This window comes from Phocoena sinus, chromosome 19 (genome assembly GCF_008692025.1).
Source record: "Phocoena sinus isolate mPhoSin1 chromosome 19, mPhoSin1.pri, whole genome shotgun sequence".
Lineage (NCBI taxonomy): Eukaryota > Metazoa > Chordata > Mammalia > Artiodactyla > Phocoenidae > Phocoena > Phocoena sinus.
This window is the reverse complement of record NC_045781.1, coordinates 46,737,303-47,022,710: the sequence shown is the minus strand read 5'-3', so window position 1 is coordinate 47,022,710 and position 285,408 is coordinate 46,737,303. Positions and strand designations below refer to the sequence as shown.

At 47.1% G+C, this 285,408-nt stretch overlaps 8 protein-coding genes, 1 long non-coding RNA gene, 3 other non-coding genes and 1 pseudogene across 26 annotated transcripts; 5 read left to right on the top strand and 8 right to left on the bottom strand.

Moving 5' to 3' along the window:
- The first annotated feature begins 2,588 nt into the window (after positions 1-2,588).
- Positions 2,589-38,280, top strand: BCAR1 (BCAR1 scaffold protein, Cas family member). Of its 4 annotated transcripts, none has more exons than XM_032613382.1 (7): positions 2,589-2,771; positions 25,179-25,790; positions 30,975-31,136; positions 31,314-31,430; positions 32,308-33,405; positions 34,239-34,328; positions 37,303-38,280. In XM_032613382.1, exons 1-7 carry the CDS (start codon positions 2,760-2,762, stop codon positions 37,813-37,815), a joined length of 2,604 nt encoding a protein of 867 aa, XP_032469273.1. In that variant the 5' UTR covers positions 2,589-2,759; the 3' UTR covers positions 37,816-38,280. The 4 variants fall into 4 exon arrangements, with proteins under 4 accessions (XP_032469273.1, XP_032469272.1, XP_032469274.1 ...); XM_032613381.1 differs by lacking the exon at positions 2,589-2,771 and adding an exon at positions 15,424-15,622; XM_032613380.1 differs by lacking the exon at positions 2,589-2,771 and adding an exon at positions 24,716-25,008.
- A 907-nt stretch (positions 38,281-39,187) lies between these two features.
- Positions 39,188-42,961, bottom strand: LOC116744761 (chymotrypsinogen B-like). The gene is made up of 7 exons (XM_032614829.1): positions 42,910-42,961; positions 42,057-42,160; positions 41,888-41,967; positions 41,429-41,507; positions 40,840-41,020; positions 39,848-39,981; positions 39,188-39,391 (listed from the first exon to the last, which is right to left on the bottom strand). Exons 1-7 carry the CDS (start codon positions 42,959-42,961, stop codon positions 39,230-39,232), a joined length of 792 nt encoding a protein of 263 aa, XP_032470720.1. The 3' UTR covers positions 39,188-39,229.
- A 515-nt stretch (positions 42,962-43,476) lies between these two features.
- Positions 43,477-46,565, bottom strand: LOC116744283 (chymotrypsinogen 2). Its single transcript, XM_032613811.1, has 7 exons — positions 46,514-46,565; positions 45,645-45,748; positions 45,444-45,523; positions 45,023-45,101; positions 44,502-44,682; positions 44,290-44,423; positions 43,477-43,638 (listed from the first exon to the last, which is right to left on the bottom strand). Exons 1-7 carry the CDS (start codon positions 46,563-46,565, stop codon positions 43,477-43,479), a joined length of 792 nt encoding a protein of 263 aa, XP_032469702.1.
- A 9,866-nt stretch (positions 46,566-56,431) lies between these two features.
- On the top strand, positions 56,432-60,949 carry CTRB2 (chymotrypsinogen B2). 2 transcript variants are annotated; one of them, XM_032611809.1, is made up of 7 exons: positions 56,432-56,487; positions 58,276-58,379; positions 58,501-58,580; positions 58,682-58,760; positions 59,002-59,182; positions 60,084-60,217; positions 60,674-60,895. In XM_032611809.1, exons 1-7 carry the CDS (start codon positions 56,436-56,438, stop codon positions 60,833-60,835), a joined length of 792 nt encoding a protein of 263 aa, XP_032467700.1. In that variant the 5' UTR covers positions 56,432-56,435; the 3' UTR covers positions 60,836-60,895. The 2 variants fall into 2 exon arrangements, with proteins under 2 accessions (XP_032467700.1, XP_032467701.1); XM_032611810.1 differs by lacking the exon at positions 60,084-60,217 and having other exon boundaries at positions 56,436-56,487; positions 60,674-60,949.
- A 12,448-nt stretch (positions 60,950-73,397) lies between these two features.
- On the bottom strand, positions 73,398-76,017 carry LOC116744760 (4-hydroxybenzoate polyprenyltransferase, mitochondrial-like). The gene is given in 4 exon segments (XM_032614828.1): positions 73,398-73,484; positions 73,486-73,777; positions 73,779-74,537; positions 75,968-76,017. Coding segments are annotated over 4 exon segments (1,188 nt in total).
- Positions 76,018-79,030: 3,013 nt separating this feature from the next.
- LOC116744855 lies at positions 79,031-79,137 on the bottom strand. The gene has a single exon (XR_004347183.1). It is a non-coding gene; the product is annotated as a U6 spliceosomal RNA (small nuclear RNA).
- An 8,746-nt stretch (positions 79,138-87,883) lies between these two features.
- Positions 87,884-87,956, bottom strand: TRNAG-CCC. Its single transcript has one exon. It is a non-coding gene; the product is annotated as a tRNA-Gly (tRNA).
- An 18,786-nt stretch (positions 87,957-106,742) lies between these two features.
- LOC116743468 lies at positions 106,743-109,316 on the top strand. Its single transcript, XR_004346782.1, has 3 exons — positions 106,743-106,864; positions 107,371-107,486; positions 109,202-109,316. It is a non-coding gene; the product is annotated as an uncharacterized LOC116743468 (long non-coding RNA).
- ZFP1 (ZFP1 zinc finger protein) lies at positions 107,700-174,255 on the bottom strand. Of its 11 annotated transcripts, XM_032611878.1 has the most exons (6): positions 174,174-174,255; positions 170,466-170,596; positions 139,672-139,773; positions 139,520-139,578; positions 112,577-112,703; positions 107,702-110,951 (listed from the first exon to the last, which is right to left on the bottom strand). In XM_032611878.1, the coding sequence occupies exons 4-6, from the start codon at positions 139,532-139,534 to the stop codon at positions 109,870-109,872; spliced, it is 1,224 nt and encodes a 407-aa protein (XP_032467769.1). In that variant the 5' UTR covers positions 139,535-139,578; positions 139,672-139,773; positions 170,466-170,596; positions 174,174-174,255; the 3' UTR covers positions 107,702-109,869. The 11 variants fall into 11 exon arrangements, 10 of the variants coding, with proteins under 10 accessions (XP_032467769.1, XP_032467770.1, XP_032467768.1 ...); XR_004346781.1 differs by lacking the exons at positions 139,672-139,773; positions 170,466-170,596; positions 174,174-174,255 and adding exons at positions 112,191-112,399; positions 145,733-145,882 and having other exon boundaries at positions 107,700-110,951; XM_032611879.1 differs by lacking the exon at positions 174,174-174,255 and having other exon boundaries at positions 170,466-171,301.
- TRNAG-ACC lies at positions 153,506-153,578 on the top strand. Its single transcript has one exon. It is a non-coding gene; the product is annotated as a tRNA-Gly (tRNA).
- LDHD (lactate dehydrogenase D) lies at positions 172,914-177,089 on the top strand. Its single transcript, XM_032611874.1, has 11 exons — positions 172,914-173,044; positions 173,555-173,667; positions 173,915-174,056; positions 174,275-174,416; positions 174,551-174,710; positions 174,957-175,156; positions 175,251-175,379; positions 175,465-175,592; positions 176,056-176,146; positions 176,226-176,337; positions 176,426-177,089. Exons 1-11 carry the CDS (start codon positions 172,973-172,975, stop codon positions 176,589-176,591), a joined length of 1,455 nt encoding a protein of 484 aa, XP_032467765.1. The 5' UTR covers positions 172,914-172,972; the 3' UTR covers positions 176,592-177,089.
- Positions 177,090-180,230: 3,141 nt separating this feature from the next.
- ZNRF1 (zinc and ring finger 1) lies at positions 180,231-282,024 on the bottom strand. Its single transcript, XM_032611886.1, is given in 7 exon segments — positions 180,231-180,886; positions 182,479-182,570; positions 184,076-184,181; positions 193,846-193,941; positions 280,951-281,148; positions 281,151-281,220; positions 281,222-282,024. Coding segments are annotated over 6 exon segments (681 nt in total). The 5' UTR covers positions 281,375-282,024; the 3' UTR covers positions 180,231-180,886; positions 182,479-182,512.
- LOC116743467 lies at positions 247,006-248,301 on the bottom strand (annotated as a pseudogene).
- Positions 282,025-285,408: the final 3,384 nt, after the last annotated feature.

Sequence of the window (285,408 nt, the reverse complement as noted above, 5' to 3'; positions counted from 1 at the left end):
TACATTGTAGAAAGCTGGAGGAAAAAAGAGTCACTTTATAGCAGAGTAACCTGACAAACACTATTTCAGCCAGGTCATCAAGGTCAGCATCACATCGGCAAACGGTCACAGTCCAGAGGAGCCCAGGAAGACATGACGACTACATGTAATGTGGAATTCGGGATGGGATCCTGGAACAGGAAAAGGACAGTAGGGAAAACTAAGGATATCTGAATAGAGTGTGGACAGTAGTTAATAAGGATGTATCAATGTTGGCTCATCAACAGTGACCGAAGCAACATGCTAATGTAGGACTATTACACATTGCCTGTAGGCGCCTCCGAAGGCTCACTGCATTCTCCTCAGCCAGGGGCTCCTCTGGCAAAGCCCAGGGGATAGAGGCTGGGTTTGGGTGTCTGGAGAACTGGGTATGAAGCTTGTCTCCGCCCAGATTTACTCTGTGGCCATGTCCAAATTCCCTTCCCTCCCAGTGCCAGGTGTGACAATAAACCCTGTCTCCCTGGGGCCCTGGTAGCCCTCGAGGACCCTCTCAGGGTGCTGGTGCCTGCTCAGGCAGCCCAGCTGTTACCTGTGGTGTAATTGCTAGTCCTGAGGTGCCCAGAGCCTGTTTTTTGCAGCACTGAGTGAGTCATCCTGGGATCATTTGCCTGCTGGGCAGTGGGGGATGTTTGGTGATGGTAAGGGAGGAGCATCTGCTGTTTTTCACAGACACCTGGTCGTGCTGGGGAGGATGCTCAGTGCCCTGACGGGGCTCCTCTGGCTGCCCCCAACCCCACACCCAAGGCCCTGGGTCCCTGCCTCAGAGTGAGTGAGGGTCTGGCTGAGCCATCCCTCCTCCTGGGCTAAGGGATGAGTTAGTGATGGCCTTCCCGAGTAAGCAGTCGTTGGGGGTCAGTTGGAGGCAAGGACTGATGGTTTGGAGGTTGTGGCCCCGACCACACCCCTCTGTTGGGTTCCCATTTCCCTATATCCAGGAGTGTGGAAGGAGTCCTTCCCCACTGCTCACCCAGCTCTGGCCTGGGCACTGAGAGATGGGGCCGATGGGAGAGAAGACAGGAGCAGTGGGCGATAAGAATCCAGACGGGGCTTCCCTGGTGGTGCAGTGGTTGAGAATCTGCCTGCTAATGCAGGGGACACGGGTTTGAGCCCTGGTCTGGGAGGATCCCACGTGCCGCAGAGCAACTAGGCCCGTGCGCCACAACTACTGAGCCTGTGCGTCTGGAGCTTGTGCTCCACAACAAGAGAGGCCACGATAGTGAGAGGCCCGCGCACCGCGATGAAGAGTGGCCCCCGCTTGCCACAACTAGAGAAAGCCCCCGCACAGAAATGAAGACCCAACACAGCAAAAATAAATAAATTAATTAATAAACTCCTACCCCCAACATCTTAAAAAAAAAAAAAAAAAGAAAAGAATCCAGACGAAGTAGGAGAGAAAGGAGGGTTGGAGCCTGGGCTCCAGGAGGAAGGCTCAGTGTGGTAGGGGGAGAGGGTGGCAGAGGAGGGATGTCTGAGACAGCGGGCATGTGTGGCCTGGAGCCCGGGCACTAGGCTGAACTGCTGCTCCCAGCTAAGGAGACCCTGTGCCAGCTGGATGCAGGCAAGTGGGCACGGGCAGGGCTGCCTGCCAGACAAACACAGAGAGCCCTTTGAGTGGGTGGCAGCTGTCACCCCAGACTCCCCTCTGTTTGCTGTGGCCCTGCCTGCCCCCTGTAGCCCAGGAAAGGCCCCCAGGAAGCAGGGACAGTTTGTATGTGATGGGCAGCATAACAAAGTGGTCAGACCCTTGGTACTGCCTTCTGGTAGCCGAGGGGTCTCAGAGCCTCAATCTGTTCGATGTAACATGGGAACAGCAAGGCCTACCTGGCAGGGGGCGGGGCAATTAGGATGCACAGGTATGTGCACAGTGCTTGGACACCATGTCAGATGTGGAAGAGCTGAAGAAATCGGGGGTTTAACCCGGAGAAAAGAAGGCTCAGGCCCTGGAATGCCTGTCTTCCAGTGTCTGAAGGCTGGTCTCTGGTGCAGGGACGGCCTGGTTATGGGTGGCCCTTGAGTGGGGGTTACCAGGAGACAGGATCCTCCCTAAAAGCCCGTCCAGCTCTGTCAGGGTGACCTGACGATCAGCCAGGCTGTTCCCGGGGAGGGGCAGTCAGGGGAGCGCAGAGCAGGCGGAGGAGCTCTGGGCAGAGCTGTGTGTGGGGTTTTGGTGAGGGCGGGGGGGAGGCGGGGGTGTCGCTGGGCTTTCAGCTGGGTGAGTGGGAAGGGTTTCTAGGAGCCCTGCTCCGCTGACTTGCAGTAGCCCTCAGACAGAGATTGGGAGCCCAGCCAGACCACCGGGCAGGCGCCCAGCACCCTGGGCTGGGCAACGTGAGGGTGGGGGTGGGGGGGTTCTGGCCTCCAGACCTAGCGGGCGCGCAGGAGATGCTGCGACTCGAGGTGGCCCCTGAAGGACGGGTAAAGGGTGGAGGCCGAGCCTCGTCGCCGCGTTGGGCCGACAGAAAAATGCCGGGGTCCGGGGTCCTCGCCTTTAACGCGGCCCCGGGCGGAGGAGACGGGAGGGGGAGGGGCGGCACGGGGCGGCGCATGCGCGGCGTGGGCTGGAGCGGCTGGACAGTCCGGCTGCCGGGAGATCGCAGGAGCCAGTCGGGAGCCCCGAGAGCGCCGGGACCCCGCGCGGGGGGCTCTGAGCGGCGCGGCAGACCGGCGTCCGCAGCTTGCCGGCGCTGCTGCCCGCCCGGGCCCCGAGAGCGGCGGCCAAGATGTCCGTGCCGGTGAGTACTGACCGCCGGCCGGGACCGCGACCTCGCGCCGCCCGCTGCAGGCCTAATGCCGCCGGGGCTCCGGGCTAGGGGTCACCCCACCTGGGTCTTCTCGCGTCGGGGGATGGGGGCAGCCTGGGGTTTCTCCGCGAAGCCGGCCTCTCCGCCCCCGCCTTTCTTTCCATCCTCTCCCTGGAGAGCCGGGTCGGGCTGGGGTCCGTGCTGTCCCCCAGGAATCCCTCCACCACCAGGACGGCTAGGCCTAGTGGGGAGAGGTCTCTGCCGCTCCCCGGGAACCCTCCTACAGGATGGTTGGGCTGGGTGAGGGGGCGGGGTCTGCGTAGTACCCCTGGGAATCACCTAGGACAGCTGCCCTGTTGTGCTCAGGGACCTCACGGGGATGGCCAGGCCTGGAGCCCGGTCTGTACCTCTCCCAAGACCGAGACACCCTTCACCCGGGGCAGCCTGGCGGGGTGGAGATCTGCGCCTACCCCCCAGAACCGGCGGATGCACTCACTTTCCCGGGAAGTTTACCTCTGCGGCTGAACCCCCAAGGGTTCAGGGCCCAGCCTTTTCTTCCCTCCTAGCCATGGGGGCTTCTCTTCTCACCCGACACCCACTCCTCCTAGCCCAGCAGGCAGGCTTGGGCAGCCCCCCAGGGCTCCACACTTTGGCCGGCAACTGGAGGCATCTGAGTCCCACCTCCTGAGGGTGGCAAGTGCTCCTGGCCACCGCTGGTCACCAAGCCTCAAGCGCAGGCCCTAGCCCGCTTTACAGATGCACAGACTGAGGTGGGGGCTGACACCCTGCTTCCTTCCTTCCCGGAAGGGGCACCTTCTGCTGGAAAGCTGTGGCCTCCAGCCATTGTTTTTCTGCTGCGTTAGGGGCTTTCCCTCTGACAGGAAGGGGCAGTGGCCCAGTGCGCCTGTCCCCTGACCTGTTTCTGGAACTGCTTGTAACTTGGGGGACCCCGTCCTTACGGTGAAGCAGACAGCTGGGGCTTCCTGGCAGGGCAAGTGGACTTTTAATTACCCACCGTAGAGTGTATGGAGATTACTGGAGGAGAGATGCTGTGTAAGTGCAAAGCATTGTTATTATGGAATTAAAGATCCCAGCTCCTGCCCGCCTCCAGAAGCAGTAATGCAGAGTTACTGAAGAAAAAATTAGGGCTTCCAGACCGTACTGATGTGAAGTCCCCACCCCCATCTGTTCTGGTTCAGAGCATAATTGCCTCATCTTTAGAAAGAAAGAAGACAGAAAATGCCTGCCAAGCCCTTCTCCTGCCCTGCTTTCCTGCAAAGCTCTGGGTCTCTTCTGGCTCGGGGCATTGGGGGACCTGCCCTGATCCTATGGGCACTGACCAGAGAGATGAGGTGGGCCACCTGAGCCTGCCTGAGGACCTGAGTCTCCAGGGCAGTAGTGAACGGGGCATGTGACTCCGGCCACATAAGAGGCTGGACAGCCTAAGTTTGGGACGTCTGCGCTTGATTTGGTGTGGCCTCCACAATCACAGCAGAGGTGCGGATCTGGAGTCTGGGATGGCACCCAGACCCCTTGCCTTATAGAACTTTGGGCAGCCTTCCTGGGCTCTGTGCCTCAGTGGCCCCATCTGTAACAAGAGAGGGATGGTGGGAGGGCCAGGCTCTGGGTGTGATTTGGACAGACAGGCACTGCTGTGGACACCTGCTGTGGAGACCTGCAGTCCAGCTCTGCTCTGTCTCTACACACCATTGCCGGCTCCACGTCGCTTCCCACCCTCCCATCTGCAGCCAGCCCTTGGAGATTCTGCAGAGGGGAGTGGGGGGGGGGGTCTCACCCTCTGCCCCCTACATGCTGGGCTGTCAGATCACCCTGGCTGTCTCCTGGGACTTTGAGCAATGTGTGAACTGGTGGCACTGGGAGAGGAAGTTCATTTTGGGAGCAGCCATGAAATGTTCAGAAAATTGCTTTCATGTGCTGATGAGTGGTGAGGCCAGCCAGCCTCCTGCTCAAGCCCTGCTTTGCGAGCCCAGAATGGTGACCGCCCATGTGGTGCTCACTGACACATTTGGGTTTTAAGCATACCCCTTCATTTGGGCAGTCTTTTCCTGGATGGGGCTGACGCAGGCACTTTGGCCCACAGCAATTATAAAATGCTTCAGAATGGGATGGGAGGTGATGGCGGTGAGAGAAGAGGCTGGGGCGAACCAGGTTGGGACAGGAGTGACCTCCTGAGTGTTAGAGCTGGGGGGCCCTGCAGGGATCAGCTTGTCTCCCTCTGTCATTTGACTCGCGTGGGGTCTGGGGCCCAGAGAGGGGAAGGCACATGGGGTCCTCCTGACTCCCTGCTTCGTGCTTCTTCCTCTGCCCAGAGCTGAGGCACAGTTCACACAGCACCTGGAGGTGCACTTCCTGGGTGCTCTCTGACATCCGCCTTCTTCTTGGGTATGGCTGGTCAGCACCCAGGACTGTCTCTTCTCTCTGGGCAGGCAGGAAGCATTTGGAAGGAAGATGGCTGTGCCACCCCCTTCAGACCCCTGGTGGACATTGGAGTGACACTGACCCCCGGCACTGTCAGGCAGGAAGCCAGCTTCCAGCTTGTAGAGAAGCTGCCTGCTCTCTGTTCCTGCCTCTTGTTTCCTGTCTGGGAAATGGGCACAGCCATTCCAGCCCCTCCTTTGCTCCTTTGTTAAGTGAGGAATGGGTCCTTTCAAGGAGCTAAGTGCTGACGTGTGTTGAGTGCATTCTGTGTGCCAGGCGGTGGGCTCGGGGAGGACCTGTAGTCTTGCCAGGGTCGCCTGGCCACTGAGAGATGGAGCCAGGGTGGGAACCAAGTCTGGCAGGATCCAAAGCCAGAAAGTGAGTGTGGCCTCTCTAATTGTAGGGGCTGTGGCCTGTTGAGCCATCTACAGAGGCCAAGGCTGCTGAGAGAGCGACCCTCTGCTCGTGGCTTTCTGAGCATGAGTTTGGGTAACCCCTTCAGCACCCCTGGACATGAGGCAGCTGGGCCTCTGGGCAGCCAGGCAGCTCGCCCGGGGCTGTAGCCCTGTGGGCCCCAGCAGCAGTCAGTGGAGATCAGCGGGGCAGGAGTGGCACCTGGTTGAACCTCTGCCAGTGGTCCCAGGGTGCCCTTTGTGCCTGGCTCTGTGCCAGCCACCACTGTGACTGGAGAGCTGGCCAGGGAGCTGGGAGGCTCTGCCCTGGGCTCACCACTGGCCTGGGCAGCCAGGCCATGGACAGCTGGGGCCTGGTAGAACAGGCTCAAAAGAGGACAGTGGGAAGAGGCAGTGTCCAAGTCCAAGGTCCTCAGTTCAGTCTCCAAAGGCCCTGGCACGCCCCTGCTGCCACACTCCTCCCGCTGGCCTTGGACTCTGCCCGGCCCTCCCTCGGCAGGAAGGTCTTCAGCTGCTGCCGTGCTCACCTCGTCACTCCTGCTCGCTCAGGCAGAGGGCAGCGTGCCAGGAAGCCATCCAGGATTCCCATCTGTGATAGTGCATTCATCCTTGGGGTTATCTGGTGCCTGCTAGGTTCCTCAGGGCAGGACCAGGCCTGCTTGGTTCCTCTCTCTCCAGCCTATCCTGGCCACCTGCCAAGGAAGTGGCCCTGGGAGCACCGAGGAGCCCACCGCCATATAGGAGTCTATGTCCCTGTGCAGAGAGCCTGCATCCCAGCCACTGTCCTGGAAGCCTTGTTGGGGGCTGAGTGGGTTCCCAGAGAGGCTAAGTCTGGGTGGGGAGGATTTGTGGTGGGTTGAGGGCAAGGGCTCCGGAGTGAATGGTGCTGGCTCGTCTGAGCCAGTTACTGAACCTCTCTGAGCCTGTGTCCTCTGTGTTGTGGGGATGTTAACAGCACTGAGCTCTTGGGATTTTATGAGAACTTGGTGAGGTCTGCAGAAAGCTTTTACTAAGAGGCTAATAAGTCATAGCAGCTACTGCTGTTGAGGTTATTATCTTTATCCTGCCACTGTTGACTGGTGCAGTGGCCGAGACCCACTCCTGGTACCGGCACGACCAGCTTGGGAAGAGATCAGCTCCCTGCCCCCATAATGTTCCACGCCGCCCAGCCTGCCTCCAGTAGCTTTCTCTTTATGGTCGGTTCCGGCCAGGGCCTTAGCAGTGGAATGACCCCAGCCCCTCCCCTGCCTCTTGAGCCTTGGATGGACAGGTACGTGTCCTCACCTCACAGATAGAGTGGCCTCCAGTGGGGCCACCGTCTGGTCCACTGTGCCTCAGACCAGCTGCATGCCCTGCCCTGAGGGCCCCCAGGAGCGGGTGCAGGGCTGCCGGCTTTGGGAGCTGTTGGATTGGTGGGTACAAGCCTGACTTCAGATGTGGTCAGCAGTGGCCTGGCCAGCATGGAACAGGCAGGGTCGTGGGTGGGAAGAAGAGCACGCCAGAGGTGGGTCCTGGCACTTTAAGGGAGGGGGCTCAAGCTTGTGGGTGAGGCTGGTGGGCCGCAAGGCTGTGAGGGTGGCACCTTGTGATCCCCCACCTCCCATGGCCTGGCATGAGGCCTGAGCTGCACCTGCCCTCACGTCTCCTGCCCTTTCTGTGCTCTTCTTTGCCTCCCCAGCCTCTGACTTGGCTTCATCACAACCGCTTGCTTTGATTGCATCGTAGTCTAACCCTGTTGTTTCTTTGGCTTTCTTTAGTTTGCTGGGCCTTTGTCTCCCTCTCTTCAAGAAAAAGACCTGGAGGGGGGACTTCCCTGGCAGTCCAGTGGTTAGGACTCTGCGCTCCCACTGCAGGGGGCTCAGGGTTTGGTCCCTGGTCGGGGTAAGATCCTGCATGCTGCTCAGCCCGGCCAAAAAAGAAAAAAAGAAAAAGACCTGGGGACAGGTTGGGGACCTTGGAGGTGGTGATGCATGCCTGCTCTGCCAGGAGAGGTGGTCACAAGTTGTGGCTCTAAAGTTAATCCCTTCTCTAAGGGGAATTAGAGGCTGAGGGAACTTTTTAGTAATTTTAATTTATTATTTAAACCCTGCTGAGTTCCAGTAAGGAGTTGAAGCAGATTATAGTGAAAGACACAAACAGTCTGGGATCATCAAAAGATGATGGGGAAGGTAGGCATGCAGGTTTAACTTGAAGCTCCCTGACAGCCAGGGCAAAAAGGGTAACACGGTGGGTTTAGGATTGCAGTACCTATTTTTTGGTATTCCTAATGCTATGTATTGTTTCCTCTGTGCTTTGTTTTATTTTTACCAGTTGAGACTCTCTTGTTGAGGTAGATTTTCTTTTTTTTTTTATTTTATTTATTTTTGGCTGTGTTCGGTCTTCATTGCTGCATGCGGGCGGCTGTCTCTAGTTGCGGCTAGCGGGGACTACTCTTTGTTGCGGTGCGCAGACTTCTCATTGCGGTGGCTTCTCTTGTTGCGAAGCACGGGTTCTAGGGTGCACAGCCTCAGTAGTTGTGGCACGCGGGCTCAGTAGTTGTGGCGCATGGGCTTGGTTGCCCCGTGGCATGTGGGATCTTTCCAGACCAGGGATTGAACCCATAACCCCAGCAGTGACAGGTGGATTCTTAACCACTGCGCCACCAGGGAAGTCCCTGAGGTAGATTTTCTATGTAGTGAAATTGAAAGATGTTAGGAATACAGTTGAATAAGTTTTGACTAATGTAGACCCCATGTAATCATCAATCAAATCAAGGTAATGAACCTCTCCATCATCTCAGAAAATTCACAAGTACCCCCTTCACAGTCAAGTGTGCCCTACCCCCTGTAAGGTGGTCAACATTCTTTTTTTTTTTAAAGGAAAAGCTATGATTATCCTGTGATCTTTTTTTTAAATTGATTTTTATTGGCGTATAGTTGATTTACAATGTTGTGTTAGTTTCTAAGGTGGCCAGCATTCTGATTTCTCTCATCATGGCATGGTTTCGCCTGTTCTTGAACTTGAACTTGAACTTGATGTAAGTGGAAGCATATAGTATATACTCTGGGGTCTGGCTTTTTTCATTCAGCAAAATGATTTTGAGATTTTCATGCACGTGGTGTGTATCAGTCGTTCTCTTTTCGTTGCTTCGCTGAGTGTTCCACTTTTGACTATGAATTTATGTACTTATCCATTCTCTTGCTGATGGATACCTGTCTCTAGTCTTTCTGTGCTGTGTATTTTTAATACTGGAACATACTAATGTTAGTGGTGGTGTAATACCCTATTTCAGTATTTTATAAAACCTGATATCCAATCACGTGTGCGTTGAGGCATGCCCAGAGAGTCGTCTGTGCCCCCAAATCCTGGATTCCCCAAAGTTACACGATTGTCAGAGTGGTGTGACCACATGCCTTCTTGTTCACAGCCCTCCACAGGTATCCAGGGTTTGAATTCCCTCTTCCCATGTTGGCCATGAGGTGAAGCGTCTTAGGTTTTTGAGTCACCTGTGTTTTTCCCAGGCCTCTGTGCCCACCAGAGGTCCTAGTGGGGAGAGGCTTCTAGGAGAGGATGGAGCCTGTCTTGGGAGCTGACCCTATACCTCCACCCTCCCTGGTCGGGACAGATTCCTGGTCTCCCCGCTTTGTCCCTGGCTGCCCGCCAAGACACCCCACCAGGCAGACACTCCTGGCTGCTCCCAGTTAACTCTGGATGCCCCCAGCCTGCAGGACACCCGCACCACTCAAGAAGCTAAGAGCAGGGAGGGGTTGCTTGAGAGCCACTCCCTGCTCCCCTAACACCTCTGTGCTCTGCTCTTCACACTGAGGGAATTGGCTGCCTGTGCTGTTCTTACAAACCTTTACTATTATTTTTTTCTGCATAATGAACCTTAGCAAAAGATTCACACATCTGCTCAAATGCTACCTCATCAGAGAGGAGCCCCCAGGCACCTTGTATAAAGTAGCTCCTGCCTCCAGTCTGCTCTCTGCTGTCGGCTTGGTTCTCCCACAGGTGCTCCCATGTTTATCTGTTTGTCCCCCTCACACGCCCTGGAGTGTAAGTTCCTTGAGGACACGACTTGTTTTCCTGGCAGCCTATCCCAGCAAGGAGTGGGTGCTATAGTATGTGTAGTGATAGGCCCAGCCACTGCCCACTCCCCCCGGCTGAGGGGAGACCCTGCCCAGCACCCAGTGTTGGCTGGTGGAGCTGGGGGCAACAGGGCTTCGCAGAACGATTTTTGCTGCAGGATCTCAGACGAGGTTGAGGTTTTGTTCCTCGTGTGGTTCAGGGGCTAGGGAAGCTCAGGGCCCTTGAGCAGCAGCTGGGAGGACAGGGAGGGCTTACTGGAGCGCACTTGTGCATGAGCTGTGGGCCCAAGGGAGTGTGCTTGGCAGGGCAGGGGAGGTGCGTGGGTGTGCTGCTGACACCAGGGTGCCGCCATGCACTGCGCCTGCACGTGCCTGCAGTCTCGTGGCCTGGTGGTGGGCAGGGCTCCTGGCGGCGGTTACATTTAGCAGACGCACTAACCAAGGCTCTGAAAGATGCAGTGACCACTGAGGGCCCATGCCAGGTGGAATCTTTAATGGGCTCTACTCCTGTCCTTGTAGGCTACACCTGGGTGAGGATTGGGCCTGGGTCTCCTGGGGCACATGGAGCCTTTCTCTGTCGGTTGGAGCAGGCTCAGGTGGGAGGCCCCCAGTGCGGTTCGAGGAGGGAGAAAAAGCCACACTTCCTCGGTGGCTGCTGTAGCTGTGCTCTCTTTGTTTTCACGCCTTCCTGTACTCCCACCCCACTGACCCCAGAGCTCCCAGGGTCCCTCCTGTGACTCCACTGACCTCCTGACCCCAGCTGAGGTCTGGCCAACACTGCTGCCCCTCTGGGGGTCTCTGTGGGTGTGGGCACCTGTGCTGCTATGGAAGCAGGCTCGGGGGGGCAGCAGATGGCATGTGAAGTCGCCCCCTCTCCCTGCCCTGATATGCTGGAGCTGGCTGCCATGGGGAGAGGCAGGTGCAGATGGCTGGGACTGCTTCTTGACCACACCCCGGGCCCTGCCCACCCAGGCTGTCAGCGTGAGCTGGGCCTCCAGCGGCTAAGCTTTCTCTCTGAGGACAGGGTCTTGTCCCCAGCCCTTCCTTCCCCCACCCCCGTGTCCTCCCTCAGGCAGTGCTGAGGTGGCTGCCGCTGGGTGAGGACCCAGGGAGTGGTGTCCCAGTGCCATCAGGGAGGGCAGCCTTCTCATTATGCACATGTGGGGCCTGGTTTTTGCTTCTCTGAGGCACATGGGGAGGGGGGTTCGAAGAGAAGGGAGGACTCAGGCCATGGGGGCAGCACCCTGGGCTGGGGCAAAGAGTTCCTGGGAAGTGCCCCAGCCTTGTGAACCGAGCTGCTCGCTCACTGAAGCAGGCACCTCCCCGCAGGTGCCTCTGCTGCTCTTTCATTTCCAGGTTAGAAAAGCAATTAAAAGAATCGGGAGGGCTTCCCTGGTGGCGCAGTGGTTGCGAGTCCGCCTGCCGATGCAGGGGACGCGGGTTCGTGCCCCGGTCGGGGAGGATCCCACATGCCGCGGAGCGGCTGGGCCCGTGAGCCATGGCCGCTGAGCCTGCGCGTCCGGAGCCTGTGCTCCGCAACGGGAGAAGCCACAACAGTGAGAGGCCCGCGTACAGCATAAAAAAAAAAAAAAAAAAAAAAAAAGAATCGGGAGACTGTTGCTCCTTCCAGTTCCCCGTTCTTGAAGGAGCCAGAGCGGGAGGGGAGGGAGCTGCGGGAATGTGGGGGGCAGTGGATTTTCTGGGATCCAGGCCCATCTACCCGCCTCCGCCACCCCTAGGCTCTGTCCCCACACCTTCGGTCCTGGTTGTGCCCTTGTACCCTGGTCTCTGGGGACTGGCCTGGGACGATGCTAAACGGACTCGAAGGCTGGGGACTAGAGCCCACCCCCCCACAGTCCGAGTCACCACTGCAGTGACAAACAGACTGCCCCATGGTTACTCCGCCCTTGGAGAGCAGGGGAGGACGGGAGAGCTCTTCATGGCTCTGACGGGAGAGCTCTTTATGGCTCTGACGCCCGCCCTAAGCGTGCAGACTCTGCTCTGTCTGAGATCACCTGGGGTGCTGTTCTGTGGGCACACCCCTGGGTAGCCAGGTATGGTTACATTTTTAGTTTGTAGCTTTGTCACTTCCTGGAGGTGTGACCTGGGCAAGGCACTGCCCCTCTCTGAGCCTCTGGGTGGTGGTAGTTCTGTCCTGGTCCCCAGGAGGGCAGTGAGGGCTGGCTGACACTGGGTGTGTGGGGTGTCCGGCCTGTGTGACAGTGGTTCTCGATGCAGCGGGCTGGCCTCTTCTCCAGGCCATCCACAGGGGTTCCTCCACCCTTGCCCAGGCAGGGCTGGCTCCGGCTTGCAGGCTGGCTTGGAGCTTGCCAGTGTGCGTGGCCAGCCCAGGGGCAAGGCGTCAACACCCATAGCCCTACGGATACATCATTTCTTCCTGTCCCTGGGCTGGCAGCACTCACCTCCGGCCTCAGGAAATCCTTTCCTGCTGCTGCTCCCAGAGCCGGCCATCGGCTGACCCATCCAGCCACCCTCTGTGCTGCTGGGAAAACCAAGGCTTTAGGAGGGGAAGGGGGCTGTCTGAGTCACACTGTGCAAGCCATTTTAGCCCACTCGTTTCACTGCTCGTCAGCATTTTCTTGCATGATTTTAGTCTCTGAAAGTGGCCATCTTAATATCTGCACAGTCTTGCATTGAGAGGCTCTGGTTGCCCAGCCAGTCCCCTGTAGCTGGGCATGTAGGTTATGCCCCACCTTTGTTTGCTGTTATAAATGCTGCCACAGACATTGTTGGGGCGAAAGCAAGAATAGTTCTTTGTGTTGTGTGTCTGACCTAGAGAATAAGACCCCAAAAGCCCAGAGAGCAGGAGCCGGGTCTCCCCACTTAGGGTCTAGGACCAGCAGCAGCCCTCACCCCAGTGGACACGTTAATGGACAGATGAGAGCCAGCGTCCCTGTGTGAGTCTTAACCACTGGACCAGCAGGGAAGTCCCTGGGCCCCAGTTCTGAACTGGGTTGTGTTTGAGGGTGGTGCTTGGGTCTCAGATGCCTGTCCTTTGGAGTCTCTGAGTGCGGCAGGGTCCTTGGCTTTCCTGAGTGTCCCTGCCTCTTGATTCCCTTTCTGCCCTGTCCTGAAGTTGCCTGCCACAGGGGAGTCAGGGTGGACTGCACTCTAGCATCCCCACTGTCCCTTCTTTGGCCACCAGTTCTTTCCCTTCTGTGGCTGAAGTCTGTGGGATGGGGCAAGGGACAGTAAACTGGGTCTCAACCTCTTCATCTGGAAGACGGGGCTAATCGTGAAGGCTGTTTTGCAGGATCACTGCGGGCATGGAATGAGCACGTGGTCATAGAGACCTTGGCCCAGGGCCAGCCTGTATGCTGTCCTGGGGGCTGTGTCACTTGGCAGTGGCCCGGGAGGGTCTGTTCCCCCATACACCCCAGCCAGAGCCTGCCCAGTGGGTGCCCCTCCCCCACTCCCCCATGGCAGGCCTGGGAGGGGGCATTCCTGTCCCCCTCCAGCTACTCCCCTTGCAGCACAGTGGGGCACAGATCCTGGGGCCTTGATTCCAAAGCGGAAATGCCATTCTGGGAGGCACAGTCTTGGGTGGGGGGGGGGCGGGGAGTTTAAGTGGAAAAGCAGCAAATTTTTGAAATGCCTGGGCCAGAGCTGGGTTCTCCTCCCCCGCCTGCCCGCCCACAGGAGCGACCCCGCCCCCAGCGCTGCTTTAATCCAGCCCCAGAGAGGGAGGGTCTCCGGTCCTCCTCCTCCCAGGCAGCCTCCTCCTGTCTCCCAAGGCCAGCTAGGACGGAGTAAGGCCAGCCCTTTGGCGTCCCTGCCCATTCCTGCAGAGACCTCCTGCCGTCTGGCTGTGAAGCCTGGTCCCCACCCCACTCCCCACCGGAGTGGAGACCCGGGGAAAACCTAGGGACTTCCTCCAGCTCCCAGCATGGACAGATGTTCACACACAGCCCAGCTGGTTCTGATCTGATTCCTTGGAACCTGGAATGCCAGCCAGGCTGAGGACATGGGCAGGGGCAGGGTTTCGGAGGGGCTGAGCCCGCAGTTTCCTTTCTGACTTTGGGGCACAGCTTTGGGAACAAGCAGGAGAGGATACACTAGGTAGTGTTCCCCTGAGAGCTGGCTCTTCTGTGGGAGAACTGGGCTGTTTTGAAGGTTACAGGAGGTCCCGTCTTGAGGAGGGCAGAGGGTAGCAGCTAGTTGTCCCATTCCTTCTTGAGGACTGTGGGTCACACTGAGTCCAAATCCCATTGCTCCTTACCCACACCCTATGCTGGGAGTTCTGTCCAGTGGTTCCCTGAGAAACTTTGGGGGAAATGCAGATGTCCAGATTCCCCCCACACCCGGGATTTCTGGAGGAGGGGACCTGTGGGAGGGGTTTTTTAGGAGGGGATTCCTAAAAAACAGGAATCTGTTTTTTGACAAGCTCTCCAGGGGACCTGTAACCAGCCAGACTTGGGGTTCCCTAGCCCAGCTCCTTCCTTTTACAGATGGGAGAGGGCCTGGCCAAGGTAGCACACCTGGTGAGAGGCTGAGTCGGCCATCCCTGGGTGTCAGGTGGAGGGGCACCTGTGAGTGCACCGTGGGCTTGTATGTATTTTATAGGCCGTGCCCGAGGGTTCTCTGCAGGGTGTGCCCCCATGCTTCCCTGGAATTTTGAGCTGCCTGATGGTGTCCACACACCCAGCAAATGGGACAGTCTAGTTCTGGAGAGGTCCCATCCTAGATCTCTCTGCAGACCACTGTGCAAACCTGAACTGTGCTCAGGGACTCTGGCTGGCTACGTGGGGTGACAGTCACCAACTTGCCCCCCTAGGGAGGGGGAGCTCAGGAGAACCAAGGCACCCTCCACTCAGTTTCCCTGTCATGCTTCTTCCCTCCCCCTCATTCTCATCAGCATCCCTCCTACCCCCTGTTGCTGAAACAGGAGTCTCTTGGGGCACAGGCGTTAGCCCTGGACAGGGCTGATTGAGGGAGGGATTGGGGTAGGGGCACATCTCCTAGAGCAGCACCGAGACAGTGGGGGACACTTCGAGGAGACTGAATTCAATTCCGAGGAGAAGGTGGGAGATGGCAAGCTTCTTGTCCCTGGGTGCACTGGAACCTCCCGCGCACGGCTAGTAGAACATGATGCGCTCCGGTTCTACTCTCCCTAGATTACAGGGACAGCCGCAGTCCCCAGCTTCCTTGCTGTGTCTTCATAACCTGGGGCTGTTACACCGAAGGCCTGACCAGAGTCGGTGCGGTGGTCGTATTATTAGTTTTCTGCCAGCTGGGACATGCCCCTCTAGATGCAGATCTGAGTCGGACTGCCAGATGGACACGCGTGAAATGCCCCAGGTTGGTGGGCGGGGAAGGCAGACTTGAGGCTGGTGCCTCCGGGGCTGCAACGGCCACGGGGGAGGAGGGCAATCCCGGCAGTCTTCCCAGAAGAAGAAGGCTTAGGCCTTTGAGGAGGGGCGCGTTCTCGCCCACGGTGGAGGGCAGGGACGGGCGTGCGGAGAAAAGGCGATATCCCGCGTGTCCGGCAGGCGCCTGGAGCCTAGCGCGGGTGCAAGGGTGGGGGTGGGGGTGGACGGTCCCCCTGGGCGGCGCGTGCCCGCGCGCTCCCGCAGCCAGCCGCGCCCCCGAGCCGGCGGCTCATTTGCATGGGGAGCCAGAGCGGCCAATGGGCGCGCGCGACCGGGCATGCCGGGAGCCGGGCTGGGCCCGCCGGCCTTGGCGGCGGTGGCGGGCGGGGCGAGATGGGACCGGCTCTGTACGGCGACGGCGGCGGCGGCGGTGGCGGCAGCGGCAGTGGCCTGCGAGGTGACTGAGGCGGCCGGACCAGGACCCGGGCGGCTTCGGGGCTCTCGGGAATCCGAGAGCGCGCGGCGCGGGCAGTTCGCTGTGAGCCCTGCGGGGAGCCGGGGCCCCAGGCCGACCCGACACGATGAACTACCTGGTGAGTGCGGTCAGCGCAGCCAGTGCGGCCCGGAGTCCACTCGCGGTGGCCGGGGCGGCGTCCGCGCGCCAGGGAGTGTCGGCCGAGGTCCGCGTACCGGCTTGGAGGCGACCCAGCTCTACCCGCGCCCGGGGCGGTCCCAGGCGGGAAAGAGTTAAGTGAGTGGCATTTCCTGCCGGACCTGCGGGTCCTGGGAACTACGGGCCGCTGGAGCCTCCGCGGGGGCGTGACCGGGCCGGGGTCCGAGGTCCTGGAAAACCCCCCTTCTGCCCTGGCCGGGGCTCCCGGAGGCCAGGACTGCGGAGGATCCCAGAGCCTGCGCACCCCGGGGGCGGCTGGAAGGACCGGACTCGGGGGCCGCCGGCCGGTAGGAGAGTTCCTGGATCCGGGAAAGTTGCTGGCCGGAGGCCCGCTCTCCCTCTGCCGGCTGCTGCCTGCTGGGTGACCTTGGGCCTGTGAGCCCTGTCTCCGAGCCTCACTTTCCATCGCTACGAGGAGCGGTCCGAGGTCCTTTGGACCGTGAATTTCCAGGAAGCAGGGTGGCGATCCGTGTGTTTTGGAGTGAGGGCTGCCCATGCCCCCAGGTTAGGGATTGAGGGGTGGGTGAGCAAGCGCGGGTGTCCACGGAGAAGTTAATAATTAACCCCCGGCCCGCCCGCGCTGGATTCCGGGACCCAGGGCGGGAGATTCTCGGTTATTACCTACCGTGGTTGCAAAAACGGTTGTAGGAGCCGGGTCTTGGCAGGGGAGTCCAGGGCTGCGCCGCGATCCCGTGGTCCTAGCCTCCGCGGGTAGAGCGTGGGAGCTGGGGAGGGGCGGGGCCGCTGCCCGGGTGGCCGCAGCCCTGGCGCCCAGCCCCTCATTGCTGCTGCAGAGCCCAGAGCGGTGTTGAAAGATTCGGAGAAGCTGAGATTTGCTGAGGGCCGGGCGTGGTCAGGGGGTGTGAGGGGGTTAGAGTCTGGGGAGATGTTGGGGTCTCCCATCCCTCGGTAAGAGCAGTGGCTCCCTAACTGGTCTTGAGAACAGGGAGTTTATTTCCTTGGCACTCTTAGCATGAGGAAGAGTTATTTCCTTGGCACTCTTAGCGTGAGGAAGAGTCTAAGCTGGGAGGTACTCTCTGGGTTTGCTGTGCAGATTTCAGCCAGGCAGGGAGATGTTCCTCATCCCCCTGGGCTGGGGGACACGCCTCCTGCCCATGACTCTTTCCTTTCCAGGGTGGAGAGCGGATGGTGGGAGTGGAGGGATGGCAGGGCTAACAGGCTTAGAAAAGCAGGAGAAGGGCCCAGGTGCAGGTGGAGACTGGCAGGAAGGGAGGTCTGGGAGGACCTGCCGGCAAGCTCTCCTGGCACTAGCACCCATTACCCGCTTGCTGTGGGCAAGGAAGGAGTCCTGTAGGTGCCGGGTGGAGGTAGGGCAGGGCAGCCCCAGCTTCTGCCAAGGCAGTCACCCTCAGCTCCCGGTGATTTTAAAAGAGGGTGACTTTTACGCTTGTGCTGAACAGAGACGTTAGCGTTGTGGGCTGGCATCATCTCCCCAGGCTTGGGCAAGGGATTGAAGTAAGGGCAGTGCCACTAGGGAATCCTTCCTAATCAGGAAGGGCCCCTAAGACACCTGCTCTCCCCACGAGTCATATAGATGGTACCAGTGGGGAGACTGAGGCACAGAGAGGGGCAGTTACTTGTCCTCACAGAACCGTGTCCAGAACATAGTCTCCTGGTATGGCCCCACGCTCTAGCCATGTGCTCCCCCTGCTCTGGGGTTGAGGGCGCTCTGGCCCTTGGGGTGCTGCCATGCTCCACTGGGGCTGCCAACTTGGTGGGGTCTCTCTGGCTCCAGAACTGTTCCTTAGTAGCCCCCTCCTGGCCTCCATTATTCTTTTAGGAGATCCCACCACCCTTTGTCTCTCAGGCCTGGAGAACTCCCTCCACCATGCCCCAGGAGCCCACAGCCAGTTGGGGCAGCCAGAACCAGCCAGCAGGTGGAAGGGGGAGGAGCAGTGTTAGAGTCATGCTTGGAGGGCAGGCTGTAGGGTAGGGCAGGGACAGGGTCGTTCTCCAGCAGAGACACTGGCCAAATTCCTCCTCCTCTGGATCCTTAAGGCCCCCAAATAAGGGGCTACAGAGTGGCCTCCCTCCAGGGGGCAGGCTGGGCCCTCTAGCACTGGGGAGAGGCCCTGGCTCTATCTCTGTCTCCTTGTGCTAACTTCCTCCCACCTCTGAGTGAGGAGTGGGGCAGAGTACCAGCCTGCCGTGGAAGGAGCTCAGAGGGTGGAGGGGCAGGGCCCTGTCTCAGTCCCCTGTTTCCATTGCGTATCCTGAAGTCAGGGGCTTGGTACTTTTTTTGAGCTGGAGAACCCTGCTTTTTGTGCCAGTGTGTCCTCCTCCATCCCTGCGGAAGCAGACGGTGCTGCTCTAAGGGCTGCTGAAAGCTATCATTTAGGGCTGGAGAGGGGCAGAGCTGAGGAGGCTTTAGATGTCCAGGTGGGGAAACTAAGGCTTCGTAAGGAGTGAAGTCCCTGCTGTCCCACCCGGGCTTCTGCCTCTGCCCCTCCAGTGGCATATCTGGGGCTGGCCACGGTGGGTTACTAGGGCCTGGTACTGTCCCTGAAGTGAAGGTCAACCTCATGCTGGGCCCTCTGCTGAGAGACCAAATCCCAAGACTGAACAAGCCGGTCTACTCAAACATGTCTGGGGTCTGTCAGCCTGGGTCGGTTCCCTGGGCTGGGTGGCAGTGGTGAGGGTTCTAAGGGGTTGAGGACCACTCCCAAGCTGTCAGAAGTTGGGGTGGGCTGGAGGGTGGAGGGCTCTGCTCTCGTGTCACCTGCATGGGCTCCTTGGTGCCGTGGCCCCAGGCCCACCTGTTCCCACCGTCCGAGGTGTGTTGGGGGCTGCAGATGCCATGTCCTGCAGTAGGAGGGCCCTCCCCATGCCACCTCTCTTCCTCTGCCCAGCCTCGCAGGGACAGTGCCTGGGATGCCCTGGCAAGAGTGGGGCCAGGGGCCTGCTTCGGCCCAAGAGCTGGGCACAAAGACATCTGCTCTTTCCACTGTAGCAAGGCCAGCTCGGGGCTCCTGATTGTCTGAGGGAGCTGCTGGCGGTGGCCACCCACAGGTGGGTTTTTAGTCCTTTGTTCTGTAGACCTGTCCTCTGGGTGCTGTCAGGCATGGGGCTGAGGACCCCCACACGGCCCCTGCTCTGTCCTCTGAGCCTCAGGCACTGCCAAAGCAGGCAGGGAAGGAGCCATGCTCCCCTTGTCCCCTTGGAGTGGCTCCGGAATGGGAGGCTCATCCACGCTTGTCACGCTGAGCACTGAGGACTTGAGCCCAGACCCTGGTCACTCAGTTGTCCTGGAAGAATTAAGGGGAGGGTGATGCCAAGGCCTGCTGTTGCGGAGTTCCACCCAGGATGAGGGTGTGGGGCCTCCTGGGAAGGGAAGAGGCACTGCCCTCCCAGCCCCATCGCAGCCGGGAGGCGGAGCAGAGGATTGTCAGGACCCTGGCCAGTGGGCCTGTAGCCGCTGCCCCTCCGGCGGGACTCCCAGGGCACAAGTGAGCAGCGGCTGTGGGTGTAGACTGCCACTTGGGCACACGTACGTCAGGCTGTATCCAGTGGCCACGGGGGCTCCTTGGGACAAGCAACCAGAATACCCCAGAAATAAACTTGGCCCAGGTTTGAGATGGTTCTTTGTATGAAGAGAACTAGAGTTTCCCTAGTGACTGCTGTGTGTGGGGCTCTGTGCCTGGGCTGGGGTGTATGTCAGGGTAGGGGACAGGGAGGGACGGAAAAGCCCTGTGAAATTTCCACTCCTGGCTTCCGTGGACCTAAGCAGTACCCGGGAGCCACCCAGCTGCACTTTGTCACACAGCAGATCTGCCGCTGCCACTTCCTGACCACGACCCTGGCGAGTCGTGTCTGTTGTGCACCTCAGTCTCTCCATCCGTAGGTGGGGGCAATCACAGTGTCTCACAGGGTTGAAAGAGATAATTGAGGTACACAGAAGAGCCCTGTCTCTCACTGCCGGCGTTATCGTCATCATTGTGAACTGTCAGTCTCCCCACCACCAGGTAGCACCGTCCCGCAGAGTCGGGGTTTGGGGATACCCAGAGCACATCCGGGGCTCTCTGGGGCAGCAGACCGAGGGAGAACCCGTCAGATGGCCGCTGACACGTGCCCGTTGGCGGCCAAGGCCCAGCTGCTCCGTGTCTGAGGGCCCGGGTGAGTCTGGCGCACACAATGAGGGCCATTCTCAGACCCGGCAGGGCCGTGGGGCAGCCCTCTCAGCTCCCGTGTGCAACAACCAGGGTGTTGTTCTTGGCGGGCCTGGCTGGCAGGCCGCTGCCTGGGGGGTGTTGGCGTTGGGCAGGGGGCTCTCCTCTGTCCCCTCCCTCTGGGGTGAGTGAGCCCAAAGGGCCTTTCCTGGCTTTCTCAGGCGTGGCCGCGCGGCTCCCAGGGAGGGCAGGGCACCACCTTCCGCAAGGGGGGCTTTTGCCTGAACCCCGCCCATCCAGCAGCCCCACGCTCAGCCCTGCTCTGGGCCAGGCCTGGCGTGCATGTGTGGCGGAGGGACGTTCCCTGCCCAAGCAGACAGGTCCCTCCCATTCTGGGCGCCCGGGTTGGGGGCACGAAGTGGGCAGTAAAAAGAGCTGTTGATCAGCACTTCGAGGTGGGGACAGTGAGGTGTGGGTGTCCGGGGAGGGATGTGGGAGCTTTCTTGGCGGGGTGGGGGGTTGACACCCAAGTCACATCCTGAAGGAGGAGTAGGACACAGAGACAGGTTTCCTAGGGTCGCGGGTGAGGCGGCCAGAGACTCGGGCGAGTCAGCAGCAGTCTCCGTGGTGCCTTGGACCCAGGTGGCTGGCAGAGTTGGCCTGGACTGCGATGGTGCCCTGGTGGTGTGCCCCTCCCAGAGGTCACAGCTGTGTCCTCTTGTGAGCTTGGGGGAAGCACTTGATGGGCCCAACAGTGAGGAAGGCTGGAAAGCCAGGTTTCTGGCTTTCTGACCCCGCTCTTCCAAGCTGGGACAAGACACTGGGTCCTGGGGAGCATGTCCAGAGCAGGAATGCTCAGGTGGTGTGGGTTTTGCCGTATTCTGCCATGGGATGCCACCATTTGGACGACATGGACTGAGCTCTCCTTGCAGCATCCCAAGGCACCCTGCAGTGTGACCGGCCCAGCCTGCCTGCTGGTCCAGGGCCACAGTCCTGTCTCCCCTCCAGCCTTTCCCTATTTCAGTGTCTTGGCTCAGCCTGCGCTCTGCCCACATGCCCTTCCCTGGCTGGTTTCATGGTCACCTAGTTTTCGGTCTTCATGAGTCATCTGAAATGTCCTCCTTGGGGGAGGCCACCTCTGACCGTCCTATGTGTAGTGGCCCTGTTGCACATGCCACATTTCCCCCTGCCCTGGCAAATCGTTTTGTGTCTGCCTGCCCTGCTGGGATGCAAGCCCCGTGCAGACAAGGGCCTGGTCGACCTAGACTTGCACCGTCTTGCAGGGCCTGGCCCAGCACCTGGCAGAGGGCAGATGCCAGGTGAATCTTTTATTAAACAAAAGAACTTCCCTATGAAACCAGGATTGTCACCTTAACACAAGGGATCTGGGTGCTCAGAGAGGCTAAGGGACTTGCCCAAGGTCCCCAGCAGTGGGAGGGAGAGCCAGGCCCAGGTCTGGTCTTAGCTGCTGCTCAGCACTGGAGGGAGAAGTGTGTCCGGAGCAGCTGGAGAGGCTTAGGGGCCCAAAGGGGCGGGTGCTTGGCCAGCTGGAGCGCTGTGGCGCCAGCAGTGCCCAGGACTGCGGAGAGCCTGCCTTGGGGGCTCGGTGGGGGGAGGGGGCACCAGCTGACGCAGGCAGAGGAGCTCCTGGTGCCAGGCGCCTGGTGCCACGTGCCCACCCTGAGAGGTGCTTCCCAGCCTGGCTCCGGCCTCCCCGACTATACAGTTGCAGTTGGAATTGGCCTTGACTGCTCATCGAGCTCATACCCAGGAGGTGAGAGCTGGCCACCCTGGGCACGAGAGGCCCCGGTAGCTCCCTGGGCAGCTCTCCTGGGTCCAGGGGACCCTCCCTCCACCCCCTTCCCCCTCCCGCTGGACCTTGCCCTTGGCAGAGCTCTCCAGCCTCCCTGAGAGCCCAGCCCTGCCCAGCAGGGCCTGGCCGAAGCCCCTCTGCCAGCCTTCCCTGGGCTGCCCTCCTCTAAGAGGTGAGGGGCCTCTGAGGGGCATTCCCCTCTGTCTGCACCCTGCCCCCTTTGACTGGGCTGGAGGGGAATTTTCCTGTGACTCACTCTGCTGGCACTTCCTGTGGTCACCAGGGCAGGGGCTGAGGGGACCCAGAGGGGTGGCTCTGTGTTCTGGGGTCATTGGGGGAGGGTGGGTTGGGTGTCCCGCCCCCCTGATGGGGTGTGATTCCCTGAGCAGGCTGCAGACCATATTTGGGAAACTTGCTTTTCCTGCAGGCAGCCTGGGGATGGGACCCGTGAGTCCAGTGGGCAGCAGGGCAGCCCCCGCCCCATCTGTTCCTCCTGGGGCTTTGGCCTCTGACCTGCTTCGGCCTTGTCCGTCCCATCCTGCCTTGGAGCCTAGGAGGTAGTCCACTGTTTTCTTTTTCAGGGTGTATATTTTTTCAACCCCCAAACCAAGAAATGCTCATTAAATACAAATTGAAAATTTCTGAGAAGCAGGAAGAAAAAGCATCCCCCATTGTCTCAAACATTACCCTCTCCCCAGTTGTTAAGTTCAAGTGACATTTTATTGAGGATTCATTTATGCCTCAGTGCAGTGATAACCGTCCTGACTGTGGTGTGGACAGTGCTGGCGCCGCCAGTAGTTCCGAGGGCCCTTGTCCTGGCGCTCACCTTGGTGCAGGGTAAATTCGCTTGCTCTGCTCTCTGTGCACTGCCTGCCTGGGCTGGCTTCTCCCCTGGGCCTTGTCCCTCCTGGCTCCCAGCTTTCTGGCCTCTGGGTCCTTCTGAGCTGCCCTGGAGGAGCGGGCTTCCCGCCATTGCGCCCCCGAGTCTGAGCGTGCAGTCCTGGGCCTGGAGCACGCACTGCCTGCCCCGGCTTCCCCCGTGGGCTGCCGTCCCCCTTGATGGTGTTCCGTCCTCTTCCCTAATCCTCACTGTGACGGGCAGGGGAGACGGAGCTCAGAGGGGCTCCTTCCGGCTCCTGATGCTGGTGTGGAGGTGGGCCCTCCTAGACTTGGGTGAGGCCTCACCCCGACTTCTCTCTGCCCCAAGTTGGAATCCAGGGGATGAGACCCAGGCCCACGTGGGGAAGGGTGGTCCGAACCCAGGTCCCATTTCCGAGTCAGATCTAGACCAGGCTCTTTATCTTCAGTCCCCAGGAGACTCAGAGGAGGGCGACCAGAGCTGAGGCTGGGCTGGTGGGGCCGGTGCCCAGCTGGCCTGGCACTGTCCTCTCCACAGGCCTGGCCTTCCCACCCAGGCACCTGCTTTGCTCCTGGCCTCTGCTGGACTGACCTTGGCCCTCTGGCTGGGGCCCCCCTGTGCTATCTCTGGGCCCAGCCTGAGCCCTCACCCGCGCAAGCAGCAGAGGCCAAGGACTGAAAATGTGGGGCCTGTCCACCCAGTTCTCTGTCCCCGGTGAGGTTCTGGGCCTGCCGGCACAGTGCCTGCCAATGCTGGGGTCCTCCTGTCTGTCCCCACAGCCTCGCCAAGGCCCGCACAGGCTGCTGGGCTACTGGGCCTCCGCACAGAGCGTGTGTCCCGGCTCCAGGAGGGTTTGCCGACTCACGGAACCCATAGCAGCGGTTCTGCGGTGCCTGTGAGAATTAACAGGAGAATTACAGGAGTAAAGAGCGGGGCTGGGCGTGGGGTGCTGTCCTTCTGTGGCCGTCCTCAGTCTGTATGGGTCTGCTTCCTTGTTTTGCTTTATTCTCCCCATTTATTCCTGATGCCTGTCTCATTCCCGTCCCTCTTCCAGAAGCACCCATGCAAATGTAATGTGTCTGGAATCTGCCCTTGGACAAGTGTCTGTGAAAAATACATAGAGTTCTTTTGTAGGTATTTGTAGCATTTACGTAAAGCGTTCTGGGCTGTAGATCTCCTGTTTGTTCCTCTGACTCGGGAGGGTGTGGCTGGTGTTCCTCACCAGACACCTGGGCACCTGCTTGAGCACAGAGCAGAGTCGCAGGTCTGTCCCGCTTTGCTGGCTGGATCCCTGAACGTCCTTTGTGGCCATCTTGGCCATTCTGGTCTCCCCTTCAGAAAACTCTTCATATTTTATTGGTTTTCTGTTGGTGTTCTTGTTTTTTCCTCGCTTGTTTGTAGGAGAACCTCCAGATTCTAGATCAGTGACTCTTGTCATTTGGTGGCCTGTCACCCTGTCAGCTTTCTGTTGTTCCCCCACCCAACTGAAACCGTTCACTTTGATGAGGTTGAATCCATCTCTTTGTTTCTGTTGTTGTTACCTTATGTTTTATGCTTTTTGTGGTCTTTTTTTCTAGGGTTTCGTTTATAATTTTTTTCCACCTCAAGGTCACAGAGATATTCTCCCACAATTCTTTTCTTTTATCAGCTCTAAGGTTATAACTTTCACTTGTAGGTGTTTGATTGCCCTTTGTTTATAACATGAGGCAAAGTGTCCAAATTGACTTTTCTTCCTATGGTGAGTGAGTTTTCCTGGTAGCATCTCGGTTACAGTCCTGCCCCCTTCATCGCTGCGTGGTTCCCAGCCGCTGCTGCCTGTCCTGCTTAGGGATTGGAGTTGTGGCCTGTCCTCACGGCAGGAAGGAAGTGCCTCTTGGCATTTCATTTTCAGAATTGACCTGCTTATTTGTGGACCTCTATTCCTCTGCTTAATTCTAGAAGGATTTTTTTCCTTTGGTTGAATTCCTCCAAAAAAAAAAAAAAGTTCGGCTGGCATTTTTATTGCAGTTGTAACTTATTAAGTAAGCTTGGCCCAGTTGTTACATTTTCTCCTCTGGAGTCTTGCTTCATTAACTCCTGGATAACTTGTAGTTTCTGTTATCTGGTGACGTCTTTTCTGCTCAGCACTGTTGATTCTTCTCGTCTGTTGGAATCTGTCTGTAGATGACATATGGTCTGCAGATGATGACTGTTCTGTCCCTGTGTGTCCCCTCCCCACTCTCTGGTCTTTTCCTCCTGGCTGATTGCACTGGCGGGGCAGCCGGGAGTTGAGTTGAAGCTGGGAGGGTGTGCATCCTGTTTTCTCCCCAGGACGTGGTGGCCATTATTGTCATTATCGCTGCCTTCCCCAGCGTTAGGTCCAGCTTATAGCGTGACTCCGGGAGTATTTTTTAGAGTATCTTGAGTACCATCCTGGAGTGCAAGTGATGGCTGTGGTCAAGAGGATTTTGAGACGCTATCCAGGCTCATTTGAAAAACTGCCGGGATCAGCTGGGCCTTTTTGCCAGGTGCAGCGGGGGCAGAGGCGCGGGGATCTCGCCAAACCCTACTTAGTTCCTTTCTCGGTGCCAAGGCCAGGTGCCTCCCCAGTCCTGGAGGGGGTGGGAGCTGGGCGGGACGCCGAGCCCCCAGCGCACGTCCTCCTGCCCTCACGCCCACCTGTGTCCTCTTCCCCCAGAACGTGCTGGCCAAAGCCCTCTACGACAATGTGGCCGAGTCCCCAGATGAGCTCTCCTTCCGCAAGGGCGACATCATGACGGTGCTGGAGCGGGACACGCAGGGCCTAGATGGCTGGTGGCTCTGCTCGCTGCACGGGCGCCAAGGCATCGTGCCCGGGAACCGCCTCAAGATCCTGGTGGGCATGCATGACAAGAAGCCCGTGGGGCCCGGCCCCGGCCCGCCCGCCAGCTCGGCCCTGCCTCAGCCCAGCCTCCACCCCCCGGCAGCCCAGTACACACCCATGCTGCCTGCCACGTACCAGCCCCAGCCGGACAGTGTCTACCTGGTGCCCACCCCCAGCAAGACTCAGCAAGGCCTCTACCAAGCCCCTGGGCCCAGCCCCCAGTTCCAGTCTCCCCCGGCCCAGCAGACAGCCACATTCTCCAAGCAGATGCCCCGTCACCCGTTTCCCAGCCCAGCGCCAGACCTTTACCAGGTGCCCCCGGGGCCTGGCAGCCCTGCCCAGGACATCTACCAGGTGCCGCCTTCCGCTGGGATAGGACACGACATCTACCAGGTCCCCCCATCCATGGATGCACGGAGCTGGGAGGGGACGAAGCCACCAGCCAAGGTAAGGCCTCCCTGGGTGGCCAGGCAGCCCTCCTGGTGGGTTTTGGCTGGGCCCAATTTTTGGATGCAGCAGGGCCCAGCCAGGCACCCTTGCTTGGGACCTCCGGGACTCCAGCAGCGGCTCCGCGTTTGGTCTGGGGTCGAGGTGGGAGGTGAGTGTCTGGGGAATGTGTTTATATGTCTGCTGACGTGGGTGTGAGCAGCCCGAGAGGAGACACCGAGCTGGCCATGGACCGTGAAGTGGCCTTTAGCTGACAAGCCCCAGTGGAAGGGTGTCGGCAGCAGAGGACACAGCCTGTCAAAGACTGTTGTGGCAGGTGGGGCCTGACCATGGAGGCCTGAGCAGCAGCTGGGAACGGACCCCCAGGGGCCTGGAACCTTCGTGAGGGCGGAGGGTGTTGGGTAGGAGTGACCTGCCCAACCACATCCTGGTGAAGCCATTCTGCCCAGAGGGGAGGGTGCAGGGAGCCCAGGAAAGGGGAGCTGGGAGGCACTTGAAGTGCAGAAATGGAGTATGGAGCACAGGGCCGCAGTTGGGCCAGAGTGGCTGGAAACCCAGAAGATTGGACTGGATGACAGAGTCATTTCTCTCTCACGTAGCACGGCTGGGGGTGAGCGGTGTGGCGCTGGTGGCACCTCCGAGACTGTCGGAGCCTGTGGTTCCTCCTGGAGCGCCGGTGGTGGAGGGCAGGTCCTCCGTCTTCTTGCTCTGCTGCCTCGTCACGGGGCTCGCGGGCCAGAACAGTGGCCGTGTGAGTTCCAGCCAGCAGAGAAGGGAGGAAGGGACAAGGGGCGAGGCCAGCCAACGCGTGCCCAGGGACTCCCACGGTCCCCCTGTGGGTGCAGCTCATCTAGATCCACACGCACCCAACCCTCTCCTCTCCTGGGCCGTGTTTGTGGGTTGTGGGCGCCTGCAGGGTGCCCTGCTCGTGACTCCTAAACCGCGGGGAGGACGCTGCCTGCGGGATTGTAGGGTCACCGTGAAAGGGGCTCTTGTTCAAGTCCCTTGTGGGCTGTTACCAGTGGGAGGCTGGGCGGGGGGCAAGGCTCTGAGCCCAGCACCTCAGCTCCACACAGACCTGCATATGTGTCCTCACACCCAGGGCTGTCTGCCTAGGAAGGAGGCAGGACTGGAGAGTGCCATGTCTAGTGTAGAGCAGCCGGTGTCTGAGGACACTCACCGCGTGGCGCTGAGCCTCTCCTCAGAGCCGGCCCAAGGCTCAGATGCCAGCTGGGCAGCGGTTCAGCATGCAGTGTTGCCCTGCCCCGCCACAGGCAGAGCTTGGAGCGGGAGACCTGGACACAGGTCATTGGCTGGCTCAGGTGGGGCTCCATGGACACTGGCCACCAGGGGACTCTGGGTCACTGGCTCCACTTCCCTACCTGCTCCTTCAACCGCCTGGCCAGAGACAGGCCAGTGGCAGAAGTGAGCCATGCTGGACTGGGATAGCCCAGACTGGGCAGCTCTCAAGATGGCTTTGGGGGAGGAGGAGTGACTGGTGGTTAGCCTTGGGACAGGCCATAGGCCATCCTTCTGCACCCATACCCACACACAGCTCACATTGTGCACACTCCCCAGGGAGGCATGCCCTTCCCCTTTCTATCCTCTCCTTTCCTGAGTCCACGCAAGCTTGCTTTGGTGCAGCTCCAAGGCCAGGACAGGCCCTGGAAGCCCTGTGGCCCAGGAAGCAGCAGTGAGGCCTTTACTCCGGGCTGTGGATTTGAGCCCACGTTTTGGTCATTGGTACTGTTTCCCTCCCATACGAGGGGCTTTGCTCTCAGACTGCTTCTGAGCTCACCTGGCTGGTGCGTGCTCTGCACATGCCCACTGGTGGGGTTGCCCAGGCCCTGTGTCCCTGAGGACCCAGACCGGGCTGATGGCCCCAGGAGGAAAGCTCTGTGTGCTGGGACCTGGTTGCCCTCCCCTGAGAAGCCTCATGGCTCCTGGCCTGGGCAGCCTCCATCGCGGCTGCTTTCATGTTATGATCCATGGAAGTGTGCTTGCTTGTCACGGGAATGTGTAATGTATGAGGAGGCCTGGAGGTGAGCTTCCCCAGTCAAGACGGGATCGCTGGGGGATTTCAGCATGTTTTGTCTAGCGTGTTCCCTATTCATCTTTCACAGATCTGTACACATACTTTTGCATTTTGAGGTTGTAAATCCAACGTCAGATATCAGAAGCATTTTGGGTCCCTGAGCGTGATCATGACGATCACCACTGGTTTTGCTGGGTCGCCCCTTCTGCTGCGGGCAGGCTCCAGGCGGTTTCTAACGGCAGTAAGGCCGTAAATGTCTTGGAGCGTGCATGTGTGCCCACCTTTCAGGCTGTGCTTTCAGAAGCCTGGGCAACTGAGGCCCCTGGTTCCAGGGCTGGAGGTCGGCTCTGCTGAGGGGAAACCCTGCCAAGACCGTGGGGTGGGTGGGTGCGGCCTTGGGTCCAGCAAAGCAGAGGGCGAGTGACAAGGCTGGTGGCCAGGAGGGGTCAGCCTCCTGGAGCCTGGAGCAGGGTGGCCCGCGTGGCTGCCGGGGGGAGGTCAGGGCCACACCGGGTGTCAGCACCCTTTGGGGCTGGGCCACGCTTTTAGGGAGCTGAGGGCAGAAGCACGTGGGGCCCCCGGAGGAGGAGGTGTTTTGTGAGGTCACTCTTGGGGGAACTCTGGGTCAGGGCTGCAGCTGTGCCTGAGGGAACAGCTGTGGCACTGGGTCAGGCTGGGGGGAGACACAGCTCAGATCAGCCTTGTTCCTTCTGGAGGACAGCAGCTTGGGAGGGAGGGGACCCACATCAGGCGTGTGCCTCCATCCCCCAGGTCCCCCAGCGGTGCTCCGTTTTCCAGAGCAGGAACCCCAGGCTCTCAGAGGGGGGGTGGGGGGGGCAGTGACAGAGCAAGCCGGCCTGGGTCACGAGGGGAGATGCCCATTTCTCAGAAGGGCGACAGGCAGCCAGGCGGCCCGGAGGTGGTCAGGGGCCCAGGCAGAAGGCAGCAGGCGGCCTGCCCCGTCCCTGGGGTCTTGGGAGCCTTCAGCCTCCCTTCTCACTCCTGCAGGCGCCCTGATGAGCCTGTCCTGCCTGGGTCTGTGTGTCCGGGTGTGCGTCTGGCAGTGGGCATTGTGCGCGTTTTCTCTGCCTCTGCGTGTCTGCCTTCTGCGCCCTTGAGACGTGTGTGTGAGAGAGCTTGTGGGTCTTGGGTTGGGCTCTGTGTCTCCTCCCAGACTCTGGCTTTGTCCCCCAGCCCCAGGGGGCTCCAGGTTCTGCTAATGGGGCCCCAGGTGTGGAGCAGGGTGGCCTGTGATTAGTGGGCTCAGCGGCTCTCTGGAGAGTTGGTTTCCCTAACAAGCTTTTCCCCCCGCTGGTGGCTGCCTGCCTTTTTTTCTAACAGAAAACATTTGTTGGCCAGTATGGCTGCTTACTGTCACTGACTCAGCCACGTGAGTGGCCAGCTGCCCGCGGCCCAGGCCTGGGGTCCGGCCCCAGCGCCCCTCCGCCTGCGCCCCGCCCTCTCTCACCAGCGTCGGGGCGTGGAGAGGGCGGCACACACCCCTCGTCCTGGGCTGGGTCCCCACCTGCCTTCCGAGGCCAGCAGGGCCTGGAGACACCTCAGGCCTCGCCTCAAGGCCCCGCCAACCTGCCACGTCCCGCCAGCCCCCGCCAGCCCCCGCCCCCCACCCCTGCTGTTGGCAGGTTCCAGGGTCTAAAAATAGCTCTGGAGGAGACTCAAGTCTGGGGCTTGAGGAGAGAAATGAGTCTGGGAAGGGCTGCCAGCACCACTCCCAGACACGCCGGGGGTGGGGTGCAGTGGACCTGGAACACCCCCTGGCGGCGCTCACCCCAGCAGCTGACAGGGAGCCAACTCTGCCGGCCTGCCTGGGAGGCCACCAGGGGCTGCATCAGCAGGAGGCTCTGCCGAGCCCTGGGCTGATCAGAAAGTGATGGTGCCTGCACTTCAGCGGGGTCGTTGCTGCTCCTGGGGTGCCCGGTGCGTGCACACAGCCTGTGCCCTCCAGGGCCCATGGGCCTGCAGAGCTGGCTGTTGGTGTCCTGGGGGCTGCGCAAGGCACGGGATGCAGGGTTCTGGGGGCATGAGCCGCAGGGCAGTCCCTGCCTCCGTCTTGCTGTCCCCAGGGATGTGTGTGGGGGAGCGCCTGAGTCACCACTGTCCCAGACCTCCCATTTGATTAGGGAACAAAAGGCCTTTTTGTCAGAGAAGAGCTGAACCAGGAGCCTTGTGGAGGAGGTGTACCCTGAGCTGGGTTAGAAGATCCTGCCAGCCCCTCCTACAGGGCTGACCCCTCCCACAGGGCCGGGTGCCCACAGGGAAGGAAGCTGCCCACCCAACACTGCCTGCAAGCGAGCGGTCTCGCCCTGCACCTCGGGACAGGGGAGGGGCACCGGGGAGGGAAGGGGCTGGCCTCCTCTCCGGGCCAACATCCCCCCACGAAGGCCTTATCCTGTTAGGTGAGGGGTGGTCCCCGTGGCCCCGAGGGTGTGGTGCGGTGGGGAATACAGGTCTTGGTTCTGGTCTTGGTCAGTCCCTCACACCCACACACAACCTGCCAAAACAGCTTCCCTCCTTCCATTTGCGGGAGGGCTGGCCCTGAGGGGCTGGGGGCTCTTGGTGGCCCCGTTCTCAGGAATCTCCCCAAGAGTGCTGGGGGGACGAGGAGGGCAGGGCTTGGAGCCCCCAGGCCCTGACTGTCAGGATCTCCTGCAGGCCACCTCCTCTGGGTCCAGCCCGAGGAGGGCACAGCCCACCACTGCCACCTCCATCTGTCCTGGAGCCTGAAGGTGGCTGCTGGGTCATATGGTAGGGACAGCCCCTTGCTGGGCAGGCCTCTCGCAGGGGGGTGCAACTGGAGGTGCCATCCAGCAGGGGCACCTCAGTCAAGGGTGGCCCCTTCTCCATCAGCCCACATGTCCTCTCCTCTGGAACCTTCTGGGTCATTCAGCTGTAGAGACCACTTCTGTTTCCTGCCAGAACCAGACGGCTCTAAACAAATAGTGGGGGTCCTTGTATTCCCCACGTGCTGCATTTCATTGAAGAGAGAGAGGGCAGGGAATACGAAGGGATGCGGACACCCTTGCCTCTGAGCCCACCCTTGGGGAGCCCCCTTATGTATGTCCTGCTCACCTCACGGGGCGGTGGAATCTCTCCAGGGCCGGTGGTGACGGTTGGCTGTCTGCCCCCAGGTGGCGGTGTCCACCCGCGTGGGGCAAGGCTATGTGTTCGAGGCCCCCCAGCCCGAGCAGGACGAGTACGACATCCCACGCCACCTGCTGGCCCCGGAGCCCCAGGACATCTACGACGTGCCCCCTGTTCGGGGGCTGCTTCCCAGCCAGTATGGCCAGGAGGTAGGTGTCGGGGCCGGTGGGCACGGGGAGGGGGGAGCCTCAGCCTGGCCCTGCATGGAGAGCTGGGCTTTCTTGGCCCCAGCATGGATGGTCCTGGGGTAGAGCTGCGGGTTTCTGCTCTTTCTGTCCCCTCAGATGGCCCTGGCACTTGTATTACTGCACCTTTTCTGTCCTCAGGTATATGACACGCCCCCCATGGCTGTCAAGGGTCCTAATGGCCGGGACCCATCGCTGGACGTGTATGATGTGCCCCCCAGTGTGGAGAAGGGCCTGCCGCTGTCCAGCCATCATGCGGTAAGCATTTAGGGGATGCTGGGCCCTCACAGGTTGAGGCCTGATCTGTGCACGGGGTTCTGGGTGTGAGTGTGTGTGCGTGCCCTGGGGTGGGGACTCAGGTCTGCAGAGCCAGGGGCATCGAGAGACCTGCCTCCAAACCCCGGCTCTGCCCCTCACTCGCTCTGTGATGGAGGTGGAAACTGAGCCCCTCTGAGTCTCAGCTTCCTCGTCTGTAAAAGGGTCCCTTGTAAGGCCTTCTTCAGAAGGTTCTTGAGAGGATCACACAGGATATCAGCAAGGTGACCACAGGACTTATCATCCAAACCAGGATACTTCTGAGAGTGAAAGGAGAATGACAAGATAGTTATGAGGGGGCATCAGGCACAAACCAGGACTGTCCTGGGTGAACCAGGGTGTCGTCACCCTGAATACAGCCTGCACATAGCTCAGCCAGGTACCTGCCACAGAGTAGAGAATACGCACGTGGTGGTGATGGTGATGCTGGTGGTCACGTGGGTGGTGACGGTGGTGCTGATGGTGGCGGCAGTAGTGGTATGATAGCTGACCTCTCACTGAGCGTTTGCAGGTACGCAGTGAATTAGCTCACGTAATCCTCACAACAAACCTGTGAGGGAGTTTTCCCATCTTACAGGTGAGCAGACAGGCACAGAGAGGTGGAGTCACTTGCCTTAGGTCTCACAGGTGGTAAGCAGTGGAGCCAGGATTTCGTACCCTGGTCTGGCCCCAGAGTCGGGCTCTCAACCGTAGCCTGCACGAATAAGAATCATGACAAATGTGCATGCGGGGCTGTGTCTGTGTGTGTCTGGGTCCTGCCCGTAGGCTCCCGGGTGGGCAGATGGGCTGGCAGCCTTGACCACTTCTTCTTGGCCCCCAGGTGTACGATGTTCCTCCATCGGTGAGCAAAGACGTGCCCGATGGCCCACTGCTGCGTGAGGAGACCTATGACGTGCCCCCCGCCTTCGCCAAGGCCAAGCCCTTTGACCCGACCCGCCACCCGCTGGTGCTCGCCGCACCCCCTCCGGACTCGCCACCAGCTGAGGACGTGTACGACGTGCCACCCCCAGCTCCTGACCTCTACGACGTGCCCCCCGGTTTGCGGCGGCCTGGCCCGGGCACCCTCTACGACATGCCCCGAGAGCGGGTCCTTCCTCCCGAGGCGGCCAATGGCAGCGTGGCCGACGACGGTGTGTACGCGGTGCCCCCCCCCGCCGAGCGAGAGGCCCCGGCCGACGCCAAGCGCCTGTCAGCCTCCAGCACGGGCAGCACACGCAGCAGCCAGTCGGCCTCCTCCCTGGAGGCAGCGGTGCCGGGCCGTGAGCCCCTGGAGCTGGAGGTGGCCGTGGAGGCCCTGGCACGGCTACAGCAGGGCGTGAGCGCCACCGTGGCCCACCTCTTGGACCTGGCAGGCAGTGCGGGCGGGTGTGGGGGCTGGCGCAGCACCTCTGAGCCTCAGGAGCCTCCAGCACAGGACCTGCGGGCTGCCGTGGCCGCTGTCCACGGGGCCGTCCACGAGCTGCTGGAGTTTGCCCGCAGCGCCGTGGGCAATGCTGCCCACACTTCCGACCGCACGCTGCATGCCAAGCTTAGCCGGCAACTGCAGAAGATGGAGGACGTGTACCAGACGCTGGTGGCCCACGGTCAGGCCCTTGACAGTAGCCGGGGAGCCCTGGGGGCCACTCCCGAGGACCTGGACCGCCTGGTGGCCTGCTCGCGGGCTGTGCCCGAGGATGTCAAGCAGCTGGCCTCCTTCTTGCATGGCAACGCCTCGCTGCTCTTCAGACGGACCAAGGCCTCTGTCCCAGGGCCTGAGGGGGGTGGCCCCCTGCACCTCAACCCCACCGACAAGGCCAGCAGCATCCAGTCCCGGCCCCTGCCCTCACCCCCCAAGTTCACCTCCCAGGACTCGCCTGATGGGCAGTACGAGAACAGTGAGGGAGGCTGGATGGAGGATTACGACTACGTCCACCTGCAGGTGGGTGCCCGCTCTGCCCAGGTTCCCTGGGCCCCTGGGGAAGTCCCCTGGTCCTCTCGGGGCTCTGACTTTGCCACCCTGTCGTGGGCACCCTGATTCCCCCCCACAGAGGGCTCTTGTGGCCAAAGGAAGGTGTGGTCCCCAGCAAGACCTTGCTGAGTCCCTGTGCCCTCCTCACTTGGACCTTCCAGGCCATACGGGTCCCTGGAAGCCCATCCTCAGCCTGTCTCAGGCCTTTGGACCCATGTGGCCCTGACATCAGGGATCCTGCAGTGCCAGCCAGGGAGGGCCCCTGAACACCTGCAAGGGCTGGGCCTCTTGTGGCCAGGGCAGAGGTTAGGGATTTGGAGAGGTGAATTCTGAAGTACAAGCAAAGACAGAGATAGTAGCAGGTGTGGGGAAAACAAGCAAGGTGATTGATAGGTGGGGTGGGGTGGGCCTCTGGACAGAGGCCAGGGTGCCAGCCGATTGGGCATCCTGGTGAGTGGCATTCCGGGCCGAGAGCCAGCAGGTGCCAAGGCCCAGTGGTCAGGGATGGGTGGGCAGACCCTGTATGCCGAGGGGAGGGGCCTGGATGTGATTCCTGCCATGGGAGCTGGGGCTGGGAAGATTGACATGGCCGTGTGGAGTGTGCCTAGCCCCTTCCTGGGGTCAGGAGGTGAAGGAGGCCCGGGAGAGCCGCTTCCTCCGGAAGCTGCCCCCACCCTGGGCCTGAGGCCGCAGCGGGAGCCTGGGTGCAGCTGAAGCGCCACCTGGTGGCCGCTGGTCTCACTGCACCCCGCTGGGCCTCGGGGGGCTTCCGGCTCAGCCGCATCCTTGTGTCTACCCTCCAGGGGAAGGAAGAGTTTGAGAAGACCCAGAAGGAGTTGCTGGAAAAGGGCAACATAATGCGGCAGGGGAAGGGCCAGCTGGAGCTGCAGCAGGTGAGGACACTCAGGTTCCCCAGCCTCTCCCAGCACAGGCGTCCCTAAGAATCTGTCGCCTAAGCTGAGCCTCCCAGGGCCCTCCCTGCTCAGCCCGTCCCTACTCGACTGCATGACGGTCTCCGTGTGTTCGTTGGATTTATGTTTAGGTTATTATCAGAGTAATCACGGTTAGGTATCTCAGCGCACACAGAGAAGTGTGAAGACAGAAAAGAAGCCATTCACCCTCAGGGGTGGTCACCGTGCTCTGGGGCTGGTTTCCGGGCTTGCTCCTGCCTGGGAAGGGGCCTCTGTCCGTGTTTGAGATGCTACTTTGTGAACGGTTATGTCTGCTTTTATCGCGAGGCGTTTCCATGGCATTAAATATTCGTCATAAGTTGTTTTTAACGTCAACCTATGTCTGTTATGGTTGAATGTTTACGTTGTACCCAGTTTTTCTTATTGTAAATAATGCTACTGTGTTTATCTAAGGACATTGGATTTTCTTCATATTTTGGTTTGTTTACATAGAGTAGGAGAGGGATTTTTTTAAAAATTTATTTATTTACTTATTTTCGGCTGCACTGGGTCTTCGTTGCTGCGCACGGGCTCTCTCTAGTTGCTGTGAGCGGGGGTGCGCGGGCTTCTCATTGCGGTGGCCTCTCTTGTTGCGGAGCACGGGCTCTAGGCGCGTGGGCTTTAGTAGTTGTGGCACGTGGGCTCAGTAGTTGTGGCTTGTGGGCTGTAGAGCACAGGCTCAGTAGTTGTGGCGCACAGGCTTAGTTGCCCCGCGGCATGTGGGATCTTGCCGGACCAGGGCTCAGACCCGTGTCCCCTGCATTGGCAGGTGCATTCCTAACCACTGCGCCACTAGGGGAGTCTGGAATTTTCTTTTTTTAAGGGAGTTTTATTTTGATTATGAAGATTTAAAAAATTAAAATATAGTCTAATACAAAATAAACACAGAAATATCACCCGGAAAGTTTTCCTCACCCCACCTTCCCTGGGCATGGGGAAGGATGGTGTAGGAGAGAGCCTACCAGGTTCACCCTGAGACCTGGGCCATGGTGTGCGTTTTTCAAAGCCACGTTTCCCCAGCTGTCAAGCGGGAAGCGTAGTTGCATCCGTCTTGGGGTCGATGTGAGAATTAAATGAGTAAACAATATGTAATACTTAGGAGGTGCTGGGCACATAGAACATGTCCAATAAAGGTACAGATGTTAATAATTATATATGTATGGAATCTCCACCGACTTAGGAAATGGGCATGTGCTTTATCTTGTTTGTCTTCCTCTGGACTGTCGCAGCATTTATTTAACCAGTCCCGTGTCTGTGGACACTTCGTTTGTTCCCAGAGCTACTTTTGTAAACAAAGCTGTACTGACTAAATCTCTTCACATATCTGGTCAGTCACTTAGATAAATTACTAGAAGCTGGAGTAAGAGGAATGTGAGTGAGAAACTAAAGATCTAGAGTTCCTAAGCGAGGGACATCAAGTACAAATAAAATACAAGAACATAAAATACCCTGACAGGGACGTTTGTCACTCCATTTCTGCATCAGTGAAAAATCTGGAAACAGCCCCTGGCTGCCACCACCAAATACCTCACAGTAGAGTACTGGTTGAATACAGTGTGAGCATTCGTACAGTAGAATATTGTGTAGCTACCAAGAATTTGTCAAAGAATGCAGAAGACCCACTGAAGGTAAAACAGAACAAAAACGAGTGTATTCTCCCGCTGGACAGGAGAACCAAGCAAGTTTCACCCGGTAGCCCAGGAGGGAAAGAAAGAGGGTTTCACGTGCTAGGAAGGGACAGTTTCACGCTGGTTTGCTAATTAAAGTAAAGCCTGAAACCTTGGTTAGACAAGTACCTGAGTTCCTGAGTCTTTGTGCACGGCTGGTCCCAACGACCCAGTCAGAACCAGCTTGTGGTGAGGATGTGTCAGTCCACACTGCTGACGCCTAGGCAAGGCTGCTGCTGGTGGAAACTTTTACCACGTGCTTTATACGTTCTCACTGATAGGAAATGAATGACCCGTTGTTGGGTGCTAAAGGTAGCCTATAAAATATTATATATTGTGTGTTTCCGGTTTTCTAATTATAAAAGAAGTAGGAATATTCCTGTTTAAAGGAAGATGTCTTTGAGGAATATTCACTGGTTTTTGCTGTGAATATTTGTTTTCTGAAATTTGCAAATACCATGACCTTTTTGCTTTTGTTTAAAATTCTTATTATGGGGAATTTAATACATGTATAAAATTGAGGAAAATAGTCTCCCAGGTACCCACTGGAGAAAAGGAACCCCGAGTACAATTCACCCAGCCCCAGCCATTCTCAGCACACCCAATCCAGTGTATGTAGCCCTCTTTCCCGCCCGGTGACACCCCCACCCCCTCCGCCCGATCATTTTGAAGACGTTACATCATTTCATCTGCAAATAGGTCAGTGTATATTTCTAAAAGACGATTTACCAGAGATTTAACAGATTTCTGGGTGCATGGGATTCCAGTTGATAACTATCTTTCTTTCTGCTTGGTGTCTATGAATCTTTTTACACTGCATATGTTAAGGAGAAAAATATTTTTTTTAACTTTTCATTTTGAAATATTTGTAGATTCATAGAAAGTTTGAAGGAAAGTACAAAGCAGTCCTGTGTCCCCTTCTCCCAGCTTCCCCCAGTGACCGCATCTGAAGTCACTAGATAACAGCACCCAAACCAAGAGACTGACATCCCTCACCCCTGCCGCTGCTCATCTGTTCCCATTTCTAGCATTTTGTCATTTCAAAAATGTTATATAAATGGAATTATTTGAGATTGGTGGGAAAGTTGTTTGGAGGCAGGCAGGGACATGTGCTTGGCCAGCAGGACAGAGGTGGCCTGTTCCCCTGCCCACTGACTCTGAGCTTTGTCACTCAGAGGGCCAGAAGGGCCCCCTCGCTGTCCCTTTTGCTCTGTGGCCGTGGTTTTCACTCTGTTCTCCCTCTTCCCCAGCTGAAGCAGTTTGAACGGCTGGAGCAGGAGGTGTCACGGCCCATAGACCATGACCTGGCCAACTGGATGCCAGCCCAGCCCCTGGCCCCGGGCCGGACAGGCGGCCTGGGGCCCTCGGACCGGCAGCTGCTGCTCTTCTACCTGGAGCAGTGCGAGGCAAACCTGACCACGCTCACCAACGCCGTGGACGCCTTCTTCACCGCTGTGGCCACCAACCAGCCCCCCAAAATCTTCGTGGCACACAGCAAGTTTGTCATCCTCAGCGCCCACAAGCTGGTATTCATCGGGGACACACTGTCACGGCAGGCTAAGGCGGCTGACGTCCGCAGTCAGGTGACCCACTACAGCAACCTGCTGTGTGACCTCCTGCGCGGCATCGTGGCCACCACCAAGGCCGCTGCCCTCCAGTACCCGTCGCCTGCCGCCGCCCAGGACATGGTGGACAGGGTCAAGGAGCTGGGCCACAGCACCCAGCAGTTCCGCCGGGTCCTGGGCCAGCTGGCAGCTGCCTGAGAGCCGTCACCAGAGGGACGGAGGGCAAGAGGAGGAGGGTGGCGATGGGCGTGGGGACAGGCGACCCCAGCTCCACCCGGGCCTGGTGCCCCAGACTGTACAGGGAGTTGTGTATATTTATGGCGGGGCAGGGTGTGGGACGGTGCCTCCTCAAAGGAGCCCGAGCAGAGCTGGGCCCCGGAGCCCAGGCCAGGAGTGGCTGGCCGTCTTTCCTGAGCGTGCTGAGGGCGCGGGGGGGCCCAACATTCGGGGCTGGCCTGGGGGCTCGCAGACCGCTTGACCCACATGGCCTCAGGTGACCCCTCGGGCTGACCATGAGGGTGCCGTGTCCCCCTGGCAGGGCAAGTGTGGCTGTGGTGTACTCTCTCTGCACCAGGAGAAAACCCTAAAAAACTATTTTTCATTATTGATTTTCCAATCATTTGACTAATAGTCTACATTTAAATAAAATTTAAAAAATGAAAAGCATTCTCCTGAGGTGTGAGAGGCAAGAGGACCTGTGAGCGGGAGGGCCGGTGTTTGCCAGTCTGGATGCCACAGGTGGAGTCACGCGTTGGGGAGATCTGTGGCGAGGCTATGGGCAGCGCCTCGGGAGGGTGAGGAGAAGGTGGGTCCCTTCAGCAGAAAAGGAAGGCTTGGGGAAGCGGGGCTGGGCTGGGAGCTGAGGTGGGGGGAGCCTGGGCAGCTGGGGTGAGGCTGAAGAGCAGCCGTCAGAATCCAGGGCTTGAGGCCAGAAAGGCTCAGCGTGAGCACAGTGGCCAAGGGCGCAGCCGTTGCCGAGGTTCAATGAAAATCCAGCACGGTCCCTGGGCAGGCGGCCGAGGCGAAGGCAGATGCAGGGTGATGTGCGGGTGGGAGCAGCTCCAGGAGCCAGTGAGCCCTGCTGGGGCCCCTGCATCCCGAGGCAGAGGGCGCCCCGCTGGGGGGACCGCTGGGAGATACACTGTTCCACGCAGAGAAACTTCCTTTCACAGGCCTTATCTAGAACGTAGCTCTTAGAAAGAAGCTCTTAATTTCAGCTTGTGGAACTTCTCCACAAGTGTCCATTTGAATTACACATGGACTTGGACTCCCAGTTGGGAGGTAGGGGACAGGAGGGGCCCTCACCCTGGGTCAGTGGTCCCCTTTCCGGCAGTCGGGGGTATGTCTGGCAGCCCAAGTAAGGTGAGGGCTCTGGGGACCAGCAGTCCTGCTCCGAGCTCTCACCATTCTGTGTGTGAACTTGAGTCTCATTTCCCCCATCTCTGTGAAGAAGGGAATAGGGCTGGGTATCTGCCGGCTCTCTCCACTCTGAGCTCCAGAGGGTGCCTCAGTGAAGGCAGCCATCCTCCCGCCCCGGCGAAGGCACAGAAGTGAAGATGCGAGCAGTTTTATTTGGGTTTTACACACATGGGGGCTGGGGCGGGGCAGAGGCTCAGTTGGCCTCCAGAACTTCGAGAACCCAGGGAATAAACTTGGTGACCCGGGTGTACACGCCTGGAGAGAACGGGCCACACCGGCCGCTGCCCCAGGACACGATGCCCACCAGGGTCCAGGCTCCATCCTTCTGGCAGACCAGGGGGCCACCAGAGTCGCCCTGCAGGAGGAGATAGGACTTGTGTTCAAGCCTGAAAGGGAGTACCAGGGCCCTGGTGTGCCCTGACCTGGCAAGTCCAGGGGTGCAGACAAAGCGCAAGTGGGGGCCCAGTGGTTGTGCACAAGAGACTCAGATCTGCTCAGATGGCAGCCCCAGCCCTGCCACCTACTCCTGGACGGCCTGGGGCAGGTGGCTTATCCTCTCAGCCTCCCCATCAGCTGTAAAACAGGCTGAAGCGTCCGGCTCGTGGGGTTGGTGTGAGATTAAATACGCCTGGGAAGCCCCACACCACACCTGGCCAGAGCCGGCCCTCACCAGGGGCATCTGGTCCAGCCCTTCACTGGGGCACTGGGCAGGGCATGAAGTTAGGTCATGGCAGAGAGGAGTGGGCCTCCTGGCCTGGCCAGGGGAGGCACGGTCAGTGAGGGCGGGCAGGGTGGCGGAGCCAGGCCGTACCATGCAGGAGGAGACGCCGCTGGCGCCCGCACAGATCATCACGTCGGTGATCTTGCTGCCCCAGTACTTCCTGCAGTCGGCGTTGGACACGATGGGCAGGGTCGCCTGCTGCAGCTTGTCGGGGGTCTTGAGAGCTGGAAGGACAGAGGGCGTGGGGTCAGGGCCCCTCATGCCACCAGCCCGCCCCTGGGGAGAAGAGACCAGGGGCCGCCTGAGCCCCGCCCTCCCCCTGCAGGGTCCCAGTCTTCCTCCGTCGCGATGATCGTGGACACCGAGCTTCGAACCTTCCCTGACACCTTCAGGGAGTCTGGGACGCGGCTCCTCTGCGATTCCACACCAGGCAGCGGGGACTGTGCTTCCAGCAGCTGCTGCAACAGGTCCTGCCTCGGAGCCCCGTGCGCCCTGGGCCCTGGCGGCCACTGTGTGTGGGTGGAGGGGCCGTCCTTCCCCCCCAGGGAAGGGGATGCACGTCCTTCTGACCGGGGACACCGGAGGGGACCCCCGAGGGAGCACCTCCCTCCTGCTGCCCTTTCCCGGCTGCTTCTGTCCTGTTACGGGACCAGCCGGGGGCCGTGGCCGGGGCAGAAGAACTCAGGACACCGAGGAAGAACCTGCAGATGGAGTAGCGCTGGGGGGCGGTGGGGGGCACCTGGGCGCTCAGGCCCGAACCCGACCAGGACACTGGACTCCGGGCCCAGACTTCAGGGGCTTTGGATGCACCGCCCTCCTCAGTCTGGAGGGAAATCCGGGCTGTCCCTCTCCTTGCAGGTGAGAGGGGGCGAGACTTGCTGGTACTTAGGTGTTTCTTCAGAAACTGTTTACGTATATATTATTAACCCTCATTTTTATTCATGTTTGGTAGGGTTTTCATTAAGAGGGTTTTAAGTAAAGAAATGGAAGATTTATTGACTGTTGCAATTTATGATTGTGTTTGGAATTTAGACCAAAAAACAGAATGAGTCTCACTCCTGAAAAGTCCTCAGGGCACTCACCGTTGTACCGGGTCTTGCCCCAGCCCGTGGTGGTGCACAGGGAGCCCGCAGGGAAGCTGGCGTTGGCGCTGGGCAGGCACACGGCGGACACGGTCCTGGAGAGGCTCACGGGCGTGGCCAGCTTCAGCAGGGCGATGTCATTTTGGACCGTGCGCAGGTCCCACAGGGGGTGTTCCAAGACCTGTGTGGAAAGGGTGGGGGCTCGGTGGGCCACAGAGGGAGGACTTGGGAGATTTTAGGGACACACAGACCTGCAGACTGGGAGGGGCAGGTGGTGCTAAAGGGGCAGAGTGTTGAAAAGGGAACCCAGATGAGGCTGAACAGACCAAATCTCTGGGGTGCTGGGGAGATGGCATGTGACGTTATTTTGCGTTTTTCTACAATGAGCAAAGCTTATAATCAGAAACAACATTCAGTGTTTGTAAAGGAGCTTTATTATGTGGGAAAGAGAAGAAAGCTCAGACTGGAGGGGTGCCAGTGGGGTGAGGCCTGAGCCGCCGGCCGGGGTCGTCTGCCCACTCCCCCCCGCCCTCCTTTTCCTTTGTGCCTCAGGGGCCCACCTCCTGGCTGCCCGCCCGGCCGTCTGTACCTCAGCGATCCTCAGCACCTGGACAGCCTCCTCCTCGGAGCTGTGATCAGATACCCCGGCCACCACGAGGTGACTCTTCCTGGAGAGAAAGGAGGTGGCAGACGGAGCTCAGGCTCACGGCCACCTCCTCAGAGGAGCGCCCGGAGAGCGTGCCAGGCAGGGTGAGCCCCGGCTGGGCCACTGAATCGCGTGGTGACCTTGGAGCCTCAGTTTCCCCATCTGTACAGTGAAGGCAGAGGCGCAGGCCAGCTGCCCCGGACCAAGCTGGGGTCTGGGGAGGTGGGGCGCTAGGGCTGGGGTTTTCTGCTGACTGGCTCTGCCTGCAGCCTGGGGACAGAGCAGCTTCTGCCAGACTCTTTCCCACTTGCTGGCAGCGCCTGGTTGGGGTTAGGGGCGAGTGAAGGTGGTCTCTTCAGGCAGGTGAGGTGGGGGCCCCTCCTGCCCCAGCCCAGGCCTCACCTGACCCCGCAGTGGGCGGCGGTGACCACCCAGTCCGCACTGATGAGGGAGCCCCCACAGAAGTGGAAGCCGGAGCTAGTCTGCGGAGACGGGGGGAGGGAGAGTCAGCCTTGCCTCTCCTGCCTGAGCCCTCCCTGTCTAACCTGCCCCTCCCCAGACTCCCCCTCACCTGCAGGGACACCTGCCAGGGCCAGGAACCGGGGACAGCGTCCTCCCCGTTGACGATCCTGGACAGGCCGCTCAGCACAGGGTCGATGGTGGGGACTCCGCAGCCTGAGGGACAAGGACAGTGGCTGGTCAGTGGGTGGTGCCCCAAGGGGGTCAGGCGAAGACTCAGCACTTCCAGGCCTCTGTGGCACCCTGGCACTCAGAGTTTTGTCCGCTGCAAGGAATTCAGCCCTCCACCAGTCCAGCTGACAGCTGCCCTTAGAAGGCGCCCTTGTGGACGGTCCCCGAGGCTGAGGGTATCTGGAGTCGGGGCCCAGGCTCCCCAGCCTGCTCTGTGCCCTGAGGGGAGTGTCCATGCCACTGTGAGCCCAGGATTCTGTCCTGGGGGCTCTCATGGCCTCTGAGTCTGCAGGGGGAGCAGGTTTGGGTGAGGTTGTTAGCCCAGTTGGGGTGGCACACACGCAGGAGGCTGTCCAGATCCAGAGGGTGGAGGTGCAGGGCAAGATGGATGGACCTGGGGGACGTTCTCGAGGCAGCATTCACACAGCTTGGTGGCACATTTGGAGGGTGGAGGAGCCCAGACCACCCCAGCTTCTGAGTGAATGGAGCAGACCAAATTAGGCAGGGCCCACGGGACCTCCAGGCAGTGGAGGGGGCTCCAGGAGCGCCCAGTGGAGGAGTGGGGGGCTGGGCAGAGCAGCCCAAGGAGGCTCAGGGGGCAGCTGGAGGGGCAGGTGGCAGGGGTGTTAGAGGTACGAGAACTAGGGCCCTCCTGTTCCCTGCCTCTGGGTGGGGGGTCGGGGCGGGCGAGGCTCGGCCTGGGGCTGCCGGGCCTGCCTGAGCCTCGCACTTACCGAAGCTGCTGCCAAAGAGGAAGAAGCCAAGGACAACCCAGAGAAGGGCCATGGTACGTGACTCAGCAGGTGAGATGGGGTCTGCCCGAGGGACCGCCCAATATATTCCCTCAAGCCACCAATCATAGCCTGCCTCGCCATCCCCTCCTTATCATGAGACCTTGGGCTGAGAGGCACCTGGCTCCAGCGCGGGCCTGAGCCCTTGGGGGCCACTCCTGGGAAGGTTTCCTGGAATCACAGGTGTGTGGGCAGGCCCTGGGCACACAGAGCTGGGGGCAGATGGTGAGGACCCCGAAGTTGGAGGTGGAAGCATGAGGTGAGAGGTGGGGGTCACGGTCCCCCTTTATCTGCCTGTGCCCCTCCTGGCCACTCTTGGGAGGTGGACTAAGGAGGGGCCCTCCTGGACACCCCCGGACACCTGGTTCAGTGAAGGTCCAAATTCAGGAGCAGAGTGGACTCTCAGAAGCCCCCAAAACAGGTCACAGACACCATCAGCATGTCTGCCACTGGTTTATTGGGGCTTTGTGGAAACAAGGTCAGCAGGGAGGCCAGGGTGAAGCCTGGTCATCAGTTGGCGGCCAGGATCTGCTGCACCCAGGGGATGAGTGCAGTGACGCGGGCGTACACGCCGGGGCTGGAGGTGGAGCAGGTGCCACTGCCCCAGGACACGATGCCCACCAGGGTCCAGGCTCCATCCTGCTGGCAGACCAGGGGGCCACCAGAGTCGCCCTGCAGGACAGGGAGGAGGGGGCTTGGCTCTGGCAGGCCAGGTGGCCTGGCCCAGAGGCCACTGAACATTGTTCCCAGAGCCCATTCCCAGGCCTGATAGCCAGTAGAAGCTCAGAACATGCATATGAGAAGGATTATGAAAGAAACTTCAGCAGCTCCTGTGGTCTGTGTCCCTGGAAGTCTGGGCTACCCCCTGGGGTGGGGTCCTATAACGGAGGCTAAATAGAGCAGGTTTCATTGATAGGAGGAAAGCATGGGTGGTGCTGGCCGTGGGGCTACTGTGAGGGAGGAAGGGCTGCCAGACCCCTCTGGAGCCCTTTTGGGCCACCATGCTCTGCTGCCCAGGCTGTGCACTGCACAATTCCAGGAGGTGCCATTACTCAGACTTTGATATTAGTGGAATCTTGCAATATGGCAGCTCTGAGACCAGAGCCCCTTGCTCTGGTACCTCTCTGCTGAGGTCACTGATGACCTTCCAGGAGCCCTATCTTCCCAACTACTCAGGCAGGAATGCCCAGGGAGAGAGTGGCAGGCCCTAGAAAGAGGTCTGCCTGCTACTTCCATTTCTTCTCTCTTTGCCCAAGCCCTTGGCCTGGGCTTTGGCCTGAACCCACCCCAGGCTGGGAGGGAAGGGAGCCTAGGAGGCCATACCATGCAGGAGGACACGCCGCTGGCGCCGGCGCAGACCATGCTCTTGGTGATCTTGCTGCCCCAGTATTTCTTGCAGTCGGTGTTGGACAGGAGGGGCAGAGTCGCCTGCTGCAGCCTGTCGGGGGTGTTGGCATCTGGAAGGGCAGGGTGGGTGGTTAGTGACTGCTGCCCCTACCTCCCACCTGGCCAGCCAGTGGTCTCTCATCACTCACTGGTGTGTTTGGTCAGGCCCCAGCCAGTCGTGGCGCACAGCGTCCCAGCGGGGAAGTCATCGTTGGCGCTGGGCAGGCACACGGCGGACACGGTCTTGGAGAAGCGCGCGGGCGTGGCCAACTTCAGCAGGGTGATGTCGTTGCTGTTGGTGAACGGGTTGTACCTGGGGTTCTTGAAAACCTGTGGGGCAGGGCCAGACAGCTGCCTTTGGGGTCTGGGAAGAAGCCGACCGGGGCAGAACCTGGCACCAGGCTACCCCTCACGGCCTCAGTGCTCCTCCGTGGACAATGGCCTATTCAACTCGGCAGCTCCTTCCATGGCCCCAGGAGCCCGAGGCCCAAGGTGCAGACCTTCCCCTCATGGAGCCTTGCATACCCTGCTTTCTGCTTTGCCCCATTATGATATGATGGGGTATTGGGGTGACTGGGAGGAGCTGGGGCCCTGGGGGTTAGCCTGGGCTGCACACTCCCGAGGGTCCACCCTGCCTGGGGTCACACCTGGACCCTGGGGGCTGCCATACCTTGGCAATCTTCAACACCTGGATGTCCTCGGCATCTGAGCCCTGGTCAAACTCCCCGGCCACGACCAGATGGGATCTTCTGGAGAGGGCCAGAGAAAGGAGTGGTTCCTGCCGTGAGGGGGGCATTTGGGATACAGGGTGCTTATGTGTGTGAGTACACGCGTGTGCAGGCGTAATGCGCACGCGTGTCTTTGTGCGTCTGCACACACGGCTGTGGTGTCGATCAGAGATGGAAGCTCAGAATCTCAACTGGGCCTACAGCCCACCATGTGTTTTCCCAGGGACCCCTAGGTCACTGGAAGGACCTGGGTTTGCTACACATTTCCAAATAAGAAACTGGGAAATGAAGGCGTTAAAGGGCAACTCCTCAGTGCTGGACGAAACCACCCCAAGGGGTTTCTTGGGGACCCCGGGCTCTCACCTGACACTGCAGTGGGCGGCGGTGACCACCCAGTCCTCGCTGATGAGGGAGCCCCCGCAGAAGTGGAAGCCGGTGCTGTCCTAGAGGAAGATCGGAGGGTTAGCCCCGCCCGGGCACCAGCAAAACCAATCTGGGCAGCAGCCCCCAGCTGGGCTGATATCCCAGTGCGTCCCCCTACTCGTGTGCAGAATCCTCCCTCACCTGCAGGGACACCTGCCAGGGCCAGGAGCCGGGGACAGCCTCCTCCCCGTTGACGATCCTGGACAGGCCGCTCAGCACAGGGTCGATGGCAGGGACCCCACAGCCTGAGGGTGGAAGTATGGAGTGAGGGGTGGAGGCCAAGGTCCCACCCAGGACTCACCGCCCCAGGAATACTCCGGGGACAATTCAGGCTGACATGTGCTCCAGCCCAGACAAGCCCAACAGGCTGAGCTTGAGGTGGTGGCAGGGCCAAAGCCTGGGCTGGGAGGCCCTATCACTGCCTACCTTAACCACTCTGAGTCTCAGTTTTCCCACCAGCAAAATGGGGATCTTACAGTTGGCTAACCTCACAGAGTTGGTATAATAAGGATGAAAGATGCTTTGCCTTAGTAGACAAAGCAGGCAAAGCAGGAACTCGCTCAGTTCCTGGCACACAGTGAACAAAAGAGGAAAAGTTTAAAAGGGCTGGTTCAAGGGCATGAAAGGGCTGATGGGGGCCAAGCCACGCTTGCTCATCATCTGAGCCTGCTTGGGAGCCACCAACTATTCACAGAGCTTTCTGTCCCTCTGGAATTGCTGCCCCTACTTGCACACGATGCGAGGCCCCAGGAAGGTCCACCTCCACCCCGGGGGCCTCACACTGGCTGGTCTGGTCCAGTCCTCCCAGCATCCTCATTGTAGAGATGGAGCTGGTGAGGCTCAGAGAGGGAGAAAGACTCGCTCGGGCTCACACCACCACACACAACTGAACTGGGAGCGGGGACCCCGCTGCTCCTTGCTGGCCTTGGGGTTGGTGGGGCCAGTACCCCTTCCAGCAGTTGGTGGAAGGGTAGACAGCCTTCCCGGCCTCTGCCTGCCCTGGTGCTCACCAAAGGCCGTGCCCAGGAGGGCGCAGCAGGAGAGAAGCCAGAGGAAGGTCATGGTGCCGCAGTCAGGGAAGTGTAGGACGCCTGCCTGGAGGGCTCCCCATTATATCCCTGTGCACCAGGCTGTTATCTGAAGACCTTGAAGTGATAATCCCTTTCCTGGGCATGTGTCCCAGTGGGCAGGATATGCTAGAGCAGGGCTGGCATCAGGGCCTGGGATGGCAGCAGCTGGGGCCAGGATCTAGGGCAAAGTTGGGGCCAAACAAGGCGGCCCTGCACCCACAGCTAAGGGGAAGGGGACATTCAGGTTTCCTCCTCCAGGTCCTACCTCTAGAGGGGCCCTGTGGGCAGCAGCCAGGCCTGGGCTGCATTTGAGCCCCAGCCAAGTCTCTCATGGTCTGGAGGACCTTGGACAAGTAATTTAGTTGGTCTGCAGTTGTTCAAAACCCCATGGGCAGTGTGGTCAAGTAGGTGGAGAGGCAGGGACCAAAGCATGGTGAGGGCACAGGTGACCAGTGGGCTGAGGGTGCTCCCCTAGTCTTAGGATGGCCAAGAAGGCTCAGTGGCTCAGTTCAATATCAGGGGCAGTCACGTGGGCTGGTTCAGAGGGCAAGCCGCCCACTGCCCGTTCTCGCAGAGTCAGGCCCCTCCACCCAGGCATCCTGCCCTTGGAATTGAGTACATGGCATTCAGGTGCAGGACTGGGCCCAGGGCCAGCCAGGGGGCCTCTGCTATCATCCCAGCAAGAGCTTCTGGAGGCTACACCAGGCGGGAAAGCAGGGGGCAAGGAGGCCTGTTTCGGGTGGGCAGCAGGGCCCTTTCCCAGCAACTGGGAAACTGGGGAGGGAGAAGTTTGAAGGTGAGGCTGCCAGGCACAGGGCAAGTACCCCAAAACACATAGGTAAAACGATATCTTACAGCTATTTTTTTTTTTTTTTTGCGGTATGTGGGCCTTTCACTGCTGTGGCCTCTCCTGTTGCGGAGCACAGGCTCCAGACACGCAGGCCCAGCGGCCATGGCTCACGGGCCCAGCCACTCCGCGGCATGTGGGATCCTCCCAGACTGGGGCACGAACCCGTGTCCCCTGCATCGGCAGGCGGACTCTCAACCACTGCGCCACCAGGGAAGCCCACTTATGGCTATTTTTAATTTCCATTGCATTGATGATCATTGTGTGGTGGGTCACAGGTTTCAGCACAAAACAGCTGTGGGGCCTTGGGCAAGTTACCCTCTCTGATCCCATTTCTAAATATGTAAAATGGGGATCCTTAGAGCAAGGGTCCCGCTTTATGAAAGGGCACAGTCCATACTGAGTGTGCTGGGACCAGGCCTAACACAGTCCATGCTGGTCAGACCTGGTACTTCTCCTTCTTGACTTGCCTGTGGGGTCCCTTTGTGCGTTCTAGAAGACTGCCAATAACAGGGAGGGATGGCCACAGTGCATTAGGTGGGAAAGCAGGGCCCGAAACAGGATGCAGAGTGTGGCGCCATCTGTGTGAAACCCACCACTTGTGCAATTCCATCCATCCCATCAACCAGCGCTTACCAGGCCCCTGCTGGAACAGAACAAACGAAAGAAAGAAACACAAATTCCTGACTTACAAGCTTAGGTGGGAAAGGGGTGGGGAGTTTATGGAAAAGAGTTAAAAAAAAAAAAAAGTAAAATATACATTACTACCAGCTAAGGAGTTATCATTATCATTGTTATTATTAATACCGAGGCAGGAGGGCCTCACTCCGAAGGGGACATTGAGTTGCTACCCAAGAGTTCGCCAAGCTATCTGGGTGGAGACGGTGTCCAGGGAGAGGGAACAGGGAGGGCAAAGGCCTGGTGGAGGGAGCCTGGGTGGCACCAAGAGCCGAGAGGACACGAGGCAGGGCGGAGAGGCCAAGGGTCCGAGGGTGGGCCCTGGTGAAGGTACAGGGCTGTCCCGAGTGTCTGCCAAGATGCGAGGTGGCAGCCGCCGGGCCTGAGTGGGGGAGGGGCGTGGCCGGTGAGGGAGGGCACGCGGCGGCTCGAACCCACCCGTGGCTGTGGCCTTGGGAGCCGACAGCTGTCCCGAGTCCTGCCCGCCCAGCGCCCCCTGCTCACGGTTGCCAGAGACCTGGGAACTCGCGCAGCTGCGGGTGGGGGCGGGGAAGGCGGCCCCCGCAGGTGCTAGACTCCTGCTGGGGGCGGGGCCAAAGCTGACTGCGGCCGGGCGCGCAGACCTCCACCCGCCCCGCCCCCTCGCCTGGCGTTTCGACCAGAGAGACTGCGCACTCCGCAGAACGCCCGACCCCGAGGAAGAACGCTTAAGCTCAGAGTGTTAGGTGCCCCCCATTCTCCAAAACGCCGGGCCCTGAACTTCCTGCCTCTGGGCCTTTGCCCGCTCTGTTCGCTCCCTTTAGAAGGTCCACCGCCGTTCCGGCCCCGGCCCTGGCCGTGAGCGCCTCCTTGTAGGCAGCAGTTCAGCCTTGGCTATGGCTGACCAGCGGCAGAGCCGGCATCAATCAGAGGCCTTGGATGAGTCGATAGATCCCTGGACCCAGAAGTTGTTTAGCCAATCAAGTTTACAGTAAAGAGCATTTTCCTGGGTTCACTTTGTCGCTGATACTTTTCTCTCCCATCCTCGGGTTTGGAACCCTGCCTCATCTCTAGACGCCTGGAGCCCAGCCATCTCTGCTCATGCAAACTCCCAGAGAGAAGGTACAGCCTTGTTCGCGGGTTGTCTGCCACGTCAGAAAACCTTCACTCTGCACCTGTTACCTCGTTGCAGGTATGTGGCGTCTAGTGTGTTTAATGGGCAGTGCTGAAATCAGCCCACGAACAGGTGTAAATCAAAGAAAGTCACTCAGGAGATGACCCAATACACGGGGACCTTCATGGGGTCGGCTCTCTCCCAGGAAGCCTGGGTTTGGGGAAAGAGCTTTGCTTGGAGTAGGGGGCCCTAATCCAATCCCTGCCCAGCCACCTCCTGGGATTTGGCCTTGGGAGTGGTGGTGTGTCAGGGTTCCAGGTCCTGACTGGGTGGCGGGGCAGTGCGCATGCGTCCCTCCAGGACCCGCATCTCTGAGACTGTGCCATCTTCTTCGAGGCAGGAACTCAGAAGTCAGTTTTCTTAGATGAAGGAGCTACTCCTCTTGAAGTCGTGCCACTGAGGGGGTCAAATCCCAACCCTCTGTTTTACTAAAAATAAGATATATTGAAAGTATAATTTACACATGGTGAAATGCACAGATCTTAGTGAAGAGACGGATAAATTTTGACATATACATACCATAGTGTAACAAACGCCACAACCACGATATAAAGTATCATCACCCCCACCATACAGTATGCTGTCTTTGTGTCTGGATTCTTTCACTCCACCAAATGGCTTTGCGATTCACTTGTGTTCCTGCGTGTATCAGCAGTGTGTTCCTTCTTATTGCTGAGTGGTGTTTCACTTCATAAGCACACCACACTTTGTGCACCCATTCTCCGGCTAGGACATTTGGGCTGTTACCCCTCCCCCACCGCACTCCCTTTTTGCTTCTTGTAATGAAGTGATTCTCAGCCCTAAACATAGGCAGGCAAGAAATGTAGGTTTCTTTATTTTTCTATTAGAGAATGAAATTTGAATTTCGATCCTTTATTCTGCCAGGAGTCTCACTGGAGAGTCTAACAAAGAGACTGTTTCTAAAGGTGTGGCCAGGGCTTAGGGAAACCATAAGGAGGTGCAGGTCAGCTTAGGGCTAGGGTCAGTGGGCCTGGAAACGCAAGAGTGGTTACCTGGCCCCTGGGGAGGGCGATATGCAAGGGGGAGGCCGCCAACAGGAGCTTGGCCTTTGTGGAAATCAATGAAGACCACCCAAATGAGAACGAGTAGAGGCTGTTCATTCGGAGCTTGCTATAGCCTGGGAGTCAGGCAGCATCACTTGTAGCATCACTTTTCCATTCCCACCAGTAATGTATGAGAATTCCAATTTCTCCACAACCTTGCCAAAACTTATTTTCCATTTAAAAAATTATAGGTGTGAAGGGATACCTCACTGTTTTTTTTTTCAATTTTCAAAATTGTGCTAAAATACATATAGTATAAAATTTACCATCTTAATCATTGTAAGTGGACAGCTCGGAATGTACTAAGTGCATTCATATTGTCGTGCAACCATCACCGCCATCCATCTCCAGAACTCTTTTTTAATTGAAGTGCAGTTGAGGTACAATATTGTATGTTACAGTTGTACAATATAGTGAGTCACAATTTTTAAAGGTTATGCTCCATTTATAGTTATTGTAAAATATTGGTTGTATTTCTCATGTTGTACAATGTGTCCTTGTAGCTTTTTTGTTTTTTCTTCCCCCCGACCTCCCTGCCACGGCATGGGGGGAGGGTCTTAGTTCCCCTGACCAAGGATTGAACCTGTGCCCCCTGCAGTGGGAGCGAGGAGTCTTAACCACTGGACCAGCAGGGAAATCCCCCATGGAACTTATTTTATACATAATAGTTTGTACCTCTTAATCCTCTACCCCTATATTGCCCCTCCCCCCAGAACTCTTCTCATCTTGCAAAACTGAAACTCTATATCCGTTAATCTATAACTCTCCTACCCCCAGCCCCAGGCAACTAGCATTGATTTGACTATCCTCAGTACCTGGTATAAGTGGAACCATTCAGTATTTGTCTTTTTGTGATTAGCTTATTTCACTTGGCATAATGTCCTCCAGGTTCATCCATGATGTAGCATATGTCAGAATTTTCTTTCTTTTTGGGTCTGAATAATACCCCATTGTTTATATATATATTGTTCATATATACCACATTTGGTTTATTCATTCATTGGTCAATGGATACTTGGGTTGCTTCCTTGTTTTAGCTACTGTAAATAATACTGCTATAAATATGGGTGTACAAATATCTTTTTGTAATATTTATTTAATTTTTTAAGTGAAGTAGACTTGATTTACAATGTTGTGTTAATTTTGCTGTACAGCAAAGCGACTCAGTTATACACATATGTACATTCTTTTTTAAAAATTAATGAATTAATTAATTTATGGCCGCGTTGGGTCTTCGTTGCTGCACACGGGCTTTCTCTAGTTGTGGCGAGCTGTGGCTGCTCTTCGTTGCAGTGCACGGGCTTCTCATTGTGGTGGCTTCTCTTGTTGTGGAGCTCGGGCTCTAGGCACGCGGGCCTCAGTCGTTGCGGCATGCGGGCTCAGTAGCTGTGGCTCGTGGGGTCTAGAGCGCAGGCTCAGTAGTTGTGGCGCACGGGCTTAGTTGCTGTGTGGCATGTGGGATCTTCCCGGACCAGGGCTCAAACCCACGTCCCCTGCACTGGCAGGTGGATTCTTAACCACTGTGCCACCAGGGAAATCCCTATACATTCTGTTTTTATATTCTTTCCATTATGGTTTATCCCAGGATATTGAATATAGTTCCCTGTGTTATACAGTAGGACCTTGTTGTTTATCCATTCTATATGTAATAGTTTGAATTTACTAACCCCAAACTCCCACTCCATCCCTCCCCCATCCCCTCCCCCTCGGCAACCACAGGTCTGTTCTCTATGTCTGTGAGTCTGCTTCTCTTTTGTAGATAGGTTCATTTGTGGCATATTTTAGATTCCACGTATAAGTGATAGCATATGGTAGTTATTTGTCTTTCTCTTTCTGACTTATTTCACTTAGTATGGTAATCTCTAGCTGCATCCATGTTACTGCAAATGGAATTATTTTGTTCTTTTTTATGGCTGAGCAATATTCCATTGTATATATGTACCACATCTTCTTTATCCATTCATCTGTCTGTGGACACTTAGGTTGTTTCCATGTCTTGGCTATCGTGAATAGTGCTGCTATAAACACAGAGGTGCATATATCGTTTTGAATTATAGTTTTGTCCGGATATATGCCCAGGAGTTGGATTGCTGGATCATATGGAAATTCTATTTTTAGTTTTCTGAGGAGCCTCCATACTGTTCTCCATAGTGGCTGCACCAGTTTACATTCCCACCAGCAGTGTAGGAGGGTTCCCTTTTCTCTACATCCTCTCCAGCATTTGTCATTTGTAGACTTTTTAATGATGGCCATTCTGACCAGTGTGAGGTGGTACCTCTTGTAGTTTTGATTTGCATTTCTCTAATAATTATCGATGTTGTGCGTCTTTTTTTTTTTTTTTTTTTTTGGCGGTACGCGCGGGCCTCTCACTGTTGTGGCCTCTCCCGTTGCGGAGCACAGGCTCCGGACGCGCAGGCTCAGCGGCCATGGCTCACGGGCCCAGCCGCTCCGCGGCATGTGGGATCTTCCCGGACCGGGGCACGAACCCGTGTCCCCTGCATCGGCAGGCGGACTCTCAACCACTGTGCCACCAGGGAAGCCCTATTTTGAATTTTTTGAGGAATTACCATATTGTTTTCCAAAGTGGCTGCACCATTTTACATTCTCATCAACAGTGCACAAGGGTTCCAATATCTCCACATTCTCTCCAATTCTTATTAATTTTTTTTCTTTTTCTTTTTTGTTGTTTATATTAACCGTCCTAATGAGTGTGAATTGATACCGCGCTGTGGTTTTGATTTGCATTTCCCTAAAGACTGGTGATTTTGATCACTTTTTTATGTGCTCATTGGCCATCTGTATGACTCCTCAATATTTATAATCACCACTGATGCTGTAGGAACTTAGTGCCCCAGCCACATGACCGCCAGGGCCTGTTTCCACCTGCACTTCAGCCTCTGCCGCCTCCCATGTTAATTTGAGTAATTGTGATGCCACCGCGTGCCATGGGCCACCGGGTCTCATCTTCCCCGGCAAAGTTGTCCATGGACCACTCCAGTGTGTGAGCTAACTAATCCCAGAATCCTGTGTTCAGTGGTCCTGGGGCCACAGTTACTGTATCAGTCATGGTCGTGCCTGAGAAAAGGTGGCACGTTCAAACTGGGTTATTTGAGGAAAGTTTGAATAAAGGGAATTTTTACAAAGGTGTGGGCAGGGTTTAGGGAACCAACAAAGGATGGTGAGGTGCACAGGGTTCTAGCAACAATGGGGACACACCTAGAGCTGAAGGGACACAGCGGGAGTAGTTGTGGAACCCAGCAAGGGTGGCGGTGCAGACAGGGCCACCTGAAAGGAGCTGAGCCGTCCGTGGCCTCTGCAGAGGGAGACAGCCAGCCCACAGCAGCCTCCCAGGGAGGGAACCCAGAGAATAAATACCCGACTTCTCTCTCCTCCCCCATCTCTGGCTCTGACCCCAACAGGAAGCCTGAGAGCCTGGAAGCTGTTCTGCAGTCTTGTCCCTGAGGGTCAGTCTTGCTGTAGGCCAGCAAGGTGGAGAAGGATGGAGAGTGGATCTGAAGGGGAAAACGGAAGACATCCACAACCATTCTTACAGCTATTCTGTATCACTTCAGATGCTGTTAGTAATAAAGCAGGTGGCTAACAGTGGCTAAACAACAGTGGTTTGCTTTTCTCACACAGCAGGGATCTGGAAGTGTGCAGTTGTAGGCTTTTCGCTCAGCAGTGGGCGATGGTGTGGTTCTGGTCAGGGTCTTTCTTTCTTCTCTGGTCTCAAGATGGCGGCCAAGGCGCCAAACCCCGCCTCCCCTCAGGACTCAGCCAAAGTGCAGGAGGAGAAGGGCTGGGTTTCTCCTCACCTCTTTGCCTCCACGGGATTATGTTCATCAGAGCTCTCCCCCCTGCCGCCCCCAGAGCTGGGGTGGCGTGACCCTCCAGGGGAACCCTCCACGGGGACAAGAAGGGGGAGATGGCTCTAGGTGAGTGGCAAAGGCTGTCCCTCCTTGTGACGGGACGGTCACCCTGCTCCCAGGGAGTACTCATCTCGTGGTCTGGCTTGAACGAGGGGATGGGTGGGGCAAAAAGGGATCCTTCAAGGTAAGAAACACACCAGCAAATGTGCACAAATCTCTGTGGGCCAGGGAAACGCTCCCTCCCCTGTGACATACCCTCCAAGGCCATATCCCTCCTGTACTCTGCTCGCCAAGAGTTTACTTTCCCAACAGACCTCAAGAGCCAGTGGCCTCAGGCTGCTTCCGTTTCCTGCTCCGGAAAAGTCCTCGAGGCGAGGAAAATACAAATGTCTTTTCTACCTGCTTGGAATGAGTGAAGGAAAAACAAAACGAAACAGCAAATGTTAATATTTACATAAATTACCTTGGCCTGGAATTCAATATGGATTCCTTATGCTCAAAGCCAGGGCTGACATCCCTGGCCTGAACCCAGTCTGTTAAAATATCACAAGGCTTCAGACCCGGTTACCAAGCAGCTGCTGGCCCCAGTCTGTTTGCCCCCTCAAATTTGGCTGTCTCCGCCCTCCCCCAAGAGAACAGGGTTCGGGGCCTCTGCGGGCCAGTCCCTGCCGAAGACACTGTTCTCCCTGGTCAGAGCTTCTGCTCAACAGTGGTTAAATAGTTTGAACATCCCCCTGCAGAGAACACACGACTCTAAAACAAAATTAAATTTACAACTCAGAAACAAAACTGAAGTTACAACTCAGAGACGAAACTTCAAAACTAATCAAGTCCAAATCAAGACCTGTGACATTGTCCTGTTTGCTCTGACCCACTTCTCCCTAGATGACCATGGCCCTGTGGCCACAGAGCCCCGGAGGCCTTGGAAGCAGATGCAGTTCACCCAGTCAGCACATTTTCCTTCTCAAACTGGCTCAGCAGTGAGGCCCAGGCTGGATTGTCCAGGGCAGCAGCTCTCCAGACCCTCTCCAGGTTTCTCAGACTCATCATGTACTTTTCTTGTTTGTTTCCTGTCTGTGTCTCTCACTGGGGTCTTGGACCCATGAGGGCAGGAGTGCCCTGTGCTCTGTTCCCGTGGGTGCTCCAGTGTCCAGATCAGGCGCTGTCCCAGGGGAGAGAAGGAACTTGTGCCCATGGTGCTGACAAGTCTTCTGGCCTCCACTTACGGCAAATGCATCACCGGTGTATTACCTACATCTGTCCTCTTCTCATTGTTCTGTGACAAGTAAAATCGTTTTTCTGTTTTTTCCATGTGTCATTTGATGGTGTGAAATCAAAGCCCCATTTTACATGAAACTCAAGCGTTATGCGGTGACCAGTTCCTTAAGTTGAGAATGGTCACAGGAGAAGAGAACTCGGGTGAGCTCAGCGGCAGATAAGGGACAGCCAGTCAGCATGTTTGCCAGCCTGGGACCCGCCCACAGCCGCCCATGGGGGCGATTCCTTCATGCCTACATGTGTCCTCATGCAGGCTCTGAAGCTGCTTGGCTGGGCTGGTTTCAAGGTGACCCTCTGGAGGACACGGCGTCTCTGTATGATACTACACTTCAAAAAAGATTATTTATTTATTTGCTGCGCTGCGAGGCATGTAGGGTCACAGCGTGTGGGATCTTAGCTCCCCGACCAGGGATCGAACCCGTGCCCCCTGCAGTGGAAGCACGGAGTCCTAACCACCGGGCCACCAGGGAAGTCCCATCCCGAGTCTCACATTGAAAACCCTCTGCGATGAGAACGCGAGGCCCCCCAGTGATGACCACCTGGGATTCTTTGGACCCCACGGTGGGGTTGCCTGTACTGAGGAGCTGGGAATCCTCCCTGGTGCACTGGGAGTGGCAGAGCCCCCGGCCCTGCGTTCTGGTTGCAGAGCTGGGCTATGCAGGGCCTGAGCTCCCAGCCTGGACACTGGCCTTGCCCGCAGTGTCCTGGGGATGCCAGGCGTTGCCAAGTCTCCTGGGTGACATTGTGCCAGGGCAGTTACCCTTTTTCCAGGGGCTGGATGTCCCCGGCTGAGAGCCAGTACAGGTTTCGAAGGGGGCTCGGTCCCCCCGCCCCTGTCCCGCTTATCGCCCAAGGTTCCTGGATAACAGGAGGGTGGCACTCAGGCCTCTCTGGCTGGGCTGGGCCTGTGGGGTCCCAGGGGATGTAAAAGGAGCCGCTGGGGCAGGTGCCCCATATCTCCCTGACTAGCAGCATGGCCTTTCTCTGGCTCCTCTCCTGCTTCGCCCTCCTGGGGGACGCCTTCGGTGAGTGCTGGGGCTAGGGGCGCCAGCCAGGTCTGGGAGGGGGCTGAGGAGTAGTTCCCTGAGCCCCTAATGGCACCGCAGCCAGGCCCCATCAGAGGCTGGAGGGGCTCTGTCCGGAGCAACCTGGGGGCCTGGCCAAGAGGGAGATCTGAGCCCTCTTCCCTGCTCCCTTGGGCCTCACACCCCGACAGGCAATCGAGCCTGCAGGGAGGAGAGGGGTCCTTCTGGAGCTTTCTGAGCCCTCACACCCTGCACTGGAAGGGTGGAAAAGGCCAGTCTGGGCCGCACCGAGATCTGAGGCCTCAGAAGTGGCTCAAGTTGGGGAGCTGTGGGCAGAGACGGTTGTGGTAGCAAGAGCCCTCCCACGGCCTCCACCTGGGCTTTTTAATTACTCTTCTGGGCACTTGCTAAGCGTTTCGTTTTCTATTAAAAAAAGACAAAATAGTGAAAAATACAAAAAATAATATGACATCCATGTACCTTCCATTGGGATTTAGCAAATGTTATCTTTTTCCAGATTTGCTTCAGGTATTTCTTTTTAAAACATAAAACAGATTCAGCTAAAGCCTCCTCTCCTCCTCGGAAGGTGATCCCTATTCTGAGCTCACTGTGTATCATTTCTGTGTGGGATTTTACAAATTTACTACACATTCATAAATCCATCAACACAGTATAACATTTGTAAAAACTTACATGAACTGTATTATCCGCTACAGGTTTATAACATGCCTTTTCCCACCCGGGTGGTTTTAGATTTATCCCAGTTAATATGAAGACCCAGCTCGTTCACTTTAATCACTGTAAAACACTCAGCTGTGTGAATACATCACAGCTGATATTCTAATCTTCTTGCTATTACAAAAAAATGGATTATGTTGATGACATGTTTTGGTGATAACAACCTTCAGTGAGTGGCTGGTGCATCCCCCTGTCCCCAGGGGCAGGATGCCGGTCCGGGCATGCAGCAAGGCCTGCATGACCCCCGGGTGGCCTGGCTGGTCGTAAGGGCTGTACCTGCCCAACTTTCTTTACTGTTGCCAAACTGTAAAACCTGTATGCAAGTGCCGACAACTCACCTGGTCCTGACACAGCAAATGCATCAGGGACACATTAAGTACACCTGACTGTTCTCATTGTTTTGTGACAGTTCAGGTCCTTTGTTTTCAATTTCCTCAATGTGTCCTTTTATGGCGTGGAATCAAAGTCCCGTTGTATTAAATAATTAACTAAAACTTTATACAATGAAGAGTTCCTGAAATCCCTGGGACTAGTGAATTCAGTGTAAAACATACTCCCATCGGCTGTCAGAATTCTGGGTTCCCCAGGGGCTGGGGTTATCAGATTTTAATTCCATACCCCCCAGGCCCCACCAATCTAATGGATGAGCTTTGACTTGTGAGGTGAGATTGTTTGCTCCCCAGTTTACTGAGGAAAATGAGCATCAGGGATTCAGTGACTGGTCTGAGGCTTCACAGCAAGGAAGGGTGGGCCTAGGAGTCCAGGCAGGATAGTCCGATTACTCAGCCTGTTTTCTGCTCTTTCAGGCAGGGTGGCCCTGGGTGGAGCAGCCCTGTTCCTCTGCATCCCTGGATGGGACACTGGGGTCAGCAGGCTGTATGTGGGGATCCTTGAGCCCACAGGTGGAAGGCACCAGGAGAAGTTTTTTGGAGGAGGGGGGAGTGTGGCAGAGGGTCCTGAGTCAGCCTGGACAGCTGAGCTACAAACCAGGATTTCTGCAGACTGGCTCCGGGTCTCAAACCTTCTTCCCCGTCCCCTCGCCCTCCTCAGGCTGCGGGGTCCCTGCCATCGACCCTGTGCTGAGTGGCCTGTCCAGGATCGTCAACGGGAAGGAGGCTGTCCCCGGCTCCTGGCCCTGGCAGGTGTCCCTGCAGGTGAGGGAGGATTCTGCACACGAGTAGGGGGACGCACTGGGATATCAGCCCAGCTGGGGGCTGCTGCCCAGATTGGTTTTGCTGGTGCCCGGGCGGGGCTAACCCTCTGATCTTCCTCTAGGACAGCACCGGCTTCCACTTCTGCGGGGGCTCCCTCATCAGCGAGGACTGGGTGGTCACCACCGCCCACTGTGGGGTCAAGTGAGGGCCCGGGCTCAGGGTTCTGTTTCGGGCTCCAGTCTTGGGTGGGGGAGGGGAGTAGGGCACGTTCTCAGTCCTCAACCCCCATGTGATTCCCCCAGAACCTCTGACCTGGTGGTGGCCGGGGAGTTTGACCAGGGCTCAGACGCCGAGAACATCCAGGTCCTGAAGATTGCCAAGGTACGCCCAGGCCCTGCTGGGCCGGCCCGGGATCAGCCGCGGGGCTGCAGGCAGGGGCAGGGGGACGCTTGAGAGACAGGAGCCAAGCGTGGATGAGGCCGGTCTCAGGGTTCTCATTCCGGGCTCCAATGGGTCTGTTTCCGCTGAATGGATCGCCAGGAAAGGAGCTGGTCTCCCTGAAACCTGCAGATCCCCGACTTAACCCAGGGCCTCACCTCGCCTTTCTGGGCCCCACCCGCAGGTTTTCAAGAACCCCAAGTTCAGCATGCCCACCGTCCGTAACGACATCACCCTGCTGAAGCTGGCCACGCCCGCGCGCTTCTCCGAGACCGTGTCCGCCGTGTGCCTGCCCAGCGCCAACGACGACTTCCCCGCCGGGACGCTGTGCGCCACCACGGGCTGGGGCAAGACCAAGCACAACGGTGAGCGGGCCGGGGCCTTTCCATCCACGAGGCGTGTCCGGGGTAGGGGCGGCCTGAGCCACAGGAGTCTCCAGGTGGGACACATATGGCTCTTTTAAAAATGTTTTAGTCTAAATTCCTATACAGTCATCAATCTTTCCATTTCTTTATTTAAAACGCTCTTAATTAAAAGACTACCAGACATGAATAAAAATGAGGGTTAATAATATATACGTAAACAGTTTCTGAAGAAACACCTAAGTACCAGCAAGTCTCGCCCCCTCTCACCTGCAAGGAGAGGGACAGCCCGGATTTCCCTCCAGACTGAGGAGGGCGGTGCATCCAAAGCCCCTGAAGTCTGGGCCCGGAGTCCAGTGTCCTGGTTGGGTTCGGGCCTGAGCGCCCAGGTGCCCCCCACCGCCCCCCAGCGCTACTCCATCTGCAGGTTCTTCCTCGGTGTCCTGAGTTCTTCTGCCCCGGCCACGGCCCCCGGCTGGTCCCGTAACAGGACAGAAGCAGCCGGGAAAGGGCAGCAGGAGGGAGGTGCTCCCTCGGGGGTCCCCTCCGGTGTCCCCGGTCAGAAGGACGTGCATCCCCTTCCCTGGGGGGGAAGGACGGCCCCTCCACCCACACACAGTGGCCGCCAGGGCCCAGGGCGCACGGGGCTCCGAGGCAGGACCTGTTGCAGCAGCTGCTGGAAGCACAGTCCCCGCTGCCTGGTGTGGAATCGCAGAGGAGCCGCGTCCCAGACTCCCTGAAGGTGTCAGGGAAGGTTCGAAGCTCGGTGTCCACGATCATCGCGACGGAGGAAGACTGGGACCCTGCAGGGGGAGGGCGGGGCTCAGGCGGCCCCTGGTCTCTTCTCCCCAGGGGCGGGCTGGTGGCATGAGGGGCCCTGACCCCACGCCCTCTGTCCTTCCAGCTCTCAAGACCCCCGACAAGCTGCAGCAGGCGACCCTGCCCATCGTGTCCAACGCCGACTGCAGGAAGTACTGGGGCAGCAAGATCACCGACGTGATGATCTGTGCGGGCGCCAGCGGCGTCTCCTCCTGCATGGTACGGCCTGGCTCCGCCACCCTGCCCGCCCTCACTGACCGTGCCTCCCCTGGCCAGGCCAGGAGGCCCACTCCTCTCTGCCATGACCTAACTTCATGCCCTGCCCAGTGCCCCAGTGAAGGGCTGGACCAGATGCCCCTGGTGAGGGCCGGCTCTGGCCAGGTGTGGTGTGGGGCTTCCCAGGCGTATTTAATCTCACACCAACCCCACGAGCCGGACGCTTCAGCCTGTTTTACAGCTGATGGGGAGGCTGAGAGGATAAGCCACCTGCCCCAGGCCGTCCAGGAGTAGGTGGCAGGGCTGGGGCTGCCATCTGAGCAGATCTGAGTCTCTTGTGCACAACCACTGGGCCCCCACTTGCGCTTTGTCTGCACCCCTGGACTTGCCAGGTCAGGGCACACCAGGGCCCTGGTACTCCCTTTCAGGCTTGAACACAAGTCCTATCTCCTCCTGCAGGGCGACTCTGGTGGCCCCCTGGTCTGCCAGAAGGATGGAGCCTGGACCCCGGTGGGTATCGTGTCCTGGGGCAGCGGCACTTGTTCCACATCAACACCTGCTGTGTACGCCCGTGTTACTGCACTCATCCCCTGGGTACAGCAGATCCTGGCCGCCAACTGAGCCCAGGGCTCCTGCCGTCCCAACCCTGAGAGTCCCCAGTAAAAACATCTGTCTGCACATGTCTCTCTGTGTGGCCTGGGCGACGTGGGGCTGCAGTGGTCCCTGTCACCCACTAAGGGGAGGTGTTACTGCTCCCTTTCCAGGCTGCCAGTACCCCAGCAACCCCCCTCTCAGGAAGCTGAGTCTTTGTATCTCATCCTCCCTGCTCAGGACTCCATCCTGGGGTAGAGCCCAGGGACTAATTGCTGGAGGCAGCTTGGCCCATGGAGCTTTCTGGAAGGCAGGAGTCTCGGCCAGGCTGTGCAGTCCCCGGAGATGGGCATTGGGAAGGCAGGGTGGGTCTGTGGAGATGGTCTTTCTATCCTCCTTGGTTCTTCACTGCACATTTCTGTAAGACCCGTTTATCCCGAGGATTCCTGTACTCTCTGTCATAGATGGACCTGGAGCAGGCATCTATTGCCCCCAAAGCACTGGGTTTAGGGGAGAGGCAGACAGAATTACAACAGTTCATTTCCCATTTTATCCTCCCACAGTCAGACCTATAGCCTCCACCATCAGTCACGGCACCACACGTCGGTCATGCACAACCCCGGTTCACATCATCCTCTCCCAGGTCCCACATCTTGATGTTTCTTTCCCTCTGGAGTTTCTACAAGGCTAGTCTTTGGGAAGGCAGCTGGTAGTCCACACTCACCGGGCATCTGGGAAGGAATGGCATTGGCCTCCCTGCTGCATTTCCCTTTCAGTATTCTTCCTAATATCTTTCCCTTCCTGGTGGAATTTTAGGTGTTCTGATAGTGGGTCATAATATGTTGAAATTAAGGTTACACATACCATTTAATTACTAAGGACACGGAAGAAAGCCCCCAGATAGCGGAACCTGATTTGGAGAATGAACATGTGAAAGGGAGAAAAGAAAAATGAGAGAGAAGCGTTGGGCAGAGGAGTGGGGTCACAAAGTAAAGTGTTTAAAATATTATTTAAAGCCCAGTGTTTTAAGGAACACTGGAGGTTTGGGGTGGGGGAACCGCTCAAACTTGGAGAAGAAAGTTCAAGCATTTTATATCGACATCAAAACCATTTACATGCAAATGAATGTGGGATGTGATGCGTATAAAAATGCAGTAGCGAACACAGGCCTGGTTAAGTTAGTTTTTCACTCACTAGCAAGACCTGCCTTCACCTCTGCCAACCATTTTGCCAACTTTCCCCCTGGAGTCTGAAAACCGCAATCCCGGGATAAGATCGCCACCTCGTGGCCCGTGTGAAAACTGCAAGTCTGTGCAGGGCTTCTGACTTAGAAATGTAATGTGAGCCCAATGGGTGGTTTTAGATGATCTCATAGCCTTTCTAAAAACAAAATTAAATAGGTGAATTAATTTTATGTGTATATTTTATTTAACTCAGTATATCCAATTATTATCATTTCAACATGTTTTAAAATTATTAATGGTATATTTTACATTCTTTTTCTCATACTAGGTCTTTGAAGTCCAGTGTGTAACTTGCACTTACTGCACATCTCAATTAGGATGCTAAATTTTCATCGGGAATACTTGATCTGTATTTAAGTTTCATAAAATATTGCAGTTGAAAAAGTAGATTTGCATACCCAAGTGGTTTCCAGTTAGGCGTTACACTGAAAAGTATAGTTAAAAAATTCCATGATTAATTGGGAGTCTGTCTCCATTTGCAAACAGACCCTCTGTAGAGCAGGGTGTGCTTAATAAGGGCCCTGCTGAGGCTGCCCCATACAGTATTTTTTTTTTTTTACTATTTATTTGTTTATTTTAAAATTTTTAAATTGAAGTATAGTTGATTTACAAGGTTGTGTTAATTTCTGCTGTACAGCAAAGTGATTCAGTTATACATATATATATTCTTTTTCATATTTTTTTCCATTATGGTTTATCACAGGGTATTGAACATAGTTCCCTGTGCTCTACAGTAGGACCTTGTTGTTTATCCATCCTATATATAATCGTTTGAACCTGCTAACCCTAACCTCTCACTCCATCCCTCTCCTACCCACCTCCCCCTTGGCAACCACCAGTCTATTCTCTATGTCTGTGATTCTGTTTCTGTGTCATAGATAGGTTCATTTGTGTCATATTTTAGATTCCACATATAAGTGATAGCATATGGCATTTGTCTTTCTCTTTCTGACTTACTTCACTTGGCCCATCCAGTGTTCCTGTTCTTCCTTAGACACAGTTAGGGCATATGGCCAACCTTCTCTGTCCACAGATCACCTAGCTTCCTATTTAACTGACATGTCTGGACCGATCAGAAGAGGATGGTCATCGTTCACATCTGGAGAGTGTCACATCGTTCACCAGTCACTTATCAGCCGACATCTGTACCCACAGCTAGCGGACACGGTGATGAGCTGCGCGGACGCCCCCCAGCGCTGACCCACAGCCCAGCTGCAGGGAGTGTTGCCCACAGACAGCCCTCAGCCGTCAGCCCTCTCTGGCAACTTCCTCAGCTGCAGAGAATCTTCCTGACCGAGGTCATGCTGCCTTTCTGGGCGGCCCACATCCCTGATTGGTCAGCTGGGTTTTAAAGGCCCATCCCTTCCCTTCCCAGGTGTTGATCCTGGAAGCACTCCCTGATACACTTCCTGGTGCTGACCTTCATCTCAGAGTCTGCTCCCCGGAAGCTCGAATTGTGACTCTTGGTACCAGGAGTGGGTGGACTCCAGAAAGCAGGCGCTAGGACGGGATTCTGGAGTTGGACCGCTCTCTGCCGGCTGTGGCCGTGAGGACACCTTCCCCCTTGGTAGGGGCGGCACCGCCCGCGGCACAAGGTAACGATGAAATTGTTCAGACTTCCACCCCTGACAAACTGGGATGGTAGTCTGGCGGGAGAGGATTCACTAGTGGGTTTTCCCATATGTCAGGAGTTGGTGAAATACGGGGGGGTGGAGGGAGAAACTGTAAGGCTGGTGAAACGGCGTAGCAGTTGCTAAGCACAATTCAAGCTTCAGAAAAAGGAAAGGAAAAGCTGAGAGTGATTCATAGCCAATTAAAAGCTAGGCGTGAAGGCCAGAGAGCCTCCTTGGGAGCGCAGAAAGAGCTGCCCAACCTCCGCGGCTCCCTGGTGAGAAAGCTGAGCACGGGGTCCAGGGTGTAGTCGTAGAGCAGCTTAAACGTTCAAGCTAGGCGGGTCTGCCAGGCCAGGGTCAGGGCCCTGCAGGACCGCAGGCTCCTCAGCACAGGCCCCACCTCCACTCCTGGAGGTGTGCTGGGCCTGGTAAGAGAGGAAAGAAACCGTGTCCCAAGAGAGCTGCAGGACCTCGCCAGCAAGGCCAGGTGAGCCCTGGATCAAGTGGGGTCAGAACATAAAATCAGATAAGGGAGAGATGACTGATTTGGGAGCCCTCTCCCAGGACACAGGATTTAACAGCCTAGCCGGGTCCCCCAGGGATGGTTGCCCACTTGCTGCCTGGATGGCTCCTAGAAGCCAGAAACCAGCCCTGGACCCCACTAAATGAGGGCCACATGCCAGAATGACCAGGTCAGACGGCGGAAGAAGGGATTTAAGGCTGAGAGAAGCGGGCGTGGTAGGGTGGCCGCGCTGTGTAAAGCAGGATGCCCAGTGGCTGCCTTCCACGGGAAGGCCCGGAAGGCGCACCAGAGTAGGAAGGAATGTGCTGGAGGGAGGGGCACCAGGCTGGCTGAGAAGTTCACCTCCCCCCACCCCCGTGCCCGCTTTAGGCCAGCCTGGGCGGTAGGAGACGCTGCTACAAGAAGCTGCCAGGAGGATGCAGTTACCGTGATGGTGGCAGGGCGGGACGGGCAGCTGGGTCCTGGCCCGCAGAGTGATGGAGTTGGTTAGGAGGGCCTGGAAGCGCTGGGGCAGAATAGATGGACCGCTACCAGGGGTCCTGCTCCATCTGTGTGATCAAAAGAAATCAAGGACAGGCGACCAGCAGGCTAAGTGGCCTCAGTAAACACCTCGGCATTCTGTGGCACCTCCAACTTGTCTCAGTCCTCCTTTGCCTCGACGAGTTAGGTGCTTCCTCCTCCGAGGTCTCACAAGCCTTGTATCCCCCTCTGCTAGAAACTAATTATGCTCCACTGGATTCACCTGTTTACTAGACTAGACTGTGGGCTTTATGAGGCAGGAGCCGGTCCTCTGCTTACGCCACAAGGCAGTGCTGCTAATCACGCACGAGGTTCCCGCAGTGGGTCTCCAGCCCAGCTGCGGCAGCATCACGTGGGGGTGGGCTGACTCTTTACCTCGTCGTGCGACTGGCAGCGTGCTTATGGGATGTAGTTGTCTTTGAAGTGGATGTCTCGGCAATCAAGAGTTTGTCAGGCACTTGCTTTAAAATTAAAAAAACCCAACCAAACAGGGACTTCCCTGGCGGTCCCGTGGTGAAGACTCCACGCTGCCAACACAGGGGGCTTGAGTTCGATCCCCGGTCGGGGAACTAAGATCCCACATGCCTCCCAGTGCGGCCAAAAGATTAAAACAAAGCAAAACACCTCACTGTCTGGCACTTACACTACAATCCACCCTGTGATGCTGAGGCAGTCAGAGTCCGTGGTAAAAGGACATTAACAGCCTGGGTAGCAGCTAAGTTAGAAGTCAGGGGGAGGGCACACTGTGACCTACGAAGTACACCTCTAAATCCTAAATGTACACATCCCATAATAACGTACAGTCTGCGATGTTGTTCGTAGCTATCGTCGCAAACTTAAAGCGTCCAGCCACGAAAATAGGTCCGTGATCTCGGGGACTCTGGGAATCTGTTCGAAGATCTGGGTAATATTTCAACATCTGGGCAAGTGAAGTGGTGAGGTCTCTGACGTGGTGGTGTGTCCCTGGGGTGTCATCTCTGGTGCAAGAGGTATAGGCGTCTCCCGCGGCAAACTTGGGCTGGGGCCGTGTCGTCTGAGACGGTGTCCTCTCCAGCGATGGGTCCATCTCAGCGGTGAGGCAGTCACCCCGGCGACCCTCCCACGTGGCTGTCAGTTGGGGTACTGGTCACGGGCTGGTCGTAGGCTACCCTGATGTGACTCGGAGGTTTCCCTGAGGACTGAGCTGCCTATCTGCTACCGCTCCCTAGTGAACCTAACCGTGAAGGGCTCCCCGGGGTCTTCAGGGGCACATTCGGCCATGGCATAGGCAGCTGCCCTTTCATCTCCCAAGGAGCTCATCCAAAGCACGTGAAGATCCTGCGCACATTTATATTCCAGGCTAGAGAGGATCTTAGGAATGCCATTTCCTCGGACCGATCCGTGAGGGCAAAGGAGAGACCATGAGACCACAGTTCCCATAACCAGAGGGGTTTTATGTACAGGCAATAGCAGGGCCAGCTGGTAGCAACGTTCCATGTATAGGAAACCGGAGGCGAGTGTCATTCAGACACTGCTTCCCGAGGACCAGTTGCCTATAAAGGGATTCCATCCCTTGCCCCAGGCTGGGTGGCATAGTGGCCTGAGCCCTTCTCAGTAGGGCTCTCCAACACTCCCTGCTTCTCCACCAGGTGGTGCAATTGCAAGCGGGAGTGGTATGTTCCAGCATTGGATCTGCACGATGGTTGGCCCGAGGGGTCTACCAGTAACCCCAACACCGGGCCAGTGCAAAGTCATAAGAATAGTCACAGCCACTGATGCTTGATGAGCTTGGGCGGGCGGGGTGGAGGTTCCGTGGCTGAGCTATTTGTATATTGATGAACGGCTGAGTGTTGTGATCCTTGGGGAGAAAGCTGTGGGTTGTGGGTTAGGGTGTCTAGCATGGGGGTACAGCCATGACGTGTAGCTTTCTCACCATATTCTCGTCTCCAAGTTGGGCTCAAATCTACCGTGCAGAGAGTTTCTTTCCCTCTTTCAGACACCCAAAACTGTGTCAGGGGTTGGTCCTCAGGCAATGAGTTCTACTACCTGTGAATTAGTAGGAGATCTCTTTTCATCTGCCAGCCCTTGCAGCCTCTATAAACAGGGAGAGCGACCAGCATGGGGGTGACCCCCTCCATTGTCAGGGCTTTAGAAGAAATGATTTCACACTAACTTGCTGGGCTTCTGGCCTGGGGGACACGCACTGATGAGGGGTCACATGGGACTACCTGCCCTCAATCAGGTCACCAGCGTGAAGCAAATGATGAAATGATGGAAAAACCCTAGTGGAAGGGGGGAGTAGAGTCAGAGGACAGAATAAAAAGCACCCTGTCTTGGAGGGTGAAAGCTTGAGGATTGCCGGAGATGACTGAAAGTGGAACTTCGGGGTGGGGGGTGGATAGTAATTGTTATGTGGGATAAGAAGGCCCCGGGGATGAGAATCAAGCAAGATGGGGCCCTAGCTTCATCCATTTCAGGGACCACTTGCTTGTAAGGAGAGGCTCTTTAAGGAGGCCATTCTGGGAATTCCCTGGCAGTCCAGTGGTTAGGGCTCGGTGCTTCACTGCTGGCCCGGATTCAATCCCTGGTCGGGGAACTAAGATCCGCAAAGCTGTTCGGCATGGCTCAGCACAGCCAAAAAAGAAAGAAAATATGCTGTTCTCGTGCTTGGTGAGGCCAGCACAGTGGGTGCCCGGGTCAGAGTCAGTAATGTCTAGTGATGCAAAGGGCACAAGACAAATGTAGTCAGGAAAGGCCTGTTTGAGGAGGAACCCTGGGCGGGGGTCGAGCAGAGGGGTCCTGCGTGTCAGCAGCGATGAGTGTGTCGACAGGAGGGGGCAGCGGCCAAGGAAATCAACCTGCCCGAGGGAGTGGTGGGTCTCCCCGAGGAACATGTCCCCATCCTCCATAATGGGCACAGAACAGAACTGGTGAGTAGGTTAACGACTACTGAGGATGCTTCCTGGACCCGTTGTATGTCCTCAATGAGTTCTATGATATTAGGAGTTGAAGCCTTAAGCGGGGAGAACCTGAACCTGAGCATTGACGTTTCCAGTGTCAAGGGTGAGGAGCCATCATTAGTGGCTGGCTTAAGTACCAGCCACATGGGGCTATTGCAAAGGAGACTGTGGCCCTAATGACTCTCAGCTGAAGCATATCTTTATTTTATGTATGTATTTATTTAAAATTTATTTTTATTTTTGGCTGCGTTGGGTCTTCGTTGCTGCACGCGGGCTTTCTCTAGTTGTGGCGAGCGGGGGCTACTCTTCGTTGCGGTGCGTGGACTTCTCATTGCGGTGGCTTCTCTTGTTGCAGAGCACGGGCTCTAGGCGTGCGGACTTCAGTAGTTGTGGCATGCAGGCTCAGTTGTGGCACATGGGCTTGGTTGCTCCGCGGCACGTGGGATCTTCTCGGACCAGGGATCGAACCTGTGTGGCCTGCATTGGCAGGTGGATTCTTAACCACTGCGCCACCAGTGATGTCCTATGTATTTATTTTAAAATATTTGTTTATTTGGCTGTGTCGGGTCTTAGTTGAGGCATGCAGGATCTTCACTGCAATGTGCGGGATCTTTAGTTGCAGCATGCTAATTCTTAGTTGCTACATGTGGGATCTAGCTCCCTGACCAGGGATCGAACCCAGACCCCCTGCACTGGGAGCTCAGAGTCTTAGCCACTGGACCACCAGGGAAGTCCCTCAAGCATATCTTTAATCATAGGACATGGGCCTTCAGTGCCCTGTTTACATCAGTATTGGGGAATGTTTACCATCTTGACCCGGAGAAAGAGTCACCGGTGCCCAATTGGCGAGTCCTACCAGCGAAGCCAAGAGCTTGGGCTTAGTCCATGGGGCATGGTGTTGTATCAATGGATCCATGCCTGCAATAGGAAAAGAAAAAACCAGGGGGGCACCACCAGAGGTAGCTAGCTGTTTGAGATGAATGGTCCCAATAGTTACATCCGAATGGGTTTTTACACCTTTGATTGATTTATAGGCAAAGGACTTCCTTTTAGGGAATTTAGAAGAATTGCCTCGAATGACAGTGACTTGGGCCCCAGAGTCTAATAGGGCCAAAAAGGACTAAATTTTTATTGTCCCAAATGGACCACCAGAGTGGTATAAGGATGATTGTCCTCAGGAGGTGGGACAAGCCTCAGGGAGCTGCCAGTTTTCTAGGGTAGGGGCTTAGGTGGCTGCCAGCCCTGGAGGTTAGGGAAGCAGGCAGAGGGAGCATCGGGGACAGGCTCGGGGTCAGGAGGTGTCTGTGTGGCAGGAAGGTGGACAGCAGAGGGAGGCTGTAGCTGGAGAATTCAGGTTTCAGGGCCTGGAGTTGAGACTGGCTACCCAGAGGTCAAGTGGCCAGAACCCCTGAGTTTTTGGAACTCCCGGTAGAGGCTTGCCTAAGTATTCCCATAAGGCTTCCCGAAGTAGTCCCATAAGTATTCCCATAAGAGGCAACTTATTGTCTAAGTTGGGGGTTTGTTGAAGAGGGAGTGGGGAATCTTTTTTGTTGAGGGAAATTTGTTCAAGGGAGACCCTTCCAGGGCAACTGGAGTAGAGGGCCATGAGTCTGTAACCTAAAACAGTAAAACAGCCTAGCAAAATTTGTTTATTCGAGAACAGCAAAGAATTGCGATCTGGGACATGCACCTAGTGCAAACCACATGGAAGTCCAGTAAAACAAAGGAGAGGAACCTCTTTCCTAGAGAAGGGGAAGTTGGGAGGGGCTGTTATAAACCAAAATCCATTGGGGGAAACTGGGAGTTTGAAATATAGGGGCTTTTCATGGTTGAGTGGTGATCACTTCCTGTGGGAGATGCCAAGTAAGGGTCTTCCTGTCAAGGTCTGGGTTGATGGTGGAGTGGTATGTGGGGGAGAGCTCCCTCTGCTGGCCTCTTGGCTCCATTTCACAAGTCTGAAGTATCTGGGCTCCTGGGTGGGAATCTCCTCCATGTCTAGGAACCATGTCAGCGCCCTCCAGTACCTTTTGGATGGTTTCAGCAGCTCCAATAAAATGTACTCCTGCCACCCTGTAACAAGGGGGAGTGCCACGTGAAAAGAATTCTCTGGACTCAGGGTCAAATTGGGACTCTTCAGGGTTGGAAATGAAGGGGTCATTTGGGTCACTATGGCCATGGAAATAATAAACCCATTTGTGTTATTGAGACTTATAATAAGAAACAAATATTTGCTCTTCATCCCGATTTCTAGCACAGAGCTCCTAAGACTCTTAGAATTTCTGAAGTGATGAGAGTCATAAAGGTGTCTTTTTTATGTTAATGAGGTGACTTTTGGAACTCACCTAAGGTTGGGAGCTGGTTGCTGGAGAAGCCAATCATGTGATTAGAGGGATCTGACCTCCAGGGAGGTTGAATCAATCATGAAGCAACCATAAAACCCCAAAAGGACGGGGTTTGGAGAGCTTCTGGGCTGGTGAACACGTGGAGATTCAGGGGGAGTGGTACACCTGGAAAGAGCGTGTATCATCTGTGCCCTTCCCCATACCTTGCCCTGTGCATCTCTTCCATCTGGCTGTTCCTGAGTGATATTCATTCATTCACTCATTTATTTATTTATTTATGGCTGCATTGGGTCTTCATTGCTGCATGTGGGCTTTCTCTAGTTGCGGCGAGCAGGGGCTACTCTTCATTGCAGTGCTCAGGTTTCTCATTATGGTGGCTTCTCTTGTTGTGGAGCACGGGCTCTAGGTGCGTGGGCTTCAGTAGTTGTGGTGTGCAGGCTCAGTAGTTGTGGCACACGGGCTTAGTTGCTCCGCGGCATGTGGGATCTACCTGGACCAGGGCTCGAACCTGTGTCCCCTGCATTGGCAGATGGATTCTTAACCACTGCACTGCCAGGGAAGCCCAGCAGGCAGATTCTTAACCACTGTGCCACCAGAGAAGTCCTCTGAGTTATATTGTTTTTTAAAAAAATTTATTTATTAAAGTATAGTTGATTTACAATGATGTGTTTATTTCTACTGTATAGCCAAGTGATTCTGTTATACATATGTATATATATATATACACAAATTCTTGTTCATATTCTTTTTCATTATGGTTTATCACAGGATATTGAATATAGTTCCCTGTGCTATGCAGTAGGAACTTGTTTATGTATTCTCTATATAATGGTTTGCATCTGCTAATCCCAAACTCCCAGTCCATCCCTCCCCCCACCGCCTTGGCAACCACAAGTCTGTTCTCTGTGTCTGTGATTCGGCTTCTGTTTAGTAGATAAGTTCATTTGTGTCATATTTTAGATTTCATGTATAAGTGATATCATCTGGTATTTGTCTTTCTCTTTCTGACTGACTTCAGAAAGTAATCTCTAGGTCCGTCTACATTGCTGCAAATGGCATTATTTCATTCTTTTTTATGGCTGAGTAATATTCCATTGTATATATGTACCACACTTCTTTATCCGTTCATCTGTCAATGGACATTTAGGTTGTTTCCATGTCTTGGCTATCGTAAATAGTGCTGCAATGAACATTGGGGTGCATGTATCTTTTTGAAGTATGGTTCTCTCTGGATATATGCCCAGGAGTGGGGTTGCTGGATCATATGGCAACTATAGTTTTAGTTTTTTGAGGAACCTCCATACTGTTCTCCATAGTGGCTGTACCAATTTACATTCCCACCAACAGTGTAGGAGGGTTCCCTTTTCTCTACATCCTCTCCAGCATTTGTTATTTGTAGACTTTTTGATGATGGCCATTCTGACCCACGTGAGGTGGTACCTCATTGTAGTTTTTTTTTGTTTTTTATAAATTTATTTATTTATTTTTGGCTTAGTTGGGTCTTTGTTGCTAGGCGCGGGCTTCCTCTAGTTGTGGCGAGCAGTGGCCACTCCTTGGTGTGGTGGATGGGCTTCTCACTGCCGTGGCCTCTCCCGTTGTGGAGCACGGGCTCTAGGCATGTGGGCTTCAATAGTTGTGGCACACGGGCTCAGTATTTGTGGCTTACGGGCTCTAGAGCGCAGGCTTAGTAGTTGTGGCTCACGGGCTTAGTTGCTCCATGGCATGTGGGATCCTCCTGGACCAGGGACCGAACCCATGTCCCCTGCATCGGCAGGTGGACTCTCAACCACTGCGCCACCAGGGAAACCCCTCGTTGTAGTTTTGATTTGCATTTCTCTAATAATTAGTGATGTTAAGCATCTTTTCATGTGCCTGTTGGCTATATGTAAGTCTCCTTTGGAGAAATGTCTGTTTAGGTCTTCTGTCCATTTTTTGATTGGGTTGTTTGTTTTTGATATTGAGCTGTATGAACTGTATGAGCTGTTTGTATATTTTGGAAATTAAGCCCTTGTCGATCGCATCATTTGTAAATATTTTCTCCCATTCTGTGGGTTGTCTTTTCATTTTGTTTATAGTTTCCTTTGCTGTACAAAAGCTTGTAAGTTTAACTAGGTTCCATTTGTTTATTTTTGCTTTTATTTCTATTGCATTGAGAGACTGACCTAAGAAAACGTTGCTACGATCTATGTCAGAAAATGTTTTGCCTCTGTTCTTTTCTAGAAGTTTTATAGTATCCAGTCTTACATTTAAGTCTTTAAGCCATTTCGAGTTTATTTTTGTGTATGATGTGAGAGTGTTCTAACTTCATTGATTTACATGTGGCTGTCCAGCTTTTCCAATACCACTTGCTGAAGAGACTGTCTTTTCTCCATTATGTATTCTTGCCTCCTTTGTTGCAGATTAATTGACTGTAGGTGTGTGGGTTTATTTCTGGGCTCTCAACTGACTACTGTTCTGTTCCACCTGACTTATATTCTTATATAATAAATCCAGTGAGTAAAAATGAGTTTCTGGAGTTCTGAGAGCCACTCTAGCAAATTAATTGAACCCAAGGAGGGGGTCGTGGGAACCTCTGATTTATAGCTGGTTGGTCAGAAGCACAGGTAACAACGTGGACCTGTGACTGGAGTGTGAAATGAGTCGGGGTGCTGTCTGGTAGGACTGAAGCCTTAAAATGCAGAATCTGAGGCTACCTCTGCTACCAAACTCGGGTCCAGCTGCCACTGCTTGAAAATCAATACTCAGGAGGCAAGTGTTAGGAGAAATGAAAAATGCTCCTTTTCCTAATGTTCCTAATCAGAAAGCTAGCATTCTGGAGAGAAGGCAGACTCGTGTCCCAAATCTAAGTCTGGAGATTATGCTTGGCCATAGAAGCTTGTTGTTTTGTTTAACAGGTATAATAGGTAAAAATCTTTGTTTACTGATTTAAATTCTCTTAAAATATAAAAAATAGAATGGTTTCCTGAATTACAGCTTTTGGCCGTAAGTAAAGGTCAACACAGAGAACAATAAGCCCAAACTTTCTGTAGCAACTTTTACTTTCCCCTAAAAAGAGAGTCCATTTTCATACAGAGACATTCATTTAGATGAGACACACATTAGGTTTTTTCCGAAGTGCCCAAACTCACGTAATTCCTGTAACTGAGAATTATAATGAGAAGCATGCATTAACTTAAAAGTACTGCAGGCGATGGCAAATCCTGAAGAGTTCCCGGTTTCTGTGACAGGGTAAGAATTCGACTAGTACATACTTGAACTAAAATCCAGGCAAAAATGCTCTAAAACTTCATCTACTGGTTTGTAATTCATTAACATATTGTAAGACTGTTATTCAGATCCAGTTATGTGGTAATAAGACCTGAGAGAGTTTTGTAAAAGTTTATTTTAAAAATCCCCAGATAAACTCAATTTGCTAATTTTCCATTCTATGTTCTGTATTTTTCTTTGTTTCATCTGTCTCCTTTTCTTTCCACAAATTCCCAAGGACAATCCCTAAAAAAAAGTATTAGTCCTATTGTTCTGTTGGAGGTGAATTTATCCCAGCCCGCCTCAGGTCTGTGCATGTCCAGAGTGTAAATCTGGTGAGCCAGATGGGCTCCTGCTGCAGCAGCCGGAGCAGTGTAGTAGGGCACAGTCTGACCGTTGTTCGCTCCCACCAGGCTCAGTGCCCCCAGCATTGCCACACTGAAGCCACCAAGCCACTGCTTGGTATCTTCACAGAACAGCACTGCCGTGGACTTGAGCACGATCAGAGCATCGTCTGTCTTGTCCTGACGAGCATAGATTGTATCTTATATGAGTCCACATAATTCCAGAAAAATAAAGAGGGAGGCAAACAGATGGATCACAGGAGCCCTTGATAGCAGACCATCCAAGTAATGCTCCCCAATTAAAAGTCAACCCCAAGGCTAATAGAGACCAGTATGTAATTCTCTTCATTAGCGGGTAGGTGACGACAAGAAGTAGGGATGCTGCTCCAAGAGCTATGCTGTAGTAATTCAGACACAGAAGAACACCTAGTGCCAAGTTCAGCTGTTCCCCGAGAAAAACAAAGGATTGAAAAGTTGAAATGTCTCCAGCAGCTATTGGGTGACTTGCTGTTCCTGGAACCTTTTTATCATAGTCCTGGTCCCACATGTCATTAATAGTACAGCCTGCTTCACGCAGCAGAACAGCTCCAGTGCCAGGGAGGGATAACACGTACCAATCCGGAAAACAACCTGGTTGGGCTGCCAAAGCAGTGCTCCGAGTACATGGCAGGTGCCGCAGCCAGATTCCGATGGGATTGTCCAACCGCATGAGAAACAGGTGGGGCTGCAGACGGTGGGGCACAGAATTCACGATCCCCGCCGCCGACAGGCTCAGCCGACGCCTGCCCGGCCCCAGCCCCGCAGAGGGCCGCCAGTCTCCCGTGTGGAGCTCGCGGGCCGCGTGCGCCAAGGCCAGGGAGCGGCCGTGTGAGCCCCATAGCCACGCCTGTGTCCTGGCCCGTGAGCCCCACGCCTCCCGCGCCCAGCATCGGCCATGGAAGTTTTTAAAGGGAAAAGGGGAACTGGTCTCAGTTATTCATTGAAATAGGGGATCAGACTTGTCACCATCTCCCACTGCATGCAGGCTTGTCGACCTTTCTTTAGATGCTATCTTGTTCACACAGTTTGAGAGATTACTGAAGGGGAAGCTAGGGAGGAGATCTGGTCATCTGTTAACTACTTATTCTTCCTTTCTACTTCTTTGATCTATGGAAAGAACCAACAGGTTAGGCATGGTATTGTGTGATCAAAAGTTAGGAAAGTTGGTGGGGCTTCCCTGGTGGCGCAGTGGTTGAGAGTCCACCTGCCGATGTAGGGGATGTGGGTTCGTGCCCCGGTCCAGGAGGATCCCGCATGCCGCGGAGTGGCTGGGCCCGTGAGCCATGGCTGCTGGGCCTGCGCGTCCGGAGCCTGTGCTCCGCAACGGGAGAGGCCACGGCAGTGAGAGGCCCGCGTACCGCAAAAAAAAAAGGAAAGTTGGAAGCGCAGTGGTTAAGAATCCACCTGCCAATGCAGAGGACATGGGTTCCAGCCCTGGTCCGGGAAGATCCCACATGCCGCAGAGCAACTAAGCCTGTGCACCACAACTACTGAGCCCACGTGCCACAACTACTGAACCTGTGTGCCTAGAGTCCATGCTCTGCAACAAGAGAAGCCACCGCAATGAGAAGCCCGTGCACCACAACAAAGAGAATCCCCCACTCACCACAACAAAGAGTATCCCCCACTCACCACAACTAGATAAATCCCGCGTGCAGCAATGAAGATGCAACGCAGCCAAAAATAAATAAACAAAATAAATAAATTTATTTAAAAAAAAACAAAGTTAGGAAAGGTGTGCTTGGGCCGGAGATGAGTAGAGCATGGGGGTGCCTGGCTTAAGGTTAGTTAGAATATAGCTTAGCTAAAGTGACAAGACAAAAGGGGCCTCCTGCAGAGAGCTCTTTACTGCCAAGAGCTCTTTCCTGACAAAAGCTGCTTACATCTCCAGGTAGACGGCCTCAGAATGGAGTTGTTTGGTGTGGGGGAAATCTCCTCACACATACGATGAAAACTGGGTTCAAATTCAGGGACCCCCAGGGGCCTGCAGCCAGAGACCCTGGGACCTGGATCCACCCACCAGCAATCCAGCGCTAGACCCAGGACCCCCTGGGCCTCAGCCCCACCCACCAGTGGGCCGACACCAGCTCTGGGACCCCTGCAGCCAGAGATCCCAGGACCTGACTCTGTATGCTGGTGGGCTAGTACTGGCCCCAGGACTTGGTTTCACCCACTGGTGGGTGGGCACCAGCCCCAGGATCACTGCAGCTCTGCAGCTGGCCTTGTCAGGACCCAACTAACACACCAGCCCCAGGGCTCCTTGGGCCCCAGCTGTGCCCACCAGCAAGCCAACAGCAGCTCTGAGACACCTTGCACTCCTCAGCCAGCCACTCCAGTTTCCAGCCCCACTCACCAGTGGGCCAAGTCCAGCTTTGGGACATCCCGGAACCTGCAGTCAGCCATGTCGGGAACTGACCCTAACCGTCAGAAGGGTGGCAATGGACCTGGGAGCCCCAGCCCCACAGCTACTCACCCTAGAACCTCATTCTGCCCACCAGTGGGCCAGCAGTAGCCCTGGGACCCCCCTCCCCCAGGCTTCCACCGCCAGCTGCCTGTGACCCAGCCCTGGGAACCATGGCTGGCAGCCTCTGCACAAGGAGGACCTGGCAACCAACTGGACCAGGGGCCAGCCACGCCTAGCAGACCACCCACATAGTCAACCCACCACAACAGAAGGACCCACGCAGCCCTCGTGGACATAGGGGCACCCCTAGGGCACATAACTCTGGTGACCAGAGGGGAGTGTGCTGCTGGGAGGCTTAGGACATCTCCTACAAAAGGCCACATCTCCAAGGTCAGGAAATAATACCAATGTACCAGATACACAGAAATAAAAACAGCAAAATGATGTGGCAAGAGGAACATGTTCCAAACAAAGGAACAGGATAAAACCCCAGAAGAAGAACTAAAAAAAGGCTTGCGCACCGCAATGAAGAGTAGCCCCCACCTGCTACAACCAGAGAAAGCCCACGTGCAGCAACGAAGACCCAATGCGGCCAACAACAACAACAACAAAGTTCAAGGTAAGTATCATAAAGATGATCAAAGAACTCGAGAGATGAATGGATGAAAACAGTGAAAAGTTTAACAGAGAGTTAAACAAAGAGCCTTTATATTTATAAAGAAGAACCAAACAGAGCTAAAGAATACAATAACTGAAATAAAAATACACTAGAAGGAACAAAAGTAGATTAGATGACAGAGGAACAGATCAGTGAGCTGGAAGACAGTAATGGAAATCACTGAAGCTGAACAGAAAAAATAAAAAGAAGTGAGGACAGTTTTAAGAGAATTTGGGACAACATCAAGCATGCTAAAATTCACATGATAGAGATCCCAGAAGGAGAAGAGAGAGAGAAAGGGACCGAGAATGTGTTTGAAGATAGAGTAACTGAAAACTTTCCTAACCTGGGAAAGGAAACAGACATTCAGGTCCAAGAAGCACAGAGAGTCCCAAACAGAATCAAGCCAAAGAGAATCACATCAAGACACACTGTAATTAAAATGGCAAAAATTAAAAACAGAGAATCTGGGCTTCCCTGGTGGCACAGTGGTTGAGAATCTGCCTGCCAATGCAGGGGACATGGGTTCGAGCCCTGGTCTGGGAAGATCCCACATGCTGCGGAGCAACTAGGCCCGTGCGCCACAACTACTGAGCCTGCGCGTCTGGAGCCTGTGCTCCGCAACAAGAGAGGCCGCGACAGTGAGAGGCCTGTGCACCGCGATGAAGAGTGGCCCCCACTCGCCACGACTACAGAAAGTCCTCGCACAGAAACGAAGACCCAACACAGCCAAAAATAAATAAATAAATTACAAAAAAACAAACGAAAAAAAAAAACAGAGAATCTTAAAAGCAGCAAGGGAAAAGCAACAAGTTATGTACAAGGGAACTCCCAGAAAGCTATCAGCTGACTTTCCAGCTGATTGGAGGCAGGAAAAAGGTGAAGTACTGGCTGCTCTGTACAGGCATATCTGAGTTACATGCTTCTTCAGGGGTGCATGTTCAGAAAATGGTGGTGTTAGCATGATCTGAGGGTGGAGATTTTGGCCCTGACATCAAAAGGTCATCCATTGGACACTTGTGCAGGCCCAGCAGGAGGGTCCATGGTGCCAGTCAGTTTGAACTTGGCAAGACTAACTCCATGTTCCTGAAAAACAAACTAACCATTACTATAGTGACCCTTGTATCACAGGTGTTATCTGTTGGGGGTGGTTAAAGGAGTCTTACCATAAGCTATGTGTCTAAGCTATGTGAAGCTTGGAGGGTATACAATTTGCAGGAACATTTAAGACAAGCTTGATTGGTGAGGGCAGGTTATGGGATGTTACCAAACAAGTTAGAGTTTAAGGGATCGAACTCTTGACTGCCCTCGGTTTCCACCTCACTGTGGTAGACATTTTCATATGAAATCCTGGTGGACTGGATACTTATTAATAACTAAATGGGATTCTAGTAATGTGCCAGTATCTTTTGACTTTTAAGATTGTTTTGTTATAAAGGATTCATGTTTGAAGACCAAGGGCTGGACTGTGTGAAAGGAAAAGCAAAATGGAGTTGCCATTGCTAAGAGAGCCTGGAGGCCATTAAGGAAATGTGGCTTATACACATCTCAGCCTGGATGGAATCTGACCTTTTGACCACTTACTGTCCTAATGGAGTCATTCAGAACATCTGCCAGAAACTCAAGATACTTATCAGACCCTTACCCTAAAATAACTCATGATAGCCTATCTACTTACTGGACCCTACCCTAAAATAACTTGTGATTCCTTAAGGACAAATGTTTTCCAACTTGTGTCAGAGTTGATCAAAATTCTTGCCAGGCACCTTTTAACTTTGTGGCTTTTTGCCTCTGTAAGCTGTGACTCTGCCTGGAAACACTCTTTTGGTTTTGCTTGAATCTGTGTCTCCTGAATTGCAATTCTTAGGACGCCCAGTCAACTCGTTTCTTATTTGCAGCCTCCTGCACTATTTCTTGGTTGACAACTGTGAAACTGTGATTTATAATAAAGAAATATTTGATCCTCATCCCCATTTCTGGCACAGAGCTCCTAAGACTTTTTTGTTGTTCTTGTTGTTTTTTTAAAAAATTAAAGTGTAGTTGATTTAGTGATACAATATGTTAGTTTCAGTTGTACAGCACAGTGATTATATATATATATATGTACTTCTTCAGATTCTCTTCCCTTATAGATTATTACAAAATATTGAGTATAGCTCCCTGTGCTATACAGTAGGTCCTTGTTGTTTATTTTATTTTATTTATTTTTTTGCAGTTCTATAATTTTATTTGACAATCAGCAGTTAGTGTTCATCCACATTAACTGTAGATTTTTCAAAGTGGTGACAGGAACATAGGTAACCAACATATAGAGCTCGTTTGGTGAATCTTCATCTTCATTATGTTTTCTGAACAAAAATATCAAACACTTCACGAATTTGTGGGTCTTCCTTGTGCAGGGGCCATGCTAATCTTCTCTGTATCCTTCCAATTTTAATATATGTGTTGCCAAGGCGAGCACTCTGCTTTATATATAGCAGTGTGTATATGTTAATCCCAACCTCCTAATTTATCCCTCCACCCCACCTCCCTTTCCCCTTTGGTAACCATAAGATTGTTTTCCATGTCTGTGAGTCTCTGTTTTGGAAATAAGTTCATTTGTATTATTATTATTTTTTTTAGATTCCACATATAAGTGATATCATATATATATATTTTAACATCTTTATTGGAGTATAATTGCTTTAAAATGGTGTGTTAGTTTCTGCTTTATAACAAAGTGAATCAGCTATACAGATGTACATATATCCCCATATCTCCTCCCTCTTGCGTCTCCCTCCCACCCTGCCTATCCCACCCCTCTAGGTGGTCACAAAGCACTGAGCTGATCTCCCTGTGCTATGCGACTGCTTCCCACAAGCTATCTGTTTTACATTTGGTAGTATGTATAAGTCCATGCCACTCTCTCACTTCGTCCCAGCTTACCCTTACCCCTCCCCAGTCTTCAAGTCCGTTCTCTACGTCTGTGTCTTTATTCCTGTCCTGCCCCTAGGTTCTTGATAACCCTTTTTTTTTTTCAGATTCCATATATATGTGTTAGCATACGGTATTTGTTTTTCTCTTTCTGACTTACTTCACTCTGTATGACAGACTCTAGGTCCATCCACCTCACTACAGATAACTCAATTTCGTTTCTTTTTATGGCTGAGGAATATTCCATTGTATATATGTGCCACATCTTCTTTATCCATTCATCTGTGGATGGACACTTAGGTTGCTTCCATCTCCTGGCTATTGTAAATAGAGCTGCAGTGAACATTGTGGTACATGACTCTTTTTGAATTATGGTTTTCTCAGGGTATATGCCCAGTGTTGGGATTGCTGGGTCGTATGGTAGTTCTGTTTTTAGTTTTTTGAGGAACCTCCATACTGTTCTCCATAGTGGCTGTATCAATTTACATTCCCACCAACAGTGCAAGAGGGTTCCCTTTTCTTCACACCCTCTCCAGCATTTATTGTTTGCAGATTTTTTGATGATGGCCATTCTGACCTGTGTGAGGTGATACCTCATTATAGTTTTGATTTGCATTTCTCTAATGGTTAGTGTTGTTGGGCATCCTTTCACATGTTTGTTGGCAATCTGTATATCTTCTTTGGAGAAATGTCTGTTTAGGTCTTCTGCCCATTTTTGGATTGGGTTGTTTGTTTTTTTGATATTGAGCTGCATGAGTTGCTTGTATATTTTGGAGATTAATCCTTTGTCAGTTGCTTCATTTGCAAATATTTTCTCCCATTCTGAGGTTTTTGTCTTGTTATTGGTTTCCTTTGCTGTGCAAAAGCTTTTAAGTTTCATTAGGTCCCATTTGTTTATTTTTGTTTTTATTTCCATTTCTCTAGGAGGTGGGTCAAAAAGGATCTTGCTGTGATTTATGTAATAGAGTGTTCTGCCTATGTTTTCCTCTAGGAGTTTTATAGTGTCTGGCCTTACATTTAGGTCTTTAATCCATTTTGAGTTTATATTTGAGTATGGTGTTAGGGAGTGTTCTAATTTCATTCTTTTACATGTATCTGTCCAGTTTTCCCAGCGCCACTTATTGAAGAGGCTGTCTTTCCTTAGTTTTTTTTTTGGCCATGGCTCACGGGCCTAGCTGCTCCGTGGCATGTGGAATCTTCCCGGACCGGGGCATGAACCTGCATCCCCTGCATCGGCAGGCAGACTCTCAACCACTATGCCACCAGGGAAGCCCTGTCTTTTCTCCATTGTATATCCTTGCTTCCTTTATCAAAAATAAGGTGACCATATGTGCATGGGTTTATCTCTGGGCTTTCTATCCTGTTCCATTGGTCTATAATTCTGCTTTTATGCCAGTACCATACTATCTTGATTACTGTAGCTTTGTAGTATAGTCTGATGTCTGGGAGCCTGATTCCTCCAGCTCCGTTTTTCTTTCTTAAGATTGCTTAGGCTATTCGGGATCTTTTGTGTTTCTATACAAATTGTGAAATTTTTTGTTCTAGTTCTGTGAAAAATGCCATTGGTAGTTGGATAGGGATTGCATTGAACTGTAGATTGCTTTGGGTAGTATAGTCATTCTCACAATGTTGATTCTTCCAATCCAAGAACATGGTATATCTCTCCATCTGTTTGTATCATCTTTAATTTCTTTCATCAGTGTCATAGTTTTCTGCATACAGGTCTTTTGTCTCCTTAGGTAGGTTTATTTTTAGGTATTTTATTCTTTTTGTTGCAATGGTAAATGTGGGTGTTTCCTTAATTTCTGTTTCAGAGTTTTCATCATTAGTGTTTAGGAATGCAAGAGATTTCTGTGCATTAATTTTGTATCCTGCTACTTTACCAAATTCACTGATTAGCTCTAGTAGTTTTCTGGTAGCATCTTTAGGATTCCCTATATATGGTATCATGTCATCTGCAAACAGTGACAGCTTTACTTCTTCTTTTCCGATTTGGATTCCTTTTATTTCTTTTTCTTCTCTGATTGCTGTGGCTAAAACTTCCAAAACTGTGTTGAATAATAGTGGTGAGAGTGGGCAACCTTGTCTTGTTCCTGATCTTACTGGAAATGGTTTCAGTTTTTTACCATTGAGAACGATGTTGGCTGTGGGTTTGTCATATATGGCCTTTATTATGTTGAGATAAGTTCCCTCTATGCCTACTTTCTGCAGGGTTTTTATCATAAATGGGTGTTGAATTTTGTCAAAAGCTTTTTCTGCATCTATTGAGATGATCATATGGTTTTTATTGTTCAATTTGTTAATAGGGTGTATCACATTTATTGATTTGCATATATTGAAGAATCCTTGCATTCCTGGGATAAACCCCACTTGATCATGGTGTGTGATCCTTTTAATGTGCTGTTGGATTCTGTTTGCTAGTATTTTATTGAGGAATTTTACATCTATGTTCATCAGTGATATTGGCCTGTAGTTTTCTTTCTTTGTGAAATCTTTGTCTGGTTTTGGTATCAGGGTGATGGTGGCCTTGTAGAATGAGTTTGGGAGTGTTCCTCCCTCTGCTATATTTTGGAGGAGTTTGAGAAGGATAGGTGTTAGCTCTTCTATAAATGTTTGATAGAATTCACCTGTGAAGCCATCTGGTCCTGAGGTTTTGTTTGTTGGAAGATTTTTAATCACAGTCTCAGTGTCAGTGCTTGTGATTGGTCTGTTTATATTTTCTGTTTCTTCCTGGTTCAGTCTTGGAAGGTTGTGCTTTTCTAAGAATTTGTCCATTTCTTCCAGGTTGTCCATTTTATTGGCATATAGTTGCTTGTAGTAATCTCTCAGGATCCTTTGTATTTCTGCAGTGCCCGTTGTTACTCAGTTGTCTATTTGAGATGTTTCTTGTTCCTTAAGGTAGAACTGTATTGCTATAAACTTCCCTCTTAGAACTGCTTTTGCTGCATCTGATAGGTTTTGGGTCATCATGTTTTCATTGTCATTTGTTTCTAGGTATTTTTTGATTTCCTCTTTGATTTCTTCAGTGATCTCTTGGTTATTAAGTAGTGTATTGTTTAGCCTCCATGTGTTTGTATTTTTTACAGATTTTTTCCTGTAATTGATATCTAGTCTCATAGCATTGTGGTCGGAAAAGATAATTTATATGATTTTAATTTTCTTAAATTAATCAAGGCTTGATTTGTGATCCAAGATATGATCTATCCTGGAGAATGTTCCATGAGAAGAAAGTGTATTCTGTTGTTTTCGGATGGAATGTTCTATAAATATCAATTAAGTCCATCTTGTTTAATGTATCATTTAAAGCTTGTGTTTCCTTATTTATTTTCATTTTGGATGATCTGTCCATTCATGAAAGTGGGGTGTTAAAGTCCCCAACTATGATTGTGTTACTGTCAATTTCCCCTTTTATGGCTGTTAGCATTTGCTTTATGTATTGAGGTGCTCCAATGTTGAGTGCATAAATATTTACAATTGTTATATCTTCTTCTTGGATTGATCTCTTGATCATTATGTAGTGTCCTTTTTTTTTTTTTCAATACGCAGGCCTCTTACTGTTGTGGCCTCTCCTGTTGCGGAGCACAGGTTCTGGACTTGCAGGCTCAGTGGCCATGGCTCATGGGCCTAGCCTCTCCGCAGCATGTGGGATCTTCCCGGACCAGGGCACAAACCCGTGTCTCCTGCATCGGCAGGCAGACTCTCAACCACTATGCCACCAGGGAAGCCCTGTAGTGTCCTTCTTTATCTCTTGTAATAGTCTTTATTTTAAAGTCTATTTGTCTGATATGAGAATTGCTACTCCAGCTTTCTTTTGATTTCCATTTGCATGGAACATCTGTTTCCATCCCCTCACTTTCAGTCTGTATGTGTCCCTAGGTCTGAAGTGGGTCTCTTGTAGACATATATATGGGTCTTGTTTTTGTATCCATTCAGCCAGTCTATGTCTTTTGGTTGGAGCACTTAATTCATTTACATTTAAGGTAATTATCGATATGTATGTTCCTATGACCATTTTCTTAATTGTTTTGTGTTTGTTATTGTAGGCCTTTTCCTTCTCTTGTGTTTCCTGCCTAGAGAAGTTCCTTTAGCATTTGTTGTAAAGCTGGTTTGGTGGTGCTGAATTCTCTTAGCTTTTGCTTGTCTGTAAAGGTTTTAATTTCCCTGTCGAATCTGAATGAGATCCTTGCTGGGTAGAGTAATCTTGGTTGTAGGTCTTTCCCTTTCATCACTTTAAATATGTCCTGCCACTCCCTTCTGGCTTGCAGAGTTTTTCCTGAAAGATCAGCTGTTAACCTTATGGGAATTCCCTTATATGTTATTTGTTGTTTTTCGCTTGCTGCTTTTAATATTTTTTCATTGTATTTAATTTTTGATAGTTTGATTAACATGTGTCTTGGTGTGTTTCTCCTTGGATTTATCCCGTATGGGACTCTCTGTTCTTCCTGGGCTTGATTAACTATTTCCTTTCCCTCAGCCCCTTTCTTTTTCTCTTCTTCTTCTGGGACCCCTATCATTCGAATGTTGGTGCATTTAATGTTGTTCCAGAGGTCTCTGAGTCTGTCCTCAATTGTTTTCATTCTTTTTTCTTTATTCTGATCTGCAGTAGTTATTTCCAGTATTTTATCTTCCAGGTCACTTATCCGTTCTTCTGCCTGTTATTCTGCTATTGATTCCTTCTAGAGAATTTTTAATTTCATTTATTGTGTTGTTCATCTTTGTTTGTTTGGTCTTTAGTTCTTCTAGGTACTTGTTAAACGTTTCTTGTGTTTTCTCCATTCTATTTCCAAGATCGGATCATCTTTACTAATATTACTCTGAATTCTTTTTCAGGTAGACTGCCTATTTCCTCTTCATTTGTTTGGTCTGGTGGGTTTTTACCTTGCTCCTTCATCTGCCATGTGTTTCTCTGTCTTCTCATTTTGCTTAACTTACTGTGTTAGGGGTCTCCTTTTCACAAGCTGCAAGTTCGTAGTTGTTGTTGTTTTTGGTGTCTGTCCCCAGTGGCTAATGTTGGTTCAGTGGGTTGTGTACGCTTCCTGGTAGAGGGGACTAGTGCCTATGTTCTGGTGGATGAAGCTGGATCTTGTCTTTCTGCTGGGCAGGTCTGCGTCCGGTGGTGTGTTTTGGGGTGTCTGTGACCTTATTGTGATTTTAGGCAGCTGTCTGCTAATCAGTGGGGTTGTGTTCCTGTCTTGCTAGTTTTCTGGCATAGGTTGCCCAACACTGTAGCCTGCTGGTCTTTGAGTGGAGCTGGGTTTAGCGTTGTGATGGAGATCTCTGGGAGAGCTTTTTCTGTTTGATATTATGTGGAGCTGGGAGGTCTCTGGTGGACCACTGTCCTGAATTCGGCTCTCCCACCTCAGAGGCACAGGCCTGACACCCAGGCAGAGCACTTAGAGCCTGTCAGCCACACGGCTCAGAAGAAAAGGGAGAAAAGAAAGAGGGAAAGGGAGAAAGGGAGAAAGAGAGAAAGAAAGAATTAAGTAAAGTTATTAAAGTAAAAGATAAAAAATAATTATTAAAAATTAAAATTAAAAGGTAATTTAAAAATTTTTAAAAATAAAAAGAAAGAAGAGGGGCTTCCCTGGTGGCGTGGTGGTTGAGAGTCCGCCTGCCGATGCAGGGGACACGGGTTTGTGCCCTGGTCCGGGAAGATCCCACATGCTGCAGAGCAGCTGGGCCCGTGAGCCATGGCCGCTGAGCCTGCGTGTCCAGAGTCTGTGCTCCACAACGGGAGGGGCCACAACAGTGAGAGGCCCGCATACCGCAAAAAAAAAAAAAGAAGGAAAGAAAGAAGAGAGCAACCAAACCAGAAAACAAATCCACTAATGATAACAAGCGTTTAAAAATATACTATAAAAAAGAACGGACAGACAGAACCCTAGGACAGTTGGTAAAAGTGAAGCTATACAGACAAAATCACACAAAGAAGCATACACATACACATTCACAAAAAGAGAGAAAAAAAATATATATCATTGCTCCCAAAGTCCATCATATCAATTTTGGGATGATTCGTTGTCTATTCAGGTATTCCACAGATGCAGGGTACGTCAGGTTGATTGTGGCGGTTTAATCTGCTGCTCCTGAGGCTGCCTGGAGAGATTTCCCTTTCTCTTCCTTGTTTGCACAGCTCCTGGGGTTCAGCTTTGGATTCGGCCCCGCCTCTGCGTGTAGGTCTCCTGAGGGCATCTGTTCTTCTCTCAGACAAGACGGGGTTAAAGTAGTAGCTGATTAGGGGGCTCTGGCTGACTCAGGCCAGGGGGAGGGAGGGGTGCGGATGCGGGGCGAGCCTGTGGCGGCAGAGGCCGGCGTGACGTTGCACCAGCCTGAGGCGCGCTGTGTGTTCTCCCGGGGAAGTTGTCCCTGAATCACGGGACCCTGGCAGTGGTGGGCTGCACAGGCTCCCGGGAGGGTATGTGCGTATAGTGACCTGTGCTTGCACACAGGCTTCTTGGTGGCTGCGGCAGCAGCCTTAGCATCTCATGCCGGTCTCTGGGGTCCGCGCTGATAGCCACGGCTCTCGCCCGTCTCTGGAGCCCATTTAGGCAGTGCTCTGAATCCCCTCTCCTCGAGCACCCCAAGACAATGGTCTCTTGCCTCTTAGGCAGGTCCAGACCTTTCCCCAGACTCCCTCCTGGCTAGCTGTGGCACACTAGCCCCCTTTAGGCTGTGTTCACGCTGCCGGTCCTCTTCCTGGGATCTGACCTCTGAAGCCCGAGCCTCAGCTCCCAGCCCCGCCTGCCCCGGCGGGTGAGCAGACAAGCCTCTCGGGCTGGTGAGTGCTGGTCGGCACCGATCCTCTGTGCGGGCATCTCTCCGCTTTGCCCTCCGCACCCCTGTTGCTGTGCTCTCCTCCGTGGCTCTGAAGCTTCCCCCCTCCGCTACCTGCAGTCTCCGCCCGTGAACGGGCTTCCTAGGGTGTGGAAACCTTTCCTCCTTCACAGCTCCCTCCCACTGGTGCAGGTCCTGTCCCTATTCTTTTGTCTCTGTTTTTTCTTTTTTCTTTTGCCCTACCCAGGTACGTGGGGGAGTTTCTTGCCTTTTGGGAGGTCTGAGGTCTTCTGCCAGCATTCAGTAGGTATTCTGTGGAGTTGTTCCACATGTAGATGTTTTTCTGATGTATTTGTGCGGAGGAAGGTGATCTCCACATCTTACTCTTCCGCCATCTTGAAGGTCTCTCATATGATATTTATCTTTCATTATTTGGGTTACTTAGTATGATAATTTAAAAAAATTATTTATGTACGTATATATGTATGTATTTATTTTGGCTGCACCGGGTCTTAGTTGTGGCGCACAGGATGTTTATTGTGGCATGTGGTCTTCTTAGTTGTGGCATGCAGACTTCTAAGTTGCAGCATGCATGTGGAACCTAGTTCCTTGACCAGGGATCGAACCTGGGCCTCCTGCATTGAGAGCACAGAGTCTTACCACTGGACCACCAGGGAAGTCCCTGTATGATAATTTCTAGGTCCATCCATGTTGACGCAAATGGCATTACTTCATTCTTTTTAATGGCTGGGTAATGTTCCGTTGTATATATGTATACCACATCTTCTTTATCCATTCATCTGTCAATGCCCAGGAGTGGGACTGCTGGATCACATTTAGTTTTTTAAGGAACCTCCATACTGTTATCCATATGGTTGTACCAATTTACATTCTCACCAACAGTGTAGGATGGTTCCCTGTTTCCACACCCTCTCTAGCATTTATTGTTTGTAGATTTTTAAATGATGGCCATCCTGACTGGTGTGAGGTGATATGTCATTGTAGTTTTGATTTGCATTTCTCTGATAATTAGCGATGTTGAGCATCTTTTCATCTGCTTTTTGACCATCTGTATGTCTTCTTCGGAGAAATATCTATTTAGATCTTTCACCCATTTTTTGATTGGGTTGTTTGTTTTGTTGATGTTGAGCTGCATGAGCTGTTTATGTATTTCGGAGATTAATCGCTTGTTGGTTGCTTCATTTGCAAATATTTTCTCCCATTCTGCGGGTTCTTTTTTCGTTTTGTTTATGGTTTCCCTTGCTGTACAAAAGTTGTTGTTTTTTTAAAATAAATAAATAATAATTTTTAAAAACTAATTTGGCTGCTCTGGGTCTTAGTTGCAGCACACAGGAAGATCTTTGTTGCTGCATGTGGGATCTTTTAGTTGCGGCATGCAGGATCTTTTTAGTTGCAGCATGCGGGATCTTTTTAGTTGCGGCATGAGGAACTTTTAGTTGAGGCATGCAGGATCTTTAGTTGCAGCATGCAAACTCTTAGTTGGGGCATGTAGGATCTAGTTCCCTGGCCAGGGATTGAACCTGGGCCCCCTGCATTGGGAGTGCAAAGTCTTAGCCACTGGACCACCAGGGAAATCCCTGTGCAAAAGTTTTAAGTTTAATTAGGTCCCATTTGTTTATTGTTGTTTTTATTTTCATTCCTCTAGGAGGTGGATCTAAAAAAGTATTGCTGTGATTTATGTCAGAGAGTGTTCTGCCTATGTTTTCCTATAAGAGTTTCATAGTATCTGGCCTTACATTTAGGTCTTTAATCAACTTTGAGTTTGTTTTTGTGTATGGTGTTAGGGAGTGTTCTAATTTCATTCTTTTACATGTAGCTGTCCAGCTTTCCCAGCGCCACTTATTGAAGAGCCTGTATTTTGTCCATTGTATATTCTTGCCTCCTTTGTCATAGATTAGCTGACCATAGGTGCATGGGTTTATCTGGAGTTCCTATCCTGTTCCATTGATTTATATTTGTTTTTGTGCCAGTACCATACTGGTTTGATTACTATAGCTTTGTAGTAATGTCTCAAGTCAGGCAGCCTGATTCCTTCAGCTCTGTTTTTCTTTCTCAAGATTGCTTTCGCTATTCAGGGTCTTTTGTTTCCATACAAATTGTAAAATTTTCTGTTCTAATTCTGTAAAAAATGCCATTGGTAATTTGATAGGGATTGCGTTGAATCTGTAGATTGCTTTGTGTAATATAGTCAATTTGACAATATTGATTCTTCTAATCCAAGAACAAGTTCTATGTCTCCGTCTGTTTCTGTCATCTTTGATTTCTTTCATTAGCATCTTATAGTTTTCAGAGTACAGGTCTTTTGCCTCCTTAGATAGGTTTATTTCTAGGTATTTTATTCTTTTTGATGAGATGGTAAATGGAATCGTTTCCTTAACTTTTCTGATCTTTTGTTGGTGGTGTATTGGAATGCAACAAACTTCTGTGTATTCATTTTGTACCCTGCAACTTTATCAGATTTATTGATGAACTCTAGTCATTTTCTGGTAGCATCTTTAGGATTTCTATGTATAGTATCATGTCATCGGCAAACAGTGACAGTTTTACGTCTTCTTTTCCAATTTGTATTCCTTTTATTTCTTTTCCTTCTCTGATTGCCATGGCTAGGACTTCCAAAACTATGTTGAATAATAGTGGTGAGAGTGGACATCCTTGTCTTGTTCCTGATCTTAGAGGAAATACTTTTAGTTTTTCACCATTGAGAATGATGTTTGATGTGGGTTTGTCGTATATGGCCTTTATTATGTTGAGGTAGTTTCCCTCTATGCCCACTTTCTGGAGAGTTTTTATCATAAATGGGTGTTGAATTTTGTCAAAAGCTTTTTCTGCATCTATTGAGATGATCACATGGTTTTACTCTTCAATTTGTTAATATGGTTTATCCCATTGATTTATTTGCATATATTGAAGAATCCTTGCATCCCTGGGATAAATCCCACTTGATCATGGTGTATGATCCTTTTAAAGTGTTGTTGGATTCTGTTTGCTAGTATTCTGTTGAGGATTTTTGCATCTATATTCATCAGTGATATTGGTCTGTAATTTTCTTTTTTTGTCGTATCTTTGTCTTGTTTTTGTATCAGGGTGATGGTGGCCTTTTGTAGAATGAGTTTGGAAGTGTTCCTTCCTCTGCAATCTTTTGGAAGAGTCTGAGAAGGATAGGTGTTAGCTCTCCTCTAAATGTTTGATAGAATTCACCTGTGAAGCCATCTGGTCCTGGACTTTTGTTTGTTGGAAGATTTTTAATCACAGTTTCAATTTCATTACTTGTGATTGGTCTGTTCATATCTTCTATTTCTTCCTGGTTCAGTCTTGGAAGCTTACACCTTTCTAAGAGTTTGCCCATTTCTTCCAGGTTGTCCATTTTATTGGCATAGAGTTGCTTGTAGTAGTCTTTTATAATGCTTTGTATTTCTGCGGGGTCTGTTGTAACTTCTCCTTTTTCATTTCTAATTTTATTGATTTGAGTCCTCTCCCTCTTTTTCTTGATGAGTCTGGCTAATGGTGTATCAATTTTGTTTATCTTCTCAAAGAACCAGCTTTTAGTTTTATTGATCTTTGCTATTGTTTTCTTTGTTTCTATTTCATTTATTTCTGCTCTGATTTTTATGATTTCTTTCCTTCTGCTAACTTTGGTTTTGTTTGTTCTTCTTTCTGTAGTTCTTCTAGGTGTAAGGTTAGATTGTTTATTTGAGATTTTTCTTGTTTCTTGAGGTAGGCTTGTATAGCTATAAACATCCCTCTTAGAACTGCTTTTGCTGCATCCCATAAGTTTGGGATCGTTGTGTTTTCATTGTCATTTGTCTCCAGGTATTTTTTGATTTCCTCTTTGATTTCTTCAGTGATCTCTTGGTTATTTAGTAACGTTTAGCCTCCATGTGTTTGTGCTTTTTACGTTTTTTTCCCTGTAATTCATTTGTAATCTCATAGCGTTTTGGTCAGAAAAGATACTTGATATGGTTTCAGTTTTCTTAAATTTACTGTGGCTTGATTTGTGACCCAAGATGTAATCTATCCTGGAGAATGTTCCATGCGCACTTGAGAAGAATATGTAATCTGCTGGTTCTGGATGGAATGTCCTATAAATATCAATTAAATATATCTGGTGTATTGTGTCATTTAAAGCTTCTGTTTCCTTATTTATTTTCAATTTGGATGATCTGTCCATTGGTGTAAGTGAGGTGTTAAAGTCCCCCACTATTATTGTGTTACTGTTGATTTCCTCTTTCATAGCTGTTAGCAGTTGCCTTATGTATTGAGGTGCTCCTATGTTGGGTGCATATATATTTATAATTGTTATATCTTTTTCTTGGATCGATCCCTTGATCATTGTGTAGTGTCCTTCTGTGTCTCTTGTAACAGTCTTTATTTTAAAGTCTATTTTATCTGATATGAATATTGCTACTCCAGCTTTGTTTTGATTTCCATTTGCATGGAACATCTTTTTCCATCCCCTCACTTTCAGTCTGTATGTGTTCCTGGGTCTGAAGTGGGTCTCTTGTAGACAGCATATAGATAGGTCTTGTTTTTGTATCCATTCAGCAAGCCTGTGTCTTTTGGTTGGAGCATTTAATTCATTCACGTTTAAGGTAATTATCGATATGTATATTCCTATGACTATTTTCTTAATTGTTTTGGGTTTGTTTTTGTAGGTCCTTTTCTTCTCTTGTGTTTCCCACTTAGAGAAGTTCCTTTAGCATTTGTTGTAAAGCTGGTTTGGTGATGCTGAATTCTCTTAGCTTTTGCTTGTCTGTAAAGCTTTTGATTTCTCAATCTAATCTGAATGAAATCCTTGCCGGGTAGAGTAATCTTGGTTTTAGGTTCTTCCCTTTCATCACTTTACGTATATCATGCCACTCCCTTCTGGCTTGTAGAGTTTCTGCTGAGAAATCAGCTGGTAACCTTATGGGAGTTCCCTTGTATGTTATTTGTCATTTTTCCCTTGTTGCTTTCAATAATTTTTCTTTAAGTTTTGCCAGTTTGATTACTATGTGTCTCGGCTTGTTTCTCCTTGGGTTTATCCTGTATGGGCCTCTCTGTGTTTCCTGTACTTGGGTGGCTATTTCCTTTCCCATGTTAGGGAAGTTTTCGACTATAATCTCTTCAAATATTTTCTCTGGTCCTTTCTCTCTCTCTTCTCCTTCTGGGACTCCTATAATGTGAATGCTGTTATGTTTAATGTTGTCCCAGAGGTCTCTTAGGCTGTCTTCATTTCTTTTCATTCCTTTTTCTTTATTCGGTTTCGCAGCAGTGAATTCCACCATTCTGTCTTCCAGGTCACTTATCTGTTCTTCTGCCTCAGTTATTCTGCTATTGATTCCTTCTAGTGTAGTTTTCATTTCAGTTATTGTATTCATCTCTGTTTGTTTGTTGTTTAATTCTTCTAGGTCTTTGTTAAACATTTCTTGCATCTTCTTGAACTTTGCCTCCATTCTTTTTCCGAGGTCCTGGATCATCTTCACTATCATTATTCTGAATTATTTTTCTGGAAGGTTGCCTATCTTCACTTCATTTAATTGTTTCTCTGGGGTTTTATCTTGTTTCTTCATCTGGTACATAGCCCTCCGCCTTTTCATCTTGTCTGTCTTTCTGTGAATGTGCTTTTTGTTCCACAGGCTGCAGGATTGTAGTTCTGCTTGCTTCTGCTGTCTGCCCTCTGATGGATGAGGCTATCTAAGAGGCTTGTGTAAGTGTCCTGATGGGAGGGACTGGTGGTGGGTAGAGCTGGCTATTGCTCTGGTGGGCAGAGCTCAGTAAAACTTTAATCTGCTTGACTGCTGATGGGTGGGGCTAATGGCAGACTCTGGGAGGGCTCACACCAAGGAGTACTTGGCGTTTCATTTGAGGCTTTGTTTCTTGGTCTGTAAACCGCTGCCATCTCACTGTGGGCCCACATAAACCTCTTTGTAAGTCTGCAGAAAAACAGACCTGGGTTGCTTTTATTTCTTTTTCTTCTCCTATTGCCATGGCTAGGGCTTCCAAAATGATGTTGAATAAAAGTGGTGATAGTGGACATCTTGTCTTGTTCTTGATCTTAGAGGAAATGCTTTCAGTTTTTCACCATTGAGAATGATGTTAGCTGTGTGTTTGTCATATGGCCTCTATTATGTTGAGGTATATTCCCTCTATGCCCACTTTCTGGAAAGTTTTTATCATAAATGAGTGTTGAATTTTGTCAAAAGCTTTTTCTGCACCTCGAGATCATCATATAGTTTTTATTCTTCAGTTTTTTAATTTAGTGTATCACACTGATTGATTTGTGGATATGGAAGAATTCTTGCATCTTTGGGATAAATCCCACTTGATCATGGTGTATTATCCTTTTAGTGTATTGTTGGATTTTGTTTGCTACTATTTTGTTGAGGATTTTTGTGTATATGTTCATCATTGATATTGACCTGTAATTTTCTTTTTTTGTTGTATCTTTGTCTGGTTTCAGTATCAGGGTGATGGTGGCCTCATAGAATGAGTTTGGGAGTGTACTTTCACTGCAGTTTTTTGGAAGAGTTTCAGAAGGATAGATGTTAACTCTTCTCTAAATGTTTGATAGAATTCACCTGTGAAGCCATCTGGTCCTGGACTTTTGTTTATTGGGTGTTTTAAAATCACTATTTCAATTTCAGTACTTGTGATTGGTCTGTTCATATTTTCTATTTCTTCCTGGTTCAGTGTTGGAAGGTTGTACCTTTCTAAGAATTTGTCCATTTCTTCTAGGTTGTCCACTTTATTGGTATATAGTTATCTGTAGTAGTCTGTTATGACCCTTTGTATTTCTGTGGTGTCCGTTGTAAGTTTTCCTTTTTCATTTCTAATTTTATTGATTTGAGCCCTCTCCCTTTTTATCTTGATGAGTCTGGCTACAGATTTATCAATTTTGTTTATCTTTTCAAAGAACCAGCTTTTAGTTTCATTGATCTTTTCTGTCGTTTTCTTTGTCTCTATTTCATTTATTTCTGCTCTGACCTTTTTGATTTCTTTTCTTCTAGTAACTTTGGGGTTTGTTTGTTCTTCTTTCTCTAGTTGATTTAGGTGTAAGTTTAGGTTGTTTTTGTGAGATTTTTCTTGTTTCCTGAGGTAAGATTGTATTGCTATAATCTTCCCTCTTAGAACTGCTTTTGCTGCATCCTATAGGTTTTGGATCATTGTGTTTTTATGTTCATTTGTCTCTAGATATTTTCTGATTTCCTCTTTGATTTCTTCAGTGATCCATTGGTTGTTTTAATATTTTCTCTCTGTCTTTAATTTTTGTCAGTTTGATTAATATGTGTCTTGACGTGTTCCTCCTTGGGTTTATCCTGCCTGGGACTCTCTGCACTTCCTGGACTTGAGTGAATGTTTCGTTTCTCATGTTAGGGAATTTTTCAGCTATAATCTCTTCAAATATTTTCTTAGGCCCTCTGTCTCTCTCTCCTTCTGGGACCCCTATAATGCCAATGTTGGTGCATTTAATATTGTCCCAGAGGTCTCTGAGACTGTCCTCATTTCTTTTCATTCTTTTTTCTTTATTCTGTTCCATGGCAGTGATTTCCACCATTCTGTCTTCCAGCTCACTTATTCATTCTTCTGCAATTATTCTGCTATTGATTCCTTCTAGTGTATTTTTCATTCCAGTTATTATACTGTTAATTTCTGTTTGTGTGTTCCTTAAATCTTCTAGCTCTTTGTTAAACATTTCTTGTGCCTCCATTCTTTTTCTGAGATCTTGCATCATCTTTACTATCGTTACTCTAAATTCTTTTTCAGGTAAGTTGCCTATGTCCACTTCATTTAGTTGTTCTTGTGGGTTTTTATCTTGTTCATTTGTCTGGAATATATTTGTCTGCAGTCTCCTTTTGTCTAACTTTCTGTGTTTGTGGTCTCCTTTCCTCTGACTGCAGGATTGTAGCTCCTCTTGTTTCTTGAGTCCACCCCCTGGTGGGTGAGGTTGGTCCTGAGGCTTGTGCAGTCTTCCTGATGGGAGGTACTGGTGCCTGCTCACTGGTGGGTGGACTGGGTCTTGTCCATCTCATGTGCAGGGCCATGTCAAGAGGTGTGTTTAGAGGTGGCTGTGAGCTCAGAACAGCTTTAGGCAGCCTGTCTGCTGATGGGTGGGGCTGTGTTCCTATCCTGCTGGTTGTTTGGCCAGAGGTGTTCCAGCACTGGAGCCTGTAGACTGTTGGGTAGGGCCAACTCTTGATGCCAAAATGGCGACCTCTGGAAGAGCTCACACCAATCAGTTTTCTCTGGGGCCTCTCTGCCACCAGTGTCCTTGCCCCCACTGTGAACCACAGCCAACCTCCCCCTCCCCAGGAGACCCTCCAAGACTCTTAGGTAGGTCCAGCCCAGGCTTCTGTGCTGGATCCCAGTGTATGTGTAAGCTTGTGTGCTCCCTCTAAGAGTGGAGTCTCTGTTTCCCCTAGTCCTGTGGAGCTCCTACACTCAAGCCCTGCTGGCCTTCAAAGCCAAATGCTCTGGGGGTTACTCCTCCTGATGCCAGACCTTAGGCTGGGGAGCCTACTGTGGGGCTCAGAACTCTCACTCTTGTGGGAGAACTTCTGCGATATAAATATTTTCCAGTTTGTGGGTCACCCTTCCTGCAGGTGTGGGATTTGATTATGTTGCTAAAGTGTCCCTCCTACTGTCTCGTTGTGGCTTCCTCTTTGAATGTAAAATATCTTTTTTGGTAGGTTCCAGTCTTTTTTGTAGATGGTTGTTCAGCAGTTAGCTGTGATTTGAGTGTTTTCGTGAGGGGAGGTGAGCTCAAGTCCTTCTACTCTGCCATCTTTTCTGAAATCGAGGGGCTGCTTTTAGTTCCTCAGTGTGTGCTGGCTGTTATCTTCTTGATATGGGGTATGCAGGTGCAGCGGCCCTTGCGCACTCCCAGGATGGTGGGGGCAGGCCTTGCTGCCTGCTCACAGGTCTTGTATGTGCAGCTGCTGTCTGCACACTCCGGGGACAGCAGGGGCAGTGCTTGGTACCTGATCAGGGGTCTTGTAGCAGTGGCCTGTGCCCACCTCTGCAGCCCACGATGGTGGCATCAACTTGCACTCACCCCCGAAGCTCCTGTAGGCAGTGTCCTGTTGTGTGGGAGGGCTCATAGGAAAGAAGCTCTTATGGTGGTCCTGCCCCTCTCTTCATGTGCCCCCAGTAATGGTACCTTGCCTCTCTGGTGGGCCCAGGCTTCTTCTGAGTACACCCTCAGTTGCCACAGTCCAGCCTCTTCAGGCTGTCCCTGGGCAGCCAACCCCAGTCCTCTCCCTGGGTTTGACCTCTGAAGCCTATACGTCAGCCCCCAGCCCTCACCTGCACCAACAGACGGGGGTCTCAGGGTGGGGAGCGCAGGGCAGTGGTGCTGACCTTCTGTGCAGGTTATTCTCCACTTTGCCTTCTGCAAACCAGTTGCTGCACTCTCCTTCTAGGCTCCAAAGCTCCCCCTCCGTCCAGGCTGATCTCCCTGCAGTGAGGAGGCTGCCCAGGAGGTGGGAACCTTTCCTCCTTCACAGCTCCCTCCCTTGGGCACTGGCCCCATCCCAGCTTCTTTTTCTTTTGTCTGGTTATGTGGAGGTTTTCTTGCCCTTTTGGAAGTCTGAGGTCTTCTGTTGGTGTTCAGTAGATGTTCTGTGTGAACTGTTCCACTTGTAGGTGTATTTTTAACGTTTCTGTGGGAGAAGGTGAGCTTCCTGTCCTACTCCTCTGCCATCCTGATCCTGTCTCCCAAAATCTTTCAGGAAGGTTTGAATTTCAGTTAAGGTATAGTTTCTGCTCTCTTTCTACTTTGTGATTCTCTCCTGTTACCTTAATCTTATGCGTTGTTGCTGGATGTTTGTGGATGACGTCCCTGTGAGCCCGCTTTGTAAGCGGCTGCTCTCCTCTCCAGGGTGCCCCAGCGGACCTCGCTGGGCTGGGGTCTGCTTCCCCTAGCGCAGTACTCACAGGGTCTCTGGGAACAGCTGCTCGGCCTCTGGAGCGGAACATAAGAGCCTGGCGTGCCGGTGTGCAGTAGTACAGGATGCTTGTTGCAGGTTCTGAGTTTATCAAGGAGCCGGTGCACCTCTGCAGGGTTCTTAGCAGAAGCTGGCACCAGACGTTTAGGATGTTCATATTGGTCTATTAATTTTTTAGCAACATTGCACCAGGGATTGGACCCATGATATATCCCATTGGGTCAGGGGAGGAAGAGCCCTAGCAGTGAGTCAAGTGGTGACACAGAGACCCCACGCCTCCACTGTATTACCCCTTTCATGGTGCCATTGGTGCCATTTCACTTGTCTGGGTCAAGACACATGGTCCAGGCATGACCCACCGACTCAGTGGTCACAGGTAGGGTCTCCTGTTACTTGGGATACCTGTCTTTCAGATGGATGCCTCAGTGGTCAAAAGCTTAAGCCAGGCACCCGCATTACAATTTAAAAGATTCAGCAGTCGGGTGCTTATACTACAGTTATCTTGTTACCGATTTCTAATTCTGTACGAACACTCTGTACGATTTCAATCCTTCTAAAAAAGACTTGTATGGCCCAGCATACATCTATTCTGTTGAATGTGCTATGTGCGTTTGAAAAGAATGTATATTCCACAGCTATTAGTGAAAAAAATTTTTTTGTTTTTTTGGCTGTGCTGTGTGGTGTGTGGGATCTTAGTTCCCTAACCAGGGATCAAACCCGTGTCCCATACACTGGGAGTGTGGAGTGTTAACCACTGGACTGCCAGGGAAGTCCTGGTGAAATGTTCTATCAATGTCAGATCAAGGTGGTTAATAGTGGTGTTCATATTTTATATATCTTGATTGAATTTTTGTCTAATTCTATCAATTGCTGAGAGAAGACGTTAAAATCTTCAACTATGCTTGTGCGTTTGTCTTTTTTTTTTTCTACATCTTTATTGTCTTTCTTTAAATGTATCCATTTTTTTTTAATGTGTCCATTTTTGCTTTGTCTATTTGGAAGCTCTGTTACTAGGCACATACATGTTTGTCTCCCCGAATTAACCCCATTATGATTACCCTTTAGTAATACTCTATTCTGAAGTCTGTTTTATCTGATAGTAATAGTACCCTCCAAGCTTCTTGTGTTTACTAGTTGTGAAATATTTTTTCCATCCACTTACTTTTCCATCTGTCTTTACATTAAAAGCATGATTTTTATAGAACATATAGTTTGGCCTTGCTTTTTTTTTTATCCATTAGACAATTTCTGCCTTTCATTAATATGATTGAACTTTAGGTCTACCATCATACTACTTGTTTTGTTTGTGCCTCCCCCCCGTTTGTTCCTTTCTTCTTTCTTGCCTTCTTTTTGGGTTAAAAATGTTCTTAAGAGTTCCATTTTAATTTATCTGTTAGCTTTTTAGATATACTTCTTTCCATAACTTTTTCAGTGGTTGCACTAGATTACAATATACCTGAACTTTTCATAGTCTTAGTGTTGTATCACGTCATGTAACTTGAGCAAATTCCTTAGCCTCTCTGAACCTCAGTTTCCTCTATAAACAAGAATAAACAATTTGTGTCATGGGTGTCATGGGTTATTTGACTATTGAACGAGTTAACACATATAAAGCAGATAGTATGCTTTCAAGAGCAGAATAAGCAAGGAAATATCTTTGTACCGTCATCAATAACAACAGTGCTGTTATTATTGATACCAACCAGGGTTCTTAGCCTTCCCTAATCAATAGAAATTGACTAGAGGCCAGACAAGAAATTCAGGCAAGGCTTTATTGGGGCCCCGGCTGCAGCAGGGGGCAGCGAAAACTAGTAACAGGTTCCCTTGCTCACTCCCTGATTGGGGGCGAGCTGGTTCTATGTGGGGTGAGGGTGGGGTGTGTCCAGGGGTCAGGCCGGAGGGGTGGCTTAGGTGTTTTGCCCACCCATTTGGTGGTGGTGAGTGCAGGGGGCATGTGCAGTACTCTGCTTTTGCTCCCAACACCCTGTTTTTGCTCCCAGCTCTGCAGAAGTGGCAGTTGGGTTTTGTTTTCTTTTTTGTCTTTTTGTATCTTTTGTCCATAATTTGCCCCAGCTGCACATGCATGCAGTTATTTTTTTTTTTTTCTTTCTTTTTGCGGTACGCGGTCCTCTCACTGTTGTGGCCTCTCCCGTTGCGGAGCACAGGCTCCGGACGCGCAGGCTCAGCGGCCATGGCTCACGGGCCCAGCCGCTCCGCAGCATGTGGGAACTTCCCGGACCGGGGCACGAACCCGTGTCCCCTGCATCGGCAGGCGGACTCTCAACCACTGCGCCACCAGGGAAGCCCTTGTTTTGGTTTTTGAACCGTTTCTGTGAGATGTAAAATCTCAGCCCCGTATTTTACAGGGGAATTTTTTGCATTTAAAAGTCCTCTTTCTTTCCAGATATCATGGGCGTGTAAAACAAGGCAGGCGTATTTTGAGCCTGTGTATATATTTATACTTTTTCTTTCCCTAACATTAAGGCTCAAGTTAGGGCTATTAGCTCAGCCCTCTGGGCTTGTTAGGGAGCAAAGGTTTTGCTTCTATAACACTATGAGCGCTCACAATAGCATAATCTGCCCTCCTGACTCCATCTTTAACAAACTACTGCCATTAGTAAACCATTCTCCCTCAGGGTTTTCTATGGCCTGGTCTGTTAAATCGGGCCTACAGGCATAAACCTGGGCACAGTTTTCGAGGCAGGAATGTGTTAGTTTTGGGCTTTCAGTGGGCATCAGGGTAGCCGGGTTAAGGATGTGGCACGTTTTGAGGTTACCTCCGGGGAGTCAAGGAGTAAAGCCCAGTACTTAGTAAGGCAACCTCCAGTTAACCAATGGTGGCCTTTAATCTCCAGAATCCCTTGTCCTTGGTGAGGGGTCTGGACTTCCAGTGGCTGTCCAAAGGTAAGCTTGTCAGCTTCTTCCACTGATAAAGCAGTGGCAGTTACCACCTGGAGGCAGCCAGGCCAGCCTCAGGCCATGGAATCTAGGTGTTTGGAAAAATAGCCTAGGCTGAGGAACTTCTCCTAGCTTTTGTACAAGGACCCCCAGAGCTGTCCCCTGATTTTCAGCTGGGCCTGTTTGATATTATTAAAAGCCTTTTCTTGTTCCCCAAAGTAATGCTTCTGTTTCTGGGCCTTTCGTGGCTTTATACAGAGGCTTAGCCATTAGTCAGAATCCTGGAATTCAAATTCTGCAAAATCCTGCCATGCCTAAGAAAGTACGAAGTTTTTGTTCTTTTTTTTTTTGTCTTTGGGGCACTGAGGCCTAATATAACTTGCTTTCTATCTGGAGACAACTGTCTACTTCCAGGGTTTATAATATATCCCAGATTTTTTTTTTTTTTTTTTGTGGTATGCGGGCCTCTCACTGTTGTGGCCTCTCCCGTTGCGGAGCACAGGCTCCAGACGTGCAGGCTCAGTAGTTGTGGCTCACGGGCTTAGTTGCTCCGCGGCATGTGGGATCTTCCTAGACCAGGGCTCGAACCCGTGTCCCCTGCGTTGGCAGGCAGATTCCCAACCACTGCGCCACCAGGGAAGCCCTAACTTGTTGCTTTGAGATTTGTGCTTTTTTCTGGGAGATCCTGCAGCCCTGGGCCCCAAGGAAATTAAGGACTTCAATGGTATTCTGATCTGAGGCCTCCATGGTGGAGCTACGTATTAATATGTCATCTACATACTGTAGGACAGCCCCTTCTTTTAGGTGTATTTCCCTTAGTTCTTTTCCTAGGGCCTGGGCAAACAAGTGGGCTGTCCTGAAACACCTGAGGCAATACTGTCCAGGTATATTGTTGCATTTGGCCTGAGTGGGGGTTAGTCCACTCAAAGGCACAGATACTGAGATGAGGGATGAGCTGTGATGCAAAAGAATCCATCCTTGAGGTCAAGGACAGTAAACCATTTGGCATCTCCAGGAATCTGGGCTAATATAAGGATTAGCCATAAGGGGATGTATAGGGATCCCTACATCATTTACTGCTCTAAGGTCTTGTACCATTGGATATTCCCCATTTGGCTTAACAACTGGCAAAAGAGGGGTAATGCACAGAGACCAGGGCACTAAGAGGCCATGCTTTAGGAATTTATCTCTGAGCGGCTGCAAACCCTTTCTTGCTTCAACTTTATGGGATACTGTCTCGTGAGGATAAGTGACTTCTGGCTTAAGGCTGATTTTTACAGGTTGGACGTTTATAGCCTTCTTAGGGATTCCTTTGTCCCAAACTGCAGGGTTTACTCTGTGTAGAATATGGCTGGGAATAGGGCTTTGTTCTTCCAGCTGGTTTGTCTTCGAGTCAAGAAAAGGGGCTGCTCAGCGCCTCCTAATCGTCATATGGCTCCAAGGGAGCCTCTTTCCACTAGTGGGGTAGGACACTCAGGCACAACTTAAAAGACATGTGAAATTAAATGCTGTTCAAATTGGCAAGTGAGAGGCCCAGTAAAATAACAGGCGTGAGGCTTTCCATCGACACCAGTCACTGTACAGCTTATGGAGGAAAGAGGCCCAACATGAGAGATCAAGACAGAGTAAGTGGCTCCTGTATCAATTATAAAACTGGTTTTCTTACCTGCCATGTCAAGGACCACCTGGGGCTGCTAAACAGAGACAGACGTCTCATGAAAGGGAGCCGCCAGAGTCCCTGGGCCTCCTCAGTCGTCTAGCACGGCCATCTCGGGAGCGGGAACCTCCCTTCCCCTTCGGAACTGGGGACAGTCCCATTTCCAAAGAGCTGTTCGTTTGCAGACTGGGCATGGACCAGGGGCTCTTTTTGGCAGTTTTGGGCCCAGTGGTCGGTTGACTTCCATTTGAAGCATTTCCCCTTGCTGGTTTTGTCTCCAGGTGGATGGTTAAACTTCCTTGGCCCCCTTGGGTTGCCCTGAGGTCATAAGGCGTGGCTGACAGCTATGGCCATTGGTTTAGCAGGAGCCCTGGTCTGCCTGTTTTCACACTAAGTTCTCTATTCCTTCTCAGCTTGGTCTCAATTATGAAGTACCCCGAAGGCCACCTCTAGGAGTTGGGCATCAGGGTTTGCGCGCCTAATTGTAACGTTTGGAGCTTTTGCCGGGGGCAGACTGGCTGATAAAAAGTTGTCCAAGTAGGAACTGGCCCTCGGGAGTAGATGGATCAGTAAGTGTTCTAAAAGCCTCCACAAGCTGTCCCTGAAAGAGAGCTGGATTTTCTTTGCCTTCTTGGGTCACTCCTTTAACCTTTTCATAGTTAATTGGCTTTTTGATATACTTTCTCATCCCTTCTAATACACAATGCATCATCATTTGCTTCCTGGTTTCTGTTCCATCCTGGGAATTATAATTCCAGCAGGGCTCCTGATTTGGGACTGTCTCCCCACCCATACCAAAATGTTTGGGTTGGTCCCTGGCAAGCTGGATACGACTATCTGGACATCCTTCCAAGTTAAATCAAAGGTCAGAGTTAGGGCCTGAAACCCTCCAGCAAACTTACTAGGGTCTTCAGAAAATCGGCCCAGTCTCTGTTTGCAATGGGCTAAATTGGTTATAGAGAAGGGCACATGTACTCTGATTGTCGCTTCACCGTTTGCCGCTTCCCTAAGAGGGCATATTTTCCTGATCCTGGGTGATAGGAAGTTCCACTAAAAGTTACCCCAGAGGGACTAGTCTCTTCTTTCTGGGGTAACGGAGGGTATAAAGGGACACAGGGAGGTGGAGTTTGGGACCGGTCAGAGGGATCTGGGGAAGTAGGTGGCTCCGGAGAGGCAGGTGGTTCCGGAAAAGAAGGGGAGACTTGGTTCCTCCCTGAGAGCTGGGGAAGGTTAAAAGGGGATCGTCTGAAATGTCAGGAGTGCTTTCTGATTCCGCAGGCTTTTGATTATAGGAGCTACACAGAGCAGGGTTTTGGTAAAGGATCATGAAGGCTTGAACACAGGGAACCTCAGTCCATTTTCCCATCTTGCAACAGTAAAAATCCAATTGCAAGATGGTATTATAATTTAGAGACCCATTTCAGACCATTTTTCTCCATCCCCCCAACTTATTTAAAGGCCAGGCAGTGTTATGGTAGAGTTTAAGTTTTTCCCTTTTCTTATTTGAATTGGCCTGGATATTCAATGAATTCCTATCATTTAACTTAATTTAGTTTCAAGTTACCAAAATTTGGGGGGACTATTTTAGATGGACATTTCCAAAACATAATTATTCCTATAGAGTTTACCAAAAAGCTCTTATCTCAGTTACATTTACTTAAAAGTTTAATCATAGCAGGTTACTTTCCCTGTTGGCAAATTTCATAACCATGTGCACTTACTTCCAGTAACCCTAGGACAATAGAAGTATTATACGTAATGTTGATGACTCTAAAGACAGGTCTGTATTAATTAAACCCACAAACTTAAGCTAGCTTTAATACCAGATATTAATTCAATATTGAATATTTCCCAGATCCCATGAACCTGAAAAGTATTCTGGTGAGTTTTTAAAAAATTATTTCTGAGAATGTATTTAAGTGCTTACTTTCTGTTAAGCCAATTAAATACAACTCATTTACAAGTTAGTTCTTACATAAAGACAGACAGAACCAGAGACCTCATGGTTTTCCCGCTTGAATTTAAAAAGGCCTCTCTTTTTTCCCTCAGTCTGGGGGACTACAGATGGATCAGGTAGTTCCTGAGAGGCCAGGCAGAATAGCTACATTGCAAAGGCAGAGGAGAGAAATGCAAGCGCCTCTCTTTTCTTTTTTGCTCTTTAAAATCCCACCAAGTAACCCAAGGCTGGAGTCTCAGGTAATGTGGGCTGTATTTGTATTTTAAGGCTTAAATGCTCCATCGTGCCCACAATTTCAGCAGAGACTTGCAGGAGCAGCTGGACAGACAAAACTACATGAAACAAAGACACCAATGACAAAAACTTAAAGACACAAACAAGAAGTTTTCAGGATAAAGGGGACGGGAGTGCGGGTATAAGGATCAATGGAGAAGTAAAGGGAGGAGGAACAGAAAAGACTGAAAAAGAGAAAGAGACAGTAATAAAGGTGGGAATACTGGGACGATAGGACTTCCAGCCAGTACACAATATGAGGTTTGAACCTCTATCGTTCATATATCTCCCATCAAGAAGAGCCTGCTGGACCAGTGTCGGCACGGTGTGAGGCGAGCCTCTCCCACCTCTGCCTGTCACCCATCAAGGTGAGCCACTGCCGGCCAGAGGGAGCAGGTCTCAGAAGCTGGGAGGAGTGATGCTGTAGCTGCCCAACATCCACTCTCGGAACCACAGGACAGAAGTAGGAGAGGACGGAGAAAGGAGAAGTAGAGAGATTTCAGGAGAGGGAAAGGGACAAAGGGGAGGGGAAAGCGTTGCCTGAATGAGGGCACTGAGGCCCCCAGGGGCCAGGAAGGCAGACTTAGCAAATGTGGTGATGCTGACACAAGAGGTTCAGGTGGCCACTTGCCACCCACAGGGAAGCTGCATTCGGTGGTCCTGGAGGTGCCCAGATCCTCTCCCTGGAACAACGTGGGACAAGTGCCCCACGTTGGGTGCCACTAAGTCTGATACAGAACAGGGTTCTTGGCCTTCCCCAATCCATAGGGGCCAGACAAGAAATTCAGGCAAGGCTTTACTGGGGCCCCTGCCGCAGCAGGAGGGAGCGAAACAAGTAACAGGTTCCCCATCTCGCTCCATAAAGGGGGGGGCGAGCTGGTTCCTTATATGAGGTGAGGGTAGGGGTGTGTCCAGGGCTCACACTGGAGGGGTGGCTTAGCTGGTCTGCCCCCCGCTCTGGTGGTGGTGAGTGCACGGGGCATGCACAGGACCCTGCTTTTGCTCCCGACACCCTGTTTTTGCTCCCAGCTCTTCAGAAGTGGCAGCTGGGTTGGGTTTGGTTTTGTCTTTTTGTATCTTGTTGTCCATGATTTGCCCCAACTGTGCGAGCACAGGGTTTTTAGTCCCTGATCATTTCTTTGTATTGTTGCTCCAGGAGACGTTTGTCCAGGTGCAAGCACTGCAGCCAAGGGTCCCAGGTCCCAGCTTGTCTCACTATTATTACCACTACTACTACTGGTCCGGTAGCAGCTGCTATTGCTGTTGTTTGACCTCCTGAGGCCACAGGGGAGCCATACTGACATCCCCACCAGCTTGACCCCCTTGAGGTCACGTTCTTCCACCTGCTCCTCTAGGTGGCCTGCTCTGTCGATGACAGTTTTTGTCTCAGCAGGGCAACCCGCAGCTGCCTCTTCCTGACTCAGGCTCAGCCGTCCGGTGCCTACCCTTCAGGCTGCTCTTGTACCCAGAAGAGCCAAATCAGCTGATCAGAGCCAGGCCCGCCCGTAGGTCCTCATCACAGACAAAGCCTGGCTTGTTTTCAACATTACACCGTCTGTTGCTCTGAGCAAAGTAATCTTGAGGCCACATTCCCACAGGCCTCCTGCCATCTTCAAGTGCATACTTCCCGCGTGACAGGACTCCCCGTATCTCAGGGGGCAGTCTCTGCTCAGCCCTGGTGTCTCTTCATCTCCCTAAGAGGTATCAAGCCCCACCTGCTGCCCCAAGTTTTCTCACTTTCAGTAATGGCCTCAGCGACCTGCAGGGACACAGAATAACTTCCTCCTCCCACATTCAGCATCAACCAGACAAAGGAAAAGTGCTAATGTCAGCTCCACCCCCGAACAACCTGCATGAACTACTGTAAATGTTTTTCAGGGCATGGAATTCCACAGTTCTGAGGTGGGCAGAGGTAATCCTCAGGGGTCTGGATAGGCTGGAGGCAGGAGGAATAGGGAAAACACCAGAAGACACTAGGAACAGATCTAGGAAGGCGGAAGGAAGTGAACCTGGATCCTTGCAAGATGGTTTCTCACTAATTGCCAACGGTCAGTAACAGGAGGAAACACTGCTTACTCTCTGAAGGAGTTTTGTTGAAAGCAGTCAGATGGGAGCTATGAATTGGCAGAACGCCATCTCTTAGGCTTCTCTTCCTGAGAGGGGGTTTCTGCTTCTGGGCAGCTCTACCCAAATTCTCCTCCCAGTTAGTATCAAGCTCATTTACTTTTTAAAAAGCAGATGATGCTACTTCTTATTTAAGACCCTACTATGGCTTCTCATTTTTCTCACAGGGACAGGCCCAGCCCATACCTGCATTTCCAGCTTCAGGGAACCTATCCTCTGCCTGGGTTGTCTGTCTGCTCCTGGGATGCGCTGCTCATATGTAAATGCCCCAAGGGCTGGAGCCCTCTGTCACAGCATAATCTTGTTCACCAGCATAGCCCCAGGAGCCCACAGTGCCTGCTCCCTTGTTGGTGCTTACAGTGTCTTTTTGGAATGAATGAGTGTCTCCTCATCTGCTGCCACGATGTCTCATGGGGTTTTATGCTCCCTTAGGTTCTTCAGTACCCATCTCTGGGTTCTTTCACACGAGTCCCTAACATTTTTATATGTTTTGGCTTGTTAGTTGCATTTTGTTTAACATTCTGACAGTCCTTATACTACCGAGGAAGGTGGGTTCTACATTACGAAAACATGGGTCACACATGAAATGATTCAATGTGCGTGTCTGAGGCAGAAGGGCAGCCTCTCTGTGGGGGCAGGAGGAGAGCTAAGACCTGAGGAGAAGACGGTCACTAACATCCAGCTGAGGTCTGGAAAATAAAGCAGAGGGATCCCAGCCATGGTTCCCTGACTGTGATCAGCAGGATGAGCTATGGGAGCTTCCTTCTCCAGACACCAGAGAGCAGACCGGATGAAGTCACGAGACTGTCGAGTGGAGACCAGGTCCCAGGAGTCCACTGTACTTTGGCCAGCAGGATTTGCTGTGACAATCAGGTAAGGGGGTGAGCCACACACGGCCTGGGGATGGCACAGGGCTCTATGTAGGTCACTCAGCTGAAGAGATGAAGATGGACTGTGGGCGAGAGTAGTGAATGTGACAGGGGAGACAGCAGGGGTGGCTGGGACTAAACCTCCAGCAGCACCCCACAGAGCCCCCACCTCCTGAGGAGGACCCAGTGTCTCACATTTCCACGTCTTTGCGAGCTTTGTGCCTCCTGCCTATGGTGCTGTCACCTTATGCCCCATTTGACTAGTCCTGAGACTTAACAACAGTAGAGTGACACCAATTCCATTTAGCCACACTGGCTTTATACCAAGATGTTCCCAACTTTAGATTTATAGAGCATAAAACAATGTGGAAAAGTTAAAATACTTAAGCACTCTAGTTATGAAAAAGATATCTATGGAAATGGAAAGAAAATGTCTAATTAAAATCAGTGGAGTGGGGACTTCCCTGGTGGCGCAGTGGTTAAGAATCCACCTGTCAATGCAGGGGACATGGATTCAAGCCCTGGGCCGGGAAGATCCCACATGCTGCGGAGCAACTAAGCCTGTGAGCCACAACCACTGAGCCTGCGCACCTAGAGCCCATGCTCCGCAACAAGAGAAGCCACTGCAACGAGAAGCCCGTACACCGCAAGAGTAGCCCCCGCTCGCAGCAACTAGAGAAAGCCCATGTGCAGCAACGAAGACCCAACACAGCCAAAAAAAAAAAAAGTGGCGTGAAGACGTCACGGGGTCAAGTACAGTGAGCATGGGTTTTGGACAGGTAGAATTTGTTGTACAAACCGTCCCGCCTCTTGGCCTGCACCTCACCAGTGAAATGACAACTTGCCTTCTAGCTTGCTGTAAGGTTGATGAAATTAAGTCATATGTCCAGGCTATAAGAACTCATCTTCAGGAGTCTCCTCCTCTAAGACCACTTCTGTATATGAGGATTACAAGGCACTTTAAAAAAAAAATTATGAGTTCTGATCTGGATTTCTAAGGCCTTGGGAGCAAACAGCTCATGAAAGGACAGTCACCCCTATGGTCATTTGTTTAATTGTAAAGGTGTTTATGCTGAAATTTCTCAAAGCATTTGTTATTTGCTAATTTAGAGTAATGATAACCTTGGCATTCCCTGCATGTTTTTCATTGGTTTTTCTGTCTTTACTAGTCTTTTTTTTTTATTTCTATGCTTCTGTCAAAATTATGTGTTTTTTTTAACATCTTTATTGGGGTATAATTGCTTTACAATGGTGTTTACTAGTTTTTTTTTTTTTTGTATTAAAGGTTCCATCATGTCAACAAGGAATGTCAAATATGTGTTTTAGTTGAGAACCCAGGCTCAAGACTACAACACAGCCATGAAAGCTGGAGCAGAACACAGCAGCCGGCCACCGTACAGAGTAAGGGAACTGCTTTATGTCATGCTATGTTAACTCATGTTAGTTAACTGTGTCCACTTAAATGGGTTATGTTGGTATTCCAGAATAAACAAATGTTAGAGACTAAGGAATGCATGAAAAATTTTCCATTGAAATTAATGTTAATTATATTTTTGACTTTGGAGAATTCTATTCTCCAGGCCCATAAAATCGTATACAAATACACATAAACACAACATTTTTAGATTTTTATTTTACAAAATTTGGTGTACACACACACACACACACACAGGCACGCACACACACTTTTTCTCTCCCCCCTCCCCCCATCTGTCTTGGTGGCATTTGCCCCTAAACGCTCTTTCCTATGGAATACTGTCCAGCTGTGGTATATCTTTACCACAGTTTATTCAATCATTCCCTTACTGATGGTCATTCACATTGTTTCCTTTTTTGTCCTTACCAAAAAATACAATATACATTGATAAACACATAGTCTTAGGTACTGGCACGTTATTTTTTTTCTTAGTGATGGATTCCCAGAAGTGAGTCTGCTGGGTTGAAGAGTACAGTTGGCCCTTGAATAACATAGGGGTTAACGGCACGGATCTTCAGTGTAGTCGAAAACCCAAGTATAAAGTCAGTCCTCCGTATCCAAGGTTCTGCATCTACAGATTCAACCAACCACGGATTGTGTAGGACTGCAGCATTTACTGAAAACAATCCGTGTATAAGCAGACCTGCGCATATTAAACTGGTGCTGTTCAAGAGCCAACTGCATGTGTGTTCTTAACGTTAGAAGACAGTCAATTATTTCCAAGGAGGTTGTCACAATTTGTATTTCTAACAGCAGTGTAGGAAGTTAACCTCTTCCCTTGCTTCCTTGCCATTACTATAGATAAGATGACAATTTAGAAAGACAAAGACTTGCTGAACTACGGATATTCTGATAAATTTGTTCAGAAAAATCATTCACATTCATATACAGTCATAGCACATCAATAATCTTCAAAAACAAAAGAAAAAAAGGCCAGTTACAGTGGCCATTTACAATTCTAATGCATGATTTGTGATGGATAAGGACAGGAACTGGTGAATTTGAAATCAAGCCTAAAATGGAATCTCTGAGTTATGCAAAAATAAGAATTTTTTTAAGGTTAATAATATATGGGGAGATCACTAAAGTCTAATTTATGAAGTGTTTGTGAGCCTTTGAAGCAAAGTTGTAACTTACACTAAGTCAGGTTCCAAAGGGAATGCTTTTGGTTGATGATAGTGAAATTCATGGAAGAAATGCCTCCTTTAAACAGAATTCTGGAAAAATTTATTTCTAAAGTGGACTAAGCACATGGAAAATTTAAAAAGCAATATAAAACATTTATTGACAGTTTCTTAAATTATTTTTCCTCTAAAGTCTCTGAAACGTAACACTTGAACTACATATGCATCCTATTTTTTGCAAGACAATTTATAAAATATTAAGAGAAATAGCGGAACACCCAAAAATACATGTAGTTTCTGGGTTATACAATATTTTGGTAAGACATGCATTTGCATTTGTATGTAAATATCCCAGTGGAAAATAACAAGAGCATGATGGGTGTGGCTATTCTTTACACAGCCCATTTATTCCGTGGTGCACACTGAGTGATAGAACCCACATCTGCTGCCTTTCACTCTCTTCAGTCTCTCTTAATTATCTCACACTTGCATATTTATGTCAATAATACTTCTAGGAAATCTTCAGCAAACCCAAAAGGTTAAAACTTCAACAACATTGTCTTCTGTTGACTGAAGAGGCAGCTCAATAACAATGGTCATACCAACTTATATATGCCAGCAAGGAGGAGGAGAAAACATATGCTACATGCTATGGAAATCTGTTATGTGTTTCATTTGGAATGCAGACAGGATTGTAAAGGTACTGAAAAACACATGTTCAGTATGGAAAATCATGTTTGATGTGTCCTAATTTGATTATCAAGACAAGAATTCCAAACTCTTAGTGTCTGTTAAATTCACATGTGCAGATCTAAAATACAGGGTTTTTTTTGGTGGCATATTCTCGCACATAACCACTGAACTCCTAGGGTACTGTCTCTAGCTCCTTTATGCTGCCTGCTGCCCAGAATATTTCATTATTGAATGAATTATTCAAGATTTTAAAAAACTCACTGTAATACAGCCAAGTACGTCTATTTACAATTGGATATATTCTGATATGTATTCTTTAGTTGGGTATCATATACCTAACTATCAGTACAATATTGTTCTTAGGGGACCTCATTTTTACACACTTTGGGTTGACAGATTGTATCTCAGTATGAGTTCCCATGTTCCTTCAGCACCTCTGCAAGGTTTCTCCCTATTGGAAGGGTTCTCACAGTACAACCTGGCTGCAGTCTCAGGGTTTATCCCCGGTATGAACCCTCTGATGGACACTGAGTCGGGACTTCCTGCTGAAGGCCTTCCCACATTCAGAACATTCATATGGTTTCTCTCCTGTGTGGATTCGCAAATGTAATCTAAGAGTTGACCTCTGGCTGAATGTTTTGCCGCATTCAGTACATTCATAGGGTTTTTCTCCGGTATGAGTTCTCATATGTATAATGAGTTGTGAGTTCTGGATAAAGGATTTTCCACATTCACTGCACTCATAGCGTTTCTCCCCTGTGTGAATTTTCTGGTGTATAATGAGGTTTGATTTCTTGAAGAAGGTTTTGGCGCATTCATTACACTCATAGGGTCGTTCTCCAGTATGAATCCTCTGGTGTGTAGTAAGTTCAAATTTCTGGGCAAAGGTCTTGCCACATTCACTGCATTCGTAGGGCTTCTTCTCCATATGTGCTCGCTGGTGTACAATGAGGTTTGACTGGTGGGTGAAAGCTTTTCCACATTCAAGACATTCAAAGGGTTTCTCCCCAGTATGAATTCTCTGATGTTTAATGAGGTTTGCCTTATGGGAGAAGGTTTTCTTACACACGTTACATTCATAAGGTTTTTCTCCAGTATGTATTCTCTTATGACTAATAAGGAGTGATTTAAATGAGAATGCCTTGTCACAATAATTACAGATAAAAGGTTGCACCAAAGTTCTGATTTTCTGGTGTTTAAAAATGCCTTCTTTAGGGCTGAAGGCTTTCCCACTTCTATTATATTCGGAGTATTCCACTCCAGTATGGGTTTTCTCTTGCTTCAGATAGAGGAGTGCTTTTCCAAATCCATTACAGTCGTCGTCTTTCTTTCTTATATAGCTTCTATCGCTAGTAAGTAAGTCTGAATTATATCTCAAAGTTTTTTCATATAAGTCATACTTATAGGGTACTTGTCTTAAAGAAACAAAGTCTGTGCTAAGATTAAATGTTTTTCCAAAGAGATTATCTCTTTCTTCAATTGGGGTTTGGTTCTTAAAGATTATAAATGGCCTTGCCTGCTCATCTGGGTTTCTGTGGTCCCTCTCCATCTGGTCATCAGCTTTCCATACCTCTAGGAAAGAGCACATGAAATACTCTGTCAACCCTTTCACCACAATGTTATGGAATGTGAAGACTCCACAAATGTTCCATTGTAGGGCTACCTCTTTAGTTTGGGACCCAGTCTTCCAGTATAAAAAAGTCCCCAGTTCCAAGTGCTCCTAGCTCTTAAACTCTGAAAGAAAAAGACAAAGCCTGTGGCAAAATGGGCACAAATAGCACTGCCAGATTACAAAACGGCCTTAAAAGTGGGTGAAGGGAAATAAATAAAAACAAATGATGTAAGAAGGCTGGCGATTCCAGAGACAAAGGCTATTTGGTGTCCTCAAGGACACCAGTTGGTACAGACCAAGAAAATAAGGAGATGTTAAGGGAAAAAACCCAGGCAGATCTAAGTTGAGCAGCCAACACTGAGACTCTGAATTACTGTGGTCGGATGGCCACCTCACCTACATGCTCGAGGCTCCTTCCCCTTTTCTCTCCTCCTTTCATCTGCACCAATAACGTCCTAAAGGCAACCTTTCTCACAGGTTTGCAGAGAGAACCCTATGCAGAGCTCCAAATCTCCCAAGTAGGACTTTTCCAAGTGGAAGGCAAAATCCAGAAATTCATAATTCTGTAGGAAATATAAAATGGATCTAAGATATTTTTGACAGAATTGCTCACTGCTACTGCGGGTTGCACTACTTTTTCTATCGAAGTTGTTGGAGAGAGAAAGTGTTTCCATCACTGTATCCTGTATTTCTCCTTTTCATGTGTTTAATTTCTTCCTCAAACCATTCTCGTCCCTGCTTTTATTTGAAGGAATCTTAAGGATCAAATTTACCCGGCCTCAAGCTATGCTTTAAGAACTTTACTCTGATCTCTGTATTACTGCTTATTCCTGACTCTTGTGATCCTGCTGCCATTTGTGTCACTCTTGTACTGAAAAGTCTGTATTTTCCTTGAGGCTACTAAACCAATTCCCATGACCTAAAATATAGAAGTCACCATTCAGGCTAAGTGAGAATACTAATGAAAGAGGAACTAATCACAGAACAAAGGTTTAAAACATGTTAGGCAAGAATCAAGGCTTGAGTGTGAGAGGTGAATAGCTATAGAAATTAAACAGGAAAAACGTTAAGCAGCAAGAGACTGATATCTGGAGGTATGACTCAGGATATGAGGTGCACAAGTCATCTGTTCTCAGCTACCTCTAAAGGTTTAGGGAATTGAAAAATAGATTCCTAAAAAATATTTCAAAGATACCAACCCATTCATAATCTCTAGGATATTACTTCCACTGGCTTCTATCTGATTCTCCTTCCGACCTTCCACATCTTCCCTAGAAAGTTGTGAACTGGAAATTCTAACTCTGGTATCCATAACTCTTCTCACTGATCCAACATGAAAATCTGGTTTGATAATATCAGAGAACTTGATAATGGAACACAGCTCCTAACTGCTTGGACTTCAGAAAGCCTGAAAATAAAGAAGGTAGAACTTCAGAGTCTGCACTCTCTCTCAGCTTAAATACATGAAGCTTGACACCAAAACCATTTAGCAATTCAGAATCTTATAATTGTTGGTAACTGAGAAAGGACCTAAACACTACTGGGCAACATTGAACTACGAACTACACCTGAAAGCTGTCCTTACCCACTGATAGTAAGTTGCTGTAATTCTCCAGCATCACGTCCATGTAGAGGATCCTCTGGGAGGGGTCCAGTTGCTCCCATTCCTCCTGGGTGAAGTCCACAGTCACATCCGTAAATGACACTGATCCCTGAAATGGCATATTGCTATTCATTCTGAAATGATCAGCATTTGGTGATGCAGGAAGGACATATGAAAACTTACTCTTACCATGTTGTAAAAGAACCATTCATTTAAAAAAACTTACATGTGATACCAACTGTTTTGTCATGTCTCCAAAAAATATTTTTATAAATAGTTAAAGCATTTATTCAGATTCCCCTATATCTCTGGTGCTGTCATATTAAGCAGGTATTTAAGATTACTAAAACATTGTTTCTCCTCTGAAAATGTACATATGAAGACAGTTACATAAACATTATTATGCAGTATTTAATGTTACCAGTTAGTGGTGATGCTCATATAGGTATTATTTTTGTGGTCTCAAACTAGACAATATTAAAGAGTTAATTAAAGCTTTGAATATTTAAAGGCAGAAGATGAAATTCCAATTATAAGATAAAATATCAGGCATAAATAAAGATCGCTCTACCATATCCAAGCCATAAAAAGGGTAGAAAAGCAAAAACAAACAAGTGAGACTACATCAAACTAAAAAGCTTTTGCACAGCAAAGGAAACAACACAATGAAAAGGCAAAACCTACCAAATGGGAGAAAATATTTGCAAATCATGTATCTGCTAAGGGGTTAATATATAGCAAAGAAAAAAAAAACCCAATCCAATTAAAAAATGGGCAGAGGAGGGCTTCCCTGGTGGCGCAGTGGTTGAGAGTCCGCCTGCCGATGCAGGGGACAGGGGTTCGTGCCCCGGGCTGGGAAGATCCCACATGCCGCGGAGCGGCTGGGCCCGTGAGCCATGGCCGAGCCTGCGCGTCTGGAGCCTGTGCTCCGCAATGGGAAAGGCCACAACAGTGAGAGGCCCGTGTACTGCAAAAAAAAAAAAAAAAAAAAAAGGCAGAGGAGATAAATAGACATTTTTCCTAAGAAGACATACAAATGGCCAACAGGTACAGGAGGTGTTCAAAATCACTAATTACTAGGGAAATACAAATCAAAACCACAGTGAAATAATATCACCACACCTGTAAGAAAGGCTATTATAAAAAAAGACAGTTACAACTATTTACACATCACTTATATTGTACTAGGTACTTTAAGTAATCTAGAGATAATTTAAAGTATAAGGGAGGATGTATATGGGTTATATGCAAATACTATGCCTTTTATGTAAGGGACTTGAGTATCTGCATATTTTGGTATCCATGGGGGGCCCTGGAACCAACGCCCCTAGGATACTAAAGGATGGCTATCCTCATGTTCATTTCAGCATTATTTACAGAAGTCACATATGGAAACAACCTAAGTATCCACGGATGGAATATTCAGCCATAAAAAAGAAGGGAGTCTTGCTATTTGCAACAACATGGATGGACCTTGAGGGAATTATGCTATATGAAATAAGTCAGACGGAGAAAGACAAAAACCATATGATCTCAATCTATGTAGAATCTAAAAAAAAGAAAAACAAGCACATAGATACAGAGAACAGATTGGTGGTTGCCAGAGGCTAGAGAGTGGAGGTAGGAGAAATGCATGAAAGGGGCCATAAGGTACAAACTTTCAGTTACAAAGTCAGTCGTGTAATGTACAGTATGAGGACTGTAGTTAATAATACTGTATTGCAGATTTGAAAGTTGCTAACATCTTGAAAGTTCTTATCATAAAAAAAATTATAACTGGTGATGATGGATGTTAACTAGACTTATTGTGGTGATCACTTCACAGTACACACAAATATCAAATAACGTACAACTGAAACTAAAAATGTTATGTCAATTATACCTCAATAAAAAATAGTTAAAAGTTAAGTCTATTACTTTTAATAAAAAAAATATCCACAGCAGCAGTTTACGTAAGAGCCCTAAACTGGAAAAACAAACATTCATCAATAGATTAATTTCTCGTGGTACATTAAAACAATCAGTACTATAAAGCAATGAAAAGGAACTAATTCCAGCTACAGAGGGAAGATTTCACAAGAGTTTCAAGAATGCTGGCTAATTTTTGTTTCTTGGTCTGAATGTATATATGACACTTTTCACTACAGTAAACAATCCACATGGAACAAAAGACATGCTGAAGCATATAAATATGAAGAGTCATGAGCTAGAAAACCAAGACTGTAATAAAAACCAAGAAGAGTTATAAGGAAAAAAACAGAAGACCATTTGGTAACTTTCAAAAATCATCTACATTCACTTGGCCACAGGATAAGTATAATAAGAACTTTTGCATCGCTGCCAGACCAACAAGGGTTAATAAACCTGTGGCACATCATTTTGGCTCAAGTTACAATGATTTAGAAATGACCCTACCATCAAGTATGAAAATATTATGTATTTTTTCTCACAATGCTGTTTTCCATACTCTATACAAACAAAAAACCTCCAAAAATTAGAGATAAAACACAATTCTGATAGTATAGGACTAAAAGGGATGTCAAACATGACTGTCCTCAAAGAATTACTTTTGTCAATGACAGATGCAGTTTTGATGTGGAATCAATTTGGTGTTCGGAGCACAAATCCTATGGCCACGAGTAGAGGTGTATTTAGTGTATTTGACACCCAGAGCAGACCTCGACATTTCAAACTGTTAAACGTCTAAAATCTTCACCTACGAATTTAATTCTGAGTACAAGAATCCTCTTTAACCTATTAACATTCCCTGTCTACTGAATCCATGTAACTGTCCTCTTCAGTTATGACCTCCAGTTCCTTAACCGCTCCTTTTTCCAAATACCTCCAAAATCTACATTACGCTTGTCACCATCTTTAAAATGCATACCCCAGTGACTTCCCACCATCTCCCACTCATAACTCGTAGCCTCAGGGAAAGTCACAGAAAGTAAGAAAAAAATGAGATAAAGGTCTGAGCACTACAAATGACCTAGTTATATTGCACAAATTTTCAGGTAACCCAATAGTATTATTTTATGACATCTTATAGGAATCTTTAGCCACATGGCATGGGAGCAGAGAATGCCAGTGGTGGGTCATCTATGCCTGAGATCAATGATATTGAGGTCAACAATCATGGAGTCAAGATTTTCCCAGTAGTAAATATTTATTCCCACTTTCAGATCACTTCTGAAATTATAGCTTTAAAAATAGGAACACTAGGAAATTTCCCAGGGACTAAATTAAGTACTAAGGACACAAGACCCAAGACCACTCTTCACCCTTATAGGCAAGCTATAGAACCCCTCAAGTCTTATCTTTGCTTCCTCTTTCCACTGCCACCCCAGCTATTACAAAAGCTTCCTAACTCTTATTTCCTGTCTCCTCTCATTCTCATCTACTCCACATTATAAAGCTAACGTGATTTTTCTAAAGTATAGCTCTACTCATACAATTACCTTGATTAGAAACATCATCCATTATGTCTTGAAATAAACTATGACTGCCTAGCATTCAACACCATTCAAATTCCTCTTCCATCCCTCTCTCCCCTGACTCCCCTCTCTATGCACAGATCCTCCCACTTAGGTCACATCACAGATCACTTAGATGTGATCTTCCATAATTTGAGTCCCTACTCTCTTTTAAACCTGGAGTACTTTATTTGTATGTCTCTTGTGGCATATATTTCACTCTGCTTTCTTCTTTCTTTCCTTTTTAAAAAAATGTGCCCTATTTCTTTTACTCTCCCCATTAGATGTTATGATTTTTTAGACCAGAAATTGTATCTCTGTATTTCTGTTAGCACAAAATACATGAGTACAAGTTAGGGACTCAAATAAAATAAAATAAAACAAAAAGAATTCTAATCGGGGACTTCCCTGTTGGCGCAGTGGTTAAGAATCCGCCTGCCAGTGCAGGGGACACGGGTTTGAGCCCTGGTCCGGGAAGATCCCACATGTTGTGGAGCAACTAAGCCTGAGTACCATAACTACTGAGCCTGCGCTCTAGAGCCCGTGAGCCACAAATACTGAGCCCGCGTGTCACAACTACTGAAGCCCACGTGCCTAGAGCCTATGCTCTGCAACAAGAGAAGCCACCGCAATGAGAAGCCTGCGCACCACAACAAAGAGGAGCCCCTGCTCACCGCAACTAGAGAAAGCCTGCGTGTAGCAACAAAGACCCAACACAGCCAAAAATAAATAAATAAATTTATAAAAAACAAAAAACAATGCTAACTGAATGGTGCTCAGTATTCAAATTTTTCTCCCTCTATTTTCTTGCTTCCTGAAGAGCCATGCCACACAATTCCTATAGCAACATCCTAAGTAGCTAGCTAAAATAATAGAGCATCTGAACTGTACTCAGATTATGCAAGAAAATGTGGTAATACCTGGTAAATCCTAGAATGTGGCTTATTTTCCTGAGATGTCATGCATGCCCTAGTATGCTTGTCTCGTCATTAAAAATGCTTTTTATTGTTTGTAATCTACATTACAAACAATAACAACAATTGGGAATACAACTGATTCCCAGATCAATTCTGGCTGAACTTGTTCTTGACAATTTATTTGCATTTTGGTATTGGTCTTATTAGTGGTAATTTAGCTCTTCAGCATCCAGGATATGGTCACTCTATTCATGGAGTAAGTATAAGTAAAATCATCACTACATCGTCAGTACAATGTAAGTAGAGGCACAATGTGACTCATCATCACAGAGGCATAAGTCATGGGCTAAATAACCTTTCACAAAAGAAAGGAACAGCACAGCCGTAAAACTGAGTAGAAAAAAAAAAATCTTAGAAAATATATATAATTGGATTTAACAGCAGGTTAGATTCAACTGAAGAGATGATTAGTAAACCTGATGATAGGTCAGTGAGAAATATCCAGACTGAAATAGAAAAAGAACAAAGGATGGAAAACACATCAAAATGCCTAAGAGGTACGTGGCACAAAGTAAAGGTCTAATATACTTGCAACTGGAGCCCCAGTAAGAGAAGCAAGATGCAACAGAAACATATTTGAAGAGATAATGGCTGAGAACTTTCTGGAAGAGCTCACATCAGACTATAGAATACCTCTAACCCCAGGAATAAATATAAAGAAAACCACATTTAGGCACATCATAAAAAAACTAACAATCTCAGAAGAAAAAAATACATTGTTTTCTGTTGTTTCAATACAAACACTGGAAGCCAGAAAGTAACAGAATACCCTCAAAGCGCTCATAATACTAGAATGTGAGTTGGTAAATATTTTCTATACAGGGCCAATTAGTAAATATTTTAGGTTTTGTAGACAGTATGTAGCCTCAACTACAACTAATCAAGTTGGCTGTTTTACCACGAAAGCAGGCACAGACAATATGTAAACAAATGGACATGGCTGTGTTCCAATAAAACTTGATCTAGGGACACTGAGATTTGAAAACATTTCATAAAAGATTAAGACCTTCAGAGAAGTTTAAAAACAACAAAAACCAAAACATACTTTTTATAAGAGACAAACTTAAATAACACAAAGCTTGAAAATAAAAGGCATTGTAACGGCTAGCCCAGGAACATCACTAATTAGTTAAAACAAAATTCTAGAAATATGTATATACCATGATCCTCAAATTCTACTTAATGAATATAAAAATATCAGAAAAGAGAACTGGCTACCTCTAAAGTGAGGAGACTGGCTTTAATAGTCAAAAAGATTTTAGCATTGAATGAGGTGACCAAATACCAGCAGTGACAGCATGCTAGGAGGGCAGAACCATGATACAGTGAGAGAGAGTAAGTGACAGAATTCATGTATGGTGTAACAAACAGGAAAAAACATATTATGTGTGGAGGCAAATAAGCCAAGATGATAAATATTGACTACTGGATGGTGTAACTGGTTGATAGTTATTAGACTGAACTGTATTGCAAGTGATGACATTCAACTATTTGGACATACAAAAATGGCAATTTCATATAGCTCAACCTAATATGCTTTTATCTGTATTTCTGTGCATTTTCATACTTAACAGAATCAAACCAAACATAGGTAAGTGACAAACTTCCTTGGAGCTCAACCCAAAGAAAATGGTAAGAAAAAATAAAAAATAATAAAAAGAAAGAAAAATAAAAATATTTTATGAATTACTAGGCAAACAGGAAGAGAAATCAGAAAAATTTAGAACCCTGGGAAAAAGGAGAAAAGCCTGTAAGTTTCAGGAGAGAACTGAACAGGCCACATTCTGATAAATAGGACTTTGTACTTGTTGAAATACAACACCAAAAAGCAATGACTTCAAAATTCTGAAAGAAGAAAACAACAAAAGCTGGGCAAATAAATAAAAGAGTTTGCAGGTACTGGAAAGCAACCACTGCAGGGCTACAATTATTGAAAAGATGGGTGAGCATGAAGGGAACTAAACATTCACACCAATGATAAAAGTGCTGAAAGGCAAAAATGATCAGTCTTGAGTTTTATATCCAGCAAAATGTCCCTAAAGATATTTTCTAGACTATGGCACAGAGAAATAGATATTAAGCAGAAAGTGACAGTATTGCTACATGGAATAAATAAAAATTGGATTTGGGTCTGCAAAACAACTGGGATTTGGGGGCAGAGTAATGGAGATAGGAAGCCATAGAGAAGGGGCTCTAAAATTCTGCATAAAAATTCACCTCAGGGCTTCCCTGGTGGCGCAGCGGTTGAGAGTCCGCCTGCCGATGCAGGGGATACGGGTTCGTGCCCCGGTCCGGGAAGATCCCACATGCCGCGGAGCGGCTGGGCCTGTGAGCCATGGCCGCAGAGCCTGCGTACCTGGAGCCTGTGCTCTGCAACGGGAAGAGGCCACAACGAGAGGCCCGCGTACCACAAAAAAAAAAAAAAAATTCACCTCAGATCTTTGGCTGGCTCCTAACATGTGCAGGTGGAAGGCAAGCCTCCAGGAGAACTAGCAGAGTATAGCAGTTTTGTTCCACCAGATAGTTAAGTTATTGGCAGAATAAAACTTTACATTCTTTAGAGGGAATTATGCACCATACAACATGTCCAACACACAAAAATTACTAGACATGCAAAAAAATCAAAAAGCAATTAAAAGACAAAAAACCAAGAAATAGTCAAGAACAGACACAGTGGTAATTCATGTATTAGAGTTAGCATAAAAAGAGTTCAGATTAACTGTACAGTAATATGTTAATATAGAAAAAAGATAATGCAGTGAAAATATGGAAATATTTCAACAAAAAACTGGGATCTACAAAAAGAAAGCAAATGGACACTGTAGCACTGCAAAATGTAGTTTTTAACTGAAATTAAAAACTCATTGTATAGTCTTAAGAGTAGACTAGACCCAGCAGAAGATAAGAATTGTGAATTTGAAGACAGGTAAATAGAAGATATTCAAACTGAAGCAGAAGAGAAAAAAATGGGGGGAAAGACAAAGCATTAACAAGATGTGAAGCATGGCCAAAAAAGTCTAATGCACCATTCCTTAAAATGCTAAAAGGAAAAACAAAAAAGGATAATGTGTAGTCCCAGAAGAAGAGGAAAAAACAATGGGACAGAAACAATATTTGAAGAAATAATAGCTGAGAATATTCCAAATTTGATAAAAGGCAATGACCACAAATCTAAGAAACTCAGTAAAGCCCAAGCAGGATAAATACAAAGAAAATTATACCTAAATACATCACATTCAAACTGCTGAGTGTCTGAGAAAGAGTATCTTAAAAGAAGCCAGAGGGGGACTTCCCTGGCAGTCCAGTGGTTAAGACTCTGTGCTTCCACTGCAGGGGGGTGCAGGTTCGATCCCTGGCCAGGGAACTAACATCCTGCATGCTGCACAGCGTGGCCAAAAGAAAGAAGAAAAAAAAAGACGCACTTCCTTTAGGGAAGAACAATAAAAATGAAGAATTATTTCTTAATGGAAACCACACATGTGAGACAGAAATGGAATTCATGTTTAAAGTACTGAAACAAAAATTAACCCTAGAATTCTATGCCCAGGGAAAATACTTTTCAAAATAAAGGCATACACAGATAAACAAAAGCTTTAAGAATTCACTGCAGTATACTGATTTCTGCTCTTGGATTGTAGTGAGGTGGTATAATCCTAATTTGAGGTGATTATTACAGTATAGAAACTGTAATCCCTAGAGAAACCATTTTCTTAAAAAAAGAAACACACAAAGGAAAAAAGACACATATAGGACAGATGAAAAACAAACAGCAAGATGACAGACTTAAATCCAACTGTATAATGAACTTAATTACAGACAAAATAATAAGTCAATTAAAAGACGGTCAGGCTGGATAAAAACTATGACCCAACTATATGTTACTTAGAGGTAAGAAACACACTATAAATATAAGAACACAAATAGGTTGAAGCAAAAAAAAATGGAAAAGATATACCATGAAAATGCTAATCATAAAAAGGTAGATATACAGCCTGTGACTCTAGAGGCAGGGATGCCTGGACAAGATGGTGGAGTAGAAGGACCTGACCTCACCTCCTTTCACGGAAACACCAAAATCACAACTAACTGCTGAACAACCACTGACAAAAAAGGACTGGAACCTACCAAAAAAGATATTCTACTTCCAAAGACAAAGAAGCTGCAGTGAGACAGTAGGGGGGGGTGCATTCCTGATACAATCAAATCCCATAGCTGCCAGGTGGGTGACCCACAAATTGGAAAATATATTCACAAAGATTCTCCCACAGGAGTGAGAGTTCTGAGTCCCATGACAGGGTCCCCGGTCTGGGGGTCTGGATTGGGAGGAGGAGCCCTGAGAGCATCTGGTTTTGAAGGCCAGTGGGGCTTGATTGCTGGAAATCCACAGGACTGGGGGAAGCAGAAATATCACTCTTGGAGGGCACACACAAGGTTTCGTGTGCACACCAGGACCTGGGGAAAAAGCAGTGACTTCATAAGAGCCTCAGAGACCTACTTGCTGGTCTTGGAGAGTCTCCTGGGGAGGTGGGGGGCAGCTGTGGCTCACTGCAAGGACAAGGACACTGGGGTGGAGAAACTGAGGAGTATTCATTGGCGTGAGCTGTCTTGGAGGCCAACATTTTGACACCAAGACCTGGCCCCACCAGACAGCCCAAAGGCTCCAGTGCTGGGACACCACAGGACAACCAACCAACAGGGTGGGAACACAGCCCCATCCATCAGCAGTCAGGCTGCTTAAAGTTTTCTAAACCCACAGCCGCCTATAGACATGCCCCTTCCCACCAGACAGATAAGACCCAGCCCCACCCACCAGTGGGAAGGCACCAGACCCTCCCAACAGGAAGCTTGCACAAGCCTCTTAGACCAGCCTCATCCACCAGGGGGCAGACATCAGAAACAAGAGGAGCTATAATCCTGCAGGCTGTGCAATGCAAAAATAGAAAGTTAAAGAAAACAAGATGGCAGAGAAATATGGTCCAGAAGAAGGAACAAGATAAAAAAGAACAACTAAGTGAAGTGGAGACAGGCAATCTACCTGAAAAAGAATTCAGGGTAATGATAGTAAAGATGATCCAAGATATGGGAAAGAGAATTGAGACACAGACTGAAAAGATACAAGATATGCTTAACAAAAAGCTAGAAAATTTAAAAAACAGAGATGAACAATACAATAAGAGAAATGAAAAACACACTAGAAGGAATCAATAGCAGAATAAATGAGGCAGAAGAACAGATAAGTAACCTGGAAGACAGAATGGTGGAAATCACTGTCATGGAACACAATAAAGAAAAAAATGAAAAAAAACTGACAACAGTTTAAGACACATCTAGGGACAACATTAACTGCACCAACATTCACATTATAGGGGTTCCAGAAGGAGAGGAGAGAAAGGGCCTAGAAAGTATTTGAAATAATAGCTGAAAACTTCCCTTACATGGGAGAGGAAGCATTCACCCAAGTCTAGGAAGCACAGAGAGTCCCAGGCAGGATAAACCCAAGGAGGAACATGCCAAGACACATACTAATCGAACTGGCAAAAATTGAAGGCAAAGAGAAAATATTAAAAGCAACAAGGGAAAAGTAACAAATTACATACAAGGGAATCCCCATAAAGTTATCAGCTGATTTTCCAGCTGAAACTCTGCAGCCCAGAAGGGAGTGGCATGATACATTTAAAGTGATGAAAGGGAAAAACCTACAACCAGAAATACTATACCCAGTAAGGATCTCATTCAGATTCAATGGAGAAATTGAAAGCTTTACAGCAGGCAAAAGCTAAGAGAATTCAGCACCACCAAAAGGTCTTCACAACAAATGCTAAAGGAACTTCTCTAGGCGGGAAAGAAAAACCCACACCTAGAAACCAGAAAATTACAAATGGCAAAGCTCACCAGTAAAGGCAAACATAAAAGTAGGAAATCATCCACACAAAAATATGCTATCAAAACCAGCAACAGTTAGAAGAGGAGTATAAATGTAGCGTATTGGGAATATACTTGAAATTAAAAGATCAGCAACTTAAAAACAATTTTGTATACATATAGACTGATACATCAAAATCTTTTGTACCCACAAACCAAAAATCTACAATAGATATACACACAAAAAAGAATCCAAACACAACACTAAAAATAGTCACCAAATCACAAGAGAAGAGCACAAAAGAGGAAGAGAAGAAAAAAGACCTAAGAAAACAACCCCAAAACAACAAAAAGGCAATAAGGACATACATATCAGTAATTATCTTAAATTTAAATGAATTAAACACTCCAACCAAAAGACACAGACTGGCTGAATAGCTACAAAAACAAGACACGTATATATGCTGTCTACAAGAGACCCACTTCAGATGCAGAGACACATACAGACTGTAAGTGAGGGGGATGCAAAAAAGGTATTCCATGCAAATGGAAATCAAAAGAAAGCTGGAGTAGCAATACTTATATCAGACAAACTAGACTTTAAAATAAAGAATGTTACAAGAGACAAAGGACGTACATAATGATCAAGAGATCAATCCAAAAAGAAGATATAACAATTGCAAACACATATGCATCCAACCTAGAAGCACCTCAATATATACAGCAAATTACTAACAGCCATAAAAGGAGAAATCGACAGTAACACAGTAATAGTGAAGAACTTAAACACCCCACTTACATCAATGGACAGATCATCCAGACAAAATCCATAAGGAAACACAGACCTTAAATGACACATTAGACCACATGGACTTATTGATATTTATAGAGCATTCCATCCCAAAGTAGCAGAATACACTTTCTTCTCAAGTACTTGTGGAACATTCTCCAGGATAGATCACATGCTGGAGGCAAAGCGAGCCTCAGTAAATTTAAGAAAATTGAAATCTTATCAAATATCTTTTCTGAACACAACACTATAAGATTAGAAATCAACTACAAGAAAAAAACTGTAAAAAACACAAACACGTGGAGGCTAAACAATATGCTACTAAACAACAAATGGATCACTGAAGAAATCAAAGAGGAAATCAAGAAAAACCCAGAGACAAATTAAGACAAAAGCATGACAATCCAAAACCTATGGGACAAAACAAAAGCAGTTCTAAGAAGGAAGTTTATAGCAAAGCATTCTCACCTCAAGAAACAAGAGAAATCTCACAAAAACAACCTAACCTTACACCTAAAGCAAGTAGAGAAAAAACAACAAACAAAACACAGAATTAGCAGAAGGAAAGAAGTCATAAAGATCAGAGCAAAATAAATGCAATAGAGACAAAGAAAATTAAAGAAAAGATCAATGAAACTAAAAGCTGTTTCTCTGAAAAGGTAAACAAAATTGATAAACCTTTAGCCAGATTCATCAAGAAAAAAAAGGGAGAGTGCTCAAATCAGTAAAATTAGAAATGAAAAAGTTACAACAGACGCCACAAAAATACAAAGGCTCATAAGAGACTATTGCAAGCAACTATACGCCAATAAAATGGACAACCTAGAAGAAATGGACAAACTCTTAGAAAGGTACAACCTTCAAGACTGAACCAGGAAGAAATACAAAACATGAACAGACCAATCACAAGTACTGAAATTGAAAGTGTGATTAAAAAGATTCCAATAAACAAGAGTTCAGAACCAGATGGCTGCACAGGCAAATTCTATCAAGCATTAAGAGTTAACATCTATCCTTCTGAAACTCTTCCAAAAAATTGCAGAGGAAGGAACACTCCCAAGCTCATTCTACAAGGCCACCATCACCCTGATACCAAAACCAGACAAAGATACCACAAAAAGAAGAAAACTACAGGCCAGTATCACTCATGAACATAGATGCAAAAATTCAACAAAACAGTAGCAAACCAAATCCAACAATACATTAAAAGGATCATGATCACATGGGATTTATCCCAGGGATGCAAGGATTTTTCAATATCTGCAAACCACTGAATTAACAACCTGAAGAATATGCCACATTAACAACTTGAAGAATAAAAACCACATTATCTCAATAGATGCAGAAAAAGGGACTTCCCTGGTGGTCTAGAGGTTAAGACTTTGCCTTCCAATGCAGGGGGTGCAGGTTCAATCCCTGGTTGGGGAGCTAAGATCCTACATGCTTTGTGGCCACAAAACAAACAAAAAACATAAAAAACAGAAGCAATGTTGTAACAAATTCAATGAAGACTTTAAAAATGGTCCACATTAAAAAAAACCAAACAAAAAGCAAACTGAAAAAAAAAATAGATGCAGAAAAAGTTTTTGGCAAAATTCAACACCCATTTATGATAAAAATTTCTCCAGAAAATGGGCATAGAGGGAACCTACCTCAACATAATAAAGGCCATATACAACACACCCACAGCTAACATCATTCTCAATGGTGAAAAACTGAAAGCATTTCCTCTAAGATCAGGAACAAGACAAGGATGTCCACTCTCGCCACTATTATTCAACATAGTTTTGGAAGTCCTAGTCCCAGAAATAGGAGAATAAAAAGAAATAAAAGGAATCCACATTGGAAAACAAGAAGTAAAACTGTCACTGTTTGCAGATGACATGATACTATACTTAGAAAATCCTAAAAATGCTACCAGAAAACTACTAGAGCTCATCAATGACTCTGGTAAAGTTGCAGGATACAAAATTGATACACAGAAATCTACTGCACTCCTATACACTAAAAACGAAAGATCACAGAGAGAAATTAAGGAAACAATTCCATTTACCATCTCATCAAAAAGAATAAAATACCTAGGAATAAACCTACCTAAGGAGGCAAAAGACCTGTATTGAGAAAACTGTAAGATACTGATGAAAGAAATCAAAGATGACACATATGGAGAGATATACGATGGTCTTGGAGTGGAAGAATCAATACTGTCAAAATGACCATACTACCTAAAGCAATCTACAGATTCAACACAATCCTTATCAAATGACCAATGGCATTTTTTCACAGAAGTAGGAAAAAAATTTTTTTAATTTGTATGGAAACACAAAAAGACCCAGAATAGGGCTTCCCTGGTGGCGCAGTGGTTGAGAGTCCGCCTTCCAATGCAGGGTACACGGGTTTGTGCCCCGGTCTGGGAAGATCCCACATGCCGCGGAGCGGCTGGGCCCGTGAGCCATGGCCACTGAGCCTGTGCCTCCGGAGCCTGTGCTCCGCAATGGGAGAGGCCACAACAGTGAGAGGCCCGTGTACCACACACAAAAAAAAAAAGACCCAGAATAGCCAAAACAATCCGGAGAAAGGAAAACAGAGCTGGAGGAATCAGGCTCCCTGACTTCAGACTATACTACAAAGCTACAGTAATCAAACCAGTATGGTACTGGTACAAAAACAGAAATAATAGATCAGTGCAACAGGATACAAAACCCAGAGATAAACCCATGCACCTATGGTCGATTAATCTACGACAAAGGAGGCAAAAACATACAAAGGAGAAAAGACAGTCCCTTCAATAAATGGTGCTGGGAAAACTGGACAGCTACACGTAAAAGAATGACATTAGAACATTCTCTAACACCATACACAAAAACAAACTCAAAACGGATTGAAGAGCTAAATGTGAGGTCAGATACCATAAAACTCTTGGAGGAAAACAGGCAGAACACTCTGATATAAATGGCAGCAGTATCTTTTTTGATCCACTGCCTAGAGGAATGAAAATAAAACAACAATAAACAAATGGGACCTAATTAAAGTTAAAAGCTTTTGCACAAGAGCTAAACAGAGATTTTTCCAAAGAAGACATATAAAATGCCGAAAAGCACATGAAAAAATGCTCAACATTGCTAATTATTAAAGAAATGCAAATCAAATCTACAACAAAGTATCACCTCAGAACAGTGAGAATGGCCATCATCAAAAAGTCTACAAACAACAAATGCTGGAGAGTATGTGGAGAAAAGAGAACCCTCCTACACTGCTGGTGGGAATTTTAAATTGGTACTGCCACTATGGAGAACAGCACAGAGGTTCCTTAAAAAACTAAAAATAGAGCTACCACATGACCCAGCAATCCCACTCCTTGGCATATATCCAAAGAAAAGCGTACTTCAAAAAGATACATGCACCCCAATGTTCACTGCAGCACTATTTACAATAGCCAAGACATGGAAGCAACCTAAGTATCCATCAACAAAGGAACTGATAAAGAAGACGTGGTACACACACACACACACACACACACACACACACACACACACAGAGGAATATTACTCAGCCATAAAAAATAATGAAATAATGCCCTTTGAAGCAACATAGATGGATCCAGAGATTATCATACTAAGTGAAGTAAGTCAGAGAAAGAAAAATATATATCACACATGTAAAATCTAAAAAAATGATACAAATGAACTTATTTACAAAACAGAAAGACCCACAGACTTAGCAAACAAATTTATGGTTACCAAAGTGGAAAGGTGGGGAGAGGGATAAATTAGGAGATTGGGATTAACATATACACACTACTCTATAACAGGGGGGCGGAGTCAAGATGGCAGTGTGGGAAGACGCAGAGTTCACATCTCCCCACAACTAGGGCACCTGCCAGACACTGGTGGGGGACCTTGACGCCCAAGGAGACAGGAGGAACACCCAAGCAAACCGGTAGGACGTGGGGGGACTGAGGGGGGAGGAGAAGTGGAGTCCAGACAGGACCAGCACCCTGAGGGGTGGCTGAGAGTGGGAGAGGGGTTCCCGTGCCTGGAAGGACCCTTGGGGGCTCAGAGCAGGGGGGAGTGTGCCCACCATTTCCCCTGCCCAATGGTCTGGGGAAGTCTGCCTGGATCTTGGGCCAGGTCCTATGCCCTCAGAGGCCCCCTCTGGGCCGCATTGGTCCTAGGGGCAAGGAGGCAGGCCGGGGGAGAACAGGAGAAGCAGGAAGGAGGGGCCCTCCAGGACCAGAGGAGCAGGAGAGGAGTGGAAGGCATTGGCCCCACCCGCTCTGGCCCGGGAAGCCTGCTGAGCTCCCATGCCGGGTCCCCCACCCTCCAAAGCCCCCTCCAGGCCACGTGGGTCCTGGGGGCACAGAAAAGCTGGGGGAGAACAGGAGGTCGGGGGGAGAACGCAGGTGGGAGAGGCCCTCCAGGACCAGAGGAGCAGGAGAAGAGTGGAAAGTGTGGACCCACCCACTCAGGCCCAGGAAGCCTGCTGGGCTCCCTGGTGGCGTCCCCCACTCTCAGAGACGAGAGGCATGCCTTGGCCCCTTCTGTTCCGCTGAGCTTCAGCTCCACCCCCCTACACTGCCCAGGGCCTTTTCCAGCCCTGTAGGTCCTAACCATAGGCCCCGCCTACCACACAAACCCTGCCCCTGCTTAGGCCCCGCCCTCCACAGCCAAGGCCTTTTCCACTATTTTTTTTTCTTCTCTTTTTTACTATTGTGGTTCTGTTTTACCTTCCGGTTGTTATTTCATCTATATTTTTATTTTTATATTCTTTCTAACATATCTATTAGTTTCCTAGTCTCAATTTATTTTCTTAACTCTTTGTTATTAGTTTTTTCTTTTTTTTCCACCATGCACGGCTTGCAGGATCTTGGTTCATTAGCTGGGGGTTGGGCCAAAGCTCCTGCGGTGGGAGCTCTGAGTCCGAACCACTGTACTGACAGAGAATGTCAGACCCCAAGGAATATTCATCGAAGTCGCCTGGAGGTCATCATATCAGCACCAAGACCCAGCTTTACCCAACAGCCTACAAACTACAGTGTTGGAAGCTTCAGGCCAAACAAGCTGTAAGACAGGAACACAATCCCACCAATCAAAAAAAAAAAAACAAAAAGAGAGCAAAAAATTATGTCACAGATGAAGCAAGGTAAAAACCTACAAGATCAAATAAATGAAGAGGAAATACGCAATCTACCTGAAAAAGAAATCAGAGTAATGAAAGTAAAGATGATTTAGAATCTCAGAAATAAAATGGAGGCACGGACTGAGAAAACACAGGAAATGTTTAACAAAGATCTAGAAGAACTAAAGAACAAACAGAGATGAACAACACAATAAATGAAATGAAAACTACACTAGAAGGAATCTATAACAAGATCACATAGTCATTATACACTCTACTGTTCGTTTACCTTGTATTTCTCATTTATTCTCAATTCTATGAAAATTTTACATATTTAATTATCACCACTGATTGTGATGTAGCTCTCTCTTCGTTATGGCTGTTCGAAGTTCAATCTCCAGGTGATTCTTCAGGAAGGCCTCAGGCTTCCTCTGAATTATTAAATGCTAATCACAGTTTAAAAAAAAAGGAATCAATAACAGAATAAAAGAGGCAGAAGAGAAAGTAAGTAAGCTGGAAGACAAAATGGTGGGAATAACTGCCAAGGAGCAGAATAAAGAAAAAAGAATGAAAATAACTGAAGACAATCTCAGACACCTCAGGGACAATACTAAACGCACCAACATTCAAATTACAGGTCCCAGAAGAAGAAGAGAAAAAGAAAGGGTCTGAGAAAATATTTGAAGAGCTTTATAGTGGAAAACTTCCCTAATATGGGAAAGGAAATAGTCACTGAAGTCCAGGAAGCACAGAGAGTCCCATATAGGATAAACCCTAGGAGAAAGATACCAAGACATGTTAATCAAACTAACAAAATGTAATTTAAAAAAATATTAAAAGCAGCAAGAGAAAAACAAAAAGTAACATACAAAGGAATCCTCATAAGGTTATCAGCTGATTTTTCAGCAGTAACTCTGCAGGCCAGAAGGAAGTGGTAGAATATACTTAAAGTGATGAAAGAAAAAACATACAACCAAGATTACTCTATGCAGCAAGATCAGATTAGACGGAGATCAAAAGCTTTTCAGACAAGCAAAAGTTAAAGGAATTCAGCACCACCAAACCAGCTTTACAGCAAATGCTAAAGAAACTTCTCTAGGCGGGAAACACAAGAGAAGAAAAAGACCCACAAAAACAAACCTAAAACAATTAAGAAAATGGTAATAGGAACATACATATTGATAATAACCTTAAATGTAAATGGACTAAGTGCCTCAACCAGAAGACACACACTGGCTGAATACATACAAAAACAAGACCCATATATATGCTGTCTACAAGAGACCCACTTCAGACCTAGGGACACATACAGACTGAAAGTGAAGGGATAGAAAAAGATATCCCATGCAAATGGAAATCAAAAGAAAGCTGGAGTAGCAATAGTCGTATCAGATAAAAGAGACAAAGGACACTACATAATGATCAAGGGATCAATCCAAGAAGAAGATATAACAATTATAAATATTTATGCACCCAACATAGGAGCACCTCAATACATAAGGCAAATGTTAACAACCATGAAAGGGAAAATCGACAGTAACACAATAATAGTAGTGGATTTTAACACCCCACTTATAACAATAGACAGATCATCCAAACAGAAAATAAATAAGGAAACACAAGCTTTAAATGACACAATAGATGAGAAAGATTTAACATTCCACCCCAAAGTGGCAGAATACACTTTTTCTCAAGTGCACAAGGAACATTCTCCAGGATAGATCACATCTTGGGTCACAAATTAAGCCTTGGAAAATTTAAGAAAATTGAAATTGTATCAAGCATCTTTTCTGACCACAATGCTATGAGATTGGAAATCAATTACCAGAAAAAAACTGTAAAAACCACAAATACATGGAGGCTAAACAGTGTGCTACTATATAACCAAGAGATCACTGAAGAACTCAAAGAAAAAATGAAAAAATACACAGAAACAAATAACAATGAAAACACGACAACCCAAAACCTATGGGACGCAGCAAAAGCAGTTGTTAGAAGGAAGTTTATAGCAATTCAATCTCACCTCAATAAACAAGAAAAATCTCAAATAAATAATCTGACTCTACACTTAAAACAACTAGAGAAAGAAGAACAAAGAAAACCCCAAGTCAGTAGAAGGAAAAAAATCATAAAGATCAGAGCAGAAATTAATGAAACAGAAACACAGAAAACAATAGCAAAGATCAATAAAACTAAAAGCTGGTTCTTTGAGAAGATAAACAAAATTGATAAACCCTTACCCAGACCCACCAAGAAAAAAAGGGAGAGGATGCAATTCAATAAAATTTAAAATGAAAAAGGAGAAATCACAACTGACACCACAGAAATACAAAGGATTGTAAGAGACTACTACAAACAGCTATATGCCAATAAAATGGACAACCACAAAGAAATGGACAAATTCTTGTAAAGGTACAATTTTCCAAGACTGAACCAGGAAGAATTAGAAAATGTAAACAAACCTACCACAGTCATGAAATTGAAACCGTAATTAAAAATCTTCCAACAAACAAAAGTCCAGGACCAGATGGCTTCACAGACGATTTCTATCAAACATTTAGAGAAGAGCTAACACCAATCTTTCTCATACTCTTCCAAAAAATTGCAAGGGAAGAACACTCCCAAATTCATTCCACAAAGCCACCTTTACGCTGATACCAAAACCAGAAAAAGGTATCACAAAAAAAAGAAAATTATAGACTAATATTACTGATGAACATAGATGCAAAAATCCTGAAGAAAATACTAGCAAACAGAATCAAACAAGATATTAAAAGGATCATACAGCATGATCAAATGGGATTTACCCCAGGGATGCAAGGATTCTACAATATACAGAAATCAATCAGTATGATACACCATATTAACAAATTAAGGAATAAAAACCATAGTATCATCTCAATAGATGCAGAAAAAGCTTGTCACAAAATTCAACACCCATTTATAATAAAAACTCTCCAGAAAATGGGCATAGAGCAAACCTACCTCAACATAATAAGGGCCATATATGACAAACCCACGGCAAACATCATACTCAATGTGAAAAACTGAAAGCATTTCCACTAAGATCAGGAACAAGACAAGGATGTCCACTATCACCACTCTTATTCAGCATAGTTTTGGAAGTCATGGCCATGGCAATCAGAGAAGAAGAAGAAATAAAAGGAATACAAATTGGAAAAGAAGGAGTAAAACTGTCACTGTTTGCAGATGACATGATACATACACAGCAAATCCTAAAGATGCTACCAGAAAATTACTAGAACTAATCAATGAATTTGGTAAGGATACAAAATTAATGCACAGCAATCTCTGGCATTCTTATACCCTAACACTGCAAAATCAGAAAGAGAAATTAAGGAAACACTCCCATTTACCATTGCAACAAAAAGAATAAAATACCTAGGAATAAACCTACCTAAGGAGGGGAAAGACTTGTACTTTGAAAACTGTAATACACTGATGAAAGAAACCAAAGACGACATAAACAGATGGAGAAATATACCATGTTCTTGGATTAGAAGAATCAATACTGTGAAAATGACTACACTACCAAAAGCAATCTACAGATTCAATGCAATCCCCATCAAACTACCAATGGCATTCTTCACAGAATTAGAACAAAAAATCTTACAATTCGTATGGAAACACAAAAGACCCTGAATAGCTAAAGCAATCTTGAGAAAGAAAAATGGAGCTGGAGGAATCAGGCTCCCGACTTCAAACTATACTACAAAGCTATAGTAATCAAGAGAGTATGGTACTGGCACAAAAAGAGAAATATAGATCAATGGTACAGGATAGAATGCCCAGCGATAAACCCACTCACATATAGTCACCTAACTTATGACAAAGGAGGCAAAAATATACAATGGAGAAAAGACAGCCTCTTCAATAAGTGGTGCTGGGAAAACTGGACAGCTACATGTACAAGAATGAAATCAGAACACTACCTAACACCATACACAAAAATAAACTCCAAATGGATTAAAGACCTAAATGTAAGACCAGACACTGTAAAACTCTTAGAGAAAAACATAGGAAAAACATTTTTTGTTTGTTTGTTTGTTTTGCGGTACGTGGGCCTCTCACTGTTGTGGCCTCTCCCGTTGCGGAGCACAGGCTCCGGACGCGTAGGCTCAGCGGCCATGGCTCACGGGCCCAGCCGCTCCGCGGCATGTGGGATCTTCCCGGACCGGGGCACGAACCCACGTCCCCTGCATCGGCAGGCGGACTCTCAACCACTGTGCCACCAGGGAAGCCCGGATAAACACTTTTTGACATAAAGTACGGCAAGATCTTTTTTGACCCACCTCCTGGAGTAATAAAAATAAAAACAAATATAAACAAATGAGGCCTAATTAAACTTAAAACCTTTTGCACAGCAAAGGAAACCATAAACAAGATGAAAGACAACCCTCAGAATGGGAGGAAATATCTGCAAGTGAAACAACAGACAGAGGATCAATCTCTAAAATATACAAACTGCTCATGGAGCTCAATATCAAAAAAACAAACAACCCAATTAAAAAAGGGATGGAAGACCTAAATAGACATTTCACCAAAGAAGACAAAGAGATGACCAAGAGGCACATGAAAAGATGGTCAACATCACTAATTATTAGAGAAATGCAATTAAAACTACAATGAGGTATCACCTCACACTGGTCAGAAAGGCCATTATCAAAAAATCTAGACACAGTAAATGCTGGAAAGGGTGTGGTGAAAAGGGAACCCTGCTGCACTGTTGGTGAGGATGTAAACTGATACAACTACTAGGGAGAACAGTATGGAGGTTCCTTAAAAAACTAAAAATTGAACTAGCATATGACCCAGCTATCGCACTACTGGGTATATACCCTGAGAAAACCATAATTCAAAAAGAGACATGTACCACAATGTTTACTGCAGCACTATTTACATTAGCCAGGACATGGAAGCAACCTAAATGTCCATCAACAGATGAATGGATAAAGAAGATGTGGCACGTGTATACAATGGAATATTACTCAGCCATAAAAAGAAACAAAATTGAGTTACTTGTAGTGAAGTGGATAGACCTAGAGTCTGTCATACAGAGTGAAGTAAGTCAGAAAGAGAAAAACAAATACCATATGCTAACGCATATATACGGAATCTAAAAAAAATAAATGGCATTGATGAACCTAGTGGCAGGGCAGGAATAAACATAGACACAGAGAATGGAGTTGAGGTCATGGGGAGGGGAGAGGGAAGCTAGGGCGAAATGAGAGCGGCATCAACATATATACACTACCAGATGTGAAACAGATAGCTACTGGGAAGCAGCCGCATAGCACAGGGAGATCAGCTCGCTGCTATGTGACGACCTAGAGGGGTGGGATAGGGAGGGTGGGAGGGAGGCTCAAGAGGGAGGGGATATGGGGATATATGTATGCATATGACTGATAAACTTTGTTGTACAACAGAAACTAACACAGTGTTGTGAAGCAATTATACTCCAATAAAGATGTATTTTAAAAAAGTAAACGAAATAAAATCAAGTGGGTAATCAGGGACTTCCCTGGTGGTCCAGTGGGTAAGACTCTGCGCTCCCAATGCAGGTGGCCTGGGTTCGATCCCTGGTCGGGGAACTAGATCCCACATGCATGCTGCAACTAAGAAGTCTGCATGCCGCAACTAAAGATCCTGTGTGCTGCAACGAAGATCCTGCATGCTGCAACTAAGACCAGGCGCAACCAAAATAAATAAATAAATATTTATTTTAAAAAGGTAATCAAAAAGGATCTACTGTATAGCACAGTGTACTCTAATAACCTATATGGGAATAGAATCTGAAAAAGAATAGATATATGTATGTTTAACTAAATCACTTTGCTGTACACCTGAAACACAGCATTGTAAATCAAATATACTCCAATATAAAATAAAAAGTTTTTTAAAAAGGTAGGTATGGCTATATTTAAATCAGACGAGGGGTATGACCAGAGGTAAAGAGGGACATCCCAAAATGATAGAACAGTAAATCCATCTGGAAGATAGAAAAATCGTAAGTGTGCATGCACTCAATAAATGTACATGAACTCAATACAGCTTCAAATTACATCAAGCAAAAACTGACAGAACTAAAGTGAAGAATGGACAAGTCCACATTCATATTATCTATCAACCAAGTATCAGATCAGAATGAAGACATTTTCAGAAAAGCAAAGTTTAAAAAAATATATGTCTCACATACCCTTTCTCAAGAAGCTACTGAAGAATCTACTCCAATAAAAGAGTAATTCAAAAAAGACAAAGACAGGGGAAAAGGCAAACAAAAGATCAATAGGAAAGGTGAAGGAAATCCCTAGGAGGAGTTTGAAGGACATTGCAGAATGGTAGTGATTCTCTATTAATACTAAATTGTTTGTCATACAGATTGGAATAGTGTGATTCAAAAGCAGGTATTTTGAGGGCCGTCATAAGATGCCTACTGGCATCGTATCATCTTGTTAACCTGAGGGCAGAATACCCTGATGATCCCGGTCCAGCTTCTTATCTGTTGGGGTTGGTTTAACTTTGGTTTGGCTTGTCTTGAACAAGTCCTGATGACATCTATCTCTCCCCTCCACACCAGGCTGACTTGGATCACATGAGGACACTCATTTCATCTCACAGAAGTACTCTGCTTTGATCTACTCCTGAGAGTTGGCAGTTGACTAGTGAGCTAAGAAGCAGAGAACACTGAGCAGCCCACTCACTCTAATTATATTCTTGTCAGACATTCAATACCTGATTCACACTCTGACCCTGCCAGATGGTCCAACCATGTGAGCCCTATGTTTTCCTATGTTTTTCATGACCTTGCCAATGACTTCTCCAAATGAGATTTTTGTAAACTCTCAGAAAAACTGAGGCCAGACTATGACTCAGAGACTCTATTCAGCTCATCTCCCAGGAGCCTTTATTCAATAGTAGCAGAATTTCTACACACAATTAGATTTGTGCTTGCTTGATAAGTTTTGCCACATTGCTCCCCAGTAAGTCTGTACCATTTTTTACTACCACAAACAATGCATGAGTGGTTTCACCACTCTATAGCTAACACTGGCTAATATATCTTGAAAAAACAATGATAAAAATCTTAAGTCTTGCTAAAGGAAACATGGGTACATAAAAGGACATCTTTTAGACTGTATACATGTAGAAAAAGAAAAAAAAACTCCACCAGACAAAAAATTATGCAATATAAATTGCAGTTATAGTTTTTCAAAACTGAATTTTGTATTGATTAGGGATATATAAATACATGGTAAAATCTTTGAGGAAAGCAAGGGAATAAATAACAAAAATGTCAAGATAGTGGCTACCTACTAGCAGGATTCAATCAGAGAATGTAACATAAAGAACAGATAGGGACTTCCCTGGTGGCGCAGTGGTTAAGATTCCATGCTCCCAATATGCAGGGGGCCCGGGTTCGATCCCTGGTCAGGGAACTAAATCCCACATGCATGCCACAACTAAGAGTTTGCATGCCGCAACTAAGGAGTTGGCGAGCCACAACTAAGGAGCCCACCTGCTACAACTATGGAGCTCGCAAGTAAGACCCAGCACAACCAAATAAATAAATATTTTTAAAAAAGAACAGATAATGTTCTATTTCTTAATGTGAGTGCCCATTTATTCTTTAATGTACACATATTTTTATACATGTTATAACATGTATAAAGAGTATTATAATGCTTTATACCCTCATCTGTACACATATTACATTACACAATAAAAAAAATCAGAAAAAAATGAGGAAACTCTATGCTCTGATATGGAAAGACTTCAAAAATATGTTACTGAGTGATAAAAACACACATAATCAAAAGAATGAAAAGACAAAGACATCTTTGCAACACACATATCTGATAAAGGATTGATATCCTAAATATATAAAGAACTCTCAAAACTCAACAATATGAAAACAAACAACCTGATTTTAAAATGGGCCAAAGTGCAGCCTGTATGGAAAACAGTATGGAGGTCCCTCAGAAAACTAAAAATAGAATTACCATATGATCCAGCAATCCCACTCCTGGGCATATATCACCAGACAAAACTATAATTCAAAAAGATACATGCACCCCTATGTTCATAGCAGCACTATTCACAATAGCCAAGACATGGAAGCAACCTAACTGTCCACTGACAGAGGAATGGATAAAGATATGGTACATATATACAATGGAATACTATTCAGCCATAAAAAGAATGAAAAAATGCCATTTGCAGCAACACGGATGGACCTAGAGATTATCATACTAAATGAAATAACTCAGGCAGAGAAAGACAAGTATCATATGATATCACTTATATGTGGAATCTAAGATATGACACAAATGAACCTTTCTGTGAAACAGAAACAGAATCACGGGTTGGGGGAGAGATGGAGTGGGAGGTTGGGGTTAGCAGATGTAAGCTATTATATAAACAACAAGATCCTACTGTATAGCACAGGAAACTATATTCAATATCCTATGTTAAATCTTAATGGAAAAGAATATTTTAAAAAAACAATGTATATATAACTGAATAACTTTGCTGTACAGCAGAAATTAACACAGTATTGTAAATCAACTATACTTCAATAAAACAAATTTTTAAAAAGGGCCAAAGACCTTAACAGACACCTCACTAAAGAAGATATACAGGTGGCAAATAAACACACATAAAGATATTCAACATCACGTCATATCATCAGAGAATTATAAATTACAACAACAATAAAACACTGTTAAATGCCTATTAAAGTGGCCAAAGTTCAGGACTTCCCTGGTGGTCCAGTGGGTAAGACTCCATGCTCACAATGCAGGGGGCCCAGGTTTGATCCCCAGTTGGGGAACTAGATCCTGCACGCATGCCGCAACTAAGAAGCCTGCATGTCACAACTAAGACCCGGTGCAGCCTAAATAAATAAATAATAAATAAATGAATATAAAATAATTTTTTTTTAAAAAGTGGGGCTTCCCTGGTGGCACAGTGGTTGAGAATCTGCCTGCTAATGCAGGGGACAGGGGTTTGAGCCCTGGTCTGGGAAGATCCCACATGCTGCAGAGCAACTAGGCCCGTGAGCCACAACTACTGAGCCTGCGCATCTGGAGCCTGTGCTCCGCAACAAGAGAGGCCACAATAGTGAGAGGCCCGTGCACCGCGATGAAGAGTGGCCCCCGCTTGCCACAACTAGAGAAAGCTCTCACACAGAAACGAAGACCCAACACAGCTAAAAATAAATAAGTAAAAAGCCAAGCATTTGAAGCCCTTTAAAAAAAGAAAAAAAGTGGCCAAAGCTCACAACACTGACAACACCAAATGCTGACGAGGATGTGGAGCAACGGGAACTGTCACTCACTGCTGGTGGGAATGCAAATGTTACAGCTACTCTGGAAGACAGTCTGGCAGTTTCTCACAAAACTACACATATTCTTGCTGTACACACTGGCAATTGTGTTCCTCAGCATTTACCCAAATGATTAACTTATATCCACACAAAACACTGCACAGAGATGTTTACAGCAGCTTAATTCATAATTGTCAAAACTTGGCAACAACCAAGATGTCCTTCAATTGCTGAATGGTTAAATAAATGGTAGTACATCCAGACAATGGAATATTATTCAGTGATAAAAAGAAGTGAGCTATCAAGCCATGAAAACACATGGAGGAACTTCAAATGCGTATTACTAAGTGAAAGAAACCAATTTGAAGAGGCTACATACTGACTGATTCCAACTGTATGATGTTCTAGAAAAGGCAAAACTAGGGGGACAGTAAAAAAAAAAAAAAATCAGTGGTTTCCAGGTGCTCAAGGAAAGTGGGGGAGGGATGAATAGATGGAGCACAGGGGATTTTGTGGGCAGTGAAACTATTCTGTAAGATATGATAATGGAGGATACACGTCATTATGTATTTGTCAAAACGCACAGAATGCATGACACCAAAAGCAAACCTAATGTAAACTATGGACTTTACTTAAAGTATCACTATTGGCTCATCAACTGTAACAGGTATACCCCATTAACGTAAGATGTTAGTAACAGGGGAAACTGTGCAGAGGGAGAAAAGGAGTATATGGGAACTCTGTACTTTTCACTTAAATTTTCCATAAGCCCAAAACTGCTCTAAAAAATTAAGTCTGTTCATTAAAAGTAAAACAAAACACATATAAATAGAACAGTATGATTAATATGCTCTCTTATAATAACCTGTACTTATACTTGTGTAAATATGTACAAATACATTCTGCAATGCCATTCAAGAAAGTAATGACAATGGAACTCATGGAAATTAGGGGGAGAATTTAAATATACATCCGGATATTTAGTGAGTTCTCTAGCATCATGCTAATCTGACCAGAAAAATAAAATACACACTATAGTACCCTGAAGAATGCTATATGAAATAACAAGAGACAAAATAATAAGCTGTTAATTTTTTTTTCTGGGATGCTGTTCAAAACACCATCTATATGAAGGTCCATAAAATTTATTCAGACCTAACACTAGAGAACCAAGGAAATGGTATTCAAAATCAATGCAAGACATTTAACTTGATTTACTTTTTGGCTGATGGTATTGATTATTCTTACTATGTTTTCCTGAGTTTTACTCATTTATACCTTTCTATTTCATCTTCTAGGTCCTTATAAACTTCCTCAAATGCACAGAAAAATAAAATTGGGAATAAACAAACAACTCACCTGGGATTTGTTCATTTTCTACAGCTTTTGGGTAAAGGCAGAGAACTATGAAGGCAGAACTGAAATAGAGGAAAAAGAAAGGTATTGTTATTAAGATCTGACCTGCCTCAGAACTTCTAGAATGGACTTGTTTGGAAATCCTTACACATTACCTGAGAAAATACCACCTCCTGAGCTAGTCCTTTTGCCTGTTCAGAAGGGGCAAAAAGGATCATGCTGGCAGCACTCACTTTCAATCAAACATTATGAAATATCTGAAAAGGTAAGACAAAGACAACCCACTATCAACTGACAAAACAGTGAAAAGAAACCATGATTGATTAAATTATTGGACAGGGAATTTAAAACTATGATTCATATATTAAAGCTTTAACGGAAAAGATTTACAAAATGAATGAACAGAGAATTTCGAGATGGAAACTTCAAGAAAAAAATGGAAATGCTAAGAAAAGCACAGTAACAGAGTTGAAAGAATACCTTCAATAGGTATTACAACAGAGTTGAGGAAATTTTCAGTAAATCTGAAGATAGGTCAAAAGAAATTACCCAAACTGAGACACAAAGAGAAAGCAAAGGGGGAAAAAAAAGGACAGAGAATCCAAGGGCTGTAGTACAATATCAAATGGCCTAACAAAAATGTATTGGGATCCCAGGGACTTTCCTGGTGGTCCAGTAGTAAAGAATCTTTCTCCCAATGCAGGGAACGCAGGTTCGATCCCTGGTTGGGGAGCTAAGATCCCACATGCCGTGGGGCAATTAAGCCCTTGCACCACAACTACTGAGCTCACAAGCCTCAACTAGAGAGCCCGCGTGCCGCAAACGACACAGCACACGCACCACAACTAGAGAGAGAAAAACCTGCATGCCACAGCTAGAGAGAAGCCCATGTGCTGCAATGAAGTGCCCGCGTGCTACAACGAAAGATCCCACGTGCTGCAACTAAGACCTGACATAGCCAAAAATAAATTAAATAAATAAATAAATAATCTTTTAAAAAATGTATTGGAATCCCAAAAGAAGAGAAAATGGGACAGAAGAAGTGCTGAAGACATAATGACCAAGGATTTTCCAAAAATACTGAATGATATCAAACCACAGATCCAAGAAACTCAGATAATTTATCCAAAAAGTATAAATATCAAAAAACAAAATAAAATGGACACACCTGGACATACCATATTCAAACCAATGGAAACCAAAGTTAGAGAGAAATTCTTGAAAGCAGCCAGAAAAAAAACCTGACACGTTACATACAGGCATACCTCATTTTATTGCTCATCACAGATTGCCTTTTTTTTTTTTAAACAAATTGAAGGTTTGTGGTAACTTTGCATTGTCAGATGATGGTCAGCATTTTTTAGTAATAAAGTACTTTTAAATTAAGGTATCCACATTGTTTTTTAGACATAATGATATTGCACACTTAACAGACTGCAGTAAAGGTAAAACATGACTTTTATATGCACTGAGAAACCAAAATATTCATGTGACTTGCTTTATTGCAGTGATCTGGAACTGAATTAAAGAATCACAGAGAATTTCTCATCAGAAACTATACAAGCTGGAAGACAATGTAGTGACATCTTTAAAGTGCTTTAAAAAAGAAAAAAAAAAAAGGAAAGAAAAAACTACCAATCCAGTATTCTATACCCAGAAAATACATCTTTCAAAAAATAAAAGTGAAAATAAAAACCTTTTCAAACAAACAAAAACAGAAAATTCATTCCCAGTAGACCTGTACTACAAGAAATATTTAAAGAAGTTCTTCAGGTAGAAGGAATATGATAAGAGACAGAAATGTGGATCTACACAAAGAAATAAAGATCTCTGGGAATGGTTAAAATGACGAGAAATATAAAAGACATTTTTTTCTTACTTTTAATCAATCTAAAAGATACTTGACTGTCTAAAGCAAAAAGAGTAGACAAGTTTTGTGAACTTATAGCATATGTACAATATATAACGATAATAGCACATAGATGAGATGATGAAATTGTTGATGGCAGTATATTGTTTTAAGGATCTTACATTACACACAAACAATAGACTATATTTAAAGGTTCACTGTGATTCACTCAAGAAGTTTATTTAAACCTTAGGGCAATCACAAAAAAATTTAAAGAGGTATAAACAATAACCAAATAGTGGAGAAAATATGGATTCATGAAAAACTACCACTAAATCCAAAAGCAGTCAGAAAAAGAGGAAAATAGGAACAAAGACCAGATGGGCCAAGTAGAAGAAAACTAGCAAGATGGTAGATTTTAACCCAACCATGTCAATAATTCATTGTACAAACACACCAATTAAATGACAAAGGTTGCCAAACTGGATAAAAAAGACCAAACTACGTGCTGTCTAAAAAGCAATGTGTTTGGGACTTCCCTGGTGGCACAGTAGTTAAGAATCTGGCTGCCAATGCAGGGGACATGGGTTCGATCCCTGGTCCGGGAAGATCCCACATGTCCCGGAGCAACCAAGCCTGTGTGCCACAACTACTGAGCCTGTGCTCTAGAGTCCGCACACCACAACTATTGAGCCCACATGCCACAACTACTGAAGCCCGCATGCCTAGAGCCCGTGCCCTGAAGCAAGAGAAGCCACTGCAATGAGAAGCCCACACACTGCAATGAAGAGTAGCCCCTTCTTGCTGCAACTAGAGAAAGCCCGCACGCAGCAACGAAGACCCAACACAGCTAAAAATAAATAAAATAAAGCAATGTGTTTTAAATATAAAATCATAGTGATGAAATAAAATTTTAAGGCAGAACAAGAAATTTAAACATAAAATTCTGTCCTTTGGGCCTCCTCCCTCTCTGTTTAGTGTGCAACATCCAGCCGCATTACACATTAACCAGGCCTTCTCAAAGATGGGAATGCCTACTCAACCACAAAGATCTTTTTTTCTTTCTTCTGATGCTAGCAATGTAACTTCTTAAAAGATTAACATTCTTTCTCAACTCTGTAAGGGGGTCATGATGAACTTGCTGCTCGCTTGTAAGTGCTTACCTGGACTACTGTATATTGGTGAACTTTATGTCAGTACGTCATTTTGATGTATGATCCTTTGTCTCAAAAAATGTGTATGACTGTGCCTTCAACTTCTAACAGGCAGGACAGTACTCAGAGCTTCTTAGAGTCTGTCTCCCACATTACAATCCTCAGGCTGGCTCAAATAAAATTCTCTTCCTTCTTGATTGTTAATTGAATTTTCAATAATAGCTAGATCAAAAGTAAAAGGATAAAAAAAGATTTTCCTTGGGACTTCCCTGGCAGTCCAGGGGTTAAGACTCCACGCTTCCAATGCAGGGGGCACAGGTTTCATCACTGGTTGGGGAACTAAGATCCTGCATGATGCAAGGCACAGCCAAAATAAGAGGAAATAAAATAAAAAATTATATTCCTTGCATACACTAATCAAAAGAAAGCTGGACTGATTAATATCAAGCTAAGTAGACTTAATAAAAAATATTACCAGAGATAAAGTGTGATATTACATGTCACTGTGCTAAATGACACATGATAAATGTATCAAATCACCAGAACATATAACAATCCTAAATGTATATGCACAAAAGAACTTCAAAATACAAGAAGCAAAAGTTGATAAAAGTGAAATAAATAGATAAATCACAATTATAGCTTGAGACTTCAATATTCTTTTCTCAGTAGGTGACAAGAGAGGTAGATAAAAAAACCAGTAAGGATACAGAAGAACTCAACCACACTATCAACCACCCTGACCCATTTAAGTACTGACAGAAAACTCTACCACCAACACAGCACAACTGTCATTAAAGTGCATAGAAAACATTCCCAGGGACTTCCCCTGGTGGTCCGGTGGTTAAGACTCCACACTCCCAATGCAGGGAGCCCAGGTTCAATTCCTGGTCAGGGAACTAGAGCCTGCTATGGCACAAGAAAGAGCCCACATGCCACAACTAAAAAGATCCTGCATGCAGCAACGAAGACCCGGCACAGCCAAATAAATAAATATTTTTTTTAAATCCCCAAGGTAGATCATATCCTTACCCATGAAACAAATCTCAAGTTTTAAAGAACTGAAATACATAACAAAGTATATTCTTTGACCAAAACAGAATTAAACTAGAAATCAATAACAGAAAGAGATGTAGAAAATCCCCTAATGTTTGGAAATTAAATAACAAATTCTAAATAACCAATGGGTGAAAAGGAAGTCACAAGGGAAGTTTTTAAAAAACAAGCAAACACAGAATTGAATGGAAATGAAAACAAAACATACCAGAATTTGAGGGATTGCAGCTAAAGCAGTATTTAGAGGACAGTATTTAAAGGACATTTATAGCATTAAAACCAATGTCAAGGGACTTCCCTGATGGCGCAGTGGTTAGGAATCACCTGCCAATGCAGGGGACACGGGTTCGAGCCCTGGTCCCAGGAAGATCCCACATGCTGCAGAGCAACTGGGCCTGTGTGCCACAATTGCTGAGCCTGCACTCTAGAGCCCACGAGCCACGACTGCTGAGCCCATGTGCCACAGCTGCTGAGGGCCCGCACGCCTGGAGCCAGTCTCCGCAACAAGGGGGGCCACTGCAATTGAGAGGACTGTGCACGTCAGAGTAGCCCCCTGCTCGCGTCAACTGGAGAAAACCCACAAACAGCAACGAAGACCCAACGCAGCCAAAAAAAAACCAATGTCAAGAATAATTGAGACGTTACTACAGATGCTACAGACATTAAAAAGTTATTCTTTCACAAAAAAATTGATAAACATTAGCTACGTTAATTAAGGAGAAAAAGGAGCAATCCCAAATACACAAAATAAGAAAAGTGGGAAATATCAACAAACTCAAGAGAAAAAGATGAAACTAATGGAAAAAAATTCCATCTTCAATAGCAATAAATTACTACATAAGAATAAAGTTACTAAAATGCAAATATTTACGAAAAACTTACAAAGTGCTGGCAAGAGGGAAAAATGAAAGAGGAACAAATGGGAAGGCCTACAGCAAGATCCAACATCATAAAGGTGTCCATTCTCCCTAATTAAATGCAATCATTAACTGGATCATAATAAAAGTACCAACAGGGCTTCCCTGGTGGCGCAGTGGTTGACAGTCCACCTGCTAATGCAGGGAACACGGGTTGAGCCCCAGTCTGGGAGGATCCCACATGCCCACGGAGGAACTGGGCCCGTGAGCCACAACTACTGAGCCTGCCGCGTCTGGAGCCTGTGCTCCGCAACAAAAGAGGCCGCGATAGTGAGAGGCCCGCGCACCGCGATGAAGAGTGGCCCCGGCTTGCCACAACTAGAGAAAGCCCTTGCACAGAAACTAAGACGCAACACAGCAAAAAAATAAATTAATAAACTCCTACCTCCAACATCTTAAAAATAAAAGTCCAAACAAATTTCTTTAAAATATAACTTATTTAAAGTACCAGTGGGAATTATTAGTAAAACTTGTATAATCTCAAAGTAGTGAAGGCTTTTGGGTGTCATAAAAAGGAAGAGCAGTAAATTCAACCATAAATTCAAAACGCCTCCATGGCAAAAACCACCAATGAGCAAAATTAAAAGGCAAATGAAAAAGATTTCCCATTCATATGACAAAATACCAGCTGGCTGTGTGACCTTGGGTAAATCACTTCACCAGAGCCTTCACTTTTCCTTCTGTTGAAACTGAGGAACTAAGCGAAGACACAGGGTAGGTGTGAGGATCTTCAGCTGAAAAGGCTCTTGCAAAGAGGTCACAGGTCTTACTCATTCAGCAATTTGCACATCAGGAAACTTGGGAAACCTTTCAAGCCTCCCTCCACGCCGCGAGGCCCTGGGCAGCCGCACGCGGCATTCGGGCGCTGCCAGGTGCGCCCGGCCCCGCCCCCAGCCTCGCCCTGCGCCCGCCCGCCCGCCGGTTTCAGGACCTGCTGCCGCGCGGCCGAAGACCTTCGCGGCGGGTCGGAGGCGCTTTGCCTGACAAAGGGAGGAAGGCTGGCCCTCGCCACCGCCCTCCCCTTCGGCCGTTCCCGCCCCCGCACGTCCGGCCAGGCGGGCCCAGCCGGTCCCGCGCCGAGGAGAGGGCCGGGCCGCCCCAGACACCACCCCGAGGGTCGCCGCCGCCTGCGGAGTCACCGAAGTTTGGGCTTCCACCCCACGCGGGCACGAGCCCATCCCTCATCTCCTTCCCCTCGGCCCCCAGACCCCGCGGAGCTGCCTGGCAGGCCCCCTCATACCTGGAGGGGCACAGCCTCCGCTCGTGGCTCAGTGCCAGGCCAGGTCACGGCGCGGGGCGGCTAAAACGCGTGCAGACCGGAGCCCTGTCACCCACTCGCGGCGGGAGGTGGGGGAAGGGCGGCCACCGGCGCGCTCGCAGCATTGCACATGCGCAGATGCAGGGGCTGCTTGCCGTCCCAGGGTCCTCCGAGTGGGTGGTCCATCGAACTTCGGGACTACATTTCCCATAAGCCCGCAGGGCCTCACCGTAGGGACTCTCAGGAAAGTCTTCACCTTGTTTAGCCGGTCGGATGAGCGCTGACCAAGATAATCCCTTGGCCTGGACTTCACTTCCACCAGAGCGGTTTATGAGTTATAACCACTACCTACCCCAAAATACAAATCCTTGGCTTTTAAAGATTACACAGGTAATCTATGGTAACAGCATTTAAATTAGAAAGTATGTATAAAATAAAACAAATATTACCCATAATCTCACTTTTCAAAGATAACTATTGTAACATTAAGTTCACACCTTTCTGATATTTTTAAATAATAAAATCTGCCATAAAGATACCATGTGCTGCAAATTTTTTTTTAAGTTTTAGGTTTACAGTAAAATATGAGGGAGAGCAGATGTTCATCTATGAGGAACATAGAGTTCCACTATACCACCTGCACCCCCACATGCATGGCCTCCTCCACTATCAACCTCCAGTACCACAGTGGTACATTTGCTACGATCAAACGTACACTGGACAAATCACCCGAAGTCCATAGTTTACACTAGGGTTCACTCTGGGTGTTAAACATTCTATGGGTTTTGGCAAATATATACCTCTTTGGCAAATATATGATGGCATGTATCCACCACCATAGTATCATACAGAATAGTTTCACTGCCCACAAAATCCCCTGTGCTTCGTCTATTCATCCTTCCCTCCTTCTCCTTGAGTCCCTGAAAGTCACTGACCTTTTTACTGTACTCCTAGGATTGTTACCAAGTCCAAGCTGCACCGCAGGCCAATAAATCAAGAGACGTTCTTGGGGCAAGAAATAGCGACTTAACCCAGAAAACCAGCAGACCGAGAAGAAGATGAATGTGTGTCCCAAAGAACCATCTTGCCTGAGTTAGAACTCAGACTTCTTTTACACTAAAAAAAGGGAGGGAGTAGGGTCAAACACTTCCTGGTTCCCCTCAGCCTCTGGAGGGTTTATGTTAATTTCTTCTTCTTGCAGTCATTCACAGGTGGGCCCGGTCAAGATGTTTCCTGTGAGCTGAAGAAAGGTATTTTAGCTTAATACACATTACCTGGGAGGCAGAGGTTCCCAGAAATGATCTATTATGTCTAATTTAAGCTTATAGGCAACATCCCTTTAGTGATTAACTTGTAATAGAATACGAAATTTCTTCCCTATTACACTTTCGCCTTTCCAGAATGTAACATAGTTGGAATCATTCAGTATGTAGCCTTTTCAGATTGGTTTCTTTCACTTAGTAATATGCACTTAAAGTTCCTCCATGTCTTTTCATGGCTTGATAGATCGTTCTTTTTAGCACTGAATAATATTCCATTGTATGCATGTACCACCACTTATTTATCCATTCAGCAATTGAAGGACATCTTCGTTGCTTCCAAGTTTTGACAGTTATGAATAAAGCTGCTATAAGCATCCCTGTGCAGTGTTTTGTGTGGAAATAAAGTAAGTTTCTCATTTGTATAAATATCAAGGAACACAACTGTCAGAATTTTATGATGAGAATATATTTAGTTTTGTAGAAACTGCCATACTGTCTTCCAAAATGGCTGTACCATTTTGCATTCCCACCAGCAATGAATGAGAGTTCCTGTTGCTCCACACCCCTGTCAGCATTTGGTGTTGTCAGTGTTGTGGATTTTGGCCATTCTAATAGGTGTGTAATGGTAGCAACTAGTTTTTAATTAAAACAACATATAGTCTCAAAAAGCTACTGTTACTGAACCAAACTTGGGTCTGTATGCAAACAGTGAAGCCAGTCTATTGATACCAGGCTGTGGTGAAGGAAAGTGCAGGGTTTATTGCAAGGCCAAGCAAGGAGTAGAGGCAAATAATGCTTAAAACACTGGAATTCCCCAATGGCTTTTAGGGAAAGATTTTAAAGATAGGGTGAGGGAGAGGATTGTGGGGTGTGGAGTAATCAGCTCATGGACATCCTTATGATTGGATTGGTGGCGAGGTAATCAGGAGTCAACATCATCAACCTTCTGGTTTCAACCAGTTTGGGGTCTATGTGCTTGTAGTCAACATGTAGTTAACTTCTTCCACCTGGCAGAGGTTTCAGGATTTGCAAAATAGCTCAAGGATATGGTTCAAAATGTTATCTATAGCCCTTGAGAAGGAACTAAAGGTCCTTGAGTTTGTTTAGTGGCCGAACAATTATTATTTTGCCTTGCTTGTATAAGCAAGTTTGGGGTTTCAACCAGTTTGGGGTCTATGTGCTTGTAGTCAACATGTAGTTAACTTCTTCCACCTGGCAGAGGTTTCAGGATTTGCAAAATAGCTCAAGGATATGGTTCAAAATGTTATCTATAGCCCTTGAGAAGGAACTAAAGGTCCTTGAGTTTGTTTAGTGGCCGAACAATTATTATTTTGCCTTGCTTGACTGTTTTTCTTTGTTTTTGTATTTTCTCACTTCTCTGATTAAATTTGCTCTTTGGAACTTGGGGAAGGCCTACAAGGCTAAAGTTTTCTACAAACAAGAGGCAGGCAGAGGACATTGGTGGGGGCAGTTCTCTCCTGGGAAGACCCTATCATAGGGTTCTGCTCAGATATATTACTTGTACATCAATGTTCATAGCAGCACTATTCACTACAGCAAAAAGATGGAAACAGCCTTAGTGCCCATCAACAGAAGAATGGATAAATAAAATGTGGTATACACATATAGTGGAATATTATTCAGTCAAAAAAAGAATGAAGTTCTGGTACATGCTACCACATGGATGAACCTTGAAAATACAAATGAAATAAGCCACATACAAAAGGACAAATATTGTAGGATTCTGCTTACATAAAGTATCTAGAATAGGCAAATTCATAGACAGAAAGTAGAGATTGCTGGGGACAAGAGTGGGGGAAGGCATGGGAGTTACTGTTTAATGGGTAGGGAGCTTCTATTTGGGATGATGAAAAAGTTCTGAAAAGAGATGATGGTGATGGACAAACAACACTGTGAATGTGCTTAACACCACTGAATTGGATACTTAAAAATGGTAAATTTCATATTATATATATTTTACCAGAATTTTAAAAAATAATAAGCTGGGTTGAAGTGATTGTTGCATAACTCTGTAAATTACTAAAACTCAAAGTCTTAGCAAGGTATTTCTGTTATTTATTGTTTGTACCCTTTTGATTATTTTTTGTTTGATGGAATAATTCCATACTTCATCAGAAAGAAAAACAGAACACTCAGGATATTTTTTTAAAAGAGAGACTAATAACTATTAGATATAAAAATGTATTACAAAGCTAAAACATGAAACTTTTTAGTACTGCTCCAGAAAAAAAAAAAGACTCAAGTGTATATACTAATTTAGTGTCTGTTTTCACAGCACTTGTGAAAGATTGGAATTTTCTATGATTGTTCTTGGGCAACTAATTAACAATTTGGAGGAAAAAAATGTTAGACTCCTAAGACTGCATATTAGGACAATTAAGTATAAGCCGGATTCACGATTTAAATTTTAAAGTGAAAGTATCAAAGTAGTTGTAAAGAAATGATAAGGGAATGTTTTTTATATTCTTTGGGTGAGAAGCTATGACACCAAAGGCAGAAATCATCAAAGGAAATAACTGACAAATTCAACTATAGAGACAAATTTTGAAAAAAATGCTATAAACGAAGTGAAGACAAATAAGCTGGGCAAATATACGTGGTACATGAATGAAGAAAAAAGGGTAGTCTTAATTTATGAACTCCTCTTATATGTTAATTTAACCCCATTAAGAAAAATAAGCTCAGTATATGAAGAACCAATTAAAGATGAAATACACAGAATAAATTTATCAAAAATGTTTTCTCTCTACTCAAAATCAAAGAAAAGCTATTTGATAACATATGTAATATCATTTTTTTTTTTTTTTTTTTTTTTGCGGTACGCGGGCTTCTCACTGTTGTGGCCTCTCCCATTGCGGAGCACAGGCTCCAGACGGGCAGGCTCAGCGGCCATGGCTCACAGGCCTAGCCGCTCCGCGGCATGTGGGATCCTCCCAGACCGGGGCACGAACCCATGTCCCCTGCATCGGCAGGCGGACTCTCAACCACTGCGCCACCAGGGAAGCCCTGTAATATCATTTTGACCTGTAAGTTTGGCCAATGTTTAAAAGAGTAATGAGACCCAGGATTGGAACAACTTGGAAAAAAATTTTTATTCAATTCTGGTGGGACTATAGTACATAAAATCCTTCTGAAGTCCTCATTGTATCAAAAATGAAAAATTTTAAATTATCATAGATTTTAATCTTGTACAATGATGTATATACATGAATGTTCTCACATTACAGCTTATATCTGCAAAACACTGGAAACAGTCTAAAAATCTTTCAATAGATGTAATTAAGTTGATATGTAAATGGAATTTGGGGAGACATTGAAAATGATAATGTATACTAACTCCATGGGGGAGGTGTCTAATGAGTTGAGAAATGAAAAAATGTAGATCACACAAGAGTATGTAGAGTGTGATCCTATTTTTGTAAAACGTATGCATAAAGACTAAATACTGAAATGTACAAAAAGAAGAAATATACACTCTTCCCCCAATAAACACATACAAAATAAACTCCCTACTGCCTTATGCATAACAGCATAGAGTACTGTGTGCATGGACTGTTTCTGAAGACCGTGCAAAGTTCAAAACCACATTATTTTCTATTAATTTCCTCTTAGGAATAAAGGAAAGTATAGAGGATGTTTTTTAAAAAAACATATTGCATATTTTAATTTAAATGTTGCTTAAAATTTTTTTGACCTTCCACTAAGGTTTCACTCTCTTCTCAAATCAACTACCCAGCATGTCCTAGTGGTTGTTTGATCTTCCGAGCATGTTGTAACATTCACTTCCGTTCCAACAAGCACTGGCACCAACAGTAAGTACATGCTGTATGGCACTGTTTATTGGATGTAAAGAGATTTTAACTGTTATAATAGTGACTGTTTAAAGTGGAGCAAATATCCCAAACCTCATAAATAACAGGTGGTGAGCTCATAGATATTGACAAAAAATTTTATTTTTGTTTACGTGCTCAAATGACATTCCATGGATCATAGACCCTAGATCATATGATTTTATCAAAGAACTTGTATACTCTGTTATATTAAAATCCATTGGTCTTTCTTGTACTTTGAATGGATCATTTATCCAGGCATGATTTTGTAACATCCTGCCCTGGTCTTTGAAAAACACTGGCTTACTGAGTCATAAAGATCTTTGGGGGCTTCCCTGGTGGCGCAGTGGTTGAGAGTCCGCCTGCCAATGCAGGGGACGCGGGTTCGTGCCCCGGTCCGGGAGGATCCCACATGCCGCGGAGCGGCTGGGCCCGTGGGCCATGGCCGCTGAGCCTGCGCGTCCGGAGCCTGTGCTCCGCAGCGGGAGAGGCCACAACAGTGAGAGGCCCGCGTACCGCAAAAAAAAAAAAAAAAAAGATCTTTGAAATGTTGATACATTTTATTACATAGTATCAAATGACCATAATAATATCACCACTGGTCTCATCAGAAAAGCTTTAATAAGTATTGGGAAGCAGAATCAGGTTTTTGCCAAAATTCAGATTTTTACCTGAAAGCTCCTTTTATCATTGGGCAAGAAATATAGTCACTTGTTTTCCTGGAAATGACAGCTCACTTCATTCCTTTTTGAGAAAATGTCTGCCAAACACCCAGCCTTTGTTTGACTGTCAGCCATTCAAGTAAAAACGTTTCATGAGAAAAGCAGCTAGTTCAGCTCACGACTCAACCGCACAAGTGGTTTTCCTGGAGACGTCTTGCTTCTGTGTGTGCAGCAGAAGTACTTTGTACGTGCTTCCCGTTTCATCAGAATATTAAAAAGACATGCGCTCAAAGGTTGAGACAATACAATTAATCATTTTTACTGCTCCATTAAGGTCATTCTTAAGTGAAACTGGCACTTCTTTCCTGCAATTGCATGAGAGTGCAGAAAGCAGTGACTGCCAGGGAATTCCCTGATGGTCCAGTGGTTAGGACTCTGTGCTTCCACTGCAGGGGGACATGGGTTCCATCCTTGGTTGGGGAACTACCTTGCAGGCCGCAGCGCTGCCAAAAGAAAAAAAATAGGTAGTGACTTCCAGTGCCGCTTGGTGCCACTGTCCGAATCCTGCTGTGGCACCAGCAAGCTCCCCCACCAACTGCTTTTGCACCGTCAGTGCAAATGTCAACTCAACGAAATAGGAAAATAATGCTGAAGTGTTATTATTAAAAGAGCCTTGACCTCCTGGATCCCATGCAAGGGTCTTGGAGACCCCAGGGGCCTGTGGATCACACTGTAAAGCACAGTCACTGTGCGCCATTATCACACCTAAAATATTTTAGAAGTTTCCTTAATAGTATTCAAATGTCCAGTTGTTCATATTTCCAAATTGTTTCCATGAACATTTCTTCAAATTTTAAAAACTCAAGATCCAAATGAATCCACATCCCACGATTAATGTCTTTTAATACATAGGTCCCCCCCTCCATATCTTTTTTTGTTTTTTTCTTTGCCATTTATAGGCTGAAAACACTGGATTGTCTATTCTGAAGAACTTCCACACAGTGTGGATTCTCCTGATCACCTTAAATTTTTATTATCAATTTTCTGTTACTTCATCTAGACTCAGAACCTGACAAGGTCAAGGTTTAAGAAGAATTTTTGGCCAAATACTAACAGCAATTCCTTACTCCTTGCCAGGTTTTAGAACAATTATTTTTCTGAGTGAGAGGTTCAGGTTTTTTCCCCAAACATCATTATTTTCTACTCCTTTATTCAGCATTCCTGCCATAAATGTTTGTCAAGCACCTGCTGGTGGCAGGCACTGTGCTTGGGCACAGCTGTGAGCGACACATAGCTCTCTCCCCTTATGAGCTTACATTCTACTTAGGGAGACAGGCAATAAACGATAAGTAAAACATAGAGCATGTCAGATGGAGTTCACTGCTAAGAGGGTCGTATCAGGAGTGTCTGGGTGTGTGTGCATTTATTTTTGTTGTTGTTGTTGTTTTTCTGGTACGCGGGCCTCTCACTGTTGTGGCCTCTCCCGTTGTGGAGCACAGGCTCCGGACGCGCAGGCCCAGCGGCCATGGCTCACGGGCCCAGCCGCTCTGCGGCATGTGGGATCTTCCCGGACCGGGACACGAACCCGTGTCTCCTGCATCGGCAGGCGGACTCTCAACCACTGCGCCACCAGGGAAGCCCATGTGTGTGCATTTTTGAGTAGAATGGCTAGAGAAGACTTTACTCAGCAGGTGAGGTTTGAGCCAAGACTCCATAATCACCCATTAGGCTCCATAATCCCTATAATCATGATTCCAAGACTCCATACCAGTGGATGTTCCTTTCCTTGTATTATTTCCAGTGTCTGACAATACCACTCCATCTGGTCACCAATTTCTCCCAGCCAGTCGACCTACCTCCCTCTTTTATATACCTGAGATGATGGAAAGGAATGATATCTAATCACAGCCTTTCCCTCCTCATTTAGGGCTCTGAGAAGTGGCCTCTTTTTTTTTTTTTCATGGCAAAATTACACGGACTTCCCTGGTGGTCTAGTGGTTAAGACTCTGTGCTACCAACACAGGGGGCCCGGGTTCGATCCCTGGTCAGGGAACTAGATCCCACGTGACGCAACTAAGAGCCCGCATGCTACAACTAAAGGGCCCACATGCTGCAACTAAAAAAAAAAAAAAAAAAGATCCCATGTGCCACAATGAAGATCCCGTGTGCTGCAACTAAGACCTGGCGTGAAACAAAAAATAAATATTTAAAAACCAAAACAAAATTACAAAGTAGGGAGCCTGCAAAAATTCTCCTTATTTGGAGCAAAGTGAATATCTCATGCTATCTTTCCTTTGTTTTTAACATAAATTAACTCTGGAGAACGGAACCAACCTGAACCTTGAAAATTTTAGTTATCTTAACTGAGTGTTTGACAAGGCCGTCTTTCACCTCAGTGAATGAAGCGATCTTACATGGTTAATGGCTTAGAAGTCTTCATCAAGGATCCTCCGGGCATATAAGGACTGTCTCATTTATTGAGGCCTTTCCAGCACTGTGCTTGGTATAGATGAGGAATGAATGAATGACTGGGGCAAGTAGTAACGACGCTTGAAACCCAACTACTATCAGTATCATGCAGTTCTGTAGTCCTGTCCACCTGAGTGTACCAAGTGCTGCCTACGCATCCTGCATCCTGCTGGAGTGGGTAGCTTCCAGCATCATCTACCTTTTCAGGGCTGCCCACCTCAGTGGAATGGTGGTGGCCCCGCATAACACCAGGGTAGGTTGCTGCTCCTTCAGTTCTTCTTTCCTACTAGCCGGATCTTGGGACTGCAAAGAACTCCAGCTAGTTCCTTGCTATATCTCGTCCTTGTGGAGAGACACCTAAAGAATATCCTATTTATCCCACCTTGGGGAAAAAAAAATCATAGTCATTTGGAATCAGGTTTATTACTGGGTGCATTGTTTTTTATAGAGAATTTAGAGATAATTTCATACAAGTCAGAAAGATGTGGGTTTGAGTATTATTGGACAAAGTATTATTACAAAATAAAGCAACTGCATCAAAGCTTCCCCTATTTTATGAGTAGATCCATAAATAGAATAGATCGGGAGTCTATTGGTCCAAATACCTGTTTACAAACGGAAAAACAAAAGCCTGGAGAAGCTAACAAGTTTTAATTCTGAAAAAGATAATCTGTCTATGGCTCCAAAATGATAATATGACTGTTTTCGGGGGTCCCACAGACCATGCTCAGGTTCAATTTTTCCTTAGAAGGACTCAGAACTCAGCAAGCTGCTGCACTCATGGTTACAGTTTGCTGCAGTGAAAGGACACAGATTAAAATCAGCAATGGAAAAACGCACAAAGGCCAAGGTCCTCGAGATACCAGGCACAAGATTCCATCTGTCCTCCCTCAGTGGTGTCATACGTACAGCACTTGATTCTCCCAGCAATGGTATGTGACATCACACATGGAATATTGCTAACCAGAAGCTCAGCCAAGCCTTGGTGTCCAGGGTCTTTATTGCAGATTGGTGCTATGGGCATGTCTGACTGCCCACACAGCTGACCTTAGTCTCCAGCCCCTCCCCAGGTCGAGCTGATACCATGTGGACCGAGGGCCCCAGCGTAAAGCATCTGGCTGGTTCAAGGTCTCCAGGTAAAGAAAAACACTCTTATCAGACAGGATATTCTACCAGCTTAGAGGTTAGAAGTTACCTCCCAAGGGCTGGGCAACAGTCAAGCCTTCCTTTGGAAGGTACAAGGTTTAGACAACCCACATTTGCTAAGTTAACCCTTTACTGCATAAGGCCCTACACTGCTTTTTTTATGCCATGGGAAATTGGTTTTGTATTTTGTTTTTCCAGGAAAGCAATCCTGAAGAACACTGAGGTGTTCTTCATACACAAGCTATCATTTCTTTGTGTCCAGCCGTGGGTCACATTTGCTAAATAGCTTGAAGGAAGTTTATTTCTGTATCAGAAGTAGTTGATATCTCAGTGGGATTTAGAGGTCATTATGGAAAAGGAGTGGCCTCAATTACCACTTGACTTTGCAGGTCTTCTTATCAGGAGGTGCAGTCTATTTCCCTGCCTCTTGAATTGAGGCTGGCTTTGTGACTTGCTTGGCTACAAAGCTATGAAAATGATATATTGGCCCTCACAGATTCCTGCTTTCTCTTAGAATGCTGTTGGAACATGAGAAACCACGTGGAAGGGAGCAAGTTGTCCTTCTGAGTCCCTTCTAGACCAGCCTACAGCCAGCTGACGCCCAGATATATGAGAAATTCCAACTGAGATCAGCAGAGCTGCCTACCCAACCCCCCAAATTAACCAAAAATGCACAAGTGAGACCAGCCAAGACCAGAAGAATCACCCAGCTGACCTATAGACTCATGAACAAGAATAAATGCTTACTGGACTTCGCTGGTTTTCCGGGGGTTAAGACTATGCTTCCAGGTTTGATCCCTGGTTGGGGGAATTCCACATGCGGCCAAAGAAAAAACAACAAAAAGAATAAATGACATGAATAATATCAATGTTTTCTTAGGTCAGTCTCCCAAGGCAATAGAAATAAATACAAAAATAAACAAATGGGACCTAATCAAACTTACAAGCTTTTGCAAAACAAAGGAAACCTTAAACAAAACAAAAAGACAACCTACAGAATGGGAGAAAATATTTGCAAAGGAAGAGAGACATGACAAGGGACTACTTTCTTTTCTCCTTTTTAAAATTATTATAATTCTTTTTAATTTTATTTTTTTTATACAGCAGGTTCTTATTAGTTATCTATTTTATGCATATTAGTGTATATATGTCAATCCCAGTCTCCCAGTTCATCCCACCACCACCACCCCCTGCCCCTTCTTTCCCCCCTTGGTGTCCATACATTTGTTCACTACAACTGTGTCTCTATTTCTGCCTTGGAAACTGGTTCATCTATACCATTTTTCTAGATTCCACATATATGTGTTAATATACGATATCTGTTTTTCTCTTTCTGACTTACTTCACTCTGTATGACAGTCTCTAGGCCCATCCACATCTCTACAAATGACCCAATTTCGTTCCTTTTTACGGCTGAGTAATATTCCATTGTATACATGTACCACATCTTCTTTATCCGTGGGATTACTTTCCAAAATATATGAACAGCTCATGCAGCTCTATATCAAAAAAACAAACAACCCTATCAAAGAATGGGCAGATCTAAATAGACATTTCTCCAAAGAAGACATACAGATGGCCAAAAAGCACATGAAAAGATGCTCAACATCACTAATTATCAGAGAAATGCAAATTAAAACTACAATGAGGTATCACCTCACACCAGTCAGCATGGCCATCATTAAAATATCTACAAACAATAAATGCTGGAGAGGATATAGAGAAAAGGGAACCCTCCTACACTGTTGGTGGGAACGTAAATTGGTGCAGCCACTGTGGAAAACAGTATGGACATTCCTCAGAAAACTAAAAATAGAGTTGCCATATGATCCAGCAATCCCACTCCTGGGCATATAACCAGACAAAACTATAATTCAAAAAGATGCACACACCACTATGTTCATAGCAGCACTATTCACAATAGCCAAGACATGGAAACAACCTAAATGTCCATTGACAGATGGATGGATAAAGAAGATGTGGGGGACTTCCCTGGTGGCTCAGTGGTGAAGAATCCACCTGCCATTGCAGGGGACACGGGTTCGAGCCCTGGTCCGGGAAGATCCCACACACCGTAGAGCAACTAAGCCCGTGCACCACAACTACTGAGCCTGTGCTCTAGAGCTCGCTTGCCACAACTACTGAAGCCCACACACCTAGAGCCCATGCTCCATAACAAGAGAAGCCACTGCAGTGAGAAGCCTGTGCACCTCAACAAAGAGTAGCCCAGCTTGCCGCAACTAGAGAAGGCCACACACAGCAATGAAGACCGAACACAGCGAAAAATTAAAATTAAAATTAAAATTAAAAAATCTAAAGAAAAAAAAGATGTGGTACATATTTAGAATGGAATACTACTCAGCCATAAAAAAGAATGAAATAATTCTATTTGCAGTAACATGGATGGACTTACCTAGAGACTATTATACTAACTGAAGTAAGTCTAAAATATGACACAAATGAAACTATCTATGAAACAAAAACAGAATCACAAAACATAGAGAACAGACGTGGTTGCCAAGGGAAAAGGGGGCTGGGGGAAGGATGGAGTGGGAGGTTGGGGTTAGCAGATGTGAACTTTTATATATAGAATGGATAAATAACAAGGTCCTACTGCATAGCACAGAGAACTATATTCAATATCCTGTGATAAACCATAATGGAAATGAATGTTTTAAAAATAGAGGGCTTCCCTGGTGGTACAGTGGTTAAGAATCCACCTGCCAATGCAGAGGACACAGGTTCGAGCCCTGGTTCGGGAAGATCCCACATGCCATGGAGCAACTAAGCCCGTGTGCCACAACTACTGAGCCCGCGAGCCACAACTACTGAGCCCGCGAGCCACAACTACTGAGCCCGCGTGCCTAGAGCCCATGCTCCGCAACAAGACAAGCCACCGCAATGAGAAGCCCGCACACCACAACAAAGAGTAGCCCCCACTCACCGCAACTAGAGAAAGCCCACATCCAGCAACGAAGACCCAATGCAGCCAAAAAAGAGTTTAAAAATAGAATGTATATATATATGTATAACTGAATCACTTTGCTGTATAGCAGTAATTAATGCAACATTGTAAATCAACTATACTTCAATTTTAAAAAAAGAGATAAAAAAAAGAATAAATGTTTATTGTTTTATGCCACGGAGTTTTAGGTGCTTGTTAAACTACAGCAATAGCTAACTGATACAGTGGGGTAGTAAATGGAGGAACAAAAGTACTTTTTGAAATAAAAGTGTATTAACATAAATCAGAGAACTGTCGACCAAACATTTCTGGTTCTAAGGAACGTGGCAATGAAGCCTCAGCAATACTTGTTCTTTAGTTAAAAAAAAAAAAGGGGGTCTTTCATCATTTTACTTGTCTACTAGATCTTTAAAAATTTTTTATTAAAAAAATTGTTTTGAGTGTAAGAACACTTAAAATGAGATCTACCCACTTAACAGATTTTTAAGTGCACTGTGTACTTATACACAAGCACAGTGCTGTACAGTAGATTTCTAGAATTTATTCATTTCACGTAACAGAAATTTTATACCTGTGATTAGCAATCTACTGGATCAACACATTAATTCAAAAAATGCCGTTTTCTTCTAATACTTTTATGATTTCATTTATTTACATTTAAATATTTTATCTCTTTGGTATTTACCTTGGATACGGATCCAATTTTATTTTTCTCCCTGATAACATGTGTTAGTAAGTCCATTTTTACTACACGGACTTGAGGTGCCACTTTCGTCATACATAAAATATTTGCGTGTATTTGGTTATATTTCTGAACTTTCTATTCTGTTCCATTAGTCTTTCTGTCTATTCATGCAACAATACCACACTTTTCATTATTGTGTCTTTTGGTACGTTTAGTTATCTACTAGGATCCAATCCCCCCTCATTAATCCCCTTTTTTATTTATATTTTTATTAATAGATCTAATTTTTTCAGAAAAGTTTTATATTTACCAAATACTGAGCAGATAGCAGAGTTCCAAATATGCCCCCACAAGAGTGCACAGTTTCCATCTACTTTTTTTTTTTTTTTTTTTTTGGCTGCGTTGGGTCTTCACTGCTGCGCGGGCTTTCTCTAGTTGTGGCAAGCAGGAGCTATTCCTTGTTGCATTGTGCGGGCTTCTCATTGCGGTGGCTTCTCTTGTTGTAGAGCATTGGCTCTAGGTGCATGGGCTCAGTAGTTGTGGCTCACAGGCTCAGCAGTTGTGGTGCACGGGCTTAGTTGCTCCACAGCATGTGGGATCTTCCTGGACCAGGGATTGAATCCGTGTCCCCCAAATTGGCAGGCAGATTCTTAACCACTTCACCACCAGGGAAGTCCCTATTTTTTTTTTTAAGATTTTTTTGATATGGACCATTTTTAAAGTCTTTATTGAATTTGTTACAATATTGCTTCTGTTATGTTGTGGTTTTTTGGCCGTGAGGCATGTGGGACCTTAGCTCCCTGACCAGGGATCAAACCCACACCCCCTGCACTGGAAGGCAAAGTCTTAGCCACTGCACCTCCAGGGAAGTCCCTCCATCTATTATTAATTAACATCTTATATTAATTAGTATGGTTCATTTGTTATAATTAATGAGCCAACATTAGTATATTATTAACTAAGGTCCATAGTTTTCTCAGATTTTCTTAATTTTACTGAATGTCCTTTTTCTGTTCCCGGATTCCATCCAGGATGCTACATTACATTTAATCTTCATGTCCCCTTAGGCTCTGCTACAGACTGAATGTTTGTGTCCCCATAAAATTCATATATTGAAACCTAATCTCCAATGTGATGATATTTGGAGGTAGGGCCTTTGGGAGGTGATCAGGTCAGGAGGCCAGATCCCTCATGAATGTGATTAGTGTTATAAAACGGACCCCAGAAATCTCTCTTGCCCCTTCCACCATGTGAGGACTTAGCAAGAAGACAGCTGTCTAGGAACCAGGAAGCAGTTCTTATCAGACACCAGATCTGCCGAAGCCTTAATCTTGGACGTCCTGGCTTCCAGAACTGTGAGAAATAAATATTATTTAAGCCAATAAATATTGTTCATGGGTTGCTGAAGTCCATTCAGCAGCCTGAATGGACTAAGGTGGGCTCTCCTTGGCTGTGGTTTTTCAGACTTCCCTTGTTTTCGATGACTTTGACAGTTTTGAGGAGTACTAGTCAGGCATTTTGTAGGATGCTCCTCTATTGGTGCATGTCTGGTGTTTCTGTCATGGTTAGACTGAGGTTATGGGCTTTGGGGAGGAAGACATCAGAGGTAAAAAGGACCATTTTTATCGTACCATATCAAGGGTATTATATTAGTTTCCTAGGGCTGTTGTAACGAAGCATCACAAACCAAGTGACTTAAAACAACATAAATTTGTTTTTTCACAGTTCTGGAGGCTAGAAGTCTGAAATCAAGGTGTTGGCAAGGACATGCAGCATCCGAAACCCATAGTGGGGAATCCTTCCTTGCTTCGTCCCAGCTTCCTTGACTCACTTGAGCTGCAGCACCTCAACTGCTGCCTCCATGGTCACGTGACGTTTCTCTCCTCACGTGTCTGTGTCTCTTCGCCTCTTCTTATACGGACACCAGTCACATTGGACTAATGGCCAACCCTACTCTAGCAGGACCCTGTCTTAACTAATTACATCTGCAAAGACCCAATTTTCAAATAAAGTCCATTCTGAGGTCCTGAGAAGGACATGAATTTTGGGAGGATGCTATTCAACTCGGTACCGGTACATACCATCAATGTGGTTTTTGACTGTTGATGTTGACTTTGGTCATCTGGCTGAAGTAGCATTTGCCAGGTCTCTCCACTATAATGTGACCCTTTTTCTTTCCCCCTTTCCATACTGTACTTTGGAAGGAAGTCACTTGGAAAAGCCCACATTTAGGGAGTGGGAAGTTATGCTTCCTCCCTTGAGGGTGGTGTAGCTACATAATTTATTTGGAATTCTTCTGAATGGGAGACTTGTCTCTTTTCCCCATTTACTACTTTATTCAATCAATCCAGTTACACGTAAAGCTGCATCAGAAGTGTTAACTCGTACCCCTGTGGGAAACAACTTAACTGATTAGGGTACAGTGCTCATGAGCCATTCCTTTTGCCTTTAGTCTAATAAACTCCATTCATTTAGGTCAGCACCTGTTTCCCCCACCCTCTTCAGTGAGGTCATTTCATACATTTAGAAAGATAGAGTTAGACTATCTTGTCACAGTCTGCATTCTTTCCTGGGATCCGCCAATCTCCTAAATGATTTTTTTAGAAATTTGCCTGGGGACTTCCCTGGTGGTCCAGTGGGTAAGACTCTGTGTTCCCAATGCATGGGGCCCAGGTTTGATCCCTGGTGGGGGAACTAGATCCCACATGCATGCCACAACTAAGAGTTCGCATGCCGCAACTAACAAGCCTGCATGCCGCAACTAAAGATCCCGCATGCCACAACGAAGATCCTGCCTGCTGCAACTAAGACCTGGCACAGCCAAAATAAATAAATATTTAAAGAAAGAAAGAAATTTGCCTGCACTAAGGTTCACTTTTGGTGTTGTAAAGTTCTATAGGTTGTGAAAAATGCATAATGTCATGTATCCATCATTACAGTATCATACAGAATAGCTTTACCACCCTAAAAATCCCTTGTACTTCATTTATTCATCACCAGCCCCCTGGTCTCAAATCCCTGGCAACCACTGGTCTTTTTACTGCCTCCCTAGTTTTGTCTTTTCAGAATGTGACATGGTTGGAATCAGGGTGTAGTTTTTTCAGAATGACTTCTTTCACTTAGCAATGTATATTTAACGTTCCTCCATGTCTTTTTGTGACTTGACAGTTTATTTCTACTTTTAGGTGACAAATATTCCATTGTATGAATGGACTGCCGTTGCTTTACCCATCCACCTTTGGATGGACATTTTCGTTGTTTGGTTGTTGACATTTTAGTTTTTGGAGATTATGAAAGCTGCTATAAATATTTGTGTGCAGGCTTTTGTATGGACAGAAGCTTTCAACTCAATTGGGTAAGTACCTAGAAAGATGATTGCTGGATCATGTGGTAGGATTATGTTTAGCTTTGTAAGAAACTGTCAAACTGTCTTCCAACGTGACTGTACCATTTTGTACTCTCACCAGCAATGAATGAGAATTCCTGTTGCTCTGTGTCTTCATCAGTACTCGATGTCAGTTTTTAAAATTTTAGTCATCCTAATAGATGTGTAGTGTCATCTTGTTTTGTTTTAATTTGCAATTCTGTGATGACATATGATATTGAGCACCTTTTCATATGCTTATTTGCTATCAGTATATCTTCTTTGGAGAAATGCCTGTTCAGACCTTTTGCCCGTTTTTATTTTTATTTATTTATTTTTTTGCAGTATGTGGGCCTCTCACTGTTGTGGCCTCTCCCGTTGCGGAGCACAGGCTCCAGACCTGCAGGCTCAGCAGCCATGGCTCACGGGCCCAGCCGCTCTGCGGCACGTGAGATCTTCCCGGACCGGGGCACGAACCCATGTCCCCTGCATCGGCAGGCGGACTCGCAACCACTGCGCCACCAGAGAAGCCCAGACCTTTTGCCCATTTTTAAATCAGGTTGTTTGTTTTCTTATTGTTGAGTTTCTTTTTTTTAATAGATCTTTATTGGAGTATAATTGCTTCACAAAACCGTGTTAGTTTCTGTTGCACAACAAAGCGAATCAGTCATATGCATATACATGTCCTCATATCCCCTCTCTCTTGAGCCTCCCTCCCATCCTCCCTATCCCACCCCTCTTGGTCATCGCAAAGCACTGAGCCGATCTCTCTGTGCTATGCGGCTGCTTCTCACCAGCCAACTATTTTACATTAGGTAGTGTATATATGTCGATGCTACTCTCACTTCGCCCCAGCTTCGCCCTCCCACCCCATGTCATCAAGTCCATTCTCTATGTCTACCTCTTTATTCCTGCCCTGCAACTAGGTTCATCAGTACGATTTTTTTTCTTTTTTTTTAGATTCCATATATATGCGTTAGCATACGGTATTTGTTTTTCTCTTTCTGACTTACTTCATTCGGTATGACAGACTCTAGGTCCATTCACCTTACTACAAATAACTCAATTTCATTTCTTTTTATGGCTGAGTAATATTCCATTGCATATATGTGCCACATCTTATTTATCCATTTATCTGTCGATGGACATTTAGGTTGGTTCCATGTCCTGGCTAATGTAAATAGTGCTGCAATGAACATTGTGGTGCATGTCTCTTTTTAAATTATGGTTTTCTCAGGGTATATGCCCAGTAGTGAGATTGCTGGGTTATATTGTAGTTCTATTTTTAGTTTTTTAAGGAACCCCCATACTGTTTTCCCTAGTGGTTGTATCAGTTTACATTCCTACCAACAGTGTAGGAGGGTTCCCTTTTCATCACACCCTTTCCAGCATTTATTGTTTCTAGCTCTTTTGATAATGGCCATTATGACCAGTGTGAGGTTATACCTCATTGTAGTTTTGATTTGTATTTCTCTAATAATTAGTGATGTTGAGTATCTTTTCATGTGCCTCTTGGCCAACTGTATGTCTTCTTTGGTGAAATGTCTATTTAGGTCTTCTGCCCATTTTTTAACTGGATTGTTTGTTTTTATGATATTGAGCTCCATGAGCTGTTTGTATATTTTGGAGATTAATCCTTTGTCTGTTGTTTCATTTGCAAATATTTTCTCCCATTCTGAGGGTTGTCTTTTTGTCTTGTTTATAGTTACCTTTGCTGTGCAAAAGCTTAATTAAGTCCCATTTCTTTATTTTTGTTTTTATTTCTGTTACTCTAGGAGGTGGGTCAAAAAAGATCTTGCTGTGGTTTATGTCAAAGAGTGTTTTTCCCTAAAAGTTTTATAGTGTCTGGTCTTACATTTAGGTCTTTAATCCATTTGGAGTTTATTTTTGTGTATGGTGTTAGGGAGTGTTCTAATTTCATTCTTTTACATGTAGCTGTCCAGTTTTCCCAGCACCACTTATTGAAGAGGCTGTCTTTTCTCCATTGTATATTCTTGCCTCCTTTGTCATAAATTAGGTGCCCATTTGTGCATGGGTTTATCTCTGGGCATTTTATCCTGTTCCATTGTTCTATATTTCTGTTTTTGTGCCGGTACCATACTGTCTTGATTACTGTAGCTTTGTGGTATAATTTGAAGTCAGGGAACCTGATTCCTCCAACTCCATTTTTCGTTCTCAAGATTGCTTTGGCTATTCGGGTCTTTCCATATGAATTGTAAGATTTTTTTGTTCTAATTCTGTGAAGAATGCCATTGGTAGTTTGATAGGGATTGCATTGAATCTGTAGATTGCTTTGGGCAGTATAGTCATTTTCACAATATTGATTCTTCCAATCCAAGAACATGGTATATTTCTCCATCTGTTTATGTCATCTTTGATTTCTTTCCTCAGTGTTTTATAGTTTTCTGAATACAAGTCTTTCACCTCCTTAGGCAGGTTTACTCCTAGGTATTTTATTCTTTTTGTTGCAATGGTAAATGGGAGTGTTTCCTTAATTTCTCTTTCTGATTTTCGTTGTTGGTGTATAGGAATGCCAGAGATTTCTGTGCATTAATTTTGTATACTGCAACCTTACCAAATTCATTGATTAATTCTAGTTTTCTGGTGGCAACTTTAGGATTTTCTATGTATAGTATCATGTCATCGGCAAAGAGTGACAGTTTTACTTCTTCTTTTCCAATTTGTATTCCTTTTATTTCTTTTTCTCTGACTGCTGTGGCTAGGACTTCCAAAACTATGTTGAATAAGAGTGGCAAGAGTGGACATCCTTGTCTTGTTCCTGATCCTAGTGGAAATGCTTTCAGTTTTTCACCATTGAGTATGATGCTTGCTGTGGGTTTGTCATATATGGCTTTTATTATGTTGAGGTAGGTTCCCACTATGCCCATTTTCTGGAGAGGTTTTATCATAGATGGGTGTTGAATTTTGTCCAAAGCTTTTTCTGCATCTATTGAGATGATCATATGGTTTTTATCCTTAATTTGTTAATGTGGTGTATCACATTGATTGATTTGCGTATACTGAAGAATTCTTGAATCCCTGGGATAAATACCACTTGATCACGGTGTATGATCCTTTTAGTGTGCTGTTGGATTCTGTTGCTAGTATTTTGTTCAGGACTTTGCATCTCTGTTCATCAGTGATATTGGTCTATAATTTTCTTTTTTTGTGATATTTTTTTCTGGTTTAGGTGTCAGGGTGATGGTGGCTTTGTAGAATGAATATGGGAGTATTTCTCCCTCGGCAATATTTTGGAAGAGTTTGAGAAGGATTCGTGTTAGCTCTTCTCTAAATGTTTGATAGAATTCGCCTGTGAAGCCATCTGGTCCTGGACTTTTGTTTGTTGGAGAATGTTTAATTACGGTTTCAATTTCATTACTTGTGATAGGTCTGTTTATATTTTCTAATTCTTCCTGGTTCAGTCTGGAAAATTGTACAAGAATTTGTCCATTTCTTTGTGGTTGTCCATTTTATTGGCATATAGCTGTTTGTAATAGTCTCTTATAATCCTTTGTATTTCTGCAGTGTTGGTTGTGATTTCTACTTTTTCATTTCTAATTTTACTGATTTGCGTCCTCTCCCTTTTTTTCTTGATGAGTCTGGCTAAGGGTTTATCAATTTTGTTTATCTTCTCAAAGAACCAGCTTTTAGTTTTATTGTTCTTTGCTATTGATTTCTTCGTTTCTATTTATTTCTGCTCTGATCTTTATGATTTCTTTCCTTTTACTGACTTCGGGGTTTCTTTGTTCTTCTTTCTCTAGTTGTTTTAAGTGTAGGGTTAGATTGTTTATTTGAGATTTTTCTTGTTTCTTGAGGTGAGATTGAATTGCTATAAACTTCCCTCTTAGAACTGCTTTTGCTGTGTCCCATAGGTTTTACGTCATTGTGTTTTCATTGTCATTTGTTTCTATGTATTTTTTTTCTTCTTTGATTTCATCAGTGATTTCTTGATTATTTAGTAGTGCATTGTTTAGCTTCCATGTATGTGTGTTTTTTACAGGTTTTTTTTCCTGTAATTGATTTCCAATTTCATAGTGTAGTGGTCAGAAAAGATGCTTGATACAATTTCAATTTTCTTAAATTTTCCGAGGCTTGATTTGTGATCCAAGATGTGATCTATCCTGGAGAATGTTCCATGTGCACTTGAGAAGAAAGTGTATTCTGCCACTTTTGGGTGGAATGTTCCATAAATATCAACTAGATCTATCTGGTCTATCATGTCATTTAAAGCTGTGTTTCCTTATTTATTTTCTGTTTGGATGATCTGTCCATTGGTGTAAGTGGGGTGTTAAAGTCCCCTACTATTATTGTGTTGCTGTCGATTTCTCCTTTCATGGTTGTTAGCAGTTGCTTTATGTATTGAGGTGCTCCTCTGTTGGGTGCATAAACATTCATAATTGTTACCTCTTCTTCTTGGATTGATCCTTTGATCATTATGTAGTGTCCCTCCTTATCTCTTGCAACAGTCTTTATTTTAACGTCTCTTTTATCTGAGACGAGTATTGCTACTCCAGCTTTCTTTTGATTTCCATTTGCATGGAATATCTTTTTCCATCCCTTCACTTTCAGTCTGTATGTGTCCCTAGGTCTGAAGTGGGTCTCTTGTAGACAGCATATATATGAGTCTTGTTTTTGTATGTATTCAGCCAGTCTGTGTGTTTTGCTTGGGGCATTTAATCCATTTACATTCAAGGTTATTATCGATATGTATGTTCCTATTACCATTTTCTTAATTGTTTTGGGTTTGTTTTTGTGGGTCTTTTTCTTCTCTTGTGTTTCCGGCCTAGAGAAGTTTCTTTAGCATTTGTTATAAAGCTGGTTTGGTGGTGCTGAATTCTCTTAGCTTTTGTTTGTCTGAAAAGCTTTTGACTTCTCTATTGAATCTGAATGAGATCCTTGCTGGGTAGAGTAATCTTGGTTGTAGGTTTTTCTCTTTCAGCACTTTAAGTATATCCTGCCACTCCCTTCTGGCTTGCAGAGCTTCCACTGAAACATCAGCTGATAACCTTATGGGGATTCCTTTGTATGCTATTTTTTGTTTTTCCCTTGCTGCTTTTAATATTTTTTCTTGGTATTTAATTTTTGTTAGTTTGATATATATGTGTCTTGGTGTGTTTTTCCTAGGGTTTATCCTGTATGGGACTCTCTGTGCTTCCTGTACTTGGGTGACTATTTCCTTTCCCATGTTAGGGAAGTTTTCCACTATAATCTCTTCAAATATTTTCTCAGACCCTTTCTTTTCCTCTTCTTCTTCTGGGACCCCTATAATTCGAATGTTGGTGCATTTAGTGTTGTCCCAGAGGTCTCTGAGACTGTCTTCCATTCTTTTTTCTTTATTCTGCTCCTCGGCAGTTATTTCCACCATTTCATCTTCCATCTCACTTATTCATTCTTCTGCCTTCATTATTCTGTTATTGATTCCACCCAGTGTAGTTTTCATTTCAGTTATTGTGTTGTTCATCTCTGTTTGTTTGTTCTTTAGTTCTTCTAGATCTTTGTTAAACATTTCTTGTATTTTCTCAATCCATGCTTCCATTCTATTTCCGAGATTCTGGATCATCTTTACTATCATTACTCTGAATTCTTTTTCAGGTAGATTGCCTATTTCCTCTTCATTTATTTGGCCTTCTAGGTTTTTACCTTGCTCCTTCATCTGTGACATATTTTTTTGCAGTCTCATTTTTTTTTTTTTTTTTTTTATGAGGGGGATTGTGTTCCTGTTTTATGGGTTGTTTGGCCTGAGGCTTCCAACACTGGAGTTTGTAGGCTATTGGGTAGAGCTGGGTCTTGGTGCTCAGATGAGGAACTCTGTGAGACCTCACTCCAATGAATATTCACAGGGGTCTGAGGGTCTCTGTTAGTGCAATGGTTTGGACTCGGAGCTCCCACTGCAGTAGCTTCCCCCCGACTCCGTGTTGGCAAATCAAGATCCCACAAGCCGTGTGGGGTGGCCCCCCAAGAAAAAAAGAGAGAACAATAACAAAGTAAAAAATAAAATTAGACTAGGAAACTGACAGCTATGTTAGAAAGAATGTAAAAATAAAAATATAGATGAATCAATAACCACAAGGTATGTCAGTACCATAATAGTAAAAAAGAGGAGGAGGGAAAAGAAAAAAAAAAGGAGGGGGGAAAGGCCTTGGCTGTGGAGAGTGGGGCCTAAGAAAGGGCGAGGTTTGGGTGGTGGGCGGGGCCAATGCTCAGGACCTACAGGGCTGGAAAACCCTGGGGGCTGTGGGCGGTGGGGCTTAGGCTCCAGGAACAGTAGGGGCCCAGGCATGCCCCACACCCCTGGTCTCAGAGGGCAGGGCACCTCACCAGGGAGCCCAGCAGGCTTCCTGGGCTCGAGTGGGCAGGGCAATCATCCTCCACTCCTCTCCTGCTCCTCCCAGAGGGTCCCTCCTGCCTGCCTCTCCTGATCCCCCCCGGCCTCCCTCCTATGCTCCCAAGGACCCACGCAGCCTGGATGGAACTTGGAGGGCAGGGGATCGGCCTGGGAGCTCAGCAGGCTCTCCGTGACCCAGTGGGCGGGGCAATCGCCCTCCACTCCTCTCCCACCTGTCTTTCCTGATCTCCCTGGACTCCCTTCTATGCCCCCAGGACCCACACGGCCTGGAGGGGGCTTTGGATTGCAGGGGACCAGCTTGGGAGCTCAGCAGGCTCCCCGGGCCCCAGTGAGCAGGGCAATCGCCCTCCGCTCCTCTCCCGTGCCTCCTGGAGAGTCCCTACCACCTGCCTCTCCTGATCTCCCTGGCCTCAGGGGTGCCGATCTGGTCTGACCTCCAGTTCTCCTCCCCCCTCGGTCCCCCTACATCCTACTGGTTCACTCTGGGGTTCCTCCTGTCTCCTTGGGGGTTAGAGTCCCCACCAGCAGCCGGCAGGCGCCCTAGTTGTGGGGAGACGCTAAGTCCACGTCTTCCCACACCACCATCTTGACTCCTCCTTTTGGGTTTTAAGAGCACATCTAGCATCCAAATCTTGGTTTCTAAAAACTATTCCTGACTAAAAGGAACAGAACTCCTTGGAAAAGCAGTTGATTACTGATCTGGGCAGGGAAAAGACAAGATGAGCCTGGAGCATCTTACGGTACTACAATGTAAGACGGTGCTCATAAAAAGGTAAGGGCCAGTCTAAAGGGCAGACAAGCCTATATGACAGAGGCCCCCAGTGACCAAAGCTGGGATAATCTGAACAACAAAATAAATAATGATTGTATTAGATTATAACCTAGGGAATAAAAAAAAATCCATGAGTCTATATTGGTAATGTACAAATGATTCAGTAAGTAAATAAATGAAGCAGAAGGGATGGCTCTTCCTTAGAGAATAATTCTAACTAAATAATATCGAAGAAATAAGAGACATAGAAAATCACTGTTAGAATGCCATGACAACAATGAAGGCAGGCAAGATCCACCAATGGATGCTACAAATCATGAGTGAAAGTGAGGTGAAACAGGATATTTGCAGCCTTAAACTTTCTACCCTGGTATATTCATTAACTGCAAAGAGAAAAATAGTAACTTCACAGCGCAGAAACACCACAGACGTGAACTAAACTAAATGATCCAGGCTATTGCCATCAGTAATAAGACATACTGACCCCTTACACTGCTGATGTGATATACTGAGAAGGGAACATCACTTCTGTAGCATTCTTGCCAAAACTGCATGGCTTCCATCTACTCGTGAGAGAACATCAGACAACCCACACTGAGGAACGTTCAGTACAGTAACTGATCCATACTCCTCAAAATGTCAAGGTCAGAAAGACAAGGAGAGACTGAGGAACTGTCACAGACTGTGGGAGATGAAGGAGACAAGACAACTAACACCCCAGAAAACCAGAGGACATTAGTGGAAGAACGGGTGAAATCAAATTTGCAGTTTAGTAATGTACCAATTCTCTAATTGTATCAATTAGTATGTTACTAATTAGTTTTGATAATTGTACTGTGGTTATGTATAATGTAAACATTAGTGAAAACTAAGTGAAGGGTATACAGAAACTTTCTGTACTATTTTTGCAGCTTTTCTGTAAGTCTAAAATTATTTTGAGGGACCTCCCTGGTGGTCCAGTGACTAAGACTTCGTGCTCCCAATGCAGGGGACCTGGGTTCGATCCCTGGTCAGGGAACTAGATCTCACACGCCGCAACTATGAGTTTGCCTCAACTACAGATCCCACATGCCACAATTAAGACCTGGTGCAGTCAAATAAATAAAATAAAATAAATAAATATTTTTAACAAAAATAAATAAATAAATGAAATGATTTTGAAATAAAAAGGTAAAAATAATTTGGATACTCACCCTTTATCTGTTAATCATATGAAAATATCTTCCTCTTTGGGCACTCTGGTTGAGTTGATGCGTCTCCGGGCTGGAATGTTAGCTGTTCCTTCCAAAGGCCATTCCTTCTATTGCTCTGTCAGATCGGTGGCCTCAGGATGGGGAGGCAGACATTAGGATTAGTGGATCCCATGGTCATCTGCCCATTACTGCGCCCGCCTTTGCTAAAAAGTGGGTCACTTGGCCTGAGGGGATGGTATGTGATATACCATGTCGGTGGGTCAAACACTGTGTGAGCCTTCAGATGCTGGTGCTGGCTGAGGCCATGCAGGCGGGAGAGGCTAACCCATACGCATAATGTGTACTGCACTGATTTCAGTCAAGATAAATTGCTCCCTTTCCAGAGTGGCAAGGGTCTGACGTGGTCAACTTGTTACCAAGTGGCTGGCTGCTCTCCCTGAGGAATGGTGCCATGTGGCAGATTCAGTGTCGCTGTAGGGGGAACACTCACTCAGCAGTGGCAGTAGCTAGGTCAGCCTTAGTGAGTGGGTGTCCATGCCGGTGGACCTGTTACTGGCCTCTCCCCTACTGCCATTGTGCCAGCGCTGGGGGGGTCTTTCACAGCGGCTGGCCGATGACTGCTGGCTGAATCACGCTGTTTACTTGGTTTAGTCTCTTCCACGGTAGATGCTCTCTGGTGGGCGTTAACATATGATACATGTGCTATAAAGACCTCACTTTGTGTCTGGTCCTCAAGATCCATCTATGTGCCTCTTCTCCAAACCTCCTTGACCCTGATGTTCCAATCTCCTCATAGGCCCCTGACCAACCAGCCAAGCCATTCACCATTGCCCCTTTTCTTTCTACAAAAGGGGATGACTAGGTGCATGACCTGGAGGTCTGCCAATCGGGAGGATCTCAGGGTTACTCCCAAGTGGGGCTGTAGTACAACAGTCCGTCTTCAGCTCAAACCCTCATATTGAGCCAATCCATTCACGAATCAAGCTTGAACTTTTTCCTCCTCCATCAGCTGGTCATAAGAGTTCCCCCATACAGCTGTAGGTGTGAGCTGAGGGAAAGGTACTGGCCAAGCAATGGTGGGTGACATGGGGGTCTGGGCCACCTATTCATGCAGCTGACTTTGTCCTCTGGCTCTGCTTGTGCCCAATTTTCTTGTCCCCCTTTTTGTTTTGGACCTGCCTGACTTTATGACTTGGTCTGATAGAAGACAGGTCATGACAGCCAGCTCTGGCCACATGATCACTCAATGGTATCTTGTGGTCACACTCACCATCTTAACCAGGACCCAGTAGTAGGCCGGGGCAGTTTTTTTGTATAGTGTGTAGGTCTCTGTTGCAGATGTCATGACCCTGCTTCAGAACCTTAGGAATCTCTATCATGGCTCTTCTTTTTAGGGTTTGCCACAAAACTCTACCTGGCATCTCTCCTCCATCCATAGATACCTCTAGTACCAACAGCTACATGTGGCTAACGGCTACCATATTGGAAAGCACAGATACAGAACATTGCTATCAGTTCAGCAAGTGTATTAGTACCACATCTAGATGTAACAGTTTACAAGAAGTACAGAATCTCACAAGGATACAATCATCCAAAAACAGAATGCGGAAAATTCTACAGAACAAGTGACCCAGTTTCTTTAACAAATAAATGTCATGGAAGAATGGGGGAGGGGGAAACTGTTCTAGATTAAGACGCTTATGAGACACATTAACCAAATACATTGTGTGGACTTTCCCTGGATCTTGATTTGAAGTAACCAACTGTAAAAGAAATGTTTTTCGAGATAAGCCAGTTAAGCAACACACTGAGAATGGAAATGTGGGCTCATTCAAATGTGGTTGGGGAGAAGGACCCAAGTAGGAGTTTGTATTCCTGGTTTGACTGGGAAGAAAAACAAAGCCAGAAATAGCTTTATCTCAGTAATGTTAGCAACACGCTTCTTCAAATTTGCTGTGGGAGGAAAACAGAGCTTGGAATGCTTTCAAGAGCAGCAGCCACATCACTCCCCTCGATCCTGGGATATGCCCAGTGGGAGAGTGGAGACAAAGGGATGCGACAGTCTTTTCCTTCACTTATCTGGCAAACTGCTGCTCATCCTTAGCACTCCTCTTCCAGGAAGTCTTCCTGGCTTGCCTTACTGCCCTACCCAATCCTAACCCCCAAGAGCCTCCCTGTGCTTTCCTCCTCATAGTCCCAATCAAGGCCTACCCTAACTGTGACACCGGAGCTGGGATTTGCAGGGTGAGAAAGATCAAGGGTGTGTCCCAAGCCCCTGAGCCTTGCTGGAGCTCTGGGTATTCGGACCACAAGAAGCCACTGCATAGTCTTAAGCCAGGAAGTGGCGGCTGTTCTGTTTCCCTTTGTGCTCAGTAAGCCTCACCTCTCCTTTAAGAAGTACTGACTCAGCGAGGGCTGGCAGGGCCACCTTAAGGCCGTGCCACCTTAAGCAGCCCTGCCCCCAGCACAACCAATAGGCTGGGGTGGTCACCGGCTGTTGCCCAGCTATGGCCAGCCTGCTCCGGGCTGCAACTTGGGGGATGTGCCCCTGGAGGGGCTACTGCTCCAGGGGGACGCAGGTAGGTGGGAGGAGAGGAGCCCCTTAGAGGGTGGGGGGCCCCCGATGCCGAGTTCCGGCCAGACTCTGTGCTGCCCCAGCACCAGGAGACCTTGAGCAGAGGCTCGCTGGCCTCACCCCAGGTCAAATGTGGGTGTCCAGTGCGCTGGGCCGAAGCCCTCAGAGCTGCCATGAGTGGGGCTGGGGGGTGTCAACTGAAAAATTTGTGGACTCTAGGGCACCCCTTTGAGGCCCCGGAATACACACACATTTTGAAAGAATGCCTGGGAGGCAAGGAGCTGGGTTCTAGGCCAGGCCCTGTCCTGGACTTGCTGGCCTCTTTTCCTCATCTGTAAAATGGGAAGAAATCCCCAGAAGGGCTCCAAGAGCCCTCCGAGCCCCCGGCCGAAGCGGGGTAGGGGTGTGGGTGCCTCTGTTCACAGGCAATGGAACCCCCACTCCCACCCCTCCCACTGGCCAGGTGGCCCCAGGTATCTTTGAGTGACCCTGCCAATGTGTTTCTCCCCTGCAGGGTGAACTCAGCGAGGGCTTTGTGGAGGCTTTGAAGGCAGTTGTGGGGAGCCCCCATGTGACTACTGCTGCTGTGGTCCGAGAGCAGCACGGGCACGATGAGTCAATGCACAGGTGGGCTCCGCCACACCCCTGCAACAGAACCCCTGGCTGGGAGTGAGGGTCCTGGGTTATCTTCTGCCCCTCAACCCCCGCCATCTGTTTTTGGGTGCTCTGGCATCCTCCACCTCTCCTCTATGCCCCCAGAAGGGTGTTCTCTGCCCCTCGACCGCTGTGCAGCCTCAGGCCCTGCCATACCTTCAAACTTGATTAGGACCAGAGGGTACCACACACCCCTACATTGCTGAGGGTCTGGTTCCAGGTGCCAACCTCCAGACGCCGTGGTGTGGCCCCAGAATGTGGAGCAAGTCAGCCGGCTGGCAGCCCTGTGCTATGGCCAAGGCGTGCCCATCATCCCATTCGGCTCCGGCACCGGGCTTGAGGGTGGAGTCTGTGCCGTGCAGGTATGTATGGTGGGTGGCCAACTCCCCTGGCCAGGCTCTAGTCCCAACACAATTGTCACACCGGCAGCTGCCTCCTCCACCACACCAGCCTGGCTGGCCAGGTCCAGCCCTCCTTACCTGCCATCCCGGGGCTCTGGTCTGGCTGCTGGGAGGTCGGCCTCGAGCTGGGGTCCTGGCGAAAGATGTAGGTCAGTGACCGCTTGAACGCCCTCCGCCAGGGCGGCGTCTGTGTCAACCTGACCCACATGGACCGAATCCTGGAGCTGAATCCGGAAGACTTCTCTGTGGTGGTGGAGCCCGGCGTCACCCGCAAAGCCCTCAACTCCCACCTGCGCGACAGCGGCCTCTGGTTCCCTGTGGGTAGGCTGGGGCTCCAGGACTTTCCTGGGCCTGGAGAGCTCCCTGGTGGCAGGGGTGTTTCTGGGGCTTGGCGGGACCCCTCTGCCCACGGGCACCCGCCCCAGGCTTCCTTCTGCCTGCCCTCTGCCGTCCAGACCCAGGTGCAGACGCCTCTCTCTGCGGCATGGTGGCCACCGGCGCCTCGGGCACCAACGCTGTGCGCTACGGCACCATGCGCGACAACGTGCTGAACCTGGAAGTGGTGCTGCCGGGAGGGCAGCTGCTTCACACCGCGGGCCCGGGACGTCACTTCCGGTGAGCGCCCTCTATCGGCGGCGACGGGGGCCTCCTGGAGAGGCGGGTCATGAAACTGCCCTGTGGGCCAAAGCTGGTGGTCCGGAGGCCGATTTGGGCTGTGCCAGGAAACGGCTGCCTGGGTGGCAGTCTGCACAGAGGCGGGTCAGCCCAGACCTCAGGCTTAGCTCCCCACCTGGCTTCTGGCCAGAAATCCGTCGTCACGTGGCCTGGGCACTCACCTACCTCATGTCCCCGGGGACCCAGGAAGAGCGCAGCTGGCTACAACCTCACTGGGCTGTTTGTGGGCTCCGAGGGGACGCTGGGCCTCATCACGGCCGCCACACTGCGCCTGCACCCTGCCCCTGAGGCCACGGTGGCCGCCACCTGTGCCTTCCCCAGCGTCCAGGCGGCCGTGGACAGCACCGTACACATCCTCCAGGCTGCAGTGCCCGTGGCCCGCATTGGTGAGCCTGGGATTGGACCGTCCAGGTGGGCTCCCCAGAGGAGGCCCCCTTTGAAGGCCACGCGTCACCTCACGTGGCCTCTCCTTGGTCCCAGAGTTCCTGGATGACGTCATGATGGATGCCTGCAACAGGCATAGCAAGCTGAACTGCTGCGTGGCGCCCACGCTCTTCCTTGAGTTCCACGGCTCTGAGCAGGCGCTGGCAGAGCAGGTGCAGCGCACAGGTGTGCTGGGGTGCTGTGGGCGGGGCGGGGCGGGGCCCGGGCTGCCCCAGAGTAGGGCCTGGTGTCAACCCCCCGCCCCCGACAGAGGAGATCATCCGGCACAACGGAGGCTCTCACTTCTCCTGGGCCAAGGAGGCGGAGGACCGCAGCCGGCTCTGGGCAGCGCGGCACAACGCCTGGTACGCTGCCCTGGCGCTGCGGCCGGGCTGCAAGGTGAGCGGGCTGGGGTGGACACGGGAGCCTTTCCTCAGCCTACTGCCCTATTGTCCAGGGCAGCAGGCAGAGGCCCCGGCAGGCAGGACTGCCAAATCCTCGGGAGGGAGCCCCTGCCCCAAGCCAGGCCCTGGGTGCAGAGACCAAGGAGGGGCAGTGTGGACACGGAAGGCAGGCTTCAGGGAGGAAGAGGTGGTGAAGCGGAAGGTGGTAGCCAACAGGAAGGGGAGGCTGGGCTCCAGGTGCTGGGGGGCCTGCACGGTAGCGGGGGTGGGGAGCAGGGTGAGAGCCCTGGGAGCCTAGCCGGGCCAGTCGCCTTGTTGCACAGGGAAACTGAGGCTTAGAGACAGCAGGCACGTTCATGTGAGAGGCCGAGCCCCCTGAGCCCATTCATACCCTTGACCCCTTACCTCCCGGGCAGGCTGGGTGAGGGAGGGAAGCTCACCGGCCTGCCTCGACTCAGGGCTATTCCACCGACGTGTGTGTGCCCATCTCCCGGCTGCCGGAGATCCTGGTGCAGACCAAGGAGGACCTGCAGGCCTCGGGACTCACAGGTTCTGCCTGCCCCATGCGGGGCGCGGTGGGAGGGTGGAGGCGGGGCTGGGGCAGCAGCTGTGTCCTCTGGGCCCCCAGGAACCATCGTTGGGCACGTGGGTGACGGCAATTTCCACTGCATCCTGGTGGTAGACCCGGAGGACCACGAGGAGCTCCTCAGGGTCAAGGCCTTTGCAGAACAGCTGGTCAGGTAAGGGCAAAGCGGGAAGCAGGGTGGGGCAGAGCTGAGGGAAGTAGGAGGGGGCACCTGCTGAGGACCTCTTCCCGCTGCTTCCCAGGCGAGCACTGGCACTCCGTGGCACGTGCACAGGGGAACATGGCATCGGTCTGGGCAAGCGGCAGCTGCTGCAGGAGGAGGTGGGCACGGTGGGCATTGAGACCATGCGGCAGCTCAAGGCCACGCTGGACCCCCGAGGCCTCATGAACCCAGGCAAGGTGCTGTGAGGGGCTCGGAGCACCTGGCCCACAAGCCCTCAGAGAGTGGCACCTCCCGTTCCGGAAACTGTTTTCCTGCCATGGAACAGCTCTGTCTTTGCCTAGACCCTGCAGGGGTCTTCGCCAGCCCGCTAGCCCTTTCATCCAAGCCGAGGCCAGAGAGAGGAGGGAGAAGCCTGGTCGGCCGTCTTCTCCCTGGCCCTCTTGCTGGCCTCAGGAGCCTTTGGTCCAGTAAATGGCTCAGGGTCATTCCCGGTGAAGCTGCTTCCTCTCTGCTCGCTTACGCATCCTGTAAGGTGGTGTGGGTCAGTCACCCCAAAGACTAGGACGACCCCCCTCCAGCTTAGCCTCCCCACTGCCAGGGCAGGAGAACAAAGGCTGGGGGCCCCAGCACCCATAGCCCAACTCCATCTGCCTGGTGACAGGAATGCTCCTTTGCTGGTGGGGGAAGGGACCTTCCGCTCCACACTCATAGACCCCCAAAATAAACCTGAACCCCACATGCAGTTGTCTGGAGATAAGCAGGCAGCACCTGTGAATGAACCCCTGTGCCTGCCCGCCCCAACTCCTCCAAGTTCTTTGTCCTTTGGCTGGTGATGTCGTCGTCCCTCATCCCGGGCCTGCCCTCTGACTTGCTGCAGCCTGAGGAGGGGCAGCTGCTCTGCCTCTCAGAGCCCCAGGGCCTAAGGACTTGCCCATGTCCATCATCACTTACCACAGACTGCCCCACTGAGCCCCAACTGTACTCTAGAACATTCTGAACATGTCCTTCAAGTGGCTGCTACCAACCATTGCAAATGGAAGTGATTTTCCTGGTACCACACCTCTCCACAGTGTGATGTATTATACTACCAGCTTTTTTGCCTCAACCTCAGGCTCTGTCCACCCTGGGGCCTGCCCCTGCCTCCCTCAGGATTCCTGATCAGAGGACCTTGTCCGGGGTACCTGGCAGTTGTTCCCCCTAAGCCCACGAGAGGGCGCCCGACACCTCAGAGCTTAGACACCAGTATCTGCTCGGGGCAGTGGTGCCCAACACTCACCTCTGCAGGGACCTGCAGCTCTCAGCTCTGGGCCCCCCACTTCCCAGGGTCTAGCAGGTGTCTGGAGTCCTGGAAACCAGTCTCTAAGCTCTCCACGCCCCTGCAGGTCCCAGGAGCCTCTAGTGCAGGCCCATCTCCCTCACCCCAAGGCCTTGGCCCTTAGGAAAAGGGCTGGGCGAGGGGAGCCAGGGGCACACTCCATCTCGCCTCACTCCCATTCTCCCAAGCCACCTCTGAGCTCCTTCCCTGCCTCCACTCCCTCCACCCCTCCCCACCTCTCCCCTCAGCTGTTCAGGCAGCCCCTCCGGCTCCTGAGACCAGCTCGGTTCTTGGAACCCCTCCTTTCTGCTAACTTGGGGCTGAGCCCTGAGTTCGCTCCTCTGTGACATTTCTGTCCCTTGGATGTGCCAGGGGGTGGTGTGGGGCAAGTCCCATGGGCCCTCCCCCACAAGCACCCAATAAAGCGGACTCGAACCATCTAACCATCAGCCACCAGTGCCCTCCCCTCCACGCAGGCAGCCTGCCACCAGCAGACCCCCGGGGCAGCATTCTGCAGGCGCAGGCTCCTCCCCCACAGGGCAGGGCTTGTCTCTGATGTGCCCCTCAGTGCCTGGCAACTAGTAGGTGTTCAGCAAATGGCCACTTCCCCACAATTCTTTACTAGGAAAAACTCCAAAGATGCAGGACAGTTGGAAGAACAAGTACGCTGTTCACGGAAACACTAGCCACTGAAGATTCAACAAGGAATATTTTTGCCTTACTTGCTTCGTGCATGTATCTTTTGGGGAACCATTTGGAATTGAGTTACAAATTTGTTGACATCATTCACCTACATAATTCAGCATCTATTCCCTAGGAATAAGGACCTAAAAACCTCGACACCATTAAATGGCTCCTAGATGACTGGTTTTAGTGAGGTGCCCCTTTCCAGGAAGCACCCTCCCCTTCACGTGTGCTGGGCCCTTAGCAGAGGGAGTGGGTGGAACCCACCTCCCAGTGCCTGCCAATTCCCTCCCCTCCCGGAAAGGCAGAGTTGAGGAGAGCTGTTGGGATGGAGGATGACAGACACCAGTTCCATCTGGAAAGCCCGGACAACCCCGGTCCTACCCCCGCCCAGGAGCTGGCAGTCTGGGTCTGAATTTGGAGGAGACGGCAACCAGCAGAGGGCTGCAGTGTGCCAGGTGGGAGTGAAGTCGCTGGGGGTGGGATAGGCACCAGCCCCAGGAACCTGGAATAGCAGCCGGCGTGGGCTCCAGCCCTGCCCCAACCCAGCTCGACCCCTCAGCTCACCCAGGGCGCTGCCAAGGCTGCCTGGCCTAAGCCACCGAGGTGGGCACAGAGGCCTCCTCTGCCTGCAGGCCCAGGGGTCAGGCAAGGAGATCCTCAGGGCCAGCTTTGCTGGAGGAATTAAATATAGAACAGGCAGACATAGTTGCCAGGCAGAAGCAGGAGGTGCTGTGAATAGAACAGTGCTCTTTGCGGTGACAAAGCCACGAGCGAGCCTGCTATGCACGTGCCAGGGGCTTCTGGGCAGATCCTCTGACCCTCACGGTGGCCTCTGAGCTGCGTGACTTTGTTCCCACTTCACGTGTGAGGCATCTGAAGTTCAGATGAAGCCCTTTCCCCAGCGTGGTTCTGCCAGACAGAGAAGCCCCATACAGACAGTTTAGAGCCCAGGTTTTCGCCACCATGGTGACTGCGGGTCCCCGGGGTCACTACCCCACGAGCTCAGACCCACAAACTCCTCTTGAGTATTTCTCTGAAATGCTGAGTGTGCCAGTGCCTTGGCTCAGATTTGCCCACCAGCCTGCAATGCCCTTGTACAGAGCAGGTGCTTCAGCAAGCGTCTGACAGAAGACAACTGCAGAGCCTGGGCCTGGTGGGGTTAGAGCCCATAGAGGCAGCAGCACACAGGAGGCCCGAGAAGGGGCGGAGCAGGCGTCTTCCTCCACAGCTTTCTTCACAGGCTCTGCAGGAGGCTCTGGAATGCCGCTCCGGGAGCCGGTCTGGCACAGGGACAGAGGCGCCAGGTGGGCACTGCTACCTGCTGCCCTGAGCTTCCCACCCAGGCCAAGGTGTGCCAACTCGTGTGAGCCCTGAGTGGCTGGTTCTAGTTCAAGGGCTCTGAGCTGGCTCGGCCCCAAACCAGGGCCTCATTCTGGGCCTCAATGAAGGATGCCCATGAGTCAGCACTGAGATGTGGCCGGAGCAACAGGAAGGGCAGGGTGTGGAATGGGGAGCCAGGGATTGGGCCGGGGGCGGTCTGGGCCAGTGCCTGGAAGAACCCGCATCCTTGCAGCCTCCATCCGCTGCAAGGTCTTTGCCCTGCAGATCTTTCCAGAAGAGTTCTGTCACGACCACTCCACAGCTGATGGCAGACAGATTCCACGAAGCTTGAATGGGTCATAAAGCTGCAGGACTCTGGCCTGACCTGCCACGTTCCCTCACCCGGGTGTGACTGCTGAGAACCACATCACACACCTGTAGCCCCGATGCTAGCCTTGAAGGAAGGCTAAGGAGGTAGGCAAGGGAGCAGGGGACAGACCGTCAATGCCCATTTCTTGATTGTGTAACAATACTTGATTAAAATGAAGTCACACAGTGCATCTTTTATTAGACATTATTTTAATACCATATCAAAACACCTTGACTAAGGAAGAAAGCCTTTTCCCCCAGCTTTGAACGTATTTTTAAACATTTTATAAGGTTTTTTTTTGTATTTTAAAATATAAATACAGAAACCTATCTTGCAGGGGCTGATGCCACATGTGAACATCAATGGCTAGAATGTTCTCAAACAGAATGCCTGAAAACAGGGGTAGCTGTACATATCCCTTTAACAAGTCTTTTGTTTGTCTAGGTTTTCTGGAAAAAAAAAAAAATCCACAAGGGTCTAAGAAAAACGTTCAGGCATTTTTGCAGGACACTTGTGATTGTTAAATCCTCTGAACTGACCAGAACCAGGAGGGAAGAGGGGAGGAGAAATGGAAAGGATGGGGGAGAAGGTCCTCAGGGGGTTGGTTTTTGGCAATGAAGTCAAGATATCAGGGTCCCAAGGGGAGAAAAGTGCAAAACCAAGCCAGAAAATTGGGGAAAAAAACCAACCAAACAACAACAACAAAAAAAACCAAGGCAGAGCGGTTGATGGAGAGACCGCCGGGTGCCGGGCACGGGAGGGCTGTGAGCTCTGCTCTGCGAGTGGCGAGAACCCGGCTCTGGTCGTTTTGTCACTGAGCGGGTTCTGGCCGGGCAGCAGACGGCAATCTGTAAACATCACGAGGGAAAACACCAGTCGACACTAGACATTTTTTTTTTATAATTTTTTTTTTTTTTTTGTAAACACTTTAGAGACAGACCCACAACGCCTTTCAAAGGTGAAAAAGAAAATGCCCTTTCCCTCCTGAGATGAGGATGAGGGGAAGGATATTGGGTGATTCTTTCTTCTCTCAAACTCGCTCTCATTCAATCTGGTGTCCTCAGGGAGAAAGGGAGAACCATTCTCTGGAAGTCAGTGCAGGAGGGGTGCCCTGTTCCCACTGGTGTCCCCAGCTCAGCTCTGCCCCAGTGTCCGAAGCCTCCTCTCAGGAACGGGGGCCTGGCTGTCCCTGTGGGGACCGTAAGATGTAAGTCGTGCTCCATCAGGCCCGAGGCCAGCTGCGTGCATCCCGCTGAGGCCGGGCAGGGGCACCTGTGGTTCCGGTCTGGGGGCCCCGAAGCCAAACATCATGCCGGGAATTTGGACTTGCAGCCAGCACCAAGCTCCATTCCCTCTGCCTCACTCTTCCCCTCGCCTTTTCTTCACCCCACGTCCTCAGTTTTTGAGGTGAAGGTAAAAAGGGCAAATGTCCCTGAATAGTTTGACATCATCAGCTGTTCTGGGAGTTTACTTGGGATAAATAAAATAAACCTAACAAAGAACAAAAGAAAACAAAAAACGAGAGAAAGAGGGAGAGGGAGAGAGAGAGGAGAGAGAGCGCAGAAGAGGCCCCCAAACCCTTGGATTCACGTGAGATGAGGTGGGTTTTGGTTTCTCATTTGGCAGAAAACAGAAGAATGCCAGCCCAGAACTTGGGAGGGACAGCTAGGATGGGACCGGAGAGAATGGTCCAGCAGTAAGCAGGGCGCCTGCGGGAGAAACGGGTTGGACGACGGTGACAGGGGAGCACATGTGCGCATCTCGGGAGGAAGCTGGTTGTGCTTGTCTGCTGTGCAAACAGGGGCTTGGGTGGCGGGGCCCCAGGTCTGGCCTGGAGGCCTCAGATTCATCTGGAAGAGGGTGAGGTCGGTGGGTGCAGGCAGGAAGAACCAGCCAAGAGCTGACTGCCGACAAGCGCTGCAGGGAACGAGGCGCCGTCCCACACTCAGTCTTGTCCAATGAGTGTGCTGTCCACGTGGGGATGCAAGCGAGATTCTCCCATCCCCAAAGAAGCAGCAGAGACACCCACGCCGCCGAGGGGCAAGGACCTGCCCTGGCCCCCCAGCAAGCACGAGGCACAGCTGGGGTGCAAAGCAGCATCCTGTCCCAGGGCTTGTGCTGCTTTTCCTGCCCAGCACTTTCCAAGGGACCTTCCTGAACCTTCCTCGGGGAGATTCGCCCCAGACACGGGGAACATGAGGGGCCTTCCCCCAACTCACCTTCCTCTACCTAGCAGGTTCTTCCTCGCAACGTGCGAGTCTGGACTCTCATCCTTCCCAGGAACCCTCCCCACCTCACGGAACCCCTGCTGCTGAGATGCTCCCCTCACCCCGGACCCCTCTTGGCAGGGGGGGGCGGGGCGTGGGGTGCCGTGAGGGCAGCTCAGCCCCCCTCTCCGCCTCCAGGCCCCAGAGCGACGCGACCCCAACCACGGGCTCACCTTTGAGAGGAGTCAGCAAGCGAGCCCAGCAGGGTCAGTCCGCGGGGTGTTCTGGACAAGATCTGTTCACTTCAAACCATGAGTCTATGCAACTGAGGGGAGACGGCAAGGGAGACACATCACTGGCTGGCCAGGCCGCTCCCTGGGGGCTAGCTCCAAGGGTCGGGTCTCTGGGCGGGGAATGCCTGACGCTCACCTGCGGGGACCCCACGTACCCACTGTCTGCTAGCAGAAGGGAGGACACCCAGGGGGGACCTGGCGCAGCCGGAGCCCCGGTGCAGTGCGTATGGACTTGGGGTGGACCTAGGCGCTGCAGGATGCAGGAAGTGTGCCCTCGAGAGGGACAAGGCCTCAGGGGCATGGAGCCCAGGAGGACGGCAACAGCTACGGGTCAGAGGGTGAGAGTGGGGGGCTGCACAGGGCAGCCAGTCAACTATCTCCAAGGCTTAAAGGGGAAAGAAGTGGGAACAAAGCCCTGGCAGGCTGGTCACCGCCCTGAGCAAGCCCTCTCCAGAGCCACAGGAGCTGCCGGAGGCTCCCTCCCTGGTCTCCCTCTCAGGAGGCCCCCAAGCTCTACCTGGCTTGGCTGGCTGTGGTGGGCAGCCAGCATCTAGTCCTCCTTCCTGGAGAAGGTGGGCCAGGGGAGGACTGGCCCTGTGGCTTGGTGACATTGCTCTGGAGAGCCAGACAAGAGGCCAGCAGGGAAATCCTGGTCTCTAGTGTTTACAGAAAGCACTGTCTGAACAGAGAGGGAACAGAAATTGGCCCAAGACAGCTTTCTGTAAAACATCTGGGTATTTTCAAAACAGGAACCAGACAGATCATTTGCATAAGTCTCTCCCAGAGCTGAAGATTCCCTTCTTCTGGCTCTGGTCAATGCTTCCCTGGGACACTGGAGCGCTGGGTGCTGCGCCCAGGCCAAGACCCCCTCCCCTTAGGCCTCACTTGCGCCTTTCTGACACCAGCCACATCCACGTGCTGCCCCGTGGCCAGTGGCCCCGTGAGTCAGGCTTTGGAAAAGCCTGTGTGTCCGGAAGCAGCTCTGGGGCTCCAGGGGCTGAGAACAGGTGGAGGCCACGGGCAGCACAGAGCGTCCTCCTATCCTGGGTAAGGAGGTATCTTCTTTCCAGTTGGAAACAAGAATGAGGCTCATGCTGGAGCCTGAGGGCGAATCTCAGTCCTGCTAATTATAGCCGCTCGCAGCACTGGGGCCCACAGGTAGTGGCTATTCCTGCCTGCTGGGCCTCTGGGGAGGAGGGGCGGGGCCAGGGCAGCCAGCACATCCCTCCCTGCTGACCACCCCCCCAACACCAGACCAGGGTCTGCACACGGGAGCAGAGGGGCTCACAGAGATGGATGGGGGCTCAACCTTCCAGGGGGCAGGGGCTCCACAGGCCTCCCCGTCGGGCCCGCCACCCAGGCTCTGCGCTCAGCACGTCCAGAACTCCCCACCTGCTGACCTCTGCCTCGACTCCACTCAGAGTGCTGGGGGACGGGGTGGCTAGTGACAGTCTGCCCTTCTCTCCCCCCACCCACAGGGAAGGGGCCCTCTGAGGTCTGGGGTGCAGCTAAGCTGGCCCTGCCGGCCCTCTCGTACCTTTTGTGATAAATGCACAGGCAGGGCAGCCTGGCTATCGTGTCCCCCTGAAGCAGCTCCTCCAGGCAGATCACACACTCACCCGCATCTTTAGTCAGCACGTCATCTGCAAAGGGGGGACAGAGGAGAGCGGGGGGTCAGTCACCAGCAGGCAGGGATCTAGGAGCTGCTTGGGACTGCGTGGGTCACCTGGGTCAGCGAAAGCCCAAGAGAGACCTTGACGTAAAGGTCCTCACTGTGGACACAAGACACGCAAACCACACGCTAACTACCTGAAGACAAAATGGGATTAATCACCAAGTAAGCGGCCCAGGCAATGAAGGATGAAAAAGGCTTGGAGAGGAGGACACATGCTGCAGAGGCAGCACGAGACAGAATGGTTCCCTGAACAGACTTTCCCCCTAAACATACACACAGACCAGGTGCACTGGATTTCTGGTTTGGAAAAAATGGTGATGAGGAGAGTGGTACGAGGCAAGGGTGAAGGGAAGAAACGGGTACCCCAGCAAATACGCGTACATGTGTGCCCACGGCAGCATTATTCACAAGAGCCAAAGGTGGGGACAACCCAAAGGTCCGCCAGCGGATGAATGGAGAAATGAACCGCGTGGACCCACACAACGGCGTATCCCCTCAGCCAGGAAAGGGGTGGAGAGCTGATGCCTGCTGCAACGTGGGTGCACCTCGAAAACATGGTGCCAGGTGGAAGGAGCCAGATGCAAAAGGCCACCTGCTTTCTGATCCCGTTTATGTGAAATGTCCAGAGGAGGCCAATTCAGAGACAAAAAAGTAGGTCGGGGCTGGGGGCAGGGGGCACTAGGGAGTGACTGCTTAATGAGTAAGCGATTTTCCTTTGTTTTTCTTGTGGTAACGTGAGATCTCTTAACATGAGATCTACCCTCTTCATAAAAATGTTAAGAGTACAGTCTACTGTTGTATGGAAGCCCCATACCTGAAACTTTCTGCCAGTTGAATAGCAATTGCCTGTTTCCCTCTCCCCTGTCAACACTTCTACTCTCTGGTTCTATGGGGTTGATTGCTTTAGATCCTTCGTGTAAGTGGAATCATGCAAGGAGTTCCTTCTGGGATGATGAAATGTTTGGAACTAGACAGAGATGGTGGTTGCACAACATTGTAAATGTCCCAAATGCCACTACGCTGTACACATAAAAATGGTTACTTGTGTGTTATACACATTTTAACTCAGTTAAATATTTAAAAAAGACACCCCACACCCCACCAGAAAAGAATGAATGGAAGGAAGCTGCTGCCCACCACAGCCCCAAGCGAAGCCGTGACCAGGACAGCCCGAGCACAACAGGGGGCCGAGCCAGCATCCCCTACGACATTTCTATGACATTCTGGGCACTGGCGACTCAGTGAATAAGCCACGGTTTCAGGATTCAAGAAACTCATAGCCTAGCAGGGGCGGTTGAACAAGAAGACGGAAATGAACAGCACAGGAATTCCTGGAAGTCTTAACGACACACACAGATCCAGATGTGAGAAGTACGGGAGATGCCCAATCGGGGTGGGGACTGTTCAGGGAGGGCTATTCCAGGCAAAGGGGACAGCATCTGTGCACCTGGCAAGGCAGGATGTTTGCTGTGGTAGGTTCAGAGTCCTAGGGCCGTGGAGGGGGGGTAGGTGAGACCCACTTCCTGAGGATGGACTTGTGTTCTGCTGTGCTACCTGGCCTTTATCTGGGTCACTGAAGGGCCTTGGAGACGCACCGATCACATCTAGTCTCCTGAAACTACTGGAAATGACTGGAAGAGCCCACAGATGGGGAGCCTGCTATGGAGGCTAATGCCGTGGTGCGAGAGATGAACTCAAGGCCAGCACCAGCAATGGGGGAAGGTGGATGGCATGAATTGGGGCAGCTGGGCAAACGGGGGGCAGGGGAGGGGAGCGCACACTTGTCAGAGCGAGAGGGAGCCAGGAGGAGGCCCAGCTTGGGAAGTAATGATGAGCTCAGAGTTGGGTGGCAGGCGCTGACCGGGCGTCTCCCCCAGGACGCGCTAATGGAAACCTGCTGGAGTCCATTCAAGTCCAGATCTGGGGTTTAGAGGAGAGATGCGGGCAACAGGGGTAGATGTGGGATAAAGAGCTTAGACAAATCTCAAGAAGGCAGACGACTGAACCCAGGTGAATTCTAATATTTGAAAGGCAGGTGAGAGAGGTGAAGTCAGCAAAAGGTTACCCAGAAGTTCTCAAAACCATAGGAGAAATACCCTGAGAACAGGTTCCGGATGTAAAGAAAGCAAAGCCTGAAGCAGGGCAACTCCCCACTTCTGAAAGATTTTAACTGATCGTGAACACTGCCAATGATACACACTGAGATTTCACGTGTGTTCAGTGAGCCTCAGGATCTTACAAGCCGGGCAGGGTACACGGTGTTATTCCTGTTTTGCAAAAGGGGACACTGCAGCCAGAGAATCAGACACCTTGCCAAAGTCAGAGGGCTCATGAATGGGGCAGGGCCAGGGACCCTCTGTGGGGCTGCCCTCCACCACTGCGGTTTCTTTGTGCCCTCTGATAACTTTAGTGGAAGCGGAAACATCTGGGGCCCATAAAATGAGGATTCTTCATGGCCTAGAAGGATATGGTGACTCAGAGCCCCCCATCAGGAACCCCAAGGAAAACAACTAAGATAGAGTCAACTCAATACTTAAGTCCTTATGCACAAGAGCTGGGAGAGAAGTCACTTTCAGCTTCCAGGCCACCAGGACAGCCTGTGGTCATGTTCTCTGTTAAGATCTGCCTAACCCAAAGCCCCAAAGCCCACCTGAAAGGGAGACGTGGAGGGAAAAGCAGACAGCACACAGTCGGTCTGCCACTGGAGTGTAACCTCAGACTCCAAACGTGGCAAGTGGCACATCTGTAAAAGGGTATGATCCCATTTTTAAAAAAGCACTAGATACCATACACATTTCAATATTTGTGTGTGTGGAAGCACAGGAAAAAGTCTGGAGGGAAACACACACTTTAATAGTAGTGGAGGAAAGGAGGATTAGAAGAAAAATATTTTTATATATTTTTGAATTGTTTGAACAGGCATTACTTTTATAATTAACAACCCCCAATAAAGAAACAGACTAGTGTTTTCATTTCACTCTGAAATGTATCAAAAGGATAGTACGGATTGGTGGGCGGAGAGACATGTGATAGAGCAAGTACAGTATAATGCACACTCTAGGTGGGGGGTATTTTGGTTTTTACTGCAAAACTCTCAACTTTGCTGTACGTTTGACATTTTTCATAATAAAATACTAGGAGGAAAAAACTCCAATAAAGACGGGAGGAAAAACAGACCAGCTCTGAGAAGGCAGTCACTGCAGACCTTCTTGGGCATTTATTCCTACTCTCTTTGTCTCCAGCATCTCATCTGTAAAGTGAGGATCTGGGATACAGCCCCTTTTCCGTGCTTCCCTCACTTATGGATGATTTCCTTGGGAACACAGCAATATTACTGATTCCGAATCAGCGTCCCCTTCTGATTGGTGAGTCAGCTGGGAGCCCAGGGGCAAGTCAGAATTCTCTCAGTCCCAAACAGTTTTCTGCATGAGCTGCGCTCTGTCCTGTCAGGTCCAGGCTGGGATAGGGGGCAGGAGCCAGGCAAGGGGATGAGACCTGGGGCTTGCTTCTTCAGCAGGACTGGACTGGACTCTCCTCTCTTTTCTCGCTAGGTATCACTAGGCGAAGGGGAAGGAGAAAGAGGCACGAGGGTGGTTCATCTTCTTATCAAGGACCCAGACTTGAGCACATGGAGGCTAGACACTAGACTTTTCTTACGAACAGTCGATCGCCACCACACAACCCATTACAGAGCATCTTCATGCACAGTGCTTAGCAGCCAGCCTGGGTCTGCAGCATGGATGGGAAGAACTAAACCGCACAGCTGCCTGCCAGGCTGGCACAGTGGGGAGCACATTTCACCAGCACCCAGAGCCCTGGCTGCAAAAGGCTGCCTGAGGGGTCCTGGGATGAAAAGGAGCCAGGGCTGGGACCCTGAGAACACGGGTCAGCAGGGAGTACTCACACCCAGCGCAGTGCCCGGGGAGCGACATCTCCCAACACCGGAAGGCAGGAGCCCAAATCCAGCCACAGGCCTGAGTGGGTTGGGTAAAACTTCCCGTCCCAATCCCTGGGCTCTAGGAGTGAGCAGCCCCCAGGTGTCCCTGGGTGCCTAGCAGGCGAGGGGAAACGGCTGAAGCTGAAGCCTGGCTATCACCCAGATCCTACGAGGCTTCCGCACTCTTGTGATGGGAGCCTGCTGTCTGCTGTCGGAGGACCTTGAAGTCTGAAGCTGGGTCACAAGTTAAGGCCACTCTGCAGATGGACCCAAACGCCCCCGGGCACCCAAGGTCCCTAGAGGAGGGGGGCTCAACCGATGCTGGCTGATGAGAACACAGAACCAAGCTGTGCTTTCTTCCTTTTTCTTACTGCCTCTCAAGCACCCACAGCCGCCAGCTGCCCGACACCGTGTGCAAAGCCAACGGCCCTGCCCACGGGGGAGTGCGGAAGTGTGCCTGGCCTGAGGGATGGTGCTGACGGTGCCAATGCCTGGCCCTCTAGCCAGCCCAGAGTGGCGGGCGATGCTCTCTGTGACAGCACTGCGGTGGGAGGTGATGGCACACTTCTGCCCCCTCCCTGACAGCTGCTGTTTATCTGAGAAAAGTGATCGAGGGGGAGGAGAAAAAGGAGCCCTCACTTCTTTGGGGCCAGCTGTATGCCACAAATGTCGCACACACATCTCAGTGAATCCTAAAGACCCTAGGGGTGGGGGGGTCTGTGCTTCAGCTCAGGCAGCTGGTAAGTGGCCATGACTCCCACGCCAAGTTCCTTCCACTTGGCCACCCTGCCTCCTTTCCTTAAAAGACCAGGCGGTAAAGTCTCTTCCTTGCAGCTGGAAACCACCACCCATCTCACAGACAGCTTCAGATCTTTCTCTTTGGTGGAGGAACCTGGGTGCTCAGCATGAACAGGCCAGGCTGAGGGAGCTGTACTGCTGCCCTGCAGAGCACAGGCTTGACGTCCCCCAAGGGGACCCGCAGAGCTGCCGGCGGCATGGAGGGAAGGCTGGTGTGGTGCAGCTGAGCAGTGCCGTACAGAACCCACTTCCCCTGCTGCCTGATGGCAGTCACGGTCCTGGGAGGAAGGAAGGTGGGAGCCAGAGGGAGAGTCCCCAGCAAATGACTCAGAAACAAAGGCTCCACCGCCAGCCTCATTTCCAGCCTAGGTGTGGAAGAGCCCAGGCTTGTAGACCCTTCGGCACGCGCAGAGCTGCTGGCCCAGCCTCCTGGGGGACAGAAAGGGGCAGTGCTACCACTGCCAGGCGTCGCCAGCTCCCTTCTTGGGAAATCTCCAGGCAAAGGGGAGACTTTGAGTAGAGAGTTCCCCTACCAGCAGTGTCGTCTCCACCGCAACCCACAGACTGTGAGGCACGACCCGATTGTTCTGGATCCAATTGTTCTGACGAGATGGGCTGCGATCACGACAAGCGGAGCGGCTCCGCAGGGCTTCATGTTTACAGAGGCTGCCCTGTGACCCCATTCAGTCCCCTCTCCTCCGGTCTCCCTTCCACCCACTCCTCATTCACCCAGCGGCCTGCCGGGAGTCCTCCTCCCTTACCTCCTGCAGGAAGAGCGCCCAGAAAGACACCTCCAGACAGACACCTCGCAGCCAGACTCAGCTGCTGCTAGGCATCGAACAATAGCTCCTGGCAGTGCCCCACTGGGCTGGGCACACTCCCCGGCCAGAACCTGGCTCCCCAAGGCCCAAGAAAAGGCACTGCCATCCCAACCACAGGATCGCTGAGAGCAGAGACACAGGCCAAACAAGCACTATTTACACAGGTCTGCTGGCTGGGGCTAAACTAGCAGGAGGCATTTCTGCTTTGGGGGGAGCCAGATTCCCTTTCCTTTAAACAAATCTTGCGTGACATTTATCATTTCAAGAGCCCTGAAGTTGGGGGCAATGACTGTCAGTAGAGAGGAGGGATGGATGGTCAGGACCTAAGAAGCAGGGCATGGGTCTGCGCCCCAGAAGAAAGTGAGGGGGAGAGGAACTTTTGAAGCTGCTTTGACAGCCATCAAGCTCTCTTAATACTGCTGGAAAATGGACCTGCCACACGCCAGACTCTCCCAGAGCCAAGGACCCCTGGCTGGTCCTGGAACCAGGGTCTCCTCGGCTTTCAATGGACAATCAGTCATCTGTCACGACCCCCCTCCACTCCAGTACTGTGACTCTCTTCTGTTCATAGCAGAATCAGGCCCCTCATCTTGAGGCTCGTTTTGCTGGCTGACCAGTATGATGGTCAAAACCTGAGTGCATGTTCTTGAGGATGCAAGTTCCCCCAGTCTCAGAACCACAAACAGATACTGGAAAGAAAGAGAAATTACAAGGCCCAATCAAGCTGACCACATTTACCTGCAGAAAGGGGTCCCGGTCCCCCCAGCTCTCTCTCATCTTTGAGGGGTCCTGGGTTCAGAGCTGCCCACTGAAGAGAACAGAGGATAGAAGATTCTGCGCTCTGCAGTACAGCTCCCTTCCCTACCCCTCCGAATGGGTCACCAGGACTCACAAACCAGGTGCCTGCCAAGAAGCACCAGTTACTGGCCTTCACATTTCTCTTGAGCACTGGGTAAACCAGTTAAACTAGTCTTGCCTTTCCAAAACTGGCTTTTTTTTTTTTTTTTTTTTAATCTGTCAGGTGGCTACTGGAGGCCTTCCAACCCACGGCTCAGGCTAACCCTCATAATAAGAAAAATACTACTTTCTATCTGTCTCATTTTGGAGGTTTCTACTCCCCCCCCCAATTTGGTGGTTAACTAAATTTCATCTTATATAACCGCTATAAATTTCCTAAAAATTTCCCCAATTGGTGCCAGCAGCTACAGGAAGGGTGTATGTGTGTGTGTGTGTGTGTGTGTGTGTATGTGTGTAGATGGGAGTGACCAGGAATTCCAGTGAATCTTCACAAGAATATAGCACTTCTTAATCCACTAAGAAAGTCTCAGATTCTCCCCTTTCCAGAAAGATTCTGGGAGTTCTACACCTCACAAATGCTTTAAGTCTCTTCACTTTTTTCTTTTTTGGTAGAAGAGAGAAAGCAAAGCTGGGGAGCTCAGGATAAGAAATCATTGGTAAAATACGTTACTGGCAAAACCAAAATAAATACCTAGAGGTCCGACCTGGGACTTTGGCCTAAGGCCCCGAAAGGCCTGTGCCTTATCTGAACTAAAACAGGCCCTAGACCAGCCCGGAGACTCACACTCCATATACAAACCCCAAGTGACAAATGCCTTTCTCTTATCTGGAAGGGTTAGGTGTCTTTAGAAAAGACAAAGACTGAATGTGAGGAATCCAGCTGTGACGGAGGGGTCAGGCCACTGTTTCTGAAGCACTTTCCTCACCTTAAGACAAATTCCACGGATGGGACCAGGAACAACATGCCTTTCTTTGCCTCAGGTGGTAAAGGACTGGTTTTTGCAAAAGAGACCGTCCAGTTTAAAGCTTCTACTTTATACTCACACTCACACACTCTCTCTCTCTCTCTCTCTCACACACACACACACACACACACACACCCTCAAAGAGGTAGCTTTTCAATGAGAGGAAGGAAGAAGTGAGAAGAGACCAAGAACAGCCATGGTTATGCCTCAGACTGGTTGGCCAACCTCTGCTTCCTCTAAGGGGACTCCGACTCTGAGTGTGGCTTCTGCAGGCGACCTGTGCTCGGGCTGGGCTGTCAGGACTGCTCTCCAGGGCTGCCTCTCTTTGGAGGCAAAGAGGAAAGGCAAGGAGGACACCTATGGCGGCACTGGCACGTACGTGCTCACATGGAAGAGGCGCTACAGGTATCCCAGGCAGTTCTCCGGGAGAGAAGCTCATGCCCTCACCTCCCCCACTGTCCAAGCCGGGCATGTGGGTCCTCCTTACAGAGTGGCCCCAAGAGCGCTCTGCTCTCCACAGCTGCCCTGCAAAGTTCTCCCTCATGACGCCAAGAGCCCAGGCCTGTCGGGTGAGCCCACTCTGAGGCTGCTTTGTGTTCTCATGACAACAAGGCAGTGTCCACAGAGAACTCTGCCCAGCGCCCCACGGGACAAAAAGCAGCCTTCACGGGGTTGCTGCGCACGTGGGAAATAAGTGAACACGGTTTCTGAGGCCACGGCGGGGGAGGGCTGTCAGCCGCGGGAGAAGACTCAGTCATCTCCCTCCCTGGTCCCAGGCAGAGACAAGGAACAAAGTGGAGCTGAGCATCTTCGACGAGCCTGACGGGGAGCCCAGAGCTCGAGGGACGAGACTCAGCATCAGTCAGTCCCCAGGGATGGGACAGGCTGTCCCCTGGGGAGAACGGGGGCTCCCTGGACAACCAGGGAGGAGAGGAAAGGGAAGGACACCTGGGCTCAGAGATGCCAAAGGTCACCAGACCACGTGTATCTGAGACAAAGGGTAACCGGCCAGCCAGCTCACGTCCAGAATCTGTTGGCAGTGCAAGAAAAGAGATCAGAGAATAGCAGGACGTGTCTTCAGGAGAATCAAGTAGATCAGATTCGTCAGATTAATTTCGCAGGAACAATCTGGAATTATCTGGCCTACACAGGTGGGTCTGAGGAGGCAGGAGCCCAAGGAAGGTTTGTAAGGAGAGTCAACCTGGGAAACTTTCATGGACAGGATGGGGGTCAGGTGATGTGGGCCCACCTCCTGCCCAGTCCTGGGGCCCTGAGAAATCTCAGCGCTGTTTTCCTAAGCATTGCTGTGACTCTAACCTACAAGGCAGGCCGGGGTTGGGGTCAGGTCGGGCACACCCCTCTCAGATCCAGTGCCCATTCTCGTAGAAGACACAGTTCTCTGAGGAACATGGTTTGAAGACCAAACTAAGCGCGTAAGGATGGAAAGCCCAAGAGTCACTGGCAGTACAGGGTGCAAGGAACTCAAGAGCAGACGGTCCACTTCAGACAAGGATGAAAAGAAACCCAGGGATGGCCTTGCATCTCTCGGGGCGGCTGTAACTTCCTGAGCACTGACCATGTGTCAGGCTCCGGACTGAAAGCTTTTATGTGTAATATCTCACTTTATTCTGACAAAAATCCTATGAACCCTGTACTGAAATCCCCATTTTAGGGACCAGAAAACCAAGGCTCTGCAAACTGAGCACTTGTTCAAGACCGCACAGCCAGTAAGTGGCCAAGGCAGGCTCTGAACCCAGAACAGTTGGGCTCCAAGCCTCCCCCAAAGTAAACCAGGCAGGTGCTGACCCTCGTTCTGTCCACAGAGGTGCCGTGGCAGGGGGGTTTCACTGAGTCCCCCGTTGTACTCACTGCTCAGCCCCGTGGCCGCCTCCAAGGCAGGAAGCAGCACAGCCTCGGGGCAGCGATGAGGTGGCAGGTCAGCATTCTCAATCCCCAAAGGTGTCCACAAATCTCACCTACTCTACTGTGGAGAGTCAGGCTGAAGCACTGTGTGCAAGGCACAGCCCAGACTCCCTTCCCCACAGCGGGCTGGTGCTCCTGCTGGGCCCTCTGCTGTCAGCTGTGTGACCAAGGCCTGTCTCCCGACCGGAGGGGCAAGGAACTAAGTGGGTGGAAGAAAGGCCAGGGCTAACTGGCCACCCAAGGGACTTCCAGACCCCGTCCCTATGCCTTCCTCCTTGCTCCACTCCTCTTGCCGGAAGGCGGGGTGGACATGCTGCCCAGAGCCACGGAGGCTGCAAAGACCCTTGCTCAGAGTTCCCCCCACACCTCCCACCCCAGCTAAGCTCTTACCGTTGTAGGAGAGGCGAGGTTTGCTCAGACACATTATAAAGTGCATTTCCATCTCGTCGGAAGCCACAGACTTAGAGCAAATGGGGCACTTGAAACCTGAAAAAGAGGAAATAGAATGAAATGGTTCTTTCCAAACCAAACATATCCATTATGTGTGGAAACTCTTAGGTGACTCTGGCCATTGTGGGGTCAGTCTAGATACATCCTACCGCCTACTTCTTCATTAAAGGCAGGCAACATGTTGTTTTCTGATTACAGCCTCCAATTCCCATTTTTTCACTGGGGCTCACCCTTGTCATGCCCCTTGCTGAAGTTTATCAGAAGTCACTGGCAGCTGATTTGAGTTTTATTTTCTTTCAGACCCTTTCCCCTTTCCCAAGGGGGTCCAGTGGGCAACGGGGACAGGGAGGCATCGATCTAATCAAGGCAACCAAATAATCTGTCTTTGAATAATAAGAGTTTAATTTAACACCCTTCCGCCTCCCAGCCCTCAAACCACTTGGCTGGGTCACCTGTGGAAGGAATCCCTATAGTCCTGGGCGCCTCCATCCCTCATCCAGAGCACCTTTCCTCCCGTGGCTCAGGCAGCTGTCCTCCGAGAGTGTGCGAGCCCCAGGCGGCCCTCCAGAGCGCTCCCAGATGCCACACATGCCTTGGCCATATGCCACCAGGAGTAACAGCTGTTTCACAATGATAGGCGACAGACCCTGCTGTTTTATTCCCGAGGAAGTTTGCTTATACACCCAGGGAGTTTCATCGGAACTGTATCAGTATTGGAGACTTTGGTTGAGAATCTTCTGAGCTGAACTCCATTAAGTAAACCTAGTCCTTTGATCTATTTTTTAATAAATTATTTTTTGATCTATTTTTATAGATAAATACAGATCCACTATTTTCAATTTCCCCCATTTTACTTTTATTAAAATTGCTTTCAGGGCTTCCCTGGTGCCGCAGTGGTTGGGAGTCCGCCTGCCGATGCAGGGGACACGGGTTTGTGCCCCGGTCCGGGACGATCCCACATGCCACGGAGCGGCTGGGCCCATGAGCCATGGCCGCTGAGCCTGCACATCCAGAGCCTGTGCTCTGCAACAGGAGAGGCCACAGCAGTGAGAGGCCTGCGTACCGCCAAAAAAAAAACAACAAAAAAAAATTGCTTTCAAATGGGGAATTCCCTGGCGGTCCAGTGGTTAGGACTGTGTGCTTTCAATGCCGAGGGCCTGGGTTTGACCCCTGCTCGGGGAACTAAGATCCCACAAGCCGCACGTTGCAGCCAAGAAATAAAAAATAAAATAAAAATTACTTTAAAATGGATTACTTCTTTTCCATTCTACCAAAAAGATTGAAAAGTTATCTATTTACTTGTCCACATTGAATTTTAAACATCACAGCTGCTCCCTTTTGTGACCATAATCCCTACTTTCTCAGTCTGGAATTCCTAGGTCAAATACAGCACACTAAAATATTGTTGTGAAGATCAGACTCTTGTATTAATTTGCAGTCAAAATGTCCCACGCACAGTTTCACTGGATGCTGGTAATATCTATCAGCAATATTTACTATGAGGCGAGGGTTCATGTTGACTGTTAGCTGCTCCAGGAGAAGAGGAGTTCACGCCTTCACCAGTGTCCTTCCCGAGGGGAGTCGCTCATTCTGTATGGAAAGCCCTCCACTCTGGCAGCTGGTGGTGCTCAGACAGGAAGCAAGCTGGCTCCCACGTTCCCGTGTAGGGCACAAGCACTTTGCTTGAAGTCTTCTCCAAACCCTCCTCTCTTCAGTGACAATGCTCTGTCTGAGCTACAGGACCAGACAGAAAATCCACAGTCCGGTTCACTCCAGGCAATGTGGACCTCAGACTCTGTGGCACCGTTCCCATTCCTCCAACCCCTTTCCTCAAAGAGCTTTAGCATCTAAGTGTCTTGGCTAAAAATTCTTGGAAGTGCTACCATCCCAAGGACTCTGGCCAAGCTTTGAGAAAGGGCTGTATTTTCTGATCTCTGGATGCTTTTGAATCCATTAATGACGAAACCAGAAGACAGAAAAGAAACGTGATGGGGGAGGGTCCATCCCCAGTTTCCTGGCACAGGTGAGTAATGAACTCGAGTCTGGTAGAATGAGGCTGCTCTTCACATCTAACCTAAGTCCCTCTGTACCCTTGAACCTACCCTCATGGCTGTGCCCTGCAAATAAATCAATACTTAAACAACATTCCATAGAATGACCAGCCATTGGGAGATTTGTTCACCCTTTTTTCTGACTCAAAAGACCAAGGTTGGGTCTTCCCTGGCGGTCCAGTGGTTAAGACTCCGCGCTTCCAATGCAAGGGGCATGGGTTCGATCCCTGGTCGGGGAACTGGGATCCCAACATGCCGCGTGGTGTGGCCAAAAAAATAAAAATAAAAAATTTATTAAAAAAATGTTTTAAAAAGACCAAGGTTTTGCAACGCTTTGACTACAGGATGCTTCCGCTTTAAACTTGCTAAGTTAGCACGCTGTCTGCGGGCTGAGGGCTCAGGGCTGCAGGCAGGCCAGGATGGACGTGCTCCTGACAGGTCCTCTAACACTATGTCCTGATGCAGCCACTGGGAGGTGGTAAAGTGATTTCTTACTAAAGAAAAGCCCTTCACCTCGTACATTACTCACTTTTCTGATAACTCAGAACAGAGTCATTGTTGTTGCTACAATAGAATCATTCAACCCCTCACATCCCAACGTGATTCCTTGAGTACAGGAGAGGGGTCGAGTTACGGCTACGGTGCTGGGAAGAAGGCCACCCCACAAGAAGGTCTAGGAAGGAATGTCACCCGATGTTTATGTCCTAGGAAAAAACAAGTTGAGACTCACAGGTTTAGACCAGTCCTCTCACTGTACAGATAAATAAAGAGACCCCAGTGAGGCCATCAGTCAAACAATTTAGGGGCGGAGCTGAGACCACAATCAGATTTCTTAGCTCCCTATCTAAAGTCTTTGCCATTAGGGAAGAAAAAGCTGACCGCAGGTGTGATATTGTGATTTATAGTCAGAAGTATATATTTGGTCTTTGTCCGGTTTCTGGCATAGAGCTCCTAAAACCCTTGGAATTCCCTAAGACCAATTATATTTGGTTTTCTGTCATCACTTCCTGAAATAGCTGCAGAGTCAAAGGTGAAAGGATGAAAAGGAGTGTCTTGTTATTCATAACCAGCCCCTTTCAACCACACCAGAGTTTATGTTAATGAGGTGACTTCTGGAAAGCCCTAGTTAACCTAAGGATGGGGGCTGGTTGCCAAGGGAAACAACCATGTGATTAGAGGACTGGAACTTTCAGCCCCACCCTCGACCTGGAGGTTGGATCAATCACCAATGGCCAATGATTGAATCAATCATGCCTATGTAATGGAGCCCCCATAAAACTCCAAAAGGACAGGGTCTGGAGAGCTCCCGGGCCGGTGCACACATGGAGATTTGAGGAGAGTGGTGTGCCTGGAGACAGTGTTGGCCCTGTGCCCTTTCCCCACACCTTGCCCTGTGCTTCTCTCCCCTTGGGCTGTTCCTCAGTTACATCCTTTTATAATAAACCATTGATCTGGTAAGTAAACTGTTTCTCTGAGTTCTGGGAGCCACTCTAGCATTTTAAACGAATGTGGGGCGGGGCATGGGAACCTCCAATCAATAGACAGCTGGGCAGAAGCAGAGGTGACAACCCGGACTTGTGATTGGCATCTGAAGTGGGGGCAGTCTTGTGGAACTGAGCCCTTGACCTGTGGGATCTGATGCTATCTCCAGGTAGATGCCATCAGAATTAAGCTAATTGCTTGGTGGTGTTGAGAAACACATCTCGGAACAGGGTTTTAAAAAAGAGGTGGGCTGGGAAATATTATGTCTTGCAGGAAGCACCACTATAGTAGGGAGAGACCTATATTCTAATGAAAGCAGGGTCATTACCACTTGCATCACCTAACTCTGCATGTGTGTGTGTGTGTGTGTGTGTGTGTGTGTGTGTGTGTGTGTGTGTGTAAGGCTCAAAAAAATAACTCAGGGTCTGTCGTGAGTGGGAAAGACCAAGATAACCTGGCTTTTCCAGCCTCAAGACCTTGGCAAGTTATCCTCTCCCTGGACCTCAGTTTTTCATCTGAAAAATAGAGACGTTTACCTCCCTTTTGAGGATGAAATGAGATAAGAAACCTGAAAGCACACTATAAAGAAGCTAAACAAAGGAACAGTGGTGTCATCATCATCAAGCCCGGCAGTGCTTGACAAGGAGGAAGGAACAGGCTGGAGCAGGGATCTGGGGGGTGGGCTGAGAGATGGGGGTGACGGACCAGCAGGGCACATTGGCCACAGGTCATGCAAAAGTGTGCTGGGGGTGGCCAGCGGCCATCACTGCTGGTCGCATCTCTTCAGAGCACAGAGCTTTGGAGCACTGTTGTGGCACTTTCTGTATAGCCGACGTGGCACTGTACACACTGAGGTCCCTGTCTAACCTCGATGGCACCCACTTGTGCACACGATGATAAATAACAGCTTGCCTTTATGTTGCTATGGGCAGCCACTGGGCTTTACGTGTCTTCTCGTTCGCCTGAATATGAGGTAGGTACTAACGTTAACTCTATTTTGCAGAAGAGGACACCAAGGTAGGTCACTTGCCCAAGGTAACGCAGCCAGAGCGCCAGAGCTGGCACACAACCAGGAAGTCTGACCACCCAGTGTGCACCATGTTCTCTGGGCTGTGGGACAGGCTGACTGGTACAGAAGGAGGAGACACATGGCAAAAAGGATGGGAGGGCTTCTCTGGTGGCTCAGTGGTTAAGGATCCGCCTGACAATGCAGGGGACACGGGTTCAATCCCTGGTCCAGGAAGATCCCACATGCCGTGGAGCAACTAAGCCCGTGCGCCATAGCGACTGAGCCTGCGCTCTAGAGCCCACGAGCCACAACTACTGAGCCCATGAGCCACAACTACTGAAGCCCACGAGCCTAGAGCTTGTGCTCCGCAACAAGAGAAGTCACCGCAATGAGAAGCCTGCACACCGCAACGAAGAGTAGCCCCCGCTCGCCGCAACTAGAGAAAGCCCGTGCACAGCAACGAAGCCACAACACAAATTTTTATAAATTTATAAAAATTTATTTTTATAAATAAATTACAAAAAAAAAAAGAATGCGAAATGCTGCAAAGACACAAAGTAGCACCAAATATTCACCTCAAACCTTCCACATCATCCCAGCAATTTCTCCTGAAGCACCCATGGTCCTGGATAAACTCATAACCTGTAACAAAACTGATAATTTTTTCCCGGGAATTCTGTTAATATGGAAGGACAGAGCTCTGCTTTCCACTCGGGCACTGAGCCTATAGCATTGGTTCTAAGACACTGAGTTTGCAAATTACCTTTTAAATGGAAAATAAAGGGCAAAAGGTAAGAGGGATGGAAAAATATGGAGAGCCTCGGGGCGGGGGGGTGGGGAAACTAGTGTCCCCACCTTCCTTCCCAAGAGGTCATCCAATGATCAAAATGGATGTTACCACTCTCCCACCCCAATCTTTTCTCATAACTGTCCAGTCACGATTCAGCATCAATAGCCCTATGTAATAATAAATACTATGATGTTTACGAGCCATCTGAAGGTTAAAAAAATTCTAGGAAACTTTGATACCGTTTTGGAAAAAAGTCCCAACTGAATTAAAATCAGCCCTGCAAACAAAGATCAAACAATGGTCCACAGAGTCATCCAATCAACATCATTTCTGTCAATTTTCATGAGACCTCATCAGCGCTCAGAAAACACGGGTAAGAGATGCTTCGTGAGAAAGCAAGCTACAGGTGGAGTTCTCAGGACACTCCCCAACTGCGCTGAGACTAGACTCTACCCATCATGCCCTGGAAGCCAGGCGAGCAGACAGCACGTGCGCCCAGCTGCCTTCCTCTCTCCCGCCTAATCTCTTTTCAGAGGCAGCCCTGCCCGCATTCTGTCTTTAACATCTGACAGCGTGAAGGGAGGTGTCGGCTAGCTCAGGCTTGCCAGCCAAGTCTGACACTGGTTCCCCTAAGCCTTTGCTCCCACCAGGCTGTGGCAGAGACAGGGAACTCACCCGGTTCCTAGTCCTTTTCTGCCAGCCTCTCAAAATGAGGGAGGAATGAATGACAGAGCACCGAGGGGGAATTTGTCTACAATCTCCCAATTCTGTGCTGGGTGGGCTCTACCAAGCAAATGCTACTGCAGGATCCCCCCACCCCCAATCAATGAGAGAGAGAGATCCTAATGTAGACCTCATCTTCTTTCTTCCTCTCGTCATCAGATCAGCCCAAGGTTATGTAGAGAGGTGATCAGCCAGAGCCCAGTTGCTTCCTGTCTTTCAACAAGCGTCTGGCTTAAGTGAGGGAATCCTTGCCATTCGACCGGCTGGACCAGAAACCGAATCTCCCGAGAAAAGACAAGCCTGCACCTGGTGCAGGGCCTTAACCCTGTTACCACCGGGCCAAAGGGAGGTGGTGTCAGGCAAGTGAACCAAGAGTGACCCAGGAATGCACACATGGCCATGTGCATCAAGCGTCTTCCTGGGTCAGGTTAATTGGGCACCTTGGACTTCACCCAGGTGCTTCCATTTGACTGAGAGAGCAACTGAGGAAAGGCCGGGGGCAAGCAGCTCAAGTTACAACAATTCTCTCAAGCCTCTACAGAATTTATCATGCAATACAAAGTTTTTCTCATTTTCCAAAACGGCAACCTTCTCCTTTAAGACCTGATTCTTGGGCAGGCAGGACATGTGCTCTACACGTTGCCCCAGTTCCCTCTCAGACCCTCCCTCCTATGCTGATGCGCTATTTTAGCCCTGCCCCAGTTCTGCCTGTCTCTGGGATCACCTAAAGGGAGAAGAATCAAAAGAAGCAACCAGGGTAAAGGAAGCCACGCTATGCAGGCAGGCCCTATGTCTGGGTGAGGGGCTGATGTAACTTCTCTCACCTAGGGGCGCAGGGAGTCCCACCCCCATACTCCATCCCTACCATCCAGTTCCTAGTTTCCAGTGTAGATTTTTCCCTCTCACATCCTTGTTGTGCTTTGAGACTTGACTAAATGAATTTTATTAAATGGGATTTATTACAAATAAAAGGTCAAGGGGTAATACCGGATGGCTTTCTTTTACAATTCTGTACCGAATGTGTCCCCAAGAGCAGAGGCTGTATCACATTCTACACACACACACACACACACACACACACACACACACTCTCTCTCTCTCTCTCTCCCTCTATCAAAGAAATAACTGGAAACCAATGCACAATTTATCAGTTGCTGATGTCTGGTTCAGTCTCTCCTGGAAAACATTCTGGACTAGGGACAGGCCCACCAGTTCTGACTGTTGCTTCTTTCAACACCTCTCTTCTGGACTCAGCCTCTAGATTCCATTCTAGGGTCTGGGGCTCACCTGTTGCCCCAGAAGCCAATAAAATTCTCAAAAGCAGGTATGAGGAGAGAGCCACACTGATACTTAAAATCAATTTAATACATTAGTGTGTGTGTGTCTGTGTGTGTATTTAACTTATCTGTTGTGTTGGTCAACTTTATGTGTCAACTTGACTGGGTCATGGTGTGTGCAGATACTTGGTTAAACATTATATCTGGGTGTGTCTGTCAGGGTGTTTCTGGATGAGATTAACATTTGAATCAGTAGACTGTGTAAAGCAGATTGCCCTCCCTAGTAATGGCATCATCCAATCTGTGGAAGACCTGAAGAGAATAAAAAGGCAGAGGAAGGGAGATTTTGAGCTCTCTGCCTGTTTGTTTGGGGACACTGGTATTCTCCTGCCCTTGGACTGGGCTGTACACCATAGGTTTTCTCCTGGTTCTCAGGCCTTCAGACTCGGGCTGGAACTAAAGCTGGTGGGCTTTCCTGGGTCTTCTGCTTGCAGACAGCAGATCACAGGACTTCTTGCTACCATAACTGCCTGAGTCAATTCCTTATAATACCAATAAATCTCTTTATCTATATCTCCTATTGGTTCTGTTTCTCTGGAGAACTTTAATACATTTGTTTATTAAAATGCCAAACATTAAAATTTAAAAGATTGACAACAACAATGTTGGTGAGGGTGTGGACCAACTGGAACTCTCATATTGTTGGAGGGAGTGTAAAAAGACACAAGCACTTTGGGTAAAGGCCTGGTACTTCCTTGTAAGACGAAACACACACCTAGCCTAACCCAACAATTCCCATCTAAATATTACCTAAAAGATATGAAAACATATGTCCACAAATGGATATTTATCAGAATGTTCATCACAGCCTTATTCTTAACAAGAAAACCCAGGAACAACCCAATTGATCATCAACGGAATGGATAAATAAACTGTGGTATAATCATGGAATGCAATAGAACACTACTCAGCAATGAAAAGCATGAACTACTGATACACGGAACACGGATGAATACTAAAAACATGCTGAGTGAAGGGCATGAAAGAGCACATACAACTGGAATTGTACAAAGTTCTAGAACAGGGAAAGCTAACCTCTGGTGGAACAAATCAGACCAGTGGCTGTCTCTAGGGGGTAGCAGTTGGGGCAGAGATGGATTGAAAAAGCATTCAGAGAACCTTTTGGCGGGATGAAAACGTTCTGTGTCATGAGGAGGGTTTGGGTTACACACATGCATGCATTTGTCAAAATTCAGTGAATGTACACTTAAGATTTGAGATTTCATTGCTTGTAAATTTTACCTCAACGAGAAAAAAAGTGTAAACAAATCCTGAACTATAGTTAATGACAGGCTGAATGAAGCATTTAGAGGGAGGTGTACTAATGTCTGCATTAGAACAAAATGCATCAAAAAGTAAGATGCATAAGTTAAACTTCTTTCCACTTTTCTGTATGTTTGAAATTTTCATAATAAAACACTAGAAAAGGTGTCATTTGATAATTTACTTTTTCCTTTCTCATTTTGGATGTGTTTTATTTCTTTTCTTGCCTAATTGCTATGGCTAGGACTTCCAGTACTATGTTAGATAAAAGTTTGTCTGGGTATAGGATTCTTGAGTTGCCTTCCTTTTTTCCTCAGTGGTCTGTAGATAAAATTCTACCACCCTTCAGCTTCTTGGTGTTGCAAATAGAAAATCTGATGCCAGTGTGGTTCTTTTTCCTTTGTAAATAATGTGTTCCTTTGGCCTGAAAGCTTGGAAGACTTTTCTTTGCATCCTAAGAGTTAAGAAATTTTAAGAGGACACACTTAGATGTATTTTACTTATTTCCCCCAGTGGTAAGTCAGGAGTGCCGTTCACCAAATATTTCTAGCTTTCCTCCTTCCATCTATAGGGGAGGACCATACTTGCTTCCTTTTGAAGTTAAAAGTGGAGTTGTGATTTGCATTGGCCAATGAAATAGGAGCAGAAGTGATCTGTGCACTTCCAAGCCAACTTTTAAGTACTAGTTCATGATTTACCATGTTGAGACGAAGCCTCTATCACCTTTTGTTCCTGAATAACAACAATGAGCAGAGCCCCCTTCTCCCAGACCTATACTGGCTACTGCATTATGGGGGAAAAATATAAACTTGTTGAGTTAAACTACTGAGGTTATGGACTGTTTGCTATTACATTTTAACCTAGTCCTAGCCTGTCCTGACTGATATGCCCTTCCTTTACCTTTTTCTCCTTTTAGCACTCCTATTACTGGTATGTCAAGTGTCTTGGTTCCATCTTCTGGGTCTCTTGCCTCCTCTTCCATAACTTCTCTGTCTTAGCATTTGCTCAGAAACTCAGCCTTTCTGACTCCTCTGAGCCCCACCTGCCTCTGCTTGCTGAAAGAGGTCAATGGTTGGCATCAGAATCAAAGAGATGAGACATGCATTCTGGTCACACCTTCCCAGAATCCTCTCTGCCTGGATATCCATACTTCCCCCTTTTAAATACACATTCTCTTTGTATCAGCAACAATCCACATACCTGTCATTTTCAATGTCTATGCATTCTATAGTGATAATATATTGTGCTTAGCTATTCTGTGGGTGTTTAGATTCCCAATTTTTGCCTACTATAAAGATTCTCTCAGTAGTGATCTCTATTCTCTACTCTAAGCATGGTAGATTCCACTCCCAACATATTTTTGCTGTTTCTGAATTGTAGGCTGACTGGTTTGGAAGAAAGAAAATTATATTAGGAGTCAGAAGAAACAGGCTCTCCCAATCACTAAGTCAGGTGGCCTTGTACAAGCTCCTCAGCAATATTTGCATAGTGTCCTGCCTACTGTCCAATATAGTTCTAAAACCCAACCAAAGGTGGATGTGTGAGTGCTCTGTGCAGAGCAAAGCCATGTGAAATGTGATGTGGCCATTTTACTTGGCTGCATCCAGTGCAACTTGAATATACTGAGGCTTGCTGGTAAATCTGGCTATTTGAGGAAATTCACAAATTCTTCAGGCAAAGAACTGCAAAATGAGCTGACACTACACAATGTATTTTGTGGACTCTAAGATGCCATCAATTTTAACAGGCACCAGTATGACACTCCGAGAGAGAGAAAAAAGCTGTCAATTATAATTTGAACATGTGATATATGACACATCCTGATTTTAAAGTTAAATTGTGTTTAGTTGTTAAACTGTGACATGGACATGCCTTAGAATCAATGAATATATGAAAAACACATATGTAAATATTTTAAAAATATACAGACTGAATCCCAGTCACATACTCAATACGTCTATCCTGTTCATTTACTACAAAGGAGAACAGGCTCAATGACGTATCTACAGTGGGAACAAAGGGAAGAGCTGCAGGCTGTGCACATGGACGTGTGCCTGGTGACTTCAAACCCACCTGCTGCCACAGCAAGTCTGGGCTGCACTCCTGCCAGGTGGAGCCCAACACCAGCATTCCAGCCAAGAGAAGAATGGGCAAAGCGTTTGCCAGGAGCAGGAACTACAGCTACTAATTGGTCTTGTTCCCTTTGACCCTCTAACCCATTTCTTCCAGAGAGAGGCCCAGGAAGGACTGTTTAGGATGGGGATTATGGGGAGGGGGGCAAGTAGGGACTTGATAGTCTGATGATCTGAGCCTGAGCAGGTACAAACACAAAAAAGATGGAAAGTCTCAGTGTGAGAGTGATCAAGTTCCCAGCTACTGAACAGGAAACATGAATGTCAAACGATAATCCCTTGTCACATGGCCTACCATGCTTGGGCAAGTTTAGGGGCATCCAATCATGACTCAAAAAGTCTGGATGTGGTTTCCAGATGAACATCTGGCTTTTATTTTAGAGATGTCTTAATTAAAGGATAGACTGTATGTTAAAAGAGGAAGATGGTCTAGTATCCAAAGGGCAAGCAAGAATTTCTTCAAATGCTTAAATATTAGGGATTACCTAAAGCCAGGCAATAGGATAGACAAGTCTGGCCAGGAAATGTCTAGTTACTTAGCTGGATACCATGCTTTCCTCTCAATGGCCAACCCTCCTTCATTCCAATCCCCAACACACCCATGCCCCCTGGATCCAACACCCACAGCCGCTGCCGGAGGGGGCTTTCTGGTGTTTGGGCAATGCCAGAGCACATCTTAGGAGTAGGCAGAATTCCCTAGCCTTTTCTTCACAAACTCAACAGCACTGAGTGGGGCCAAGGACCACCTTCCCTCAAAAAAGACAAAGGGAATGTAAACACCTGGGTTTTAGGCAAAGAAGGCAGTTATCTCCCCCAGCGGAGGTGGACTGCCTCCACGTTAACCACAGAAAAGGAGCCTCACTTCTCCCAATTCTAGAGGGGCATGCGGTCTGCGCAAGACACCAGTCATGCAGGTCTAGCCTCACTCACAATAGTTGCCCTCAGCAGACTTTCCCAGAGAAACAGGCCTATGCTGGGAATTGCCCTATTGCTGGCCTATATCTTTTCCAAGTCCTGGGGCCTTTTTTTTAAACATTTTAATTTTATTGAAATATAGTTGATTTACAATGTTGGGTTAGTTTCAGGTGTACAGCAAAATGATTGTTATACATATACATATATTCATTCTTTTTCAGATTTTTTTCTCGGGATTTCCCTGGTGGCGCAGTGGTTAAGAATCTGTCTGCCACTGCAGGGGACATGGGTTCGACCCCTGGTCCGGGATGATCCCACATGCCACAGAGCAACTAAGCCCACGCACCACAGCTACTGAGCCCGCGCGCCACAACTACTGAAGCTCACGTGCCTAGAGCCCGTGCTCCACAACAAGAGAAGCCACTGCAATGAGAAGCCCACACACTGCAACAAAGAGCACCCCCGCTCGCCGCAACTAGAGAAAGCCATGCACAGCAACGAAGACCAAACATAGCCAAAAAAAAAAAAAAAGGCTACATTAAGAATTAAAAAAAAAGAAGATTCTTTTCTCATATAGGTTATCACAGAATACCAGGTAGAGTTCCCTGTGCTATAAGTCGTGGGGTCTTTGTTGATATACTTAAATTTTCCAACCTTCAAGTAACTTTTTTTTTTTATGGTGTGTTTGTTTGGAGGTGGAGGTGGAGGAGAAAAGGAGATTTAGGAAAGGGAAAAGGACAAAAAAGGAAAGTTTCACACATAATCCATACAGGACCAAGAGTTTATTTCTGGGTTCCTGAAGGCATTGTCCATCCCCATGCCCATATATACGCCTGATAGAGATTCTTCACTGACAAGAAGGAAAACACTTGAACACACTATTAGATCATATTCAGCCAGTATCTAACTCACCAGGTGCATGGACATGACACACATCTAAGTGACTGCTCATACTAAAAAATGCCATTTTCCTAGCACTGCAGAACTTGCACCTGTTCATGCCGACAGCCCTGGCCTTCGTGTCACCGGAGGTCTGCTAGAAGGCTCCACCACAGCTCCCAATATAATCTCAGGATGCAGAACACGTGCTGCTGTATTCACTCCATAAAAACTATCAGCTCTGGCTTGGGCCCTGGCATGCAGCAACACTGCAGGCTGAGCTTGGTTATGTTATTTAGCAAAATGAACACTGGCTGGCTTCTTGCCTGGACCTAGACCTGGTCCCTTCTCAGCAGGGCATCCTCTGGAGGAAGGAACTCAGAGGATACGGTCCTGTCGGCCACAACTGTGCTTTGAAATGGCACCTAGGGCTTCCCTGGTGGCACAGTGGTTGAGAGTCCGCCTGCTGATGCAGGGGACACAGGTTTGTGCCCCGGTCCGGGAAGATCCCACGTGACACGGAGCGGCTGGGCCCGTGAGCCATGGCCGCTGAGCCTGCGTGTCCGGAGCGCTCTGCAACGGGAGAGGCCACGACAGTGAGAGGCCCGCGTACCGCAAAAAAAAAAAAAGACACCTGAAGAGGCAGAAGCCAAGAGAACAGAATGGGCTTGTTCTGAGGGCTCAAGAGCAGTGGAGTGATCAATCCTATGAAAGAGAACTGTCAGGGTAAGAGAAGACCTTCACGCTTCAGTGTTTGCTTTTCTGTCAACCACAGCTTTGAGTACCACAGAGAAAGAGACGGGGAGACCCTAGAGAGCTATGAGGTACTGACCAGTGAGTTTAAAAAGTATTTCCCGTGGACCCTCCAGACACAAAGCATGGGCAAGAAGGGTCATCGATTCTAAGCTCCCTGAAACAGTAATGACTTCTATCAAGACATGGAAAGTGCGCTATTATACTAGACTGGTTCAGACTACTTGGGAGCCTGGGAGACAAAAATGGGAGCGGGGGAGCAAGGAGGGCAGAGGAAGAGATTCCAACGTGGTAGCAAGAACGCGGCACTACCTCCTAAATCTTTACTCCTAATAGTTCCAAGGTTAAAAAAAGTCTGGGATCTCCTAATGGTACATAGTCTGGCTGGCTGGCAAGCAAAATATTAGTAATATGCTGTTAACATGAAAACCAAGTACATGTTAGTGGACAAAATAGTAAGCCACTAAGCAGTCTCTGTCCTGGACCTTACACATGTATGTTTATGGGGAATGGGAAGGCCATGCCAACTGGGAATTAAATTCTTTCTTTACTTTGCTATTTTGCCTCGATGACTATGTTTACATAGGTTTTGACATTCCCTTATTTCGTCAAGTCAGCACATCGACTTCCCCAAATATTGGCATTAAGAACCTAAATATTGACAAGTATCACTAACTGAAATCTATGGAAGACAGGAGAACTAAAACACAAGCAGCCAAACAGAATGGAACGAGGTGGACAGTAGTCAGAAGTCCAGTATTCAAGCCATGAATTCTGGGGCCAAGGGGAATTGGCCTAACCTCTCTGACCTTGCACTTTTCCCTGTAAAACAGGAATCATTTTACCAACCTAGCCACTAAATGAGAACATATGTGTAAAGAGGTATAGAAATGTCTGGTTAGCAGAATAATGGTCCCCCAAAGGTGCCCACATCCGTATCCCCGGAAGCTGCAAATGCTATCTTGTATGGTGAAAAGGGCTTTGCAGATGTGATAAATTACGGATTTTAAAATGGGAGACTATCCTGGATCACTGAGGTGGGCCCAGTGGAATCACAAGGCTCTTTATAAGGGAAAGGAGACAGAGCCAGGGAAGCAGATGCCAGAGAGAGATTTGAAAATGCTGGCTGCCGGCTTTGAAGACGGATGAAGGGGCCATGAACCAAGGAAAGCCGGCGGCCTCTAGGAGCTGGAAAAGGCAAGGGAGTGGGTCCTCCTCTGGAACCTCCACAAGAAATGCAATCCTGGCAACACCTTGACCATTTCAGAATTTCACCTCCAGAAACTTAAGAGAATAAATTTGTGTTGTGATAATTTGTTACACCAGTAACAGGAAACCAACGCAAAATATAATAGGAGATGTGGTTATTTTCCTAAAGGATAGACTTTTTTTGTTGTTGTTGGCTGTACTGGGTCTTCGTTGCTGCGAGTGGGGGCTACTCTTCGTTGCGGTGCACGGGCTTCTCATTGCAGTGGCTTCTCTTGTTGCGGGGAACGGGCTCTAGGTGTGCAGGCTTCAGTAGTTGTGGCACGTGGGCTCAATAGTTGTGGCTCGCAGGTTTAAGAGCACAGGCTCAGTAGTTGTGGTGCACGGGCATAGCTGCTCCGTGGCATGTGGGATCTTCCTGGACCAGGGCTCGAACCCATGTCCCCTGCATAAGGCAGGCAGATCCTTAACCACTGCACCTCCAGGGAAGCCCCAAGGATCAACTTTTTAAAGGCGGAAGTTACTGGGGTTCCTGGCTCTACCGAAAATTACCAAAGCATGGCATCCTCTCTTGGTGCATCACTGACAAGTGTACAGCTAGGTATGTGCCACACTCAAGTTGGATGAGCAACTAAGTGAGTCAGTCTGCCTGTTCACTCATTTTTATTCCAGTTATTATTAAGTGGTAAGGAAACAAGCCAAGACATTAAATATAATTTCTCCCCTCAAGGAACTGATGATCTAGAGAAGAAGAGAGAAGATAAGGCCTCAGGGCTCTCATTTTTTCCGCCATTTTCAGAGCCTTAAGTGACTGATGGTGTAGGGAATGTATCCGACACGCAGCCTCATGACTGGACGCTCCTGGAACAGACGTCAGAGGATCCATCAGCCTCCTGAAATAACATGCCAGGTTCTGCTGATAGCTGTGTTTTTCTCAGGAATAAATCTGTAGATTCAGATTTAAAACCCAAAAGTTCAGAACCATTTGGAAAACGAGAAAGATTGTAAATAGAAGATGAAAGCATGTTAAAACAGATATTTGAGGACAGTCCGAACATTTGTGACTTACTTTTAGCCTGGAGAAGAGGGAACTCCAAGGGAAACAGGAAACTGAACCAGGGCCTCCTCTCCCTCATGATCAGGGTCACTTAATATTTGCTAAAGCATACCAGAGGACCATTTACAACAAGTTCCATTAGATGCATTTTCCCTCTCTACTGAGTCAGCATACATGCAGTGGTCCCCGTCTTACACAATACTCTCAATCCCACCCCCACTTTTAACAATTGTCCCATTTACAATGAAAAGCACCTTCGAAGAGCTGTCTGCAATGGCCTTCTTCACTCCCTCTCCTTCCATTCCCTCTTGAACTACTCCAATCCCCCAAATTGTTCTTACCAAGGTTACCAATGACTTCCACATGCTGGTATCTGAAAGTCAATTCTCCAGTAATCAGCAGCATCTGAGAAGGGTGACCCTCCTCCTCTCCTGGCTCCCCCCATGTTGCTGCGCTTGCTTTTTGGTCCCCCATAAAGACTCTCTGACATCTGCCCATTCCTGCTCACCTTCCTAGACAACCACCTAAAACAGCCACCACTCTTAACCCACTCCCCCTTCAGTTCACTTTTTCTTCTTAGCACTCACCACCGCTGCACCTGCTGGCACTCCCACTACAATATAAGCCCCCTGAAGGCAGTCTTTTTCTTTCACTGCTGTGTCCCTAGAGTGTGGCAGATGATAGGCTGGCTCTCGAAAACATCTGTTGGATGAATAAATACCGCACTTTGTGGAACTGTGTGAAAAAGGTCTAGCTGTATAACCGGAAAGAGAGAACAAATTAAGGGGATGTCAGACTGTTTGTTTGAGTCCATTCCCAGCAGAGGTTACCCTCTACCACTCAAGGCTCCAGCAACTGCTATACCACAGTGAGGGTTAAGTGGGATCATGTCGGTTAAAACGCCACTGCAGTCATGCTGCTTCCTGCCCAACCCCGTGGTCCTGATGAGAGTGTGGAAAATAATCACACGTGCATGTGCACAGACTGCAGGCACCCCTGCCACCAGCACTGGGGTGTGGAGCGGATGTGGTGCTTCGGTTGCCACCTGGGCAGGCCTTGAAAGTTCTGGGGACAGGAAAAAGGGCTGACCTTTTTTCCTGGCCCCAAACCAAGTCATGTTGAGCTAGAATACCCTCAAGTTTCTCATTCCTCCTACCAACAACAGCAGGCAGGGCCCCACCTCCCCATCCTGCCCCCGAAGGGCAGTGCCCAGAGGTGGTGGAAGAGCAGCACGGGGTGACCTGGGCTTTCTACCCCAGGTAGGGGCTGCCTAGGAACCCAATAGCCATTTCCTGTATAGGAGGGCTTCTGAATGCTTCAGCAGTCTGACAGATACACTGCCTTTTTTGCGGTACGTGGGCCTCTCACCGCTGCGGCCTCTCCCGTTGCGGAGCACAGGCTCCGGATGCGCAGGCTCAGTGGCCATGGCTCACGGGCCCAGCCGCTCCGCGGCATGTGGGATCCTCCCGGACCAGGGCACGAACCCGCGTCCCCTGCATCGGCAGGCGGACTCTGAACCACTGTGCCACCAGGGAAGCCCTACACTGCCTTTTATAAAGTCTTTTTATTATGGAAAATTTCAGACATACAAAAAATAGGATATAATGAGCTCCCAGGTACTCATCACCCAGGTTTAACAGTGATCAACTCAGGGTCAATTCTGTCTCATTTTCCCCTGAGATGTCCTTGTCTTGGTTTGCGGGGACAATCATGGTTTAAACTTGCCCTGGTGTAATTAAAAGCCCCCTCTTTCAGGATGAACCGGTTTGCTGGGCAGAAATTGAGACACAGATGTGGAGAACAAACATATGGACACCAAGGGGGGAAAGCTGCGGGGGTGGGGTGGGATGAATCGGGAGATTGGGACTGACATGTAGACACTAATATGTATAAAATGGATAACTAATAAGAATGTCTGTATAAAAAAAAATAAAATAAAATTCAAAAAAAGCCCCCTCTTTCAGTCTCAAACATGCCTGGGATTGGACAACAAATCATATGGTCACCTGATCTTTACCTCACCCACTACCCCCAACACCTGGATCATTCTGAAGCCAATTACAGACAATAAGTTTATCCATAAATATTTCACCATGTGAAAGGTTTTAATACAGCTCAGTACTCTTTAGACACCAACTCACGGACCACTGTGCTCTCTCCTCTCAACACTCTTGCTGGAGGCTTTCGTGTCTCACAAGCGGCGAGCCGAGAAGGGGGAAGAGGTATGGGCCCCCCGAAAGGCTCTGTGCTGTATGCCCTTGTACTTGGGCCCTCCACACCCACTTTGTGGCCTGACGGCATGACTGCAGCTCATGGACTGGGCTGCCAAGCACATGGAAAAGTCAAACGTGTGCTTATGCCAGCCCAACTCCATTGTACGGCCTCCTTCCACTACACCATGCTGCCTCCATACAAGAGGTCTAGAAACAGCCATGGACAACAGGACGCCAGAACAACCGTCAGCAGTCGCAGATCATTTTGTATGTGGACACGAAAGGAGCAGAGTGAGTCTGAACTATTCAGAGTGAAGAAACTCAAACTTCAAACTGACCCACAAGAGACTAAGCCCCAACCTTTGTCTCTTCTCTGGACGGTATCACTGCAAGACTCCAGAGCTAGGCTAAAAGCTACAGCAGCCTAAGCAACATACCTTCCCAGCACTTAGGAGAAAATGGAGAGAAATGGGATACAATCACCTCTTTTGAATCCCCAGAAGAAATGATCGTAGAAAGTTCACTGGTCTATGATCCCGCAAGCCCACTTCTGGTATGCTTCCCTGAGAAATCCTCCCACAGGCCAATCAGAAAGCAGCAGAGGAAGTTCACTGCAGCACAGAGCGGGGTAGCAGTGAGCTGCAGGCAGCCCGGATGAGGAACGGGAATGGGTAAGTGCCACGTGGAGCCTGTACACTGTGAAGTGGTGCGCAGCAGACACCAGCAATGGACTAAACACGCACACAGGAGAGATATGAACACAGTGCCAAGTAAAGATACACAAAGGATCTGGAGCACCAAGCCAGGTAAGTTAAAGATGTGTGTACGTGATCAACAAAAATTCAAATCCAAAAACTCCACATATGCACACAAAGCAACAATTCCTAATACACCAATAAGAGAATATATATCGAGCACATTTGCATGGTTGGCTACAGAGGGGAGGGGAATGGAGAAGATGAAGAAATGCGAGGAAATCAATGTAGAGGTGACTAAAACCAAGAGAACAGCCTTACCCAGACCAAGGACAATATGCCACAAATTGAGCAACAGCGTTAACTCAACCCTCTGCACCAGAGGGAGGTTTAAAAATAAAGAAAAAAAAGGAAAGGAAAGGGAAAAGAAAGCTCATTACTGCAAAAGCCAGCAAATGATCAACTTGTGAAAGGAAGCCTGGTCCCAATTTTTTTAAAATTAATTAATTAATTTTTGGCTGTGTTGGGTCTTTGTTGCTGCGTGTGGGCTTTCTCTAGTTGCGGCGAGCAGGGTCTACTCTTCATTGTGGTGCACAGGCTTCTCGTTGCAGTGGCTGCTCTTGTTGCGGAGCACGGGCTCTAGGCACATGGGCTTCAGTAGTTGTGGCACATGGACTCAGTAGTTGTGGCTCACGGGCTTAGTTGCTCTGTGGCATGTGGGATCTTCCCAGACCAGGGCTCGAACCCGTGTTCCCTGCACTGGCAGGCGGATTCTCAACCACTGCGCCACCAGGGAAGTCCTCTGGTCTCAATTTTTAAAATGCCATCTTTCACCCACTAGATAACTGGTTGACAAATGGTCCAGGATTGGGGAGGGAGAGAGCAGAGGGACTGTAAAAGGAGGCCTCACTCCTCGCTGCTGGCACACGGGAAGGGTATGAAGAATGGCAGCACCTGGGCTTCATCACTGGGCCAACAAGGTCCCTGCATCTCAGAGGTGAAGGCAGGAGTTCCATCCACTGCAATGCCTCCTCTCAGTGTGGGCCTGGGACTGCTGGTCCCAAAGGCATCAGCTTCCAGTTGGATGACTCATGCCAGAGCTCTGTTTACATTTTTTACCTGCAAAAGGATGGGGGGTTGATAGGACAATCTAAAGCTAAAACTGCTCTCTGCTCTACTTGGTGCTTTTGTGTGAGTGCATGTGTGACAACATAGCTAATCCTATGTGTTAAACTGTTGATGCTCAATAGGCCACTGTCTCTAGTGGGTGGACATTGGAGGATGAATCTATTTTCTACAGTTAGGGGGCTGCTCAGTCATTCAGGCCAGAAGTCATGTGAATGGAGAGAAGCAGGCCTGGGCCAGGCTATGCTGCCAACCCCTGGTAAACATTAAGGTCCCCTGTGCTACTGGGACCTCTGGGCTGGCTGCCCAATGGGCCATCTGGTGGATTCAGAATCCAGAAAGGACCTCTGGTCGACTCAACTCTGAACAATTATTTATCTTGATTACCTATTTTATTGGTGTCTCCTTACACGTTGTGCCCAATCCTGGTGGAAAAGTATATGGATTAAAAACATCTCGGGGGACTTCCCTGGTGGCGTAGTGGTTAAGAATCCGCCTGCCAATGCAGGGGACACAGGTTCGAGCCCTGGTCAGGGAAGATCCCACGTGCCGCAGAGCAACTAAGCCCGTGCACCACAACTACTGAGCCTGAGCTCTAGAGCCCACAAGCCACAACTACTGAGCCTGTGTGCCACAACTACTGAGCCCATGTGCCACAACTACTGAAGCCTGTGCACCTAGAGCCCGTGCTCCACAAGAGAAGCCACTGCAGTGAGAAGCCCGCGCACCGCAATGAAGAGTAGCCCCAGCTCGCTGCAACTAGAGAAAGCCTGCGCACAGCAACAAAGACCCAATGCAACCAGAAACAAACAAACAAACAATAAATAAATAAAAAACAAAACAAAACATCTCGGGGACCTCCCTGGTGGTCCAGTGGTTAAGACTCCGCACTTCCAGGGCAGAGGGCACAGGTCTGATCCCTGGTTGGGAACTAAGATCCCACATGCCGTGTGGTGTGGCCCAAAAAAGAAAGAGAAAGATTGCTAATGGATTAATTCTCTTGGATTTTTTTATCCTAGAAGTGAGAGGAATGAGTGCAAAAGTACTTAACAATGATGATCAAGTTTCTGGCTTCAGAAATTGAGTAGATAGTGGTTCTCATGGACATACGAATCCTTGAAGGAGGATGGCTCATAGAAAGGGAGCGCAGGGATAAAGATGATGGTTCAGTTTGGGACATATCACGTTTGGGGAATGTGAGGGAAATGGAAATAGAGCTATCTGGTGTATCTGCTGTAAGGAACTGAGGCCCAGAGAGAAGATTTGGACTGGAGATATGGATTAGCCTAGAAACAGTTTTTTTAAAAAAAGGCAAAAAAAGCCATGGGAACAGATAAGCCCAGTCCAGGAGAACGTATGAGGATCCAAGCCTGAGCCTTGAGGGAAAATAACACTTAAGGGACTGCACCTAAACACGTGTGCAGATATGGTGGATACGAGAAGTAAAAGGGAGCAGCTAAGAATATTTAGAGTACATATCCCTGGGGTCCAGAACAAAAAATAAAAACACAAATTAAGTTCTCCGACTGTAGACATCTATCTGTAAAGCAACTCTTCTTGCCTTCTTTCTTTTTTATTTCCCCCCCTTTCTCTGGCCCCATTGGTCCTCCTCAGGCATCAGCTTGATTCCATACACTTGCTGAATGAAACCAGGGAGGAGGGAGTGGACCCCCACGTTTCTTGAGTGCACTCAAAATAACTTGGTAAGGGAGCTTCAGGTCCGTTTCACAGAAGAGGAAAAAGGGTCAGACAAGTAAGGAAATAGATACAAGGTGAAAAGGGAAGTGTGTTCTTACAGCCTTAGCTACCAGGGCCAACTCCTAAACTTAGATGAGGGAGATTACATTTCAAGCCCTGGAGGGAGGCAGGATACAGGGCTGGAGATGTGGACCTTGCTGTACAGACTCCAGACCCTAGAACAATCCTGGGCCTCCATTCACGGCCTCGGCTGGTATTGGAGACCCTCGCACACACCTGGGGCTCTCTTCCTCCAGAGGTCACACTCCAGAACTAGATCACTGGGTCTTTAGCTTTTTGGGCTGACAAATGTTTGAGTTTGGCTTTAATAGGCAAAATCAATCAACCAGATCAACCATAAAAAAGGAACAGAGGGTATGGATTAGAACCCAACTTGGCCTCCTGAGAAAGGAATTCGTCACAGGAGTGCGGCTGCCCCACTGCCTGCTCTCCACACAGACTGAGACCCCCGCCCTGGCCTGGCAAGCCACCTTCTTTCTTTCCACTGCTGGGGATGGCGTAATGCTTGTGGATTTTCTTCCCCAATCACTTAAGCATATTACAAAATGTTCGCCAATTCTAACTGCCACCTTCCTCCAGCTGAAGGCTTTCCCAGTGTGCTGCCCTCTCGGGGAAAGCTGGCACTGAACTCTAAACTCTGAGGCCAGTTTTATGTGACAGAAAAGGGTTTTATTTTTAAAATATATTTCTGGATTAAAATATTTATATCTTAAGGCTTTTTTTTCTTTACATCTACACTATTTTGAGATCTACTTTTTCATTTTACAATACATTTTCTTCCATGGAAATGATATAATCTCCCTCATTTCTTTTAAGAAACGGTTATGTAGGACCCTACTGTATGGAGCCAGAATTTATTTAGCTAATTTCCTACAGCTAGACATTTAGCAGTGTCCTCAGTTTTTCAGTAACAGAAACCACGCTGCGTCTTGGCAGCACCTGAGCATCTTGGGCACTTGTCCAGTTTCATCCTTGGGTGAATTTCACAAAGTAAAACTGCTTAGTTAAGGCACAGATACTTTACAACCACCACCAGTACAAAAGGGGAAAAGGACAGGTCCCCACTTCAACTCCCCAGAGGTAATTATTGATAATTATCTTACATTTTGACACCTTGCAGATGGCTTTATTCTACCCTCACGTGTCTGTGAGCGGAGGCTGGCTGACTGGTTTCACTGCAAGACATCAGGCTGCTCCTCCGAGACCTCTGTTTCAATCTTCCGGTGCGCCGGCTGATTGGATCACGCTGCACAGTTTACGGCACACTGGTCTGAGCGAGGCCTTTCTCTTGCGTCCTTTAATCCCCAGGGGTCACTCCATCCTCCTCCCTGCAGACCTTCTCCCCTGGGAGCGACCATTTAAATCTACTTTACGTGCATCCTCTGGTTTATAGGTGTGCTTGCAAAATGTGGGTGGTTATTCTGGCCTATGTGACTTTCTTATTTTTTTTTTTCCTCTTTATCCTTCCCATCAGCAAACAAATACGCTAATATTTCTCTAATTTTGGAAAAATGACTTCTCTTAACTCCGCTTCACCTGACAGCTATCTCGCCGTTTCTCTGCATGGCTTTGTATCAAAAACTTCTCCAAAAGGTTGTCTATACTCGATAACGCCTTTCTTCCCTCTCACCCTAAACCCACTCCAATCAGATGTTTTTCCCTTTACCACTCCATCAAAACTGCTTTGTCAAGGGCACCACTGGCACCCACGCTGCCACACCTAACAGTCACCTTTCGGTCCTCGTCTACCTGAGCTCTCACAGGAGCAGGGCCAGGTCATCTCTCCCTTCTCGGTGACTCATTGTCTTCACTTGGCTTCTAAACTGTGCTCCTTTGGTTGTCCTCTCACCCCACTGGTTGCTCTGTCTCCTTTTCTGTTTCTTCCTCTTCCTCCCAACCAATAATATTGGTCTATGCTTCAAGGCTCAGTCCTGACACCCCATTATTCTCTTTCTACATCCTCTCCCTTCTGAGTCTCAAAGCTTTAAACACCATCTGTGCTTTTTTGCCTTATTTGTGCTTTACAAAGTTCCTCCTTGCTCCTGTGACACAAAGATACTCTGCACTTTTCCCTACTTTTTTATAATCCCTTATCCGCAAACCTCAGGGCTAGAGGAGTTTTGGAATTCAGATGGTTCCAGACTTAAGAAAGGTGATGTCATGTAATACTCCTAAGTAACGTCTAGGACAGCACATATTATACACATTAATAGTTTTGAAGTGACCCACCAAGGAAATAATTGATTAAGGTAAGGATCACCAATGGATAATAAAACCATTAGATATTATCATCAGAACACTAAAATAATTTGGTTGTTGGAGAACAGGATATTTGCAAGTCACCAATGAATCTCCCTGTAAGTAACCTGCTAACTGCAAAGAGAAAAAAAAAGTACTTTTACAAGGCAAAGATCTGGCAGTCACCATCTTAACCAAATTATCAAACTTAACAGAACTATGGTGGAAAAACCTGACATTCATTACGTGCTTCCTTATGTCATACAATATGAAGTACATAGCAACAACACCTATATTCTTGTCAAAAATGTTTAAACTGAAACTAATCCAGACCTCGCCTCCAGCTGACAAAGAAATACAAAGGATAGTATCTAGAGAAACAGGTTAAATGACACCATGAGAAAACAATCAGACAAATCCAGAATGAGGGACATTCTATAAGTCGGTTGGTTCTGGTCGTCACAAGAAGTCAATGTCTCTCTCTCTCACACACACACACACACACACACACACACACACACAGTTCTGGATCAAGAGAAATGAAAGAGACATACCAACCAAATACAATGTATGAACCTTGGCTGGATCTTAGTTCAATAAAACTATATAAAAATGTATATTTTGGGTCTCTTTAAGGCCAAATATCCCTCAAATTAGAATCACTCTAAGGTCCGAAAAGAGAGAGAATGAGTTAGGACCAGGAAGAGGATTCAGTTGTTTTCCCAACACGCTATAGCAGGAAGAAGGCTCCCTTCAGAAGGAATCGATGATTCCTTGCTTCATGTCCGTATAGTATTGTTTCTGCCCGTATTATGGCACTTACTGCAGCCTGTCCTGCGTCATATTTTTTTGTGTATGTTTGTTTCTCCCACACTAGATTGTTCCCAAGGACAGCGAACACATCTATTTTTGTATTTTTCATAGTGACTTACAACAGTAGGTGTTCAATAATGTTCACTAAACATTAGTCAATGAACAGTAAACAAATAATGTTCAAATGCTCAAGAAACGTGTTGAGTGGGGAAAAACATTTTGGGGATAATTGGGGAAGTCTGAATATGGGTATTAGATGATACTATGGAATTATTGTTAACTTTTTAAAATGTGACTATTATGATTCTGTAGGAAAATGTCCTTTTCCTTAGGAAATATCTATTCTTAGCAGTATATACCGATAAAGTATCACAATGTTTGCAATGTTTCAAATGGTTCAGCAAAAAAAGAAAAAATATATACATATACACATATATAGATAAAGCAAATACAGAAAATTGATAAGCATTGAGTTCAGGTAGTAGACATACAGGTGCCCACTGGACTATCCTTTTAACTTTTCTGAATGTTTGAAAGTTTTCATAACAACAGTTTGAAAAAACACTGCAGTGAAATATGTGACATTCACATTAGGCAGGATAAATAAATGATTCTAAAGAGCCTCACCTCAACTCAACTTTTGCTGCCATGTGGGTTATCAAAGAGCTTTTGGTTTTCAGAGCTTTCTGCATTTCACATTTGTGGATAAGGGATACTGGGCCGCTATTAATTTTGTGGTGTTACCACTTTCATTTAGGCCTTTAATTCTTCCAGAATCTACCATTGTATGGGATATTACGTGGTGATCTGGTTTATGTTTTTTCCATCTAGTAAGTCAATTTTCCCAACACTATCTACTGAGCAATCCATCCTTTCCTCATTGATTTGTGGTACCTTTTTTTATAGTATATTAAGTTCTTATATATGGGTCTATTTCTGAGATCTTTATCCTATTCCGTTTTTGTCTATTACCTGTTCTTGCATAGATACCATACTGCTTTTAGTACGATGGCTTGGTAGCTTACAGTATCTGGTGCAAAAGTCCCTTTTTTCCTTACAAAAGTTGGCTTTGTTATTTCAAATGCATTTAAGAATAAAAGTTCTTCCCCCAAAAATCCAGTTATAATTCTGAATGGAACTGCAATTGGGGCAGACTGTTTTCCAAAGACGTTTGCACCAGTACATGTTTCAACCCACATGCTCTTTTTACAATGATATTAACATTCTTCTATTGATATATGGAGTCTATGTTCCCTTCCCTTCTACCTAGAGTGACCTTCACAACCTGCCTGAATCAATAATGTGCAGAGGTGATGCTACGTGACTTCCAAGGCTGCATCCAAAAAGGCTTCCCCCTGGTTCTCTCTTAGGACAAGGGATGTGGGGGCCCTGAGCCAACGTGTAAGAAGTCCAGCTACCCTGAAGGCACCATGCTGGGGAGATCAAGCAGAAAGCTTGCACATAAACAGAGATGCCCACGGATCCCCAGCTGTTCAAGCCCCAACTGCTTGAGTCTTCCCAGACCAGGCACTGGCATGTGAGTGAAAAGCCTTTGCAATGGTCCCATCCACAGCCATCATCTGATTGCAACCTCATGGGAGGCCCAAAAGACAAACATGCTGGGAGAGCTGACTACCAAAAGTTGTGAGAGAGAATGATTATTCTTGTTTTAAGCTATTATGTTTTGGAGTCATTTGTTACTCCATAGTTACTGGAATAGCACTGAGTTTATAAATCAATGTGAAAGGAAGATTATGATCTGTATAATATTAGATCTCATGCAGGAATACAGAATATCTTTCTATTTATTTGACTTTCCCATAGAGGTTCTATATATTCGTGTTTCTGTTAAGTACCAGAAACTTTATGGTTCTTCTGTTATTATTTCTTAAATTTTGAGTTGATTATTGTAGCACAGGGAAATACAATTTAATTTGATAGCTTCATCTTGTATCTGATTATATCATGTGAAAATAAAGTGTTACCTCTTCCCTTCCAACTCCTACATTTAATTTCTTTTTCCTTCCTTAATCTGTTGATCAGGACCCTCCAGTAAATGAAACAAAGTTTCTTCAATTAAATATAATGTTTGCTATAGATTTCTGTTATATAACTTCTGTAAAACTAAGGAAGTTCTTTTATCATTATTTTATTGAGTATTTAAAACATAAAATGCTACTGAATTTATCAATTTATTTTTCTGTATCAACTGAGATCATGTTTTCCCTCCTTTTGTCTATTGATATGACAGGTTTTCTGATGCTGAACTATCCTAGTAATTTGGGGGAAAACAGTACTTGTTTGTACATGTTTCCCAATACACTATTGAATTGGTTAGCTGATAATTTATTTGGGATTTTGTTAACAGAAGTGCAGGCAGCTTTTTCATTTGTGACCAGACATTAGTATCTACAGATCTTTCCTCTGTAGTAAGTTCAGTTTCTTCAAACACAGATCCTTCGAACTCTTGCCTCTGCTCTAGGAGTTCTGGAATTGAACAGGACGGCAAGTTTGGAGCCTCTTGGTACAGTTTGGATCCTCATCCGATCTTCCTGCCTCTGGTTTGGTACCTCACTCCCATCTTCCCTTCCTTGGTGTCTGGCCAAGTCCATAAACCCCGCTCAGTTTCTCTAGAGACGACACCTCCCAACTGTTGCAGAGCTGGGAAAGTAGCGTCACCTGACGGAGGAGATCAGACTTCAGACTTTCACACTCTCCTATTCAGACTTTCACACTATCTCCTTATTTTCAGGTTAATGGAGGTCTGGTGATAATTTGTATAATGTCCATATGATGGACTATTAGACAGCCAAAATAAAAAGGTAAAACTTCTGTATACTAATTTGTCCACAAATTGAATTTAAAAAAAAAAAAAGCAAGTTGCAGAACAATATGTAGAGTGTGATGCCCTTAAAAAAGAAAGAAACCCACAAGCAACTCACACATGCTTGCAGAAGCATAAGCACGGACACATGTCTGCAGACACACCCACGTTTCACAGCGGCTACCTGGTCACCCACAGACCAAGAGACTGTGACGGGAGAAGAGACACAAGCTTTTACTTTCAACACTGTATTATTTGATTTTGTGATAATGAACTCAGATTACTTTCATAATTACAAGAACCAAAGAAGATTTTTTTGTTACGTCCTCCCGCTCCCTAACCCCCACCCCAATTACCCCTGGATCTCAGTGAAAATCATAGTGGTTGAAACTGCTACTTACTAAGAAGGCAAAACCAGCGGTCTGGGCCCAGACGAACGACTCCAGCTGCAAAAACCTGGGGGCGTGGGCACAAGGTTGCTGCTTGGCACAACCAGCTCTGCAACAAGCACGGGCAGGAGCAGCGCAGAGCTTCTCCAGGCTTTCGTATCATTTCTGCTTCCCTCTTGCCCATTTTCAGCCCTGGTTGCCTGCCTTTAGCATGTGTTATACTATAATTACCAAAGCAATGGGATTGGTATAGCTTCTCGCTCCATGAAAGTGCATTCCCTTCTCCCTTATTTGAAGGCACAAGAGCTACTGGGCAAGGGCCACGGCAGCAAGGCCCATCCCTCGCTAAGATAAGGTGAGAAACACCCGTGCCTGCAGGAAGAGCAGCTGCATCATCTGAATTCACTGAACACCACACTCCCGAGTGACCAGCTCCGAGCCCCGCACACCCAGCTGGTTTTCCCAGCGCCTTTCCCAGGGCCTCCGCGGGGCACGGGAAAGGCACATGTGGTGTGAGGGAGGACGCACGGTGAGCCCAGGGCAGGGAGGCGCAGTCGGTCCTTCCAAAGAGCCACTCTGGCTCTCACTGATGCAAGACACGCCAGTGCCAAGCGCTGCAAGAATGGCCAAGAGCAGCGAGGAAAGGGCTCAGGGCTCTTACCACAGCAGCTCTGAACCTGCTCCTCATGCAGGGCTTCCATCCACCCAGGAGGTCGTTGGGGGAGGAGGAGGAAAGGAAAATGAGAGCAGTGGCCCGCATTTCCGGAGCCATGCCTGGCACGGGTACAGGGCGCTTTATTTGCACTACTGCATGTAAGCCCTTGAACCTCTGTGCGGGGCACCATGATTATTCCTACTTTACAGGTGAGGAAATCGAGGCTCAGGGAGATGAAGGTCAGACAGTTTCAAGTGACTGGAGCCGAATCGCAGCCCAGGCAGACTGACCTCAGAACAACATGGAGAACCAGATGGAGAAGTAGGATGGGGAGGGAGGAAGGAATAAAACAAGTCGACCAAAGCTCTGACCGGTTCCTCCTTTCCAATTAAGGACAGAGCAACTGAGTTTTGGTTGAAAATCAGGCCCTTAAGTGGGCTTCCCTGGTGGCGCAGTGGTTGAGAGTCTGCCTGCCGAGGCAGGTGACACGGGTTTGTGCCCCGGTCCGGGAGGATCCCACATGCTGCGGAGCGGCCAAGCCCGTGAGCCATGGCCGCTGAGCCTGCACGTCTGGAGCCTGTGCTCCGCAACGGGAGAGGCCGCAACAGTGAGAGGCCTGCGTACTGCAAAAAAAAAAAAAAATCAGGCCCTTAAGTCAAAGATTAGCCAATGTGAAACTCAAGGTAGGGGAGAAATTGTCAGGAATAATACTCCTATACTGCTTTGGGTATCTATAAGTATAAAGAAAGAACTATAAGGATAATGTTTTAACAAAAATCCTGAGCTGGGAGACAACCTCCACTCCTCCTCTAGTCCACCTGGCAGGAGGCAGACACACACAGGCAGGTCACAGCCACCTTGTTCCCACCTTTACCCTGAGGACAAAAGCCTCAGGTGAATCTTTGGGCCCAAAGTTTCCTCCCCTCATTCTGATAGGAAAGGGTCCCTCCCTAACCAGATGAGCCGAGTGGCAGGGGGACAACCCCACCTCTCTGACAGCTGCAGAACTTCAGGGCTCACAAAGTGACCTCCCAGACTTCATCATCCACTCTCAAAGCCACCAGTGCACTGTCTCCATTCATTTATTAATTCAAACATTTACAAGTATAGATCAAGATCTTTGGGCTGAAATTTAAAACATACACATGAAATGCCACCATATATTTTTTAAAGTAACATAACATGAACACCGATCCAAGGAAAAGATGAACCCAGCAGGGTGGGGGTGGGAGGGGAGTCGGAGATGAAGGGGGATAAGGTAAAAGTAAAACCAAGTAGAGCCTGGCTGTCAACACCCACCCCAATCTAGGCTGGAACGTACCCCTGGCCTCCAGAAATGTGAATACCCTCACCACCGCCAGGCTGGAGACTCCTTCCTGACCTCCCTGCAGGCACTCCTTGTGTATCTCCTGGCTCCAAGTGCCCAGCTTGCAGCCTGTGTGGTGGGAAAGGGACTGAGCAGGAAGCTAAAATATGAGCATTCTCATCAAGGAGTAAATCTTGACTTTTTTTTTTTTTTTTTTTGCGGTAAGCGGGCCTCTCACTGTTGTGGCCTCTCCCGTTGCGGAGCACAGGCTCTGGACGCGCAGGCTCAGCGGCCGCGGCTCACGGGCCCAGCCGCTCCACGGCACGTGGGATCTTCTCGGACCGGGGCACGAACCCACGTCCCCTGCACCTGCAGGCGGACTCTCAACCACTGCGCCACCAGGGAAGCCCTAAATCTTGACATTTCTGAGTCTCTACTTTTTCACCTGTAAAGTGAGGAGACTGGCTTATGCATCAAGATTCCTTCTAATTCTAAGGCTTATGGATTTAAAGTTAGCGATGACTGTGGGTCCCCTTCAGTTCAGGAAGGCCCTTGGTTTCTTCTGCCCCTGAAGGCTACTCCCAGGTAAACTAAAGGAGTTGGGTAGCCCCAGGCCTCACACATGGTAAATATTCTAAAATATTTTCAGAATTGATACCTCTGCTTAAAAAAAAAAAAATTGGAAAAATTGTCCCTATTAGAAAAGGCAAGGAGGTATTTGCTATTCACACGCTGACTGTTAACCTCTCCATGGACCAACATGCATCATCCTTCCCCCAAGCCCCCCTCACGAAGCCTCCATCACCTACAGTCACCTGAAGGAGAGATGGTCTCACAAAGAACTCAGGTGCATGCAGCCAAAGCTGCTATGAAAAGGTAAAGACATAGTCCATATTTGCACTCCTTTTTACTTAGCTCTTTTAATCAACCCTTTCTGATAAATAATTCGTCTCACTTCAGCAACTGTCAATTTTAGTAAAAGGTCAAAGCATTAACCTTGAGCTGCTGTAGGAGGGAACTTCTCCAGAGGCCTTCAGAGAGGCCTAGAGAGGTTCTATGGAGGGAGCAGTATTTCCCACAAGACTAAGAAACGCATATTCCGAAGAGACATGGGGTGTCTGCCTCTGATACCCTAAACTCCCAACTGCTTTCTAATGGAACAACTACAAGGCATTACCTTCTTCTGAGATGCTCTTAAACAAATAAGGTTCTAAGCATGTTATTGTAAATGAGATATAGCAGGTCTGTCAAAGCAGTTTCTTTAAACTGTCTCGATTCTTTTGAAGTCACTGAACAGACATTTGCTTAGATCCTTCTAAGCAGTGTAATAGCAAGAACACTGATACTTTGTCAAGTCAAAAGTATAACCTAATTTTATGTTTCACAGATTAACTTGAGGGAAATACAATACAAACCAGTGTCTTCCACTGTCTCAGCAGCTAGGCTCTTCAGAAGGGGAGCTTCTCACCGTAATACTGAACTTAGGCCAATTTTCATTAAAAGGCCAGGTCAGAAGCCATGACAAAGCTGATTCTTTGAATTAACACTTTAAACCAAGATGATGGCAAGATGATTAATTCTGTTAAGAAAGCTGGTGAAGTGGAAGTTATACTTGGGTACAGGGATCAATTGCAAAGTTCCCATACTTTTCATGTCCTCCTCCTTCGGTCACTTCTGACTAAGGCATCACAAAACTTGCAGCGGGAACACCAGAGTGTCACTGCACGTCTGAATTCACTGTGTCCCCTAAAAGGAGGTCACCCTTGGGCAGCCTTCCTGAGATCTTCTTGCCTCATTTTCTCAGCCTCCTCCTTGTGTAGTTAAGAAACTCCAGCCCCCTCATAGTACAGAGGAGAAATTAAGAGATAATCTCAGAAGTCTTCCCCCAAATCAAGGGTACAGCTGAGACTAATATCCCAGTGTCTGGACTCCTAAACCTCCTTTGAGGCTGGCGTGCTAAGTGTGGATTTCATGGTCCTGGTGCTCAAATGTGTAGACAGAATTTATCCCCCTATTCCTGGCCCAGGTAAGGTTGGATCAGCCTAACTTACCCAGGCTATCTAGTCATATAACCCTGTCCCAACTCTACGTCACTAGATTTTGTAAGTGCAAAGGAGAGATAGGAGAAATAAGGACAGGAGAGACGAAGGAACGTAAACAATATGACTTCCAAGGGTCAGATGAACCAAAGCCAGCCTGAAGGAGAGGGGAGAGCAGTCAAATCTATCAGCCTAAGATCTTTAGTCCATTTTAAAACTGATTTACGGGAACTTCCCTGGTGGCGCAGTGGTTAAGAATCCGCCTGCCAATGCAGGGGATACAGGTTCAAGCCCTCATCTGGGAAGATTCCACATGCCGCGGAGCAATTAAGCCCGTGCGCCACAACTACTGAGCCTGTGCTCTAGAGCCTGCAAACCACAACTACTGAAGCCCACGTGCCTAGAGCCCGTGCTCCACAACAAGAGAAGCCACTGCAATGAGAAGCACATGCACCGCAATGAAGAGTAGCCCCCCGCTCGCTGCAACTAGAGAAAAACCCACTTGCAGCAACGAAGACCCAACACAGCCATAAATAAATAAATAAATAAATAAAATTTAAAAAATGATTTATGGGAATTCCCTGGCGGTCCAGTGGTTAGGACTCCACGCTTCCATTGCAAGGGGGCACGGGTTTGATCCCTGGTGGGAAACTAAGATCCTTCAAGCTGCAAAAACAAAACAAAGAAACTGATTTATGCAACTTCCAGTCATTACAGGGAAAGTAAAAAACTCAAGCTTTGAGCTCCAAATACTTCTCTACTCACATGGAGAACTGAGAGGATCAAATGAGATCTAAGAACAAACTTCAAGAACCAGAGTCTTTTTTTTTTTTTTTTTTTTTTTGCGGTATGCGGGCCTCTCACTGCTGTGGCCTCTTCCGTTGCGGAGCACAGGCTCCGGACACGCAGGCTCAGTGGCCATGGCTCACGGGCCCAGCCGCTCCGCGGCATGTGGGATCTTCCTGGACCGGGGCATGAACCCGTGTCCCCTGCATCGGCAGGCGGATTCTCAACCACTGCGCCACCAGGGAAGCCCTGAACCAGAGTCTTTTGATGGCACAAAAACTGGTTCCTAGGTGATCGAAGCCATTTCACCACAAACAAAATAAAAAGACTCTAGTTTTTTCTGATACCCTCACAGTACCAGAGATTTATATATTATAATTCGTCTTGATTTATTACGCTGTTCCTTTTCAAATCCCACGGATATTTGATGCCAAGTCTGCAACGGGGAAGGTAACCGCCAAGGGTCTGTAATGAGTCTCAGTGTTTAACCTGAAGACAGCTGAGAGCGGGCTCTTCCTGCAGCAGCAGGTCTGGGACATTTTGAGGGCTTCCTTCACAGCTCCTACATGCTACGCAGGCTGGAGATCAAGGCCAGTATCTAATCATTTACATTTAAACGTGAAAAGCCTAGCAGGCAGCAGCCCCTGGGATGCAGCAGCTCAGAACCAGAACAAGGGAAAACCAGTATGGTCGAAAACCTCAACAGAGGTGTGCAGAAAGCCTGGTGCAGCTTCTGGGTGAAGAGACTTGATTTATTTAAAGGAGAAAAGGAAAGGGGACAATTCTCCTGGCTCCAACCAGCCAAAGCTGCACCCAAAGCAAGCGTAAGTCCTACTAGTTACTGCTATCTAACGTCTTACCGGTTATCAAACTCAATCCAAACACTTCTGTCCGAAGCGGCGTGATGAGAGCTGCTGCTTGTTTTGTGCCCAAGTGCAACACGAAGGGCTGGGACCCCCACTGTCCAGGAGGGCTCCAATTCCCCTTCAGGTTGCCCCCAACTTTAACCATTTCTCTCACTCTTCTGCGAGGCCTTTGGCAGCTTTTCTTCCTCAGCCTCTGCTATGGGGAAATAATCCTTGGACTTAACTGCCACTGTGGCGTTATTCTCACAGTGCCCCTTGCTACACTGCTACTGAAAGCCAAAAAAGGAAAAAGCTGCACACCTCTGATGAGAACAGCCCACCTAAACAGGACAGCCCCAGGCTATCATCAGATCTATACACTCCTGCAGGGAAAGAAAAGGGAAGGGGGCAGGTCAAGTATCAGAGTACCTATAGGCCGAGAGAGGCAGAACAAGAGGTTCTTCTCCCCTCAGACCCCACATTGGCTGAGGGGTTTACAGTGGCCTCCACCCCCTCCATACTCAGCTCAGGGCTACAACAGCGCTTCCCAAGACAGACAGACAGCACCAACTCCACCAACTTCCTCGCAAAGCAGCTGTGGATGACCATCCCGAGGCCTGTGGTGATGAATCCTGTCTATAAAGTTTTCATTTTCTCCTGTAAAGTTATTTTCAATCCTACTTCCTAACGCTTTTGACTATGGAACTTGAACTAGAAGAAGGTTCAAAACTGACAGAGACCCAGAGAAAGCAGAGGAAAGAACAGAAGAAACTGGGCCATCCTGCTGCCCTGAACCGGCCAACCTCCCGGCTAAGGGAAGGCTCTTTAGTCTTGGGGCTGAAGGGGCTTGTCTTCCTCAAGCCCCTCTCAATCAAGGACCAAATTAAATCATTTAAAATCATTAAAAACGGACTTCCCTGGTGGTCCAGTGGTTAGGACTCCGTGTTTTCACTGCTGAGGACCCGGGTTCAGTCCCTGCTCGGGGAACTAAGATCCCACAAACTGCGTGGTGCAGCCAAAAAACTAAAAAATAAAATCTGCCCCCACCCAAAAAAAAATCTCCAGGTATTGATCAAACCTGGTGATTCTTGCTGAGCAAACAATAAAACAAAACTCTGTCGCCATCTATATTTGTACTGGAATAACCCACTAAATTTCTCTTTAGATCAAAAATCTGCTTGGCATGAATAAGCACAAAACAGCCTTCGAGTTACACAGGAGTCAGAGGAGCAGGGCAGTGGAGGTGGCTGACAGGGAGGAGGTTTTGCAAAGAGGCCCTGGAGCCATCGGATTCTGAAGGAAGGAAAACCCCAGGAGATTCTAACCAAATCGGAAAGAAAACACAGATCAGGACTCTGTACGGAGAAATGCCATCATGGACAAGGACCCTAAGTCTTGAGTTCCAACAAGCCAAGTACTGAACGGGAAGATGCCACGGGACTGAATAAATGTGACTGGGGGAGAAAAGTTTTCCTGAGACAAGGGAAAAGTTTAAACGAAAGCCAGGGGTCTAACAGGTGGAGCCACGACCGTCCTCCAGCAAGCTTAGTCCACGGGTTCATGAGGGGAGTCTCACCTGCCCTTCAAAGGCCTGAACACTTCACACACTTACTGGGGTGTCACTCCAAGAACCAGAGGCACGCCTGCCGGGAAGTTTTACCTCTGAACGAACGGGAGGACACAAACTGATTCTCAAAGCAGTAAACCAGGAGACACCCTGACGCACTCTCACTTTGTCTAGCTACCGAATGAAGGACGTCTGTGCGCTGCAATCCCGTTGGCTTTCTTTTTCTGACAATAAAATGGCCAGAGCCGGAGAACACTGGGTTTTCTAGTTGCTTCTCAAGGGACTTACCAAAGCGGGACCAGTTGAACTTACTGGTATTAAAAGTCTCTTCCATGAGACAACGTATGTGGCAATTCTCCTCCCACGCACTACTTGTGAACTTCAGTCCCTTTAAGTCTGTACAAGGATACAGCTCCCACTCTTTTTAAAGAGTGCTAATGCCACGTTCATTCTTTAACCAAGAAAGGTAAACACTGACATCAGACAGAACTATATACCTGACTTCAAACCTGTTCCGGCCACGACCACTAGAACTTACGAGCAGTATTGTCATCGAAAATGGTGGAACCCTCAGCCCAGCACCTTATTTCCAGGGTCTCTGACCAGAGCCACCAGATAGACACATGAACTAAACACTACAGCCACTGGGACCTATGGAAGGAGACAAATCCTTTCACAGTCAACTTCCTCAAGCCCTGACCTCTGAAGAGGAAGATTCTAATTCATCTTTACGGATCCTTCTATTTCAAATGTTAAAAAAAAAAAAAAAAAAAAAAAAGACTTCTGAAGTGAAAATGGGGAGGGGGACCTATAGAAATAACCAGCAGCTACTAATAGCTAAAATGGCTGCAGCCTCAAAATTTTCTGAAGCAGCAAATAGTCCTCATTACGTATAAATATAACCTGCCAGCTCAGCAAAGGAATGGATCCAGATTCTAAGCAGCTCCGGGATGGCTTTGGGTCACTGGCTAGCAAATGTCTTCATTGAGAAATACCGGAGCAGAATCAACTACTTGTTTTCCCCAAAGCTTGCGATGCGAATGACACGGTCTCGGTCCTTGAGGGTATGTCCAGTGAGAGGCGAGGCTGACTTGCCCAGGGCAAGCTCAGTTCAGTAGGAAAGGCAATATCACCCCCCTACAGACTATGTGTTTATGCTGTTTCTCTTCTGTAAAATCAAGATCCTTTGTCTCCAAGCTCACCTGAAGCAGTCACGAGGCAACATTCCCGTGCCTGTCTAGCAGAAGTGACTCTCCACAGACCTGGAGGAAGGGGTTTCATTGCTCCAGACGGAGCTGGTGTGTCCCACGATGCCTCTGGCTTTGTGGGCAGAGGAAAAGGCTCTCTCCCAGAGGGGGCAGCTTTGTGCCATCATCAAGCCTGCAGCCTTTCCAAGAAGACCTCACTGTCTGAGGACAGAACAGGACCTGCAGCATGGCAAAGTGCTGGGGACAAGTTCTTCCCAACAAGAGACACCCAGGACCTTAAATCAGGACCCTGGTTCCGCACAAGAAGGGAGAGATTCTAAATCCCATGTCGGGGACTGGGAAAGTGGAGTGAATATGCACAAAGGGAGGGGTGGTACTTAGTTCTAGTTGGCCAGCACTACCACGTTATTCAAACCAGAGAAATAGTTCCTTTAGAAATCACTACAATGGAAGCAAGGGGCAAAACCCAAATGACGTTCCCACACTTCTCAGCTCTCTTCTCCATCAATGCTGCACAGGACAACACCTGGCCCTGCCTGCTGGGAGAGGGAAGCCAGCTCTACAAATGAACAAGGACATCGGCCCACCTGCTCTGCCACTTAGAAAGCCTTCTTTCTGCATTTGCTCTGGGAAGCTGATAAGATCACAATAATAGGTTCATCCAGACACCCTGCTCCTTTTAATTACTGTTCTAAAACAAGAGAGCTACACAGGAGAAACCGACCAGGAAGAGAGACAGGCCCTCTTGTTTGGACTTGACCAGTATGAAAGGCCAGGTGTGAGAGACAAGGAGGGGCTGAGACTGTCCAGCTGATGGGGGCAGTGAAAGCCAGGCACCATCGCCACAGAGCTGGTCTCACACTCCAGAAGAGGCAACGCTCCACGTGAATAGGTGAGGCCAATCCCCCAGTGGAATTAATAGCAGGAGAGGAACCACGGCACAATGCAGCAATGCCATCCCAGGATGGGCATGGAGGAGATGGTCAGGGAGGCACAGAACGCTGCTATTATTGACTGGTAAATTATTAAATCACTTCTTAAAGTAAAAAGCAATGATTCTAGACCCTGAAGTAGACGTGCCTGATTCAGAGATCAGCATAGGGGCTGAAAATCCAGCACAAGACCTGAGAAGCCCACAGTGATCTCCTCTGTGCCTGCTCTACCTGCTGTGCCCTCCCCACGCTTTCTCTCTGCCCAGGATCTTAGACCAGAGACCAAGAGCTAGTGCCTAGCTTATCCCTGAACCCACGGAGGCAGCGAGGCGGCGGCAGAACACCCAGGGAATCAGGAAGCCAAAGGGGGCATCAGCTTCTCCCTGGCAGGCCATGACTGGACTTCCAGAACCAGGACCCCTGAAAGTACACTGCCCCTCACAACAACAGTTGCTGGGTTTTATTTTCCCTCTCCAAACCAGGAACCACATTTCTGGATCAATACAGTTAACAAGGCGCTTCACACTCTGGAAGACAAATTGTACATGAAAACGCTATGCTGTTGAAACACACAGCAGGCCCGATTATTTCCACAGGGCTCTGCCATTTCCACAGGAACCCCAAATCCAGAGGGAACTAAGTAGTCCTGCTGGGAGGAGAGGGGGTAAGAAGTGAACTGTCAACAAGGAGGGAAGAAATGATTTTAAATGGAAGCAAAACCTATGGGTTGAAGGAAGTTAATTCAATGAAAAGAGAAGTTTTGATCTGGCCACCGAAGGGAATGTAACAGAAGAACGTGAGTGAGCTACCATGACAAGCCAAACAAGCCAGTGGATGATGCTACAGCAGAGGCAGCCTACACAGGGAGCCCAGGAACCCAGAGCAATCAGGAAGCCCCTAAAGGATTGTTTCTAAAGTCTAGATTTTCTTGAAAATGTGACATGTCATCCCAATGCACGAAATGAAAAGACATCATCTGAGCGCATGATGAAAACTCTATTTCTGTGAGTCAAGTCTGCTTATTCAATACTTGAGCTGTGTTTTGCAGCACGAGGCACACCTGTGATGGGGATTACAGATGCAAAGAGAGGAAGACCTCTGCGCCCACAAGTAGCCCTTGATGGCTGCAGTTTCATCTCTCCAGCTGGAGTCCTCAAGTTGGAGAATATAATTCTTTTCTGACCCTCTGTTCCCACCTTACGCATATATTTAGATATTTGGTGTTTAACTTTAAGGTTCTAGCCACCCACCCAAACTAACTGAATTTTATAAGGTGAGGTGGGTAGTGAGATAAAAATCCCTGAGATTTCCTCTGGGATCTATGAATAGAGCTTCAGGAAGGCAGTTGGCCTACCTGGGGCAGGACTTTAAGGAAAAGAAAAGTCCGTTTCCTCAGGAGGTTCCTCCCTCACTTCCAGCACAGACGCCTCGTGGAGCCAAGTCACAGGATGTCTAGCCTCTGGAACACACGTGTCATATCCCTGATGGCAGCAAACGAAAATGCTTTTCCCATCTGCGGGCTCAGATTCTCATTTTCACATGGGTCACCAGCTCTATTTTAATTTTAAAAGTTGGTGCCACAATGGAGCAGAATCACAGAGGAGATCATGGAGAGATTAAAACTGCATTTGGTGAAATGCATCGAAACGATAAGATGGGCCGATGGAGGACTGCACAGACGAAGAGTCTGTGATAAAGCAAATACAGGAAAATATTGATTGTAGAGTCTGGGTGGTGGTTATGTGAATGTTCACTGTATAACTCTCTTAATTTCACTGTCTCTGGCGGATCCATCTGCCTGAGGATGGAGGTGGCCTTGCAGGAGCGGGGGCACTCACACTTGTGAGATCAGAAGACCTGGCCTCACCTTAAACATGCTTGCTGGCCTGAAGGTGGCTTGTCAGGTCAGCAAGGGTACTTTACAAAGGCATACATCAGAATCAGCTTCCTCAAAATTAGGGTCCTTTACAAACGACTCATGCTTGGGCCCCACTCTAACTCTCCTGACCCACAAGCTGAGGCTGGCAGGGTAATGTAATTTTTCTATCTCGATGGGGATTTGCAACGTTCTTGCGTATACACTGTCAAAACTCAGTGAATGTATACTTCAAATGTGTGCATTTTACTGTATGCAAATTTTATATCAAGAGAAACTATAAACAAATACTGAACACCAGTTAATTGTATGCATGTTGAAATATTAAGAGGAAAGTACACAGATGTCTGCATTTACTTTGAAATGCATCAAAAAATAAGATTGATGGATAGATAGAAGAGTGGCGAGATGAAAAGAAATATGATGACAAAATAAGTATAGTAAAAAAGATGTATTTGGGGTGGGTAGTGATAGTGGTGGTGTTATGGCTGTGCCAGCAAACAAGTATTTTTTAGAAGTTCCTCAGGTTGGTTAAACAAACTGTGGTCCATCCGAACTGTGGAATACTGCTTAACAAAAAAAAAGCAAAACAAAAAAGGAATGAAATCTTGATATACACAACAACTTGGAAAGGGTGGTCCAGTGGTTGAGACTCTGGGCTCCCAATGCAGGGGGCCCAGGTTCGATCCCTGGTTAGGGAACTAGATCCCACATGCCACAACTAAGAGCCCGCATGCCACAACTAAAGACCCCGCGTGCCGCAACAAAGACCCGGTGCAGCCAAATAAATATTTTTTTTAAGAAAAGAAAAAAGCCAATCCTGAAGGTTATACACCTGTATGATTCAATTTATAGAGCATTAACAAAATGACAAAATTATAGAGATGGAGAATAGATCAGTGGTTGCCAGGGGAATAAAGGGAAGGACTGGGGATCTTGGTGGTGATGGAACATTCTATAGCTTGATTGTGGTGGCTGGTACTCCAACTTACACATGTGATAAAACTACACAAACTACACACACACACACACACACACACGGGTGGATGTCAAGTGGTGAAATCTGAAGGTCTGTGGATCGTCCCAAAGGTACCAATGCCAATGTCCTCGTTTTGATATTGTGCCACAGTTACATAAGATATACCACTGCTAGGGAACTGCATGAAGATACAAGGGACCACTCCATCATGCTTACACCTTCCTGTGAATCTATAATTATTTCAAAATAAAAAGTTAAACAAAAGTTCCTCAGACGATTCCAAACTTCCCTAGTTAAGAACTACTCATTTAGTCTAACCACTTACTGTAGAGAAGAAAAATCAAAAGCCTATAGAGGTCTCTTAATCACAAAAACTTCATCTTCTAATTCTAAAACTAAAGTAAACTTAATCAATTACCAAAAATGTTTATTGATATTTCTGAGCCATTTGTGCCTAAAGACATCATCCCTTCCTTCCTTGGGATAGTAATCTTGGCATTACATGAAGTATTAGGATTGAGATAATCCAAATGGGTAATGTGGGGGAAAAAGAGGTAGGTCAAGTAGACCAAAAGGAGAGGAGAGGGAAAAAAAAAGAGAGAGAGAGAGAGAGAGAGAGATGCTTTCTAAGTGACATTGGAGCAGGTGCAAATTTGCAAACTAAAAATTATAGAGTTTTTAAAAAACTGAGTGTTTCACACCCATCATATCGAAGCCTAGGTTTGTCAAAACAGGGTTCTCTCAGTTTTCAGAGCTTCTAAACCATTATTTGCTAGTAAATTTCATGAGACGCAGAAGGGGACATGCTCTAGACACAGCTGTTTCCATCTGTTGTTGAAAATAAGATCCTGTCTAAAAAAAGAAAATGTTAAAAAGTCATAAATCCTTCAAACTACAACCTCAGCAGAGGAGTGAACCGTGATTCTTTTCATCTTTTAAAATGCAATAACTTTGCTCTAGCTTGATCATATAGAAAAGGAAACCATTCTGACACATTTAAATGCTGATGTGCTGATGCCCTTAAGAACCGGAAGAATAAGCAAAACAGGGCCCTTGGGGCTTCTACAACTTAACAACTTCACCATCCTCCCTGCTGCTTTTCAATACCCCATCCCTTCTCCAACCCCCAATCATTAAGAAAAAAATAACCTGTAAGATCTTTGTAATCAGGATTAATAATGATTTGGGAGCTAAGAATCCGGGACTTGTTAAATCGTGAGAACGATACCAACTTGAGTCACTTGCTGAAAGTTCACAGGAGAGTAAACCGAAGACTTAAAAATTATTTGAAGCGCCAAGTCTCAATTCCCAAAATTAAAACCAGGGGAACTTCCAGTTACAGTAATATGATAGCCTAGAAAACCAGAAAACCCTACTGCTACAACTACCTAATACTATTGGAAAACAAAAGAAAGAACTGGAAATCCCCAAGTGCCAGAAACCAAGAGAACTGAAAAGAGAAAGTGAGGGTTAGGGGGAGGTTGGTCTGCTTGTGCTACAGAGGAAGAAAAGCCTCTCCTGAGCTCTGCAGCTGCAGGCCTGCACCTCCTACTCTGATGATGAGGTTGCAGTCAAAAATTACAAAACACAGAGGGAAACAATCCACCAAGGGCAAGACTCCAAAAACAGTACAGTCTGACAGATCCTACAAATACGTATACAGTAACGTCTACACCTTAACTTTTTTTTTTCCTTCGGCTACGTTGGGTCTTTGTTGCCGCACGCGGGCTTTCTCTAGTTGTGGTGAGCGGGGGCTACTCTTCATTGTGGTGCGCAGGCTTCTCCTTGCGGTGGCTTCTCTTGTTGTGGAGCACGAGCTCTAGGCACGCGGGCTTCAGTAGTTGTGGCACGTGGGCTCTAGAGCGCAGGCTCAGTAGTTGAGGCCCACGGGCTTAGTTGCTCCACAGCATGTGGGATCTTCCCGGACCAGGGACTGAACCCGTGTCCCCTGCACTGGCAGGCGGATTCTTAACCACTGCGCCACTAGGAAAGTCCCTACATCTTAACTTTTAAATTGTTCAGAAAAAATTATACATGAGAGAGATAAGGGAGTGAGAGGGAAAAGAGTTCAAATACGACAAAATGTTAGTTGGCTAAATCTAGGTGAGGGGAATATAGGTATTCGTTGTCCTATTCTTTAAGATTTCTGTAGGATTTAAATCTTTCAAAATAACAAATTGGGGAAAGGAAAAAATATATCTTATACATTTATAAACATAAAACCAATGTCTCTATCAAGACAATTAAATATGGCAATGAATGTGGGGGTTAAAAAAGAATGAAAGAACTGGAGGCACTTAATGAATGATTTAATATGGTTCCAAGCCAAGTAACTTATAGAAAGAAGTAAGTCCCCAGGAGATCATTTGAGGGAGAGTTAGTTCATTTATTTCAGGGGATTTAATTTCCATACTACTTAGAGCAGATAATAGTATGCATTTGTATTGGATCATCTAAGGAAATGTAATTGCCAACCACACCAAAAGATCTAAGAATAATATTTTCACTAGATATTCTACAGCCATGAATCCTGAATACTAAATTAGCAAAAGACTTCTTATGTTAATGTCAAAGTGATTTTTAGAAAGAAAACAATACAAGGGGATAAAAAAATAATTCATCTGTGGATTAAAAGAGCTTGTGGGACAGCAAAGCAGAACCTATGGGAAATTTAAAATGCATATACTAGAACAGGCAAACCTATACAGGAAGTATTGATAGATTGCCTAATTCTGGGAGACTTGGGTTGGGGGAGGGGGGGCGGAGAGAAGATGTGGAGGGTGCAGAGCTTGTTTCTGGGATAAATTGATGGTGATGATGGTTGCACACCCTGAATACACTAAAAAGAATTGTATACTTTAAATGCATGAATTATATGTGAATTGTGTCTCAATAAAGTTGTGGAAAATGCTGGACTTCCCTGGTAGCACAGTGGTTAAGAATCCGCCTGCCAATGCAGGGGACACAGGTTTGAGTCCTGGTCCGGGAAGATCCCACATGCCGCGGAGCAACTAAGCCCATGCACCACAACTACCGAGCTTGTGGTCTAGAGCCTGAAAAGAACTACTACTTCACAACTACTGAAGCCCGCGTGGCTAGAGCCCATGCTCTGCAACAAGAGAAACCACTGCAATGAGAAGCCTGCGCACGCAACAAAGAGTAGCCCCCGCTCGCCGCAACTAGAGAAAGCCCACGCGCAGCACGAAGACCCAACACAGCCAAAAATTTAAAAATTTATATTAAAAAGTTGTGGAAAATGAATATACGAGAAAATGATAATAATGTAAAATCATTATTGAGAGGGTCCAACTCAAAAACCTAGGAAAGAACTACAGAGCAAACCCAAATAGAGGGAAAGGGAGGACAAACTGGCCCAAAACACAGCACCCAGCAGAAAATGACCATGGTGTTTAGGCATCGAAAAGGTTAACGGTGGCAGAGTAACACGGAAGCTAAGCTTCTGAGGACAAGGCCAAACACCGTACCACAAATGGACCAATGAGGAGCATCCCATCTCAGGGACAGTTGAGAAAAATGCCACCATCACACCCCCCATCCCCGATGCCATTTACATGCTAGAATTTGACCCTGTCAGCATGCCGCCTCCATGGCCTCAAGTTAACTGCTCTTTGCAAATTAGCCTTGGGATGGGGCCCAGGTCATCTCTCTGGACCCTGCGGTGAGGAAAGCCAGGCATTTAAGTTTTCTGAGCTCTAACTGATGAAAGCAGGCTCTCATGCAGTTGGAACTCCAACATCCATCCCTGAGGGCAAAGAAGGGTCAGAAAGGACCTTCTCTAACCCAGTGAAAAGCACCTACAAAGCCACAGCAACGATCACTTTCGGTGGTGAAACTTTAAGAATGTTCTCTTTAAAATCCCTCTGCGGTCAGGAACAAATCAAGGATGCCCACCATAACTGCTTCCATTTAGGGGTGTATGAGACAGCTGAGCCAGTGTAGTATTGCAGGCTGAACTGTGTCCCTCCTAATTCCTATGTTGAAGTCTTGACACCCAGTAACCCAGAATGTGACTATTTGGAGATAGGGCAGAAAGGAAGGGAGTAAGGGTAATCAGTGCAGTTAAGGAGGTAATTAAGGTTAAATTAGGTCATTAGGGTGGGCCCTAATCCTATATGACTAGTGTCCTTATAAGAGGTGGAGATTAGGATACACACACAGAGGGAAGACAGCCATCTACAAGCCAAGGAGAGAGGTTCAGAAGAAATCGACCCTGACGACACCTTGATTTTGAATTTCCAGCCTCTAGAACTGGGAGAAAATAAATTTCTGTTGTGTAAGCCGCTCAGTTTGTGGTATCTTGTTATGGCAGTCCTAGCAAACGAACACAACAAGAAAAAGACGCAAAAGATATAAGGACCAGAAAGGAAGAAACGCAAGTGTGATATGATTATCTGCATTAGGAAAGGCAGGAGAATCTAGAAACTGCTAGAACTAATACAAGTTCAGTAAAATTGCCAGACATGAGATCTACACACAAGAAAGTCAACAGGACCCCTCTTAATATGCCAACAACAATTAGAAAACAAACAGGTATGTTCATTAACAGTCCCTCACTGTGCAGACAGATGAAAAAGTTGAGATATATTTGTTCACATATCAAGGGAACACTACAAAGTAATTAAAGTAAATGGCTGGATCTGCACAAATACATCTCAAAAACACAAGTCTGAATTAAAAAAAAAAAGCCAAGTTACAAAGAAACAGATACTTTCTATCTATTCATTTTTAATACACACACAAAATCATGGAGATGCATATAAGTACAGAACAGATAAATCCACAGCAAGGGTGTTTATGTTAAACATTTCATCTTGGTGATAGGAACATAGATGTTTGCCATATTATTTTCTGTACTGTCCTGTATTTTTGAAAGGCTTCATTTTTTTTTGGATAAAAATAAAAACCTCTTGAGGTCCAGAAAAATGCAAACATTAAATTCTAAGGGGCTCATGATGTTTTAAAAAGTCCCACAACACGGTTCTCTACTATCTGTACACACATGCTTTTTCAGGGGACTTTAACCTCACTCCCATACTACTACTACCCCAGCAGGAAGGTAAAACCAGCAAAGAAAGCGATTTAATTTCCAAGACATTTATTTTCAAGTCAGAATAAAAACCAACTTTAGGTAGTGCCCTTTTCTCAGGGCTGTGATCCACTATAATCGGAAAGGTGTCAGGGATAAATATACCACATCCTCCACCTGGGAGTAATCAGGGAGATCATTAAAGAGAAGATTCAGCCTAGTCAAAAGAGCAACGCAGGATTATAGGCACCAGGTGCAATACGGTTCACATTCAAAGTCAAGTTAGGACCACGATAGGGATCCCTTGGATAAAGCCAGTGATTGATAATGTCATGGAATCTTTATTGCTAGGTTAAAAAAGAAATCTTAGATCCAGTAAAAACCTGCACTGGCCCCACCTATGCTTATTAGCAGTAACCTTCCCCACTCATCCATCCCCTCTCTATGCCTAGGATAATGACTCAAGCTTCCACTTCCCAGCCTTTTCCTAAGGGGAAAAAACAGTCAAGAATACCTAATAAAAAACTGTAGTGCAAAGGGCAGGGAGAGTTCATGTGTTTAATTTTAGTCAGTTACCAGGTTTTTCTTGAGCCCTGGCCAGAGTTATTCTGGTTCTGGCATGGGGAATCTATTTTGCATGGGTGTGGGTTAGATTAAAAACAAAGAAATAAACAAAACTCTCACAACAGGCACTCAAAGAACATGTCCCTAACTGAATCCATGAGGTCACCAGACAAGCACTGACCACTGATCCAACCAGGACACCTGCCAGGAGGTCCTGGTAAAGATGAGGGTTTCCCACAACACAGAAAGGGACAGGGGAGGCAGCTAACAGAATCACCGTCTCAAATCCTCTGCCACTGCCTCCTTCAGATGGAAGTATTAAGCAATGTTGGAGAGAAAAAAAAAAAACCCACTTTCAAGAGACCCATGGATGAAAGAGAACCATGTTAAGCTCCCCTGGAAGAATAAAATATTAAATAACAGATGAGGTGCTTAAAATATTATGTTACTCCATTTATAAGTGTGTCACCATTGGTTCATTTGTTATATATACAGACCATTTTTTCCAAGGGAAAGCAGAATGTCCATTAAACAATTTGATCCTTGTAAAATCAATGGCAGCAAAGTGAGTCAACAGGACGAGGACGCCTGTCCTTTACCCAGCAAGGTTAATAGCTAAACCACTGCAAAAGACTTCCAAGGATTAAATTCTGAAAGCGTAAGCTCCATGAGGGCAAGAACCGTGTTTTGTCCATTTCTGCACATCTAGTAGGGCCTAAAATGATACCCTGCATATAGTCAAATGCTCAATAAACATTAGCTGGGTTTAAGCAAATCCAGCCCAAAGAGGCCTAGTGAAAGAGAAGGAAGATAAGAACTACAGTCTGGAAGGCGGCCTGTTCAAAAGAAATACACATTTAAAATGTTAAAAGATGAACAGCCATCCTTTGCAGGCCAGAGATAAAATGTTCCTCTAAGTAAAACTGAGGAAGGGAAGTACCAGAGTTTCCTCTGGCAAGCTTCTGAAAAGATAAAAGAATGTCTGGTTTGAGTGATAATGTGTTACAGGCTTAAGCAAGAACAGGTGAAAAAAATCTGATAAAACCATGAAGCTGCTGGTAACTCAACGAAGAGGGAACCAGCCTTGGCCAGGCTGCTTCACAACTCATGGCTACAAAGGTGGCTTTAAAATATGGAAGGCTCAAAAAGAACAGGGAAGATAAAGGCATTATCCTCAACTCGTTCTTTATTGTACATGGTCTCTTACTCCTATTACGTATTTATGGAGTGCCAACTACTGGTGAGCCATCGAGGTTAAGAGAAACACCCCAGTCATCGCTACTCAGGAGTTGGCCTTGCCTTGTGTTCTCATTAGCTGTTCAACCCGCTATATGCCTAACCTGGAGAGAGGCCGGTACATCAAGTGTCTCTCAGGAACCGTTTATTATAACCTCTCAAAGAGCAGAGTCAGTTTCAGTTGCTCTCTGAGAAGTCACAAAGACTCCTGAATGAAAAACATCAGGATTCAAAAACAGATAACCATTTTGTAGAAATTGACAAGCTGACTGTAAAAATTTAGATGGAAATATAAGGACCTAGTATAGCTAAAAAGATTTTGAAAAAGAACAAATTCGAAGAACATACACTACCAGATTTCAAAACTTAACTATAAAGCTAAGTAACCAAGATAATGATAGTCATATAAATCAATGGAACAGAATTGAGTCCAGAAATAATCCTTTACATTTATGGCCAGTTGACTTTGCCAAGTGAATTCAGTGGGGAGAAAGAATGGTCTTTTCAACAAATGGGGCTAAGACAACTGAATGTACAAGTGGTTCTTTAAAAAAAAAAAAAAGGAGCTGAGACCCTTACCTCATACTATACCCCAATATTAACTTAAAATGGAATAGAAACATATGTAAGAACTAAAACTATAAAACTTCTAGATGAAATCACAGGAGAAAATCTCCGTGATCTTTGGATTAGACAAAGATCTTTTTACATATGACAACAAAAGCATGATCAATAAAAGAAAACTATTGGGGGCTTCCCTGGTGGTGCAGTGGTTGAGAATCTGCCTGCTAATGCAGGGGACACGGGTTCGAGCCCTGGTCTGGGAGGATCCCACATGCCGCGGAGCGGCTAGGCCCGTGAGCCACAACTACTGAGCCTGCGCGTCTGGAGCCTGTGCTCCAAACAAGAGAGGCCACGACAATGAGAGGCCCACGCACCGCGATGAAGAGTGGCCCCTGCTTGCCACAACTAGAGAAAGCCCTCACACAGAAATGAAGACGCAACATAGCAAAAATAAATAAATAAACTCCTACCCCCAACATCTTAAAAAAAAAAAAAAAAGAAAACCATTGATAAACTGGACTCAATCAAAATTTAAAATATTTGCTCCTTAAAAAACACCATATAAGAAAATGAAAAGACAAGCCATATATTGGGAGAAAATATTCTCAAATCACATATCCGGAATACATAGGGAACTTTTAAAACTCAGTAAGACAACAGCCAAGCTGGTAAAAAACAAATGGGCAAAGGTATGAGTAGACATTTCACCAAAAAAGATATATGAATTGCTATTAGGCACACGAGAAGAGGCTCAACATCATTAGTCATTGGGGAAATGCAAATAAAAAACCACAATAAGATACCACTACCCACCTACTAGAATAGCTATAAATTCATAAGACTGACAATACCAAGTGTTTTGAGGATGTGAGAAAATTGGAACCCCTATCCACTGCTGAAATGTACAACCACTTTGGAAAAGTCTGTTTCTTAAAAGGTTAAACAAAGACCTGCCATGTGGAAACACATATCCACATAAAAACTTACACATGAATGTTCACAGCAGCATAATTCATATTTGCCTTAAACTAAAAACAGTCTAATTGTCTACCACCTGGTGAATGGACAGACAAAATGCAGTAAGTTCATACAATGGAAAACTATTTAGCATTAAAAAAGAACAACATGCTCAACATGGAGGAACCTAAAAGAAGGAAGCCAAATGCAAAGACTTCATATTGTATGATTTCATTTATAAGAAATTCCCAGAAAACACAAATCCAGGACAGCAGATCAGTGGGACTGAGCAGGGACTGACTACAAACAGATATAATGTAACTTCTGGGGGGATGGAAGTGTTACAAAATTGGATTTTAGTGATAGTTGTACAACTCTGTAAGTGAAAATCTTTTGGGATACTTTCTAGTAGAAATGGAGTTTTCAGGCAGAGAACTAAGAAAGGGATTTCTCTATAACAGTGCTCTTCCAACTTTAGCAAGTGTAAGAATCACCTGGAAAACCTGTTAAAACCCAGACACCCCAGATATCCTCCCATCCCAGATATGGATTCAGAAGGTCTGGGATGGGGTCCATGACTTTGCATTTCTAAGAAGTTCCCAGAATACTCAGTAAAAATAGATTCCAAAGTCCCACCAGAGATCTATTACACAGCCTCTTCAGGAGAGGAGGGCCTGGGAATCCACACCTCTTACAGGGAGAGTCACCCCCGGTATCCATCCACAGGGGATTGGTCCAGGACACCCTCACCCCCCACCCCTGCAACGGAAACCAAAATCCATGGATGCTCAAGACCCTTACATAAGATGCATAAAACCTACATACATCCTCCCATACGCTTTAAATCATCTCTAGATTACTTACAATACCTAATACAATGTAAACACTATGTAAATATTCAATAGTTACCAGTGAGTGGCAAACTCCAGTTTTGCTTTTTGGAACTTTCTGGAATTTTTTCCATGGCTGAATCCATGCATTGGGGGGCCTGCGGACAGAGAGGGCCAACTGTATAGGGAGAATCCCATGCTGAATCTCATGGTTCAGCACTTCATGAACTACAACACTCTCATATACAATTAATTCCAGTAGTTTCAAGAGTAAAACTTGTGTGTTCCTATTTTGAAAATGATAAAGTAAATGTCCTCTATTTTAAATGGTTCAAAATCAGAAGGGGTTCTGCCTTAGGCCTTTCTAAATAAAGTCATGTGCAGAGAAGTAAATTGTATTTATTCAAGGCATTCTAAATATGCCTCCACATTTAAAAAAAAAATTTCTCCTTTAAAAATGTTTAGGCCACTTTTGAGGCTGAATCTAATTTTAAATCTGTTCAGATGCAAGATCACATGTCTTTCTGAATTCTTAACAGGGATGTGCAATTGTCTGATCCATAGGATCACAATTCTGACTACCACAGAAAACCCTCAGCAGCAGTGGTGCCATTTTTAATGGTTCAACTCAGTAACTACTGGAGTCTAATGCTCTGCTATCACAGAAGACACAGACACAGAAGACCAAGTTCGTACCGGGAATTCACCATACTTTTTAGTATCGTAAAAAACAACAGTACTAAACATCAGCATGTGCGGGAACAGACGGGGGAAATTTTTACAGAGGTAGGACTGTGTTCTAGAAAAAAATGAAACCGCGCTTAAATTATTTTCAATTTCTCTGATCACTTTGGTTCAAAGGAGAGGGAGTGGTCTCGCACATCGTATGCCATGTTGCAGGAGCCAGAAAGAGCCAGGCTGAGTGCTTAGAAGAGCACACACGGGACTTCCCTAAGAGCACCTCACCTCGCCGTTTCTTCAGATTCTGACTGAAATGGCCTGGGGTGGGGCTCAAGCTCTCCAGAGGAAGGATTCAATGATAAATTATATTTCTAAAGACAGTCACAACAATAATGTCCATCCCACAGGCTTCTCTGCAATGGCCCCTCTCCTAGCCCAGATTCCTGTTTAGACCCACAGAATGTGGAGGAAATGACAGCAAGTAACTTCTGAGGCTGGACCCTAAGAGAACATCAGCTCTGCTTTCACTGCTTGGAATGCTTGCTCTTGGAATCCAGCTCCCACTTTACGAAACCCAAGCTAAACAAGTGGCTAGAAAGCTACTTGGAGAGGGAGAGATCCTTGCCTCCTAGCCACGCCCACCAAGGTCCCTGTCGTGTGAGTGAAGCCATCTTAGATGTTCCACCCCCAGTCACCATCAGCTACAATCTCATGAAATGCCCCACCTGTGGCCACACAGAGACGAACCAGCCAGCTGAGCCCTGCCTCAATCCCTGAGACACAGAATTATGAGCAAATATAAAATGGCTGTGTTCTAAAGCCATTACGTTTTGGGGTAGGTTTTGTTACCTAACAATAGAGTATAAAAATAGGTTTCAAGTCTGCTCTCAAACATTTTTCTAGGTAAATGGTGTGCAGACTGTAGTTAACATGAATGGACTTGGTCTCTATACACCTCAGGGGTGGGAGGAGTCTGAAATCTAGCTACCGGGGAAAGAAAATAAGTGTTCATAAGCCAGACCCAATCTGCTTCATAGACTTTTTCACATCTGTCGGCAAAAGATTTTGTTGCTTCCCAAACTGTATATTAAAAAATCAAGTTACATGAATGTTTTATGTTTTTCTAAAGGCCAAATCAGACACAGGACTGCCACTGCACACCAACCTATCAATGTGATTCCACTCATATTAAGAGTTTACTGAAACAGAAGGAACAAAAGACCCTAAAGACATAGCTTTCTACAGTATCATCCAGTCTGCTCTTCCCTCTGTATACCAGCACCCCTGTCAATTTTACAATAGGGAAGAGAATTTAAACCCAATCACATCTAAGATGCGACCCATCACAAAGGCTGCACGAGCACATGCTGAGTCAGGCAGATTCAAATTCTGGCTTTGTTGTTTCCCGTCTATAAGATGGGAAGTTTGGCACTGAATGAGCACTCAAGAAATGTCAAGTTCATGTTTACCTTCTCTCTTCCCTCCCAAATCAATGCAACTGAACCTATAAAGCATTGCATAGCCCAAGGATTTTCTTGAACATCTAAGCAAACACGATAAAGAAACTGAATCACATATGGCTCAGTTCATAGTGCTCAGGGGAATTAAACGTAAGTATCCAGGTACACTGAATAAATCTTACTGATCCAAGTACCATACAGGTATTACTATCCTTTCAAGGGTTTATAATTTCAACATCTGAGAAAGAAAATTAATGAAGTTACTTCCATATTTGTGGACAGGTTGTCCAAAAATTTTTAAATGACAGAGCAGATAACTTAGCTGCCAGAGAACAGGCCATCCTTGTCTAGAGATAGATCCTTAAAAGGAGAAGTGCAGAGATGAACTCTGAGCCTAAAGCAGCTATGCAAGTCTTAATGATCCCAACTCAAAACTGAGAGCTGGCTAGTGAACACTTCAGTGCTGGGAAGTAACAAGTCCTTGAGTTTATGGCTTGAGAGAGAGGAAGGCTTTGGTTGAAACAGGACAAATAGTCTTCATATTCAGAAGGATGCTAACAGGTAGAGGAGCTTAGTTCTGCTAGGATTTAGAAGACCAAAGATTCCCAATATGATCCCTGATTCTTATATGAGGTAGTAAGTTGAATCTTCTCTAACTGGCATCAAATTGATACTGGCAGCCTCCTACTAATTATAGCCCAGTCTTCACCTGTCTCTGTTATACTGAAATTTCCTCACCCTTATAGTCACCTGAACCACAGAACCAGAAAAATAAGACTATATGTGCTTTCAGGTCTCAACTTAATAAGATTTGCTCAAATCTTATAATGTCTGTTCTATGAACTGTGAAATCTCAATTTTATTATTTAGGGACTACTCACTCACCCTCCTCTCAGGTATAGTAGTTGAACTTGAGGCAGCAGTGAAGGACTTAGAAATCTTCTACTGAAGGCAAATAAATGGAAGAATACTGTTGCAAGGTTCTTAGCCTAGCCATGAAGTAGTATAAGACTAACTGAAGATACACTATGGTAAGTTAAAAATGTATAATGTAAAACCTATAGCAACCCCTAAAAAAAAAATAAGCCAAAGAGGTAAAAAGCTAACAAGCTCATAGTGGAGATAAAATGGAATAAATCCTCTTAGTCCAAATGAAGTCAAGCAAAGAGGATAAAAAGAAACAAAGAACAGAGACAGAAAACAAGCAAGACGGTCAACTTAAACCCAATCATACTGGTAACTGCATTAAATGCAAACATTCCAGTTAAAAGGCAAAGAGAGTCTGGATAAAAGCAACACAAAATTGTATGTTTTCTCTAAGAAACCCATTTTAAACAAGAAGATACAGATAGATTAAAAGTAAAAGGATAGAAAAAGATAACCATGTGAACACTAATCAAAAGAAAGCTGGAGTGGCTACAATTATTGCTGGAGATTTTAACACTCGGCCCTCTATCATTGATAAAACAAGCAGACAGAAAATCAGTATAGTTCCAGAAGACCTGAAAAACACCATCAACCAAATTGACCTAACTGACATTGATAGAAGATCTACTCAAGAACAGCAGAAAACACATTCTTTTCAAATGCATGTTGAACGTTCAGCAAACTAAAACATATTGAGCCACAAAACAAATCTCAAAAAAATTTAAGAGGATTCAAGTCATACAAAGTATGTTCTCTGATCACAACAGAATTAAACTAATAACCAATACCAGAAAGTTATCTGGAAAATCCCTGAATATCTGGCAATTAAATATGATACTTCTAATAACCTATAAGTTATAGGGGAAAAAAATCACAAAAAATTAGAAAATATATTGAAATGAATGAAAATAAAAGCACAATATATCAAAATTTACAGGATTCATAATATTTTTAAACAGCTAAATAAAATAGTGGGTTTTTTTGTTTGTTTTCAGCAAAACATTCTCTTATTTTATTTTTATCTCAGCAAATGTTCTCATTTGGCACCTGACCGGCATCAAACCAAAGCCCTTAGGCCAAAAGGTGTGGCCTGAGACCATCTGCAAACTTCCCATGTGTAGGTCTCAATGGCTATGCGCGTCAGAGAACCTGTTCCACTCTCTGGTCCCTTAGGGCGGCCTAAAGGTCTCAGGTGCACTATGCCGGCCACGAGGTAGTGGAAAAGTCGTGACACTGCAATCTGCTGGGATAGGAAGACAAGCAGCGCGTTGAAAGCAAGTTCTTTTCTCAGGCGACAGATATCCAGATAGAGTCCCGATCATGCTTATTCAACATACTCCGGTCTGCCTGGGCTGGAATGAAGAGAGAGCCATCCTCCCCAGTTGCACTGGGGAGGAGACACAAGTGGGCTTACACTTTTTAGAGCTCAAGCATCTAAGGAAGTCTTCTCTGGGTGGATGGGGCAGTAAGCTCTCAGGTCAGCACTGCTGGCCAGGGGAGATCCCGAGTCCAGCTTTGCAGCCTTTGCACAGTGGGTACTTTCCCAGGATCCATGAAGATACTCAGAGCCCATCAGGACATTTTACTTATATGCAGTTTCCAACTGTCAGAGGAGTTCAGGACTGTCTGGCCTTCTCTGGATCCTTCTCAGGATCTCAACTCAAGATTAGCTATTCAAAGCATGAAATAAGAGGGGATACATTTTAAGAATCAAGGCTGCTCTTTTTAGCCCTGCTGAGGGAACAATTTCAGAGATGACTGATAGAGAGAAAGCTGGGCACCCAGCAGGGCACAAGCTGGCTTTCAGACCCAGAATTCTCCTCTGGTGCAGCAGGACCTCAGCCTGGGGTCCCGCATTCTAGCTTATCTTCTGCGAGGCTAGTTGACCCGGCAGGCATGGATCATGAGCAGCTGCAGAAGAATGAAGACCGGAGACGTGATCAGGCCGAACCAGAGCTCCCGAGTTGCCTCCACCAGCTTCTGGCACAACATCTCGAAGACGAACTTCAGTCTATGAACCGTGAGGAACCAGAAAAGGCGGAGCACGGCCAGCCGCTTCTCTCCATCCTGAAAGAGGCGCACGGAGATGATAGTGGTGATGTAGGTGCTGAGCCCGTCAGCGGCTAAGAAGGGCATGAACACGTTCCACCAGGAGAGGCCGGGAGCCAGGCCGTCCACACGCAGGGCCAGCAGCACGGAGAACACCAGCAGGGCCAACAGTGCACGAAGATCTCGAAGGTAGCGAAGCCCAGCCACTGCACCAGCTCACGGAGCAAGAAAAGCATCGCGCCGGTTGAGCGCGGCCGATGGTCCCACCCGTCAGGCTGCGCCGCCACTTCCCAGGGGCCTCGCTGGCGCCTGCCACTGTCGCTGCCGCGGCCAGCGAGAGGCAGAAAGCGGCCCCGCCTGCCCCGGCCCTCGGCCCCAGTATGCAGCCGATCCCCCGGCCCCCGCCCGGTACCCAGCACTGGCCGCCAGCCAACGACCGCCTTGCTCGGATGCCATGCCCCGCCGGGCGCAGCCCAAGGGCCTAAAATAGTGTTTATAGGGGAATTCATGGCTTTAAATGCTTATTTTAGAAAAGAAGAAAGGTCTAAAATCAGTGATTTAAACTTCAAGCTTTAGAAGCTAGGAAAAGAAGAGCAAATTAAACTGAAAGAAGGAAGAAATAAAAAGCAGAAATCAACAAAATAGAAGAGAGAAAAACAATAGATTGAATCAATGAAACCAAAAGCTGGTTCACTGAAACAATTAATAAAATTGATAAATCTCAAGGCAGACTAATCAGAAAAAAGAGAAGACACAAATTTCCAAAGTCAGGAATGAAAGACGGGTCAACATTCTTACAGCCACTAAAAGTATAAAGAAATATGACAAACAACTTTTTGCTGATAAATTCAACAACTTAGATGAAATGGACAAATTACATGAAAAAGACAAACTACTAAAGCTTATTTGATAAGAAACAAATAAACTGAATAGCCCTATACCTGTTAAAGAAATTAAATTTTTAGTTAAACTTTTCTAAAAAGAAAATTCCAGGCCCAGAAGACTTTACTGGTGAATTCTATCAAACATTTAAGAAAAAAAAAAATACTACACAACATCGTCCAGGAAATAGAAAAGAAACACTTCCCAAATCACTGTATGAGGCCAATATTACTGGTACCAAAACAAGACAAAAACATTACTTGAAAAGAAAATTACAAATACTCCTTATAAGCATAAAAGTAAAAATCCTTAGCAAAATTTTAACAAATTGAAATGAATAACATATAAAAAGCATAATATATCATGACCAATTGGATTCTTTTACTCTTAGAAAACAATGTTATCCATCATATTAACAGAATAAAGGAGAAAAATCTTATGATCATCACAACAGATGCAGAACAAGCATTTGACAAAACTCAACAGCCGCTGAAAATAACAACTCTCAGCAAACCAGAAATAGAAGGAAACTTTATGAAACAGCGAGCATCATACTTAATGATGGGAGACTGAATGCTTCCTCCTAAGGCTGGGAACAAGCCAAAGATGCCTGTCTCACTACTTCTATTCAACATTGTACTGTAGATCCTAGCCACTGCAATGAAGTAATAAAGCATACAGATTTGAAAAGAAGTAGTAAAGCTGTCTTGATTCGCAGATTATGTAGTTATGTGTGTAGAAAGTTCTATGGACTACACAAAAGCTACTAGAACCAGCAAGTTAACTTAGCAAGGCCATAAGATACAAAATCAACACACAAAAATCAATCATATTTATATGGCAATAAACTATAGGAAAATGAAGTTTTTTTAAAAAATATTTTCCTTATATATTTATGGCTGTGTTGGGTCTTCGTTGTTGTGCGTGGGCTTTCTCTAGTTGCAACGGGAGAGGGCTGCTCTTCGTTGCAGTGCGTGGGCTTCTCTTGCGGTGGCTTCTCTTGTGGAGCACGGGCTCCAGGCACGTGGGCTTCAGTAGTTGTGGCATGTGGGCTCAGTAGTTGTGGCTCACAGGCTCTAGAGCACAGGCTCAGCGCACAGGCTTACTTGCTCCGCAGCATGTGGGATCTTCCTGAACCAGGGCTCAAACCCGTGTCCCCTGCACTGGCTGGCGGATTCTTGATCACTGCGCCACCAGGGAAGTCCCGGAAAATGAAGTTTTTAAAAGTACCCTCAACAGATATGACACCAAAAGCACAGGCAACAAAAATAAAAACAGATAAATTAGACACATCAAGATTTAAAACCTCTGTGCATCAAAGGACACAACAGAGTGAAATAGCAACCTACGGAATGGGAGAAAATATTTGCAAATCATATATCTAATAGGGGTTAATATCCAGAATATATAAAGAACTTCTACAACTCAACAAAAAACAAATAGCCCAATTTAAAAATAGACAGAAGACTTGAACAGAATTTCTCCAGAGAAGATATACGGATAGTCAACAAGCACATGAAAAGATGCTTAACGTCACTAATCATTAGGGAAATACAAATTAAAACCACAATGACCTATCACCCTACACCTGTTAGGATGTCTATTATCCAAAAGACAAGACATAACAAATGCTAGTAAGGATGTGGATTAAAGAGAAGCCTCGTACATTGTCAGAGGGAATGTAAACTGGTACAGCCACTGTGGAAAACAGTATGGCAGTTTCTCAAAAAATTAAAAATAAAATTACCATATGGTCCAGCAATACCACTTCCTTGTATACATATAAAAGAACTGAAAACAAGGTCTCAAAGAGATATTTGCATATCCGTGTTCACAGCAGCATTATTCACAATAGTCAAAAGATGGGAGCAACGCAAGTGTCCATCGATGAATGAATGGTTAAACAAAATGTGATATGTGTGCAACAATATTAATCAGCCTTAAAACGGAAAGAAACTCTGGCACTTGCTATAAATGGATAAACTCTGAGGATATCAAGCTAAGTGAAAAAAGCCAGGTTACAGAAAGACAAACACCATATGATGTAGCAAAGACAAACACTTACATGAGGTAGCAAGAGTAGTCAAACGTATAGAAACAGAAGTACAGTGGTGGTTTCCAAGGGCTGGGGGAGGGAGAAATGGGGAGTTGTTGTTTAATGCGCACAGAGTTTCTGTTTTTCAAGATGAAAAAGTTCTGGAAATTGGTCACACAACAATAGGAATATACTTACCACTACTGAACTGAACCCTTAAAAGTGGTTAAGATGGTAAATTTTGTTATGTGTATGTTCACCACAGTTAATTTTTAAAAATAATTTTAATGTGAAATTCTTAGAGATAAATGTTTAAAAATGTGTGCAAGACCTTTATTCTAAAACTGTAAAAGATTGCTGAGAGAGATTAAAGATCACTTAAATAAATGTAGAGAAAATCACTTTCATGGATTGGAGGTTGCGATATTAAAATTCATTCATAAATTTCACTCAATCCCAATCAAAATTCCTGTAGGCTTTTTTCCTAGAAACATATAAGCTGATTCTGAAATGTATATGGAAATTCAAAGGATTGAGAATACTCTAAACAATAATTTCAAAGAATAAGGTAGAGGATTTACAATATCAATATTTGATTTCAAGACTTACTATAACACCACAATAATCAAAAGAGTGTGGAATTGGCATAAGGACAGACATATAGAGCAGAACAGAATAGAGTCCAGAAGTAGACCCACAGATATATGGTGAATAGTTTCTCTTCTTTTCCTTATTCCTTTCTTTCTTATTTCAGTAACACTGGTTTATAACATATATAAGTTTCATGTGTACAACTTTATATTTCTACATCTGTATACACTATAGCATGCTCACCACCAAAAATTTAGTTGCCCTCTGTCACCATATAGTTGATCACTTTTACCAATTTTGCCCTTCCCCTCTCCTCTGCCTCTTCTTCTCTGGTAACCACTAATCTGTTCTCTGTATCTATGTGCTGGTCTTCCTTTGGTTTGTTCTTTTTTTTTTAGTTTTTTTTATTTTTTGCGGTACGCAGGCCTCTCACTGTTGTGGTCTCTCTCGCTGCAAAGCACAGGCTCCGGACGCGCAGGCTCAGCGGCCATGGCTCACGGGCCCAGCCGCTCCGCGGCACGTGGGATCTTCCCAGACCAGGGCACGAACCCGTGTCCCCTGCATCGGCAGGTGGACTCTCAACCACTGCGCCACCAGGGAAGCCCCTGGTTTGTTCATTTTGTTTGTTTATTCTTCATATTCTACATATGAGTGAAATCATACAGTATTTGTCTTTCTCTGTCTGACATTTCACTTAGCATAATACTCTCAAGGTCCATCTATATTGTAGCAAATGGCAAGATTTCATCTTGTTTTATGGTTGAGTAGTATTCCATTGTGTATATACCACATCTTCTTTATCTGTAAATAGAGTTTTTACAAAGGTTCCATAATTCAATAGGGGAAAGCATAGTCTTTTCAACATTTGGTGCTGAAACAACTAGGGGGAAAAATGAACTATGAAAGCAAAGACAAGGCTTGTACATCAAAAACTACAAAACAGCTGAAAGAAATCAAGGATTTCTAAATCTAAAAAAATGGAAAGACATCCCATGTTCATACACTAGAAGACTTTAATGTTGTTAAGATGTCAATACTCCCCAAATTGATCTAGAGATTCAATGCAATCCCTATCAAAATCCCAAGTGCCTTTTTCACAGAAATGGATAAACTGATCCTAAAATTCAAAGGAAATTGAAAGCAACCTCAAAAAGCCAAAACAATCTTGAAAAAGAAGAACAAAGTTGAAGGACTCATACTTCCTGACTTCAAAATTAACTACAAAGCTATAGTAATCATAACAGTATTGGCATAAGGATAAACACATAGACCAAAGGAATAGAATTGAGAGTATAGAAGTAAACCCAAATATCTATGGTTGATTGACAAGGGTACCAAGACCACTCAACTGAGAAAGAACAGTGTTTCCAATAAATGATGCTGGAACAACTGGATATCCCCATGCAAAAAAATGAAGATGGACCCCTACCGCACACTACAGACAAAAATTAACTCAAAAGGGATCAAACACATAAAACTCTTAGAAGTAAACCCAGGTGAATCTCTCTGACCTTAAATTAGACAACAATTTCTTAAAAGTACAAGAAACAAATGAAAAAAACAAATTAAGCTTCACCAAAATTTAAAACTTTTGTGCCTCAAAGGACACTATCAAGAAAATGAAAAGCCAACAGAATGGGTAAATTTTGGCAAATCATGTATCTGATAAGGGACTAGGATCCAAAATATATACAGAAAGCTTACAATTCAACAACAAAAAAACAAACAATCCAAATAAAAAATTGTCCAAGGACTTGAATAGACATTTCTCCAAAGAAGATATACAAAGGGGCAACAAATGAGAAAACATGCCTGACATCCTTAGGGAAATGCAAATCAAAACCACAATGCGATACCACTTCACAACCACAAGGATGGCAATTATCAAAGAAACACATAATAACAAGTACTGGAAAGGATGCAGAGAAATCAGAATCCTCATGCACTGTGGGTAGGAATATAATATGGTGGAGTTTCTTTGGAAAATAATCTGGAGTTTCTCAGAAAAGATCAAACATAGTAACCATATGACCCAGCAATTTCAATCCAAGGTATATGCACAGGTGAAATGAAAACATATGTCCACACAAAAACTTGTACTTGAATGTCCTTAGCAACATTGTTTTTAATGCCCCCAAAGTGGAAACAATGCAAATGTAAATCAACAGATGAATGGATAGATAAAATCCATTGGAATATACAATGGAATATCATTCAGCCATAAAAAGGAATGAACTACTGATATATGCTACAATATGAATGAACCTTGAAAACATTATGCTAAGTGAAAGAAATCAGACACAAAAAAACCACATATTGGGCTTCCCTGGTGGCGCAGTGGTTGAGAGTCCGCTTGCCGATGCAAGGGACACGGGTTCGTGCCCCGGTCCGGGAAGATCCCACGTGCCGCGGAGTGGCTGGGCCCGTGAGCCATGGCCGCTGAGCCTGCGCATCCAGAGCCTGTGCTCCGCAACGGGAGAGGCCACAGCGGTGAGAGGCCCGCGTATCGCAAATAAAAAACCAAACAAAAAACAAGAAAACCACATATTACATGGTTCCATTTTTATAAAATGTCCAGGATAGGCAAATATATACAGGTAGAAAGTAGATTAGTAGTTGTCTAGGCCTGGGGTAAGATTGAGAGAAACAGTTACTGCTAATGGTTATGGGGTTTCTTTCTGGGGTAATGAAAATGTTCTAAAATTTACTGTGGTGATAACTGCACAACTCTCTTAATACACTAAAAACCACTGGATTGTACATTTTAAATGGGTGATTGGTATGGCATACGAATTACATCTCAATACAGCAGTTAAATAAAAAAAAAGTCAAGGGAGAAATCGAGCTGGAGAGATGAATTTTGGAGTTATCAGCGTATGTACAGTACTTATAACATTAGCCTCAAAAACTTCTCCAGGGTTGCGCTATACAAAAGAATGAGAAGTGGTCCAAGGACTAAGCCTCTATGTCCTTCAGCATTAGAGGTAGAACGATAAGGAGGAATCAGCAAAGGAGATAACATCAGTGAGAGAGGCAGGAAGAAAACCAGGTAAGCGTGGTATCCCGGAAGCAAGTGAACAAAGTGTTTCAAGGAGACCAACTTGTCAAATGATTCTGGCTTCCCCAAACTGAGAACTGGGAAGGGACTACTGATTTAGCAACATGAAGGTTCTCGGTGACCTCGAGAAGAGCAGTTCTGATAGAAAAGTGAGGGCAAATACTTGATTACAGTGGGATCAAGGAGATTGGAAGGAGAAAAATCAGAGAATCAAGAAAAGAGAATTCTTAAGGAGTCTGCTCAAGAAGGAAGTAGAGAAATGGGTTGGTATCTGGAGGAAAAGTAGAATCAAGAGAATCTATGGTTGCTGTTTTCAAGATGAAAGAAACACCAACAGTTTTATGCTGATAGGAATGTGCCACTAGAGAAGTAACTTTTAAGAGAGAGGGCAGGAAGGCTGGAGCAACACTCTTGACTCAGCAAAGAGGAACGAAACCTAGTGCGCAAGTGGAGGCCTTGGGCTTTGCTGGGAGCATGGACAGCAAAGACCTACTAAATACAGGAAAGGGGAAATAGCACAGAGGCAATTAGGTGCATAGATACGGCGGTGAGCGCCAATAATGTTTTCTCGATTAAACAGGAAGTAAGGTCATCAGCAAAGGCTGAGAAGGGACTTTTGAGAAGAGAGGAGAAGGTCTGGAACAGTCCTCTAGGAGGGCAGGAGAATTAATAAACTGTAGAAATACAGCAGGATTCCCAGGCAGCACTAAGGGTCTCCTTGAGGTTAGTGATCGTGAATCAACAGTGAGGCCAGGGAATTCCCTAGCGGTCCACTGGTTGGGACTCCCCGCTCTCACTGCTGAGGGCCCAGGTTCGATCACGAGTTGTGGACTAGGATCCCACAAGCTGTGCGGCACAGCCAAAAAAAAAAACAACCAGCGAGGCCAGAGAACATGTTCAGAGTTCCCTCCAGCCAAGGAGAACACCCACAGAGCACGCAGAGATTTGGATTCGACCGGAGTTGTGGTTTGGCCAAGCAAGTGTGACAAAGCAAAAGAGGGCAAGGGGACTGATAGTGTACTAGAAGAGGCAGTGATTATAATGACTGACTTGGGACTTAATATTATTTAAGGAGAAGAGTAAGGGCATGAGGGGGTGAGGGATGGAGAAGGAAATAGGATCAATGGACTATAGGACCTGTTGAGAGGACTGATGTTATGACAAAAAGCAGAAAAATGCAGTCACGGGTGGCAACTCTCACAGTTGACATGGTAAAGAAATGTGTTTTATTTCTCCATCATTTTATGAAAACACAAAGAATGCTATAGGCATTGGTAGTACTTGGTAGGAAGCACACAGGGTGGAAAAAGCCTCCCATAATTTAATTTCTGATAGCCAAACTGACTGCAATCTAATGACAATATGAGATACCATGTATTAGAGTCACATCACTTTCTACCTAATTAGGCTTGTTCCCTAACTGCTGGGGCTCAGTTTTCTCATCTGTTAAATGGGGATGATAACCATAACCACTTCCACAGGTTGAGGATTGAAAGAGTTAATATATGAGAAGTTTTTACAACTCTGCCCAGCACTTAGCAAGCAATAAATAAACGTCTGCTATTGCTAATACTGCTATAACATACTACCGTTGAAGACTGTGCATGTTTCTTATTTTTAAAAGCTGCAATAACCAACAAAAACAGACTGTTATAAAAGCAACAGTCTCAGTAGGGAAGAGTTCAAAGACTCAAGTATTAAGCCCGGCTCAGGCTCAAGTCATTACAGAATTCTTCCAAGTACTTTTCCCACTCTGCTCCAAGTTTCTCCACTTTCTGGGGACATGGGAGAAACAACACGTGCCATTCAAAAGGGCTGTGAGCTCACAGGAACTCTACAAACATTAACTTTGCTGTTGGATAATGGGTTCAACTTCATCCGAAACTCAATTTCTAGGTTCTGTGCCAGCTCCTTTACTTCCTGCCCACATGGGTGGCCTTGATAGCCACATGGAATAGCAACATCTTAAAACAAAACAAAAAAAACACACACACACGAAAAAACCACCTTAGGAAAGGGTGCTTTTTCTTATTTAGGAACATTTCACATGTCCATTTAGAAACAGACCAGACTTCTTTTACAGTTCAAATGAGATGCCTGCTTGGTTACTTGTCATTTTCTTACTCCATAGGTCACTGGAGGAGGGAGGAGAGTCAGACATTCGCCTGCCGGTCACCTGACAGAGACTCCTCTGTGGGATGTAATCCCAGACATTGTCCGGGTCCCAGTGGATTGTTACAGGTCCAACCAGCATGCTGCCTGTTTGAAGCACCCCGAGGAAGCAAAAGCACCCATTGAGTGCAGAGCCCTAAGATTAGCTGCCTTGTACAGGCCTGGCTTGAAATGTCTCCACCCCTGCCTCCCACCTGTTGTTTTCTTTTAGGGCGGCTCAGATTGTGGATCCAAGGTAAAATTTTCTTATGCTCTAAGTCTAGCTGTTGGCAGAAGCAATCATCCCATCAGAAGTAAAAATGGGAAGAAGCAGTGAACTCTGGAACGAGTTGGACATACTCAGATCGTCTCAGGATTGAGGCTGAAGGAGAGAAGAACAGGGGCCCTATGAATCCTATTGCCTGGTGTTATATATTTACCAAATATTCTCTGCATTTGGGGCTGAGCTCTGGGCTCTTTCTATTCTATAATTTAATTGCTCTACTGAGAACAAACTAAATTAACAGAAGGGGCTATGTGATCTTTCCCTGCGGCATTCTTATAACAACTTACAGAGAAGTGTGACCAAATGAAAGATATGGTCTCTCTACCAAAGAGGTAAAAGGGTGAAAGCATTTTGGGGGCAAACTTCTTGGGCATCAACCTATTACATCATGAGTTCACCCAAACAGGCACAATGGCTGGGAGGTGGGCGGGGGGGATTTGCTCTGAATAGGTCCCTCCTCACAGGTACAAATTTCTGGAGATAACAACAGAAACAAAAACAAAATAAAATATGCACATGGAATGACATGGAACAATGAAGAAAACATTAAATAAAAGACAGAGGTTGTGAAACGAGATAAGCAGAATGTGATTTCTACTGTTTTAAACATATCTACTAGTCCGCGGGGGCAAAAATCTGGAGAAATACATACCAAAGGAATTATGGGGAATTTTTGCTTTCTATCAATATATCAATGTTTGGAATCTTTACAATGAATATTCTGATTATTTCTGTGATCAGGAAAAAAAAACCAGGAAGAATCCATGCTTCCAGATTTGCTTGAAAAACAAAAAACTGCTAATCTGGAAACCACAAAGGTCTGTTAACTTCTCTATTTCTGCAGAGCATCTATTAGTTCGTCCTTTCCAACTTTTCACCTGCTATAGGACATTTTTCTCTTTCACAGTTTCTTCTTTTTTCTTCTACAAATGCTGCCTCTGAATTCCTTCTAAATCCTTCCCAGTTGTCTTATAAGCCATCTTTTTCTTTTGGATTAATTTCTTCCAGAAAGTCAACTCCAACCTAGCTTTGCCAACCCTACAAATTCCACCAGGATGAACTAATAAGTAATGGATACTTTCTCATAAAAATTACCTTTATCTTCACCTCTAGAATTAACTTCCTTTTTCATGTGTATCTTCAATGAACAACTTTTATTTGGGTACCTACACTATACCATGAGCCATGAATACTCCAGGTAGAATTAGAAAAAAAAAAAAAAAACTTCCTCAACTACCATATTTGGTTCATAATGGTGGTACTCTGCAATCAACGAGAACAATGTCCCTTCTCAGAATAGCAAACTCCAAACCTCAAATCCCTAACAAAGAACAGTAAACAGGTTTAGTCTCGCATGCCAACTTCAGCTAGTTAGTCTGACTTGGGGACCCAAGTACTGTGTTGAGAAGGATTCTGAGTCCGTGTAGAGCTCCATAATAAAGAGTGAAGTACGTTTTTTTTAGCAGTTGTTTCTCACAGGCAAAGAACAAGGTTGGGGTCACTGGCTCTTCCTTCTCTTCACAACCTGTTGGGGCCAGGATGGTATGACCCACATTGTTCTTATTTTTGGTCTATCTTGAGTTCAGTCGCTGTGAAATGTTGCTAAATTTGAAGAAGGTGTGGGTGTGTATATGTTGGGGGAGGGGGGGTTGGAGGAAAAAGGTACCTCTTTTCTTCTCTTGAGAATCTTTAACTGTTCTACTGCAACTCAAAGGAGAATGAGATGGCAATTTAAGGGGGTGGAGAAAGATGATTTCACTACAAGGAATTTCCAACCTGAGTCAAATTTCAAGTAATAAGACCTTGGGCTGGTTATCTCCAGTCACTCATGAACCCATCGTCCCTATTCTCAGTTTAATCACAATTGCATAAAATCAATAGACCCATGCAGTAATTTTTCTCCATGTTCCCCAAAGTTTATTCAACATCAGTTTCATTCACCTCTCTACTTACCCTCTTCCCGTGGTATCAAACTACAGGTAAGACAAGTAGGCTTGGGTTTACCATTTCATCCCGGAAATCATTCTCAGAATGCAATACCCTCTCCGAATTCTTCCCACATATAGACAGTACAGAATGGTGATAACTCTAAAGAAAGCCTTCTAGTTTCTGGTTATCAATAGGTTCACTTGATCTATTTTCTGAAACTACACATTTACCAATTCTCTGTCTACTGTGAGAATACTATGGAAGACTTCAGAACAGCACAGTCCGATAGAACTTTCTGCAATGATGGAAATGTTCTGTATCTGTGCTGTCCAATTACAGAAGTCACTAGCAATTTGTGGCTACTGAGCACTTGAAATATGGCTAGTGTGACTCAAAGGAAGTTTTACATTTTAATTAATTGTAAGTTAAATAACCACAGGTGGCCAGTGGCTACTATACTGCATAGTGCTACTATACAAGACAGAAGAAAGAGAATAAACCCAGGCTCCCTGGAAAATGGAAAGCTCTAAAAGTTTATCCTGGAACTTCCCTCTGCATATCCTGAGTACAGAGGAAGAGTTAAGTCTTCTGTTGCCATAGAAACAGATCCTTGCCACAGCTGTGAGCCCCCAAGAGGTACAGTGCTCAAAGATTTCCCTATATGACTCAGGAGCTGCTCTTCCTCTGGGAATAGAGAACAAAATGACGATGGGCTTACAGCATCCTGCTTCCCTGTTCATAGTGCTTCTTTGCTCCACAGTGTAATGCCAGTGATAGGGCTTTACGGGATTTCTGAGCAGAAAGAGAACAGAAAGCAGCTAGCCAACCGCACTTACTGTCCCAAAGAGAAAAACAAACCATGAAGGTAAGGTGACTTACTCATTTAAAATTCTTTTTACACAATTGAAGGTAAAAAGTAAACAACCCACAAGGAATTTAAAATGTAGTTCAATGAAACATAAAACTCAATGAACAGGTTAAAAAACAGGTGAAGAAAGAATTACTGTACTGAAAGGTAGAGATAGGAAATTACCAAGAGTGCAGCATACAGAAATAAAGAATTAGAAAATATGGAACTGTTTAAGAAACATGAAGGATAGAAAAAAAAGGTCCCATACATGACTTCTAAGATTCCCAAAAGGAAAGATGGGAGAGAATAAAACAAAGGCAAAATTTGAAGGGATACATGGTTGAGAATTTCTCAGATTCTTTGAAAGACATGAACTCTCAGATTCAGGGACAAATAGTAAGCAAGAAAAATAAAAATAAATCAAACCCTGAACACACAACACAACAGTAAATTTGCATAATACCATGAACAAAGCAAAGATTATAGGGACTTCCCTGGTGGTCCAGCAGTTAAGACTCCACACTCCCAACGCAGGGGGCCGCGTTAGATCCCTGGTCAGGGAACTAGATCCTTCATGCCACAACAAAGAGCCTGCATGTCGCAACTAAAGATTCTGCATGCCTCAACTAAAGATCCCACATGCCACAACTAAAGATCCCACAAGCCACAACAAAGATCCCGCACTCAGCAATGAAGATCCCACATGCTGCAACTAAGACCTGGCGCAGCCAAATAAAAAATAAATAATTTTTAAAAAAAAGAAGAACAAAAGATTATAAAGCAGCTAACAGAAAAAAACAAATTAACTGTAAGATCTGAGAATCAGACTTCTTAATTACAGTATCAGATGCCAAAAGATAATGAAATAGAATAACTCTGTCCAACTGCTGAGAAAAAAATAACCGCCAACCCAGATTTTTATACCCAGCTAAATTACCATTCAATAGTTACAGCAAATAAAAACACTTTTTTAATTTGCAAGCAAAAAAAAGTGTTTATGCTTAATAAATTCTCACTGAAAAAAAACTTAACACCTACCTCTGGAAGAAGGAAATTTAACTCAGAAGGATGAAGTATGATGAAAGAAGGAACAGTAGGCAAAGAATTTGCTAAGCAGGTGGGTGACTCCAAACAAGCAGACTTTATCAAATAAGAACAGCAACAACTAATTCTAGAGTACAAAAATGAAGTGGAATTAGAATACTGAATCTTGGACTTCCCTAGTGGTGCAGTGGTTAAGAATCCACCTGCCACTGCAGGGGACATGGGTTTGAACCCTGGTCCAGGAAGATCCCACATGCCACGGAGCAACGAAGCACATGTGCCACAACTACTGAGCTTGTGCTCCAGAGCCCGTGAGCCACAACTACTGAGCCCATGAGCCACAACTACTGAGCCTGCATGCCCTAGAGCCTGCACACCGCAATTAATGAGCCCATGCGCTACAACTATTGAAGCCTGCACGTTCTAGGGCCCACATGCTGCAACTACTGAGCCTGCATGCTGCAACTACTGAAGTCCATGCATCTAGAGCCCACAAGAAGAGAAGCCACTGCAATGAGAAGCCCCCGCTCACCACAACTAGAGAAAGCCCGCGCACAGCAACGAAGACCCAAAGCAGACAAAAAAAAAAAAAAATGAATAGTGAATCTCAACAGTGTGTAAGACAAACTGTGGGTTCTTTTTTATTTGGGAAGAGAGTAGAGATACTGATTTAACATTAGATTTTTTTTTTAAGTATGCAAGCCAAAAATTTAAGAGCAGCCTCTAAAAGAATTGAAAGCTTCCAGATGGTGATAAAGAAAACCCAAGTTACCTAACAGAAGGCAGGAAAGGAGAAAAATGCAAACAAAACATATGGTACATAACACAAAACAACATATTAAATAACAATATATTTAATAAGATATTAAATAATAATATATTTTATACTAATTAGATATTAAGTTAACATATAGTGGTATTCAGAATACTTTTTAAATGGATTTGGGACTTCTCTGGTGGTCTAGTGGGTAAGACTCCACTCTCCCAATGCAGGGGGCCTGGGTTCGATCCCTGGTTGGGGACTAGATCCCGCATGCCGCGGCTAAGAGTTTGCATATCACAACTAAGAGCCCGCATGCCACGACTAAAGATCCCACATGCTGCAACTAAGACCCAGCACAGCCTAAATAAATAAATATTTTTTTTAAAAAATGGATTACACTTGCAAATTAAAAGTCTCAGATTAGGTTGAAGGGGGCTTCCCTGGTGGCACAGTGGTTGAGAGTCCGCCTGCCGATTCAGGGGACACGGGTTCGTGTCCCGGTCTGGGAAGATCCCACATGCCGTGGAGCGGATAGGCTCGTGAGCCATGGCCGCTGAGCCTGCGCGTCCGGAGCCTGTGCTCCGCAACGGGAGAGGCCACAACAGTGAGAGGCCCGCGTACCGCACCAAAAAAAAAAAGTCTCAGATTAGGTTGAAAAAAAACCCAGCTATCTGTCATTTACAGGAGACACATCTAAGACATTAGGAAACAGGGACTGAAAATAAAAGGACAGGAAAAGATACCAGCAAATAGTTACAAAAGGAAAGCTGGCATTAATACCAAAGAAAATAGACCAAAGAAAAAAGTATTACTAGAGATAAAGATGTTCTCTACAAAAGCAATTCTCCAGAAGGACATAAACAATTCTAAACAACTATATACTTGAGAAAAGTTCAAATTACACACAGTAAAATTTGACAAAATTATAAAGTGAAGTTGGCGAAGCCATAGTCAGAGAGAGTTTAACATAGTTCTCTCAGGAACTGGTAAATCAAGAACACCAAAATTTAGTAAGATAAGGAAGATTTGAACAACACAACTGATAAGCTTGCTCTAAGGATATCAGAATCAAATTTCACCCAACAATCAGAACACAATCTTCTCAAGCATGAATGAAATACTTATGAAAACTGACCATGCGGTGTGCCACAAATCAAGCATCAATAAAAACCAATCAGGATTATAGAGGCTGCTGACTATAATGCAATCATGTTAAGAGGCCAACTTAAAATTTTTTGGAAATTTTAAAATATACTTATAAATAACTCACGAATCAAAGAAATACTAAAAAGTAGAAAATACCTAGAAATGAATGATAAAGGAAACACTACAGATCAAAAATCATGGGACCCAGGGACTTCCCTAGTGGTCCAGTGGTTAAGAATCCATCCTGCAATGCAAGGGACACCAGTTCGATCCCTGGCCAGGGAACTAAGATCCAATATGCCACAGGGCAACTAAGCCCACGTGCCACAACTAGAAAGGAGCCCATGTGCCACAACAAAGAGCCTGCACACCGCAATGAAAGATCCTGTGTGCCGCGACTAATCCCCAATGCAGCCAAAAAAAAAATAAATAAATATTTTAAAATATCATGGGACCCAGTTAAAGAAGTGCTTAAAGGAAAAATCTAGAGCCTTAAATGACTATATTAGAAAAGGAGATTAAAAAGTAAATGAGCATAGGGTACACTTAAGAAGTTAGAAAAGCATAAACAGTAAGCCCAATGAAAGTAGAAGAAAAGATAAAATACAGTTAAGAGTATAAAGCAATGAAATGTGGCAGGCAGAGGGGAGGCAATGGACAAAACCAAAAAATGCTCCTTTGAAAATAAAATAATAAAAAATAGGTCTGGCAAGACTTATCAAGAATAAAAAGAAAACATACAAATAATATTAGGAATGAAAAGGGGGACATAATATAGAGATAGAGATAGAGATAGACACAGAGGCTGTCTTGAAATATATGACACAAGTAACACCGAAGAACTTGAATCATTAGATAAAAGCCCACTCAACAAAAAAAGTCCTAGGTCCAGATAGTTTTACAGGAGAATTCTACATGTAAGGTCCACCAAGCATTCAAAATACAGGTATTTCCTTTGCCTTTATCTGTTTCTTCCAGATCCACTTTCCTCTCTGTTAGCCTTCTCTCCAGAAGAATAACAAGTCTGGACATGGTTTCCTTGCCTCCCAAACTTCTGTTGCATTTGGCCAATGGGAATCAAGAAACCTGAGGACAAAATGATAGAGAGACTGGGGGTACTTATTACCTGGTGCTCTCTGCGCTTTGCCGTGGTATGGCAGTGGTTCCTTTCTCCTATGTAAGTCCACAGTTCTGTGGGACACCTCTCCCAGGGTTACAGTTCTCATCATGTTTGGTAATGGCTCCCTCCCCATGCACTTCAGATCTAGGTGTTATAAGAACTTCCCACTGTGGCCAGTCTCCAGATGCTTCACCATCCACTGTTAGTTCCTTTAATCCTGCCCACACCTTTGTAAACTGTCTGTTCAATTAAATTTGAGTGTGCCATCTGTTTGCAGCCAGAACTCTACTACACCTTTATACAAACTCTTTTGAGAAAAAAATGAACATACACTCCTAACTGCCTTATAAAATGTTACATTAATCTTAATAACAAGAAAAAGATAGTATAAAAATTATGAGTGAAATTTTATAACATATGCAGAAATCCCAAGTAGAATATTAACATATTAAATCTAGCAATGTATAAAAATAGAACACATCACAACCAAGTAGGGTTTATTTAAAGAATATAATGATAGTTTAACACTACAAAATCTATTGATACAATTCACCTCGGTAATGAATTAAAGGAGAAGGACGATGTGAATAAATGTAAAGGAAATTTTGATAAAATAACCATTTGTGATATTTAATTTAACAAATTAAGAATAGAAGGAAATAAAGGCTAGCCACCGAAAACATACACAATGCTTCCAATGCAAGAAGCACTTCCTTTAATAGGAGGAAAACAAGGATGCCCATGGTTATAGAGTCAAATAAACTTTTTTCAGAGGAAATTGCCAGCAATCCTAAGGTAAGAAAGAGGAGTGACACACAAGAGAATTAGAAAAGGAGAAACAAAACAGTTATTTACCAACGTGATTCTCTTGGGTTTTCTCTGTAGATGCTTTCCATTAAAACTATTAGACCTATAAGAGTTCAACAAGTCTGCTGAATATACCAGAAACCTGAAATAATTATAAAAAATTTTTAAAATAGTATTTACGGCATAAACCAAAAAACTATAAGGTACCCAGGGGTAAATCTAACAAAAAAGATTCAAGATCTTTAGATAATTACTAAGCTTTACCCAGAGACATTAAATAATAAGAGGTTGCTTTCACTGATCACTTACTATCTGCTGGGCAATGTTTTGAGTGATGTGGATATGCCTATAAGCTCATTTAATTGATACAATAGTACTGCATGATAGATATAATTATTATAAGCCTCACTTAACCTTAACCGCTACCCCACACTGCCTCCTAAGAAGCGGTTTCTCGTGTGCGTAAGTGGTATACTGGTGAGCACAGGTGCCTTCCAAGAAGGGGTGTCTCATTGCTGGCACCTTCTATGCAGGCACCTCTGGCTCAGCCAAGCCAAGCCTCCAGAAGACATTCTCAGGTGATACTGAGGCAGACTTGACCTGAACTACCCAGGCTCCAGCTGTCTGAGACTCTCAATTGAAGGGCAAGAAGCCCTTCTTCCATCGTATGAGATCACAGCACACATGGTGGGAGCAGAGCTTGGGACTTGATCTACTTCAAATCACATAAGGATACAGACCAACTCTGAAGAAAGTAGATCTCCATATTAGGCCTAGCCACCCTTCAGACACCATGTCACTTTAAGTTCTTGTGGCTTTCCCATTCCTAAGAACAGGTCAATGTAGATTCCTCAGACTTGAGATGTTTTATTTATTAAGACTTTAAGCTGCTTTGCAGAGTTAAGAACTTAATGGACATTCAACTATTTGTTTTTTTAGTAACATTTGAAGATTCTGGCTAACAGAAATGCAGTTTTTATTTTGCATTTTTTGCAACTTTTCTGTAAGTCTGAAATTATTTCAAAGTTTTTAAAAATGTAAAAAAATTTTATTCTTACATCTGTAAGTCTGTTCCCATCAGGTTCACGGGTAGACCCAATTTTATAAGATGGTAATTGCTAAACTCAACATAAAACTCCAGTAAATATCCTAACAGTTCTTCCCCCATAGAAGTTGACAAAGCTGATTTTTAAATTTATCTGGAAGCAAAAAGCGCCAAAAATAGCTAAGCAGTTTCTGTTGTTTTATTGTTGTTATCTGTAACATACGGAACTGTTTATTCTGCTGTTTGCAATACAAAGACATGGGGAAATGTTACTGTTTGTGCAACATAGTAGGGGAAAAAATGTGAAACTGTCCATTAGGGTCGGTTTGCCAGATGTCCTCATTAAGAATAACAGCTATAGGGCTTCCCTGGTGGCGCAGTGGTTGATAGTCCGCCTGCCGATGCAGGGGACACGGGTTCGTGCCCCGGTCTGGGAGGATCCCTCGTGCCGCAGAGCGGCTGGGCCTATGAGCCATGGCTGCTGAGCCTGCGCGTCCGGAGCCTGTGCTCCGCAATGGAAGAGGCCACAGCAGTGAGAGGCCTGCGTGCCCGCAAAAAAAAACAAACAAACCAGCTATAAACAGAGCAGTTCCCGGTACTCTGTACTTCATTTTGTTGATTCTATCTGGATTCCCTTATTTTTCCCTAGAAAGCTTTATTTAGACAACACAGCTTTGAAAGAGAATAAATAACAATATGAAAGGATTTGCCCTTCTACACGGCAAGACAAAACTATGGTAATTAAGAAAGTATTAGCACAAGGATAGACAACTTGACCAATGGGACAGAACAAAAAGCCCAGGAACAAATCTATGCCTGGAAGGAAACTTAATATTTTGATAGAGGTATCTTTTTTTTTTTTTTTCCGGTATGCGGGCCTCCCACTGCCATGGCCTCTCCCGTTGCGGAGCACAGGTTCCGGACGCGCAGGCCCAGCGGCCATGGCTCACGGGCCTAGCCGCTCCGCGTCATGTGGGATCCTCCAGGGCCGGAGCACCAACCCACGTCCCCTGCACCGGCAGGCAGGGGGACTCTCAACCACTGCGCCACCAGGGAAGCCCGATAGAGGTATCTTGAAACTTGATAGAGACAGCTTTGCAAATCAGTAGGAAAAGACTTTACCATTCCTCACTTGCTGCTGGGAGAGCTGGTTATTCATATGGAAGAAGGAAAATATATCCTTATCTTACTCCATTCAAACAATTTAATTCTCCATAGATTAAGGACTCAAATATGAAAGGCAAAATTTTAAAACTTTTAGAAGAAAATATAAGACAATAATCTTTACGACCTCAGGGAAAGAAAAATCTTTCTTAGGACACAAAATGCACAAGCCATTAGGGAAAACACTGGAATATTCAATTATATTAAAGGTAAGTTAACCGTAAGAAATCGCAAGGAGAATAAAGAGATAACCCACAAACTGGGATATACAGATGTATATCTGGAAACAAAATGAAATAAAAATACAAATTCATACAAACTAGTAAGAAAAGGATGAACCATCCAATATAAACATGGATAAAAGACATGAACAAGAATGATGATTAAATATACATCAGTATATTAATTATATGTAAATATATATTATATCAAGTATATAAATAACAAAAATCACAACGATATACCATTTCACACTCACCAGAACTTGCCAAAAATTCAAGTATGACAATATCATGTTTTGGCAAGAACATGTAACAAGTGAAAATATGCTATTTGGGGAGTATAAATTGGTACAAGCACATTGGCAACCTACTGGGCAATATTTAATCAAGAGTTGAAGGTATATATATGAGCCTGTGACCCAGCTATCTCAAGACTAAGGATGTACTCTAGAAAAACTCTCATTCAAGTATACAAGGAAACAGCAAAACATTCTCAAAGTAACTGAAAATAACTTTAATATCCACTGATGAGAATGGACTGATAAATGGTGATATCTGTGGTATATTCTTACAATAGAGTAGAGCAGCAAAAATGAATGTGTTATAGCAGCATATAGTACAATGGATTTACAGATCTCAAATCCATTTTGAGTTATATCTATAAACAGAGATATGAAAGGATAGAGACATTATAAAGTTTACATAAGTTAAATACTGTTTTGGATAGAAACAGGCAGTGAAAAGTATGAACACATATAGGATGATCAACAGGAGAGTCAGGGCAGTGGTTACTTTTGGGAAGGGAAGGAGAAAAATAGGAATTGAGAGAGCTCCATACAATTACATCTGCAATGTTCTAGTTATAAGATGTTATGGGAAAACCCGAATGAACTTTTTGGCCAACCCACTATTAATCTGCTTGGCAGGTAAGTACATTATCTCTTTTGCATGCCTGAAATAGTTCATTTTTTGAAAAGATTCCAAGAGACAAGAACTCCTATTCAGAGTCACACCATTATGTGATTTCCTAAAATGTGCAAATGAAACCAAAATTGAAATAGCACAAACCCCTGTGACCCTCCCATCTTACAGTCACAGGACTGAAACTTTATAGAGTTCATCTAATAAATGTGAATCGACAGGAAAAGGAAGGTCAGGATCCAGCTTGGATCCCATGACAAGATGTACCCTGGGGACCCTCAGGGAAAAGAGAGGAAAGTTATTCCTGCTCTTTTATAAAAGTGATAATTTTTTATCACTTTTTTCTTAATTGTTTTGAGCTCCTTATGCAAAAGATACTTTGTAATTATGCCATCAATTAAAAATGTTGAGCCTCCACTATATAACCTAAGAGAAATTTGTCCTCTCAGAACAGAGGTTCCTACTGTTTTTTTCTTGTTTGAAGAAGTTGGTTAAAGTCATCTCTGCAGGATGTATCTATAATCCTAGAGACCTGGATACCTTCAAGGCCCAGAACTCCCCCTCCCAGTTCCATGCTTCTGCCCTTTTCTCTTAGTTATTGCTGGCTCTTAGGCATCAAACGCTGGCTTCCTGTTCCCCTTTATTGAGCTCTGGAGACTTGGAACTGGTAAGAGGCTTTGAAGAAAAGTACAAAGCCAGGAAAACACGGAATGGACACAACTATGACTTTCCAAAGGAAAGCAAATCTCAACAGTTGTAATAACCTTTTAGACTTTCCTCTGTCTGTAGCTTACGTAAGACCTGGCTCAGACATGAGGACCTAAGAAGTACTTAAGTCACTGAAGTTGGAAACAGTGAAAACTCAGTTTCCGGTGGGCAGAGAGGCTGAGGACAGGCTTTTTTTTTGGCTGCATTGGGTCTTCATTGCTGCATGCGGGCTCTCTCTAGTTGCGGTGAGCGGGGGCTACTTTTCGTTGCAGTGTGCAGCCTTCTCACTGCAGTGGATTCTCTTGTTGCAGAGCACGGGCTCCAGGCGGGCGGGTTTCAGTAGTTGTGGCACTCAGGCTCAGGAGCTGTGGCTCACGGGGTTAGTTGCTCTGCAGCATGTGGGATCTTCCCAGGCCAGGGCTCAAACCCGTGTTCCCCTGCATTGGCAGGCAGATAGATTCTTAACCACTGAGCCACCAGGGAAACCCAGGGGACAGGCATTTTGGATGTTGGTATTATAATCCTGGCTTGTTCTAAACTCTAAGTATCTCCAGCATGCCCTTTTCACCATCCTATAAAGACACTGGGTGAACTGTTCACTTTGGGTGTCATTCTAAGTGCTTTATTAGACCTAAATTCTTCAGAGCACAGACTCTGTAGAATCCTCTCTATGTGAGGTAGTCCCACAGTCAGTGCCAAGCACCATGCCACCATTTCACAATATGGAAAAAGGAAGCACACTCGTGGCTCTTATATTCTCATCGTTAGGCCTGCAGCCATCCCTTAATCCAGAAATATGATGTTGTTCTTGTAAATGGCCTTGGGCCCTCTGACCCAGGGCCTCCATTTCATGATCCTTTTACACTACAATAGTGTTTTAATGAACTGACTTTGAATGCTGAAACTCCAGTCTCATTGGTCATGCTACTGCAACAGTTCACTGAGCACAGCCCTCCCTATTCTATTCTGCTGTCCTGCACTTTGAATTCAGGGCTTGCTGTCAGCACGGAAAGCACCAGAGTTCTGATATGGCAGCCTTTGGTTATGTTCAACCGAGGGATTTATCTTCCACAACCTACTCAAAACCCTCCTCCAAAAGCTACCAAAAATTCCCCTGGTGAGAAATGCTATTATGAGAAGGAGCGGCTGCTTTCTGACTCCACTGTTTCATTAAAAAGATTTTTTTTTTTCAAACAAATGTTCAGTAGAAGAATCCAAAGGTTTTCCAAAGTCACAGCAAAAACAGAACAGCTCATAATACTATTTCTCAAAGGTCTGTCACTTCATAGGAGATTCCTATACCTCAAGAGGCTGGAGATGCTTAGATTCACTATCCTTTTACATTGCATTTGGCCTCTGGGCTCAGAGGAGGTAGGAAATGGATGCATTAAACTCAGCCAACAAGACTGGGCTCATCAGATATTAAGATGGAAGGCAGCTAACTTGCAAGCCAGCCCTGGGCATAGGCCTTGGACTTACCAGAGTTCGCCAGGGCTGGCTGCAATGGTTTTGAATGTTTTAGCCATTTCTGACCAGGATTGAGGAAATCTAATAATACGTGTCGTACTTCATAATGCTTATCACAGTAGTGGGCAGTGTTACCACAAAGTTTCTTTGAAAAGCTGACTTAGATGGTGCTGTGCCTCTGGGGGCATTAAAAGTGTGTATGGGGGCTTCAGTGGTTGGGAGTCTGCCTGCCGGTGCAGGGGACATGGGTTTGTGCCCCGGTCCGGGAAGATCCCACATGCCGCGGAGCGGCTGGGCCCGTGAGCCATGGCCACTGGGCCTGCGCGTCCGGAGCTTGTGCTCCGCAACGGGAGAGGCCACAACAGTGAGAGGCCCGCGTACCGCAAAAAAAAAAAAAAGTGTGTATGATCTAAAGAGAAAAGACCAATATTACAGAAAGCTCACTTGTACTTATGGTAGACCAAGTACTTCATTGGTTTAGGCTGGAATCCCAAGGGCTCCCTCAAATCCCTGTAGGATTCCTGGAGTACTTAAGCAGGCATCAAGATAAAAGAGTCTTAATATTTCTTAGTTTTTCTCTAAGGAAAAGCACCTTCTCAGTGCGGGGGGGGCGGGGGGCGTGGTATTTGAGAGGGAAACAAATGAAAAGATCTCCAGAGACTGGAGAAATATGGGCAAAATGACCAAGCTGGCCGGAGTCTTGGAGTCTCAGTCCTGCATTCTCCTCCTACCTCTGTCTCAGATCATCTGGATTGACTCTAGATTTAAGTTTCTCCCACACATAATAAATCAACTTTGACCTTAAAAGATACTGTACAATACAGAGGTGGCTCATTTCAGAACAACTCCTTTTGAAGCATGGCTTATTCAATTACACTTTGTAGAGGGCTGAAAGTACTACCAACGAGCAAGCTGGAGCCATGCTATGCCGAGTCTAATTCACCAAGACCAAAAGGACCACATATGCCGAAATGTAACGAGGGGTTTCTCCAAGATTATCCTTCAGAGAGTAAGGTATCACCTTACAGCCAAAGTTTGCATAAAGTCTTTCAGCATGGAACATTTCCCTACATTCTGTACTTTGGGCAAAAAAATACTCAACTATTCTTCAATATACGCAAATCAATCAACATGATACACCATATTAACAAATTGAAGGAGAAAAACCATATGATCATCTCAATAGATGCAGAGAAAGCTTTTGACAAAATTCAACACCCATTTATGATAAAAACCCTGCAGAAAGTAGGCATAGAGGGAACTTTCCTCAACATAATAAAGGCCATATATGACAAACCCACAGCCAACATCGTCCTCAATGGTGAAAAACTGAAAGCATTTCCACTAAGATCAGGAACAAGACAGGGTTGCCCACTCTCACCACTCTTATTCAACATAGCTTTGGAAGTTTTAGCCACAGCAATCAGAGAAGAAAAGGAAATAAAAGGAATCCAAATTGGAAAAGAAGAAGTAAAGCTGTCACTCTTTGCAGATGACATGATACTATACATAGAGAATCCTAAAGATGCTACCAGAAAACTACTAGAGCTAATCAATGAATTTGGTAAAGTAGCAGGATACAAAATTAATGCACAGAAATCTCTGGCATTCCTATATACTAGGGATGAAAAATCTGAACGTGAAATCAAAAAAACACTCCCATTTACCACTGCAACAAAAAGAATAAAATATCTAGGAATAAACCTACCTAAGGAGACAAAAGACCTGTATGCAGAAAATTATAAGACACTGATGAAAGAAATTAAAGATGATACAAATAGATGGAGAGATATACCATGTTCTTGGATTGGAAGAATCAACATTGTGACAATGACTATACTACCCAAAGCAATCTACAGATTCAATGCAATCCCTATCAAACTACCACTGGTATTTTTCACAGAACTAGATCAAAAAATTGCACAATTTGTATGGAGACACAAAAGACCCCGAATAGCCAAAGCAATCTTGAGAAAGAAAAACGGAGCTGGAAGAATCAGGCTCCCTGACTTCAGACTATACTACAAAGCTACAGTAATCAAGACAGTATGGTACTGGCACAAAAACAGAAATATAGATCAATGGAACACGATAGAAAGCCCAGAGATAAACCCACGCACATACGGTCACCTTATCTTTGATAAAGGAGGCAGGAATGTACAGTGGAGAAAGGACAGCCTCTTCAATAAGTGGTGCTGGGAAAACTGGACAGCTACATGTAAAAGTATGAGATTAGATCACTCCCTAACACCATACACAAAAATAAGCTCAAAATGGATTAAAGACCTAAATGTAAGGCCAGAAACTATCAAACTCTTAGAAGAAAACATAGGCAGGACACTCTATGACATAAATCACAGCAAGGTCCTTTTTGACCCACCTCCTAGAGAAATGGAAATAAATACAAAAATAAACAAATGGGACCTAATGAAACTTAAAAGCTTTTGCGCAACAAAGGAAACCATAAAAAAGACCAAAAGACAACCCTCAGAAAATATTTGCAAATGAAGCAACTGACAAAGGATTAATCTCCAAAATTTATAAGCAGCTCATGCAGCTTAATAACAAAAAAACAAACAACCCAATCCAAAAATGGGCAGAAGACCTAAATAGACATTTCTCCAAAGAAGATATACAGACTGCCAACAAACACATGAAAGAATGCTCAACATCACTAATCATTAGAGAAATGCAAATCAAAACTACAATGAGATATCATCTCACACCAGTAAGAAATGGCCATCATCAAAAAATCTAGAAACAATAAATGCTGGAGAGGGTGTGGAGAAAAGGGAACCCTCTTACACTGTTGGTGGGAATGTAAAGTGATACAGCCACTGTGGAGAACAGTATGGAGGTTCCTTAAAAAACTACAAATAGAACTACCATATGACCCAGCAATCCCACTACTGCGCATATACCCTGAGAAAACCATAATTCAAAAAGAGTCATGTACCAAAATGTTCATTGCAGCTCTATTTACAATAGCCCGGAGATGGAAACAACCTAAGTGTCCATCATCGGATGAATGGATAAAGAAGATGTGGCACATATATACAATGGAATATTACTCAGCCATAAAAAGAAACGAAATTGAGCTATTTGTAATGAGGTGGATAGACCTAGAGTCTGTCAAACAGAGTGAAGTAAGTCAGAAAGAGAGAGACAAATACCGTATGCTAGCACATATATATGGAATTTAAGAAAAAAAATGTCATGAAAAACCTAGGGGTGAAACAGGAATAAAGACACAGACTTACTAGAGAATGGACTTGAGGCTATGGGGAGGGGGAAGGGTAAACTGTGACAAAGCGAGAGAGAGGCATGGACATATATACACTACCAAACGTAAGGTAGATAGCTAGTGGGAAGCAGCCGCATAGCACAGGGAGATCAGCTCGGTGCTTTGTGACCGCCTGGAGGGGTGGGATACGGAGGGTGGGAAGGAGGGAGGGAGACGCAAGCGGGAAGAGATATGGGAACATATGTATATATATAACTGATTCATTTTGTTGTGAAGCTGAAACTAACATACCATTGTAAAGCAATTATACTCCAATAAAGATGTTAAAATGAAAAAAAAATACTCAACTATAACGCAGATTTAATAATTATTCCAGGGGGGAAATGACATTTCAGTCACTACTGCTGCCTATCATAAACAAGGCTTTAAAAATTACTTAAGGGCTTCCCTGGTGGCGCAGTGGTTGAGAGTCCGCCTGCTGATGTAGGGGACGCGGGTTCGTGCCCCGGTCTGGGAAGATCCCACATGCCGCGGAGCGGCTGGGCCCGTGAGCCATGGCCGCTGAGCCTGCGCGTCCGGAGCCTGTGCTCCGCAACCGGAGAGGCCACAACAGTGAGAGGCCCGCCTACTGCAAAAAAAAAAAAAAAAAAAAAAAAAAATTCCTTAAAACAGCACTAAAGTGTCAATGTCGTGGAGCTCAGAGACAAACACAAGACCAAGGAGGAAAACGCTTACATTTCCTTATGTACATTTTGGCCTGGGATAAATTTTAGAGAGATGGGTTTAAAAGGCGGTGGATCAGCCTTCTAGAAAACAGTGTTCAGTGACCAGAAAGAAAAGTGGCTCTAGGGATGACAAAGATACTGAAGTCAAAGATAATGAAAAAACAGTTTTTCTTTTGATATTTTCATTGAGAAGATAATATTGGCACATATGAGGAATTTCTTCTTACCAGGCACTTGACTGGAACCACAAAGAAAAGATCACCTGCCCCAGCCCAGATAGAGGATTTAGTTAACAAGGAATAACGTGAGTGAAAAGTAGAGAGGAGATCATCCGTGTAGCAGCCTCGTGGACAAGCGCCTGAATTTGTTTATTCAACAGAGGAACTGATGAAGAAGGTAAAATCTTCCACAAGCTGCAATATTCAGACTTTCTCTTAAAGGAGGAGGGAAGCAAAAATTCTTAGAAAGAACAAAGTAATGCCAATCACCTTCATAATAAATATACATTCCGAGCACCTAGCACAGGTCCGGGTATACTGGAAGCACTCAATCTCAGTTGAATAAATGAATATCTTAGCTCAACAGATCTACACACACAAAGTCTCATACTTTCAGTCAGCTAAAAAAAAAAAAAAAAAAGGGTATTTTGTCCACTTTAAAGTCTGGATTCATCCTGAGATCTTGTACTTGTCTAGCTGGGGATATAAGAAAGAGGATGTAACTCAGGAAGCCCTTCTGTAGCACAAGGATCGGGGACACTGCCACAACTACCTTCTGTTCGGAGCAACTCAGGACCAAGGCAGATTGGCTCAGGCCTATCTGTAGGAGAAAAATGCTTAGTACCATGTAAAAGAAAACAGCCAAAGAATGAACAATGGTCTTGCTGGGTGGATCTACCCTCTGGGAGCAATAGAAAAGAAGATTTTTATGTATTCTGCCTGGGAAATATCTGACTAGTTTAGTGATACTGAAAGTGATGCTAATGAATGCATGAGAAAAGAATTCAGAGTTCTTTCTCTCTGTTTATGGAGAGAAAAGTTAAATCCGTGGTAGGGGTGCACTTCGGATATAGACGGTACTCTGACTACATTTGTAGAATCATTTGTTACAAATTCAGATTCTACTGAACTCTGGGAGTGGGGTCCTGTCCTCCGCATTGTTAATGAGACCCTAGAGAAGACTGGACAGAGTCAAACTTGAAAACCCTTTGAACCATTCACAGAGATCAGGACAGCTCTTGTCTCCATCTGCCTCCTTCTCCTTACAGATCCGGGAGTGCACCACAAATTCTTGCCATGCCTCCTCTTACTTTACGGGGCACAGCGAATTCCTCCTTCCTCTTTACTCCCAACAGAGGAAGGCTGTACTCTCAATTCCAACAACTCGAGGGAGATCTCAAGGTAAACAGTCTCATCAGCCTACAGAGTACCCCAGCTGCAGCTTTCAGATTAAACCTGGTTCTTTATTTGCTTTGCACTTGAGGGTTGGTCTTCAGGTTATGCACCCCTCATCCATTTAGCCTATCAAAATCAGGAACCCGACTGTTGGTTTCAAGGATAAACCTGTGTTCTTATGAGGAAATAAGATTCAGAGGTGAAAACTGCCAGGCCTGTAAGAAGTCCATTCTCATACTCAAGCCTACACCCACCGTAATCACTAGGAACCATCTGACTGAGACAAGGCCGTGGCAAAGCTTGGAAAAGAAACAAATGGAAATGTGTACACATCCACCATTCTAAAAGATGGGGAATAGCATTTAGGTTTTGGACTAACTTCAAGATTTTGGTACCTCAGCCTCAGTGACCCAGTCATTAAAAACACCCCCTACTTAAGGGTTAGTAAGAGCAAAACCAAGAGCTTAAGTTACCCCCACTTCCCTATGACTTTTTTCCAATTTTGAAACTGTCAAAATTGAAGCTTAGTTTTAAAATTGGGTTTGCTAAAATGTAGGTGCCCAATAAGCTTGGATTGAATGTCACATCTGTCAAATACAAAGCATATTCCTTTCCCCAAAAGGAACTGGAGTTGCATTTCTGGTAAAGAGTGGCTTGGCTCAGAGAGTATTCCTCGTGACCTAGTTGGGGTGTGTCTTTGTTGAATGGCAAAATGTACACATCCCATAAAACACACACTTTAAGAGTGAAACCACTGTTTCTTGCAACACCTTTCAAACCCCAGTGAGGGAGAATTAACTGTGACCTTCAAGAAACAATCTTCTCCTCAAGGGAACTGTTTTTTTCTTTTATAGAAAATAAGCCCTCATGTAATAGCTAAAAAAACTCTGCTTTTTAAAAAGTCTTCCAAGAAAACCCAGTCTTCATTAAGAATAAGACTTTCTGCAGGGCAGGGACCCATCATGCTCTTTGGAGGCCACAGAATGCTTTTCCTTTTCCAGAAACGATGGGAAAGAACCATTACATCTAGCACACCGATAGTGAGGCACAAAGAGGCTTTCTGATCCACTCCGATGGAATTGGCAACTCTCCCTAATTATTTAAGAACAGAGAAAATTAAATCACTTGAGAACCCTAGAGTGGCAGCAAAGTAGAACCCATGAGATATCCTGCTGGCACGTTCAAAGACTTACCAAAAAGTCACCATCTATCAGCCCCTGTTGATGGCTTGGTAACAACAGAGAACAGTTTCGTTTTCTGCACATGCACGTGTACACACGCATCTGGCTGAGAAGTTGGAGGGAGACCTCAATGACCAGCCATTTTATATTAGGGCCCAGGAAACAGGCAACCTCTTCCTTCCAACACGGTGGAGCCTCTATATTTTTTCCCCCACATCTAGAAATCTGTATTCTGAGATAACCAGGACTACAAATGGATGACCAGACCTCCAGAATACCACCCAACCATTAGGAGTTAAACACCTTATAGCAAAACGCATTTTATGTGGAAAAGAAGGGACTCTACTCGGATTCTATAAAGCAGCTCTTCTCAAGTGGCATTCTTATTATGGACGGCCCCCACAATACAGGTCAGATTTCAGTAGAGAACACTAGCTTCCATTTCGGGGAAAGAGTTCACACGATCCTAAATCTCTCTGTCCAGCAACTTCTGAAGAGATGAAAGAAGGCAGAGAACTCTAGAAGTGTCCCTGTAAGAACACCACTTCCCATTTCTATGTTATTTGGCTTTTGTAAACACCATCTCATGAGACCACAACAGCGACCCAGCAAGGTAAGCAGAACAGGTATTATCTCCATCTTACAGGTGGAGAAATGGTGACTCTGAGGCTAAATGACTCACTTGCATAAGGTCACAAGACAGGCAGTTAACTAGCAGCCCAACCGGGGGAGGAGCCTAGCCCTCTGACACGCAAGCAGTGCAATTTCCATGACGCTATCCAGCTTCCTCATGTTTTAGGTTGAGAGGCAGTAGAGGGTAATGGCTAAGAGACCAGGTGGATTCTGATGCTGGCAGAGCTGCATTTCAATCCCAACTCTGCCACCTATTAGCTATCTGGCCTTGTGTAGGTTCCTTAACCTCCCTTTACACCTCAGTTTCTTCACCTGTAAAATGGGAATTAAAACATTTTACCTCCTAGAGTTATAGTGATGATTAAATGAGCCGATGAACATACGGCACTCTAATTCATTCACTCAACAAATATATGTGCCTGGCACATGGAGTGCAGGAGTTACAACAGTGGTCAAGAGGCACAGTCTTCCTCTCATGGAGCTTAAAATTTAGTCAACTTAAAACAGAAAGAGTAAATGGATAAATACAATGTGTTAAGTGCTATTAAGGTAACAGGTGAGTGACTGGAGAGACTGACAGGAGGGAACCAATTTTTAAGAGTGGTCTCTAAGGAGAAATTTAAGTTGAGCCCTAAGGGATCATAAAAGGCTATCCCTGGGCGGAATGGAAGGAAAAGCATTCCAGGCAAAGGAAATAGGGCGTGCAAGGGTCACAGCCCAGAGAAGGCAAATGTGACCATGTGTATCCTCGCAGCATTTGGGCAGCAACTTTTACAGGCTGGCTGTATTTGTATTTTAAATTTTACAGGCTGGCTGTATTTGTATTTAAAAAATAACAAAGACAAGGCTCAAGAGAGGTGAGGTGTCTCGTCCAAGGTCACAGCTTCTCCAAGGAGAAGCTGAGGCCCCAGTATTCTACCTCTTGACATAACATCAGCTCGTGCCTTTTGAGGAAGCCTCTAGCTCACTGAACTTCCCCACTTATTTCACTGACAGCTGTTTTCTGCGCCTATGAAGAGTTCCAAAAGCACCTTGAAAACACAAGCAACGACATCACATCAACTTCCAGGCATCTAGTCAACTGTGCACTGAAATCCTCTTCTACTCGTAAGACACAAGAGTGAAAACTGCTGGGACCTTCCCCAAGGCTCCAAAATTTCTCTTCTTACAGCAACAAACAAGAGAGGAAGGGGATGTCCTGGAAGGAAGAGCCTGTGGCCTGTTGCAGAAGGTGAGATAGAACCACCATTGCAGAAGAGCGGAAATATCAAAGTTCCTCTCAAATGAGCTGCACAGGAAAAACTAATTACTTTATTTGAATAAGACAACAAATCCCTAAGGAGGTGGTTCTCAATCAGGCGATACCCCGCCCCCACCAAGAGCACTTTGAAATTTGTGGGAGTATTGAGTGGGCAGGGCCAGGTATGTTCAATGTCCTGCAATAGGACAGGATGGTCCTATAACAACTATATTACCCAAAATATTAACAGCGCCCCCCCCATTTTAATATTAATCCCTCAAGGGATTAATATGCTCCAACTTTTCCTGTAGTCCCTGGTTCAGTGGCTCTTCCTAACCTCACTACAACTAGATTTTAAAAACTTGAGGTTTTATAGCTGAGGAGTCTGTTTTGGAATCCAATTTTAAGCTCATAGCTCCAGCATGGAACTTGGTAGTGGAATAAGGAAAAAGACATTTCTAGTAAGAGACAGACAAGAAATTTCAGCAAGGGAACTCCTTCTCCAGAGAAACCTCTATAAGATTACATTTTTGCAACACAAAATTTCTACTTGTGCTTTTTGAGAACCTCCTTACAGTACTCTTCAGCTTAAAATCAGACACTAATGACAGTTCTTTTAAAAACTTAACTACAATCATCTCAAAAATACACCTGACTCCTTCTGGATCAAATTTTATAAGAAATATTATTAAGTTCAAGATGTCTAAGGGAGGGAGATGCAAGAGAGAAGAGATATGGGGACATATGTATATGTATAAATGATTCACTTTGTTATAGAGCAGAAACTGACACACCATTGTAAAGCAATTATACTCTAATAAAGATGTTTAAAAAAAAGATGTCTAAAGCTGATCAAATGTCTAAAAGTACCAAAGGTAGTCATGCCTTGCATCTCATTCAGGGCAGAGTTGAATGCATGCAGGTCAGAGAAGCTCCAATGATATCTAGAGGTCTGTTCAGGGATTAAAATTCCATCCTAGCAAAAAAAAAAAAAAAAAAAAAATTCCATCCTAGCAATTGAAAGCCACTTCCAAATGTTACCCTAAATTAGTCACTAATTCTCCCTAAAAATGATTTCACAATTATTTTAAAGAACTGAAAAAAAGATTAAGACTGTTTACAGAAATAGAGATACAAAAAGTCTACCCTATTTCACAATAGCTAGAACAGTGATCCAACAAATAAATCCTCCATAAAGCAATCTTTTTTCTACACAATATCTAAATTTTCTGAAGTCTCCCAAAGGAGTATGAATATGTTAACTTCTTCACTGCAACTTGCCAATTAGCAAATAGCGGCCCCACACCCCTTCTGACCAATTTTCTAGAAGCCTAACCTGGCTTCTCAGGTTAGCTAAGCAGACAGACCTGTTTTCCTCCAGAAGCACCGAGCAGTGCCTTTTCTGCCCTGCCTGTTACAGCCTGGGAAATCCTCCTCCAGCTTTTCGCTGACCTGTCACCAGAAGTTCACAAAATGAATTCATCCAGGTTCTTTGAATCCTCCTTTCCCCCTGACATGTGCCAACAGTCAGGCAATAAAATGCCACCTCTTGGTTAAAAAAAGATGCAGAATACCCAGAAGACCAAGCACTTAGCATGGAGGGGGAGAAAAAAGATGGAGGGATGCAAGAGTCATTGAGCCAAGGCTACTGCATGCAGCACGGGTAACCAGAGCCCTGGTCCTGCAAAGCCTCCCAGGGAGGCTCCCAGCTGGGCCCTCCATCCAGCAGGCCACACCTGTCTATGACAGCAGCCGCTCCACTTTAAACAATTCAAACAGATTTCCAGCAGGGTGGCAAAACTGGGCACCCGTCTCTCCCAGCAAGAGCAAGAGCCCTAATCCAAACACCACTTGGCCCCAATTTTTTCACACCCTTTGTTTAGGAGACACCGCTTGGTCAAATTGGATCCTTCTCTCTCTGTTACCGGTGAGGCAAGCACAATGCAGCAGTTGCAGAAAGAAAGCTTCGAGGCCGACTTGCGATTAGCCAGACAAGACCTGAGGATGGGGATGCCAGTGAATGAGACTTCAATAGGCATCCATAAGTGAACCAACACCTGAAGCCGTAATACGCCCGGCTCCGCAGCCTCTCAGAAAGCCTCTTTTCTAGAGGGTGGGTATCCCATTCATCCCTTGGCTTCGGAAACCAAGGGGAAGGCAGACAGATCCAGGTTGCGCACTCCACCTCCAAATCTTCGCACACGCGCGAAGGTGTGGGGCGCCCCGGCGCGCCCTCGCTTGCACTCCACCCTCTGAGGCCTCCACCAACCGCGGACTCACCACTGTGCGAGCTGAACCACCTGGGTGCGATGTGCAGAGGTAGAGCATCCGCCAGCGAGGCTCGGGAGCCCAGGTACAGCATCCCGTCTCTATGGTGACCGCCGCCCGTCTCCTGGTAACCATTGCCGTGGGCATAGGTGGAGTCGGACGCCGACCCTCCGCCGCCGGGCGCCCTCTCGGAGTCGCCGGTCCCCCGGAGGCGGGGGTGTAGAGGCCAAAGGGCACCCCCCCGGCCGTGCTGGGGTCCATGCCCATGCCCGCCACCGAACTGGACCGAGCGGCTGCGCAGCCCCATGGCCCCGCCGCCCGCCCGGTAGTGCCCGAAGTGGGGCGCCCCTCCCGGCGGGGGCACGGCGCTGTCATCGGTGGAGACCCCCGGGAAAGGGCCCCGGGAGCGGGCCGCCGTGCTCTGCTTGCCCCCCATGCTCGCCCGGGCCCCGGTGGGGCGGGAACCTGGAGGCCGAGACCCTCCCCCACTTCTCAGCAGCGGGGGAGGGTTGGGCGAGCATAAAGGGGGAGGGAGTCAAAAAAGGAGACCGGGAAAGAAAAAAGGAAAAAAAAGAAAAAAAGAAAAGAAAACCCGCGGGCGGAAGAGGCAGGCGAGCGGGGATCCCAAACTAAGAATTTAAAACGATCCAAGCCAAACGCATGTTTCCCCTCAAGGTCCAAAGAGGCGCAGTCCGGCGCGGGCTCGGCGCGCCACAGGCCGCCCCCGGGCCCCCGAAAGCCGGGGGAGCTGCAAGGAAGGAGGGAGGGAGGCGGCGGGGCGAGCGAGCGGGCGGGCGGGCGCAGGAGGCGCCCGAGGAGGCGGCCCGCCCGACAGCAGGAGGCGGAGGAGGGCTGGGGGCGCCGGGTGCGTCCCCCGCCTCAGGACGCCGCGACCATGGACGGCGACCCGGACCCCTCCAGGCCTCGGGCGGGCTGCGGCGCTGGGCAGCCAGGCGGAGCTCGGGAAGCCGCGGTCGCGTGGCGTAGCGCTCTCGCTCCAGCCGCAGCCGCCGCCGCCGCCGCCTGCCCCGCCAGCCGCACCGCCCTGCTCGGTCCCTGGCTGCGCTCGCCGGCGCTCCTCGCCGCCGTGGAGACAATGGAGAGAAGCAGAGCGCAGGCGCCGCCCGCGCACCCCTCCCCCATTCCCCTCCCCCCCCCCCCCCCCCTGCCGGGTTAACCCCCTTCGCGGCCCCTGCAGCGCCGGGCTCTGACGCCCGAGAGGTCCCACCCACCCACCCAGCCCGCCTGGAAACTGAGTGGCCTGAGACATGGGGCGTCAGGAACAGAAGCAAGGCGTCTTTCCAAAAAAAGCCCTCTTTCAGCCCCTGAAAGTAGCTGATGATTCAGAGGGGAACCACCTATAGGGGGGAGGGGCGACCATGGGTTCGAGGGTGGGAAGGAAACGCAGGGAAGAATAAAAATTACTGTAGGCGCCTACCTGGCTTTGAGGGTCACTGGTCAAGCTCCCCTCCCGGCACAAATTTGCCCCCACAGCGCCCTCTGGTGGACGTGCTGTCCGTTCTATCGGAGGTTCCCCATGCTAGAACCCCTAAAGTCAGGAAGCTTAGCATTTGGGGGATTTTTAGTTTTTCGGGGGTACTTTTCACTGGGGCACTTGTGACTCCAGATTTTTCTGACAGTAGATCAGAACTTCCTATTTTGGGCTTAAGCAAATGGGTAGATTTCTTAGCTAAAATGTGATCCTGAAAATCATTAGATGTACGATAAAAAGTGAAAAGATATAGACATAGAAATGGAATAATACAGCTAGAACTAGTGATTTTAGAAACTCCCTAGTCCAAGGCGAGACCCCTGTTTTGTTTACCATCCTGGCATGCACCACAGGGCCTGCGACACAGTAGGTACTCAATAAATATTTGCTGACCAAGTCTGCACTTTGCAATATGTATCTCTCACATATTCACACTCACTGATTCATCGTTCGTTCCTCCATTCATTGGTTCAACAACTATTTTTCAAGTGCTGAGTGCTGGCTATGAGCATCACCCAGTCCCTGGCCTGACTTCGTTGCCCTAAATGTCCTCCAGATACTTCCAAATCAAGGAGCCAAAACAGGGTGTAAAGAAATATTAAAACCAAAAAAAGAAAGGTTGATCTGTCACAGGTATTGATTGTCCCAGTGTGACCAGCTTGGAAAGAAACAGGAGGAAGGCTATGTGCAAGCATGGAGTGCTTTTGAGGGCAGGGAGGCAGTGAGCAAAAAGCCCTGCCGAAGGAAGTTGAGATTTTCTGTATGAGAAATGATGTAGCAAAAACAGAATGTTTTAATACCCAAGAAGTTATCTGTAAGTGCATAAATGGGGAATTTGTATACACCTAGGATCCAAATACATGATCTGAAGAAAAACAAGAAAGTTTAAATTTAACCCAATTTCCTCCCTGAAGAAAGAAGTGGGATATTTCAGTACCATGCAGAAAAGAGGATACTAGATCCCTTGACAGATGTCTATTGGGGAGATAAATATATAATCAATAAGTATTGTAACCATCTAACTAGCGTTTGATTTTCCTATTCATTCAACACTTTTCTTTTAATGTTGAACAAAATATGAATTTCTTTTTTTGCTGCGTGGCACAGCTTGTGGGATCTAGTTCCCCAACCAGGGATCAAACCTGGGCTCCGGCAGTGAAAGCGCGGTGTCCTAACCACTGGACCACCAGGGAATTCCAAACATATGAATTTCTAGTAAGTGCCAGGCACTGCACTAAGTTCTAGGATACGATAGTGAGAAAGACATATAGAGTCTTGTTCTCATAGGGCTTCAGAAGAAACACTAACCTAAATGTCCATCAACTGATGAATGGATAAACCGAATGTGGTATATCCATACGATGGACTGTTATTCAGCCATAAAAAGAATAAAGTGCTGATACATGCTACAACATGAATGAACCTTGAAAACACTAAGTAAAAGGAGCCAATCACAGAAGATCTTATATTGTCTGATTCCACTTATATGAAATGTCTAGAATAGGCAAATCCATTGAGATAGAAAGAAAGCCTGGAGGGAGGTGAGAATGGAGAATGACTGCTACTGGGTTTCTTTTTGGAGTGGTGAAAATGTTCTGGCATTAGATAATGGTGATGGTTGTACAACCTTGTAAATATACCAAAAAAGAAAAAACAACCCACTGAATTATACACTTAAAAGGGTGAATTTGATGGTGTATGAATTACAGTGCAGTAACATATATATATATGTATATATATATATATATATATATATATATGAAGTATCAAAGGAGGCAGTGACAGTACAGTGTGGTAAATAAGCCTAGAACAGGGGCTTCCCTGGTGGTGCAGTGGTTAATAATCCTCCTGCCAATGCAGGGGACATGGGTTCAATCCCTGGTCCGGGAAAGATCCCACATGCCACGGAGCAACTAAGCCCGTATGCTACAACTACTGAGCCTGCGCTGTAGAGCCCACAAGCCACAACTACTGAAGCCCCCTTGCCTAGAGCCTGTGCTCCACAACAAGAGAAGCCACTGCAATGAGAAGCCCGCGCACCGCAACGAAGAGTAGCCCCCACTTGCCACAACTAGAGAAAGCCCACGTGCAGCAACAAAGACCCAACACAGCCAAAAATAAATAAATAAATTTAATTAATTTTTAAAAAGCCTAGAACAGTGCCTGGCAAGTACGTGACACTCAATAAATGTTTGTGAAATGAATGAATGAATGACTAAGTGCTATGAGAGTTCAAGACCATGGTGCTGATGGAAGGAGACAGGCACAGACACAGTGATTCTAAGCCAAGACCTAAAAGATGAGTTGGAGATTAGCCAGGGAAAGCAGGGTGGAGGTGGGGCATTAGCTGTGTTTCAGGAAGAGAAGAATGTTCCAAGCAAAGGGAACAGCACGTTCAAAGGAACTGAAAGACGCAGTAGAGCTGCAAAGAGAGGAAGTGGTCCTCAGAAGCTGACAAGAGGGTCCAGGGAGCCATGGGAAGGAGCATGGACCGTATCCTGAGGGGATGGGGAGCTGTGGAAAGATTTATCAACATCATTATCATTAAAAATAATGATTAATAAGGCCAATGATTAATGAAGATTCCAAATTGGAAAATTAAGAAACTTATCCTCTCCCCAAATAAAGATCTATATTTTTCTTTGCTTACATATTCATAAAGATACTGGATGGAAACATGAAACAACATAGTGTAGTCCCTTGCGGGGCTGGGCAGTAGGAACTGGAGAGCTGGGTGAGAGGATAGATGGGAAATGTTTCATTTCGTTATATACCTTTTTGTATTTTAGTGTTTCAGCCGTGTAAATTTAGATATATATATATAGAGAGAGAGAGAGAAAGAGATAGAGGATATAGAAAGTATATACCACATGCTTTAAGACTTCATCTTCCAATGCAGGGGGTGCAGGTTCGATCCCTGGTCAGGAAGCTAAGATCCCACATGCCTTGCGGTCAAAAAAACAAAATATAAAACAGAA

What these genes read in the sequence shown, in the direction of transcription:
- BCAR1 (XM_032613380.1), top strand. Translation starts at nt 24,928, where the DNA reads ATGGCTGTGGTCAAGAGGATTTTGAGACGCTATCCAGGCTCATTTGAA. An exon ending in CCAGCCAGTATGGCCAGGAG is followed by an intron (nt 31,137 to 31,313) that starts GTAGGTGTCGGG and finishes TTCTGTCCTCAG; the next exon opens with GTATATGACACGCCCCCCAT. An exon ending in ACGACTACGTCCACCTGCAG is followed by an intron (nt 33,406 to 34,238) that starts GTGGGTGCCCGC and finishes TCTACCCTCCAG; the next exon opens with GGGAAGGAAGAGTTTGAGAA.
- LOC116744761 (XM_032614829.1), bottom strand. Translation starts at nt 42,961, where the DNA reads ATGGCCCTTCTCTGGGTTGTCCTTGGCTTCTTCCTCTTTGGCAGCAGC. An exon ending in GGGCAAGACCCGGTACAACG is followed by an intron (nt 39,982 to 40,839) that starts GTGAGTGCCCTG and finishes CTGTCCTTCCAG; the next exon opens with CTCTCAAGACCCCCGACAAG. An exon ending in GCGGCGTCTCCTCCTGCATG is followed by an intron (nt 39,392 to 39,847) that starts GTACGGCCTGGC and finishes CTCCTCCTGCAG; the next exon opens with GGCGACTCTGGTGGCCCCCT.
- LOC116744283 (XM_032613811.1), bottom strand. Translation starts at nt 46,565, where the DNA reads ATGACCTTCCTCTGGCTTCTCTCCTGCTGCGCCCTCCTGGGCACGGCC. An exon ending in GCCGCCCACTGCAGTGTCAG is followed by an intron (nt 45,102 to 45,443) that starts GTGAGAGCCCGG and finishes GGCCCTCTCCAG; the next exon opens with AAGATCCCATCTGGTCGTGG. An exon ending in GCGGCGTGTCCTCCTGCATG is followed by an intron (nt 43,639 to 44,289) that starts GTATGGCCTCCT and finishes CCTGTCCTGCAG; the next exon opens with GGCGACTCTGGTGGCCCCCT.
- CTRB2 (XM_032611809.1), top strand. Translation starts at nt 56,436, where the DNA reads ATGGCCTTTCTCTGGCTCCTCTCCTGCTTCGCCCTCCTGGGGGACGCC. An exon ending in CCTCCTGGGGGACGCCTTCG is followed by an intron (nt 56,488 to 58,275) that starts GTGAGTGCTGGG and finishes CGCCCTCCTCAG; the next exon opens with GCTGCGGGGTCCCTGCCATC. An exon ending in ACCGCCCACTGTGGGGTCAA is followed by an intron (nt 58,581 to 58,681) that starts GTGAGGGCCCGG and finishes TGATTCCCCCAG; the next exon opens with AACCTCTGACCTGGTGGTGG.
- ZFP1 (XM_032611876.1), bottom strand. Translation starts at nt 112,802, where the DNA reads ATGGTTCTTTTACAACATGGTAAGAGTAAGTTTTCATATGTCCTTCCT. An exon ending in CAGCAACTTACTATCAGTGG is followed by an intron (nt 110,952 to 112,576) that starts GTAAGGACAGCT and finishes GCTCTTTCCTAG; the next exon opens with AGGTATGGAAAGCTGATGAC.
- LDHD (XM_032611874.1), top strand. Translation starts at nt 172,973, where the DNA reads ATGGCCAGCCTGCTCCGGGCTGCAACTTGGGGGATGTGCCCCTGGAGG. An exon ending in GTGGAGTCTGTGCCGTGCAG is followed by an intron (nt 174,057 to 174,274) that starts GTATGTATGGTG and finishes GCCCTCCGCCAG; the next exon opens with GGCGGCGTCTGTGTCAACCT. An exon ending in GGCCCGGGACGTCACTTCCG is followed by an intron (nt 174,711 to 174,956) that starts GTGAGCGCCCTC and finishes CCGGGGACCCAG; the next exon opens with GAAGAGCGCAGCTGGCTACA.